The sequence below is a fragment of the Anolis carolinensis genome, chromosome 2 (assembly GCF_035594765.1).
Source record: "Anolis carolinensis isolate JA03-04 chromosome 2, rAnoCar3.1.pri, whole genome shotgun sequence".
Taxonomy (NCBI): domain Eukaryota; kingdom Metazoa; phylum Chordata; class Lepidosauria; order Squamata; family Dactyloidae; genus Anolis; species Anolis carolinensis.
The window spans coordinates 126,356,032-126,644,389 of record NC_085842.1 but is presented as its reverse complement, the minus strand read 5'-3'; the positions used below and the strand labels follow the sequence as shown (position 1 = coordinate 126,644,389).

Below are 288,358 nucleotides of genomic sequence, written 5' to 3'. Positions count from 1 at the left end.
GAAATTGTCATTATTTGGATTTGGTTTTTATGAATGCAGGTGAAGTAGAACTTGCAACATTGTGAGTCAATTCCCCCCACACCCCACCTGCATTCAAAGTTGGCCATGTTGGGTATGTGTGCCATGTTTGGTCCAGATCCATTGTTGGTTGGGTTTACAGTGCTCTTTGATTGTGAGTGAAATATACCTTCCAACATTGTGGGTCAATTCCCCCAAAACTTCACCAGTATTCAAAGTTGGTCATGTTAGATATGTGTGCCAAGCTTGTTCTAGACCTGGCACCACTGGTATTCAAGGTGTCCTCTGGATGTGGAAGCATTTTGAAAAATACATATAAACATAGAAAGATAGATGCAAACATAAAGATGCATACAAACATATTTTCACTTTTATTATATACTAGCTGTGCCTGGCCACTCGTTGCTGTGGCATTGTCTGGTGGTGTTGGTGAGAACTTGTTGAGGTAGTGGTGGTATTGAATGTCTGTTGTATGGTTGTGTTTATGTTTAGTATGCATTTGGTTGTTTGTGTACTGTGAAAGTGCTGAGGGTAGAGGGAGTCTATGTCCCTGTGTAGTATTGTATAGTATTTATACGTTGTCCATGTGTTGTGAATGCTTGGATTGTGTCCTGCTGCATAGTAGAAAGGGTTGGGCTGGATGGCCCTTAGGGGTCTCTCCAAACTCTTGGATTCTATGCTTCTATTATTATTATTATTATTATTATTATTATTATTATTATTATTATGATCATGATCATCATCTTCATTATCATCATTATTATGTAGAGGCTGGATGGCCATCTGTCAGGAGTAGTTGGATTGTGTCCTCCTGCATGATATAAGGAAGTTGAACTGGATGATCCTTAGGGGTATCTGCTAACCTTAGGATTGTATGATCTTCTTCTTCTTCTTCTTCTTCTTCTTCTTATTATTATTATTATTATTATTATTATTGATAAGCTGGCTGGCCATCTGTTGGGAGTGCTTGGATTGTATCATCCAATGGCAGAGTTGGGTTGGACTGGATGGCCTTTAGGGGTCTCTCCTAACTGTCTGCTTTCTATGATTCGATTTGTATTATTATTGTGCAGATCTTGGATGGCCATCTGTTAGGAGTGCTTGATTTGTGTTCTCCTGCATGATAGAAGGAAGTTGAACTGGGTGATCCTTAGGGGTGTCTCCTAACCTTATGATTGTATATTATTATTATTATTATTATTATTATTATTATTATTATTATTATTGACACAACGACGTTGTATGACACAGCAAACAAGATAGATATGCTGGATTTCGTTTCACAAAATCACAAGTCGAACACTTCCCAAGTGTCTAGGACTGTGTGATGTATTTTCGGATGATGCGTGCAGATCCCAGTAAGGTGGCCTTTTGCAGTTGGCAGATCGTAATTTTGTCAATGTCTATTGTTTCCAAATGCCGGCTGAGATCTTTTGGCACGGCACCCAGTGTGCCCATCACCACCGGGACCACCTGCACTGGTTTCTGCCAGAGTCTTTGAAGTTCAATCTTGAGGTCCTGATAGCGGCTGAGTTTTTCCTGTTGTTTTTCTTCAATGCGACTGTCACCTGGGATGGCAACATCAATGATCCAAACCTTGTTCTTTTCCACAACTGTGATGTCTGGTGTGTTGTGTTCCAGAACTTTGTCAGTCTGGATTCGGAAGTCCCACAGTATCTTTGCGTGTTCATTTTCCACACATTTGCAGGTTTGTGATCCCACCAGTTCTTAACTGCAGGGAGGTGATACTTGAGGCATAGGTTCCAATGAATCATTTGGGCCACATAGTTGTGCCTCTGTTTGTAGTCTGTCTGTGCAATTTTCTTACAGCAGCTGAGGATATGATCAATGGTTTCATCGGTTTCCTTGCACAGTCTGCACTTTGGGTCATCAGCTGATTTTTCGATCTTGGCCTTGATTGCATTTGTTCTGATGGCTTGCTCCTGGGCTGCAAGGATCAGGCCTTCTGTCTCCTTCTTCAGGGTCCCATTCGTGAGCCAGAGCCAGGTCTTCTCTTTATCAGCTTTTCCTTCAATTTTGTCAAGGAACTTTCCATGCAGTGTTTTGTTGTGCCAGCTGTCAGCTCTAGTTTGTAGTGCGGTTCCCCCCCCCCCCCCGCAGGTGCCACCTTGACGTGGTGGGGGGGCTTAACTGCTCCAATGATGACTGAGGGCTGTGCTGGCGGTAGTGTAACTACCGGTAGGTCCAACCAAGCCAGAGAGGCCTCAGCTGAGGAGCAGAACTAAGAGCACCTAACCCATTAGCATTATGGAGAAACAAACCCAAACGAAGTCTATACTGGCTCGGTCATCGCCCAGGATAAAAAGGACCGCAGTGGATGCTGCTGATTCTGGACATCCATTGACAAGTGGGCTACGGAATCATCAAACCCCAAATGAACAGTCACAGAAGCGGCAGAAATACACAATGCCAGAAAACCGCACAATTATTATTATTATTATTATTATTATTATTATTATTATTGAGAGGCTGGGTGGTCATCTGTTGGGCATGCTTGGATTGTGTCCTCCATGGCAGAACTGGGTTGGACTGGATTACCAAAGTAATTATTTCATATTACAGTAGAATCTCACTTATCCAACATTCGCTTATCCAGTGTTCTGGATTATCCAACGCAGTCTGCCTTTTATTAGTCAATGTTTTTGTAGTCAATGTTTTAAATTCATTGTGATATTTTGGTGCTAAATTTGTAAATACAGTAATTACAACATAGCATTACTGAGCATTGAACTACTTTTTCTGTCAAATTTGTTGTATAACATGATGTTTGGTGCTTAATTTGTATAATCATTACGTAATTTGATGTTTAATCGGCTTTTCCTGAATCCCTTCTTATTACCCAACATATTCACTTATCCAACGTTCTGCTGGCCTGTTTATGTTGGATAAGTGAGACTGTACTGTATATTTATAATCTTATATTATCTGCTTAGAACTGGATTATATGAGGCCCCTTCTACCCAGCTGTATAAAATGCACACTGAAGTGAATTATCTGGCAGTGTGGACTCAAGATAATCCAGTTCAAAGCAGATAATATAAGATTATAAATGGGTAATATAGCTGTGTGGAAGGACCTTGAGTCTACACTGCCATATAATCCAGTTAAAATCAGATAATCTGTATCTTATAGGCAGTGGGGAAGAGGCCTGAGGCCTAACTGTGCCTGTCCCCTGGGTTGAGTAGGTTGCTAGGAGACCAAGTGGGCAGAGCATAGCCTTGTAACTGGCCGCAATTGGATAAAAAACATTTATTCCTTTCCCTCTAATTAGGACTTTATTTTTCTTTTCTTTTTGTTGTATGAACATAGAGGCATGGATGAGGGGTTGTGTTGCCAAGTTTAGTGTTTCTGGGATGTGTAGTTTTGTTGTTTTGTCCTAGGCCGAATTTTTTTTATCCTTTTATATATATAGACTAGCTCATGTACTCGGCGATGCCCGGGTTAGGTAGTTTGTAATGGTATTTATTAGAAAAAAAGTACCAATTTTGGTCCAGATCTATCAACAGCTGGGTTCATAGTCCTCTCTGGATGCAGGTGAATTATGACTCCCAGAATCCAAGGTAAATCCTCTCCAAACCCCACCAATGTTTAAAGTTGTCCGTGTTGGGTATGTGTGCCAAGTTTGGTCCAGATCAATCATCGGTTGAGTTATAGTGCTCTCTTGATGTGGGTGAACTACAATTTCTAAAATCATTGGTAAATCCTCTCCAAACCCCACCAATATTCAAAGTTGGCCATGTTGGCTCTGTTTGCCAATTTTGTTCCAGATTCATCGTCATTGGGATTCACAGGGTTTTTTTTATTGTGAGTGAACTACAATTTCCAAATTCATGGGTCAACCTCCCTCCCCCAAACCCTGCCAGTATTCAGAGTTGGTCACATTGGGTATTTGTGCCAAATTTGCACAAAATTTTAATATCAATTTTCTCAGGAATAGTAATAATTGTGATGACTCATGGGCCTTGTAGTCCTGTTCCTTGTACTATTGTGGCAGACGAAGAGGAAAACATGGGATTTTCGCCGGTTCAGCCAGAGCTGGAGCCTCTCCACCTGGAGGATGTTTGCCCTCAAGAATTCAGCCAAACAGGCCTTGGGCAGAACTCCCCCCCGTTTTCCCGGAGGGACAATTATACTAGAGATAGAGGAGTCAGAGAGGCTAATCGCCGGAGCCTGAGAATCGCTGCCAAACAACTGGCTGATTAGGTCTGCTTCCCTTGGGAAATTCTAAGGAGTCATGCATCTGGACAGAGTTGGGTTTTGCTTCTCGTTCTCTAGGGAAAGTGTTCTGTTGGCAGGAAAACGAGACCCAATATAGGTGTTTGTCGCAAGGGGAACTTTGCGGAGTCAATTTATCAGCTTGAGGAGAGAGATCGTGTGTGGACTTCGTAACCCCAGTTCCTTGCTTCCCGGATCAAGTTTCAAGCCTGCCTTGTTTCACGTTTTGCCACGGACCTTGTTTCATGCTTCATGTTTGCCTCATTTCAAGTCTTTGATCTAGCCAAGAATCAAGTTTATTTTCCAGCCTTGTTGTCAAGCTACATTGGACTTTAAAGACTCTGTCATTTCCCCACACTATTGCTTGGCAAAGTGTGTGTTTCGGTCAAGTGGATTAAAACTTTGAACTCTAATATCTTATATTGGACAATACATTTCTGGACTATATTTGACCTCATCTGAAAGGTCTGCTTCTGAACTATATTCTTCACTTGTTTTTATTGACTTTATATATTTCTTTAATAAAGATATTAGATAGATTCTGGCCTCTGTGTAAGGTTATTGGTGCTCTGCAGCCTGGGTCCTGACAATAATAAAAATACTTAGACTTTATTTATAACCCGCCCTGTCTCCCTGAGGGACTGAGGGCAGTTTTCATCAAAAGCGGCAAACATTCAATGCCATAAAAACAGACAAACAACAAAATCAATCAATAAATAAAACAAGAATAATATAAACTTATAATAATTGACCAATAATAATAAAAGTAAAAGCATAAATAAACATCTTATGTCACATTACACACATTTGCCAACATAAAAAAGAACTGAGCTGCCAAAATGCATTAAAATATGGGGTGGTTTACTGTGACCAACAGGACTGAGGTAGATTTTCAGTTAAACGAGAGTATATGATTAAGGTGTACTTATCCTCCTCTCCATAAATGTGCATAAATAGGTTTTTAGAAGTTTTTTTAAAGGAGAGGAGAGAGAGGGGCATTTTTAGTTCTTTAGGGAGAGAGTTCCAGAGATGGGGGGAGGGGTGATAACAGAAAAGGTCCCCTCTCTCATTCCCACCAGCAGTGCTTGGGACAGGGGTGGGACTGAGAGCAAGGCCTCCCCTTGTGGACCGCAGTGCTTGTGGGGTTTTGTATATGGAGATTCGGGTTTTTCAAATAGTATGGTCCTGTATAGTTCAGAACTTCATGCCCTCCTTGATGATCTTGGGTTTGTCCCAAAAAATACCTGGTGCCAGTCATTTTATAAGAGGAATGGCACTAAGTTCTAAACGATGAGTGAAATTAAGCACCTTGAGTCTCCTTTGTAGAGAGAAAAAGCAAGATATAAAATATTATTATTATTATTATTATTATTATTATTATTATTATTATTATTAATAGGACACACTTCATTTGCTATGCTGGTGGTATAATGGTGATCTCTGTGAAGAGAAACTTTCTATAGTCCCATTGAATCTTGAGCAGTTTGGACTCATTGGAAATCAGAGTCTCATAGAGATGGAAGTCTGATTAAGAGGATATATCTCCTCCCCCGCAAAAAAAAAAATCCTCATAAGATGAAGAAGGCTTAAAGGAAGTGAGTCCTCCTTCATCAATTCAGCCTGATGAACGTCTGAGACCTCCTCCAATTAAGCAGGAAAGGAAGCTGGAGGAGAGACCTCATAAGTCCTCATAAGAGAAGATAAACTAAGCCTCTGACACAGATCCTACAAGAGAAGACAGTATAGTGCACTCTCTAAATAATATTGGGCAAGTGGATGTGGGCTGAGCTGAGTTTTTTTTTCAAAGCAGGCAAACATCTTCCTGACTAGCAAAATTAAGTTCATCACTTTACTACTAGACCTTGTGATTGCACTTCAATTTATGACCCTCAAACTGCTTAGTGGCCTTTTTTAACCTGGACTTTGTTTTGATTTATGGCTTCTTGACCTCAGACTCCATGTTATTGAATTTCTTTCATGTTCAGCTTTTGAACATCTTTATGAGTGGGACAAGTATCACTTAGGAAGCTTATGAATCCGAATGAATTCCTGATAGCTCCTGTGGATTTTTCTAAGCAAGTTACTCTATCAAAAGCTTGGCCGATCTCTGGAACAGAGATGGCCAGAGTGCTGGGCTGAAATGGTCTGATGCATGGCTTCCCATGGAATGTAGCTAAGTGAGCTCCTGTTTATTAAGGAGATGGAATGAATGGGACAAAGACTAGACTAAGGAAGGTGGAAGTCTTAGAGTGACTCTGACCAGACATGGGCTAGATCTTAGAAAATCTATGCCATGTTGCTGGTGGTAGTGAAGAATTCCTTCTTCTCTGCCACCATTGTATTTGCTCAGTGTTATTCAGTGTCTTAAGTAGCTAGATAAAATCATATCATCGGCATATAGTAGGATGTTAAAGTGTGTTTTGCACACCTTAGGCATATGTACCCCTTTGTATGTTTCTACACTGTTTGTCATGGCTCCTTGTGTCCCAAATCACACTTTCAGGAAGGTGTTTGTGTAAAGTGCTTTGATTAGTGCCAGCAGTCTGGGTTCCATATTGAGATCAGTTAATTTCTTCTATAACGTCTCTCTATTTACAGTATCAAATGCTGCGCTGAGATCTATAAAGGCAGCATACAGTTGTTTCCCTCTGCTGCAATTGTCATGAGTTGATCTACTCTGCCTGAAACCAGCCTGTTCTTCAACGAGGATATGTTTTTCTTTTTCCCAGCATTCAGCTCTGTTCAGGAGATATCTGGCATATATCTTGGCCACAATATCAAATTAGACTAGTTGGCCTGTAGAAACAAGGGTCTTTTCTGTTCCCTTTTTTGTATACGGGGACAACTATTGCCATCTTCCATCCAACTGGAATCTGGAAGATGTTATTTATGTGTGTAAATAAGCCTGTTAACGGGGGGACCCACCAATCCAGATGTGTTTTAAATAGCTCCGCAGGTAAGTAATCTTCCCCTGGGGCTTTATTGGTCTTCAAGTTGTTTATGATACATCTGATCTCATCTTCTGTTACTGGTGGACAGAGGGGTAGGGCTTTTATTGATAAATCTTTACCTGGTGACTGTGTCTCTGTAGGTTATGTGGAGGCAAACAAGTGGGAGTAGTATTTTTTCCCAGTCCTCTGCAGGGATAGGTATATCAAATGCAAATTTCCTTTCCTTTAAAATTCCAGCTACTGTGTGCCAAAAGATAGCTGAGTTATGACTATCTAAAAATAATTATAAAAAATATATAAATTATATAAATTATATTAAAAATTATAAAAAGTTATAAAATAATATTATTTTTATTTACCCTTGGATTTTTAAATTACTGTTGTCTATTTAAACAATTTCTATTTGGAAAATTTAACAAAAATAGAGGTTTTCTATTTCAACCTTCCTTTCATGACAATATCTCATCTATGCATATGCACACTATAATATTCCCAAACTGAAGTGTATTTATCCTAAGTACACAAGATAAATGCCAATCAAGTCAATAATGAGTTTCGATCAGAGGTTAGCTAGATGGCAAAGGAAACTAGCACCCATATGATACAAAAATATTCAAAATTAAACAACTTAGATTTAAGATGAAGCAATTTACTTTAATTAAATTAGTTTAAGTCATTTGAAAGGATGTTATCATTTCTGTATTGTCAACCCTGCACATCATAAATGTTGACTATCCCTAATTGCTGTTTTGAAAATTTAGCAATCCTATGTATTTTAGTTGTTGTATAATTGCTTATGCTTTGAAAGTGATTTTAATCTAGTAGTTTTAAGGTATTATCAGTTTACTTGTACTGTAATTATAGCAAAATTTATAGCCTATTATAGCCTTTTGGAAAGCCTGCAAAACCTTTCTCTTCCGACAAGCTTTCGATGGGTGAAAAACTCGGGGCTATGTCTGTTCTTATTGTTATTTTAAAGCAAATTGTATTGTTTTAATCTGTTTCTGTAAACCGCTCCAAGCCAAATTGGGAGTAGCGGTATACAAATCTAATAAATAAATAAAAATAAATAAATAAAATCTTTTTAAAATCATTTTGTGAGGTATCTTAAATTCTAATTCTGGTGTAAAATGGAGAATATAAATTAAACTAAAGACTAATAATAAACTTCAGTTTTGCTATGGTTACATTACAGTAATCCAGACCTGAGGTTACCAGTGATAGATATCACCATTTCTCTGGGAATAGTCACAGTTGATATATCAAAAATGCTGATAAATGATTCTGCTAGTGAAGGAGTCCACTCAAACCTCCAGTGACAAAGATTGTTTAAAGTGTCCCCAAAATGTTGAGCCTGATCTTTAAAGGGAAATACAAGCCTCTGCAATATATACCAAATTACCAAAAATTGGAATTTCTCCCACTTCATGAAAATTCACCTTCACCTTATTGCCCTCACACAACCAATGCTGATTTCAAGTACAGTAGAGTCTCACTTATCCAACGTAAACGGGCCGGCACAACATTGGATAAGCGAATATGTTGGATAATAAGGAGAGATTAAGGAAAAGCCTATTAAACCTCAAATTATGTTATGATTTTACAAATTCAGCACCAAAACATCAGGTTATACAACACATTTGACAGAAAAAGTAGTTCAATACGCAGTAATGCTATGTTGTAATTACTGTATTTATGAATTTAGCACCAAAATATCACGATATATTGAAAACATTGACTACAAAAATGCGTTGGATAATCCAGAACGTTGGATAAGCGAGTGTTGGATAAGTGAGACTCTACTGTACCTGCATAATAATAATAATGATAATAATAATAATAATAATAATAATAATAATAATATATTAATCCCAGCAAACAAAAAGAGAAGCCTACCTCTCCTCTAAAGTAGAAGTAGACACAAAGTAGAAACAAAACCGGCAAGCCGAAAGGAGATTGCAGGCACTGAAAACAGGGGATTTTAAAGGTAGCCCAGGGACTTGTACTGAACTACAAGTCATAGCTCTTCCTTCCCTGGGCCTCCATAAATGCCTCTTGGAAAGCTGTGCAGTGTGCTGGTGCTGTTGAGAGAAAGTGTGCACGCCTGCCTCTCCTGCAGCTGAGTGCCTCTCCTCTAGAGTAAAAACAGGCAAGAAGCCTCCTTAAAACACATGCACCTGCCTGCAGCCATACGCCTCTCCTCTAGAGTAGAAACAAACAGCTTAAATGCCTAAAATGATGGGAAGGGGAGCCTAGGGAGGCCCCCCAAAAATAATAGGCTGATAAAATGGATATTTAATCGCCCCCAGAGCTGAAACAGATATCTGCCCTCTCGTATTTGCTCCTAAAAATGGATTGGGGGCCCCACTGAAAGCCGGGACACGATACAGATCACAGTTTACCTGGATTTCACAAGCCTAATAAGCACACTTAACTCAGATATGGGTTGATCTCAGCTGTACTCATCCAGAAGATAATGACCAGGATATTAAAAGGTCTGAAAAGCCCTATGAGATATAGCTACAGAGCTGGATATATTTAACTTGGAGAAGAAAAGATTGAGAAATGAGAGCCATGTTTAAATACCAGAAGGGATGTCAAGTGGAAACTGAAACAGGCTATTTCCCCCCTATTCTTCCAGAAACTAGGTCATGAACCAATGCGTCCAAATTATAAGAAAGAAGATTCCAGCTGAGGAATAGTTTAAGTGTGCAACACAATATATTAGAAAGCAATGGACTCTCCTATATTGAAAGTTTTTTAAACAGAGGTTGAATGGTTTTTCCTGGGGTGTTTTTAGCTTTGTGTTCCTTCTTGCTTGGTAGTGCATTGTACAACTATTTTTTGTGTGCCTTCAAGTCATTTCCAATTTCTGGTAACCCTAAGGCAAGCCTGTCATAGGCTTTTCTGGGGCTGAGAGTGTGTGACTCACCCAGAATCACCCAGTACCTTTCAATGGTTGACTGGGGAACTGAACCCTGGTCTCCAGAGTTGTAGTCCAACATTTAAATGACTACATCATTTTATGGCTCAAATTTTCAACAGAGGATTGTTAAGAGGATCTTGTTGTTATTTGCATTTGTGTTGAAACATGGTAAAGCTGAGGTTGACTGTTATATTTTTTAAATGATCTGGTAACTCTTGTAGGGATTTTTTTTGGCTGAATACTGGAGTAAAATAGTTTGAACAAGCCAACATAATGACTGAGAAAAATAGAATTAGGAAGGTCAAAAGATTTCTCTAGCATCAAGCCCAAGAAGAACATCAAGGAATATCTACAGTAAAAGAAACAAAGAATGGGGAAGGAGGCACATAAACCTGAGGAGAACAAGACAGATTAACATTTTCAATTCTTTTTTTAACAGTAGGAAAATATAAAATATAAAATAAGGATAAACTTTCCCTTTGCTTTTATAAAATGCACCTGCCATTTGTTTTAAGATCCATTTTTAATGAGGCATGAAAAGACATCTTTCTGAAGTCTTTTTTCTGTGTATCCATAGAAATGCTTCCTTGGCATTTTCCTGGCTATGCATTAAACATTGACATGAGAACACACTATTTGCGTAGTTTCAAAGAACTGTCAAATGTGTTTGTACCCAAGTGGGATATTTCATTTTGTAGTACAAACTGTTTTTGAAAATTGTTGATAAGCTAGACTGGAACTGGCAGTGTGAACTATTATTTATGGCATTGAGGCTGCAAATAATGGAGCTGAAATGTGGTACTAATAGCAATTCTTTGAAAATGGCTTGGATTGGATGGTGGGGCAGATCTGATTCAATGGTGCTTTCCTGGCCACTGCTTTGAGTAACATGTAGTCTCTCACCCCCCAAAGTCAATTATGTATATGTGTGTGTCATGGAACCAAGTCCCAGGGCTGAATTTCCAAGCCCTGGACTTGGAGTCATAACATAAATAATTCCGGATGTCTCATGGAGCACCTGGCAGAAGAAGATAGAAGAGCCTGGGAACTCGGGGTTGAAAGTATAAACAATTATAATTGGTAGAATGTGTGGGAATAATAGTAATGTGATACAGGGGGTGGGATTTGGTGATGATATTTACGTGTGGTGTGACGTTATGACAGAGGTGATAAAAATGATTGTATGTAAACATTAGGTCATTCCCGACTTTTCCAAAGTCATGTATTCTTCAATAAAGATTGGATTTGAGAGCAGCTATCTTTGATCTGCGTTCAAACTGGTCCTTTGAAGTGAGCCTGACATTTAAGTCGGGAATCCCGTTCTCACCCTCCTGCGGATTCGCAGTGAAGTGATAATGAGTGGAGAAGGCGATCAAAGCCTAAATGGAGCAGAGAGGCCTTTGCCAGGGGCCCGGCCATTGGGGGAAGAAACGCTGCAAGCCATAGCTTCCTCTACGGGGTACCCCAGGCCGAACGGCGTGACCCAGAGGATTCCCAGAGGAGGAAGAGGCGTCTCGGCGGCTGCAGAAACCAGTTGGGGATCTGGAGGAAGCATGCTGGAGACCGTGGCCCTGCGGTTATCCATCCTGGAAACTAATTTATCCAGGCTGTCGGAAACCGTGGGGAGATTGGTGCCACTATTGGAAGAGAATCTCCAGAAGAAGCCCACCCGATATGGCGCCGAGAGAGAGCCAAGTAAAGAAGGGGCTTGGAGCCAGAGGGGCCAGCGCGCCTCAACGCAGAGCCCCGTGGTGGCGAGGGGCGAGGGGGATGAGGAATACTGGCAGGAACTGGAGTTCCGGGACAGAATGGCGCGCGAGGTGGAGCGCCAGCAAGCTCTGGGAACTCTGAGACCGCCAACTCCAACAGGACTCCCAACCCCCCGAATGGGCGTCGGGGTGGAAAGACCACTGGGACCAGGAATCGGGTCCAGTGGATTAGCAGAGGAAGGCGGAGAGGAGCCGGAGATCCAGGAAGAGGAGGAGGATGTGCCGTACGACGAAGGAAGGCGAGGTGCGGGGGCTACGGCGAGGCCCGCATTCGGATGGGGAGAAGGGTCGACAGCAGCGGCAGAGTTTCGGGAGCCGCGGGGAACGACCGCCGGGATGGGGCGCGGCGTGTTCAAAGGGGCCGTCCAAGGGAACCCGATGCAACCCTTCCCCATGCCTCCCAGACAGCATCAACGGGCCGCAGAATGGATGCAGAGGAGGGAAGAGCTCAAACTGGAATACGGAGGGGAATCATCTGAACTGAACTTTTTCCTCATTGGCATCAGGGGATACATGGAGGACAATGCACACACATTCCCCTCCGAAGGAAGCATGGTGCGGGCCATCGGCAACACACTAAAGAGAGGAGCGGCCAGCTGGTATGTGCAACTACATGCCAGACGCGACCCGTGCTTGAGGTCAGTGCCCCGCTTCCTCGCCGCACTGGAAAACCGGTTCAGAGACCGGCTAGAGCAATTGAGGGCTCGAGACCAGCTTAAAGGAATAAAGCAGAGGGACAAAACGGTGCCCGAGTACGCAGAGGAATTCCTCCATCTCGCAGAAAGGGTACCAGAGTGGTCTGAAGTGACCAAAGTGGAGATATTCAAAGAGGGACTACGCCCCGAGGTTTTTAGTTGGGCGGCGCACAGAGACGATCCAGAGACACTTCAGGGCTGGATACAACTGGCAGGGCGCGTCGAATCCACCCTGGCCCAAGTAAAGCGCTTCCGGAGCGGCGGCGGCCAGCAAAGACCGGTGGCGAGGGGTCGAGGAGAAACGAGGAAGCAGGAAAGGCCCGGAGGGAGGCCGGGGATCCCCTTCAAAGGAGACGACAACAGACCCAAGCCGGGATGCTTTGTATGTGGGAAGACGGGCCATCGAGCAGCAGAATGTTGGGCCCGGAAGGGGGAGCCGCCAAAACCCCCAAAGCCCAAGCCAGCAGCCGGGAGACAAGCGGAGGAGGAGGTGCGAGCCCCAGAATCTCCGGAGAGGCTGGTGAGTCAAGACAAACGCATGCTGGTAGTGCCAATCTGCCTATCGGGGTTAGAGAATCGGGCCACCTGCAGGGCATTCGTGGATTGCGGTTGTTCTAGGAACATTATAACTCCAGAATTAGCAGGAGCGCTAAAATGCCGGCAGACGCTGCTTGACTCCCCGATTGCATTTTCGCAGCTAGATGGATCAGTTGCTGCTGGAGAGGTATCTACGAAGGAAATACGGGGGGTCCCATGTAAAATAGGCAAATGGGAAGGAAGAATATCCTTTGTGATAGCCCCTATTGCCACATACAATGTCATACTAGGGATCCCATGGCTCGAACAGGCAAATCCCGAAGTAGATTGGAGAGGAAAGAGCCTGGCATTTAAAGAGCAACAAACACAATGGGAGATAAGCAAAATAGTAGCAGAGGAGGACGAGGGAGATGAAACAGGGGAAATAGACCCACAGCTATTGCCACCTGAATACAGAGACTTTGTGGATGTTTTCAATCAGAAAGAGGCAAGTAAATTACCTCCCAAGAGGAATATAGAAGTAGAAATTGAAATAACCCCAGGAGCAAACTTACCAAAACCAAAAGTGTATCCCATGTCTGTTCAGGAGAAGGAGGAATTGAGGAAATATATTGATAAGAACCTGGCGCGAGGCTTCATTAAGCCATCCAACTCTCCTCTCGGAGCCCCAGTGTTATTTAGGAGAAAGAAAGACAACTCTCTAAGATTGTGCATTGACTATCGAAATTTAAATGCAATTACTAAGGACAATAAATACCCTATGCCCTTAGTAAAGGATTTAATTACCGTATTGAAGAAAGGGAGCATATTTACTAAACTGGATTTAATTGAAGCATATCATAAATTAAGAATCAAACCCGAGGATACTTGGAAAACTGCATTTTCCTGCGCATTCGGCCATTTTGAATATAAAATTTTGCCATTTGGGTTAAAAAATGGCGGCGGTTGCTTTATGCAGCTTATAAATGAAATACTGCACCCATTGTTGTACCGAGGAGTATTCATATTTCTGGATGACATCTTGATCGTGAGCGAGGATAAGGAAAAGCACGTGGAATTGGTCCGGGAAGTTTTGCAAAGACTAAGGGAAGCAAAGCTGTATGCAAAACTGTCCAAATGTGAATTCAATAAAACTCAAATTGACTTTCTAGGGTACCGGATATCTCCAGAAGGGTTAGCTATGGACCCGTCTAAAGTATCAGACGTAAAAGAATGGGGAGTACCTCAAACAAGGAGACAATTGCAATCATTTCTGGGATTTGCAAATTTTTATAGATCGTTCATAAAAGGCTTTGCGCAAATAACCGCTCCCCTTACTGAACTTTTAAAAACAAAAGGGAAAGGGGAGACAGCAAAAGTGAAAGCTCCTGGCGCCAAACTGAGTTGGACACCAGAATGCCAAAAGGCATTTGAAACCCTAAAAGGACGCTTCACAGAAGAACCTGTCCTAAAACACCCCGATATCCGGAGCCCTTTCATAATTCATTGCGATGCTTCAGACTGTGCATACGGGGCAGTACTATTGCAAAAAGATCAAAATGGGAATTTAGAACCTTGTGGATATTTGTCTCGGAAGTTCAGTGAAACTGAAAAATGTTGGCCCATATGGGAAAAAGAAGCATTAGCCATATTAAAAGCCTTAGAATGCTGGCGGCACTTCCTCGAAGGGAGTGGAATCCCATTTGAAATTTGGTCTGACCATAAGAACCTCCAGTATTTAAAATCTCCTCAAAAATTGTCCCCTAAACAAATTAGATGGGCACAATACTTTAGCAGGTTCGATTTCCAATTAAAGTTTTTCCAAGGGAAACAGAATGTCTTGGCAGATGCTCTTTCACGCATGCCTCAACACGAGGGCATAACCACTACAAAAGAGGGAACATTATTTTCCGATAAACAATGGGGTTTAGCTGTCAGTACAAGAGCGCAGACCCAAAGAGAGAACACTGCTATGATTGAATTTGACGAGGAAAATAGTTGGGGAAAAGAACTGAGACAGTCATACGAAGGAGATCAGTGGATTGCATCCAACGCAGAAAAGGGGGAGCAGAAGGGGGGATTTTGGTTTGTGAACAAGAAACTGTATATCCCGGCAATATTAAGGATTAAGATTTTGCATCGTTTTCACAATAACCAGAGCGCTGGTCATACAGGGATTACAAAAACAACAAAGGCGATAGCAAAACATTGTTGGTGGCCTGGGATGAGGAAGGACATAAAGAATCATGTTGTCCAATGTGATGATTGTGCCAGAAATAAATCGAGAGGAGGGAAGCCAATGGGATTATTACAAACAGTAGCAGAACCTACCAGGCCTTGGGAATGTGTGGCTATGGACTTTGTGGGGGAACTGCCGGTTAGCAAGGGACATCGTTATATTTGGACAGTATTAGACCTGTTTTCTAAACAGGCCCACTTTATAGCACTGACGAAACTACCATCGGCAGAGAAGCTGGCTGAATTGTACATAAACCATATTTATAAACTTCATGGATGTCCCAGTAGAGTGGTCAGTGACAGAGGGGTTCAGTTCACAGCAAAATTCTGGGAAAAATTCTTGGAAATGCTAGGAGCAGAAAGGAGCCTAAGTTCTGCTTTTCACCCCATGACAAACGGGGCAGTAGAACGTACTCAACAGACGCTTGGACAGTTCCTCCGCATGTACTCAAACATGAGACAGAATGACTGGTCTAAATGGCTAGCCTTCGCAGAACTAGCTTTTAATTCGGCTATACACTCCGCAACAAATAAAACCCCCTTTGAAGTTGTTTATGGGTATGAAATACAGCCTCTGCCCCAATTGCCAAGATGGACAGAGAATGAAGAAACAGGGGCAGGGAAATGGAAAACTCAAATGCTAGAATGTTGGAGTCAAGTGACTGCATCCTTAAAGGAAGGACACAAAAAGTATAAAACATTCGCAGACAGAAAAAGGATGGAAGGCGAAAAATTGGAGAAAGGAGATTTAGTATGGTTAAGTACACAAAACATCAAGTTGGGACTACCTTCGAGAAAACTGGGCCCCAAATATATTGGACCATTCAGAATACAGGGTGTTATAAACGAAGTGACTTTCCAATTGGCCTTGCCAAAAAGTTTAGGGAAAATACACCCAGTATTCCATCGCAGTTTACTGAAAAAGTATATGGGTACTTTGGACAAAATGGACACATAGAGTTATTGTTTGATTTATTTCAGAATTGTGATGAAAGCAGCACCGAAGAGGAGGATGGAGAAAAAGGGGGCGCCATGTCATGGAACCAAGTCCCAGGGCTGAATTTCCAAGCCCTGGACTTGGAGTCATAACATAAATAATTCCGGATGTCTCATGGAGCACCTGGCAGAAGAAGATAGAAGAGCCTGGGAACTCGGGGTTGAAAGTATAAACAATTATAATTGGTAGAATGTGTGGGAATAATAGTAATGTGATACAGGGGGTGGGATTTGGTGATGATATTTACGTGTGGTGTGACGTTACGACAGAGGTGATAAAAATGATTGTATGTAAACATTAGGTCATTCCCGACTTTTCCAAAGTCATGTATTCTTCAATAAAGATTGGATTTGAGAGCAGCTATCTTTGATCTGCGTTCAAACTGGTCCTTTGAAGTGAGCCTGACATGTGTGTATCATACCCTAGTCTCCATTTAGCTAAAAGAGTTATTTCTGTGCCTTCATTTTTTCAGCTGCTTTTAAAATGCTCTGGTTTTCCCCTCCTCCTTCCACTTTCTCCTTTTATTCTCAGCTTATATAAATTGATGCAAAGTACTTCCAAGTGCAAAAATACACAAGGCTGATCCTTCTTTACACTTGCTTAAGTAATCAATGTATATGGGGCCATGTTGGTAGAGTGAGGAGAGGGTGAAAGCAATTGCAGTCTTAGGACCTCATCACATGGAAGTCCAGAAGCCTGGGATCAGCATGGAAAACCATGAGGCAACCACCCAACTTTGTCCCCTTAATGTTGTGGGTCATGGGCTGCCATCCCATGATGTTTTTGTACTGTTCCTGGCTTCCTTGTGTGCTATCCCTAGCTTCTTCAATGAGGAGATGAGTAGTCACCTGACTCCTCAGGGCTCTCTTAGCACACTGCCGGGATGGAATACAATGGAGCCCAAACAGAAGTTGCCCTGCGTCATTTCATGGGTTCCAGTGGACTATTCCATCAGCATGCCAGCAGTGCGTTAAGACTGAGAAAACCACCCATCTGATGAGGTTGTTAGTGTTGCCGGTAGGGAGTTTCCTTTGCCTGTTTAGAGGAAAGTGTGGGGGAGGGGGACAGAAGGAAGTGCAGTTATGGAGTTTTGATGTGGCTGGATTGTAAGGGTTTCATTTGCCTGCTTAGGTTGAAGGAGTAGCAGCAGAAGAGATCAAGTGGGTAATATGAATGCCAAAAGGGGTAACTCCACTGAGAGCATTGTAACAAAAAAGACAATGAACCTTGTGGAATCTCAAGGCCTGCTTGTCAGTGAAGCCTGAGTGAGAAAAGAGAAAACAGTGGATGTTTTATGCAAGTATCTTTTTCTTTGTCTTTTTTAAAATACAGCTGGTGGTATGCTGGTGCTGTTGCTTCTTATGTTGAGCCCTGTGAACTTAGTGCAAAAGATATGGCAGCAGATGTGCTCCTTCCTACCTCTCTTTCTGCACCTCTCTCTCCTGATGTGAGCTCTCTACCTGGGAGGCTTGCTAGAAAAAGTATAGCAGAAGAATCCAGTTTTACCAGTGGTTCTGTGTCTGTGTGCTCATGTGAAGAGAAGCTAATGGCAAACCAGCGTACTCCAGCCAAGCCCCCATAGCACTACCAGCTGCTGCTCTTTAGATACTTCTGGATAGCATTTGCACATTTCTTTGGCTCAGAAAAGGCGAGGACAGATGTGGTGAGCTGAGTAACATGACTAACCACTTTGGTTCCATTGAAGCACATCACTGGGGCTCATCTACACTGACCACTTAGGTCAGTGTGTATGTGCACTGCCCCACAGCACTGATCTGGGTTAACCCTGGGTAAGGCCACCTTAATACAGCTTTATCCTGGGTTAAGCTAACTTGGAAAAAAACACAAACTCTGACCCAAGTTGCAGACTGTCCCCTGACTTAAGGCTGTTAAGAAGGTTGAGCCAGTTTCCAACTGGAACCAGCTGCAACTGTCTTCACTGCAATCCTGCATTCCCAAGGCTCAGGTGGCCCAGTGACACAGCAAATCAAGTCCACATTTTGTTTAGTGTAGAAAGGCCGCTGATGTATAGAGATTCCTTATGGAACAGGCTTCCTCATTTACATCAGTTTCCATTTACATTTCCCTTTGAAAATGGAGAATCACTTGTGCAGCAAAAAGACACATAGGAGCCCCAGATTAGCCTTTGCTTTCCAATTCAACAACTCCAGAAAAAGTGAGTTTCATTCCATTTTAAAATCTGGGTGGGCTCAGACACACAACATGTTCTCTGATGAGATATTTGCTTTAAGGGAAATAGAATATATTTTAGCTGTTGAGTTAAAAAAACAAGAGTCAGACTATCGGATCTCAGGATGACTGCGGCAGAGTATACACATTGAAATTATTGTGCTGAGCCCAATTTCAGTCTGAGAAATATTAAAACATATGTGGAAATGGACTGGTTTTCTCAATTGAGTTCTCAATCTGGCTGTGATGTAAAAAAAAAACTTGTTTGTGGGTAAACTTTGAGGAATACTTAGAAACTGAAATCAGAATGATAGGAAACCACAAGTCAGATGGGGGCCTAGAACAAGGTATAATTAATGAACATATAATAAAAATACATTGCAAAAGAAACATAATGCTGGGAGTGGAGAATGCTATTGGGGAGATGCAAAAAGTTGCATTTTCTAGTTACTTTTACAGTTTTTTTAAAGAGCATTGTTAGGATTTTTCAAACATTTGGGGTACAGTTTCATGCCTGTCTTATAAATCTTGAGGATTTTTTAAAATCAACAACAAAAAGAAAATAATGGAGAAGCAACATAATGTCTGATTCTTTTTCATATTAAAATAAATAACATTGATGAATATCAGAACTATGCTCAGTGCAAAACACAGAAAACTCAAGTATGGTATAGAAAGAGGCATAGTTTTCTTACATGGGGTGGGCCTAGAAGATGGGTAAATGAAGGCATTGCCCCCATATAAGAATCCTGACCCCCCAAGTTAAATTATGCTTCTGTCCCCAAATTTCTAACATATTAGCAACTTGTAGTAACAGTAACAAAATTAACTTCAGAAGTAAGAAGTGTCAGCTGAGCATTCAGAAATGTCGTTTGGGCTTGCAAAGAAAAAGGGGCAGGCATTGTTAACAAGGGAATGCAGACATAGCAAAGAAGAAAGATTTCTGTATCTCACTCTCAGCAATGGTAAACATTTGGAGACTGAAGGAAAATTTCAGTGGGAGGAGAATTTTTCTTTGGGTGCCGATGCACCAGTTGTGCCCCTGGAAGATATACCTTTGCCGCCATCATTATCCCTTAGTTGAAATACTGAAGCTATTTTGCCTTTTGTTGGCTAATGTGCAAAATGTTGGAGGTTCTTCTTTTTTTTACCATTTTGGACATATGAGCTCCCAAGCTTGTAAACAGCTGTGTTATCCTGAAGCCAGGTTAACATCAATCCTTGACTTGCAAGCTTTAAGTTTTTTGGACATTGGGGGATGAGAGAATAAACAGTTTTATCTTCCTTGCTGTTTATTAAACAAAAATGATATATTTCTTTAATGAAAAGATTATCTCACATAGACATCTAATTGTCTACGCATATTCTTACACAAGCTTTGCAGTGTCTAGAATTGCTCTCATATAGATCTCACATTCTTATCTAGAAACTTTAACAATACTGTTCCTGTCATGCCCCATGAAGACCCTTAATGTTTACCCTTAGTTAAGCCCTTTTTAGTTAGAGACATTAATATTTTATGTACAGTTTCTGGGGGGGGGGGGGGGGTCAGCCTAGACAGCCGCTTTGCATTTGAAGCCTCTGTTGCCATGGCCCTCTAAGAACCCCCTCAGGGCAGAGTCTCAAGCAAGGCACTTCTGGTTCTTGGACGAGTCAGCCTTTTGGTGACTGGAAGGTGAAGAGAGAGGAAGGCTGGAAGGTCTAGAAAATAACATGTCCAGTCGGAGCTGCATTCAAGTCCAGTCGACATTGTATTCAAGTTCAGCCATAGCCCAGGGAGAGGGGGGTTAAGGGTTCAACCCCCCCCCCCCCCGGAAATATGTCAGTTTAAAAGAACACTTGCTTACTCATGAATTTTAACTGGTTAACCAATTTATGAGTAAGCAAGTGTTCTTTTAACCTGATACATTTTGGGTGGGGGGAGGAGTTACACGTTTAACCCCCTCCCAGCTATTCAAGTCCAGTCAGAGTTAAATATTGAGACAATCTTCGAGACAGTTGAACACCATACAAGAAAGAGACAATAAGAAGAACATTGCATTCTTCTTATTGTCTCTTTTAGGTTGTACTCCATTCCACAGTATGCTATTCAAAGAAGAGTACTGCTCCTTCCTAGAAAATGAGTTATTGGTATTTTAGTATAGGATATGCCCTTTTTATGATAAGATATATGATACATTGTTCAGCTATCTATTTATAGAACAACAAGAACTATTCTGTCACATTGCTATCTTAACTAGGTGAACTGGCTGCGCAGGGAACAGATCGAAGACCATATAGTTGAATCAAACAAGAGTTTATTAACTGACAAGAATTTTAGAATTTCTCTCCTCCTAAGTCTCAATACAAAGTTTTTATGAGAAGAGGTAAAGTCTTTGAGAGACAGCCATAGTTCTGGCCGAATGGAGGTTCTCAAATCTTTTTTTGCTAGCTCTCATCAAAATAGTGATATCTTTATTGGTCACCCAAAATGCATCATGCAAGTTTTCAAAGCTCTACTTGCTTCTTCATCAGGTAAAGATGTTAAAATGTTTTGGTCAAAAGCCCTGGAAACCATGGTGAAGCCCAAGAGCATCAAAAGGTTTTCCCTCCACCATCTGTTTCTGAACACAGATTATTCATCAAGGTGATCTAAGCCATTTATGTAACAAAACCAGGCCCAAAGCCCAATTGAAATGAATCCAGAAAATCTGTACTTGGAGATTTATGGTGCAGAATTTTGTTTTAAAAGCAAGCATTTGTCCTTGGCATCTTGTTTTTAAAAGTAACTTTTCTGTTTTGCTTGGCACCCTTTTCTTACAGCTTTGCTTTCTTGCTATCTTGTTTTCCAAACTATAGTTTACTCTATTTACAGCTATTCTATAGTCCAGGTTAATGCATAAAATCTGTTATTATTCCATTTAAAATTTATAGAGAAGCTTATCTCATTTTATCCTCATGAAAACCATTTGAAATATGTCCAACTAACCTGTAAGCTTAAAGGATTTAAACTTGGATTACTTCTGTTCAAACCTGGCAGAGTGATCTTTATGTCACATATTTTGATGACTTAAAAAGAAAAAAGTCATGGTAAATTGAAAAAAAATCAGTTCAAATGGTGATTATATTTATTTCTGTTTTTAACTTCCCCATCTTACATACTACCTAATCAATTAATAAACAAGTAAACTTACTATTATTTCCCCTTAACATATCCTGTGTTACAACCAAATATCCTTACTACCAAGTGGAGCAAACCAAAGCAGAAATCGTAGAGAGCCTTTGGGTCCAATTATCTTCCGTTATGACTGTAAAAATAATATGTGAAACATATATAATTTTTATAAGGTTTAAGAACCAGAACTAATTGACTTCATAGCCCTCTGATTGGATCTACATGACATAGACAATCTGAGAAATAGAAGAATGGGACAAAAATCTGCATTATAGAATTAATGTAGTTTGACATCACTTGAACTGCAATGGAATCTTAGCAGGAATAGTTTACAAGACCTTTAGCCTTCTCTGCCAAAGAAGGCTGGTGACTCACCAAACTACAAATCTCAGGATTCCATAGCATTGAGTCATGGCAGTTAAAGTGCTGTCAAGCTGCATTCATTCTATAGTGTAAATGCACCCTAAGGCATACATTGTTATACACCAGCATTCCAGCAGTCCACGTTTGCTTGAGGGATGTCATTTCCCCTTTAGGTTTATTTGAAATATACATAGGTTTGGTATGTTGGAACTGATTCAAATTTGAGTTATTTAAATTTAAACTAATTTCCCGTATGATTTTATAACAATGGGGGCTCCACTACTTATATTTAAATAATGGAGTCTCTACTATAAGTACCCTGGATAAGTACCCTGGATATAGTAAAGATATTTCCCTTGACATTAAGTCTAGTCATGTCTGATCTGGGGGTTGGTGCTCATCTCCATTTCTAAGCTGAAGAGCCAGTGTTATCTGTAGACACCTCCGAGGTCATGTGGTCAGCATGACTGCATGGAGAGCCGTTACCTTCCTGCCAAGGCGGGTACCTATTAATCTACTCACATTTGCATATTTTTGAACTGCTAGGTTGGCAAAAGTTGGACCTAACAGTGGGAACTCATCCTGCTCCCTGGATTCGAACTGCCAACCTTTCGGTCGCAAGTTCAGCAGCTCAGCGGTTTATCCCGCTGCGCCACTGGGAGCTCCACCCTGGATATACAATACATTAAAAGGAGAGAGATAAAGCTTTCTCAGTGATGGCACTATGCCTATGACATGCTCATCCCAAGGAGGCACAATTGGTGCCAATATTGCAATTATTTTAGTGCAAGGTCAAAACAGTTTTGTTTGCCCAAATTATTTTAAGCTTGGTTGATGCTGTTTATTTTTTTATTTCGGAAGAAATAATACAGTAGAGTCTCGCTTATACAATGTAAACGGGCCAGCAGATCATTGGATAAGTGAATATGTTGGATAATAAGGAGAGATTAAGGAAAGGTCTATTAAACATTAAATTAGGTTATGATTTTACAAATTAAGCACCAAAACATCATGTTATACAACAAATTTGACAGAAAAAGTAGTTCAATACACAGTAATGCTATGTAGTACTTACTATATTTACGAATTTAGCACCAAAATATCATGATATATTGAAAACATTGACTACAAAAATGCATTGGATAATCCAGAACGTTGGATAAGTGAGTGTTGGATAAGTGAGACTCTACTGTAGAGTTTTTCCGCCTTTGCTATCTTAAACTTTTACTTATACCATATATCCAAATATGGTAGATTTTTAAATACCTCCATAAATAAAAAATACAATTTTAGGCAATAAACAGTATTATAACCTGCCAGAAAATTATGTTAAAACTGGAGTATTTTGTGCAGTGTGAACAAGCAGTGTGAACAAACTGACTTTTAGATATAAAAAGAAACAATGAGAGATGGAAAAGAGGCACAACAGCAGATCCACTCACTGAGAAACAATGCCTTGGGGGTGTTTAGCTCTTAAACCCAGGGGTGTCAAAATCGTTTTCATCAAGGGACACTTCAGCCTTATGCTTGCCTTCAAAGGGCCACTGAACCTGTGGAATGACAATCTGTGGACACAAAGGGTATACTATAATTGCTTTACATGTTGGTCAGTACTCTTTAGTTTTTACCCCATTTGGGTCCCCAGATCTTATTGAATGGCAAATCCTGTCACTTTTGATTTTCTACCATGTGGACTGGGGATAATGAGAATTTAGCCCAGCAGCATTTATGTGTCTGAGGTTGGCGAAAGGTTATAGGTGTGATGTCTCATGGGCCTTGTAGTCCCGTTCCTAGTACTATTGTGGCAGACGAAGAGGAAAACATGGGATTTCCACCGGTTCAGCCAGAATCGGAGCCCCTGCACCTGGAGGATGTTTGCCCTCAAGAAGTCAGCCAAACAAGCCTTGGGCAGAATTCTCCCCCGTTTTCTCGAAAGGACAATTATAATAGAGATAGAGGAGCTAGGGAGAGGTTTGAGTGTTAGACTCTGATTGTGGCTTGATTCCCCATTCAGCCACCCACTTGGGCAAGTCACACACTCTCAGCCCCAGAAAAGCCAATGAAACAGGAAATAGCACTTTCAAACCAGGAACTGATTTCCTTATTCAGAGGCTCATGGCCATCTGTCAGGAATGATTTGATGGTGTACTATGATTTCTGTTCCTGGGTGATAAATGTCATTTCCTAAATGAAACACTAGGGCCCCCTACTTTTGAAGCGAGTTTAGAATCAATTCTTTCATGGATCGCTCAAGCCTATTAGAAGGGCCACATAAAAAAACACAGAGGGATGGATTTGGCCCACGGGCCTTGAGTTTGACACATGTATCTTAAACACTCTGATTTTGCTTCTCTAAAAAAATTGAAAATTGCCTATACTGAATTTGGATTTCCAAATTTCCTCCTCTGATCCTCATTCTTAGTAGCTGTATGGAAGGAAGGTCTAGCATAATTCTGGGAATGGATGTCTAGAATGATGCCTTCAAGTTCCCAGAAATGATCTGTGGTTGCAAATTCTGACTTGTTTATAGTTACAGTAATACAGAAATTGAAGACCTCCTTGGTGCTATTTAAATACACCCATTTTTAGCAACATCCTTTCCAGAGTGAGTCTCTAACTGAATGATACATGCAGCTGCAGTTTCCATTTCACTCTTGGCAAATGCCTTTTGAACCAAACAAGCAGGTGGTTTGTTCCCTTTACTTTGCCAGCTGGTGCAGGTGTGGTGGCAAGGAAAGTTTGCAGAAGACAAGAATAGCAGATCAGAAGACAAGCTCGTGTTTCTAAATGGGATACTTTCAGTTTTAATTATTCCACTAAGAAACAACGATCAGCCAACAAAACAGATGGCTGTTTCACTGCCCACTGGATTTAAAAATATCTCTGGGGATTTGAAACAATGAACAGGCTTTCAGCAATTAATCTAGCAACTACGGATTGTATCTGGAGCACTAATTAAAAACCTAGCTTTGAATAAATGGGTTTTCCAAAACAGAGGCTTAGATTCTAAGGTTGCCTTCACTTTTTGTTTTCTAACAGATCATATTATAAACACCCACAAATAAGAGAAGGATTTCTGTTTCACTTTAAAAGAAAGCTCTGCAATAACAATGAAAATGAAACAGTTTTAAAGAATTGCATTCTTTCAGCTTAAACTAGTGCCTCTCGTAGTCTTTAATTTAAACTTTCTAGTTCCACAGATTTATATATATATAGTTCAAATTCTATATCAAGTCATTTACAGAAATATCTGAGGTTTTCCTATATGTTAAGCTAAACTGCAGATCTGTGTAGTATAGTGGTTTGAGTGCTGGGCTAGGAATCTGGGATGCTGGAGTTTAGCTATGAAAGCCCCCAGTGTGACATTGGAGACGTCATACCCTCAGCCTGAGAGGCAATGCATACTCCCTCTGAACAAATCTTGTCAAGGAAACCCTATGATAGGGTGTTCAGTGTTACTGAAAGTCAGAAATGATTTGAATGCACGCAGCAACAACAAGAAAAGCAGATTGATTAAAGTTATACTGAATCAATTCCCAAGCGCTATTCTCAAGCCAAATCGATTCTCAAGTTGTGGAACATAATGGAAATGACCAACCATTGCTAGCAGGATTTTTACCATGATGGCTAGAACATTCCAGCTCTTGGGCAAGATGCAGTTTGCAGCCTATTATCTTATGGCGTGAACACTATGACAGGCATGAAAAATTTCTCAATGGTGGAGCTCATTTCCTCCTTTCATTCCAAACTGCACCCTGTGCTCCTCACTGGTTTTTGTTCCCCCGTGGATATTTCATCACAGAAACAATGTACTTCTGGTGGGAAACGTGCCACACAGGTAGCACAAGCTGTGCTTCTCAGAAAAATTACCCCTCATAGCAGCCCTTTTGAAGAATGATCGCAGTAGGAACCCTCCCTGGTCAGTATGTTTCCTACTTTGTTTCGTACTGAAATCATGTTGTGTTTTGCAGTAGAGGAAGGCTGCTCCTGTGACCTGATAGCTGCACTCCAACCCTTTGTTAAAGAAACGTATATATATTTCCAACCTTATTGGCTCTATATAGATTCACAGCCTCACCTTTTTACACAAAAAAGTGAAGTTTCTAAGTTTCTGACTCAAAGTTTCATGAATGATTGAAAACAGCAGGAGAAAAGTAATTGCTGGATAGAAGGAGCTGAGTTTTCCCAGGGATGAGGTTTTTGTATCTTTTCCTCTTTTTTTTTTTTTTTTTTTATAAAAATCAAACTGAAAGGGGGGATATTGGGCTCATTTGTTATATGAGGCAAGTAGTACTGGACCTGAGCCCAGTGATCTCTATTGCCATCTGTTGAGGACCCAAACTGGGTTTTATTGAGATCAGGGAAATCTTAATTCAACCCCTGGGCATCAGTTTACCTATCTTTATCCCCTGTGTTCATTCTGCACTGAATAAGTGTAGATATTGGCTGGAACCCTGTTGGTAATGCACATATACATAATTTGGATTAGGGAAAAATATGTCTTTTCATGTTCAGTGTGCAAGGAGATATCTAATACATCCTTGAACATCTTCCTCTCTGGCCAAGCCTATTTCAAAGGACAGGCTTCCCTGCCTTTGGCCATTTAATGGAAGAGGGTAGTAGTCAGAAGTGAGCATGCAGCATCCACTTGTAGTCAGGACAGAAAACAGCCTAGGTTTCCAGCACATTCAAGAGGGCAACAACTGTTTACTTCTAACTACAGAAGTGTAGCCAAATGATTCCTGGGTAACCCTGCCCCCTAAGTGACTTTGATGGAAAGATCCACTGCTCAAAAGCTGCCTTCTGCATGGGGTAAGGTGGCAAACCAGCAGAACTGCATGTTTAGGCTCCACTCCATCTCAGCCACTTTCTGGCACTGTGTTTATGCTCCATCTGTGTAGGTTATGTTCTGCCTGAGTAGATATTTAGACCACTTGCTGATACTGCCTCCCAGGGTTTGGGAGCAGAAAATGGCAAGAGTTGAATCTGGGGCCTTTTGCTTATTAAGTATGTTTTCTATAACTGAAATTTGATCCTTCTGACCAGGTGAAAAACTGATTGTATTCTATCTTTTTTCTCCAGGTTGATTAACTTACAAATTTCTCCAATAATCAAAACGTAATGTAAAATAATTTTGGTATTATTGGATCAAAAATGTGAGCATCCTGATTCTTACAATTCAAGATCAATAAAATGTCTTTAGAATACACCTCTTTGGTGCACTCATGAATTTCATTATATTGTGATAGGGAACTGAAGCGGAAATCCCGTGCTTGTCATCCTCCCCCTGCACATCCTCCTTTGGCTACTAAATGGTTCATTGTTCACCCTAAAACCATTTGTCAGTTAAACGTTGACTTTGAATTTGAAGCCTTATTGCCCAAAATATGCCCAAAGACTTCCACTGGAATTTTTTAAATGATAAAGTGAAAATTGTGTCATTCTATGTAGGTAAAATACAACTATCACTTTTACTATTACTACTACTAGTAGTTTAATGCAAATGTAAATGGTCCCAGATTGGGTGACAACTAATCATACAATACAAATCAGTATAAAATGGATGGCTCCTAATACATGATGACCTGTGAAATGGTTGAGTGCTTCAGCAACAGTGTTTTAGATGCTTGTCATAACGATTGATTGCGATCTTCTCTCAAGGTTAGGCAACATTTTGGTATTATCTCCATTTTGGTTTTTTGGTGTGTTTTTTTTAGCAATTTAGCCATATAAATTTTATTCAAACAGCTGCATTCTTTTCATTGCTATGCCCTTAAGTCTTTAATGTCTCACAAAAGCTATTATTTTTGCAATGCATATTGATATAACTATCAATCCGCATCCCCAATGGCAAAATACAATGGCATTTCTGACTTACTGTGCTCAAAATACGATAAAAGCTATTCAATTCAATTCTATCACTTACATTCCACCTTTTCCCCAAGGCTGGAACCTCAGGTCTTTTGTAGTGGGTATTAATCTCCATCTCACTTTTACTTTCAGGAGAAAGTAAACAGTTTAAACAAATAACAAATTTTCATCAGGTGTAGAAAATGTTTTTAAAGCACCCATAAGAAATGTAGTTTGTTTTTTAAAATAGACAATGCTCCATTCATGCTCTTTTTAACTGCCTATTGTGAATAAAGATGTTCTTTATTATAATAACTATATATTTTAATGATCCACAGTTAAGCACATGTATCTTTATGTCTTTTTTAAAGCAGCTAATTTACAAAAAAATATTGCATCAGCTAGTAAACATTAGAAAACCAATTTTATTTTTATGCAGTATATATGAGAACTCAATAAACTCAGGGGAAGCTTCTTATGGAATATGATTTTAAGAGAAATGATAGGTAATAATTACAATGTCACTAAAATGAATGGAAAAAGCATCTGAAGGTTATTAATAATTGATTATAGAGAAAAAGACAATGTTAAACCAGGATGAAATATTCAATGGAAAATTTGAAAAGTACAACATTACAAAAAGAATGAAAAGGTTGTTATTCACTCTTTAGGGCAGAAACTGTTAGTTAAACATTATGTGTTCTCTTCTATGTACCCATGCCCATACAGGCTCAGATACCTAATCCAGATATCCAAAATACTGCAGAAATCAAAACTGTCCATACGAGTGGCCAAGATAGTTACACCTTTGTTTTCTGATGGTTCAGTGTACATAATATTGTTTAATGTACAAAATTATTTTTAAAATTTGTATACAAAATAAACATTTTGTATAACATTTACATTAAGGGATAGTGAACCTTCAACTTGTGAAAGAGGCTTGCACCCCCCCCCCCTTTTTTTTTTTTGCAGGCAGAGACAAAGCATTCTGCCTCTCTACACATTATTGAACAGCAGGGGTTTCCATGTGAATTTGGATTCCTATGCTTTCCTCACCTGTCTTCCAGCCTTGTTCGAAAGGAAGAAATCAGAAGCATCTGTTTCTAATCTTGGTTAATCATGTCCATATGCTGAACTCCAGTGACCTTAGGTAGAGTTTATCAAGAAAAGCCTGTTTCACAAACTGAGTCGGGATCTACACTGCTCTATATCCCAGGATCTGATCCCAGATTATCTGTTTTGAACTGGATCAAATGAGTCTACACTGCCAGATAAACTGGGACAAGCAGGTAATCTTTGATCAGATCCTGGGATTTAGGGCAGTGTAGACTTGAGGTTGTCAGGGGACTGACTGCAGATATTATGACAAGGGATCTTTAGTTTAACATGAGCAGAAAAGCTATCACATTTTCCTAGCAGTCCTACCAAAGAAAAAAGAGGGCGAAAGAAGGGCGCAGAAGATCAAAGACTTATTTGCTTAACACAAGTATAGTATCTGAGGCTGTATCTTGTGTATTCTAAATGAATATTATGTACATACTTATATTTGGTAATAATAGTATAAACACCTGAAGAAATTATACATTTGAATAAAGTTTGAATTGATTGGAGCAGGTATTCAGAAAAAAGTTTTATCTCTATTTCAATAACATTTTAAAATGTAACATCCCCATTCATAGAAACCTCCCAACTGTTGCCTAATACATAATTTTGACAAAACATGAGAACATTTTAAAGAACTGAAACAAACAATATGAGTGCTTTGTACATACAGCCACTAGATGCCCAGAAGAAGATCTCAGTGGCACTATTGTTAGCAGATAGCAATGAGTTCAAACCGGGCTGATGTACATTTTCTTGTGTGAGAGCTTTTGTTCTACTACTTTCTGTTCTTTGATATTTCTTTTTAGTTCTGCTTGAAAAATATATTTTAATGCACTGTAATTTGCATTTCTATTCTTTCTTTTAAAAATTAATTGTGGACACAAGTAGGGTAATGCAAATCTAAATAATGAAATTCCACTTACATTTTCTCACAATATAATATGTCTTATATACATTAACCATACCAGTCTCAATTCCACACTTATCAACCTCTTGTGTCTAACAGTTGTCTACTCAACATTTAACAGAGACCCTTTGGAGCCCCCCCCCCCTTCTTTCATAATTAACAATAAATATCATTTTTACAGGATTAGATATTATTTTCTTTTTTTCTTTACACATTGTGATGAAGCTGAACCATGTGTATGCATGGAACTAAATGCTTGCAGGATTGCACTGTGCCTTCTTATTCTCTCAGGCTGAAACTATATTAAACTGCCCATGCAGTTGACAAAAAGGGTTGTTTTGTTTTGGGTTTTGTTTTTTGTTTTTTGTTTTGTTTGTTTTTTTTAAAAAAACTAAATGCAGTAATGTGGGTGGGAAGGAATAATGAAGGGGATCTAAGTAGGCATGGAAGGGAAATGTAACGTTTCCTTTCCCAGGGCTTTTCATACTCCAGTGGGTCCTCAGTATCTGTTGGAGTTTGGCTCTAGGACCCACAAGGAAACCAAAATCCCTGGATGCTCAAATCTCATTATATAGAATGGCATAGTAAAATAGTGCCCCTTATATAAAACGAGATTCTTTTTTTTTAGTATTGTCAGCCATAGATGACCAAATCAGAAGATGCAGAATCCATGAATACAGAGGGCTGGCTATATGATTCTATGTACTATGATTCTGATTTAATTACCATGGTTCAATTCCACAGAATCCTGGAATTTGCAGTCCAAGGAAGATAATTTAGAACCTTAGTCATAAAGTTTCTTTGAAATTTCAAGAATTTCATAGGATTTAGAACCCTTAGTCATAAATGCAGCCATAACAGTTAAAACTGAATTAAAGTGCTATAACTGCATCATGTCAAAGGAGACCTGTTGTGATTCCAATGAACATTTTTATTGCACATTCAGCAACTTGGAAAAGTGCATAGTTAAAAAGATCCTCCCAATGACTGTAAGGAAATCTTGATTCAGTTCCCCACTAGCTGAAATTGAGAATGTTTGCAAACTAACAAATACATATAACCACTTCCCACATGCCCTGAAAGCAGAAGAAAAGACAGCATATTGGTAGTTATGATGGGGATAGTGTACTTACCCCTCTTCATATAGACCTGTGATTTAAAATGATCCGCTCAACTTCCTCGTGTACAGAAGAACCAATAGAAGCAATAGTGGCCTGGTAAACTCTGGAGTGAATGCGTGTTCATCATGAGAGTGCTCATAATGTTTTCCCCAAGGAGAATCCTAAAATGCATGTGTTTTGCAGTACTGATCTAAACCAATTCTAGTGTCTTTTCTTTGCTAGGAGTAAGCAATTTCTAAAGATAATGGGGCTTATTAGCTCATTCAGGATGAAGCCATTCCAAAACACTTTGCTTTATACTACAGGGGTAATTCATAACAATGCATTACTGCTGGTGAAAATCACATCCACATCTGTCAAGAGGATTGCAGTTGAAGTAACCACCTGGAGTACCAGGGCCCTTCCAGACAGGGCCCAAAATATGGGCCCTGTCAGACTTTTACCTGAGGTAAAAGGAAATTAATTTGAGACAAAGCAGGAAAACCCCGTTTTATCCCAAATTAATTAGATACCCCATTAGATCCAGGCCTTCATGAAAGGCCCAGTTCTAATGGGGTATGGACCCTTTGGGAACAGACTACTGGGACTATTTCTGCTGTCTCTGGAGTCTGTCCTCCCAGCCCAATTCACTTCTTTGAGCCCACAGAAGTGAAGAGGGGACCCCCTCTCCACCCCCCCCCCCCAAAAAAAAAGCCTGGGTCAACATGAGGCTGCTCCGACAGCCCTCCTGGCATGTAAAAATTATGCATCACCCTCCTCACTTCCTGGTGCATCATTTTTGCATGCCAGAAGGGCTGCCTGAGCATCTCCATGGTGACCCAGTAAGGGGTTTTTAAATTTTAAGGCTTGGGGGAATGACAGCACCCCCCCCCCCCCCCCCCCAGAAAGCCTGGGTCTTTGGGAAGGGCATGGGAACTTACACACTTTGGAACAGGTTTCTTTAACCCGCCCTGAAACAGGTTTAAGTCATGTGTAGAAGAGTCCCCAATTTGGAGGAAAAGCAGTATACGTATAAATAAAGATAATGTTGGTGGTAGTATAAGGGAATAAAAGCAGTCAAGGATAGATGCAGATTATGTCATTATCCTTTCTAGTGAGAAGTCACAGCATTTTGATCTTGGAAGCCCTGGTGCTGATATATCATTGCTTACAACAGAGAACTGTTCCATTGTGATCCAGGATGGAAGAAGAGGTCCCTCAGGCAGCATGAAATGGTTGGTGGTTAGCTAGCAACAGAAACATGCTCTGATTTTTTATTTACCAACCATTTACAGCTGCCCCTTTGGGGCTCTGTCCAATTGTATGACTCAATGATTCCTCTCCAAGAAATCCAGAAAATATAAACAGATACAAAGTCAGGGCAGTTTCCAAAAAGGAATTCATCAACTGAGAAATTTGGGAGGATTTATGTATCCATCAACTATGTTATCTGCCATACATATGGTATCTGCCATGCCACTTCAGTGGTTGCTATTAATGTGCTGCCTACGTGATGTGTTAATGTACTGTATATTCTTTCTGAAGTGCCTGAAAATACTTTTTGATTCCCTGAATAAATCCCAATTTAACTGCTATAATTAAATAGCTCTTGTTATGAATAACTTTCGGGGGGATATGAAAAAGAAATGGCTTGTTTCCTCCCATCAAAGATTTATTATATAAGAACCTATGGTATTAGTCACTGGCAGTCTGAAATAGCAGGATTAATAATCAGAAGAAAAGTTTAAGACAGTCTTGTGATAAGACCATGCCTCTTTATTCTGTATTTCTTGTGTGAAAATCATTACAACTGTGATAGATATGAATGAAAATGGCTTCAATTTATAAATTCAAGTATTGGCTACTTATTACAAATAAATTAATATTACATTAAATATTTTCCAAATGTCCCATGACAATAACTGTCTGGATTTTATCATGACTTTGGACCTTATCAGATGTCCAGGGGTAAAGTGAGGGGAATTTGTGGGGTAGCAGAGGAAATCATCACACCCTTTTCCCTACTGTCTTCTGCCTTCCCATAATGTTTCCCCATCTTCCTCTTCGACTCTTGTTACCTTTTCAATGCAACACCCAATTCCTCTAGGCTCTGTTGCTGTAATGCTGCCGGCGCGAAGCCCCATGGAGTCCCACTGACAGCAGAGAAGCAAGGATAAGTTCTTCCCTCATAGCATGTGATGAGGTTACAAATATTTGCATCTCTGTGCCACCAATGCACATATGTAACACCAATCACACTTTCAGCCTGAATGGGAACTATCCATGAACACTTACTGTCCTATGGCTGCGGAATGCCTTCAAAGGAGATTGGATCAAGATCATTTGTCCTACAGAAGTGATATGTGTGTAAAGTTTGTTATATGTATAAAGCCCCTTCACATGTTAGCACAGATGGTTTTGTAACAGGGCAGAGACTACCAGACCAAATCAAACTTCCCAATTGAAGCATGGATTAGCATTTAAACCTGAAGCCAAGAAAGATAAAAGCTGGACATATCAGATCAATCTTGGAAGAGCTACTTTCAAGGGGCTAAGTTCAACTGGTAATCCAATTTGGGTTGAGCCATTGAATAAATGGCAATTTGGTAAGTCAATAGTTACATACATTGCATTGATTAAATTGGTCTGCCCTAATTGGGACCAACTATTGCAGGGCTGGGAACTATGTAATCCTCCCAATATTGTTAGACATTAATTCTGGAACTGCTTGGAATTGTGCTTCCAATAGTGTTGCATGGCATTTCCCATTTTGGAGCTACTGAATTTAAGCTATGACTACAGCTCTAAAAATTTCATGCACTGGCTAGGGCTGTTGGAGTTGTAGATTATAAAAATAATTTCACCAAGCTCTGTTACTAGATTTTCTTTTCTTTTCCAAATTGGTTGTTCAGTGCCAGAGCAAAAGAGATAGTAACAGAAAACATTTCTAAAGAATACTAGGAACAGAAGTATTCCCTTCTTTTTACCCAATGAACTTTCAGGAGGGTAATTCTGTTGTACCATGGAGATGTTGTTTTGATGAAAATTCTTTTAGTGTGTGTTTATAAATGGTCAGGCAAAACAATTATTTTCAACCATTTCTTCTATTCATACATATAACCAACATTTCACACAGAGTTTGATTTAATATTGTCCATTTCTGATTAAAATTATTTGTTTCATTGCTCAAGGTCTAATATTCCAAATATTCAAAATGCCTTAAAGTGAAAACTATTTAAAACATAAAAGATCAATGCAATATAGCAATAACAAACCTGTTTTAAAACTGTGCAGTTATTAATTGTGCATATCAACTATGGGAAAATAAATATTAGTTTGTGTTTTTATTTTTTTCATACATTTTTAATTTTAATTTTATTGTCCTTGTTTATAAGTTATGGCAGCCTGAATTAATATTCACCACTGCCAACAAAATAGAAGTGAATGTGACCTGCATGCCTGCATTCAAGTGATTACAGTTTTAATAGGTTTTCAGCAACAACAACAAGGTCAGCCAATACTTGTTAACTAAGCAAAACTGCTGTCAGGCATCCACATTTTGGGTTGTCCAATCTGTAAACTCTTATTAAGTATGCTATCTTCCCTTTTGCTGCATTTTTGCTGTTGGCAGCTGCACCACTCATGTACCTGTGCTTTCTTTTCTTTTTTCAATTTCAATAAATCATCCCGACCCAATATCCCAAAAGTCCAAGATCAGTGTGGGACTCCTTTGACCGGAGGGGGGGGGGGGTGTCCATAAAGAATTAGGAGTGAGGAAAATGTAACCTGTGCTCTGCTAATCATTTTTTGTTTACGGAACCCATAAATTAGCTGAAAGCAGATGCAAAATCTTGATTCCATTTTGGATTAGTGATCATCCATTTGTGGTCCTGCTTTCAGCTAATTTATGGCTAACATTTTAAACTACATCCCTCCATTACTGCTATAGTTCCCCATCCCTGCCATACATGGTATATAGGGCTTGAACAGAAGAAAAATGCTTTTCCTCCTGTGCCATTATATTGTGGAACAGAATGTAGGATGATCTTTCTTTGCCTGTAAAAAAAATCCCACAGCTTCCATATGTTAATACTGTGCAGTTTAGTTGCAACTCCCTATTGAGCAAGCACAGTTTTCTAATGAACAGAAACCACATTTTAGCTGCCTATCCATTTCTTACTAAATATGGAAATGTTAGTAGGTGTTGCTAACAGTCAATGTATGTGAGTTCTTAAATTGATGGTGCTTTCCAGCTTTAACTGTTTGCCTCCAGAATTTAGCTGGATTTGAAAGACCTGGTTTATGAAAGCTCATGTGTTTGAAAGACAGCATATGATAGCTGAAATGTTAATTGATGCTGATGATACACTCACACAAATTCCAACTATGTCCATGCTGAGCATTTCATTTTGGAGGGGGGTTAATTCATTATCATTATAATCTATTGATTGGAATTCCTTAAAAAAAAAGTGTCCTGTTTTGCTCCAGAATAGCCTTAAAACCGAGTTTAAAGGAACTCAAAAAGCTTTACTTCAAAGAAGTTTAAAGTAGCAAAAGCAAGTTTACATGAGCAAGTTCACAAAAGCAAGGCAAAAGTCTCTTGACTAAGCAAAAATAATGACTTCTGTAGTTTCTTCACAAGGCAACAACACTTACAGAGGTGAGTCTTAGTGCTGGAACTATTGCAGGATCAAAGGCTAGGTAATTGGATTGGTTGTGGCCATTCCCCTGCTTCTGATTTATAGCCCCAGCCAACAGCACATGTGTCTCTAGGAAATGATCTGCTTGCTGTGCATCTTTTCAGCAATCCAGGTTGATCTACACCTTGTTGCTCCCTTCTGCATTCTTGAAAGGTAGGATCAACCAGTGTACCCCCCTCCTCCTCTTCTTCCTCCCGAGCAGGCCTGACCATCTGCCCAGAATCCGCAGTCCCTTCCTCTTCTTCCTACACCTCCCCAGAGGAAGAAGAGGAAGACAACAAAAAGTGAATGCTTCTGACTTCATGTTGAAAGTCTGGAGGTGAGAACATGAAGCTTGCATGCATGTCAGTGCTGAAAGCACACACGCTTGACTCCATGTAGGCACCCTTCTTATGTGTATGTGGTGACAACCTCCTTAAGCCGGTTGCTATCCAGACCATGATCCTTATTGATTAATTCCAATTATAGTATACCTACTAAATTGGTGGTTAAATAGTAACTTAATATATCCTATTGATTCGATAGGTCTACTCTAATGGGGGCTGATAATAGTACTCAGCACAAGTACTCAGGGTAGGACCAACAGAAGAATTTATCTCAAACATACTTCAAATAATTAGACAGCAAGAGATTGGACAATTCAACCTATAGGTAATGATCAGTTCATTTACTGTAAAATGTGTTCTCAGAAGCATAGACCCTGAAGAAAATGAAGGCCTTAATATCCAAAAGATGAGAAATGAGTAAGGAGGGTGTGAAACAATTCAAGTCTGAGAAGGAGTGGATGGAAATAAGTGGGAGAAAGTTGATGTAGTGCATGCAAAATGAATTAGCATGCCAAGAGATGGAATTAAAAAGAAAATATATTCTGGTGCAGATCTGCATCTAATTGGAGGCTGTAAATGCACACATTATTATGCTTGTCATGTGTCCCACAGCAAAACAACAACAACAACAACAACAACAACAACAACAACAACAGCAACAACAATAGGTCTCCAATAGGCATATCTTTCTGCACATAGAAACAATTCTGTTTTAATGTGTGCATGCAGAAATGTGGAATTGGATTCTGATTCTGAAAAAGAGATACTCCAAACCATACAAACAAATGACTTGACTTCAATATGCATAATAGATAGGGTCATCATGAGCAATTAGCTTCATTCATGTGTTAACCAAACTAAGAAGGACCACTTTTGGCTTGTGATGTTTAGGTGTGTGCATTTGGACATGATACTTTCCCAACTAGTTTCTAACCACTGCCATCCTATTATGTAATATTTTTGGTCATGGCAGATAGAAGTATTTGACATCTCCATACACTGAACCCCCTTTCTGAACCATCTTTCTTCCACTTGAGTATCTCTCCTCACTTCCATTCAATGCTTGGGGGAGGGACAAATGAGATGAGCCACCTCTGTCCTTGGAGCTGCTCAAGTGAAGAAAAGAGCATTTTTCTAGACCCTCAAGGTACTAAAGACGTCCACAACAACATTGTCTTCCTGTATTGGGTTTTAACTGATTGGTTGCTCCATTGCCTCTTAGGCCCCTTCTACACTGCCATGTAGATCCATTTCAAAGCAGATAATCTGGATTTTATATGTAAAAGGGGCCTCATTCTTCTCCTGCCACCGAATGCGGAAACCAATGGAGGAAATGTTCTTGTTGGTTGCTTTATTTGTTGATGTTGTTTTCTAAAACAATCATGCAACATGCTTTTCCCCACAAAAACAGAAACATGTTATTTTACCTAGCTGCTGTTTATTTTTTAAAATCCAGAACACTTCACAAGAAAAAAAAGCTTTGAAAAATGTATGATTTTCTTGTTCAGGATAAAGAAATTCTCTTTTCTCTTCATTTGATGAGAGGATGAGCACAAAGCTTTGTACTAAAAAGGTAAGATTTTTGTAACACTGTACACTTAATAAGGAAGGCATACCCATCCAAATCTCCTAAGTCAGTAGAGAGCAAAAACATAGAAGAGATCTAAAATTGGCCAAATGTCTACAGCATTATTGTCTATAGCCAATTGTCTACAACTTATCTATCTGACTGCATCGCTTCTTACCAACCTATCAAATCATTAAGATCTTCTGGAGATATCTTTCCCTCGTTGTCACCCCAGCCCTTTGGAATTCCCCATTAAAGCTAAAACTGCCCCCCCCCCATTATCTTTCAAGACCCAGCTGAAGACCTACCTGTTCAAGCAAGCTTTTGACTAATAAATTCAATTGCTAATGACAGCAAGGTTGATTTGCACTGAGCTTAGTGAAATATACTATTTAATTGATGAGTCTACACAATAATTGTAATTGGTTTAAAATGTTTTTACTGCATAGTATTTATATCTTACTAGCTGTGCCCGGCCACACGTTGCTGTGGTGTTGTCTGGTGGTGTTGGTGAGAAATTTGAATTAGTGGTGGTATTGAATGTCTGTTGTATGGGTGTCTTTATGTTTAGTATGTATTTGGTTGTTTGTGTATTGTGAAAGTGGTGAGAGTAGAGGGGGTCTTTGTCCCTGTGTAGTATTGTATAGTATTTATATGTTGTCCAAGTGTTGTGAATGCTTAGATTGTGTCCTGGTGCATAGTAGAAAGGGTTGGGGTGGATGGCCCTTAGGGGTCTATATTGGATTCTATACTTCTATTATTATTATTGTTGTTGTTGTTGTTGTTATTGTTATCATCATGATCATAATCTTCATTATCATTATTATTATATAGTGGGTGGATGGCCATCTTTCACGAGTGGTTGGATTGTGTCATCTTGCATGGTAGAAGGAGGTTGTACTGGATGATCCTTAGGGGTCTCTACAAACCTTAGGATTCCGTGATGTTGTTGTTGTTGTTGTTGTTGTTGTTGTTGTTGTTGTTGTTATCAAGAGGCTGTATGGCCATCTGTTGGGAATGTTTGGATTGTGTTCTCCATGGCAGGAAGGGGTTGGACTGGATGGCCTTTAGGGGTCTCGCCTATCTCTGTGACTGTAGGATTCTATTATTATTTTTATTGTGGAGATTGTGGAGATATTGGATGGCCATGTGTCAGGAGTGTTTGGATTGTGTCCTCCTGTATGGTAGAAGGAAGTTGTACTGGATGATCCTTAGGGGTCTTTGCAAACCTTAGGATTGTATGATGTTGTTGTTGTTATTATTGTTGTTGTTGTTGTTATTGAGAGGCTGGGTGGCCATCTGTTGAGAGTGCTTGGATTGTGTCCTGCATGGCAGATCGTGGGAGGTGTTAGCTGGCCCTGATTGTTTAGTGTCTGGAATTCCCCTGTTTTAAGAGTGTTCTTTTTTATTTGGTGTTGTGATTTTAAGCTTGTTAAAATATTAGGAGTCAGATTGTGTTGATTGGCATGGTTCATAGCATATATTTAAAATATTGAGTATTAAAATGGGTTGGATATTCTAGAAGGTTGGATAAGGGAGTGTGTAGTGGAGATAAATAATATAAATAAATAAAGTGTGTATATATATATATAATTATATATATATATATAGTATATAATTGTATATCTTGTAGAGCTTCTGTGTGTCTTTGTGGAGTAGTGTAGAATGACTGGTGGCCAGGTTTGCTTCTCTTTCTTTCTGTTGTGAGAGTGAATAATCCGGATGATGGGCTGGCGCTAGGACCCAGGGGACAGCTTTTTCCCATTGCCTGCCTTTCCTTTAGCCCTCGAGCTAGATTGTTCTGGTCTGGCCATGAGGCTTCTCCTTCCCCCCGGCATGGCTCCCCGCGTCCGTGGTTCTCTCCTTTTAGTGAGGGAAAGTGGGTGCCACCATTGTTGCTCTCGTGGTCAGGAGAAGCAGGAGGAGCAGGGAGAGTGCGGTTGACATGCTGGTCATGGAGGAGGCCAGAGGTTCTGCCTTAGGTGAGACGCGTGGGGTGGGAGGCTGGGAGGGGAGATGAGAGGGAGGCGTGTGCGCAAGAGGGATTGGATGAGTGAATGGGGCGCCATGGCGGGAAGCACAAGGAGTGCGTCTTTGCACAAGCGTAGAGGGTGCATTGTGGGTTTGTGTGATTTTCTATCCATGTGGAGATGTGTGACGTGATCTTTTGTTGTTTCAACCTTAAGGCGTGGATGCTGTATTGTGTGGTTAAATTGCTAGGTTGGGGGGTGTTTAGTTTTGTTGTTTTGCTTGGCGCCGGGATTCCATTACCATTATATATATATATATATATATATATATATATATATATATATATATCTGGATGTAATTATGCTTTGTGTGATTTTTGTCCTGTATTTTATGTTAAATGTGCTTTGATTTGTATTGTCTTATGTTGTGAGCCGCTTTGGATCCCATTTGGGAGAAAAACGAGATATAAATAAAAAATATATTATTATTATTATTATCAACACAACGACGTTGTATGGCACAGCAAACAAGATAGATATGCTGGATTTCGTTTCGCAAAACCACAAGTCGAACACTTCCCAAGTGTCTAGGACTGTGTGATGTATTTTCTGATGATGTGTGCAGATCCCAGTAGGGTGGCCTTTTGCAGTTGGCAGATGGTGATTTTGTCAATGTCTATTGTTTCCAAATGCCGGCTGAGATCTTTTGGCACAGCACCCAGTGTGCCCATCACCACCGGGACCACCTGTACTGGTTTCTGCCAGAGTCTTTGAAGTTCAATCTTGAGGTCCTGATAGCGGCTGAGTTTTTCCTGTTGTTTTTCATCTATGCGACTGTCACCTGGGATGGCAACATCAATGATCCAAACCTTGTTCTTTTCCACAACTGTGATGTCTGGTGTGTTGTGTTCCAGAACTTTGTCAGTCTGAATTCGGAAGTCCCACAGTATCTTTGCGTGCTCATTTTCCAATACTTTTGCAGGTTTGTGATCCCACCAGTTCTTTGCTGCTGGGAGGTGGTACTTGAGGCATAAGTTCCAATGAATCATTTGGGCCACATAGTTGTGCCTCTGTTTGTAGTCTGTCTGTGCGATTTTCTTACAGCAGCTGAGGATATGATCAATGGTTTCGTCGGTTTCCTTGCACAGTCTGCATTTTGGGTCATCAGCTGATTTTTCAATCTTGGCCTTAATTGCATTTGTTCTGATGGCTTGCTCCTGGGCTGCAAGGATCAGGCCTTCTGTCTCCTTCTTCAGGGTCCCATTCGTGAGCCAGAGCCAGGTCTTCTCCTTATCAGCTTTTCCTTCAATTTTGTCAAGGAACTTTCCATGCAGTGTTTTGTTGTGCCAGCTGTCAGCTCTAGTTTGTAGTGCGGTTTTCTTGTACTGGTTTTTTGTCTGCTGTGTTTTGAGGAGTTTCTGATTTTTGACTTCAATCAAAGCAGGTTCTTCACTTTGCTTGACATATTCTGCCAGGGCATGTTCTTCTTCTTTGACTGCTTGTTTTACTTGTAAGAGTCCTCTGCCCCTGATCTTCTAGGCAGATATTTATTATTATTATTATTATTATTATTATTATTATTATTATTTATTACTATGCAGTCTAAATATTTATTGGCCAAACTGCCAACCCATCTTTCTTCATCCTCCCTCCAATCTTTGCCTACTGAGGAATTCTGTGTGGATTGAAAATTGCTTTTCTAGGAAGTCACAGTCAGTACAATATGAAGCTTTTTTAGTGAGAGATCTCACCTTTTTTGTAGTAGCATTTACAGACCCCAAATGACCATGTAAAGGGCTGTCCAGGAAGAAAAATAGTAGGTCAGATGTGTAGAGAAGAAAATGAGATACAATTTAGCAGAACTTCTAAGATCTGCCAGTTCAATGGATTTTGGCCAATGTTTTTTCATATATGAGTTATTCTTCCTCATCTCTTTGAATTTTTACTAGATGCTACTATCATGATCCCTCTATCAATTACCCTCTACTTCATCATCAAAATTGTTACTAAAGGCAGCTAAAGAAGAAATTAATTTTGCAGCAGCACTCTGCACAGATGGTGGGATTACTTTGTATCACCTTCAGAGCTGTCAGAGATAATTTGGCCTAAATAAATCTGCCCAGGATGTTGCTATAGCAAGCAACTCAATTCAACCTATGAGGACTTGTACCCACATCTGAACCCTATCAGATGATCTCTGGAGCCTCAGGGCACTTCTGGACAGGGCCCAAAATGTGGACCCTGTTGGACTTTTATCGGAGGCATCCAAATGATGCCTCCAGTAAAAGAAGATTAATTTGGGATGCTATTAGATGTGGGCCTTCCTGAAAGGCCCAAGTCTAATGAGGTATGGGCCCAGTATAGGGTTGTCTCTTGATTACCCAGGGATTGGTCCACAGAGCCCATCTCAGTGTTTCAGGTTCCATGAGCCCAGGGAAATAAGAAAAAAAAAACTTACCTCTCTCTGGAGGCCTCATGGCACATAGAAATGATGTGCCAGGAGGCGGGGGGGGGGGGGGGGGGAGGGAATCAGAGATTTTCTACATGCCGTGAGGCCTCCAGGGAGGCATCATGGTGGCCTAGTACGTTTCTTATTTTAAGGGCATTTGGGGGGGGGGGGGGGGTGGCCCCATGCCAGTGCGGTAGTTACTGCTCTGGCATGGGGACACCCCCTTCCACCCCTGGGAAAGTCCAAGTTTTTGCAAGGGCATGGGCACTTGAACCCATTTTGTTTTGGATTTAAGCCTAATCTGAAAGCACCCTTAGAAAGTTCAGGTCCAGCAGGATAGTGCTCATTTGGCAACCTGAAATCTCCTCTCTGTTCAAGAAACAGAAGAAACAAGTCCCATGCATTTTCTGAACTGGGCCTTTGACTATTATGGTGCAGAATTCCCACTCACAAATATATACAGTACATGGATTTTCCAGAACCTAGCAACTCCTTATCCAATGCCCTTCTGAAAAGGATGTGTGTATGTGATCCGACATTCAAGAGAAAATGGAATTAAGAGCGGGTGAAACAAGGACTGGAAAATTATCTTACACAAGCAGAATTTCACTTGTTTCCACACCCTTTGGTCCAATTCTTCTGCCTTATCTCCACTCAAGGAATCACAGCCTGCAGGTGAAATGTCTTTGTAATTTCGAACAACAGGATGATCTTAATAATTTTAGATGACAGTATTTTACTAATACAGGATTATTCAGTGGAATTATTATTAGCCGCTAAGTGAGTCAAGGTGTGATCTCATGTTTAACACATTCCCATGATTCTGAAGTCCATATTTTGGATGCTAGTCTGTATCTGCATAAAGTAACAGTAACACTGTTGATGAAAAACCTTTGTTTCATGCCATTAAAGAATAATTTGCTTGCTACCAAGGGAGATTAGATTGGTACAAAACCTTGCTACACTTGGTAAAGGCACTATACAATGTATACATAGCAGGGGATTCCTCTGTTACTTTTGTTCTCAAATTTAAAAAGAGTCATTTAGAAGGGGCTTTTAGAGCAATTTTCAGTTTTGGATTTTAAATGAGATGACTTGATTTTGATATTTTGGAGTAGTCTTTGTGTGTGTGTGTGTGCGTGTGTGTGTATTTCTTTAGGAAACTGTATTTGTTGTGAACTGCACAAATATTTTTATAGAGTCATGTATTTCTCATAGAGAAGCGGTTTACATAGAGATGAATTAATCAGCCAATCATAAAGACTCATCAGGAAAAAAAGAACTGAGCTTAAATATTAGACTTTGGAATTGGGCATCAGAAAGTAATGTAGAGCAGAGCTATATTGCAAAAGAGAAAAAGAATTTTAAAAAATGAAAGGCAATAAATTATCCAGTGATATGAGTCAATCCAGTGTAATGGCTGAGCTGTAAGCCTGCTAAAAGGTCATTAGAAAGAGCCACTAATTGCTCAAACAGCTTATCCCAAAGTGACAGCCACAGAAGGTGGAGCAGCCCATTGGAGAATGCTAACAATTATAATTAATCAAAGACAACTCTATAAAGATCACTTTATATGCACAGTTGCTGATCAGAGGAAAGGAATGCTAGGGAACAGTGGCTTAGACAACATGTTGAGATCAAGTTCAGGGACTTGCATGATTAGAGTTGTTAGCCCAGAACAGGGACAGAAGTAATTCTTCAGTTATTAAACTGAATTATCATTCCACCATTAGAATACTGGAGTAATTTATGTATACATGTGATCATTTGTTTATTTATTTCCATCTGAAGTGTGCATTTCACTGCCAAGTCCAAACATAATTCAGATTATGTATACCATGTCTGAAATGCTTGGGATCAGAATTGTTTTGGAATTAAGATTTCTTTTTCATTTTTTCTACTGTTTGCATACATTGAACCATCAGAAAGTAAAAGTGTCTTAGCCAGCCATGTGGACAATTTTGGAATTCTAGATTCCAAAAGAAGTACACAAGGTTTCATGTTCTCCTGATCCCTGCTTTCTTTAAGTTGCTTAGGAGTTTCACTTGCAGTTTCTCAGATAAGTTGTGCCCCTCTCTCCCTGCATTTTCTTGTCATTTTACTTTCAGGAATCTTAGCAGTAATGCCTCATGGAACCACCTATTGTTTCATGTTCCCATCATCATCATCACCATCACCTTGCTTTGGGAATCTTACCAACAGTACCTCCTAAGAATCTCAAGAGCTCTCTCCCATTTTATCAACCATTCTTAGGGTGCATCCAGATAGCACCTAAAATACTCACCCTCCTGAGTTTTCCCCTGGGGTGTCCAAACAACACCTCAGGTAAAAGTGAATTTCTTCTGGACAAAGCAGGAAAATACTGCTTCATCCCAAAGTAATTTGACAGCCGGAATGAGCCGGGTCTTTCCAAAGACCCAGGCCTTTCCAGCTGAGGGTGCTGTGTGGATTAGGATGTGGGATCCCATTTCATGACTTCCAGTGCCCATTCACACAACTGTGTTGGATTTCTTGGGCTCTTAGAGCTCAACATGCCTAAGACAGTTACCGCTCCAACCCTCCCTCAAAAAAAAGGCCTTAAAATAGAAAATAACTTGCACAGCTGCCATTCCCCTTTCTCCGGAGCTCTTCTGGCACATAGAAATGATGTGCCAGGAGAAGGGGGAGGAGGAAAATTGCTCTTGGCCCCCCAAATTCTTCTGGTGTGCCATTTCTACATGCCAAGAGAGCTCCAGCAGCATGGTAATGGCAGCCAGGTAAGTTAATTCCTTTTAAAAAGGCTTTTCTGGGGAGGGGGTGTTGTTTTGTGTGCGAGTACACACAACTGGACACCCTCCCCCCCCCCAAGGAAAGTGTGAATTTTATGGAGGGGTGTGTGAACTTTAATCTGGGCTCAATCGGGTTTAAGAAACTCGATTGCACTCGGGTTACAGCCCTGTGTGGAACCGCTCTTAGATTCAAAAATCCTAGCAGCACTGTCTTCTCTTTCTTTTGCCTGCTCTCTAAAAACGATTAACAACTCAACTATCTTAGCGTTCAAGACAGTTTTGGTGGGCCACCTTTGTATTTATTTCTCAGAAGCAATTTCTGGAATTTTGACTTGAAACTTGCCAATGCAAATCATATCATGAGCAAAACCTTTTTTAAAAAAATTGAGACACCTATAACAATTTCCTAATGAATTGTGTCTGTTTCCTGTTTCTACTCCAAGAAGCCCCCGGTTGGAATTTCAGCTTTTCAACTGGAAACTGGGCACTTCACTGTCCATAAAAAGCACTTTCCCAACAACAACAAAGTACTTTATACAATAAAAGTGTGTTTCAAATGGTAGTTTCATGGCAAGGATTGGATGTGTTTTGCCAAAAGGCAATGGTTCATAAGACAATCTCGAGGCAACTGTTCTTAATGGAATTCACACAAAGAGTGAAGATTTAATGATTGTATTAATAAACCATAGAGTTATATTACAAAGCTTACTTTCCTTTTGATGTTGGGAGCCCTAAACACATCGACCCTTGAAGCTAGTCAGCATGCAGTACCATCACTAGCCTTGAGCTTCATTTGACAGTAAAGTTCCTGGGACTCATATACTCTGATGCTCATATTGATCACTCCTGTCTACAGAAAAATGGCTACATTTCTCATGGCCAGTCAGCTAGCCTTAGTACTTAGCAAGCAGCCCACACAGAAAACTACATGAGTATCTCAGGCATTCACTTGCCAGATGACCAACACTGGAACACTGCCCAAGTTAGAAAAAGCATAAACAGCTGCTTAAACATTTAGTCAAAGGAAAATTTAGACATGATAGAAGTTTCCAAACTGCACCAGGGTATAGAATGGGTCTTGGGTGCTCTGTGTGTCAAGTTTGGTCTTGATCATTCATTTGTGACACTTGCAGTGGTCTCAGGAAGTGAGTGAAGGTACTGCAAATCCCATTATCCTTGGTATGTCCTCCCCTAAACTGCACCAGGATGTAACATGGGTTATGGGCGGTGCCCGGGTCATTTGAGAATGGTATTATTTGTCTTTCAATGTTATGTATTCTGTTTGGAGTGGGTGAACTACAATTCCCAGAATCGTGGGTCAATCCTCCCCAAACCCTGCCAGTATGAAAAGTTGGCCATTTTGGGCCTGCGTACCAAGTGTGGTCCAGATATGTCGTTGGCTGGTCATTGTCCAGCTGCAGTGCTCTCTGGATGGGGGTGAACAACTACAACTCCCAGAGTCCCGGGGCAAGTGTCCCGAAACATCTGTCAGTATCCACAGCAGGCAATATTCAGTAAGTGTGCCAAGTTTGGTCCAGATCCATCACTGGCTGGGTTCAGTGGTCTTTGGATGCAGGTGAACTACAACTCCCAAAATCAAGGCCTCTTCCCACCAACACCTGCAGTATGTTCAGTTGGTCATGAGGCTTCTCTGTGTGAAGTGTGGTTCTGGTACATTGTCGGTGGGGGGTCACTGTTTCTCTGGATGCAGGTGAACTATAACTCCCTTTTCCCCAAACTTGTCCAATATGTTCTATTGGTTATAGGGACTCTGTGTGGCAAGTTTGGTCCTGGTCCATCCTCCGTGGGGTTCAAAGTGCTCATTCATTGCAGGTGAACTATAAATCCTAGTACCTACTACTGCCAAATGTCCAGACCAATTCTCCTCCAAACCCACCAGTATTCAAATCATGGTGTTAGATCCCAGCTAGCCAGGGCACCAAGGCCTGCAGTGTTGCAGGACTTGCACTTTGACACAGATAATGCTGAGGATTATACTGACATTTCACCCTCCACAGAGGGGGCTTTGCAGCTGCAGGTGCCCAAAGATATTGGCTCTGGAGACTTACTAATTGGGGAAGATTCTTCAATTCCTCCCTCGCAGATAGAGCCAGATGTTGCTGAGACGTCTAGGAACGGGGTTTTTAATTGTAGAGATTTTGTAACCAGGGACAGAAGTGCAAAACAAGGGGTTCGTCGGAGCCATAGACTGGCAAATAGATGGGATAATGGTTAGTGTTCTCATGGGAAAGTTTGGGGAGTTTTACTCCCTAAATTCTGAACAGTTCAGAATTTGTTAAAAGTGTTTTGCTCAGTAGATTTTCCTGCGGTGTCAACGTTGCTTTCTTGGAGAGAGGTTTCTCTGTCTCCAGCTCCTGTTTCCAAGCCAAGTATTCCAGTTCCAGTCGGGCCGTGCCGTGCTGTGACTCTCGAGTAGACCTTGACTTTACTTCAGTTGTTATTCCTTGTTCCTGTTTCAAGTTTGCCTCAGCTTTGACAACCTTGCTGCCTTGATTGCTACAAAGTATTTCCAGTGGATTGAACTCTGTTTCCTGCCAGCCTTGTTTCCCTGTTTTAACTCATGGACTTTTATTTCTTTGGAGAGCTATCGAGTTCTCATTGTGGATTATAATATCGGACCTTTCCCTTTACCCATTTGGAACCATCATTGACTTTCTAAAAAGAACTATTCCTTACACTCTATACCTTTGGATATATAATCGCTTTAATAAAGATATAGTGTGTTATATTGGCTCTTGTCTGGTTTTCAAGTGCTCATGCTGCCTTGGGGTGAAACAGATGGCAAGTTTGGTCCAGACCCATCATAGTGCATTCTGGGTGTAGGTAAACTACAACTTCTCTAAATTCTCCAGTAGGAGTCAAAGTGCTCTGACTTGATGCGGGATGAACTACAACTTCCACCATGTGCAGTCAATCCCCAAATTCAGTTCTGCTCTGTTCGTTATGCAGTCAGATTTGAAAGGGAAGGGCAGTGGGCGGGGAAATGCGAATTCCACACCAATTGAGAACCCTGGGATGCCTGCCTGTGGTGGAAGAAAAAGCAAAATGTAGGATGAAATGGTCCCCAAATGAAAGCATTACTTGGGGAGTGGGTTTTAATGTTTGGGGAGGACATTGGCAGAGGTTGGGCTACATGTTAATGGCACTCACTGTAACTGCAATGTCAGTGCAATGGAGTGACTTGCTGGCTTCTCAGCACTGGGAACTATAGCCTATTTGTGGAGGCTGGAGGCTGTCTGTGTGAGTGGACACCTGTGCCACATACACACATACAGGTTTTCACTTTTATTATGGACTAGCTTGGGGACCCGACGGTGCCCAGGTTATTAGAAGAAGGCATTGTTTCCCTGTGTTTCAAGTATAGTCTAGATCCAATGTCAGCTGGGTTCAGAGGGTGCGGATGAACTATGTAAGTCCCATCGTCCATGGTTCATCCCACTCGAAACAGCACCAGGATGTATAGTAGGTCATGAGGACTGTATGTGTCAAGTTTGGTGTTGATCAGACATTGGTGGGAATTGCAGTGGTCTCAGGAAGTGAGTGAAGCTACTGCAAGTCCCATCATCCATGTCCAAACTCTTCCAAACCATACCAGGATGTAGAGTGGGTAATGGGGCCCCTGTGTACCAGGTTTGGTAGTGATCAGTCATTGATGAGAGTCGCAGTGCTCTAAGGAAGCCAGTGAAGGTATTGCAAGTCCCATCGTCCATGGTCCATCCCCCTACAAAGAGCATCCAGGTGTAGAGTAGGACATTGGGCCTCTATGTGCCAAGTTTGGTCTTGTTCAGGCATTGGTGGGGGTCGCAATGTTCTCAGGAAGTGAGTGAAGGTATTGCAATTCCCATCATCCATGGTCCATTGTACTCCAAACTTCAGCAGGGTATGGAGTGGGTCATTGGTGCTCTGTGTTCCAAGTTTGGTCTTGATGAGTTATTTGTGGCAGTTGCAGTGGTCTTAGGAAGTGAGTGAAGGTACTGCAAGTCCCATAATCCTTGGTATGTCCTCCCTCAAACTGTACCAAGACGTAAATTGGGCCATTGGGGGGGGGGGTATGTCTGCCTAGTTTGGTCCTGATCCGTCATGAGTTAGAGTAACAGTGGTCAGTCAGAGACAAAGTGTTTGAAAGTACTGCGAATCCCATAATCCTTGGTCAATTCTCCCCCAAAGTGGTGTAGCATGTAAAGTGTGTCATTTGGGATATGTGTGGCAAGTTTGGTCCAATTTTGTCTTTCCTGGTAGTCGCAGTAGTCTCCGGAAGCGAGTGAAGGTACTTCAAATCCCATCATCCATGGTACATCCTCCCCCAAACTGCACCAGGGTGTAAAGAAGGTCATGGGGGTTCTGTCTGCCAAGTTTGGTCCAGTTATGTCACCGGTGGGCATTGCAGTGGCCTGTGGGAGCTGTAGCGATTGAAAGTACTACAAATCCCATCACTCAAGGTCCATCGTTCCGCAAACGGCACCAGGGCATTAAGTGCGTCATGGGTATTAAGTGTGTTGAGTTTGGTCCAGATCCGTCATTCGTGTCGGTCGTAGTTGTCTGTGTAAGTGGCGGCCAATCAGAAAGCTGCGACATACACGCATACATACAAACATTCACTTTTATTATACCGGTATACTAGCTTGGGGGCCCGGCGGTGCCCGGGTTATTATTAGTGGACATTGAGTTGTTTTGGATATTATGAATGGGCCCATTGATGCAGATCTATGGCCGATGGGGTTTGCAGTAGTTTCTGGAAGGTACTGGAAATCCCATCGTCTGTGGTCAATCCTCCCAAAAACCTCAGCAGTATATAAGAAGAGTCATGGGGGTCTGTGCCATCTTTGGTACAGATACATGACTGAGGGGGTTAGGAATAGTCTCTGGATGTGGGTGAAGGTACTTCAGATCCTATCATCCATGTTCCATCCTTCACCAAAGCTCGCCAGGGTTGAAAGTCATAGGGAGTTTGTGTTCCAAGCTTGGTCCTAGTCTGTCATTGGTGGGGGTTGTGTGGTCTGTAAAGCAGGTGATGGTACTTCAAATTCCTTCATCCGTGGTCCATCCTTGTCCAAACTGCTCCAGATGCATCTTTTATGGGGGGTTGCAGTGGTCTGTGGTAGTCAGATCCCAGGATATACACTGCCGCATACATACATACATACATACAAACATACATACCCACAAACACTGAGTTTTATTACTATATACCTGATTGGGTACCTGGCGATGTATATAATGTGATCCGCCCTGAGTCCCCTTCGGGGTGAGAAGGGCGGAATATAAATACTGTAAATAAATAAATAAATAAATAAATAAATGATGTTGCCTAAGTACCTGATGTTGCCTGGGTTCATTTGGTAAGGATATATATTAGAAATGGGCATTTTTGGATTCTGGATTTTAAGAATAAAGCTATTATAAAATGCATAACCATATAAACAGAACCATTTATATATATATATAAACAGATCACATTATATACATATAGGGCAAACATTCAATGCCCGTATACACACAGAACCGAGACAGAGACAGACACAGAGGCAATTTAACCTTCTCCTGAGGGGATGCCTTTTATTTTCCGGTCCCAATTCAAGGTGTATACCATCACATATAAAGCCCTAAACGGTTTGGGACCTACCTACCTTTGTGACCATATCTCCTATCACAAGCCTACACGATCCCTTCGTTCATCAGGGGAAGCTCTCCTGTCCCCACTCCCGATATCCCAGACCCGCCTTGTGGGAACAAGGTGAGCTGCCTGCTGCAATAAATCACTCTGACCATGAGGTCATGAGTTCGAGGCCATCCCGTGGCGAGGTGAGCACCAGTCAATTAAAAAAAAAATAGCCCCTACTCGTTGCTGACCTAGCAACCCGAAAGATAGTTGCATCTATCAAGTAGGAAATAAGGTACCACTTATAAAGTGGGGAGGCAAATTTAACTAATTTATGACGTTGGAATGAGGAAGTGCTGTCACAGTGGATGATGTCTCAGTTCTATGTGTATATGGGCATTGAATGTTAGCCCTATATGTATTTATTTATTTACATCACTTTTACCCCGCCTTTCTCTCGGAGGAGACTCAAAGCGGCTTACAGTAAATAGGCAAAAATTCAATGCCTAAAAACAATGTAAAAACAACAATTCATATAAAACAATCTACAAAACAAAAGTTCATATAAAACAGGTACCATTACAAAATAAAATCACATTATATAAAATTTTAAGAATGTCCAAGATTAAAATCCATTCATCCAGAATCCTCAAGTCTTCGTACAGGTCATGTAAAGTCCATGTTCTTATTCATTAAAAGCTTGTGTGCACAGCCATGTCTTTAAGGCTTTCCTGAAGCTTAAGAGAGTTGGTATCTGCCGTATGTTGCTGGGGAAGGTGTTCCACAGCCGAGGAGCCACCACCGAGAAGGCCCTGTCCCTCGTTCCCACCAGCCTTACCTGCGAGGCTGGTGGGACCGAGAGCAGGGCCTCCCCCGATGATCTAAGAGTTCTAGAAGGCTCATAGGGGGAAATACGTTCGGACAGGTAAGATGGGCCAGACACATTTAGGGCTTTGTAGGTCAAAACCAGCACTTTGAATTGGGCTCGGTAGCATATCGGCAGCCAGTGGAGCTGGCTCAGCATGGGAGTAGTACACTCCCTGTAAGCCGCTCCTGTTATTAGTCTGGCTGCCGCCCGTTGTACTAGTTGGAGCTTCCGAGCCGTCTTCAAAGGCAGCCCCACGTAGAGTGCGTTGCAGTAGTCCAAACGAGCTGTAACCAGAGCGTGGACCACCGTGGCCAAGTCAGACCTCCCAAGGAACGGGCACAGCTGGTGCCCAAGGCGGAGTTGTGCAAAGGCTCCCCTGGCCATCGCCGAGACCTGGGGCTCCAGGCTCAGCGATGAGTCCAGGAGAACCCCCAGACTGCGAACCTGTGTCTTCAAGGGGAGTGCGACTCCATCCAACACAGGCTGTAACCCTATTCCCTGTTCAGCCCTGCGACTGAACAGGAGGACCTCTGTCTTGTCTGGATTAAGTTTCAATTTGTTCACCCTCATCCAGTCCGACACAGCGGCCAGACACCGGTTCAGGACCTGAACAGCCTCCTTAGTGACAGGTGGGAAGGAGTGACAGAGCTGGACATCATCTGCGTACAGATGACACCGGACCCCGAAACTCTGGATGATCTCTCCCAGCGGCTTCATGTATATGTTAAACAACATGGGGGACAGTATTGACCCCTGCGGGACCCCACAAGTCAATGGTTGTGGGGCCGAGCAGGTGTCCCCCAATGACACCATCTGGGAACGACCCTCCAGGAAGGACCGGAGCCACTGCAGAACAGTACCCCCGAGACCCATCCCAGCAAGGCGCCCCAGAAGGATACCATGATCGACGGTATCGAAGGCCGCTGAGAGGTCCAGCAGAACCAGCAGGGACACACTCGCCCTGTCCAGTTCTCGGCGTAGATCATCGACTAAGGCGACCAAGGCTGTCTTGGTACCATGTCCCGGCCTGAAGCCAGACTGCGCCGGATCCAGAAAATCATTATCTACCAAGAATGCCTGGAGTTGTGCAGCCACCACACGTTCCACGACCTTGCCCAAAAAGGGGAGATTGGAAATAGGCCGATAGTTCTCCAATTGAGTGGGGTCCAGTGATGGCTTCTTCAACAGCGGTTTGATCACAGCCAATTTAAGGCTCGCTGGAAATATGCCTTCCCGAAGGGAGGCATTCACCACCACCTTCACCCACTCGGCCAATCCCCCTCTGGCTTCTCTCACCAGCCAGGATGAGCAGGGGTTTAGGATGCATGTGGTTGCCCTCACCTCTCCAAGCACCTTGTCCACGTCCTCGGCCTGAACCAATTGAAACGAATCCATCAAAATAGGACAAGCAGGTGCACTTGTTACATCCTCGGAGACTGCCGTTAATATGGTGTCAAATCCAGAGCGGATCAAAGCGACTTTGTCCGCAAAGAACTGAGCAAATGCTTCACAGCGGGCTGCCGAGTTGTCAGGGATCCCGTTGTAATCGTCTGAGGAAGTAAGTGAAGGTATTACAAGTCCCATTGTCCATGGCCCATCCTCCTCCAGACAGAGCTAGGATGTAGAGTGGGTCATGGGAGGTCTGTGTGCCAAGTTTGGTCTTTATCAGTCATTAGTGTGGGTTGCAGTGGTCTCAGGAAGTGAGTGAAGGTATTGTAAATCCCATCATCCTTGGTCTCTTGTCCTGAAAACCACAGGAAGACATAAGGTGGGTTATGGGAGGTAGGTGTGTCAAATTTGGTCCTGATGCATCATTTGATAGAGTAACAGTGGTCTGTGGGAGACAATGAGTTTGAAAGTACTGCAAATCCCACCATCCATGGTCCAGCCTCCCCCACACAACACTAGGGTGTAAAGTGGGACACATTGCATCTGTGTGCCAAGTTTGGTTGAGTTCCCTCAGTCATGGACATTGAAATGGTCTGTGGGAGGTGAATCAGGTGAAGGTATTGAAAATCCCATAATCCTTGGTCCATCCTACTCCAAACTGCTGCAGCATGTAAAGTGTGTCATATGGGATATTTGTGCCAAGTTTGATTCAATTCTATCATTCCTGGCAGTTGCAGTGGTCTCAGGAAGTGAGTGAAGGTATTGCAAGTTCCATCATCCTTGGTCTGTCCTCCCCCAAACCGCACCAGGATGTAAAGTGGGTATTGGGGGTATGTATGCGAAGTTTGGTTCTGATCCATCATTTGTTAGAGTAACAGTGGTCTGTGGGAGATGAGGTCATGGGGGTTAAGTGTGCCAAATTTGGGCCAGGTCCATCATTCGTGGTGGTCACAGTGGCCTGTGAAAGTGGGAGCCAATCTGAAAACTGCCACATACATACCCACAACATACCCACATACAAACACTAACTTTTATTATATAGATAGATATATAGATTTGTTAGAAATATCTGTCTTCTGATATGACATGAGCACTTTGTTATTACTATAGTATTGTTATTGTTTGTTTTATTTATTTATTTTATAAAATATTGTATTATTACTAGAAATATTTATGTTCTGGCATGGCATGAATACTGAGTGATAATGTTTAAAGTATTAATTGATATGTTTATTAAAATTAGGTTGATAAAACTGCAACATAAATGGCTGAAATCCCACAACTAAAATAAACTCATTGGATCAGTTGTTGAGTGTTGCACCAGCATGTAGGCAAATCCAAAATTGCTACTAATTTAGGCCATTTCTGTATAAAAACTAGGGTTATTATATACTCTTAAGCATTTTGATTTAAGTTGAGGAAATTGTACTCCTAGGGAAAGAAGTACAGTGTTCCCTCACTACTTCGCGGTTCATTTTTTGCAGATTCGCTGTTTCGCAGTTTTTCAATAAACTCTAAAAGACTATTATAAATCATAAAAAATTAAAATTTACAGCCTAAGGAAGGGATGAAGGAGAAGCCAAAAGGAGAGAAAAGTAGCTCAAGTGGCAACAGGAGGAGAAGAAGGCGATTTATCAGCACACTATTGGTTGATAAAGACTTAAAATAGTATATAACTAATAAAATAATGTATAAATATTAAAATAAATATTTCACTGATTTTCACTTATTGCGGATGGTCCTGGAACCTAACCCCTGTGATAAGTGAGGGAACACTGTATACCATAATCCAGTGTGGTGTAGTGATTTGAGTGTTCGACTATGAGTCTGGAAGACCAGGCTGAATCCACAACGCAGTCTTGTAAACTTACTGGGTGACCTTGACTACCAATCCAACTCTCTCTGCCTTAGAGAAATAATCTTGCTAGGAAAAACTCACTATATGGCAACATGACACCATGGCAAACTACAAATGGACTGCCTAAGTAGAAAATACTAGTCTATATCCTGAGCAGATAATTTTATAAATTGCTGGCAGCTCATTCTTTCATGGTTCCCCAAAATTCCTGCCTTCGGCATCTCATTTCAATGAAAGACCAGTTCTGGAGTATTGAGTAAATGATAGTAACAATATCCCTTAAATCTCAACTTTAGTATGGATTGGAGAAGGCCCTTTTAGAAAAAAATACTGTGAAAGAATTCATAGTATTGCAAAACAGTATGAACAAGGGACATCCATTTAGCATGCCCCTCCCCTTCAATTGTTCAGAAAAAAATATTCCCAGTATCAGACTGATATAGAAAATTTTGAGAAAGTACTAGATGCGAGAAATTGATAGGTTCCAGTTTAATGAAATTTAGGTGACAAGAAATGTTATTAAATGCATAGCACATAAACAAGAATTGAGTTACATGCCATTCATTTTTTCTGTAGCCTACATTTTAGTCCCTTTAATTTTAGTTTTAAACACTGTTTTTAATAAAATGTTCTTTATGCTTCCATGAATATCTGCATTCATTTTATGGTGCATTTCATATATGCATTGTTATTAATATTTTCTAACAAAACCATTACTTTGCAAGCATTTTCCTCTTTTAGAATGTATTTTATGCATGTCCTAATAGCTTTATGTTTCTGCTACCCCCTAATATATAAACATTTTGACTTGATGTCTGTGTTGTAGAAACTTAATGAAAGCCAAATTTTGGCTCATAATATTACTTAGGTTTGCTTATGGGTTCAAGAGGTGTAAATTAGGTTCAGAATGGTTTCAGTGGTTTACTCCTCCATTACATTAGATCCCTCAAAACAATGGGCTAGCCTGAATGATAGACTTAAAAGACTTACATTTAGAAAAAAGCACCATACTCAATTCTCACATTCCAGTCAGATCATAAGATGATTGTGGGGAGGAATATTTATTTACGTACGTAATTATGGTATATATATTTTTATGTCTTCCAGTCTATTTCAATGAGAGATCCACTGTATAAGAAACCTGCCTTTGAAATGTTGAAACTTGGAGTGAACTAATTATAACTGCATACTTGAGAGCTTTTGTATTGTTTAATCTTATTTAAAAGTTTTCTTTAGCTGAAGAAATGGAAACTTTTGACAATGAATATTAGTTCATTTCAAAGGGAGCTGTTATAACCTGAAGTTTAATTTTTCTAAAATATATTTCATTGTCAGGGTCTTTTATGTAGCTTGTCACATTTCCTCTGCTGCTGGACATGACTGTTTACCAATGAGGTTAAAAGAATAATGTCTTGGAATAATAGCTTTGTCTGAGCTGTGAGTGTCCCTATCAAACCTTATGAAGGTGAGTCAGTTCCTGCAGAGGTAGCATGCCTTAAGAATGAGAACGTCTCAGCTGGATGCTCATTTACACCCTATGATTAGAAAGTGTGTCTATTATCAGTTTCATTTTCATTCAAGCTCTAGCAAGAGCAGGGTGATATGAACATTAACAAAGTATGCTGCATATTTTTAGCCATTTGTTCTCTCGCAGCACCAGAAGATACTTGACAAGTAGCACCTCCATCACCTGTGCTCTTGGGAATGGAACAGCAATTAATTTCACATTGTATGACATGTATCAATGTATTCGCTTCAGCACTAGCATTGGTATGGGAGGAAGGAGTTCTGTCACACACCAGTAATGACAAAATGTTTAGTATTCATCATATCCCTATCTGATCCTCTATCTAAGAGAGCAGCACAAATGGAAATTAAAGCTTTCAGTCCTCGCCTTACCTAAGAGATAATAAAAGATTAACTATTAACTATTGAGAAGAGTGTTTATCTGAATCCAAGTCCATTCTTTCACATTGTGTTACAGTGGCTCTGCAATATGTTCAAACATATATTCATAGTAGTCAGTGTGGTGGTCTGCTACTCACCAATCACAACCCTAATCTATATACTATTCCATCATGTCTCAAACTTGAAAAGTGAGAAGTGAAGTCCAAAAGGATTTGGATGGTGACCGGTTTTTCAGATATTCCCCAGTTCAAGTGGATGATAGGTAGAAGGGGAGGTTTAGTAATGACAACCAAAAACAGTTCTAGTTTGAGCTGAGACAAAAATTCCAGTTAGCAACTTAAGGACTTGCACCCAAACTGGTCCACTAGAATGTTCCAGCTGTCCACTTGCCAGGAGATAGGCAAAAGAGCTTTGTGACATAACATCTTGGCAACAGAAGTTATTGGTGGCCAGATATTTTATGGGTAAGAGTGAGGCACTTTCAAGTTCTTCAGATGTTTAGTGCTCTTCAATTATTGTTTTATGGTGCCATGCTGTACATAAGCTTATTCTATGGCGAAGACATTTTCAAACAACCACATATTTTTAAGGGTAACATTGAAATATTTGATGGTATATTCTTTAATTCACCATTTCATCTCAGTGTTTCATAGACAATTGAATATATTCACATTGTCACTGAGAAAAAATGAGATTAGTTCAAAGTGAAGGCAATGCTAGCTAAATAGATGAATAACTTGGGGGGAAAACCATCCATGAATTGTCAAAAGAGAAGATTTTACTATGAAGGCATTCTATGACATTGTAATCAGCACAACAGTGTCTCCAACATTTTTCTACTATCAACCAAAAAAGTGATTAGAAAAAAAAGATGTTCCGTCAAATTGATTGGCTCTTTTTGAGTGCACTTTTTCATTTTAGCCCAAATATTTCTCAATCTCTCTTTCCTTCCCTACACCATTTTCAACAACTATGATGCAACAAAATAGAAGTGATATGCTTTAGTTCTCAGGTTGGCCCTATTTCATGGAAACTGAAATGTATTCCAATGGAATGCAGGAAATAGAATTAAGTGAGGTCGGAAAATACTTCATAATACAAGAACTCTCTGAGGATTTCATTTTCTGTCATACCATTGAATTTGTTTTTTACAAAATTATTCCACCTTGTGTTGCCCCCCCCCCCCCCAGCTCTTCATCTTGTATGCATAAACCTTGTGTCCAATATAGGGTATTTTAGACCATATGATGCATTGACATTCTCACTGATGTCAGAAGGTATTTTTTATCCTAATGCACTAATATTAGTTTCCACAGAGACTTTTTGGTCCAAAAAGCTATTTTGCCGAAGGGCTGTTTTTTCCAGTACAGGCATGAATTTCATGTTGTCATTTTCCAAAACCGTCATTTGATGTATTTCTATGCTAAACTTATCATTTTCATAATACTGCTTTGATGAGCCATGCTTGAAAATTACCCATTAGCACTATTGTCTAAAAAAATAATGAAAAGGGGAACCTTTGTGTGTGTGTGTGTGCGTGACGTGAGTGCATATGCATACATGTGTGTGCTAAATTCCATTGCATTTCTGAACATTTCAGAACTAAGGCAGGATGGTTCCAATTTTTATTTTGACCAGCAAACACACTGTAAAAATGCATGTCAAGAGCCATTTTCCTGGGATAAACCCTTGCATTTTCTTCACAGACATTTATCACTATTTTTAGAATGAGCTCTTTTGGAAGAACCTGCATCAATCAGTAAGTAATTATTATATCTCCTTCACATACTTACAAATCCTTCAATTTCTTTTACATACTTTTCCTGGTCAGAGAGCAGCAGCTTGGTAGAAATATATCAGCCTCAGATAGTGACAAATAAGCAAAAAGAAAACTCAGCTAAAAGCATACAGCAGGATTACTAGACCTGCATACTCAAACAGGCCTTTCAGTATATGCCTGCAATATTCAACTCCTTCAAGCTGCTCTGCTCCCATGTTCCAATCTGCATTTCTGCAGCAGTGCTGTAATTGCTTTCCCCACATAGAGACAGTAGGGGCTGAAAGCTGTTTACATCTCAGTCACCCATTTGCAGCATGCACGAGATAATAGATTTGATCCTTAACTGCATGAAACAGCCTAATTGATTTCTCAAAATAACTCCCATTTCAAGGTCACAAACCGAGCTTCCCTGGAGAAGGTGCACTGCATGGAAAACAGAATGCATCTTGCCTGGTGCTATTGCCTGTGGCTAAGTGATCTGTGGATGGGGATCTGAAAGTGTCTGTTTTGATGTGTGACTTGTTTTGTTATGAGACTACTGCATGACCCCCATAGTAGCAGGAGATACATTTCCGTATTTTTCATGAATACGTGCAACTGCTGTGAAAACATGGCTGTGTGCACAAGCTTTTAATGAGTAATACGATAACGTCGACATGGTCCGATTGAAGGCTGAAGCATGAGGGTTTTAGACAAAAGGATATAATTTACATATGTTTTAATTGTTATAATGTATTTTAATGATGTATTTTTATAGTTTTAATTGAACCTGGGTATCTGGAAGGCAGAATTTAAAGCATAAAGAAGGATTATTAAACTGTGATAGTGTTGTCGACCGCGTTTTAGGGGATCGGGCCCTTAAGGAGAGATCCGATCCGGTCCTGAGAGAACGGACCTTGGCGGAGCCAATAGGAAAATATGAGCCGCAATACAACCTGAAGCCGAAATGAAGAAGGTCCGCCAAAGTTGAAGGAAAATCCGCCAAGGAGTCTTTATTGAGCAATTCAGCTGAAGAGGACTCTAGTAGCGATCATTCAGTCTACTAGGGTACCACATAATCAAAATAAAGCCATATTTATACAAAATTTCAGTCTGACAGCCCTTTGAATTTCCCGCCCCGCTCCCCCGCCCATCTGATCGTTGATAGGCTAGAAGGTTGAACGAGGCGGGCTTTCGTTTCCTGCCTTGCTCCGTTGGCCCAATAGGAAGCTGCTTTTTGTCTCTACTTGGGCCAATCACGAAAGAGAAGGCGGGAGTTATTGAAACAATGAGGTGACAGGGCAGGAACTGTCGGATTAAGACCTGCTAGACCGATTTCTAAAGGGATTAATGGCAGCAATCAAGGGTGTCCGGGTTTCTGTCACGTATACAGATTTTAGATATGCCTTGGGGTGTCAGAGGTGGAAGCAAAGATGGGTGGTGATGAGCCATATTGACAGGCTCTGCAGGGCGCCTTCCTGAGGTGTCCTGGATTTTCCTTTGGGTGAGATATGACAATGTTTGCCTTGGGGCGAATCACCTTTAGGTCAACACTCCGAATTCGGCGACTCAAGCCCTATATTGTCCATGCAATCTGAATTTGATTGGGTTTAGCGGTGGCAGATTATCCTTTTGTTTTTGGGAAGGGAAGCCTGGGTCATAGGAAATGGGATAGGTTCTGGGGTTCAGGTTGAGTTCAAAATATTTCCTATTTGATTTCATGACTTGACAATTATATGAAATAAAATGAAAAATAAAATAAATTTGGAATATAAACCATGCTGGGAAAAATACATATTTTCCGGGGATCCCAAAGAGTACAAATACATATAGGCAGATAGATAGATTTCATGGAAATAAGGGAGAATCCATAAAAGTGAGTTACATTGCCTAAAGGGGAATCATGAATGATATAAACAATTGAAAATATTTGATAAGAACGAAGTTCATAACATCTGGAGAACCCAGCATGGAAATTCATAAAAGTGGAGTTTTAGCAGCATGATTTTACAATTCATGAAGTTGTTATCTCTTGCCTCAGAATGCAGGGATAATCCACAGTAAACTCCAGTAAAAAGTCTCAATCACCTTCTACTATAAATATATGGAATATAGAACATAAAGTCTTGATTTTTGAACTATCTTTTACAAAGTCCTGGGGGGGAGGGTGGTCACCTCGATCACAATAGTATCTAAAAATTGTTTACATAGAAGCAATTCAAGTGAAGTCAGCGTATAAAAATTCACCTCAATACAAAATCTATGTGTGTGTGTGTGTGGGGGGGGGGGGGGGGTTACTGACCTCTTTTTGTGAAACACAATGTTTGTTGTACTGTTATTTGCGGCCAAGGCAGCTTTGACCTATGGCTATATTATGAATGAGAGGCTTCCAAGTATCTCACTTATTACAGGCTCATTTCAGGCCTTGAAAAATCAAGGCACTGGCTTTCTTTACTGAGGCAGCCCACTTATGATATAGGTTTCCTATTTTCCTACAGACTTCAAGTTTATTTTAAAAAATCATTTTTAATGAGTCATGCCACTGCATACCATGACTGTCCCACTGTTCCAGGAATTCAGAAGCTGAAACACAAAATCTACAGTAATAAATAGTCCAAGATCAAGAAGCCAAAAATGAGAACAAAGCTCAAGTAGAGGTTAGTGAGCAATTTGAGGATAATAAATCCCAGATCCTCAATAGTAGGGTCCAATAGTCAAAAGGTGGACTGAAGATCCTTTCAGTACCAGCCAGGGAGATGCTTGCTTTCTTTTCTAAAGACCCAACTCAGTGTAGATCAGGCATGGGCCTGTCAGAACCCTGCTACTAGAGCCTGGATGTGGCTCTGAGTTTCAGGGTCACTGACATTGATAAGACACCTGCGGCTCAGGACTCGGAGAAGAAACGGCTGCTGGACTTGGCGGGGAATTTGCGCGGGGTTTTGCTGAGCGGGAAGAGACTTTTCAAATGAGGGGGAGGGTATATAAAGGATGGTTGGCCGGAGCCTCCCATTCTTGGCTTTTTTGATGTTCATGTTTCCTACAGTAAAAGTTTCTGGTGATATCACAGAGAGTCTCGTGTGTTCATTCAGGAGCGGCTGTGGTGAGCTGACACTAAGCCAAGAATACGGACACCATCCCGCTGTAGCGGTGAGGTGTAACATGCAAGTGGAGGATGAAGAGCTCTTGGGCGCAGGAGGAGGAAGGTCGGAAAGGGCCACTCCCGAGCCGGACGCTGAGTTCCACCAGCTGGCGGCCCTGGCGTCATCCACCGCTTATGCCCAGCCAAATGGGGTAACCCAGAGGCGTGGAGTGGTGCGGGGAGACAGCACCGGAGGAGAGGAAGGTTCACCTTCCCCAGGCCCACAAAGGATGGTGTTTCTGGAGGAGAGGATGTCGGCGATGGAGACCACCCTGGCAGTGATGTCGAGGGCGATGGAGCGCCTGGCGTTTTTGGCGGAGCCAGAGAGAGGAAGGGAACTTCGGGCTGGCTCAATGTGGGACGTGAGCGTGGGAAGCAGCCAGGGCTTTGCAGACCTCCCAGCACCGAAGGGAAGGGAAATGCGAAAGGAGCCCGGCGCCCGGCCCAAGACCCAAACAAGCCTGACGCGGGTGGAGGAGAGTGACGACGAAGGGGAAAAACCTCCGAGAATCCCAGCTACGCTCCCAGCTGAGACCCTGGTGCCCCTGGCGAATGCCGGGCGTGGCACAGGGCCAAGAGAAGCAGCAGCGGGGCCCACTGGTCCGCAAGGGGGCTTGCGACGGGCGGAGAATTGGGGATTGCCACCACAGGGACCCCTACCGAGACGAGAGGAACTAAGGATCGAGTTTGGGGGAGAGTCCTCTGAACTGGATTTTTTCCTGACCACGGTGAGGGGCTATATGGAGGACAATGCTCACACTTTTAGAACGGAATCCAGCCGGATACGGGCCATTGGTGCAGTGTTGAAGAGGGGAGCGGCCAGCTGGTACGTTCAGCTGCACGCGCGGCGCGACCCATGTCTGGGGTCACTCCGACGCTTTATGGGGGCCCTGGAGACCCGTTTCCGAGATCCACTGGAGCAGATCCGGGCGAGGGAGAAGTTGAAGACCGTCTCCCAGGGGCAGAGGTCGGTATCTGAGTATGCGGAGGAGTTCCAATGCCTCGCCGAAAAGGTGCCGGAATGGTCTGCAGTAACAAAGATAGAACTCTTCAAAGAGGGTCTCAGGCGGGAGATCCTCTCCTGGGCGGTGCATCGTGATGAGCCTGACACACTGCGCGGATGGATTCAGCTGGCGGGGCGCGTCGAGACATCGCTGGCCCAGGCGAGGAGGCACCGAGGAGGGCTACAGCAGCGGCCGCAGATGAAAGAGGGGAGCCGGAAGGAGGGATCAACCCCAGCCGGGAGGAGAACGGAGCCGACAGGGAACGTGAGCGCCAGCAGGAGTGGCTGCTTCGTGTGCGGCCGGTTGGGCCACAGGGCTGCCGAGTGCTGGCAGAGAAAAGGGGAAGGCGGAGGCCAGCCCAAACCAAGAGCCGTGGCAGGAAAACGCGCCGAGGAAGAACCACCGATGAGGCACCACTCGGGGGGGTTGGTAAGTCAGGACAAAGCTATGATAGTGGTCCCCATTCAGCTTGAAAATGGCAGCAAACAAGCAACCTGCAAAGCATTTGTGGATTGTGGATGTTCCAGGAACATCATCTCCCCTGAATTAGCCGAGGGATTGGGATGCGAAAGAACGAACCTAGAATCCCCAATAGCTTTTTCGCAGTTGGACGGATCCACAGCATCGGGATCGTTAGCTAAGTACAGTGCCGAAGATGTAAAGTGTAAGATAGGGAGTTGGGAAGGAAAGGTGTCATTTGTGATATCACAAATAGCCAGCTATAATGTTATACTAGGCATGCCGTGGCTGGGGCAGGCCAACCCGCAAATCAACTGGGAGGATAAGAGCATGATCTTCAGGATGAATTTGGAAGAAGGGAGCCAGGAAGTTGAGAGGGAGCCAGGGAAAAGGGGGGAGGAAGACTCTATCAGAATAGCAGAACTGGCAGATAAATTACCCCCAGAGTATCGGGATTTTATGGACGTGTTTGATGAGAAGGAAGCAGACAATTTCCCACCGAAGCGGAGAGTTGAAGTGAAAATAGAGCTAGTCCCAGGAGCAGAGCTTCCCAAGGCAAAAATATACCCGATGTCAGCTAGGGAAAAGGAGGAACTGAGAAAATACATTGATAAAAACCTAGCGAGGGGTTTCATAGAGCCTTCAAATTCCCCTCTAGGGGCGCCTGTGTTGTTCAGGCGGAAAAAGGACCAAACGCTGAGGCTCTGCATTGACTACAGGGGCCTGAATGCAATCAGTACTGTAAATAAATACCCCCTACCCTTAGTGAAGGACTTGATCGCCCAGTTATCGGAAGGACAGATATTCACTAAATTGGACTTAATTGAGGCCTACCATAAATTGCAGATCAAACCAGAGGACAGGTGGAAGACGGCCTTCTCCTGCGCATTCGGATTATTCAATTATCGTGTGCTCCCCTTCGGTTTGTGCGGGGGAGGGGCCGCGTTCATGCAATTAATCAACGAAGTATTGCATCCATTGTTGTACAAGGGAGTCTTTATTTTTTTAGATGACATATTGATAATGTCTCGAACTAAGGAGCAACACGTAGAACTAGTCAGGGAAGTCCTACAAAAGTTGAGGGAAACGAAACTGTATGCGAAGCTTGCCAAGTGCGAGTTCAATAAAGACCAGATAGACTTTCTGGGGTATAGGATTTCCTCCCAGGGAGTGGCGATGGACCCTGCGAAGGTGGAAGACGTGAGGGGGTGGGAAGCCCCCAAAACACGGAAGCAGCTGCAATCCTTCCTAGGGTTCGCAAACTTCTATAGAACATTTATCAAGGACTTTGCGCGCCTCACTTTGCCATTAACGGATTTGTTAAAAACTAAAGGCAGGGGAGAAACAGCCAAAGTGAAGGCCCCAGGGGCCAAACTGACATGGACAATAGAATGCCAGGAAGCTTTCGAAGCCCTTAAAAAGCGTTTTACTGAGGAACCTGTCCTACAGCACCCTGATATGTCTAAGGCCTTTGTACTACATTGCGATGCGTCAGACCGGGCATATGGGGCAGTTCTGCTGCAGAAAGACGAGGGGGGGAACCTGAAGCCATGTGGCTATCTGTCAAAAAAGTTTAGCGATACAGAAAAAAACTGGCCGATTTGGGAGAGAGAAGCCTTAGCGATTCTAAAAGCACTAGAGTGCTGGAGACACTTTCTGGAAGGAAGTGGAACACCGTTTGAGGTGTGGACTGATCATAGAAATTTACAGTATCTAAGATCCCCTCGTAAACTATCAGCGAAGCAAATTAGATGGGCCCAATATTTCAGCCGTTTTGATTTCAGACTCAGATTCTTCCAGGGGAAACATAACATACTCGCTGACGCTCTCTCTCGGATGCCTCAGCACGGGGGAGGAATTCAGGAATCTGAAGGGAGCCTGTTCCTAGATAAGCAGTGGGGCCTGGCAGTACTAACTCGAGCACAAGCGGCCAAAGAAAACAAACGTACTGCCATTTCCACGGGGGGAGGAGAAATATGGGAGGAAGAGTTGAAGCGAGCGTATGGAATGGACAAATGGTTACAAACTAACAAAGAAAAGGGAGAATTGTGTGGGGATTTGGTGTTTGTAAATAAGAAATTGTATATTCCTGAATGTTTAAGACGAGAAATGTTAAGGAAGTGCCACGATAACAAGGGTGCGGGTCATCTAGGCCCCACCAGGACTATTAAACTGTTGGCCAAACAATGCTGGTGGCCCGGAATGAGGAAAGACGCCAGGGGGTACGTCACGCAGTGTGAATTATGTGCAGAGGGAAAAACACCACCGGGGAAGCCCCAGGGGCTATTGCAGAAGGTGGTGGAGCCCATGAGGCCATGGGAATGCGTGGCAATGGATTTTGTAGGCGAACTACCCCCCAGCAGAGGCCACAGATACATTTGGACAATATTGGACCTATTCTCAAAACAGGCACACTTTGTGGCCCTGCCAAAACTCCCCTCAGCTGAAAAACTTGCTGATTTGTATGTGAAGCATGTATATCGCCTACATGGGTGTCCCGACAAAATAATTAGCGACCGGGGAGTCCAATTTACTGCAAAATTTTGGGGAAAATTCTTACAGCTGTTAGGAGCAGAAAGGAACCTGAGCTCGGCTTTTCATCCCGCAACCAACGGGGGAGTCGAACGCACCCAACAAACACTGTGCCAATTCTTGAGGATGTACACCAATTATAGACAGGATGATTGGGCGGACCTTCTACCGTTTGCTGAGATGGCTTTTAACGGGGCCGTACATTCGGCCACAGGTCGTGCCCCATTCGAAATAGTATACGGACAGGAGGTGGCACCTTTCCCCAGGCTACCCGAGTGGAAGGAAGGAGAGGGCCAGACCGACAAGGAATGGCCGGCCAAAATTAAGCAAGGGTGGCAGACCGTGGTGGAGGCATTGCGGGAAACACAAAAGAAGTACAAGCTCTTTGCAGATCGTAGGCGCCGAGAGGGGGACAAATTGGGCGAAGGGGATCTGGTTTGGCTGAGCACAAAAAACCTGAAATTGGGGTTCCCATCTAAAAAATTGGCTCCACGCTATATAGGGCCGTTCAGGGTAGCAAAAAGAATAAACGAAGTGACCTATGAGCTGAGGCTACCCAAGGACCTAGGAAAGGTACACCCGGTATTCCATTGCAGCCTGTTAAAAAAGTATAAAGGAACTCTGGACAGCGGAGAACAATAGTTGTGTTTAATCTTTTCCTTCCAGGACGAAGGGGAGGAGGACGCCATGTCAGAACCCTGCTACTAGAGCCTGGATGTGGCTCTGAGTTTCAGGGTCACTGACATTGATAAGACACCTGCGGCTCAGGACTCGGAGAAGAAACGGCTGCTGGACTTGGCGGGGAATTTGCGCGGGGTTTTGCTGAGCGGGAAGAGACTTTTCAAATGAGGGGGAGGGTATATAAAGGATGGTTGGCCGGAGCCTCCCATTCTTGGCTTTTTTGATGTTCATGTTTCCTACAGTAAAAGTTTCTGGTGATATCACAGAGAGTCTCGTGTGTTCATTCAGGAGCGGCTGTGGTGAGCTGACATGGGCCAATCCCGGTCTTGGGCTCTTTATTCTGGTTTTTGTCTGCCTCGGCCCACTGTGTCCCGAGGCTGACAGGAGGATCCTCCCTGTGCCAACTGCCCCCATGCCAATCGCCCATGCCACAAATACCCCCTGCCCCCCCCCCCCCCGCTCCAACTGCCCTCGGCTCCATTTCCTCTCAGCCTAGTTTGGCCCAGCCCACCTGACCAGCCTCATTCCTGGTATAAATCACGACCTATTATTATGGATATATCAATGGTTTTCTGTTAAGTCATTGTTGTTAGTCACTCAGACTTCAGATTGTATCCTTTGACTGCTTTTAGTACATCTCATGTTTTTATTAATGCCACCCTATTTCTTTTAAGGTTGTCATTTCTAAAGCAGAATACTCCGAAATATCTGATTGAAACAACCCGTACCAGTACACTTTCACTTGCTCACTTACTTTAGAATGTATTTGTAAAAAAGACATGTTGCATTTAGCTCAATAGCAAAAGGCTGTATGTTTATATAATATCTTGTTATTAAATAACTGCTATGTTAGGTTTATGATTTAATTAGCATACATATCAGTGTTGCCCAGGTTTGTCTTTTCTTTGTGGCTCTTTTTTCTTCTTCCCTTTCACTCATACACCATGTCCCTCTCTGTTTTCTTTGTTTTCATTCTATGGCTTCCTTTCTTGTCCCTTTTGTTTCTTTCTTCTTTCTTCTCCCTTTCTTTCTCTAACTTCTTTTTCTTTCTTTTGTTTTTCCCTCATACCTTTCCATTTTCTTTCCCCCCTTCTCTTTTTGCACTTTCTTTCTTTTCTTCCTTCCTAGAAGAAAACACGTCACCTAGAAGCAGCAAATTTACTTTGTCCCTTTTCTTTTCTTCAGCCGTGAGCCAGAAGGTGTGTTCAATCTCATCAATTATTTTAAGTGGGACAATGAAGGGCATGTGCTCCACATTGGTTCAGATCCATCAAGCCCTGTAGAAGCCTTTGCAGTACAAACCAACCAACCAACAAACCAACATAGGCATATACGTTGACTTTTTCGTATAGAGATCTTTAATTATGTCATTTTTGGAAAGAATAGCTGGATGTTCTTCAGTAACCTATTATTCTTCAACTTCAACCAGAAAACTTATGGCATGAACCTACGCATGTCTAAATAGAAGTAAACCCAACTCAAACTAAGTATTCCTGGGTATGTTTACAGAGAATTCTAACCTTAGAAATAAAGTGTTGGGAGAATGGCCTCTGAAGTGTTTTGTTGCCAGAAAACTACAAAATAACAAAGGTTCTCCTATAGCAGCAAAGCAACTTATCTTTTAGAGAATATTATCAGAACTTCTGAGAACTGCCAGCACTTATCTTTGTTGATGTTATCACTAACATATGTGCAAACATAGTTTGGAAACCCATAGATTTCTTGCTTTCCACCAATTCTACTATTGAAACTTTTCAATGTAGCAGTTTACTCTTCCATTGTAAGACCTTCTGACAAGCTCTCAGACTTTCTTCCATCCTCTTCTGATTTAATTTCAGAAATCTCCTATGAATTTAAACACATATTCAAATATATTACTTTCACACTTGGTTAGAAATGATTACTTTTATTGTTATTGCTATTGCTTATCAATCATTGACAGCATGCATGGCAATGCAGAGGACATGACAGTGAAACATTTCTTCAAAGGCCTATTCAGAAGGAAAAAAAAAACATATGTTAGGAAGTATTTCAGCTGGTTCTCTGGCTGATTCATGTATATCTTTATTCTAAATTATCAAAGGTTGTTTCCAGAGAAAATAGACAGACAGTTCCATGTTCCTGCAGCTCTGCTACTCACCCAAAATCTAAACAGTTCATTCCTCTTATACCATATGTTTCCAGATGTGAGGAAAGAAGGAGTTTGAAAGTCATACTGCACAAACTATATGGAAAAGGATGTTTCAGCAAGTGATAACAATATGGCTGAATACAGAAGGGATCAGAAACAGACCTTGAAGAATTATATATCTTAAAACCCCTGCTTGAATGGAAACATCTTTTACTTCCTCCCTAACATTGTTGTCAAGCGTCAGACGCCAATTAGCGAACAAAAATAGAGTTTATTCAGCAGATAAGCCAAAAAGTAATGTTAACACAGAAAAAACCTTGAAACACTTCACTATCAGTGCTTCAAGAGCAGTTCAAACAAAAATATAATTCAGCAACACAAGCAGGTAAAAACAAAGCTAAACAAACTTAGTGCAAACTGCTTCTGAGTCCAAGCCCTGCCAGCCGGCTCTGTAGTTTTCAAAGGAACAGTTCCCTAAAGAAAACACCAAATTGGTCAGGAAACAAACAAACTAAGAATGCAGTAGACTGCTTCCACAATGTGGATAAAGCCGAAGGCTCCAAAAGGATGGTGAAAAGACATCGTCCAGGATTCCAAGGTCAGGTCAGGAGATAACAGCGGTGTCCAAAGAGCAAGCCAGGAGTCAAAAGCCGATAGTAGTCATCAATCACAGGGCGAAGGCAGTAGCAAGGTCAAATTCCGGTCCAAGGTCTGAAGAGGGTGCAGTCATCCAAAACAGGTCCACGATAAGACACAGCGAGAGCCAAGCTAGGTGATAACAGCAGATTCAAATCATAGTCCAAGTCCAATCTTCATGGAAACACAGAGATCCCAATGGTGCCTAAGCAACACCTTGCCACATGCAAAGTGCAGTGGCCAAACATTCCCATTTTATTCCCCTTCCTCCTGGGTGACCAAACACTCACACCCAAACACCAGGTGTCCCAAATCTACTCAGAGTCTGAGCTCCACACAGCTAGAGCTCGTGGATCTGGAGTACCTAGCAATTCGTCGGAGTCCCAATCATCCTGCCCACACTTAGCCCCATGAACACTTAAAGAACCATCCTCCCTTCTCCAAGCATCCCAATTGGGATCAGCTCCTGCAGAAACCTCAGGTTCAGAAGTATCCATAGACCCCAAATCCCCAGACATCTCCGGTGGCTGTGCCCATTCAGTGCCCGCTTCCCCAGCCACCACCTGTTCCTCAGCATCCATCTCCCCATCTGAATCTTCCTCAGAAGATCCCCCATATAGCTCTCTAAGTCGCTTCCTGCGCAACTCCTCCAGTGAACCCTCATCACGAGGGTTTTTTCTTCCTCTTCGAATTCCATCCCCATCAACCATAATCCCCGAAGGCGCAGTCACAACAATTGTTCTCTTTCACACACACACTCACACACACATCTTTTGGATTTTTAATGAATTGAAGCCATTTCTACTTCATAATACCTATCACTGAGTTCTATGAAACAGTGTGACAATATGTAGATACGAGAGGTTGGGAAAGATACATTTTTGAACTGAAACATCCCAAATTCCCCAACAGGAAACTATGGAAATTGCAGTTGGAAGTAGTATCTTTTCTATGTTCTGAAATATACTGACAGGGAAAGAGGATGAGATGGAAGATCGGTTTACTTTCAGTCTGATTTCATGTAGGCTGTCATAGATAAAAGCACTACTTAATGCTTTTAGATGTGTTTATTCTGCAGAGGTTTAAGATGTTTGAGTGTCAGAATCCTGAGACCTGCCATGTTTATTTGAGTCTTGCCATGTTTATTTCTTGTTTCTTATATGTATTTGCTTTTAATAACTATGCCTATACCTACTGAATGGCAGGTATTGTCATGCCTTGACAATGCTGATATTTGCTTGCATTGATGGGGCCTGCTTGAGAAAACACGCAATAGTTAAGAAGTGTTTATCTAAGTCTAGAAGATTTATTGAGCTGCTGCAACAGAGTGTGGTAATAGCTTCAAGACCATCATCCTGCGAGAGCAGGCTGAGGAGACTGTTAGAAGTGTTTTGGCTTAGGAACCAATTTCAAGGGGGGGGGGGTGCACTCAAGATGTTGCATATTGACAAGTGGGATGAAACCCAAAGCAATATTTGAATTGCTTTACCTATTGTACAGTCACTTATTTCTTAAATCTAAGGTCCATTAGACTGTTGAATGGTTAGTAACTCAGTTGTCTTAAATAACATTTTTATACTTTGAGAACTTTGTTTGCTGAACCGAGTCTGCCTCTACATGACATCAAATGAAAACAACTTCCCTAGTCAAACTTAAGGTCAAACTTAAGGTCAAACTTAAGGCTTCTCAAAGTTACTAAATCTTTTTCTAAAAGTTCAAAATGGAAAGGCAGAATTGCCCAATATCTGTTTTGATTTTTTTTCCTAAAGAGAACTGTGTGTATCAGCATGCATCAGCAGAGACCTTGGCAAGTAATCTGGATTGCAAATCAAGATTGATAAGAAGATAGTCAGGAATCAAGTAATTAATCCAAATGAGTTCAGATCTGCAAGGCAAATGAAGTGCATGCTTTGAAGGAACTTGCTGATGTACTCTCTGAATCACTTACCATCATTTTTTGATAATATTGGAAATGGGTAAAGTACTAGAGACTGAAAACAAGCAACCCTTATTCCTCTTTAAAAGAAAGCCAGCTCTCTTCAATATCTTATGAATTTTTAGATGATAGGGTGGAGGAAATCCTTATCAAATGATCAGATCTGGAAGGTGTAGGTAATACATTGGAAAACAGGATCAGAATTTAAAAGGTGTTTGATATACTATAAAACTGGGCTGAAATTATTGAACTAAAATTCAACAGAGACAAATGCAAAATTCACAAGAACCAAATGCACTTGTATAAGATGGGGGATACTATGCTTAATACTACTGCATGTGAAAAGCACCTTGGAATTATTACTGATCATATTGCTGAACATGAGCCAGAAGTGTAATGTTGCAGCAAAGAAATCAAATGCTATGCAAATTCTCCATTAACAGAAGCATAATTTCCAAGTCAAGGGAAGTAATAGTCTCAATAGATTGTGTGCCCACCAGGCTTCATCTGATGTATTGCATTCAGTTCTAGGTGCCTCATTTTAAGGCTATAAACAAACAGGAGCAGATTGAGAGAAGCCCTGCCAGAAGTAGATCAATGTTGTGTGATGGAAGCTGGTGGGCTCTGTACCTCGTCTGATGAGTTTGTATTATGGTTTTACAGAAGCATAGTTTTCTATTGAACATTATCAAGAATATTTTGATAGTGAAAACAGTACAACCATGGAACCAATTGTCTGGTGGGTCTCATTCTTAGGACATCTTCAAAAAGAAACTGGGCAGTTATCTGCTGGAGATGTTCTACCTTGGAGAACCTGCTTTGAGTAGGAAGTTTGATCTGATGGCCCATAGGGCCCCTACTAACTCTATGATTCCATGATTCTGTGACTATTTTGAAAATTCCCCAATTGTTAAGTTGTTGTAACATTAATATTTGTACTGAAGTGTAGAAGGTCAATTGTGTCATCCTTCCTCCAAGACACTCAGACTGTCACACTTGTTCATTCACCTTTATTTTCACAAACAACATGGATGGCTTGAAAGAAAGTGACATGTCCAAGGTTACATGAGGAACTTGATTACTAATATTGCAATCTTGGGCATCTCTTCTTGGAAGTAAACCCTACAGATTTCCCCAAAGCAACAAGATGATAGGATTATAGCCAAAGTGGGAATTTGATCCTTGTTCTCCCTATCACTCACCTTGACCATTTTACCATTCAGCCTTCCATTTCTCTGTCTAAACCACCTTAAATTTGGGTTTACATTTTGCTCTTTTAAGAACTCATCTGCATAAGAATCCCTGCTGATCTGACTGTGTACAATGCTACAGAAGACAAGGAGGGAAGCTCTGCCAGGCTTTAGATCCTGCCGATAAAGTTCCACAAAGCACTTGCACAGAGAGAGATATTCAAACAAAGAGAATAATAATTGGAGAAGCCCATCACTCATTCTGATCAGAGAGCCAATATGTGGGAGATGGTTTTTACAAATAAACAAATACAATCCATAATTCTCATTTTTTATTTGTCATTATATTCCCAGCAGTGGTTTATCAACAGCATGTTAGCCTAGAGGCTGCTAAGGAAGTTGGTGATGTGACTGCTGTGATATGAAACAATTTGATTCAAGCACAGATTATGTGAAATCTTTAAAAGTTACCTTTTGTGCCAACACAAAAGGACTGGGCATGTTGGCCACAATAAAAAATCAGATGCATTCATAGCATCTTCCATGGGTAGACTGTGTATAGGCAAAGCAAGCTTGGGAGGACACAAGCCCAGATCGTTTTAAGATCAGCAAAATGATTAAGTGGAGCTTCAGGCAACATAGGTCTAGTAAACATCTGGGCAGATATTTTGGGGCTGTTTGCCACATATGGAGCCTCTTATATGCCAGTAAGTACATTACTGCATGAGGCTTGTTGTGTTTATTTTTAACCTCTTTAACTATGAATGTAAGTAATCACAATCACACAAGTTTCTTAAAATCTAGTTTCAATTTATTTTTAGGCCATCCTTTTCAGTAGATGATGGGGGAAGGCCAAAACAATGAGAAGCGTTGAAAAGATGGAAAACTCTTATAGGTCACTTTTCCTTCAGGTAGGAAAGCTAGACAAACTCAGAAACATTATCAACATTGATGAGAATAGATATCCTAATGCTTTTTCTCCGACAGTGTGGGATATAGATGTCAGATGGATGATTGATTTATATCTCAATGCAACTAGCCACCCAAATAAGAAAGATTTGCAAGATTTTTCACATTTTGGGAAAAAAATATTGGTGGGAAAATGTGCTTGCTTATTATTACAAATCTGCATTCTGAAACAAAACAAGGGGTTATTTTAAATAAAACTGAAAGTTTTCAGCACAAATGTCTCCCTGAAACATGCCAACATTCAGATAAAACCATTTCAAAACACACAGAGCATTTCTAATTTATTAGCAACCCTAATATGATCCTATGGAGTTTCTTTTGGTAAGATTTGTTCAGAGCAGATTTTCCATTGCTTTCCTCTGAGATTGGGAAAGTTTGACCTACCCAAGATCACTCTGAGGGTTTTCATGTGTGAGTAGGAATTCTGAACCCTGGTTTGCAGAGTCCATCCAACACTCAAATTGTTGTAGAGCCATGCCCCCCAATAAAGATTTATAGTGCACGAAGAGACTTTTAGCAAATAGTACGATTTTTTCTTATTAAAACCTTGCCTGTGGACCTTGAGTTACAAAATGCTAATGCAATATTGGCCCTAAAATAGACCTAGCAGGAGCTGTACCCTAAGTATAAATGCTATCATATCAAACTCTATAATAAAATGTATCAATTTGATGATTTCTGTATAACTTGTATCTTTTATGTACTGTGTCACTCCCTATAATGATAAACTGTATAAACTTTATCAAATGCATGTATCAAAATATCTTGCATAATCCCTTGGGAAAGGAGATGATGGCCAGGATCTCTCCAGCTATTTCATAAGCTGATAACTATCAGAATTTTGTATGTGTATGGAGACAGATGGCCCTCTTTATCAACAAAATAAGCTCAAGATGTTTGTTCATTTAACTTGGGCCTGAGAGTCTGCCTCTCCCATGGGAGAGGGGGTTTATTTGGTATGAATGCATTAACTCTCTATATCAGCAGCCAAGTCCTTGATTGTCTGCATTCACCACCTTTGTCTTCTAGTCTCACACAGAACCAGACAAATGAGTTAATCAGAGACTCATTAGCATATCCAAGCCATTATTTCCTCATGGACTGTGCCCTCCTAAGAGGTGTCTTTGCAACTGATTGGTTCTTTGAACTGACCAACCACCAGCTGTCATTCTTCCCACTATGGGAATCTCCTCCTGCAGGCTGTGACATCAAGGGAAACCCCAGGCAATCTGGGAACGGATCCTAGCCTGCCTCTCTTTCAGCCAATCGGGAGGAATAACTCTCAGGACTTTATAAAAGAGTCATGTATTTCTCTGTGAGGTTATGCTTGTATCTTTTGAAGCAAATTGCTTGTACATGTATCTTTACTGGCCGAATCATAATAAATATCTATAGTTTTGCCTTCAACCTGTGGAGCTTGTTTCTCTGTTCTTGGCAATTGGTTTGGTACATGCTCATTGGGAACAGACCTCTTAACTGTGGTCCTAGCTGAAATCATTATAAAATCATTGCACCACACCAAATTGAGCATTTATATTCCTCCTTGGGAGGAGGTTTCTCAAGGGAAACATTGATGAGGCATAATTAGAACATTCATCTAGAGGTTCAGTACTTTACCAAGATATTTTTGCAGAAAGTGAAGGTGTTTTATGTAATGTGATTGTAAGGGGATTTATAAAATTTAAGGTCTGTATCTCAGAGAGGTGTTGGAGAATGCTTTGAAATGAATTAATGCCTGTTTGATCAGAACTGAGTCTACATTAGTTGGTTTTAGGGAGCCTCTGTGTAAACTCAGATAGGGAATTGCCATCCATTAATATTCTTACAATCCTTGAGATGAACCAAACAACAATCAGAAAAGAGAAAATTAATAAATCAAGTGAGGAAAATCTTTAATGGTTCAAATATTATTAATGCTATCACCATTGATTGATATATAAGGGAGGAGCAAGGCTTGTTTGGTAACAGGAAGGGAAGAGTTACAGAGCTGATGGGAATTCCTCATCCAAGGAGAAACTTGGCAACATTTCTAACTTTTCTAGTAACTATTACTTGGCCTTCCCCAACCCAATGACTTTCAGATATTTTGGACTCGATTTCCAATTATTCCTGTACATTGATCATATTGGAGGGCACTATGTGTGTGAGAAACATGTACAGTACCTTGTAGAATTTAGTATCTTGGTGTTAGTGGTTGTGGATTTGGATAAAATGATGAAAATGATCTGAGCACTGGATTACAACTCTGGAGACCAGGGTTCGAATCATTACTCAGACATGAAGCCTGCTGGGTAACCTTGAGAAAGTCATACCCCCTCAACCCCAGAAGAAGGCAATGGCAAATATCTTCTGAACAAATTTTGCCAGGAAAATCTTGTGATAAGTTCATCTTAGGATCACCTTAGGTCAGAATGATTTGAAGGTTTTTAACAACAACTATGCCAGCTAAAGATCTCCTTGAAAGCTCATTAATGCTCTTCTTCCTTGGTATTTTATCCAAAATCTCTGTTACCTATACACTATCGAGAGAAAATGTTCCAGCTATGCCACTTTACCACTAGTACCTTTCAGTCACCTTTAAGAATAGGAGTTGATTTGCAAAACTACATTAGAGACAGAATTTAGTGGAAAGCACAAGGGAGAAATATACTGTGTATGTGAGAAAATTCCATCAATGGTTATTTAACCATTAATTATTGCTGAAGGCAAGAGTACATTTTAAATTATTTCATTCTTGTGCAAAATTAATACACATCCCAGTACATTCCTTTACAATCTTGAAAATATAGCAAGAGTTTTCCTCCCACTGTGTGAAGCCTTTTAGTAACTCTTTAAAATGCCATGGGAATTGGCAGGCTCAGAAACTAGTCTTTTTCATAAGTGCTTATTGCATAACAGGCAAATGCAAATATACCATTTCTTAAATTTAGAAAGTGAAGTAGGTATGTATGAGCCTCATTTATCAAGGTTCTTTCTTTAAGTGAAAGTCTCACTCAATTTGTCTTGCTTTACAGAGAATGTAATGAATGGGTTTCCTATGTCTGCCCTGAACTTCTTTGCGACCATTTAAAATGGCAATTCCTTCTCATTTTAAAAGATGTTTAAAATTAAAACTTTAATTTCCACTGAAGCTCGTTGCCCTTTAAAGGTTGAATCAATGGTTAGCGATCAAAAAAGAAGAACAGCTAAATCCCTGGCTCCTTCTGCAGCCTTCTGGAATATAAACGAGAGATCAAGGTGAAACTCTTCCAGCTACCCATCTGCATTGTGTTATTGTCGGCCAGCGTGAAAGAAAGAAAGAAAGAAAGAAAGAAAGAAAGAAAGAAAGAAAGAAAGAAAGAAAGAAAGAAAGATTGGATTCAATTCTTTCTAAACCTTGAATGGTTATTTATGTTTTTAGGATATATTATCCTCTCAATTGTTTGTTTGTTTCCCATGCAGCTTTTTTCTCATTTTGAAACCCAAGGTAGTTTATGTTACAGATTAAAACTAAAGTAGCTAAAATAATGTATAACATGAAAGTGAAATGAATAATTACATAAACAATGAAGTTTAAAACAAGTAATTACAACTATTTTAAAAGCCTGCAAAACATAACAGTGAAAATAAATGCACAGTATGGATCTCACTATGCACTTCATGCACTTACCCTCACTCCAAAAGATACTCTCCCCAGATGTGCTTGTGGTCCTCCAGTGAGGTTCTATGGTATGCTTCCAGCCCACAGAATAGCATAGAGGACCTAGAAAGATCCACAATGGAATGTGTCTATGGTTCTCACTAGGTCTTTAAGTGCTATTCAATGGTATGCTTCTATGATATGCTTATGACTAAATTCATGGTTTCAAGTATTCACAGAGGAGTCTTGGAATGTACCCCCAAATGGATGGAACATATCCTCAAGAAGAATCCTGAGCTGATGAAAATCTTAACAGTTTGAAACCTATTTAATGTAAAATTCACATTAGGTTGTGCATGCACACACTTACACCTTTAAAAATAATCTACATGCTCTGATATGAACAAACCTTGGTATCATCTGTCCCCTTCACTCTCCCTTTCTGGCTAGAGAAAGGACTTCTAACATGTACATGTCCCATAACTTATTATACATTTTTAAAATTAACTCATTCTCTCATCACTAATGGCTTTCCTGCTTCTTTTGCTCTGCTCTGCTTCACAATCCATGGTTAAATTAGTATGGATCAACTGTGTAACATGCAAGAATTTCTATACAACTAAACTCAAGGTGTATACAAAATTTCAGTGAGAAAAATTCAATTCTAACTTATTAAAAGATAAAATACAGTCTGTATCACTCTGCATTGTCTGCCTTTGCAATTGCTTTTCTGGGTGCCTCCACAGAATGCAAACTATTGTATCTGCTCTCTTTTACTGCTATCTCCTGTTTGAGAAAAAACAATTTCGGGAAGAATAGTTATTATTGAATTTTACCATCCTTCTATTGTCACAGAGGTAGTTGTAACAGCATTCAGGTATGTTTAGAAAAATAAAACTTTGACAATATAATAAAGATAAGCAACAAATATCAACTTTATTAACCTTTCTTGAACAAGGGACTCTGCCTAGCAACTGCTCAATGCCTTCCTTAATACAAAACCCAGAATGACATAACAAAATTCAGAATCACCCAGTAAGAGTGGTATGGGATGTCTGGCATTAAATGCAATATTTCTAACACAAAGTAGATAGGATGTTTGTTAGGAAACATGCTAGAGAGATAGTCAACTTTTCACTTATCCCTTTCATTTCCCACTTCAGAATCTCATTTTAGGGTGCTTTTTATGGCAGGATGGCTCAGCACGTAGTGTTCTGGTCAGCTGAAGAAAAACAGTTGGTGGTAGGGTTGCAAGAACCAAAGTAAGGCTAAATATATGTTGACCCAGCCAATAACCTCTGATTTCTATATATGGCTGTGAAAGCAGGACAGTGAAGAAAGATTTTATGAATATCGGCTCATTTGAAATATGGTGTGGATGGGTACTATGGGTACTATGAATCATTTATAATGAGAAAAAATAGGTCCAAGCATAATTCATGCTGAAATTCTCACTAGGAGTAAAAAATGACAAAATGAAGGCTGTCATACTTTGGATACAGCATGACATGACATAATTTACTGGAAAAAACAATGGTGGAAACCAGTAAGAAAAGAAGATTAATTCAGGAAATCCATACCTCTGATCTTGCAAGATTTGCTCACAGCAGTTGGTCGGGCCTTTTAGAGGTTTCATAGGACTACCATTAGTGAATCTACACTGCCATATAAAATCCAGATTATCTGCTTTGAACTGGATTATATGACAGCGTGGACTCATATAATCCAGTTCAAAGCAGATACTGTGGGTTGTCTTCTTTGATAATCTGGATTATATGGCAGTGAAGAAGGGGTCTGACTTATCAGCAAATCATAACAATGTAGACAAAATGGGATATGAGTTTTGTTATGCAATTGCTTACAGGTAATCAACAAGTAATATGCATAGAATCAAAACATGTCTCCAAGCAAGCCTTGACATTTTTTTTTCAGAGACTAAACAATAGATGGAAGCATTGTAGAAGCTCAGGGACAGTGTACATGCTCTGAAAGCAAAAGTACCAAAGTTCAAACTTTGGAATGATAGGTAGGACTAGGAAAGACCTTTCTCTACCATGCTGGAGAAGTGCTGCCTACAACATGTGCAATAATGAGCCAGATGGACTAATGGCTTCATCAAACATAAAGCAGTTTCATCAACCATAGGTTTCCAGCAGGGTTTTAATGATTATAATAAGGTAGCAGACAGCTTTCATTTCATAATATCACTGAGATTTGTATTTCTCAGTTCAAAAATAAGGAATTTTAGCCTAACCAAGATAAACATTTAAACTGTTTTGCTTGACCCCTCGCTTGTGCATAGCTAGCTACCTCATATCCAGGCTTCATATCTCATTCCATTACAGGCGAGACTTTCAGTTCTGTTGTGAAATGTTTCCATATATATTCTTCCATAGGCATACTTAGAAAAGCTCTTCTACAGAGGAAATTACACACTCTCCTGTGTGAATTAGAGAACTCACATACTGAATTATAACTACCACTTACAGCAATGCGTCTATGAATTGCTCTTTAACTGCAATAGGGAACAAAACCGAAGCTGTTGTTCAATCAAACTAATGGTTGTATACAACTGAATGCAAACTAAACAGTCCTACCTGAACTGATAAATGTAAATGAGAAAACCCAGTGGATTAAAGGGAAATTGCTTAAAGGTGCATTTGCAGATGAGTCTACTGTTAAAAGATATTTAAAAGTCAATTGCCTTCCTATAAAAAGACAACTCTCACTGCTCTGTCCAATCTGTCATCGTGCCTTTCACCTAATACAAGACCTTAGATGGCATATACAGTAGTATAAAATTAAAATAAAATTCAGTGTGTGTGTGTGTGTGTGTGTGTGTGTGTGTGTGTGTTTGTGTGTGTATGGTATAAAGGCTATTTAGTTAAATAGATAATCATATTAAAATATCAAAACCATTTCAAATATATATGAAATGTAAGATAAAGGAACCGAACACCCCATTATGAGATATGTCTGGTACACATACCCCACGCTGACACAGGTCAAAAAAAGCATACTTACTTCAAAACCACTGTGAGCAGACAGGATGGTGTACAACCTGGTCCATAGCAAAGTACTGCTTCCAGTTTTTAATCTGTAACAAGAAAAATTACAGGTTAGTCCAGCACTTCCATGATGATCCAAAATGACCCCCAATGTTTGTGATGTATGGATATATGAATTGGCCTGGATCTGGGGCAATCCAGTGTCCACAGTATCCATTGCTATTTTTCTATTCAGAGGCAGCTCCCTGGAAGAGGCTTGCTGGCAACATCACTTCTAGGACCTCATCACATTGACCTTGAAAAACTTTGGGGACTGACTGTCTAGCAAAGGGAATCATACTGTTAGATCCCAAATCATCCCATTTCAAGTTCTGTCTTCCGTCTCACACGTTTCTCTCTCCAGGTGTTTACCTCTTGTTGCCCATATTTGAAACCATCACATGGGTAATCATTTTCTCCGCCCTCTCCATATTACGTTTTTTAAAAAATCAGGGAAAACATCAATATCTGAGAGCCAAGATTATTATAGACCTCATCCCACAGCAGGAGGGCCACCATGGCACTGTCGACACTGCCTGAGGGAAGGAAGGATGAGGAAGCAATGCCACCACCTTCTGCCCACCCTTTGTGAGCTCGGCTTGACCTGGGAGATGGTGCTGTCCATCCCCAGCGCAGGCCAAATGTGGAAGCATTTGGCCCGCCCTCCCTGTGATTCTGGGGAAAGACCAAAGTTAGGGAAACACTTACCTAGAAGCATCGCCTCCTGCCTATTCCCATAGTAATGGCAACCCCTGTGAAACCATTATTCGACCTCAAAAGGGGTCGCGACCCTCAAATTGAGAACTGCTGCCTTAGTGGAAGGCAAGAGGCTGGAAGGGTATGATTCCAGGCTTGCCTCCACAAGTCTGTGATGAATTATTTATACAAGAATTCAAACAATTTTTAGTATGGCCCAAGATTACCCAATGGACATCATACCTGAGTAAGGAGTTGAACGCATGTAGTCTTAGTATACGTCTGCTACCTATCCACTTCATTATGTCAACTCTGATAAACAATGGCTTAAATCTAGTTGTTGGTCCCAAGCAGAGTAAAATTTATTCCTTGAATGGTAGATTCCACCAATTCAATGGACCTTCTCTAGTTGGGATTGGTTTTGGGTCCATGCCAGATTTGCTTGGATACATTATGTGATTGCAGTTAGGATTCAGAAAGAAAACAACTTGAAAGCAATACATCACGAGTCATTAAAACTATGCTGAGAAATTCTGTCAGCTTTTAGAACTCAGTCCATGCTTCATTCTTCATTTGAAAGCAGAAATGTATTTCATGGAAGATTAGCCAAAATCCTTTTCTCTTTCTCTCTCTTCTCTGTTACTCACTCTCTTTTGTAATTGCTTACTGAGCCAGAACATTTTGAATCATATCTGGATGTAACCAAAATAATAGCTGAGCAGCTGGCCCTGCATGGATTTGAACAAAACAACCTTGCTATCCTCCACTGGGATCCTACTGTTGAGAGGGCAACATCCCTTCTTCTCCACCTTGCAAACAGAATTTTGTTGGCATCCAACCTGGCTGTGATTTGAACTCTTTGTACAGGCCAGTTGCCATTTGCTTTCAAATAATTGAAAACAATGGAAGCAGATGGGAAGGGGGACCATCCTCTCTCTACTGTTCATTTGTGGAATCTGCAGCTTTTCATTTTATTTGACAAGAATTGGGAAGGCTTCAGAATTTTCTAGGACTGTTTCAGATAATTGCAGGTGGGAAAATGGGCTTTGTGTTGTACCCAGGACATAACACCACAGCAGTTGTTTCCTTGTCTAGTTCATCTTTGTGCAAAATATATATGAATGAATGACTGTGAACAAGAAATATCAAACATCTTTTCTATGTAAAAATGTCAAGTAAAAAAGAAAGGGAAAATGAGGGTGTATTTACAAGCACAAAGATTGTGACAAAAATACCAGTGTTTAGTAGAAGTAAGCATCTTTTTTGAACAACAATAACACCAGTTAACAATGTCATGTGAGCATCATGCTGGTTGGACCATTCTCAATGAGAAACACCATAGGGCTGCTTCTGCTCATTATATATAATGATAATAAAAATTATAATTTTACAGTAAAACCTCTGATTTTTTATTTTTAATATTACAGTACTTTAAATGTTATTGGTAATTTATTTTTAGTGACAACCTATTACCCGATAGCTGCTTTGATTTCTGGCCCTGGTGAGGGAGGAGGATAAAAATTAAATGCATCAACATTATAATCATCTCTATCCTTTATGCCATAATTGAAGCAGTGGCCAAGTTTATAAAGTAACAGTCAGTGAATGAGTGACTGCAGCATCTGTTGAATGTGGCTGCATTATGAACATTCATTTTGCCAATATCATCTCAAAATGTTTCCAGTGATGCTTTCCCCCAACTTCCCTGGGAGATCAATGGTCTATAAAAATGAAGGGAAGGGCTTTCTTTCTTTCTTTCTTTCTTTCTTTCTTTCTTTCTTTCTTTCTTTCTTTCTTTCTTTCTTTCTTTATTATTTTGCCTAGGCTTAGACAAAAATCCTTATTGTCCTTTTCCTTACAGTTTTCTGTGGATACAAAACTCTTTTTTAATAGTTGGATAAGTCCAAGTGTACACATATAATTTAATTTCAATTTTCATCTTCTGGTAACCTCCAGGTGAGACTACTATAATGTGCTATATTGGGTTGCTCTTGAAGAGTGTTGAGAGGCTGGCTAATACAGAACCCAATTGCGAGCCTGTTTTAAAAGATAATTTAGAATGCACAGACCTTTAGGATAGGTGAGGATTAAGGGTTCATGGGGACAGCAGGGGGCAGTTGGCATTTCTAGAGGAAGCAATGGGATCCCACAGAAAATTATATTTTTATCCTGCCTTTAGGCAAACTAAGTGGATGCTTTGTTGCCTCCTGATTACTTACCAAGCTCAGCATAGCTCTACACTAGACAAAATATCCCAAATTATGAGAATATTTAACTGAAATGATTAAATAACTGCCTTAAGTCATACTTTGTGACTCAGTAACTGGAGTAGTCTGGATACAGTTCCCTTGTTCACCACACTATGTCTAAAAGATGTTGCTCAAATGATTCTGACCACTCACAATCAATGCATAAAGGTAATTATCTTTCCTTGTGAGTTGTCTCAAGGACATGGAATTTATAGATATGCTTCATCAGTATAAAGGAATTTCATTCAGGTGTCACCATAAGATAAATCTACACTGTAGAATTAATGCAGTTTTCCACTATTTTACCTGCCATGATGTAATTCTATGGAATCATCGGAGTTGCACTTTTATAAAATCTTCTCTTCCAAAGAATACTTGTGCCTCACCAAACTACATCTCCCATGATTCCATAGCATTGAGGCATACAGTCAGAATAGTGGCAAACTGCATTAATTCTACAGTGGGTGCATCTGTAGATACATAGTTCTTGGATGAAAGAAAAAAAAAACGTTAGTTTTGTTGAATGTCTATTTTTTTTTTTTACAAAAAAATACCTTTCTCTTTTAAAGATCCCAAGAAAGAATTCTCAATCATTTTAAATTCAAGCATCTCTTCTATGAAATCAAGCTTACTGGTTTAAGTGCCAATGCACTAGGCTTACAGTACACTTCAGCAGAAGCAGAAAAAGAAAATACTTTGGTAATGTATTTTGTCACCTACTTAAGAAGGGAAATAGTTTGCCAAATATTCATTGATTCCTGAATATGTTTTACACCTTTTAGTTCTGTATTATTGCTTTTTATTGAGATCACTTTACCTTTTTGTTATTGCAGTCTTCTACATCAGTTTTCTAAGCACATTGCTTCTGGAATATTATATATTTGGGCATGAACAAAACATGAAGGATTTTCCTCCTCAGCTAGATTTTTATTTGTTTTTGAAAACCCCTCAACTGTGACGGAAACATAGGGAAATGTACACATTTCAACAAATGTTTCAGACAGTGGAAGAGATCAAAGCAAACAGGACAAGAGTTGTTTATAAATACATATTGAAATTTGGGACTTTGTTGACCCTCTCTATAGAGAGATAAGTTCCCCTAAGTTCGTCCTCTTGTAGTCGAATTAATCTACACTGTAAAATTAATGCAGTCATGAAATTACAAACTCCATTATTTCATTACATTGAGTCATAGCAGTTAGAGTGATATCAAACGGCATTATTTCTGCAGTATAGAAGTGCCAATAATTTCCAGAGTAGGTTATTGAAATATATGGGGGGGGGGGGGGGCTTCCTTTGAAGAGTGGAAAGCATTTGGGGCACAATCCAAAACAAAATTGGCAAATAAGAGTGGGCATTAGGGTTTTACAGATTTGGTTGGACTGCAATTGATTTGGAATTAGGTGATTCAGTTGCTAAATCCCTGAAAACAAGAAATTGGGGGAGGGGGAGCCAGAAGGTCAGCCGTAACAAATCAACAGTAGCTGGATCTTTTGGCTACTGGAGATGATGAGGTTAAATGCACTCTACCTGAAGCAGAGGCCTGCTGTATGGAATCATGAAGATGAGGGGGTTTGTACCTGAGGCAACGTTTCTTTTTCTTTTAAATTTTTTTTCATTGAGATTTCTAAAAAGTGTATAACAAAAGAGTGAGAACAATATTGAATAGAAAAGCTATGGAAAAGAAAAGGAAGAGAAAAAGAAAAAGGAGAGAAAAAACCACACATATTTAAAAAAGAAAAATCATTTGAACTTCCAACCTTTATCTATGCTATAAGATTTCTGTCTTTGTATTATCATCAAGTCAAAATTTTGCTTCCTCATACCAACATAAAATTTACTGCATCTTTCAGTCTTTTATGTCTCTCTTTATCTATATATCTGTTCTGACCATTTCTACCTTAATGCAAACAGCAAAACTACAAAACCCAGAACCACGAAACTTGGCAACAAAACATATGGTCCTCTCCGCTGTGTTTAGATGACAAAAACAAAACACAATTCACAGTGGATGCCCCTCAAAATCCCAAAAATAGCAATGTGACTTGTGTTTGGGTGCTGCGTTTGGTAGTCCCTATGTAGACTTGGCCACAGCTGCATGGTATACGGTAGACTCCTGCAGAGGAGAGAGGATCCCTCTTGTCTTTTGCTGACCGTAGCATTTGTTGGATTTTCTTTGTGGGTCTGTAGATGGTTTGTAGGTTGTGCTTCTTCATCAGTTTGCCTATGCAAACATGAAAGGCACTGCAGACTAACTCAACCAGAGAAATCAGCCATAGCAGAGCACTTAATGAACCAACCTGGACACAGTATATTATTTGAGAACACAGAAATGCTTGACCACTCCAACAACTATCATGTCAGACTAAACAGCGAAGCCATTGAAATTCACAATAGGCTTGATCGATCCATGAAAAATTTGATTCTAAACTCGTTTCAAAACTAGAGGGGGCAGTTTTTCGTTTTTGTTGCTAATAACGAATTTGGCCCCCAAAATTTTTCGAAATTAACGAAAATTCGTTATTTTCTAAATTAATTCGTTAATGGCGGACGCGCATGCGCGGTGGCCCAAAAACAGCCCGAAGGGGGGGGGACTTAGGGGGCTCTCCCGCCCTCATTTTTTGAGTGATCTTCTTCAAACTTGGTACAGTGGTAGAACACATTTAACACTGATAGCTCACCAAAATGTGGAACGTTTCCCTTATCCTCTGATTTTTGGCAAATTTTCATAGCTTTTATAATAAACCATTTTTTAATAATTGCAGAAATCTGTTCCTGGTTTGAAAGTCTTATTTCCTGTTAAATTGGGTTGTCTTTACTGTGAAAGTCATTGTTCTACTTCAGAAACTTTGTTTTTGTGGCTGAAACTTTGTTAAATTGGTGTGTGTGTGATATATATTGTGTATATATATATATATAGTCCCTGCTTGTGTGTGTGTGTGTGTGTGTGTGTGTGTGTGTGTGTGTGTGTAGGTAAAGGTAAAGGTATCCCTTGACGTTAAGTTCAGTCATGTCTGACTCTGGGGGTTGGTGCTCATCTCCATTTCTAAGCCCAAGAGCCAGTGTTGTCCATAGACACCTCCAAGGTCATGTGGCCGGCATGACTACATGGAGTGCCATTACCTTCCCAGAAACACCCAGAAAATGGGAATTCCAGACAGGAAACAATCAGGGCCAGCTAATACCTCCCAACAAAGGATTCCCCCAGGTAGAAAGCAGCCAGGCTTTGAAGCTGCAAGGCTATTCAATGCTAATCAAGGTGACCAATTGCAACATTCACACTTGCCTCCCACAGACAAGAGTTCTTTCTCCCACCCTGGACCTTCCACAGATATATAAACCCCACTTGCCTAGCTTCGCACAGACGTCAAAACCTCTATGTCTGCCACAGATGTGGGTGAAACGTCAGGAGAGAATGCTTCTGGCACATGGCCATAGAGCCCGGAATACATACCACAACAGTGTGATCCCGGCCATGAAAGCTTTCGACAACACAACCACAGTATCCATTCAAGTTCATGTAGCGTGGTATGGACTGGAGACCTGTATTGGGGGGAGGGAGGGTGCGAATCTGGGCCCCTGGGAGCAGCCGAGGACGGGCCTGGCCCACACCCCCTCGCATCCCGGGCCTCTTCCTCCTCACCGCTGGGCCCCTCTCGGTCTCTCCAGGCCTGAGCTGAGGCGAGGCGGCGGCGGCGGCCATTTCCCCCCTCCGTCTTCCTCCTCCTCCTCGGCCTCCTTCCCCCTCGCCCCCTCCCATTGGCTGAGCCTCCCATTGGCTGAGGGGCAAAAGGAAAGGAGTTTGGGTGATTTGCAAAAGCTTTTTTTTCTTAACGAAAAAAACGAAGAAATAAGAAAAAACGGCCTCTCGCGATTCGAAACCGCGATATCCAGACGTGTGGACAACCAAGGTTCTATATTGCTTCAAAACAAACGAAAATAACGAATTAATAACGGGTAACGGGAAAATCGAATTATTTGAGCAAGCCTAATTCACAAGCATGTGGACAACTTCAACAGAAAGGAGGAAACCATGAAAATAAACAAAATCTGGCTACCAGTATTAAAAAACTCAAAAATCAGAACAGTAAATAAAAAGCAACACTCTGAAAACAGAAGAGTTCCAAGGGCAGCTAATGACTCTGAACAAAGGATGTCCCCAGGCAGAAATAGCCAGGAGATGAACCTTTCCAATGCTAATTAAGGAGATTAACTGCAACATTCACACTGGCTTTCCAACTGACAAAGAGTTCTTCTCACACCCTGGACTTTCCACAGATATATATAAACCTTCCTTGCTTAGTTTCTCCATACCTCACAACCTCTGAGGATGCCTGCCATAGATGTGGGCGAAACGTCAGGAGAGAATACTTCTGGAACATGGCCATACAGCCCAGAAAACATACAACACCCCTCCGGTATTTCTTCTTGTCTCCAATTTTTCGTGTATATAATTTTTGGTGCAGTTGTTAAATAATTTATTAATAAGTCATCATTTGCATTTAATCTCATGTCAGTTATGCTTAGGAGTAAATGTTCTGGGTTCATTTGGAATTTTATTTTTAAAATTTTTGAATTATATCTTTCCAGTTTTTTTGGCCTTTTCACATGACCACCACATATGAAAGAAGGACCCTTCTTGTTTCTTACGTTTCCAACAAAGATTTTGCATATGTTTGTAATAATTTGCTAATTTTTGCCGTGTTATATACCACCTATGGATCATTTTAATCCAATTTTCTTTCAGATCATATGAATACATCTTTCTTTTTTCCGTCAGCAGCATCTTCTATTTCTTCTGGAAAATGTCCATAGGCCCCTCCTCCAGAGAGGGTCCTGCTGAGAACTCGCTTTCCCAGCTGCACTTGCATAGGGCAGGGGCAGAAGACAGAAGCAGAATTCAAAATGATCTTAACAGACTAGAGAGATGGGCCAAAAACTAACAAAATGAAGTTCAACAGGAACAAATGCAAGATACTTCACTTCGGCAGGAAAAATGGAATGCAAAGATACAGAATGGGGGACACCTGACTCGACAGCAGTACGTGTGAAAAAGATCTTGGAATCCTCGTGGACAACAAGTTAAACATGAGCCAACAATGTGATGCGGCAGCAAAAAAAAGCCAATGGGATTTTGGCCTGCATCAATAGGAGTATAGTGTCAAGATCCAGGAAAGTCATGCTACCCCTCTATTCTGCATTGGCCAGAGCACACCTGGAATACTGTGTCCAATTCTGGGCACTGCAATTGAAGGGAGATGTTGACAAGCTGGAATGTGTCCAGAGGAGGGCAACTAAAATTGGAGAACAAGCCCTATGAGGAGTGGCTTTAAGAGCTGGGCATGTTTAGCCTGCGGAAGAGAAGGCTGAGAAGAGACACGATGAGGGTCACGTATAAATATGTGAGGGGAAGTCATAGGGAGGAGGGAGCAAGCTTCCTTTCTGCTGCCCTGGAGACTAGGACACGGAACAATGGCTTTACACTACAGGAAAGGAGATTCCACCTGAACATTAGGAAGAACTTCTTCACTGTGAGGGCTGTTCGGCAGTGGAACTCTCTGCCCGGAGTGCGGTGGAGGCTCCTTCTTTGGAGGCTTTTAAGCAGAGGCTGGATGGCCATCTGTCGGGGATGCTTTGAATGCGATTTCCTGCTTCTTGGCAGGGGGTTGGACTGGATGGTCCACGAGATCTTTTCCAACTCTACTATTCTATGATTCTAGGCATTGAAAAGCCTCTGAGCTCCTCCCAGGGCATGATGGGAGTTGAAGTTTTTTTCTCACTCTGTTTCTCAGCCAATAAAAGATCTGGTTGTGTCCATGCTCTGATCGCCTGAGAATGGACACAATTGGCAACTACAATTCCCAGAACCCTCTCTTTGTCTTATTTTAAAAATATTATGGTAAAAACGTTAAATAATTCCAAAAAATCACCAGATTGGTGAATTGTTATGAAACTTGGCAGGCCTACAGTTGTAAATGTGTTCTGCAATTAAGATAGGTTTCATGCAGATAGGTTTAAAACTTACTGAGAAATGAACCTCTAAAGTTTCCCCATTTTAGCCAAAGGGCTGAATATCTCCTAATTTCTCAGTTCGTAAATATGATTCCAAACTCTTTTGACTTCCTAAATCCTTTCTCAGCTTAATACTAGGGTATTTAAGCTATCCTGTTAACAACTTAAAATACCACATATTTCCATATAATTTATCAATACATTAATATATTTTATGGAGGGCCTCCAGTGTGGGCTGCCAGGCCATCTGGGTGATGTAGCAATGTAAGAAAAGGGAGAGTGAGCAGGGCCATAGCCAAAGGGGGGAGTTTAAGGGTTCAACCCCCCCCCCCAAACCTGGTTTGCTCATGAATTTTAACTGGTTAACCAATTTATAAGTAAACCAGGGTTTTTTTAACTTCACACAGAGAGCGAAGGAAGGAAGGAGTCAAACAAGAAGGGAGAAGGCGCCACAGAAATCAGAGAGAAGCTGTGAAGGGAGGGAGGAAGGAGGGGAGGAAAGAAGGAAAGGAAGGAGAGGGAAGGAGGGAAGAGAGGGAGGGAAGGAAAGAAAGGGAGGAGGGACTAAAGGAAGAAAAGAAAGAGGGAATGAAAGGGAGAAGGAAGGAAGGAAGAAAAGGGAGGGAGGAAGGAGAAGGAAGCGATGGAAAGAAAGGGAGGAAGGGGAGAGAAGAAGCAAATTAAGGGGGAAGGGAGAAAGGAAAGAAAGAAAGGAGGGAAGGGAGGGAGGGAAAGAAGGAAAGGAAGTAGATGAAGGAGGGAAAGGAGGGAGTGGGAGAGAGGGGGAGGGAGGGAAAGGAAGGGGGAAGGGAGGGAAGGAAAGAAGGAAAGGGAGGAAGGAAGGAGGGAAGGAAAGAAGGGAAGGAGAAGGAAAGAAAGGGAGAAAAGGGAGGGAAGGAAAGAAAGGGATGGAGGGGGGAGGAAGGAATGATGGAAGAAAAGAAAGGGAGGAAGGAAGGAAAAGAAAGGAAAGGAAAGGAAGGAGGGAGGGAAGGGAGGGAGTTAAGGAGGGAAAGTCATGCTACCCCTCTTTTCTGCCTTGGTCAGACCACACCTTTTGATGAAGCCATTAAAATGCTAACAAGCTTGCTTAAGTAAAGTGAACTCGTAGGCCTCAAGTTAACAAAATATTATTCTGGAAAAAAACAATGCTTACATTGCACCGTATCATAGAATAGAATCATAGAGTTGGAAGACACCTCGTGGGACATCCAGTCCAACCACATTCTACTAAGAAGCAGGAAATCGCATTCAAAGCACCGCTGATAAATGGCCATCCAGCCTCTGCTTAAAAGCCTCCAAAGAAGGAGCCTCCACCACACTCCGAGGCAGAGAGTTCCACTGCTGAACAGCTCTCTCACACAGTGAGGAAGTTCTTCCTCATGTCCAGGTGAAATCTCCTTTCCTGTAGTTTGAAGCCATTGTTCCATTGCATCCTTGTCTCCAGGGCAGCAGAAAGGAAGCTTGCTTCCTCCTCCCTATGACTTCCCCTCACATATTTATACATGTTCTAGAAGCATCCAGAAGCATAAGGCCATGTTCCAGAAGCATTTTCTCCTGACGTTTCGCCCACATCGATGGTAGGCATCCTCAGAGGTTGTGAGGTCTGTTCGAAACTAGGCAGGTGGGGGTTATATATCTGTGGAATGATGTCCAGGGTGGGAGAAAGAACTCTTGTATGTTTGAGGCAGGTGTGAATGTTTCAATTGGTCACGTTGATTAGCATTGAGAAGACTTTCAGGTTCAAGTCCTGGCTGCTTCCTGTCTGGGGGAATCCTTTGTTAGGAGGTGTTAGCTGGCCCTGAAGGAAGGGAGGGAGGGAGGGAGGAAGGAATGGAGAGAAGGAAAGGAAGGAGAGAAGGGAGGGAAGGAAAGGAAGGAAGGGGTAGTAAAGGGGATGAGAGGGGAAGGAGGAAAGGAAGGAAGGGAAGGAAGGAAGGAAGGAAGGAAAAGAAAGGGAAGGGAAGGAAAGAAACAAAGGAAGGGGAGGGAGGGAGGGAAGGAGGAAAAAGAAGGAAGGAAGGAAGGAAGGAAGGAAGGAAGGAAGGAAGGAAGGAAGGAAGGAAGGAAGGAAGGAAGGAAGGGGAGGGAGGGGAGGGAGGGGAGGGAAGGAAAAGGAGGAAAGAAGGAGGGAAGGAAAGAAGGAGAAGAAAAGGAAAGAAAAAAGGGAGAGAGGGAGGGACAGAAGGAAGGAAGGGAAGAGAGTGGAGAAGGGAAGTAAGATCATTCACTCAGAAGCACCATCCTGGGGATGGTTCCTCTCCTCCACCTCCAGCTGCGATGCAGCTGCTTCAGTCTCCACCTCCTGCTCCAGTCTCTGCCTCTGCCTCTTCCAAAGCACAAGAGCAGCTCTCTCCAGGCATTGCCTCCGCCCCAATCCCCATGGCAGAGGAGGAGGAGGCAGGCAGGAGGCATCTTGCAGGAAGAGGAGGAGGAAGAGGAGGCAAGGAAGGCCGGGGGCAGCTGAGAGGGAGAAGGCTGCTGCTGCTTCTGCTTCTCCCATGAAGCTGCTTTTGCCGTTGCTAGCGGCAGGCAGGTGAGGGAGGGACTTTAAGAGCCCACCCACAATTCTCCTCCACTTCCTCTCCTTCCTCCTCTTACAAAGCAGCAGGGGCAGTGACAACAACACAACGCTCAATGCTGCTGTGGCCACTGCCACTTTAGAAGCGAGGAAGAGGAGGAAGGACAGGAAGAGGAGGAGGACACTCACCTTCCACCAGCAGCTGGCAGAAGCAGCACCACAGAGAAGCAGCAGCAGCAGGAGTCTTTTTCATCTCGGTTGCCCCCCTCCTTCCCCTCCTCCTCCTCCTCTTCCTCTGGTGCTTCTGGTGCCACACTGCTGCCATTGCCCAGCTGGTTTAGGAGGAGGAGGAGCGGCAGCAGCAGCAGCGGTATTGGAGCCTCGCCTGTGGGCTCCGTTGCTGCCATGGCCGCCACTCATCGTCCTCCCCCGGCTGCTGCATGAAGGCAAAGGCTGGGTGGCTTCAGAGCCTTGCCTTCAGGCTTCACTGCCCCTTGACTCAAATATAAGCTGAGGGCGGTTTTTAAGCCCCCAAAAAGGGCCTGTATTCGAGTACATATGGTATTTCAATAAAATAAAAATAAGTGTGGTATGGAAAGCTCAAAGCAGGGTGTGCTTCCAACTAAGATAATTGTTTTATCATTTTAATACAATCTCTGTGCTAATGTTATGCTAATGTTATCTTTTGCCAAGTTTGCTTGATTTTTTTAAAAGAAATTATATATACTCCAGAACTGGATATATCAATCTCCCACAGCCTAAAATACAATTTTTGTAAGTGCTTCATCCATCTGCTTGTGTCACATTTAGGAAAACAGGAAAGCTAGAACAGCAATTTACAATGTGAAAATGTTTCCTCTGTCATATATAAAAATATGTATGAAGATGGATAATAATGGGATAAACACTATGGACAGTAGAGGTGTGCAAAGTGACTGAAATCTGATTAGTAATTGGTTTTGGAGATTCGGATGGCCCTCGCTTCATTTCATAAAGATTTGAAGGAGTTTTGTTCCAATTAGTAATCGGAATCTCAGAAGTTTCGTAATTGTTTCATTAAGATTTGTTCCATTAGCCGAAATGGGGAAAATTTAGAGGCTCACTTCTCTGTCATTTTTATGGCTACTAGGATGAAACTTGGCACACTTCTAGAAAACATTTACAACTTTAAGCCTGCCAAGTCTTGGAGTATTCCAGTCATCCACTAATCTTTAGGAAATTTTTAAAGGTTTGACATATATATATATATATATATATATATATATATATATATATATATAAAACTACAAGAGATATCCTCTTTTATTTCTGCATAATCAGACAACATAAGCAGAACATCAATCTTGCAAAGTGTCAGAAAGATTAGTTCATATACTGACTTTTAGGAATTTTAAAAAGGTTTTTTGACTTCCGGTAATGGCAACATGGCGGGCGCACATGGACGTTGAGAGCTCTCAATGGACCAACCCTGCTTCAGCCTAGGTGAGCATTATTAAAAGCTCCCCATCTCGATGGACTGAGGTCATGATGGTGCCAAACCCACAGGGCACAAGGCCAAAATTGCTGAAACCGTCCCTTCTCGGGGGGTCATGGAAGCTACTGGGTCAGTCTGATTGGGTGCAGAGCAAAGCAAAGGACGCCCGGCAGAAGCCTGGTAAAAGGACGCCAGCCACTATTTTAAATAACAAGACAGAAGGACAAACATATCTACACAAAGAGTAAGAGACCTGGAGTGGCGGTGAGTTAAAGTACAAAGGGGTAATGGCAATGAAGAATCCCTGAGTGGCAAATAAGAACCGCTGAAGCTGCAGAACTGGTAATGTTATGGCTCAGACATCCTGGCCCAGTTTTCAACGAGTCTTGGAGTCAGAAACAGATGAGGTGGAATTCGAAGACATTCTTGCTCAGAATTCAGGCCCCATGGCCTTGCAGGTACAGCTAATTGGCAAACATTCCCTCTCCTCTCCAGCATTAACCACACCAGATGGTACAGACTTGGGGGAGAATTGAAGCTTTAATCAGAGAGATTTTGTTACCAGAGACTGAGAAGAAGTCAAAGACTCGCTCTCAAACTAGATAATGATTAGTTTTCCCATGAGAACTTTTCATGGGCCCTGTACTCCCTAATTTTTACAGACTTGGGATTCTGTTAAAAGTACTCTGCACTGTATTCTCATTGTGGTGTCAATATTGCTTTTCCTCGGAAGAGGTTCCAGTTTCCAGCTCCTTGCCTTGACTTCTGAATCCATGCCGAGTTTCCAGTTCCAGGAGAGCTGTGCCGAGTCACGACTCCCAAGTAGACCTGGCCTTGTTACCGTGACTTCTTTGTTCCTGAATTGAGATTGACTTCGCTTTGTTTACCTTGCTCCTTTGACTTTGCTACGTGACTTTCCAAGTGGATTTGGTGTTTGTTTTCCACTATTGTTTCATGGAAAAAAATTGATATCTAAGGGAAGCTATCGAGCTTCACTTGTGGATTACAAATTGGACATTGATGAACTCTTTCTGAATTACAATAGACTATATATTATGGACTATTTCTTACTTTGACTTTCCACCTATATATTTACTCTGCTTCAGTAAACGGCTTGTGTGTTATATTGGCTCCTGCCTGGTTTTCGAGTGCTCACGCTGCCTTGGTGTGCAACAGGTAAACTCTTAACATACCTCACGAGAAGGTCAGTGATGGTACGAAATCAAAGCCTGTAGAGGCTCCGTATTGAGAAAAGTGCTGACCCCAAACGGACTGGTTTTGCTTTAAATATACAAGGGAAGTTAAAACAAATAACAATAAAAAGAAGAAGAGATGGAGATCAGGACGCCTAAGGATTTAAAGCGTCGGGAATCCCTGATGCCTAAGGATTTAAGGGTGACTGGTTTAACTGTTTGAACTTTGTTGCAAGCAACCGGACCTTGCCAAAGGGGAGTGGACTTGTGGACTTGTGGATTCTTAGTTTATCGATGGTTTTTCTAATAAACCAAGGAACCCCCCATTCAAAAAGCTAAAGGACTAAGCGACTAAAGGGTAACTAACAATAAGCAGGACATAACAACACAATATACAATACTAGTGGCTAAACTAAATAGCAACAGGATACTGGCTCCTCAGAGAGGCTCAACAAGAGTTCTAAAGAACAAAGATGAGAAGAGGAGAAAGGACACTGCAAAATTCAGCAGACCCAGATGGAAATTATCATTGATCTAATGAAATTAAGTTAAATGACTGGTCTATAAGATATTGTGGACATAGAGCTGTAAATAATGTAAATAATCTTTAGTCGTATTTTGATGTTATACTCTCTTAAGGACCCAGATTTAAATGTCCCATTGGTTTGATTGACGCAAAATGTTACATATTGTATGTATTAGATAGTGAAAGGCAAAGTGAAAACCTGCAGTGAACTTACAGTTCCTCAATTATTTAAACTGTAATACTTCAACTGCTTATGCGACCAAGTTGTCACAAATTATAGGTTACCCTCGAAAAGTTACAGCTGGTCAAACTAAAGACTTATTGTCATAGACAGAACGCCAGCAAGTAAAACAAAACTCAGTTTATTGAGGTTACAGAACTAAAAACGCCCGTAAGGAACAAAGAACAGGGCAAACACTTGACTTCAGTGTGCTAAATAACCAAAAAGCAGCTCAGTTTGAGCTTAAACAGTTCAAAGGGAAAAACCGGGTTAAACAGGAGTATAATCCGGATTAAATCAAAGAGCTTACTTCAGCTTGGCAAACAATGCAAACAAAAGAGAATCAACAGGAGTTGGAATGTAAACAAAAGACTGGCGGCAGATTCCTCTCTGCTACTCAGGAACAGCAGGGGAGTAACCAGGCTTGTTTACTCCTTCCTGCAGCGAACGAGAGCGTGGTTGTAGTCAAGATTCAGGTTTAGGGTAACGGCAGTCAGCAGGGTCCCAATCCGGTCCAGAAGATCAAAAGCCAAGCGTAGTCGTCAAGGAATCCAAAGGTCACACCGATAGCCAGCAGAAGGGTTAATCCGGAATCGTAGTCAGTCAGTCCAGCGTCAATCCAGTGAAAGTAGATATTGCCCGTCAAAAAGACGACGGAGGTCCAAGCTATCAAGATTAAACACAAGTTGCACAGAGAAAAACCCCACACAGTTCCTCCCGCCATCAATGCCCCGTCCTTGGTAAACTTACGTATCCAGTAATAAAACACACCCGTCTTCAGGAAATTCCCCAGCAAGAGCCCAAGCGTTCGTCCAGATTACCTTGCCCAACGCAATTAGACATTGGTCCCAAACCCCATTTTATCACAGTTCAAGCTCATCATCACTGTCAGCTGCCATCCCAATTCCAGACGCCCCAACATCATCATCCTCATCAGAGCTTAAGCACCTTCGACTACGCCCCACAGCATCCCCAGCTGTGGATCCCGCTCCATCCCTCCAACCAGTCCATGGGTCTGATCCTGCAACCCACCAATCACCTCCCATGCTTTCACTGCCTGCCTCCCCAACACCCAAATCCTCCCTCACACGAGTCCACTCCATATCATCCTCCTCCGAGCTGGCCACCTCTTCCTCCAAACCCTGAGAAAAACCCTCAAATGAGTCCTCATCTGTCGGCTCTGCAAACAAATCCCGGAGCCGTTTCCTTTCACGCTCCTCGAGAGTGTCTGACTCTCGAGGAGTCTTACGACCCCTTCTTTCATTACTGGAGCCCGAAGGCTCAGCCATAACACTTATATTCGATTTCATAATTTCCTTAAGTATTTAGAGTTAAATTTCTCAATGGTCTCATTCGACCCTCTTGGTATATGCTAGAGATTATCCCGTATAATTTGGAGTCTATAAGAGGTTGACTTATTTTGATTTTCTGCTCCTTTAAATATTTCAATTTGAGATTTTAATTTTTCAACGACTATCTTTGAAGAGGCTGTCCCTCCTATTTGCCCTGTTGTATGTGTATAGTATCTGTGTAATATTTCATTGCAGGGAACAGAAAATGACAACACCAAAACTCAAAATGGGCAAAGATAAAGGGAAAAAAAACAGGGAGGAAAGATTCAATAACGGAGGAATTTAATATGAAAGACATTATAAGAGAGATTTTAAAAGTGCAAACAGAGGTACAGAGGATGCAGGAGAAACAGGACAGACAGTATGACTTAATCAAAGAAGATATGACAGAAATGAAGAGAGAATTAAAAGAGGAACTACAGCTGGTTATAAAAGAGGAACTTAGAACAGTTCAAAAAGATAGTGAGTCACTAAAACAAGAAAACAAGGAATGCGTTAAGGAGAATAAGGGGTCACAAAAACAGCAAAAAGAAATGGAAAAAACAATAAATGTAATAGAGAAAGCTGTAACAACACGTAAACAACAACAAGAGATATTAGAATCTAAAGAGAAAGAATTCCAATTGCGATTTAGAAATATCCAAGAGGAGGAAAAGGAAAATATTAGAGACAATAGTCAAAATGGTAGCCCAAATATCTAAGAAGACAATAGAAAAGACAGATGTGAGTATAGACAGAGCTTTTAGAATTCAAACAAACTATGCTAGATGCCACAATACACCAAGAGATGTCCTAGTCTACTTCAGAAAGAAAAAATCCAGAAATGAGATTTTGAAAGAAAATGCGAAAACACCAACATATTATATAGGTAATAAGATAGCAATATTAAAAGAATACCAACTGACTGTAATAGAAAGAAGACATAAATATTCCTTCTTAACAGACTAATTGAAAAAAAAGAAATATAAGATTTAAATGGGAGAAAAGAGAGGGGCTAATGGTAATTTGGGGGGTAACAAAATATAGGCTAACATCAGAATATAAAGCAAAAGCTTTTTACGATGAATATTTAAAAGAAGGGACAGGTAAGCAAGATAAGAATGAAAACTATCAAAATTCTTTAAAATAAATGATGAAAGGATGGAAGAGGACAACCAAGAGGATAACTGGGGCAGACAGAAGAAAAGACTGAGGGAAAAATCTCCCAAGGACTACTCAATATAATTGGATATGGCCATGGTGAATCTAGATATGTTTAGTGATAAAGAATTAGATAAAAAAAATGACACAGAAAATTAAAATATTCTCAAACAATGTAAACGGGCAAAATCACCCAAATAAAAGAAAGAGATTATGGCACCAACTTCTGAAAGGACATTATGATGTAATTTCTCTGCAGGAAACTCACATTATACATAAACACGTTGCACATCTAGAACATAAAAAGCTAGGGAAGACTTATTATGCTTCGTGTGCAGAAAAAAAGGGTGTAGTAACCTATATAAATGAAAGGATTCCCTCTAAACAGGCATTCAAAGATCAAGAAGGTAGAATGTTAGGAATAATTATAGAATGGGGAGGCATGAAGTTACTGTTATGTAATATATATGCTCCTAAAGGGACAAAAACAAAATTCATAAGACAATTAAGTCAAAAAATTAGGGAACAAGAATACGATGAAATAGTCATTATGGGAGACTTCAACGGGGTACTAGAAACAACCCTATACAGAACAAAGACGACAAAAAAAAAAACCAAGGTACCATCAACGGGCAAACTCCCAAGAAACTTTAAAATATTATTGGAAGAGCTAGGATTATACAATATTTGGAGGCACTACCATTCAAAAGTGAGAGATTATACATTCTTCTCAGATCGGCACCAATCATGGTCAAAAATTGACATGATTTGGGGAACAAATTAAATAATTACAAGAGTAACTAAATCATAAATTTTGTCGAGATCAATTTCCGATCACGGTCCACTAAAAATAACAATAGAGAGCACGGAAAATAGGAAAACAACTTACAGGTGGCGACTAGATGATCAGCTTATAAAAGGGCTAGCAGATCAAAATAAATATTAAAAAAATGAGTGAATACTTTAACCTCAATAGAGAAAATGACACAATGATAGAAACAATCTGGGATGCCGGCAAGGCCTACATGAGAGGGCAATTCATCCAGCAAAAAATTATTAAAGTCAAGAAAAGGAGAGCAAAACTGAAAAAAAAAATCCCAAAGATAAAAAGCTCAACTACATCTAGAGATACTCAAAAAACAAATGAACATATTACAACTGGAGCAAATACAGAAAAAACTCAGATACACTAAGCAACATCATTTTGAGAACGCAAACAAGATACGCAAGATAAATAAAATTGAGGAAGAGGAGAAAACATACCTTAAACAAAGTGAGATAAAAAAAACAATTTACAAATTATGATAAAAAACTATATGCTGATGAAAAGATCCCTACAGAGAACATTCTAAAATACCTTGGGAAACAAGAAATTAATAAAATTAATGAACAACAAAGGGAAATACTAAATAGAAAATTTACGGAGGAGGAAATACGGAGAACGATTAAAGACCTACCTACCAACAAAACATCAGGACCAGATGGGTATATTATAAAATCTTTATTGACATAATATTAATAACATTAAAGAGAGTGATGGACAGGGTCTTAGAAGACGGGATAATACCAGATTCATGGAAATCCACAAATATAACAATAATACCTAAAGATAAAGCTGACAATGCAAAAGTAAAAAACTACACACTAATATCGCTACTTAATCCTGATTATAAAATCTTCACTAGTATATTAGCATCAAGATTAAAAATTATACTTAACAAAAGGATAGAACAAGAAAATTATTAAAAGAGATGAATATGGGGTATTATTTTACTAAGGCTATTGAAACAATTTACTCCCAGCAATTTGCAAGTATTATAGTAAATGGCGATAATACTTGCAAATTGCTGGGAGTAAATTGTTTCAATAGCCTTAGTAAAATAATACCCCATATTCATCTCTTTTAATAATTCTATTATAAAATTCCAATTAACCTTATCAAAGGCTTTTTCTGTGTCGAGAAATAAAAGACCTACCTCTTTTTGAATATTCTTATCGTAATGTTTGATTACATTTAATATCATTCTTATGTTATCTTTTATGTGCCTTCCCAGTAAAAATCTCGTTTTTTTCTTGTTCTATCCTTTTGTTAAGTATAATTTTTAGTCTTGATGCTAATATACTAGTTAAGATTTTATAATCAGGATTAAGTAGCGAGATTAGTGTGTAGTATTAGTATTATAGTAAATGGAGTCCCCAGATGGCGTAGTGGACTAAGTGACTTGAAGGTTGGGTTGCTGACCTGAAAGCTTCCAGGTTCGAATCCCACCTGGGGAGAGTGTGGATGAGCTCCCTCTATTAGCTCCAGCTCCATGCGGGGACATGAGAGAAGCCTCCCACAAGGATGGTAAAAACATCAAAAACATCTGGGCGTCCCCTGGGCAACGTCCTTGCAGACGGCCAAATCTCTCACTCCAGAAGCAACTCCGGTTGCTCCTGACACGAAAAAAAAAGTAAATGGTGAAATAACTTAAAAAATCAAGTTAAACAAAAGGACGAAGCAGGGATGTCCCTCTCCCCCTTAATTTTTATTATGATCTTAGAAATTATGTTATCAAGAATATGAACTAATAAAGACTTAAAAGGATAAAGAATACAAAAAAAAATAGATTTAAAATTTGTGCGTTTGCAGATGATGTGGTTTGTATTATAGAGGACCTCATAAACCAGTGGAACAAATGGTGGAACGAAATGAAAGCTTTTGGCGAAGTAGCAGGTTTTAAAATAAATTTAAAAAACTAAAATGCTAGCTAAAAATATCTCAAAGAAAAGGAAAGATGAACTTGAAAAGAAGACAGGTATCAAAATAGTTAGGAAATTAAAATACCTAGGAATAGAAATCTCAGTAAGCAACGCCCAATAGTTAAAAAACAAATTACGAAAGAAAATGGGTAGAGATTAAGGAAAAGATTAAATGCTGGAACAACTTAAACCTATCCCTATTAGGCAGAATTGCAGTAGTAAAAATAAATATCCTTCCAGATATATTATATCTGTTTCAAACCATCCCTATAATAAGATCAAAAATACTATTCACAAAATGGGAGAAAGACATAAAATTTTTTGTCTGGAACAACAAAAAAGCAAGAATTAAAGTCCAAAATGTAAAAGATAAGAAAAGGGGAGGTTTGGGACTTCCAGACCTCCAACTATACTACGAGGCAGCCGCATTGACCTGGGTCAAAGATTGGGTCACCCTGGATAAGAAGAAAATACTTTCCCTGGAAGGAGAAGACTTAAGAAGGGGTGGCACAGTTACTTGTGGAAGGGGGAGATTAAAATAGATTTTTTTTCCAAAAACAACTTCATAAGGGCAGCATTGATAAAAGTATGAGACAAATATAGGAACAGGTTTTATTCCAAAACTCCCATGCAAAGCGAACCATAGAAGAGAAGCCCCCCATGAAAAATGGATAACATACAAACAACTACTGACAGTTAATAATCAAGAGACAAAATTAAAAACACAAAAAGTGATCAGAGGAATAGACCCAACTATAAATTGGCTTCAGTACTGGCAAATTAACGAAGAATATAAAGAGGATAAAAAGAAAGGATTTGAAATGAAAGAAACATTTTGGGATAAAATCATAAAAATAAACAATAAACTAATAAGAATGATATGCAAACAACTACTTAACTGGGCATCAGAAGAAGAAAAAGTAAAGTAAGTCATGGTAAAATGGGCTAAAGTAATAGGCCATACAATTTATATGAGTCAATGAGAGGAGATTTGGGTAAAGAAATTAAGATATGAGTACGCTACGGAAATCAAGAAGAATTGGTATAAAATGTTTTATATGAGGTATCTGACTACGAATAAGCTGGCAAAATATAACAAAGGGAAACAATGAATAAGTGCTGGAAATGTGGAAAGAACAGCGGTACCTTCATCCATATGTGGTGGGAGTGTAAAAAGATTAATTTTTTTGGTATGAGGTGTATAAAGAAGTGACAAAGATTCTGCAGAAGCAGTTTCAATTTAAGCCAGAATATTTATTATTGGGAATTACTGATCCTCTTATAGACACAAACACCGATAAGATAATATTCTACTTGACAATTGTGGCAAGAATAGTACTGGCACAGAAATGGAAAGCCGAAGAAGTACCCAACATTGAAAAATGGCTCGGTAAAGTGTTAGATATAATGAACATGGACTTACCGACACAAAAAATGGCTCAGGACAGAACATTAATTAACGCAATGAATTGGAAACTACTTATAGAGTATCTACAAAAAGAGAGAAAAAACTACTTATATTAAGCTTGACTACTGAATACCACCAGGGTAAAACTATAAAGTAACATACAGTAGACAATACGGTTACAGAGGAGAAAACACATGGATTAAAAGAAAACAAAATTGAGCCACATCACGGGCTCTGAAAGTAACAGAAACAGTATAGCAACTGTATATATGTACTTATCCCCACCTATGTTGTGTATGTAGGTGTGTGTGTGTGGTTTTTTTCCTTTCCCTTCACCTCTTTGTTCTTGACCTGTCCTCACTTTCCCTGAACAATTACCCCCTCCCACCCTCACCCTTCCCTACCCCTCTCCCCCTTCACACAGTCTGTATTTACTGCTTTAAAAAACTGCTTTTTTATTGTATTCATAAAAAATGAATGTTGTCGCAATAAGAATTGTATAAAGTTGCTTTCAAAACTTACAATAAAAATGATATTAAAAAAGGTTTTTTCAATTATAAATATTTTTATAAAACTGCAAGAGGTATTCCCTTAAATTGTGGCACAGTGAGACAAAATGAGTAGGGCAGCAAGCCTGCCAAGGTTCAGAACAATCAGTCTATCCACTGATTTTAAAGATTTTTTTTTCAATTTATACACATGTGATTAATAGGCTTGAGCAAATTTTTCGTTAGTTCGTTAAATTCATTTAAAATTCGTTTCATAATTACTTTTGAATTGATATTGAACCATCTGCTCACTGCCTTACAAATATTACGAATTTGAATAATAAAAGTACCTTTTTTTCGTTTGTTTCTGATGTCTTCGGATGTAGCTGTAGCCCCTCTGAGAGGAGAAGCCATGTTGGCATGCCTCTCAGCCAATCAGAGCGGAAGAGGGAGGGAGGGAGAGGCATGGCCATCGATCTGCTAGCATTTTAAAAATGCCATTGAGACCCCCCCCCCCCCACCGGCTCAGTAGAAGCCTTCCGCATTGCTCTCTCTTCCCTTCTCTCTCTCCCCTCCCTGCTTCTCTCTCTCTCTCTCTCTCTGAGAGAGAGAGAGAGAGAGAGAGAAGCAGGGAGGGAGGGAAGAGAAGTGAGAAGAGACATGCCTGCCTGCGCTTGGCCTTCTCCTCTGGAGCCGCGTGTTTGGTTTTGCTTCTTTCCAGACTTTCCAGCCACTGGCTTAAAGGGAAATACCAGAGCCAGGCAAGCCTTCCTAAACGGAATCCTTAGAGCCAGAGGATATCCCTTTGAGAGATATCTCCACTGAGGAGATCTCCCGGAAAGATTATGGCACCAGCTCAATTGCAACAGATTCAGTGCCATGTAATCATGTGAGCTGTAGTTTTACAAAGTCCTTAGCCTTCCCTGCAGAAGAGAGCCAGTACCATGCCAAACTACAACTCCCAGTTTTCTGTCAAATTGTTTTGGATTTCAACTCCTACAATTCCTAACTCCAGACATGGGCAAAGTTTGCCCTTGCCTGGTATAGAAGCATTCTATTCTTCTTCTCCAGACATGCCAACAGTATTAAGTGATAAAATCTTGGGCATTTTTTCCTAATGCTAAAAGTTCATAGGTTGTTCAGCAACAGCCTACTGGCTGGGTTGCTATGAGTTTTCCGGGCTCTATAGCCATGTGCCAGAAGCATTCTCTCCTGACGTTTCACCCACATCTGTGGCAGACATACTCAGAGGTTTTGACGTCTGTGCGAAGCTAGGCAAGTGGGGTTTATTTATATATCTGTGGAAGGTCCAGGGTGGGAGAAAGAACTCTTGTCTGTGGGAGGCAAGTGTGAATGTTGCAATTGGTCACCTTGATTAGCATTGAATAGCCTTGCAGCTTCAAAGCCTGGCTGCTTCCTACCTGAGGGAATCCTTTGTTGGGAGGTATTAGCTGGCCCTGATTGTTTCCTGTCTGGAATTCCCATTTTCTGGGTGTTGTACTTTTACTGTCCTGATTTTAGCTTTTCTGTAGCTAAAAATGCATATAAAATTGATTCTATAGGGAGGATAAATGATTGGATTTCAACTCCTACAGCTTAGCTTTCTCTGCCAATAATGGTACCATACCAAACTAAAGCTCCCAAGATTCTGTAGCAGTGAGCCATCTTGGATATTGTAAGGGATTTATTATTATTATTATTATTATTATTATTATTATTATTATTATTATTATTAGACCTTGCTCCCAGGAAGGTGCCTTCGCTGTGGCTCCCAACTTATCTATCTACCTTTCCACATATTCTCCACATTGTGTGTATGTGTATGTATATTATATATACATGAGCCCCGATGGCGAAGTGTGTTAAAGCACTGAGCTGCTGAACTTGCAGACCGAAAGGTCCCAGGTTCAAATCCCGGGAGCAGAGTGAGTGCCCGCTGTTAGCTCCAGCTTCTGCCAACCTAGCAGCTTGAAAACATGCCAATGTGAGTAGATCAATAGGTACCGCTCTGGCGGGAAGGTAATGGCACTCCATGTAGTCATGCCGGCCACATGACCTTGGAGGTGTCTATGGACAACACTGGCTCTTGGGCTTAGAAATGGAGATGAGCACCAACCCCCAGAGTCAGACATGACTGAACTTAACGTCAAGGGATACCTTTACCTTTACCTATACACACACACACACACACACACACATATGCAGGGACTATATATATATATATATATATATATATATATATATATATATATATATACACAGTATATATCACACACACCAATTTAACAAAGTTTCAGCCACAAAAACAAAGTTTCTGAAGTAGAACAATGACTTTCACAGTAAAGACAACCCAATTTAACAGGAAATAAGACTTTCAAACCAGGAACAGATTTCTGCAATTATTAAAAAATGGTTTATTATAAAAGCTATGAAAATTCGCCAAAAATCAGAGGATAAGGGAAACGTTCCAAATTTTGGTGAGCTATCAGTGTTAAATGTGTTCTACCACTGTACCAAGTTTGAAGAAGATCACTCAAAAAATGAGGGCGGGAGAGTCCTGTAAAATCTCCCCTCGTGCTGTTTTTTTGGCCACTGCGCATGCGTGTCCGCCATTAACAAATTACTTTTGAAACTAACGAATTTTCATTAATTTCGAATTTTTTGGGGGGCAAAATTCAGAAATGACATCAGAAACGAAACGCTGGCGCCCCCTACTTTTGAAACGAGTTTAGAATCAATTTTTTCATGGATCGCTCAAGCCTAGTGATTAACCTACACTGGGGCTATAATGCGGGCGGCCCCATTCTTGTGGCGCGAGCAGAATTCTGGGAAATGTAATTTAGGGTGGGCCCTTTTGAATATTCTGCTACAGAGGTCCTTGCCTTCCCAAACTTCATTTCCCAGAATTCTGCTCATGCCAGAAGAATGGGGTTGTAGTTTGGGGTTGGATAATTTCAGCAGAGCATGGTTATAGACTTGATATGAAGGGACAGAAATTAACAAAATTATCCAAAAGCTAAGTTTAAGATTTACCAAACACACAGAATGAGCAGCACACTTCTCTCCTACTACTCCACAAAGAATTAGAAACATAGATGCTGAAAGGAAGAGACCACCAGCTTTGCAGAAATCCCTGTGATTTGCTTTCTTCTTTCCTCTTCTTCTGATTTGTTGACAGGGCCGGTTCATAATGGAAGTCCTTGAAGCCGCCGCTTCGGGCGCAGCTCTTGCTGGGCGCTCTCGTGGTGGCAGCGGCGGCAACCATTGGGTCCTTGCTATTCTTATGAGGTTTCACGAAATTTCTGTGAGATCTCGCGAAATCTTGTGAGAATAGCAAGGACTTCCTGGAGTTCCGCGAGTGGACAGCGCGCCGCTGCTGCCGCAGGTAAGTTGGGGGGGGGATGTAATTTGGGGGGGGGCAGCCCTAGGTTTGTGTACATAGTGAAAAAAACCAGGGCCACTGCTGTTTGTTGATAAGGGGACAAAACCACAAGCAGCTTGTCAATCACATTAGCCCGCTCGCCCCCCACGCCCTCCGAAACAACAAATCTTTATGAATCTCTCCAAACCATTTCAGAGCCTTCTGTTTCAATTCTTAATACTTTGGAAGAGTCCCTTTCAAATTAGGAATTTGGAGATTCCTTAATAAGAATCATATAAATCTCCAAATAATGAAACAATCTCTGAAGTTTTTCACAGCCCTAATGGACAACATCGCTTCAGATTAGATAGAAACTCTTGGTAAATAGATGGTGGTGATTATAAAATGTCCACATATGTTGGACATCAGCAAGGCATAGATGCTTTTATAAACATACATCGTAAACTTCAATGACATTACAGTCTAAATAAAAAAAATCCCCATGCATGTGTATCACACTGCATGTACAATCTCAATACTTGCCACATAAAATTGCTAGTATGAGCAATAAAAATTATGAGAAGTGCCCAACAATAGTGGATGACTGAAGAAGCCTCAGTAAAAGTGCATCTTCATCAGCTGTTTTTTATGAACTGCAACAATTATTTGCATTTCAGAAATCCTAGTTCTATAACAAAAGTAATTGTGTTGCTAAGCTGTTTATAATTGGGTAATTTGTTTTTTGTTAGCTTTCTGGTGCCCTTACGTTTCATTGTTCAGTATTTAGACATAATTCTGTAACTGATTTATTGTGTTTTCTCATTTTGTGCCACAAGAAGATCCTTTTTTTCCAATTTATTTCTCTCTCCTCCCCCTATCTAGGAAAACTTTCTTCCATTCTCATTAGCTCGATAAGCAAATGAGTTTTCTTCTGTGCCAAGGCATTAGTCTTGTAAACATTCCACGGCTTCTGCATGGTTTCATTGGACTGGAAAACCAAGTAAACAGAAAGAAACCATGGTGTTGGTTATGTTGATAAAAAATCTGATATGCATGTTTTCCTCATGGCACTAGTGTTATAATAGGATTGGGAGGATTCAAAAAGTCGTTTCCTTTCCCAGATGTTCAAATCAAAAATGGAATAAAGGCAGACCCACTTAAAATATCAGGCATAATTTGTAACTACTTCATTTCTGGATGAACCTAGGAAATTTTCATGGATATTGGCACCAATGAATAAAGTACATGTCTGACATACTATCTCTATGCCATGGGTAAAAAAGAAGTGTATTCTTTTTTTCTCCAAGAAAAGACAGAAAAGCTTCATAGGTTTGGTGACTTTTAGATTCACACACAGGAAAGTTGAGCAGGTTCCAACTTTGTGCCTTACAAGAGAAACTTAAATGAATGATGTACAAATCTCATAAGAATTTCTTTGATTGTCTTGAAGGTATCTCTTATAAAGGAATAGGCTTACATTTCCCATCAGAATTCACACAAAGGTAAATTATCTTTTATAGTGTTAGAGCAGATGTGAAATGTGTTTTGAAAACCTTCTATGAAAATAATATGTGGCTTACCATCATACAGATTCAAACTCTATTGGGCTCTGGATGCTCTAGACTATCTTTGGGGAAATTTGTGCTTCAGTCTGAAAACATCACAACAGAAGTAGCATAGTAAATGCTGATCAAGTGCTAGGTCATGATGGGGAAAACAGTAACTGAAGGTAAGACAGCAGGTATGTACTTTAAAATAATTTCTATTTATATGTATGCAATCCTGTATGTTACTTCAAAAATGCCTAGTTTGGGAAAGTACAGAAACAAAGCAAATGCAAAGTGCTGGCTCCATCTGTCGTTGTTTCTCCAATGATTTTAAAAGCTTGTTATCTTTGGCAGGCACATATTGATGAATATTTATAAACTGTGTACATTTAACAATTTCAAAATGCTGTACAGCAATTGTAAAACATACTATATACAGTAAAACCTCTATATCCATGGGAGATATATTCTAGGACTTTGTAGGGAACTGCAAATCTACAGATATTAGCAAACCCTAGTAAACAAATGACTTCTAGAGGACTATATACTCTCGTATGGCTCCATTCTAACCCATCAATAAGAATTGAATAGACATCTCCTCATAGCATTATGCCTTTCATTTTTCACTAGAAAAGGGTGAAAAATATCTTTAAAGTAGAAAATCTAAAGCAGTTATTCCATAGTTTTCAAAAGACAATATTACTTTTAATCTCTAGAGAGTTGCTCAGTTAGCTCCACCTTTTACCTGATGCAACCATACTTCCCATATAACATCACATTATCAGTTATTTGTATGTCAGTTTCCCTAATCTCTTTCCCTCTGTACCTTCAATGCTCAAAGCTAGTGCCCCCAAAACAAGTAATCTATAATACAGCACTCCCTAAAAGCTCATTGCATGCCTTTCCTGATATTGCTGTCCTTATCACTGAGTCACTGATAAATTGCACCGAGGTAAATTAAGTTTTTATCATATTTAATTTGATTTTGAGATAAATCCTTTTTATGGCAGATTCCACTTGCTTTATCTTCATAGCATGCTTCTGTATTGAGTGGAGCAGAACAATTATATTCTATCTCCTCAGCTAATCAGGAAACTTCAGAAAACCTCTAGTAGTTTAAAATCTGTAGCTCCATGATGGTGTTGCTCTTATCATAGTCAAGGAGTGATTTTAACCCAAAGAACTGCATAGTTTTTTTAAACAACTCTACAAAAGCAATCTTTGGGCATTGGGAGTTTGTGGTGACTAGATACATAAAAGTTCATTATTGCATAGAATATATCCTTGATATGCTTTTGTGTCAAAACACACAAACACTTTATAAAACACAAAAGTAATATGATCCTCATTTAGATTGCAAGACTGCTGTAAAATAAAGTGCACCTCTCATATAATGATGGTTCATACTATATTCTAAATCCATAAATATCTGCCCTGCTATGGTGGAAACTAGGTTTGTGCATTTCGGCTGAACCTTGATCAGTTTGAGCTGGCTGAATTTTGGGAGACCCCCCCAGATCCGTTTTTGCACACCTCCCAAAAATGGGCAGGTAGCCGAATAGCCATTTTTAGTCAACAGCCAAAAAAATTCAGCTAGATCTGGCCCATTGATGGCAATGGAGGGGCTTCCCAGGCTTCCCAAGCTTCCCTTCTTGTCGTTTTAAGGGCTATCGGAATGAAATGACCACACTTGGAGGATACATCTACCACTGTTAGCCCACCAAGTTTCATGAAGTTTGGGTTATCCCCTGATTTTTAGGAATTTCTTTTCTTTTTAGAAATAAACTATCCTTTTAATAATTCCTCACATGGTATCCCCCTGCTGGCCCTGCCCTGTAACTTCTCCAGGAGCAGCAGCAGGGCACAATTTTTCCTGCCAAATGTCAAAGATGCACTTCCACATCACACAGCCCAGTGCCCCACTACTGGCAACATCCAAAGGATTATTACTAATTCTTATTATTCTTATTATTGAAAATCAGAAGACAGATTGCACAGGCAGAAATATAAACAGAGATAATTTCTTTGTGAAGGAATGAAATCATAGGTAGGTAGGTAACTAGATAGCAGTTTTCTGAGAATGAGGCTTTTTGTTTGTTTGCTGGGATTACTATTATTAATAATAATTGTTAATCTTTAAAAAGTATTTTCTGAAGAAGAGAAGAGGAGAAAAAGAAGCTAAAAAATGACTCAAAGCTCTCATAGCCACCAAAATATTTTAAATGAAAGCACACCAAGAACAAAGAGATGCTCTTTCTTTCTCCCAAGTCCCCAAACACATGTACTCACTCCACCCACCCGTCCCCCACCCACCCGTCCCGCTCAATGGGTAGAGACAGAAACCAGTTGAAACCTTGCATCCACAAGAAACCATCCAGATGAGCTGTTCTGAATAGTATGAGGGTTGTTAAATTCTGTCCCACAAGATGGAATCCCTGACCATTCAGCAGCTTGTTGTGAAAGCATTTGCTCAGTTCTTTGCGGATAAAGTTGCTCTGATCTGCGCCGACCTGGACACTACTTTAACTGAAGTCTCCGGAGGTGTAACATGAGCATCTGCTTGTTTGGTTTTAATGGATTAATTTCAATTGGCACAATCTGAGGATGTTGACAAGATCTTTGGAGAGGTGAGGGCAACCACATACATCTTGGACCCCTGCCTATCCTGGCTGATAAAGCAGGCCAGAGGGGGTTTGGCAGAGTGGGTGAAGGTGGTGGTTAATGCCTCCCTACAGAAAGGTAAGATTCCAGTCAGTCTAAAAGAGGCTGTAATACAACTGCTGGAGAAAAAACCATCACTGGACCCCATTCAATTGAAAACTTTCAGCCAGTTTCCAATCTCCCCTCCTTGGGTAAAGTCTTGGAATGGGTGGTCGCCTCAAAACTCCAGGTGTTCTTGGAAGAGACTTATTATCTAGATCAGACACAGTCTGGGTTTAGACCGGGTCATGGAACTGAGACAATGTTGGTCTACTTAGTGGATGATCTATGCAGAGAACTGGACAGGGGGAGTGGGTTAATGTTATTCTTTTGGACCTCTCAGCAGCCTTCAGTACCATAGATCATGGTATCCCTTTGGAGCACCTCACGAGAATGGGACTTGGAGATACTGTTCTATAAGCTCTGGTCCTTTCAGGAGGGTTGCTGGAGGACACCTGCTTGGGCCCGCAGCCTTTGTCCTGTGGTTCAGTATTGTCCCCCATCTTGCTTAACGCCTACATTAAGCTGCTGGGGGATATCATCCAGAATTCTGAAGTATGATTTCATCTGTATGCAGATGACATCCAACTCTATCACTCCTTTCCACCTGCTGCTAAGGAGGCTGTCCAGGTTCTGAACCAGTGCTTGCCAGCTGTGACAATCTGGATGAGGGAGAACAAATTGAAATTTAATCTAGACAAGACAGAGGTACTCCTGGTCAGTCAAAAGACCGAACAGGTATAGGTTACAGCCTTTGCTGGATGGGGTTACAGTCCCTCTGAAGACACAGGTTTTCTGCTTGGGAGTTTTTCTGGATTTGTTGCTGAGCCTTGGAACCCCAGGTCTCGGCAATGGCCAGAGGAGCTTTTGCACAATTAAAACTTGTGTGCCAGTTGCGCTCGTACCTTGGGAAGCCAGACTTGGCCATGGTAATCCATGCTCTTGTCACATCTCAAATAGACTACTGTAACGTGCTCTACATGAAGTTACCTTTGAAGACTGTTCAGAGGCTTCAAGTAGTCCAATGGGTAGCAGCCAGGTTGCTCAACATTGCAGCCTACAGGGAGCATACAAACCCCCTGCTATGCCAGCTCCACTGACTGCCAGTCTGCTACCGAGCACAATTCAAAGTGCTGGCTATAACCTACAAAACTCTAAATGGTTCCTGCCCAGCTTACCTGTCCAAACATATCTCTCTCTCTGAACTAGTTCAGACATTAAGATCTGCCGGGAAGATCCTGCTCTCGGTCTTGCCCCCCTCGCAGGTGCGACTGGAGAGGTCGAGGGACAGGGCCTTCTCGGTGGTGGCCCCTCGGCTGTGGAACACCCTCCCCAGTGAGATCAGATTGGCCTTTTCCCTCCTGATTTTCAGAAAAAAATTAAAATCTGGCTGTGGAATCAGGTGTTTGGAGTAGCATAATTATAGTGTAATATACTTTCACAGTACTGGCATAAATGAAGCAGTTGGGATGATGACTATGGGATTGGTGCTATGTTTAAATATGTTTTAATGGTTTTGACTATATTTAATTATATATTTTTATTGTTTTTATGGTTTAATTGTGCTATGCATTGTTTCCCTTAGGTTTAATATGGCATTGAATAATTGTCAAAACTGGAAGCTGCTCTGAGACCCCTTTGGGGTGAGATAGGGTGAGGTAGAAATATAGTAAATATATAAATAAACAGATATTCTGGGTACAGATCCTGGGATATAGGGTAGTGTAGAATAAGCCTCAGTGTCCTAAGAAGACAATCCTTTATGCAGCCTTGACTCAAACCATGTAGGGCTTTAAATGCAATAACCAACACTTCGTACTTTGCCCAGAAACTAATTAGCAACCAATACATATAATGGGACTTGAGCATTCATGGATTTTGGTATAGGAGATGCTGGAACCAAAACAGTAGCAGATACCAAGAGCAGTCCATTGTCATTAAGCAGTCCAGCAGCATTTAGTAATAGCTCTAGCAATGCAATCTTATGTCTATCTACTTGGATGTAATGCTCAATAAATTGAATAGGATATATTCCTAGATAAATGTTTATAGGATTGCAATCTCATTTCCCAATGACAATGTTTAGAAATTGAATGTAAAATTCTACTTTATCCTTCAATTTATATACAAGTTCTATTTATAGTTTCCTGCAGTAAGCTTTTGTTCTGTTTCTCAGGAAAAGGAAGAGGAATATACCTGCAAAATTTAGCTACACTCATACAGTGCTTCCATTGTGTCTTACCTGAATCAGTTGTAATCTCAAAAAATTTGGAGTATATTAGAATTAGCACCAAAGAATAAAACCAATTCCTTAACTCATACAAAAAATTAAAAACCATACACCCACCTTGATTTGTCATGGAAGTCAAAAATCAATTCAAAGATATTTATATTTTAAGAGACTTAAATAAAGCATTGATTTGACCCTTTTCAGACTAAGAGATGATGAAAGTTGTATTAATAATTGACTTAAAGGATTAATTTCTCAATTCAGTTTACCATGTCATTCATTAAGGAATAATCTAACAACAGTACAAGAGTTGACAGACTGATTGAATTTTTAAGCACCAATTTTCACTGAATGGATTGCTCAGAGCATATTGAAGATTATAGGGCAGGTGGAAAATTGAAGACATTATTTAAGTTGCAAAAGGAAATATAGACAATGTTGGAACAGGATGAAAAGAACCTATGATAACCAGATGTGCATGTCCAGTTCTCCCCAATGAAGACAAATGAAAGCAAGAAAATTGTTACCTCATTGGCTGGACACTGAAAACATATTTACACTAAAATCCTAGTGACCAGAGAGTAGGGATGGGAGAATGTTCAGTTTAAGTCCAATATTTACACCTGAAGCAAGAAACCTTACATCTTCTAGTACCCAATGAGTCAAAACATGGGCATATTGATGGCCCCTACTTGGAGTTCACTGCAAATGATAAAGAGTGACTTCATGAATTAGACAGATAACCAACAAGGGCCCCATCTAAACTGACCACTTAATGCAATTTGAAGCTAGCTTCAAACTGTGCTGACAAGACCATAATTCCCACAAAACTGCATGAAAGAAAGCCCTGAATGCTTATTACAGCTCCGTGGTTTGTATAATCAACATCCAAGCCTCAGACTGGTTCCAGGATTTCCTAGGTAAACATCTGCACAGTGAAAACGCTTTATTCAGTATCCATTTGAGACTGCATTAAATGGTCAATGTAGATGGGGACACTGGCTGCCAGTCTGTTACCAAGCACAATTCAAAGTGCTGGCTTTAGCCTATAAATCCCTAAATGGTTCTGGTCCAGCTTACTTGTCCAAACATAAGTCACTTTATGAACCAGTTTGAACATTAAGATCGGCTGGGGAGGTCCTGTTCTCAGTCCCACTGCCCTTGAAGGTGCGAATGGTGTGGACGAGAGAAAGGGTCTTCTCAGTGGAGGTCTCTCAGCTGTGGAACTCCTTCCCTAGTGAGATTAGATTTGTTCAGAAAACAACTAAAAACCTGGCTATGCAAACAGGCATTCAATGAGTGATAGTATTACTGAAGCAGCTAAATGACAATCATGAGGTCGGTGCAATGTCTAAATGTTTTATGTCCATGCTTGATGTTTTTGGTATAGTTTTTATGACTTTAATTCAGAGTTATATGTTATCATTTTAGATATGTTATGCATTACTTTTATATGTATGTTCAACATTGAATTTTGCTATTTATTGTTGTACTTTGAGTCCCGCCTGGGATGAGAAAAGTGGTATAGAAATGCAATACATACATACATACATACATACATACATACATACATACATAAACAAACAAACAAATAAATATTAGAGATCAGAAGACTATTTGTGATTATTTATTATTGACTTAAAATTTGATTTCCCCATTAAGAATTGCATAGAGGCAAGAATGCCATGCACTTTTCTTCTTAATTTGAAAAAAAGTTCTATTTTTGTGCAACTACTATTGCTCCCCTCCGCATCCCACCAAGGACCTCAGATAGCAGTATTGAGAGGCATCATGAAGTTAAGTAAAGAGAGCAGTCGGGAGCTGATCATACCTTCCAGTCCTCCCTCACTCATTTTCATTTGTTCTTCTCTCATCAGATTTTTAGTGCCTCCCCATAGGCACTCGTTATCTTCCTCATCACACCTAGGCAGTAAGTTTCCACTCCCATCTTTTTTTCTTCATGCAAATCATCCAGATTCCCTTTCTATGGGATGCAATAGTTCTGCATCTACACCCATTGGACCCTTGAGCATTTTGTCCTTCTATCTGCTTTTCTGTTGTCAGCTCATTTAAAGGACAATGAAGTTCTTAGAACCATTGAGTTGGAAGTGAGTATAAGCCCTTGACCTGTATGGATGTGTATCTAAAGCACTCTTGAGATATCTGGTCTCTGCTTTGAAGAGCTCCAGTGAAGGAGAATCTACCACCCTCTGAGACAATCCATTCCACTGTCAAATAGCTCTTACCTTCAACATTCCCCCCCTCCCCTAATATTTAGATGTAATCTGCCTGCTTTCTTTACCCTCCAAAGCCTCCTGATCCATCATACCATTATTTTTATTTTGGTTGCGCCTCACATTGCTTCATTACCGGGGGGTTCTGTGCTATTATGCTTCCAGGGCAATCTTAAGCATGTGGCAGATGCTGTTTTCTTTCCTTCTTACTTTTTCAACATTCACTAGGTGCTACTTTGGCCACCCTTTCCAGGAACTTCCACTGCTCAGCTACTAACCTACTTTCAATCATCTTCTCCATCAGTGTGGAGTGTGTGGAATTCTTGCCACGCACTGCACATCCCTCTGGTATTTTCCCCATCCCCTCATCTTGTGTGTGTGATAGAGTGTATGTAACTTCTCCTCCCTGGTTTTGACCACCACTTGCTGCTCTGCCTTCATCCCCACTAGCCACAATAGACAAGAGCAACCACACCAAGGATTCTGAAGACGATTCTCTATATACGGGTATCCTCTGTGCTGTGCCTCTTTGCTCATGCTCATGAAAGCCATTCAATTAATTCAGACTTATTCTCTGAAAAATATACAGAGGGAAAACAGAGGAGAAAGATTAATTGCCAAAGAGCACTAGGATCTGGCCTTTATTACTTTTCTTGCTGCAGAGATATATACTGTTTTCTGGCACCTCTTGAACTCCACCTTATCAAAAGGGATTCTGACCATGGGTTTCCTTAGAAAGTGGATTACGGGGGAAAGGAATGATGAGGAGGGAAGAGAGGACCAAGGAGGATATATGTAATTATATCAGAGGTGAGGCAATGATGGATGAAACTCTGCACTAAGGTATGGGAAATATCAAAGGTACCACGACTTTTTACTGAAACATTTGCATGCTCATGTTTAAGTTTCTCTGATGGGCGATTTCTCCCATTTGTCTGTGGACCTTATTCCATGGGCAGGAGGGAAAGGGGGGAGAAAGTAGAGGAACGTGGGAAAAAGTATCCTTAATAGTGAACACACGTGCAAGGTCTGACTTCAGAGATGCCCAGCCATTCCACTACGTTTCTCCATCCTCGTCCAGCTTTAATCCACTTCCTACCATTGTCTTCAATCAGGAGTCAGAAAACACCTGACTCCTGAAAATGGACTTTTCTCTCTGTCTTTGCATGCCAGAAGTGGCTGTGAGTTGTGAGAAAACCTCTGTGGGACTCCATTACACCAGTGTTAGAAAATTGTAAGAAAACAGGGGAAATTTAGTGTGGAATAAGGTCAAAAATCTTCATTCATTCAACTACATAACTTGTCGAGTCAAACAGATTCCATCCAGATTTCTCCAACACCTGTAGTTACAACCACTTTGTGGAAATTTCAAAAGTATTTACATTAGTACATGTGTATTTTTTTCTGATTGGAGATTCTTTTGCATCAGCCTATAGTTTCTACAAGTGCTTGTTACATCAAAACCCACATAATTTGGAGTCAAACCAATTCCATTCAGGTTTCTACAGCATCCCTAATGACAAGCACCAGGGGGAAAAATTACATAACACCACTCTGCTCAAGCTGTAGCATAACAGAAAACCCAATAATAATTTGTCGTGTGCTGAGAACTGGGCTATCCATATGTTCAGTGTCAAAAGTGAAAGTATGGACTACACCTTCTTAAACCTTTTCCACTCACAACACTGTTTAGCCGCCGCCCCCCATACATAGTTATATTAAAAATCATTAAAAATGACTTTTATTGATAACAAATACTAAAGGAATTTATTTAAAAACAATTCTTTTATGTGCATATAGTTTTATCATTTATTAAATATTAAAGCAACTTTGCATACTAATGACATGAATGAGCTTTTTTGCTTTCATTAGACCATGCACTTGATTATAGACAAATTCTTGTAAGCAAAGTATGTGTATGTATGTGTGTGTGTGTCTACACACATACATTACAGGTGTGTCTGGTACCTATTTATCCTGTTTCATTTGTTCTTTCATTCCTTTCATTTTGGGTGGGGGTACAAAATGGGAGCCCCCTCCCCAGAATAAAAATAAAGTCAAAGCAAAAGTGGGAGTGGTTACCATTTACTTACCTGCTTTTCATGAGCACAGTTTAATCTTTTTTGTTAATCCCCCCCGCAAATCAAAAGTAAATCCTCATTTAATCTCCTCTTCCAGGAAGTCATCACTCTTCCTTATCTGGAAATGGGAAACCTTCTTAAAATGGGGTTGTTGTGAGGTATACCTCACAACCTCTGAGGATACCTGCCATAGAAGTGGGCGAAATGTCAGGAGAGAATACTTCTGGAACATGGCCATACAGCCCGGAAAATACACAACCCTGTGATCCCAACCATGAAAGCCTTCGACAACTCCTTAAAATGCCTTGAAGAGTACATGATGACAAAGGTCTTCTCTGTCAAGATGCAGAGCCAGGGGTCAGGGTGCGTGTTGGTGGGTTTCTTCAAAACCATCCATCAATCAGCTCCACACCAGCACCCTGATGAATTGGCGAAATTCTGCCCTCACCAATTCCTCCAAAGTCATCTGCAGTCTGTAGTTTAAACATTTATTCAGTATTTACACATCATATTTACAAACAGCAAAGCCCATCGCTAGTAGCCAGCATTCTTCTGCTTGGCTTGTCTCTCACAGAACAACAGAGAAGAGGTAAGAAAAACACATTCCTCAGTCCGAAGGAAGTTCCGACCTCCAAGGCCAGAAATCATGTCTCATAGATCACAGCAGGCTGTCAGTCAAACTGGCCTGCTGTTAACTGTTTCATTGCTGAAACACACACTTGCAAAACAGCAGAAACACATGATTTACATTTCATATACACACAACCAAAAATCCAACACTCTCCTCCTCCCTCCTCTTGGAGCTGCTGCCTTGGGCCATTGCTGCTGATGCTTTCCTCCCTTTCCCATCAATTTTTTCAATGACATGGTTTGTCTCTAGAGTAAGAGGCAAAAGGAGAAAGAGGAGGAGAGCTGGAGATGCCTTCCTTGTATGAGAGATGAAGGAGGAGAAGGAGGAGAAGGCACCCAGCCAGACAACAGCGGCAGCAAGCAAGGACCCAAGGCAGCTCCAAGACAAACCATTGCCAAAAATGATGGGAAGGGGAGGGGAATTCCCCCCCCCCACTGCTGTCAGTTAAAGAAGAAGTGAAATAGTTGGGCTGGGCACTGGACTGTGTGTATGGTGTTTGTGGAGGATCTTTGATATTTGGCAGGAAGAAATGGTGCCCTGTCCCTATCTCCCTGTTGCTGCTGCTGCTCCTGGAGAGTGGGGCCAGCGGGGGGGGGGGGGATGTTTTTAAGGAGATTTTATTTATAGAAAGAAAAAAATGACCCAAACATTATAAAATTTGATGGACTAAAAGTGGTAGATGTGGCCTCAATGTGTGGTGATTTTCACCCCTCTAGCCCTAAAACTGAGGGGAAGGGGAGCCTGGGGAGCCCACCCATAGTAGCCAATGGGTCAAAAAAACAAACAAACGTATTTTTGGACATGGATTGAAAATGTCCATTCAAAAAGGTGCCCGTTTTTGGCAGGTGCTCAGAAACAAAAACAAAAATGGGTGCCTTACAAATGAAACAAACAGAAACAGATAGTGATTCTATATCAATGCACAAGCCTAATATACATATACATACATATATACATAGCTTACTTCTTTCTTTGCTAGAACCTACCTATTTCGGAATAGGTATGGGATTGGTTGTTATGCTTCTGTTTTACTAACTTCATTACTATATTTGTGAGATCAAGTACTCTATCTCACATTTCCCAGCATCTAACGGAAATGAGCTGGAGAAAATAAAGTACAAAGGGAACAAGACAAATAGTAAAAGAAGCCTAGAAAGGAAGAACTAAAAATGGATAATCTAGAAGACACTAGTAGAGAACAAAAGCTGGAACTGGTAAACAGGGGAAGAAGGGGGGGGTATTCAACATGAAATAAAGAAAATTCCACAAATTGGGTAGTTATGATAAAGGTACGGTAAAGGTTTTCCTTGATGTTAAGTCCAGTCGTGACCGACTCTGCGGGTTGGTGCTCATCTCCATTTCTAAGCCGAAAAGCCGGCGTTGTCCATAGACATCTCCAGGTCATGTGGCCAGCATGACTGCATGGAGCGCCGTTACCTTCCTGCCAGAGTGATACCTATTGATCTACTCACATTTGCATGTTTTCAAACTGCTAGGTTGGCAGGAGCTAGGGCTAACAGTGGGCTCTCATTCCGCTCCCGGGATTTGAACCTTCGACCTTTTGGTCTGCAAGTTCAGCAGCTCAGCGCTTTAACACACTGTACCACCAGAGGCCCCTGGTTATGATAGAATTATGAAAATAATTAGGTATACGATTTTTTACATCTTGTTTTGCAGAGTGGGATATATATATTCTTTTGCTAGGTAACAGTCTGCTGGAGCTGTATTGTCTACTATTAATATAGCATTGCAATAAGATATGTGCCTTTTGTAGCATTCTGCCATTTTTTCTTCAAGCTGGAAACTTTAGCACTGATATCTTTATCACCACCAATAAACTTGTACCTTTAATTTATGTATTGCAGTCAAAAATTACACTTTCCCTAGCATGAAAATATACAACAGACATGGGGAAATGTTGTAACCACTGAAATATCGCCAGTCTCTCTGGTGAAGCCACAAATGACAGTTATTTTAAATAAAGAAATAAATGCTTGCGTAGGCCATAGGCAAAAATCACAAAACCACTATTAGTACATCTGCAAAGAGATAGATTTTCTTTAAAATATAGTTAACTGTAAAGACTGTTTTGGTTGGAGGTGCCAATAACTGTGAAGCCCCAAATGCCAGTAATATTGCTCCAAGAACACTAAAGAATTGTCAATCTAGATTAAAAACTCAGTTTTGAAAAGCACAAGGACAAAGAGAAAATAATGATAGCCATCTTTTCTGGCATATAGTGGATCTGTTGTGCTGCCTTGAGCTCTTTGGTGGAGGGACAAGATAAAAATGTAATAAGAAATGAATAAATTTGTTTTGCTAGCTTGCTGAATATTAACAACATAACAATGGTCATGCTGCATAGAATCTGCAACACCCCTCCCCTTTTAATTAAAGGAATAATATTGGATTACTCACCAATTATATTTAGGCTGATATATTTGGGAACTAAAACAGATTCTTTTAGATGGGTAATTGAAAATATTTTTACTAATTGTAAGCTTTTTATTGGAGTTTTAATTAAACATTTATAACCAGAAGTGAATTTATCTTCAGCCTCTAAATGAAATTTTATTGCTAAATATTAATGCTAATAGTAAAGTACTTGGAAGAATCTTGACTTTAAAAAATCCAAGTCCTGAGAGGCATAGTTATAGCTCTAGTCACTGTTCTGTCGTCTTTTTATAGGCAACTAGCTGTGCCCTGCCACGCATTGCTGTGGCCAATTGGAGTTGCACTGAATAGCCTTTGTGCTACTAAGCCTGGGTAGTTTCTAAATAGGGGCCTCCTTGCTTGGGCTGGTTGAATGGGGTGGAGTGGCCTGATGGCTTACAAACCTGAGGGTATATTTTGGTTGGGGTGGTTGAACAGGAGTGAATAGTCTTGCTGCTCGGAAGCCTGGCTGCTTTCTACCTTGTGGAATTGCTTGTTGGCGGCCAGGTCGAATAGTGCAGGAAGTGCAGGAAGAATGGATGTTGGAATTAGTTACCTCAATTAGCATTGAATGGCCTTGCAGGTTCGAGGCCTGGGTGTTTCCTGGTTGAGGGAATTCTTTGTTGGGAGGTGTTAGCTGGGTCTGATTGTTTTCTGTCTGGAATTCTCCTGTCTTGTGAGTGTGAGTATGTTGACTCACAATACTTGTGAGTATTGTCCTGATTTTAGAGATTATATTGTTCTGTTTTCTTATTAGAGCGGTTTTCGGGGTTTTGCGGGTCCCGGCTCCGTTTTGGGGGTTTGGTTGTGTTGTATGAACCTTGAGGCAAGGCTTTTGTGCATAGTTGTGTTGTTATAGTCACGGCGCAAACAACTTGACCTATATATATATATATATATATATATATATATATATATGATAATATATGAAAATTATATAATAATCTAATGTATATATATAAAGGGGTGATGGAATAATATAATAATATATTAAAGTAATATAATCATATACTATTAGAATAATATAATAATATATTAAAATAATAATATGTAATAACAAAATAATATATTAAAATAATATAATTATCTACAATAATATAAAATTAAATATTATGATAATAATATATTAAAGTGATATAATTGTATACTATTAGAATAATATAATAATATAATATTAGAATAACCATAATATGTAATAATAAAATAATATATTAAAATATCTAATATAATAATATACAATATAAAATTAAATATTATGATAATAATATATCAAAGTAATATAATCATATACTATTAGAATAATATAATCATAAATATTAGAATAATAATAATATGTAATAACACCCAGCTATTATACTATTAGGATCACTGTATTCCTTGCAGACCTGTAATATTATATATCATATGCAATTATTGTGATGACTCATGGGCCTTGTAGTCCTGTTCCTAGTACTATTGTGACAGACAAAGAGGAAAACATGGGATTTTCGCCGGTTCAGCCAGAGCCGGAGCCTCTTCACCTGCAGGATGTTGATATTTGCCCACAAGAATCCAGCCAAACAAGCCTTGGACAGAACTCCCCCCCGTTTTCCCGGAGGGACAATTATACCAAAGATAGGGGAGTCAGGGAGGCTAATCGCAGAAGCCTGAGAATCGCTGCCAAACAAATGGCTGATTAGGCCTGCTTCCCTTGGGAAATTCTAAGGAGTCATTCATCTGGACAGAGTTGGGTTTCGCTTCTCGTTCTCTAGGGAAAGAATTCTGTTGGCGGGAAAACGAGACCCAATATAGGTGTTTCGCGCAAGGGAGACTTTGCGGAGTCAATTGATCAGCTTGAGGAGAGAGATCGTGTGTGGACTTCGTAATCCCAGTTCCTTGCTTCCCGGATCAAGTTTCAAGCCTTGCCTTTGTCTCATGTTTTTACCACGGACTATGTTTCATGCTTCATGTTCATCTTGCCTCCAGTCAAGGATCTAGTCGAGAATCAAGTTTATTCAGCCTTGTTGTCAAGCTTCATGGGACTTTAAAGACTCTGTTATTTCCCCACACTATTGCTTGGCAAAGTGTGTGTTTCGGTCAAGTGGATTAAAACTTTGAACTCTATATTGGACAATACATTTCTGGACTATATTTGACCTTATCTGAAAGGTCTGCTTCTGAACTATATTCTTCACTTGTTTTTATTGATTTTATATATTTCTTTAATAAAGATATTAGATAGATTCTGGTCTCTGTGTAAGGTTATTGGTGCCCTGCAGCCTGGGTCCTGACAATTATATTATTATTATTATTATTATTATTATTATTATTATTATTATTATTATTATTATTATTATTATGCTCATGCCCACGTGCTGCTTCCTCCATCCGCTGCACCTGGGGCGCTGAGGAGGCTGATGCAACCCCGGCCGGGCGTCGCTAGCTCCCTACTTGGTACTCTATGCTGGGCGCCACCGGGATGGGCTCGGCGTTGAAGCCGCGGCAGTTGGGGCCCAGCAGGCGGTGCGCTCTCACTGCGGGGCGAAGGCCAAGCAGCAGCCGCAGCGACGGAAACGCGCCACCGGCCCGGCGCGCGCCCATGACCCGACACGCCTCCCGCCAGCAAGCTCCGCCCAGCCCCAGGCACGCAGGAGCCCAAGGAGACAGGCAGACATCTTGAGCAAGGGCAAGGCTCCACAATAATGCGCACTATTCCTCACCGCTGGTGGTAATAATAATAATAATAATAATAATAATAATAATAATATTTTTTTTATTTGGGTGAATAATAATCTATATATATAAAAGGGTGATAAAAAAAACATTGGGTCCTCGCAGGCCTCCTTTTCGGCGGGCATCACAGGCCCCGCCGCGTGGAGGCCTCTCCAACCGCCGTGAGGCCTTCCAGCCAGGCTGACAGCTGGGTTTTTAAGGCCCCGTGGAGGTTCTTTTTTGTTGTATCAACCTTAAGGCGTGGATGATGGGTTGTGTTGTCAAATTTCGAGGTTGGGGGGGCTTTACTTTTGCTGTTTTGCTCGGTGCCGCGATTCCATAACCCTTTTATATATATAGATAAGATAATATGCACATAAATTGGAAGGAAAAGCAACCTATATCTCATTGATCCCATACATAAAGCTACAATGTGTTGTCAAAGGCTTTCATGGCCGAAATCACAGGGTTTTTGTGTGTTTTCCGGGCTGTATGGCCATGTTCCAGAAGTATTCTCTCCTGACATTTTGCCCACTTCTATGGCAGGCATCCTTAGCAGTTGTGAGGCATACCCTGGAGCTGTTTGCCTTATTTTTAGATTCTTGAATTCAAATTATATTTTTGAATTTATTCTGTATTTTGTGTGAAGTTCGGGGGTCCCTAATAACACTCCAGGATACCCTTTGATCCCGTCAGCAATGCTCTTCCAATATATTTGTCTAAGTCTGTCTCTTCCAATATATTGGTCTAAGATGAAAACAACTTTCATATATGTTAGAAACTGGTACAGATGACCATAAATTCATGTTCAAAAGCCTGTAGACCAGAGGGTAGTTTTTACTCCTCCTAAGTATATGTGGCCAGTGGCCAATGAAGAATTAAGATCTTTTTGTGATATATTTACTATTGAAAGAAAGTGAGTGTATTTGATTTGAATCTATTTCCTTGAGATCTCTTCATTATGCCCCATTTTGTGGTTCATCCTGAGCCATCAGTGGTTCCATTGCACACAGTCTTTCAAACATTATCTTCTCTTTCCCAGCTCACATTCCTATTTATTATTTGGAAATTTGTGTCTTCCCCTGCTATCCTTACTGGAAAACAGTGTGTTAGTCCAAGTATTAGAAAGTCAACATACAACCCCCCCCCCAAACCCCCCCAAAAATCCACTGTGTTGATCAAACTTGATTTAGGGCTGTGCCCTACCCCTCCCTTTTACTGCAGATTCTGCATACATTCCAAATGTTCCAATTTAACTGCGACAGTCAGGGTTAATTTTCTGCCATCTTGCTTTCTGAGCAGCTTTTAAAATGACCCAAAGTGCATCTACACTGTAAAATTCATGCAGTTTGACACCACTTTAAAACTATTATGATTCAATGTTCCAGAATCATAGAAGGTGTAGTTTGATGAGGCACCAATATTATTTGGCAGTAAAAGGCTAAAGACTTTGTAAAGCTCCAATTTCTATGATTCCATAGTATTGACCCATGGTAATTGAATTAATTCTGCAAACACACCCCTGGTTTTCACCTTATTTTCTCACTTTCTCCCTACATCCTAAACTTATTTCTTTTGCTGTGAACAAAGTACAAGGTGCAAAAGCAGTTTATACTCGATTTAACAGGAGAGATATTAGTGCATACATATGTATGAGGTCCAGTAGAAAAATAATGAGAATGGCAATGTTGTACATGAACCGGAATGCTGCTGTCTTCCCTTTCACATGACAGTTCAGTGAAACCGCTCCTGTAAACTCAGTACATATTTGAACTGGTTACAGTTGCTATACTATTATTGGGGATATCTGATGTGAAGTTGTGTTTATGAAGTGTGTTACAAAATGAACTGGCAAAAGTTCGAGCAATATTGTGTAAAGCTTCTGTGAATAATGAAAAGTTACAAAGAGCTTATGAAGAGCATTCCCTATCCAGGTCACGTGTGTTCATATGGTACAAGGCCTTTTTAGAGGGCCAAGAAAAAGTGGAAAATGAACATCCTGTGAAGACCTTCAACCTGAAAAATGGACAACAATGTGGAAAGAGTGAGGATTCTTTTGATGTCAGATCATTCACTGAGTTTGAGAATGATCAGTAGTAAGTTAGGCTAGAAATGATTTTCCATCAAATTGTCCATCAGATTTAAACACAGGATGATGCTGTTGTTGTTTATTCGTTTAGTCGCTTCCAACTCTTTGTGACCTCATGACCAGCCTACGCCAGAGCGTCCTGTCGGCTGTCACCACCCCCACTTCCTTCAAGGACAAGCCAGTCACTTGAGCATGATGGTTCCAAACAATTTCATGACTGAGCACAAGGCTAATTAGAGGGATGAACCCTCTTGCAAGAAAGCCTGAGTTCTTCAGTTGTGTGATCACAGGTGATGCATCATGGATTTTTGAGTACAACCCAGAGACCACATGCCAAAGTCAGGAGTGGCACACTACAAACTTTCCATGTCCCTATTCAACAGATGCTTTCTTAATCACTCTTTTTCACAAATGGATTTCCACCTATCTCCATATATTTTTCCTAACATTGGATCAATATTTCAGAGAAATGTTCATGATTGGATTTTTTCCTCCTCCTTTCAGGTCTGATTTTTGTTTGGTCTTGAGATTTAACACCTGATCACATAAAGTGAATGTAGCACCCTAGCATGCTGCCATGATGCTTTCTTCTCAGAGCCCGCCAGGTGCTATCACACAATGTGTGACAACTTCCAGTGGGGCTCCATGGGGAAAGCATTCTGACAGCACAGTAGGACACTTCCTCGGGACACGAGAGGCATCCCATGTTCTGTTGGGGACCATAGGCCCAGTGTGTGTGTGTGGGGGGGGGGAGCTGTGTGGTGACACTTCCCCATGTGGATGGGGAAGCATTGTTGCAGGCGAGACAGGGTGTGAGGCTATAGAGTGTGGCAAATCACCCCACGGGACCTCATCCATATGATGACATCATTATATAACATTTTAAAAAGCTTTTTATTACTTCCATTCCATTTATTAAGCCTCTGTGGCTGGGCTGTATACACATGTCTAGTCAAAGTTCGGTTCTAATGAGTTCAATGAGAATTTCCCTTTGGTAAATTTGTACACAATTGTAGCCTGAGACATTCTAAAGGACCACAGGGATACATGTATTTCTTTTGGACAATCTTACAAGTAGAGTGGGCCCTTGCTATCTGCTGAGATTTGGTTCCAGGACTACCTATGGATACCAAAATCTGTAGATACTCAGGTTATAAACAATGGTGTAGTAATCAAGCTTTCTTTTTGAAAATTTGGGAGGGAGAAAATATATTCAAACCATGGAACTGGCATGGGCAAACTTCGCCCCTCCAGGTGTTTTGGACTTCAACTCTTAGAAATACCAGCCAGCTTACCAGCTGTTAGGAATTATGGGAGTTGAAGTCCAAAACACCTGGGGGGCTGAAATTTGCTCAAGATTTCAGATGAGTGTTGTCTTATGAGAAAACAAGATTTACTCTGATTTGTAATACGTATTGAGTCAGAATAAAGACAGCAGTGGATTTCACAGAAAACTATAATTTTGAGAAGGTCTGATAATGACATTATGATTTAAAAATAATGCATTATGTAATGCTACATTTGTTATTAAACATGCTGTGCTCACCCATGCACAGACAGAGAGCACTGTAGTCACTGATTTGGGCTTCCCCTTCCCCTTTTATTTCCAGGGTTTCCTAAGCTCTGTGCATACATCACTCTGCTTAAAGTGTAGTTTTGTGTATTCTTCCTCCTTAACCTTTATCCTCTTGTTTTCTGGCCACATCTTTCTGACCACACTCTAATGTTATTCAGCCATAGGTCCTCTGATTTACATCTGAATGTATCATTACCCCTTTGTTTGCAAGGCGTGACTAGGGATATTGATGACTGGGACTCTTAGGACCTCATCAGATGTGGGCTTCCCTTCGTTTCTATACACTTTAAAGACAGAGTCCCACAGAGCCCATCAAATGACAGAAGAGTAGTTCTGTGGGTTGCCTGTGGGACTCTGTCTTTAAAGTACAGTAGAGTCTCACTTATCCAAGCCTCGCTTATCCAAGCCTCTGGATAATCCAAGCCATTTTTGTAGTCAATGTTTCCAATATATCGTGATATTTTGGTGCTAAATTCGTAAATACAGTCATTACTACGTAGCATTACTGCATATTGAACTGCTTTTTCTGTCAAATTTGTTGTATAACATGAAGTTTTGGTGCTTAATTTGTAAAAACATAACCTAATTTGATGTTTAATAGGCTTTTTCTTAATCTCTCCTTATTATCCAAGATATTCGCTTATCCAAGCTTCTGCCGGCCCGTTTAGCTTGGATAAGTGAGACTGTACTGTATATAGAAATGGGAGGGTTGTAAAGTTGGGGTGGAATCGATTCCACTGCTCTCCCTGTGAATAGAAATAGCTAAAGCCAGATATTTTGAGGTGGGACTGTAGTATTTTAAGGTGGGATTGGAACTCTTGTTAAAATCTCTGTTTTCATTGGAAATGGAGCACCATAGTCAATTCCATCCGCCCCACCCCTCCTTTGTGGAATTAGTTCCTAAGAAGTCTTCTATTTATGGGGTCTGCCTAAGACAAAATTGATTTCAGGTCAAATAACAAGAGCAATGACTCCTTTTAATTTTGTATGAAAGCTATGTGCTTCCTCCATGGACAAAGATGACTGATGACAAAGCAACAGGAATGAAACTGAACATATAAATGCACCTGATTTATTAATTCTCTGACAATCACAGATTATTTGTATTTATTGTTGCTATTTCAGTCAATTTCACTCATTTTGTTGAAGTACAGCAGATTATTGCCTATATGTAGCCTATGCCTATAGTGGAAAAGATTGATGCATTTTTAAGTACAGGCAGTCCTCAAGTTACAAACATCTGACTTTCAAATGATTCATCGTTAAGAATGGGGGTGAGGAAACAGGAAGTGAGAGAAATCTACCCCTAGGAAGGGAAATTACTTATCATGGGGAAAAGGTGTCTCAATTGAAGCTTTCTTACCAATTCTTGTTTCCACAACAAGCCAGTTTTTTCAAAATCCAATTATCACAGGGATGGAAAGTGAGGTGAAATCTTTTGAACAGGGGCACAGACAGCAACACAAACATCACAGAGGTGTTAACCCTTCCCGATGCTACATGTGTGTGTTCATGTGCGTGTACACATATATATGAATTACACATTTAAAATGTACATGTTCCAATGTAGATACAAATTCAAGTTAAGATCAAACCTGTAGAATATATCCTGTTCATAATGATGGAGCCTGATTTCTGTCAAAGTGTATTGACACAGTTTTCAAGTATTTCCAACAGATGTTGTAGCATTCTTTTGTAACTATAAATTACCAATTAACAGTCATTTTTGGTTAATTTAAAACTTGAAACTTTGTAACAAAAATCAAAAAATGATTTAATTAAATCTATATAAAATATAGAATGAACCATACTATTTAAAATAATTTGTGTTATAGAACTACTCTTCATGATTCGCTAAAAAAAAAATCACACCCCCCCCCCCCCCCCCATTTTTTCTTACGATGGTCCTGGACTGTTCCCAATGGCAGACCTTTAAAATGAGCTAGATTTTGAAATATTTAATTATTTGTTTAATTCCAATTGCAGTTTTCTATGAGAAAGAGTGTACATATCACCTACAGCAAATATAACTAGTTTTCACTGGAGGAATTAAGTAAAGCTCTCAAATTGTGATGCAAAAACCTAATATGGAAGTGGCAATAGATTTATAGTGGGACAACGAACAATGATAAAACTCTAGAAAGTCTCTCTCTCTCTCTCTCTCTCTCTCTCTCTCTCCCCCCCCCCCCCCCCAGGTATCTGGTTATGAGGTTGGGACCACAATTAGGGCTGTATAATCCAGCACTTGGGATTCCATGTTCCCAAGAAAGCTGATTTGGTTCATGCAAAGCCCTATGCACAGCTAAAGCTAGGATATTCTGGAGAAGGACATGAATGAGCATGGCTAGCCTTCTCCCTAAACGTGTTTGTTTCAGATGCAGCCTTGAAGCAGTACGATCCAGAGGCAGCTGTATTCTTTTTCTGTGCTAAATTTACACATTGGACCAAAGATAGAAAAGAGCTAGCTTGAATAAAAACCCACTGAATTCATCCCAGAACAGAAGAATGATAAAAATGAACTTGTCATTTGCCATCTGTTATTTCATAAGTGTAATATTAACTTAATATACAGACTAGTAAAGTATAATGACTGTGACAGATGAGATTGCCATGGATGTATCATATTAGCATGATCACTTAAGAGTGTAATTAACTTATCAGTCATAGTCAAGTAGATAGGGCTGCTTCTTTGGGACTATCTGCTGGAGAAGGAATATGTGCATTCACTCCTTGTCTCTACTCCATGATTTTGTTTTGAGATTTTTTTTCTCTTGTCAAGTCACAACACATGATGGTTCTGGAAAGTCTCATGTCCTTTTACTCTGATTTAGTTTAGTTTTGTGATGCAAGTTATGAGTTGCTCCCTCAAGAATTACCGTATATACTTGAGTATAAGCCAAGTTTTTCAGCCCTTTTTTAGGGCTGAAAAAACCCCCCTCAATTTATACTTGAGTGAGGGTCCTGGCTGACTTATATTCGGATCGGCTTATACTTGAATATATAGGTAATCAGAGTTGGACAGTCTTATCTTATTAAAGTCTTATTATTATCTTAAATTATCTTGAATATTTTATGTAAATATTCAAAAACATTTAATCTATGGATGCCTCAACTAATGTAATTTTATTGGTATCTTTTTTTTATTTTTGAAAATTTTCAGTAGTTGCTGCATTTCTCACTCTCATCTTATACTCAAGTCCATGGGTCCTCAAACTTTTAAAGCAGAGGGCCAGTCCACAATCCTTCAGACTGTTGAGGGGCCGAATTATCATTTGAAAAGAAAAAAAAAACGAACAAATTCCTATGCACACTGCACATATCTTATTTGTAGTGCAAAACAACAACAATAACAATGAAAGACCAATACAGTATTTAAAAATGAAAATAATTTTAACCAACATAAACCTATCAGGATTTCAATAGGAAGTGTGGGCCTGCTTCTGGCCAATGAGATAGTCAGGTTAATTGGGATTGTTGTTGTTGTGTGTCTTCAAGTCATTTCAGACTTTGGGCAAGCCTAAGTCCAAAATTATTTATTAATTCATTTACTACAGTTATTTACTACATTTATATCCCACCCTTCTCACCCCGGCCCTTCTCATCCGGCCCCCGGGCCTTAGTTTGGGGACCCCTGCTCAAGTCAATAGGTTTTTGCAGTTTTTTTGTAGTAAAATTAGGTGCCTTGATCTATATTTGGGTCAACTTATACTTGAGTATATACAGTACTATGATCTAAATTCTGTTGGTTAGTTCCAACTTGAATGGATTCACTGAATAAGTTGACTTCACCTTGTCCTTCAAGGGCTGATCAAATTTATCCCCTCTAGTTGTGGTTCACCGATTGGATCCTTCTCCTTCTCTTCCTTGATTTTTCTATTTCAACAGGGCTTTGAGGATTTATTGCTTAGGCTTTGTGTAATGTGCTGGATTTTCTCTTGTTACTTTGTTGTAGTCTTTTTAATATGAATCTATTTTGGGGGAACACTATGCAGAATATTTTTTATGAATGAAAAAGGGGACAATATTTTGCATCTACAGAATAGCCTAAAATAGTGGTAACCATGAAAGGTATGCCATTAAAAAGCTACCTTTCTGAGTCACCAGTACAGCTGGATTCAACATGATCCTGAATTGTGTCAAGTGTCAACTAGAACTACCAAAATGCAATATCAACTCACAGGGTTGTCCTTGAATAATCTGCAGAAGTAACACATTTCAAGCAATAGGTATTATAATTCATGTTCATTTATTTATTTTATCTTAATTGCATTTTACTCCCTGTCAGCCACAAGCTTTCCAGTAAAAAATAGCACTCGGGCTAGGTGATAAACTTCATTTAAACAAGTTTTTAAAAGCAATTAAAACAAAACAATTTTTTAAAAAACAAAGCTCTCAAAGAGCTGAATATGGCCCAAGATCACACAATTTCCACCCCTCTTTTTGAGTGGAAAAATCCAACTTATTCTTGTTTCCTCACAAGTAAATTGGATATAGTGGAAGGTGGAAGGCCCTTAACATTTTAATGGTACATACCAATCCAAACAGTAATTCTTCATGAAAATATTGGCTCAATTTCAGACAAAGATGTGACTAAGGCCCCTTCTACACTGCCATATAATCCAGTTCAAAGAAAAAAAAATCTGGATTTTATATGGCAGTGTAGAAGGGGCCATAAAGAAATGTTGAAAACACAAAATATGGGAACTAAGACACAGAGATAAAAGTCTGAAAGCAAAACATGATTATATTAAAAAAACAAGCAAACTTCTGACTTTGCATCTCTGCAAAATCTTCTTTGTTTTTGTTTCTTGTTTTTCTACCACTGAGTTTTGCATTTTTAGCAACAAACGTAATATTTGAATATCCTTCACTTTCAAATTATTCTTTCATATGCTAAAATACTTTCTTCTGGAGAAAAGGTAAATAGAAGATCAATATGACATCACAAGTTGCCAATATAATATTTCAAAATAGCTGTGGAAGGATTAACATGTCTCAAAATATTAAACATGTAAAGCTGAAGCCTTTTCAACAGCTAATGCCATTCTTGACTATTGTCTGTCACAACTAACAACCTATTAAAATGGCTCAAGGCAGGTTTTCCCCTGACGTTAAGTCCAGTCGTGACCGACTCTGGGGGTTGGTGCTCATCTCCATTTCTAAACCGAAGAGCCGGCGTTGTCCGTAGACACCCCCAAGGTCATGTGGCCAGCATGACTGCATGGAGCGCCGTTACCTTCCCGCCAGAGCGGTACCTATTGATCTAATCACATTTGCATGTTTTCGAACTGCTAGGTTGGCAGGAGCTGGGGCTAACAGTGGGCGCTAATTCCACTCCCGGGATTTGAACCTGATCCTCTTCCTATGCAAATCCTCCAACGAGCCCTCCTCGCAAGGGTCTTTCCTTCCTCTCCTGATCCCACCACTATCATTCACAGCCTCCGAAGGCTCAGTCTCAACATCCACACTTAACAGTTTAAAAAGAGCAATACAAAATTTAAAAATGCAATTAAATAATAGCAGTGTGGTAAAAACAGAATTAAAATACAGCAAATACATTAAAATAGTCTTTAAAACTCATATCCCCCTGCCAATCCCACCCACCCTCCCCGAGCCTCCCCTTATTCTTCTCCAAAAGCCTGTTTGCAGAGGAAGGTCTTAACCTGCTTGCAGAAGGCCAACAGAAAGGGGGCCATTCTGGTTTCTCTTGAGAGGGAGTACCACAGCCAAGGAGCAGCCAAATGTAATTCCTGAATTACATTTCAAAATTCCACTCAGACATAGAAGCAGAGATACCTTCATGGTTCACTAGTCGTTTGTCAACCAGGGAGGGCTCCAGCCACCAGTGAGTATGGTTCAGCAATGAGACCAATTGCCTAGAGAAGTAATGAGGTCTTCTTTGTCTTCAAAAGGGGTCTGGGTAACTACCTGCTCCCCTATCTGGAGATCCTGCATTGAGTATGGGGATGGAACTGATTGCCTATTGTAACTCTTCCACCTCTATTTTAATGCGATTCCTATAATTCCTTTTTTAAAAATGGAGGAAGGAGCTCTGCCCAGGGGTGACCTGTGCTCCAAAGAAGGGGTTGCCCATTCCAAAACCGCTATCTTAGGTTTCAATGACAGATTAGTGGGTGGTCTTGTGAAGTAAACCTACCAAAATGCCCTGGTAATATCATCTGTTTTCTTTTAATTATTTTCTCTTCACACTTGCCTTGTTATCATTTAGAAAGTGAACAGGACTTGCTCCAAAATGAAGAAGCTGTACTCCCAAGTATATGACTTATGAATATGGAAAATGTGGTGTTCTATTTGGCCACTGAGAATAAGTGCTGGGCCAAAGCATATGGCTAGATGGATTTGGGGCTTCTGGCATCTCTTTGCAGGGACTGTCACTTCATGAAAGCAGCTCTCCCAATCTCATTCAAAGGATGCTGAATTTATGGAGAAGAAGGATTGCTGCTATTATCAATCATGCATCGATATTATTTATCAAAACAAATGACCCACTGGGATAATAAATCCAATCATAGAAGGAGGTTTTACAATAGGTTTCCATCAATTGGAGATTTATAGCTGGACATATGTATAAAGGAAAAGACAACAAGCTGCTATACCTTCTGACAGATTATAAAATATGCTAATTCCTTTATTGTTGTAATTGATGGAGGTAAGAGGTGAAGGGAGAGAAAATGCTAAATGCCACCATTGTCTATCTTACAAGTAAAATATTCACAAAGGACTGCCATGCAAATTGGCTTTGCAGGCAAGCACTTTTGAGCAGAAATGACCTAAAAGGACACATCCTTCACTGCATGCTAATTGCCTTTGCATTGCAATGATAAAGTACCATTAAGTGTTTTGCTAGCACAGCACCTAATTGACATGTTTGACACCCAAACTCTTTCTCTGAGAGAACACTAAATTATATGTTTTGTTAGCTTCCCTTAGAGTGGGAAGTACAACCTATAACTCACAGGTGCCAAAACAGAGGTTACTGAGATCCTTTGCCACACTAATTTGTTCTGCGTTAATGGATGTGTGTATATGCATGCATCCATTAATATTTTTTGCACTCTAGTCCCAAACATTTGAAGCATTGGCAGTCGGAAAAGGGTTGCTTGCTTGAGAGGATATAGGAAGCTCTCAGAGAAGGAAATAGCAGCATATTCACAAGAGTGGCCAGAAATTTATTTGCAAGCTCTTTGTGGAGTCCAAGACAAACTTCCTGACCACTTTAAGCTTGAGAATGTTGAGAACTGGATCCCATGGATTACTTTGGGGAAACAGTTGTGGTGACTGAGCAGTGCAAGTCTAGATTGGTGTGGCAGGCATCTCCTTCATAAACACTCACATCTTTTATGTAGTCTAAGAAAAAAGTGGGGAAAGTAGCCAAGCATAAATTGTGCAATTGGCTTGTGCATTGGGGGCAGTGAATGCATGCAGATCTATCTCTGATCAGAGGTTGGGCTATATGTGACACCTCCAGCATTCCCTCTTCAGCGGTTTTATCCCCATCTTTCCTTCCATTATTATGTTGATTATCTAATGGCCATTGCTTTTTCACATTTTGTCACAGCTTTGGGGCAATTTGTTATGGAATCAAATCAAGTTGCCGAGGAGATGGAGCTTACATGTCTGACTGGGTCAGTAAGTGGGTTTTCCTTAAGGGAACTTAAGAGTGGGACAGCAAGGATTACACACATGTTGGAGTACATGGGGCTTTGCCTCACTCCCAGATGCTGGGGAACCACACCGTAACATCTGCCCATATAGATTTGTATATCTGTCACCCTGGATTTCATCCAGCAATTAGCTGTGAATTAGTTGTGGTTCATCAACAAGGAGGTAGATAGTTCAATGCCTGCATCTGGGCCCATTTAACTTTCAAATTTTCTACTCATTTTTGACAAAGTCCAAGAATGTTTTCCCAAGACATTGAAGGATGATTTGGCTTTTAGTAAATGGGGTCAAGAGAGATATAACAGAGCAGCCAGATAATATTGTTCCATTAACCTACTTTTTATTTATTTTAAAAAATTAAAATTCCACTCATGGGACTTATTTGAGATTGAACTCCATGTGATCTCAATGCATATACTAAAGTGTAAAAAGAGAATATACAATAAATCTAGTTAAGGTGGTTTATGGGATTAAGCTGTTTCACAGCCTAGATAAACTAACTTTTTTGGATTTATACCTCTGTGCTTATTTTCAACAGTGTAACCTAGGCCTCATCTATAGTGATCATTTAATATAGTTTCACACCAATATTAAAGAAAAATGGTTTTGCTGTGCAAATGATTACATAGGAAATCCTGGAATCGGTTCGAGGCCTGGGCAATAGTTAGATAAACCACAGAGTGCATTAAAGGTTTTCATTCAAATACCTTTGTGAAGCTTTGTTGTCTGGCTGCTGCAGCTTGAAGCTAGTTTTGAGCTGCATTAAATGGTCAGTGTAGACGGGGCCTGAATCAGCTTTAAAAACACAACTATTTTGCCTTAATTCGTTCCTGGTGACTTTCCACAACAAAGTCACATCACTGTGCTTGGATTTAAACCATTTTGGTGATATCAGATCAAAAAGGAATGCTGCAGAGCTGACAAAATACTAGAAAACTCAAGTAAAGTTGATCAGGCAAGGTGAATGTCCTTTTTAACAATTAATGGAGAGATTGGAGTAGAGGCATATAAAAAAGCTGAGTGAATGTGAGTGATTTTCATTCTTGGGAATATTACACCAGAAGTGGCATTTTTCACACCATGCAGTGTAAGATGGATGCTTATATGAACATTAGGCTTGTGCAACCCAGGTAAACCACAATCTGTTTTGGTGTTCTGGATTTTGGTGGGGGTCCCAATCCACTTTTTGGGAGCCTCCTGAATTGGGGAGGATAGAAATCCGTTTTCAACCCAGGAAACTGAAAGATTCGTTTTCTATCCGGCCCATTGGTGGCAATGGGAGTGGGGGGGGGGGGACTTCCCACAGGCTCCCCTTCCCCCATCATTTTAGGCACTGTTTGTCATTATATCCTTCATTAAGACTTGGATTAAAACCATCAAAGTCAAGATATCACTCTTTCTGCAATCCTTTCCCTTCTGTCTCTAGAGAAGACTGGGTTTAATGCTTTGTTAAAGCTGTTTTTAACTCTAGAGGTGATAGAAGCTGCAGATACGCGTGCACTGTCTCCCTTCAGGAGCCATTTTTCCAAGGCATTTTAAGGAGGCTCCCACTTCCCAGGGAAGGAAGAGTGATAGACCTGGAGGTAACCTACCCTGGGCTTCCTTTAAAAACTCTCTTTCTCTTCTCTCTTGATTTGGAGGTGCTGGAGTGGAAAGGAGAACTGGTGTGCCTTTCCCACCCACCCCTGGGTTTAATACTTTGTTAAAGCTGTATCTTTAAGTCAAGATATCACTCTTTCTGCAATCTTTTCCCTTCTGTCTCTAGAGAAGACTGGGTTTAATGCTTCGTTAAAGCTGTTTTTAACTCTAGAGAAGACAGGTGCTGCAGGCATGTGCACTCTCTATCTGCCCCCCCCCCCCCCGTTCTATTGCAGCCAGTAAAAAATGGTGGTAGAGTCCATACCATTACAGGCTTCCAAACCAACGAAGACAAACATCTAACCAATCCATACACAAGCCTAATGAACATCCCTAATGTTATTATCACTCACCAAACTATTTCAAAGAAAATGTCTGCTTGTATAAACCTGAGTTGCCACTTTTGTGCTGGTCTCAAAAACCTAAGAAACAGAGGGGAAGCATTTATTGGCACTGACGTGCATTAAATAAGCTGTTGATTTCTTTGTACAATTCAGCCTTCATATAAAAGGTGTCCAAGCAGATTGCTTCAACAATATACTACTCATTTTTAAGCTTGTATGCCACAAAATGGTTAGATATATATATGAAGAGCATTGGCTTTGCTGGTTGGAGCTTATAGGAGATGGTACCCAATAATAGCTAGACATTTGATAACATGTCTGCTTTTTCTTTCTGCCTTTGAAAAAAACCTCTTCATGAACCAAAGAGACCTGTTAATTTTCCCCATCTTGAGGAAGATTAAACTGCATATTAGCACATGAAAGAAATACAATAAGCAACAACATGCTTCCTCTTATAACTCTAAATTATAGGGACCTTTGAACAGAGTTATAAATCATAGAAGTATTTTGCAGAAACAAAATAAATGAACTTTTAGTCCACGGATATATTAGAAAGTGTTCCCTGGCATTTTATTTGCCCATTTCATTTCCTCGCTAAAATTATCTTTGTGATAATGTTCCTCAGGCATCTATTTTTGCATTGATGAAGTTGGTTTCTAATCAGAAGGGTGATCTTAAGAGTCAAGTGCAATCAGAACCTGCAAGGCAGGAAGTGATTAAAGAAATGAATTCAATGACAGCTTAAGAAATATATCAAAATAAAGATGAACTATGAAAGTGTTGCCTGTGTGAAATCAGAACACTTACTAATCTGTATTTCATATATTCTTTTTGTCACCAAAACTTTAATAATAGCATCCACTTAAAATAGTTTGGGATTTCTTATGTTACTTCCTTTGCAGAGGAGCAGATTTTCCTGTGCATTCAACTGTTATAGTATTACCTACAACAAAGACAAAGTCTAAATTTTTGGAACAGGCTATGACATTGATTATCTTTAACCAATGGGGGAACTGAGTGTACAGAGAGCTTCCAAATTCCTAAACTATCATTCCTCCTTGCATGTACTCTTGTTTCATTTTCATTGTGTCGTGCAGATGATGAGTTCTAGAGCAGTGCCCTCAGTCACACTGTTCAGGGTCAGAGCCATATGTTTGTTTGTTTCCCTTCTGGCCAAATTGCTCAAAATAAACTTGGAATGCCTGCTAGCTCAGTAGAGTTGGTTTTTTATTTGAGGGAAATCACAGGGATTATTTATTTATTTATTTATTTATTTATTTGCTTTCAAAGATTTGATTGAGACAACAATCTCAGTGGGACTTACTCAAGAGTTGACTTGCTAATTAATAGTTAATTTAATGGGTCTGGTCTAGTTGAGGATTCTGGTCAATTGGTGTTTAAAGCAGGAGTGGGGAACATTTCCTTTTCCTTTGAAGGCTCTATCAGTACCTACCTTATCACATGGAGAAATTTCCCAGTCGTAGGACACTTCAGGATCTATTCAAACCTGGAGAGGCACTGAGCTCATCATATGAATTAAACTACTTCTGGCAGTCATGCATAGTCCTCCATGGTTGAAAAGAGGCAGAAGTGTCCTGAAAGGAGGGAACTCTGGCAATCAAGCACATCACATGAAGAAATGTCCCCCTCATAGGACACTTCAGCCTCTTTTCAACCATGGAGAGGCATGGACTTCATCACATGTTCCAGAGTTGAAAAGAGGCAGAAATGTCCTGAAAGGAAGGAACTCTGAACACAGGCCATTAATTGTGTTCAGAGCTCCTACCCCTTATCACACTTTACTCCCATGTTTACAACTGAAAAACGGGTGTGATGGGAACCATCAAAGAACCATCACCCATGCTTTCCCCTCTCAATGAGAAGAGGTCATAATACTGTAGTGTACCACTCCAACATGGAGTAGGAGCTGTTCCACACAACTCTCTCTCACTCACTTTCTCCCCCCACTTTTTTACGTGTGATGCAACCATGCAGTCAAGCATCAGATCATGCTCTGTGCTACACTGTTAGTGAAGGAAACACCTCTGCAGCCACAGAAAATAGCAGAAATGGCAGCAACAGGCATTCCTGTTGAATGCAGAGGACAGTGACATCAACTCACAATCATTTCCATAAGCACTTTGCATTATTTTAAATTTTGTATATTGTATATTATAATTGTTTTAACTGTTTCAATGTTTATTTTATTGTACTATGGTGTATTGGCATAAATTGCAAGTCTGTAAGCCGCCCTGAATCCCCTCGGGTGAGAAGGGCGGGGGAGAAATGATATAAATAAATAAATAAATAAATTTCCTACCATTTATGAAAGAGGGAAGGGGAGAATGTAGTGAAATAGGTTATGGCAGACAATGAGGGTTTTTCACTCAGATCTACATACTGTGTACCATAACATATTTCAAACATAATCACAGGAGAAGTAGGAAGAGGCTATACTCACCTATATCTGTAGTCCATGTAGTTTTCACTTCTCACATATCTTGGCTCAGAAGGCCCTTTAGACCCAAAGCACTGTGGGAGGGTAGACTAGGAAAATGGCCTGTTTTTAGAAAGGGGCGAGGTTGCAAAGTCATTGTGATCTACCACCTGAGGTGACCATGCCTCCAAGCTTCACAATATGACCAACCAGAAGTCTACGAAATACAGGACTACATCCAATAATGGGGAAGTCCATCCTTTTCTTCCCCTTCTTCCTTCTTCCCTTCTTTTTAAGCAATTAAATCATGTAGTCTGAGGGCAAAGAATTTCCCCAACCCTGCTTTATAGAAGGGTAAATTCAGTATGGCAGAGATTGGAATATTACTGTTAAGAAAAATAAACAATACCACATTGAAGCCATTTATAAAACTGCAGCAGTATCAGTGAGGCCATGGGCATCTTCGCACTGCTAGTTGGTTATGGATGCTTTCAGCATGTTTCTTCTCAAACGAAAATGTCCAGACATTGTAATATCATTAATTTCATTTTGGTACCTGCTATGCAGACACTGTCAGGCACCTGAAAAAACAAACATTGCAAAATATATTTAATGCCATGCTTCTGTTGCTATTTTATATCTTTGAGTTTCTTTTGTACATTGTGTTGGCAGTCCACTCCTTCACAGCCTTTCTACCTAGAAATGATTTTCCATTACATGTTAAATTTCATTCAGTCACATTGATAAAAACAAACCCATTTTCACACACACACTGATTTGCATGTGAATGTTTCAATATGAGATGTGTGTTTTACTGTTCCTTGCCCTGAAGCATTATTTTTCTATTATCATGTACTGCATAGCAGTGTGTTTGCATTTCAAATAAAATTGTTGTATGTTCAAAACCATGTCAATATCTATTAAACTGCTTCAAATTCTTAGCTGCCTGCTCTGATGGCAAGCAAAATACATGTGTCTACACCCTCTGCATACTGAATGAAGACTGCAGTGTAAGGATAGTTGAGAACTTCAGGGAGATTTTCTGGAAATAATTTTTAAAAGAGGAGTCTTGGAGTGAGGATGGAATGCATTGAAGGCTCATTCCTGAATAAATATACAAAGGATAATACTGGTCAGATAATATGAATTTATTTTCCTCAAAAATTAATAACAGCAATGTTTTCAAGGTCAAATTCATTTGACATCAGCCTTTACTTGCTCAAACCATTTATTAAAATACAAAATTCACTTGTAATTGGACTATTTGTTAAACATTTGGTAGTCTCTGTGTATGATATATTAGATTTTTGTCTGCTTTTTTGCCATAATGGGAAATGCAAGATAGTTGTTAACAGTAGGAATTCTGAGAAGCTCAATGTGCAAAGAATGAAAGGACATTCAAGAAATGTCACATAATTTGACAGTTACAGTGCCACATTATTTTCATGACAGGGATGGCATATGCTGACTATTGGATTTTTCTGATAAGTAGATGAACCATCTTTAAGCAGATCAAGACATAAGAAATGGGCTTGTGCAATTCAGCTAGAGGACGATCCATTTTTTGGTATCCAAATTTCATTGGGTATCCAGATCCTATTTTGGAGCCTCCTGAAAATCGGCTAATGGAAAAAACTGTTTTTGGCTAGATAGCCAAAAGAGTCGGGAAGATCTGGCCCATTGGTGGCAATGGGGAACTCCCCTTTCCACTCCTGGGATCCTTTCCTTTCAAGGGGGCCAGGGTTTGAGGAACAAAGTTAAGGAAGTACCCTTCCTGGGCCCCTTTCCTTTCTTCCTTTTAAGGAAGCCTGGGTTTGAGCAACTGGGTTAAGGAAGCACCCTTCCTGGGCTCCTTTTCTTTCTTCCTTTCAAGGAAGCCTGGGTTTGAGGAACGGGGTTAATGAAGCATCCTTCCTGGGACCCTTTCCTTTCTTCCTTTCAAGGAGGTTGGGGTTTGAGTAATGAGGTTAAGGAAGCACCCTTCCTGGGCTCCTTTTCTTTCTTCCTTTCAAGGGAGTCTGGGTTTGAGCATGTGCCACATGCTCCTGAATGGAAGGGAATGTCACACGGAGGAGCCACATGGGCCATTCTGGGCAAAAAAAAAAAAAAAAAGCGGCTGAGGCCTTGCCATCTGGAGAAGCCAAAGAAGCTGAAGGAAAAGGGCTAAAACAGATCAGCACAGAAGTCTAATAGAAAACGCAATATACCTTTGCATTATGGATCAAATATGAAGACACAGCGGGGAGATGGAGGCGGGGTATAAAAATAAAGTTATTATTATTATTATTATTATTATTATTATTATTATTATTATTATTATTGAGTCTATAGTAACAGTGCAACCTAGCGTTTACACTATATTTATAGATATCTGTGTAGTTAGTGTGTCCATTCTCAGCCAATTAGAGAATGGGCACAACTAGCAGTGATTGGTTGAGAAAGAAGCTTAAGAAACAGAGAGAAAAACTTAAACTCCCTTCATGCACTCTGTCTGGGAGGGGACTTTGGGAAGGAGGCGGGGAAGCACTCAGCTTCGTCTTCTAAAGAAATAAAAAAGAAAGGAAAGGAGCCAAAACCCCATTAATCAAAGAAGGAAAAGGAAGAGAAAAGAGGTACAATTCTGCTAGTGCTGCTCAGCCCCCATTAGCCAAAAGAATTGGCTATTCATCACCCATTTTGAGTTAGGTCTTCGGGTGACCCTCCCCAATCCATTTCAGTTGTTCCGAATGCCGAATCAACTGAACTCCCTGAGGCAAAATGGATACCTGCACTTCCCTAATGAAGACTTTTTCAAGTGTTGGTTCCAGTGTTGGATGAGTGGAATTTGAGCTTTATTTCAGGCAGCAAAATGTGTTTTCTTTGCATTGTTTCTGAAGATTGACATCTGGATCATCTTTCAAAATATTAAAGGTTCACAGTTTATTTGTTCTTTACTCTCACACTTCTCCAGAAATGAATGATAAATGTTTGTATGTTTCAGATTTCCATCACCTGGAGGAATTCACAAACTGTAGATTCTTTTCCTTGTTTTATTTTCCAGTTATGTGTTCACGCCTAGGGCAAATATGCTGAGAGATTTTAGTAATTGTTGCTGTAATTCTAAGTTTAAATTCAATTATCCAAATTATGTTTCTGTTCTCCGGCAATTTCCTGGCAATTCCTGGCATCAGCTGTAATGTTTTATTCCCATCCTCAAGTGGATTTCTTTTCTTTTCAATTCTGAAATATATCTGAGCACCAAACAAATGGATCAAGACCACTGCAGATCTACCAGGGACACAAATTTCCTGAAACAGATGAACATTAGCCCTGAACAGATGGATTTTCATTCTTGTTATGCACATTCAGATGAAGGTAGACAAATAACTATGCTTAATGACCCATCACCCAGTGCTACAATTAGTTGTCCTACAAGCCTTGTCAACTTTTGTTGTTTCCACAAGGTAGTTTAATACAATGCAAAGAACAAACTTGATGAAGGTGCAGGGCCTGAATTCTCCTTTAAAATAAAATAAAAACCATCTTTTTTAAACACACAAACCACAATATAGCAATTTTAGAACACATATAAAGGTTAGAACTGATATGTCATTCCCTATTTTATCCTATGCAATACAAATCTCTCTCTACCCCCTCTCTCACACGCACACAACAAGGGGATAAACAGGGATTTGCTTCCCAACCCCCCAGAAGATATCATTTGCTTCTGAGGCCTACTTCCTCTAATATCAACTATATCACTTTTGTTATTTATCAAATTAGATAACACTAGGTGTGCCTGGCCACGCGTTGCTGTGGCTTTTTGGATTCGATTGTTGGCCAAGTGGAATAGCAGTGAATAGCCTTGCAGTCGCAAAGCCTGGCCGTTTTCTTCCTAAGGGAATCCTAGTTTGGTGAGCAGGAATACACTGAATAGTCTCGGTGCGGCAGGTATGCATGCTGTTATTAGTCACCTTGATTAGCATGTAATGGCCTTGCAGTTTCCAAGCCTGGCTACTTCCTCCCTGGGGGAATCCTTTGTTTGGAGGTGTTAGCTGGCCCTGATTGTTTTCTTTCTTGAATTCCCTTGTTTTCTGATGGTTCCCCTTTTATTTGTTCTCTTGATTGTATACATTATATTGTTTTGTATTTTTTTCCTGATTGTTTCATGTGTGGAATTTCCCTGTGTTCATAGTGGTGTTGTTTACGTAATGTCCTGGTTTTATTGGTTTTTAATACTGGGCCCTTGGTTTTGTTCATTTGCCATTGTTTTTTGGATGGTGTTATCTGGCCCTGTTTTCCCTGTGTTCATAGTGTTGTTGTGTTTTCACTGTCTTGGTTGTAGATTGTTGCAATATTTGGAGCGTGTTGTTGTTGTTTTCGATTGGTTTTCCCTTGCTAGGAACCAGACATGCATGCTGCAATGTGTCACCTTGTTTATTATTTAATGGGCTTTTAACATGATAGGCTAGCAGCTTCCTGGATGGTGGATGGAAGGTGTTAGCTGCCACTATACTGCAATATTCCTATACTATTAGAATTGCTATATAGCATTATTATTATATATTATTATATTATATTATTAGTATTATCTGTCAAATTTGTTGTATAACATGATGTTTTGATGCTTAATTTGTATAATGATTACCTAATTTGATGTTTAATCGGCTTTTCCTGAATCCCTTCTTATTATCCAACATATTCACTTATCCAACGTTCTGCCGGCCTGTTTATGTTGGATAAAAGTGAGACTGTACTGTATATTTATAATCTTATATTATCTGCTTAGAACTGGATTATATGAGGCCCCTTCTACCCAGCTGGATAAAATCCACACTGAAGTGGATTATATGGCAGTGTGGAGTCAACATAATCCAGTTCAAAGTAGATAATATAAGATTATAAATGGGTTATATAGCTCTGTAGAAGGGCTTTGAGTCTACACTGCCAAATAATAAAATCTGATAATCCGTATTTTATAGGAAGTGGGGAAGAGGCCTAACTGTGCATGTCCCCTGGGCTGAGTAGGTTGCTAGGAGACCAAGTGGGCAGAGCTTAGCCTTCTAAATGGCAGCAATTGGATAAAAACAATTATTCCTTTCCCTCTAATTAGGACTTTATTTTTCTTTTCTTTTTGTTGTATCAACCTAGAGGCATGGATGATGGGTTGTGTTGTCAAATTTTGAGGTTGGGGGGCCTGTAGTTTTGTTGTTTTGTCAGTCACCAGGATTCCATCACTCTTTTATATATATAGACTAGCTGTGCCCGGCCACGCGTTGCTGTGGCATATGGGAATTCTTTGTTAGGTAGGTGGAATAACAGTGAATAGCTTTGTAGCCTGAAAGCCTGGCCTTTTTCTTATGTGAATCCTTGTTTGGTGAGGTGGAATAGAAAGGAATAGGCTTGCTGCTTGGAAGGTTAAGTAGTTGCCTTTTAGGGGAATGCTTTTTTGGGGTGGTAGAATTGTAATGAATAGCCTCGGTGGTTCAAAGCCTGGGTGCTTGCTACCTAGGGGAAATCTTTGGTTGGTCAGCTTCAGAGTAGTATCACTGTTTCAAAGCCTGGTCGCCTTTTACGAAGGTTAATCTTTTATTGGTGTGGTTGAATTGCACTGAATATCCTTGCAGCTTCAATGTCTGGCTGTATTTATTATTTAGTATTTTATATATATATTACAAAATATAGAAAGCATGACAATAATAATAAGAATAGTAGAAGTTCCCTCCCATGGTAGCCCCCTCCCGAAGAAAGCCCCTCCTGGAATTCTTCGTCCTGTTTTTTGTTGTTTCCCAACCTTGTGTTCTATGGTCGGGTCTTTCCTTGCCTTTGTTTATATTTTGTTTGGAGGGGGGGAGGGGGGAGGGAGTGTGACCCCCCCTTCCCTTCCCTCCTCCCGCTCGGGAAGCCCATTCCCCTTCCCTCTTCCTCCCCTTCGTCCTCCTTTTCCTCTTCTTCCTTCGCCCCTATGGGATGGCCGAAGGGGGAGTGGTAATTCTTCCTTTGGAAGAGAGAGAGCAGGAGGAGGAGGGAGACCCTTGCTTACCTTTTTCTTTTCCTTTTCTGGCCCTGGAAGGGAAGGCCGGTATGGCCCTGGTAGTTGGAAAGCCGTGGAGGGGGCGGGGCCAGAAGGTCCGGCGGTGGAGGGACGATAGGGAGGCCAATGGGTGCAGGAAGGTGTGGGCCCCGAGGTCCCGGGAGGAGACCGGGTGCAGCCTGAATGGCCAGAAGGAAGGGGCCGGGGCCTGCCGGGAAAAGGCCAGGAGGCATCTGGTAAGGGTTCGCAGAGAAGGAGGGGGGACCTGAGAGAGGGAGCGAGCTGATCCTGGGCAGCCATGCTGTCCCGAAAAATACTTTGAGTTCTGCGCACATGCGTACATTGCCTGTTGTGGGTTTTGGCCTTTTTTTGGTGTTGTGATTGTGTTTTTTGTGTGATTGTGTTGTATCTTACTGGAGGCAGGGATGATGGATTGGGTTGCCAATTTTAGAGTTTGTGGGGTGTTAGGTTTTGTTGTTTTGTGAGTCGCCGTGATGCCAAAAGCCTTTTATATATATAGATTAGCATAGCACAATATTAGTAATATATATTACTACCGTCCGGTCAGCCTCACATCAATACCAGGCAAAATTCTGGAAAAGATCATTAAGGAAGTGGTCTGCGAACACTTAGAAACAAATGCGGTCATTGCTAATAGTCAACACGGATTTACCAAAAACAAGTCATGCCAGACTAATCTGATCTCTTTTTTCGATAGAGTTACGAGTTGGGTCGATACAGGGAATGCTGTGGATGTAGCGTACCTGGATTTCAGTAAGGCCTTCGACAAAGTCCCCCACGACCTTCTGGCAAACAAACTAGTAAAATGTGGGCTAGACAAAACTACGGTTAGGTGGATCTGTAATTGGCTAAGCGAATGAACCCAAAGGGTGCTCACCAATGCGTCGTCTTCATCATGGAAAGAAGCGACAAGTGGAGTGCCGCAGGGCTCCGTCCTGGGCCCGGTTCTGTTCAACATCTTTATTAACGACTTAGACGAAGGGTTAGAAGGCACGATCATCAAGTTTGCAGACGACACAAAACTGGGAGGGATAGCTAACACTCCAGAAGACAGGAGCAGAATTCAAAACGATCTTGACAGACTAGAGAGATGGGCCAAAACTAACAAAATGAAGTTCAACAGGGACAAATGCAAGATACTTCACTTCGGCAGAAAAAATGGAAATCAAAGATACAGAATGGGGGACGCCTGGCTTGACAGCAGTGTGTGCGAAAAAGACCTTGGAGTCCTCGTGGACAACAAGTTAAACATGAGCCAACAATGTGATGCGGCTGCTTAAAAAGCCAATGGGATTCTGGCCTGCATCAATAGGGGAATAGCGTCTAGATCCAGGGAAGTTATGCTCCCCCTCTATTCTGCCTTGGTCAGACCACACCTGGAATACTGTGTCCAATTTTGGGCACCACAGTTGAAGGGAGATGTTGACAAGCTGGAAAGCGTCCAGAGGAGGGCGACTAAAATGATTAAGGGTCTGGAGAACAAGCCCTATGAGGAGCGGCTTAAAGAGCTGGGCATGTTTAGCCTGCAGAAGAGAAGGCTGAGAGGAGACATGATAGCCATGTACAAATACGTGAAGGGAAGTCATAGGGAAGAGGGAACAAGCTTGTTTTCTGCTGCCCTGCAGACTAGGACACGGAACAATGGCTTCAAACTACAGGAAAGGAGATTCCACCTGAACATCAGGAAGAACTTCCTCACAGTGAGAGCTGTTCGACAGTGGAACTCTCTCCCCGGGGCCGTGGTGGAGGCTCCTTCCTTGGAGGCTTTTAAGCAGAGGCTGGATGGCCATCTGTCGGGGGTGCTTTGAATGCGATTTCCTGCTTTTTAGCAGGGGGTTGGACTAGATGGCCCATGTGGTCCCTTCCAACTCTACTATTCTATGATTCTATGATTCTATTACTATATCGTACTATACGACTATAATGCAATATTGCTATACTATTAGAATTACCTATATTACATTGTTATTATATATTATTATATTATATTATTAGTATTATATTGTAGAATTATAACATTCTAACATTCTCAATATTATATGTATATAATATTATTAGCATAACACAATATTAGTATTATCTATGACTGTATATTGAACAACACAACTATACTGCACTATTGCTATACTTCTCGAATGGGACACACACACACTCCAGATTACTGTGACCATAACCAACCAATCTGGAACAATAATAGGGCTGAAAAAAGGAAGGAACAATGCTTCTAAGCAGAGACCTCACCTTTAAAAGGGGAGAGATCCCTTTAAACCAGGAAGAGGCGAATGACAGCCTAGGCTGAGCCGCAGTGAGGAGAAAAGGGGGCGGCTGAGGGTAAAGAAGGCCAACAAGGCAAGGGGCCCGCTGCTCTTTCTGCCTCCCTCTCAGGGCCGGCCCCACCATTGAGGCCACGTGACGCCGCCGCCTCGGGCGCAGGTCCCGGGGGGCGCCGTCAGGCTGGGCGGGAGGCGGGGCACCGCTCTGACGGTGCCCCGCCGCCCGACCAGTGCACCATGGCCTTGTGGCTCCCTCTTTCGCCGCCCGGGAAGGGGAGGAGGGATCCCATCCTACCGTCCCCGGGCGGCGAAGCCTCTCTCTTTCGCCGCCCGGGGAGGGGAGGAGGGATCCCTTCCTCCTCTCCCCGGGCGGCGAAGCCTCCCTCTTTCGCCACCCGGGGAGGGGAGGAAGGATCCCCTCCTCCCCTCCCCGGGCGGCGAAGCCTCCCTCTTTCGCCGCCCGGGGAGGGGAGGAAGGATCCCCTCCTCCCCTCCCCGGGCGGCGAAGCCTCCCTCTTTCGCCTCCCTGGGCGGCGAAGCCTCCCTCTTTCGCCGCCCGGGGAGGGGACGAGGGATCCCTTCCTCCCCTCCCCGGGCGGCGAAGCCTCTCTCTTTCGCCGCCCGGAGAGGGGAGGAAGGATCCCCTCCTCCCCTCCCCGGGCGGCGAAGCCTCCCTCTTTCGCCGCCCGGGGAGGGGAGGAGGGATCCCTTCCTCCCCTCCCCAGGCGGCGAAGCCTCTCTCTTTCGCCGCCCGGGGAGGGGAGGAAGGATCCCCTCCTCCCCTCCCCGGGCGGCGAAGCCTCCCTCTTTCGCCGCCCGGGGAGGGGAGGAGGGATCCCTTCCTCCCCTCCCCGGGCGGCGAAGCTTCTCTCTTTCGCCGCCCGGGGAGGAAGGATCCCCTCCTCCCCTCCCCGGGTGGCGAAGCCTCCCTCTTTCGCCGCCCAGGGAGGGGAGGAAGGATCCCCTCCTCCCCTCCCCGGGCGGCGAAGCCTCCCTCTTTCGCCGCCCGGGGAGGGGAGGAAGGATCCCCTCCTCCCCTCCCCGGGCGGCGAAGCCTCCCTCTTTCGCCGCCCGGGGAGGGGAGGAAGGATCCCCTCCTCCCCTCCCCGGGCGGCAAAGCCTCCCTCTTTCGCCGCCCGGGGAGGGGAGGAAGGATCCCCTCCTCCCCTCCCCGGGCGGCGAAGCCTCTCTCTTTCGCCGCCCGGGGAGGGGAGGAAGGATCCCCTCCTCACCTCCCCGGGCGGCGAAGCCTCCCTCTTTCGCCGCCCGGGGAGGGGAGGAAAGATCCCCTCCTCACCTCCCCGGGCGGCGAAGCCTCCCTCTTTCCAACCCTGGCCGCGCCTCCCATGCTGCGTGGGAGGCGGGGCCAGGGCGAATAACATGGGAGGCGGGGCCAACCCTGGCCCCGCCTCCCACCCAGCGTGCCCTGGCCCCGCCTGCCACGCAGCGTGGGAGGCGGGGCCAGGGCACGCTGGGTGGGAGGCGGGGCCAGGGCTCAGGAGGCGGGGCCGGTGGGGGGCGCTTTTCAGCGCCCCCGCTTAATATTTAAATTTATCTCCGACCGGCCCTGCTCCCTCTCCTGCTGCCTCAGCCTCTCCCTAAGTCCCCTCCAGCCTCACCTGTCCTATCGCCACCTTCCTTCTTTGCTTCTCCTTCCCGGTGGCAGCGACGGAGGTCGCCGGCTCATCCCGCAGGCCTTCCAGGCTGGAGAAGCCGGAGAAAGAGACCCGAGAAGCTCCTTCAGCCAGACACCGCCATTACCAGCCAAGAACTGACACACAGGCGCTGTTGATTTGGGGAGGGGGCAGGTGCTGCAGCGTGCGGCAGGGCGGGAGGCACTCTACAAGTCTCGCGAGATCCCCTCAGAGAAGTCCCTGACCTTCATTGACATGGGTTTGACAAGGGTGGGGGCTCCTCCACTCAAGTGCACAGTACAGTTTTCCGGGTTTTTAGGGTTTTGAGTGACTTCCAGTTTGAATTGTTTTTGTTTTTATGTCTAAACACAGCGGGGATGACCATGTCTTTTGTGACCAAGTTTTGTGGGTTTTGGGTGTTTAGTTTTAGTTGTCAGAACATTTATATATATATATATATAGATACTAACTGTGCCCGGCCACGCGGCTGGATGGCCATCTGTCAGGAGTGCTTGGATTGTGTCCTCCTGCATGGTAGAAGGAAGTTGAGCTGGATGATCCTTAGGGGTCACTCCAAACCTTTGGATTGTATGATGATGATGTTATTATTATTATTAGTAGTAGTAGTAGTAGTAGTAGTAGTGGTGGTGGTGGTGGTGGTGGTATTGAGAGGCTGGGTGGCCATCTGTTGGGAGTGCTTGGATTGTGTCCTGCATGGCAGAATTGGGTTGGACTGGATGGCCTTTAGGGGTGTCTCCTAACTGTCTGATGCTATGATTCGATGTGTATTATTATTGTGCAGATATTGGATGGCCATCTGTCAGGAGTGGTTGGATTGTGTCCTCCTGCATGATATAAGGAAGTTGAACTGGATGATCCTTAGGGGTATCTGCTAACCTTAGGATTGTATGATATTCTTATTCTTCTTCTTATTATTATTATTGAGAGGCTGGCTGGCCATCTGTTGGGAGTGCTTGGATTGTATCGTCCTGCAAGGTGGAAGGAAGTTGAACTGGATGATCCTTAGGGGTGTCTCCTAACCTTATGATTGTATGATGTTCTGTATTATTATTACAGTAGAGTCTCACTTATCCAACATAAATGGGCCGGCAGAATGTTGGATAAGTGAATATGTTGGATAATAAGGAGAGATTAAGAAAAAGCCTATTAAACATCAAAATAGGTTATGATTTTACAAATTAAGCACCAAAACATCATGTTATACAACAAATTTGACAGAAAAAGTAGTTCAATATGCAGTAATGTTATGTTGTAATTACTGTATTTACGAATTTAGCACCAAAATATCATGATATATTGAAAACATTGACTACAAAAATGTGTTGGATAATCTAGAACATTGGATAAGTGAGTGTTGGATAAGTGAGACTCTACTGTATTATTATTGAGAGGCTGGGTGGCTATCTGTTGGGCGTGCTTGGATTGTGTCCTCCTTGGCAGAATTGGGTTGGACTGGATTACCACAGTAATTATTTCATATTACAGTAGAATCTCACTTATCCAACATTCGCTTATACAGTGTTCTGGATTATCCAACGCAGTCTGCCTTTTAGTAGTCAATGTTTTTGTAGTTAATGTTTTAAATTCATTGTGATATTTTGGTGCTAAATTTGTAAATTCAGTAATTACAACATAGCATTACTAAGCATTGAACTACTTTTTCTGTCAAATTTGTTGTATAACATGATGTTTGGTGCTTAATTTGTATAATCATTACCTAATTTGATGTTTAATCGGCTTTTCCTGAATCCCTTCTTATTATCCAACTTATCCAACGTTCTGCTGGCCTGTTTGTGTTGGATAAGTGAGACTCTACTGTATATTTATAATCTTATATTATCTGCTTAGAACTGGATTATATGAGGCCCCTTTTACACAGCTGTATAAAATGCACACTGAAGTGAATTATTTGACAGTGTGGACTCAAGATAATCCAGTTCAAAGCAGATAATATAAGATTATAAATGGGTAATATAGCTGTGTGGAAGGGCCTTGAGTCTACACTGCCATATAATCAAATGAAAATCAGATTATCTGTATTTTATAGGCAGTGGGGAAGAGGCCTAAGGCCTAACTGTGCATGTCCCCTGGGCTGAGTAGGTTGCTAGGAGACCAAGTGGGCAGAGTTCTAACTGGCAGCAATTGGATAAAAAACTATTATTCCTTTTCCTCTAATTAGAACTTTATTTTTCTTTTCTTTTTGTTGTATGAACGTAGAGGCATGGATGAGGGGTTGTGTTGCCAAGTTTAGTGTTTCTGGGATGTGTAGTTTTGTTGTTTTGTCCTAGGCTGAATTTTTTTTTATCCTTTTATATATATAGATATGTTCTTATACTCAATATGATTTCTAGTAGCCTTCAAACACCGTAACTGATTATTTGCTCCTAATTTGTCTCAAGCACATCACCATTGGTTGCCATTCTTCCTTAAAGTTCTCTATTGTGTTATCCCGGATTAAAACTGCCAGTCTATCAATTCCAGCATGTTTTCCTATTCCCTACTCATCTCTTTTCACTTTTGTCTATTCTGTTCAGTTGCTAGTGTGCAGTCAGGACCAGTCTGGTTGTTGTATTTTAAAACGTTATATAAAGCTTACAAAACTTTATTATTAATACAACTGATGGTGATATTAATAACAGGTAGGGTAAAATTAACCAAAATGTGTTGATAGAAACATGTCCTCTTTATTTCCTATGGATTTTTTATATTTGGTGGAGCACCATATTCTATAGCCCAAATACTATGAACAAATACTTTGCAGGCTAAACTTCTGATGGTAACATATGAAGATATCAATACTCTTACACCAGTGATTGTACTTTTTGTTTGTGTCACAATTGATCCTTTTCATGGTTGCACAAGTGGATTTTTTCCAGAATAATATTGCACAAGCAATTATAGAGTTTGCTTCCAAAAGGTACCAAATCCAAAAAAACAAAAATTAATTATAGATGGCAGCACATTGTTGGCTAGGAGTATAATATTATGTACAGATCAAAACTATCAAAATATATCAAGTCACTTCACTACACACCTTTGGGAAGTTGCATTTTATAGCAAAGGAATGCAGATCTTCAGCATGGTTTTTCAATTCCTGATAATTTTTTTCAGATGGATTTATTTACCTTTTGGAAATGAGCTCCACAATTGTGTTTTTTAGCAGTTGCATAACTATATTTCCTATACTTATCTATTTACTTGTTTACAGAATCTGGCATTGCTACGTATTAGAATTGTGTTTTAAAAATAATAGTTAAGACCATAATATCGATAGTAATGAGTAATGGAGAGTTGGTAAGGAATAAAACCCATGGTATTAAAGTCACAGCAATTGCATTTTACAAAATATTACTTAAGGTTGCAGTCTCAAAATTCAATTGTTTATATTTGCATGTTTCAGTGACTTGTCCCACTCACAGAAAAATGACTGAACCATGGTTTTGCTCATAGTTACACTCACTGGGTTCACCTCTCTAAAACACCTTTGATGGGCATTGCCATGTAAGTGGGCCATTTTCTACAGAGGCATAAAATCACGGAAGGCATCAAGCACTGTCTCCTCAGCTTTCCTTGGTACAATGTGCACTGCAGTATATGCCTAATCATTTGCCGGAGATTCTGTCCTGTATGGTATTAGGACATGGAGATTTGCAAAAATACATAAAAAATAAAAATAAATAAGGAATACTATGTGACCAAAGCACTTGTTTGGTCAAAGTTAAAAGTAGCTGTACTCATCCAGAACCCGGTCAAATCCAACTGACTTTCCAGATTGCCCCACTGGTCTGCCAGGGAAGTCAGACTGATCTCTTGTGATTACTTCAGCTGAATTTCACCTTTACATTTCTACATTTGCCACAGGCTTATCTGCTCCTAAATCCAGAAGTTATTTCTGACTACAACACAGACACTTTAAAAATGAACTCTTAGAAGTGTTGCCAGGATACTATTCTTTCAATAGGTCTAAAATGGACATCATAGCAATATGTTTTTCAATTTGAACCTGATCTGCGATTGTGCAGTGACATCATGTACTGGCATGATTACAGGTATTACATTGCATCACAATGGTGCGATTTTATGACATTTGTGGCATTTGTGTAGAGTAACAACTGCATAGCTTTTCTGGCTGAACTTCACACTCTGCAATTTATCAGTAAGATCCCTGCTTCGATTCCTCAGATGGGATTGTTAAGATCCAGAAGAGCCGCAATAATCAGTATTGATGTATTGTGGAAGAATGGACAATGATTTGGTTCCAAGTTGAGGTGATTTCCTAACTTCCTAAAATGTAGCAGGAAATGTGGCTAGTCTGGTTCAGGTATCTTAAGAGTTTCTCCAGAATAGTTCTAAGAAAAAAAACCAGCCTCCATATCATTTAGAGCAATTTCTAAATCTCTGCAAAGATACAGAATGGGGGACGCGTGGCTTGAGAGAAGACATGTGAAAAAGATCTTGGAGTCCTTGTGGACAACAAGATAAACATGTGCCTACAGTGTGATGCAGTGGCAAAAAAAGCCAATGAGATTTTGGCCTGCATAAATAGGAGTATAGTTTCTAGATCCAGGGAAGTCATGCTACCCCTCTATTCTGCCTTGGTCAGACCACACCTGGAATACGGTGTCCAATTCTGGGCACCGCAGTTGAAAGGAGATGTTGACAAGCTGGAATGTGTCCAAAGGAGGGAGACTAAAATGATCAAGGGTCTGGGGAACAAGCCCTATGAGGAGCGGCTGGAAGAGCTGGATATGTTTAGCCTGCAGAAGAAAAGGCCAAGAGGGGACATGATAGTCATGTATAAATAAGTGAGGGGAAGTCATAGGGAAAAAGGGAGCAAGCTTGTTTTCTGCTGCCCTGGAGACTAGAACGTGGAACAATGGCTTCAAATTACAGGAAAGGAGATTCCACCTAAATATTAGGAGGAACTTCATCACGGTGCGAGTTGTTCAGCGCTGGAACTCTCTGCCCTGGAGTGTGGTGGAGGTTTTTAAGCAGAGGCTGGATGGCCATCTGTCGAGGGTGCTTTGAATGTGATTTTCCTGCTTCTTGGCGGGGGGTTGGACTGGATGGCCCACGAGGTGTCTTCCAACTCTATGATTCTATTATTCTATTCTATGATATGGTGCAATCTAAGCATTGTTTTTTTCCAGAATAATATTTTGTTAACTTGAGGCCTACGAGTTCACTTTACTTAATCAAGCTTGTTAGCATTTTAATGGCTTCATCAAAATATCTGTGTTTTCCATAGTCAACACTGCTCAATTTATTCAATGCACATTACCAAAACAATGCACCATTCTTTATGGATTATGCAGATTCTAATTATGCAAAGTCCTTCAGGGGAGAAACATCCCTCATGGTATTTCAAAGGAATGTCCCTCAGGAAATCAAGACACTTCAAACAAGACAGAGCCAGTCAGATTGTGAAATATTACCAGTTGTGATGAGATGTGCCTTAATGAAATGTAACATTTTGAAAGGTAACATCTTTTGAAAGTGATGCCCTTAAGCAACATCAAGTTTTTAAAACTGGATTCATCCTGTGATGATGGTTCAAAGTAATGATTCTGAAAGGATCCACAAAAAAGGAATCTGTTAAAGACACATATCCCTACTCTTTCATTACACTCTAGGGAAGGTGTCCTAAAACAATCTTTTTGGTGGATTAGAAATTTCCCATGGCTACTCACTTGCTCATGGAAGTTAAAGGCTTTCTCTGTTGCTTCAAAGTATCATGAAACATTTATGCAGTCTAACCACCTGATCACATGGGAGGAGAAAGCATGGGTGACAGTCCCTTTAAGGGTAGATAATCTCCCTCTTATTTTATCAGTCTCGTTTCATATTTGGCCTTCCCATAACACTCACATGTGGAAACATAAGAGCTGGGAATACATTCATCATACCACCTTATCATATTGAGATAATATTTAAGCATGGAGAGGTACTTTTTAAGCATGGAGATGCACTGAGATCATCCCATGAGTTGAACTACTTCTGGCAGTCATGCATACCCTCCATGGTTGAAAAGAGGCCATCACATTAAGAAATGTCCCCCTCATAGAACACTTCAGCCTCTTTTCTGGCTGAAGTGTCAGACAACTGGGGAATTTCTCAATGTGATAAGGTGAGTTCTATGTATGCATATTATGCCTTCCCCTTGTTTTACCTCTCTTGACCCTCTTGTTGGCTGCTCTTTTTTCAACTCTCTTTGTCAGGTTTTGCCCTCCTGTTTGTTGAGTTGTCCCAACCACTTCCAGTGGATCCACAAAGCTTCTTAACTACAGTACAACCATGAAGGGAACAAATCCAGCTTTCCTCACCCATATGCCCCTTCTTTCCCCTTGTACACTTGAAAACTTTAAACCTGTCTGCTTCCCTTCTGCCAGGTGAAAGTTGATATATTTCAGCAAGAGAAGCTGACTGCTAGCTAGCTACACAGGTATGTGCTGGTCCTGAAAATGAACTCACTCTTTTGACCATTGTTTGCTTTGACAAGAGACCATACTGTGCACACAGTGATGGAATCCTTCCTTTTCTTTTTCTTCAAAGTAGAAGATGAGTAGGTCACAAGAGACCAGACATGTAAAGAAGCTTCCTTGTGAGTTAGAGACATGGTACTATATATGTAGTTTAGAAAAGGCAGTGGGAATGTTACTGTAAATTCAATCCCTGGCATCTACACTTATAAGATCTGAAGTCAGTGTCTAGTCACCAATGAATCCTGGGGGTATTGTAGATGGTACAAGGCCAGAGAGATCAATGGTAGTCTGGAATATTTCACTCTGCTGTTTGTAAAATAGTTCCCATAGGTAGAGAAGATTTCATTTGCCTGTAGCAGCTAATATTGCAACCCTCTTAAACAGTGTCATCCCATACTTCTGGAACAATTGGAGATATATTTTCATAATGCTTCCTTTACTCTATTGCTTATAAAAAGAGGTGCTATCAGAAATGGTAAGCAGGAAAGGAGCAGCACTGGAAATACAGAGAAAAATGAAAAAGGAGCTGTTGCAGGCATCCAGGTAATACTGACCAGGCTAAAATTGTATACTGAAATAACCATCAGAATGGCACTAAGGTCCTATCTACACCGGCATATAATGCAGTTTCAGAATGCAGTTTGATTGCACTATATGACAGTGTAGATAGACTCATATAATCCAGTTCAATACAGTTAAGCTGCATTCTGAAACTGCATTATATGCCAGTGTAGATGGAGCCCCAGACATGGGCCACTCATGTATTTTTTTTTATTATTTTTTTATTTTTTTATACTTTTTATTTTTCCGGCTTGGATGCTGACCAACCTAAAATATGAAAACGGGAGAGAAAAGATATTATAAGCATGTTGGCTGGGATGATGAGCTCTATAATCAAACACATCTGGTGCAGGCACTAGGTTAGGGAAGACCAGGGTAGACAAAGCAGTAGTAATATACTTCAGGTTGGAATTAACTTGCAGCAACGTTTTAGACTGAACAATGTTTTGCCTTAGTGCAAGACCCTAACCCATTAAATCTGATTTTGGGGGGTATATATTCTAAATACATATTATATATTTGATGAATAAAGAAGAAAATCACATAAATTAAAAACATATCTCCATTCCTTACGAAGCCCACACTTAAATCAAAGGAAGTTTGTGAGTGTACATCCACAGAGAATTTCTGCTTCTCTCTTTCTCTTTAAAAACACTATCTCAGTAATATCCTCCTGATTAGCTAATGCTTTGGCTGTTCCAGAGAGATTGAATGTTTTCTTCTGGGAACAAACATTAACTGGGTGGTTAAATATCTGCTCTTTTATCCAGCAATTATAACCACCTACCTTTTCAGTGCTGATTATACTCATTTTCCTCCTCACATCATTAGACTGTCTTAGGAACTTTCTCTTTGGTTTTCTAGGAGAACCAATTTGAAGTTTTCAAGGATTCTAATTACGCCCAGCACATACCTTTTGCTTCTTAATGCAGGTTTTAAAAAGCTGTCATGGAAACATTTGGATTTTTATTTTAAAACATTCATGGGAAAAGTCACATTACCCTTGCCCAGCTGCCACCTGCCATTTATTCTGCCACCTTTTAAAACTATGAAAGAATGGGAATGTTCCTGAATCTTCTCATCTGCCTTCTTCTCCCATCAGCAGACAGAGAGCCCCTCCACACAGCCACATGACCCAGAATATCAAAGCAGACACCCCACAATGTCTGCTTTGAACTGGGTTATCTGAGTCCACACTGCCATATAATCTAGTTCAATGTGGATTTTATACAGCTATGTGGAAGGGGCCCTACTTCACTGAGCAGAGTTTCAGTAGAAATGGTCTAACTGTATGGCAAAGTAATACATCTTTTTTCTTATCTGAGAAAACAATTTTTTCACATGATAAGAAAGTCTTCAAAAATTTACAATTGAAGGCTTATTCGTAGCTAAATTTGAATTTGGAATCTTTTTGCACATAATACAGTAAAATACAATGGACAGTGTTTTTTTTTTTTGTCCTATAGGGAATATATAACTCTCTTGTTGCAACATTTCCATCTACTTCCATGGAAAATTGAAATTACTGATGATAACTTATAAAACCCTATATAGCTAGGGTCCAGACTATTTGAAGGGCCATGTCACCTTCCATAAGCTCATTAGGGTATTAATCTCTTCTAGAGGAGTGCTTTTCTCTGTCCTACCACTCTAGGTGGGAAAAAGAGAGAGGACCGTCTCTAGCTGTTGAAGGTTTTTGGAACTCCCTCTCCGGAAAGGCCTAGATGGCTCCTTCCTTGCTATCCTTTCATCTGTAACCGAAAACATATCTGTTCCTTCAGGTTTTCATAAACTGAAAGGGATGGGCTTTTAATGAATACTGTTCTGTGTAAGACTTGTACAGTCTTTTAATTATTTTTAGCATTTTTGATGTTCAATGTTTCAACCGATAAAATTATTCAATTGCATTTAAAATAACTTTCATATTTATACTTGGATAAATGTTATGTATAGTTTTAAATCTGAAATGTTTCTAAATATCTTCTTAGCTGTCTTGAGTTTCATAATTCAGAGAAAGTTAGGATATATTTGCCAGTTCTATAGAATAAGCCCCAATTGATAAAGAATATAATCAGTCCAGAATTTGTTTTGTCCTGACACTCTGGAAATACATGTTTGTTTGTTGTTTTTTAAGGCTATATACAATAGTCTCAGGCACTGAATGGAAGATGACAGGGAAAGTAAGTTGCTGAAGTATAGATCTATGCATACCATGCAGCCTGCCTTGGACTCCCCAAACTAACCCGCTTCACTCTGATGTGGTGCAGAATGCTTTGCTGTCACCAATGTGGAAGTAAACTTTCAGTTACAGGTTGGCAGCCTCTGCATGTGAACTGTGGGAGACTGCTATCCCGTACTTTTCTTCAGGCCATCACAATGTTTTCAGTGCAACTGGGTACTCTGGGGGAAACAGCATTAGAAAAAAAGAGAGAAAAAGATTTAGCAGGACTTCATCAACGAACAAATAGGTATCAGAATAATGCATTTAAAACTGCTGCTGCCATCACAAACTGAAGCCATATTATTTGAAGCTTTTATTTCTTAGACTGACAAGACTCTTCAACTCATTTTTTATCAGACAGGAAATTAACCATAGCATTTACATGAAATAAAAATATTCATAAAACTTAATGTTCATTTATATCCTCCTTGTTAGGTAATGGCATTGAATTAAGCCCCATTAAAAATAATTTGTGAAATCCTTTTGTGTATTTTAGTCTACTTGATATACCCACATGGTAGGACTGAGATAACAGCAGAAGCTCTGTTACATCTTCTGTAGTATTTATCAACACTACCAAGTATGTGCCTCAAGTTCATATGGATTCTCAACTTGAAAGTTGTGACTGCTGGCATGAGAAGTGCATATTATAACAAAATTCTTTTGAAACTCTGTGGAAGACTCAGCATTTTTCCTTAAAGTTTGAAACCTAACCTATTTTTTATTTTCATGAACTCTGCCAACAAGAACTAAAAGCCAGGGCTATAATCAGGAGGAAGACATTATTATATCCTGAAACCTTTCCTGAAATAAGCTTCTCAAATTTTTCATACATGACATGTTCTTGATAAAATTAAATTTTAACTTTTAAGCAAAAAAAAGTTGAATAGATAAGATAAGGATTGAGACAAGTGCAAAGTCATTTCTTAAAAAGTGGGCCATCTGCACTGATCATGGAAAAATCAAACCTTGACCCAGGATTTGGATTTTACTCTGAGTTACAGGCAGTCAAGAGCTGAAAAGGTTCCTAACCAGAAGTGATAGCAGGTGTCTTGGCTGCTATCTCACATTCCCCAAGGTCAGGTGGCCCAAGGATTCAGGATGGCAGTCCCCTCGCATCCCCTCCCCCAAGTCATTGCTATCACCATCTGCAAAAGCCCCACCTACTTCCTTGTGGGTGGTCTGGCTGTCATCAGCCAGTCTGTCCCCTTGCTGAGTGGGATGGGTGGGAGAAAGGCTAAGGCAACGCTCTGGCTGATATGAGCTGAAGTGACCAGAGGAAGGCAAGCAGGGAATACCTGCCTTTTGGTCTGTGTACAACCATCCATTCAGATTGATTTAGTAATACATAATTCGGCTAGAAGATAATGAACACAGGGATTTTTATCTTGGCTTCTTCCTTTTGGACACAAATTATCAGCCTTGCATTATACCTCAGTCACCCCTCCCATTTAGTAAATGGCACACTTCAGATGTTATCTATTTGATGACAACCTACTCATTTCATACTACCCATTCCATTAAGCTTTTGTAGTAGGAGACTGAGAAGTCTTCCACATGTATTTCTTATGTCTTCTTCAAGGAATTCACATCTCCCACTTGCTGGCAATTGAAACATATAAATGTCTGTATCCGTAACACAATGATGCTAGCATGTTTTCTATTTTCAAGGCACACAATGACCTCTTTCCCCTACAACTATGAGAGCCATACATGGCCGAAACAGTCTTAGAATGTGCACTCATTTTAAATAACATCTTTATACTGAATTGAAGTAAGTGACTTCTCTGAAAATTGGAGTCCTTTCCAATGTGATCTAAAGCAAAGCAAGGTTGCCCATTTTGGCTTTGTGACTACTTCAGAAGAGTGTTTCCTTTTTTTTCCTGTTGGGCAATGAATATACTTGCACCAATCTCTATGAAAAGACATGAGGCACACTAGGGGATGGTTTTGTGGCTGACTACTGCAGCCTTCAATGAGGAAAACATTGTGACTAAATAAACTCAAGTGTAGCCCATTAACCACATGTCAGCACTTCATGTTCACAGTAATTGTTCAATTGTGAAGATTATCATGTGGGCCTGCAAAACTGAATTGATTTGCCAGTCAATCCATATAGAGCTGCCCTGGCCAGGTTCCCTATCAGTCAGAGTGAAGTACCCAATTTGGATGGTAGAACATTAAGTCTGGTGAATCACATTACCATCCCTATCAAATGACTCCATGCCACTACTGTTCCAGACAGCCTTGCTCTTCAAAACTGCTTGGACCTCAAATATCTACTTCTAAGGTAGCTTTTTTGTCTTCCTCCTTCCACCTGATGCAATGAGTTAGCTTGGTCTGCTTGCCATTGTTGGCCTATTTTGAGTTTGGTGACTCACAAGTGACATTATATTTCTGATAATTTCAGCTTACATATGAAAGTGAAATGGGTAAAAGCTCAAGCCTGTATCATACATGCAATGGCCAAGACTTCAGTTTGCAGTGTGCTTAAAAGCATATACCACCACCTAGCTCTTATGTAAGAAAAGTGTTGGGAAATGTGAAAGTTAATAGCAGGTATTTCAGGCAAAGTAATGCAACTGACATGACAGAGGTCTCCCTGTGTTTGCCAGACACATACAGGACCCATCAAAAGCCTATCCATGGAAACTTTGTTCTCCTAGTAGAGTATGACAGATGACAGTTCCAGCCCCAGTTCTTAAATTAGAAAGGCATTACAGAAGATGTTTATACCAATTTTGAGACCTTTCCTGGGCTCTCTCACCAAGTGTTTTTCAAAGGCTACAAGGTAGCACGATTTGGCTGAAATGTGAACAGTGTTGGCCCTTCAAACTTAATTAAAATTTCTTCCAAATTTCCAATATCTGAGCACCATTCTCAAACCCTATAAAATATTTCAGTGAAAGTGGACTTAACTGGCCTGAGCAAAGCAGAGACTTAACTGTCATTGGTTATAGGCTACTTTCATAGGAGCTAGGTAGGTCTGACCCACAGTCATCCAGTAGATCAGTGCTAGCTTCAGTGTTTAAGGCTTGCTTGAAAAGAAAGAGCAAATAAATGTGACTAAAGATGATGGATTTATTTTTTTCCTTAATATAACAAGCTAGATGAAACATTCTGTTTCTGCTCATGCGTTGCAATTGCAAATTAAGACAGGGTTTCTAATGAATGTTTAATAACTTGGGGATTTAAGGTGCCTGGGCTTTGCTATATGTGTATATGTAAGGCTATGCCTCTTACATACAAATGAGAATGCACAAGGTTTTGGCAGGAGGAGAGATACACATTTGATTCCCTTTTATAATTCCAATATTATTTATGGCATTCTGCCTGGTCATTCCACCCCCACCTCCTTTTGATGCTGGCTATTTCCATGGTTGAAGTGCTCTTGGCTGTGGCTGTTCAGCTATGCAATTTGCTAGGGAGCCTTTTGGAGCCTCGGGCTTGTGATTTCCATGTGTGGATAGACAGAGACATCCACTGGCTCTCAGCATCAGAATCTGTTTTTCAGCAACTTTGTAGGTGTGAATTTTTCAACTATAAAGCAAGTAGGACAAAAGCTTGCAAATAAATAAATACATCCCCTCTAATGGCAGGACACAAGCTAGATTTGATGTTGTTGGTTCAGGTTTTGTGAGGGATTTTAAGCATTGAAGGGATAGTAATTAGCCACTAGAGAACATCATTTGGTAGAAGCACATTTTGAATACTAAAGGGGAAATAACTTACTGCAGTGCAGAAAATGTCTTCTGGCTCTTTCAGTTTTTCCAAAGATCATAGAACCCAGCTGTAGTTGCCTGACACAGTTGAAAAGATCCCCCGTCTAAATGAGAGGAAATTGATAAATGTATTTCCATCTCCAATATATTTACAGTTTTTTCCCAGAAGACAAGAGGGGAACGGACGGACAATGAATGCCAAGTTGTTAGCTAGGGCAAGAGCTCCATCTAATCAAAAATTGTCAGATTGATTAATTTGAAAAGTGTTCACCCTTTCATTTCTGCAGTTGTCATATGACGAAGAGGTTCATCTTAGCGTGTTTTACCAAAGCATATAATTCTAAGCTTATCATAGAAAATTCTAGAAAATTCTCAACTCAGTCAAAATCAATAAACTACAGAAGTGCATTATTTGCCCTGAATAAACTAAACATGTACATTTCTTACTAATGTATTTTCAACTCATCTATTATGTTTTAAGAAAAGGTGTATGATATTTCTTTGCCTATGCATTTCTCAACTGCCAGTAGATGTTGTCTGGGAATCTTAAATATACTAACATAATGCAATTATTTTTTTCTCTATGGTAGAAGATCTTTCTTTTTTTCCTCTTCACACTTGCTTCTCTCAAAAAAGGTTCTAAGATGATGGCTTCATGGAGCTGTCCCCTCACATATTCTGAGATGAAGACAAGTAGTGTTATCTTCATTTTTCTTCTTATAAAAATGGAACCATTTATAAAAAGAAAATAAACATAGTATAGTGGTCACATTTTTTTCCCTGAGAAAATGAATTTTCATCTTTTTATTGTTCTGAAACTTAGGTAGACTAGAAAGACAATACCTGCTATGGCCAGAAAAGCTGGTCAGGGCTGGCTAAAATATCGAGTGGCTAGCTCAGTAATTTAAAATGAATGCTAGTGGATAACCCTTTCCATCTTGCTCCTCCACATGACCAGTAAAGCCTAATTTTGAAAAAGCATAAAAACTACAAACTATGTAAAATATGTTTTTAAAAACACAGTTTTGCTCAATCAGCATAAGGGGTAAAGTGTTTCCCCCTTCCCAGTGCTGATTGAGCAAAACTGTACTGTGTTTTAAAATACTCTGTTTCCCCCAAAATAAGACAGTGTCTTATATTAATTTTTGCTCCCAAAGATGCACTAGGTCTTATTTTCAGGGGATGTCTTATTTTTCCACAAAGGAGAATTCACATTTATGGCTGAATTGTTTAAAAATGAAAATGTATTATGTACTGTACAGTAGTTGTCATCACAAACAAGCATAACCAAACTGTGAATCCTTTCAAGAATTTCTGTATTATATTTTACTAGCTGTGCCCGGCCACGCGTTGCTGTGGCTTTTTTTTAGTGATGTTGGTCAATCTACATTGGGTTTTATTTTTGTTGTGACCGTCAACAAAAATTATACAGTATTATTTATTCATTTATTACATTAAAGACATATGATAGGATATTACGCTATAACATATACGACTATTTCACAATATTAGTAGTAATATATATATATATATATATTGTTTTGTTTTGTTATTAGTATTATATTGTAGTGTATTATAATATTATTAGCAGTATTATATGTATATACAATGTATTGTATTATATATGTATTGTATTATTATATATATTAATATATTGCAAATTGGCCCCAGAGTACGGAATGGCCTTGTAGTTTCAAAGCTTGGGTGGTTCCGTGTGTTAGAGGGGGGGAATGCTTTGTTGGGAGGTGCTAGGTGGTCCTGATTGTTTCCTGGATGGAATTTGTGTGTTTTCAGACTGTTGTTGTTTATTTACTGTGCTGAGATGAGAGAGTGATGAGTACGGAATGGCCTTGTAGGTTCAAAGTGTGGGTGGTTTCCTGTGTGAAGGGGGGAATCCTTTGGTGGGAGGTGTTAGATGGCCCTGATTGTTTCCTGGATGGAATAGCTGTGTTTTTAGAGTGTTGATCTTTATTTACTGTCCTGAGATGATATTGTTGTGTATTATTGTACCACAGTAATTATTTCATATTACAGTAGAATCTCACCCAACATTCGTTTATGCAATGTTCTGGATTATGCAATGGAGTCTGCCTTTTAATAGTCAATGTTTTTGGAGTGAGTGTTTTTAATGTATTGTGATATTTTGGTGGTAAATTTGCAAATACAGTAATTTCTACATAGCATTACTGCGCATGGAACTACTTTTTGTGTCAAATTTGTTGTATAACATGATGTTTTGGTGTTTAATTTGTATAATGATGACCTAATTCGATGTGTAATTGGTTTTCCTGAATCCCTTCTTATTATCCAACATATTTATTTATGCAACGTTCTGCCGGCTTGTTTATGTTGGATAAGTGAGATTCTAGTGTATATTTATAATGTGATATTATTTGTTTAGAAGTGGATTATATGAGGCGCCTTCTGTTATAACAATAATAATTATTATAGTCTTGAATGATTATCATTGTGATAAAATAATAACTACTTATTATTAGTTGTTATTATATTGTTGAATGATTATCAATGTTATAATAATAATTATTAATTTGTGAATGATTATTACTATAATAATAATAATAATTTTCTATTATTACGATTTGTTAATACATTGTTGAATGATTGTCAGTGTTATAATAATAAGAACTGACTATTATTATGAATTATTATGTTCTCAAATGATTATCAGTATTATACTAATAATAAATTAGTATTATTATTGGTGATTATTACATTCTTAACTGATGATCAGTTATTATATTAATAATTATTACAGGGAAGGGAAAGGTGAGGGCGATAGGGTTTGAGAGGGGAAAAAGGGGGGCTTCTGAGGCATTGGAGGGGTTGTCATTTGTGGGTGAGAACAACAACAACAATAACAACAACAGAAAAGGGGGAAGCTCAGCCTGGGCCAACTTGGGCCTTCCCTTGACTTGTTTTGGGCGCCAACTTCCACCCTTCCTGGCCTGAGGCTCTTTCCTTTTCCCCATCAGCCGTTTAACCGGGTGAGGGGGAAAAGGAAGGGCCCTGAGGCCGGGAAGGGCGGGGGTTGGCGCCCCAAACAACTCGAGGGGAGGTCCAGGCCTGCTCGAGGGCCGTGCCCTCCTCTTCCCCCCTCACCTTGAAGAGCTTGAAGACCTCCGAGAAGAACCGAGAAGGGAGGAGGAGAGAGGGTGAGGCGGGGGGGGGGGGGGCTCCGCGGGGCCTTCCTCGCATTGGGGGGAGGGGAGAGGGGCGGGAGGAGGGGGCCTGAACGGCAACCGGGGCCCTCCATGGGCCCTGAGGGGGGAGGACATTGAGGGGGAGAGGGCAGAGAGCGACGTGAGGCCCGCACGCCTCCCAGCGCGGCCTCCTCCATCCCGCGCCCAGCAAGGAATCGGCCTTCCTGCCTTCCTTCCTTCAGCTCTGAGGCGAGGTGTGTGTGTGCGCGCGCGGGAAGGGATGGGGGGGTGCGCGCAGGCGCACATCGCCTGTTGCAGTTTTTGGCCGTTTGTGGCCCTGTGATTGTGTTTGTCATATAAATGTGTTGTATCTTACTGGAGCCGCGCGAGCGCCATAAAGGTTTGAAGCATGGTGTTTTTGCGCATGCGTACTTAGTTTTGGCATTTTTTTGGTGTTGTGATAGTGTTTTATGTGTAAATTTGTTGTATCTTACTGGAGGCGGGGATGATGGATTGCGTTGCCAATTTTCGAGTTTGGGGGGGCTGTAGATTTGTTGTTTTGTCCATCGCCGTGATGCCATCACTCTTTTATATATATAGATTGCTATAGTGTTTTTAAATTACTGTTTTAAATTTCTGTTCGTATGTAAATTTATGTTGTTGTTGGACTTGTCCCTGTGTAAGCTGTCCTGAGTCCCTTCTGGGAAATGGAGGTGGGATACAAGAATAAAGTTATTATTATATTATTACTATTTCTTGTTACTACCTTTATTTCCATGTACAACAATCTAGGGTATGTACATTTACCGATCCTGCATGCTTCCAAACAAAAACTTTACTAGGTCTTACTTTTGGGGGAAGCCTTATATTTAGCAATTCAGCAAAACCTCTACTAGGTCTTATTTTCTGGGGATGTCTTATTTTCAGGGAAACGGGGTACAGGTTTGTAGGATTTCAATTACCGGTACTTTAGCACAGAGTGTTTTAGTGGTGACTAGAAACAGCCTAACTCCTTTCTAGAATAATTAAGAATTATGTCATACTGCAATGCCTACCAATTGAAGAAATGGAAAAATCAGCTTTCTGTTCTGTGCACACTTCAGAGTGGATTTTAGGTCATGGAAATGAAAGACAAAAGAGCAATGGGAATAAAACCACTCACTTTTCAGTGTTTGTGGCACTGAACGGAAGTATAAGGAGTGTTCAAATCAAACCAGAGCTTTTAATTTTACGGGTATAAAATGGATGCTAGCGTGGTGGTACTATACATAGTAGTAAGTACTAGTGTGTCCTATTACTGGTAGGCAGTGACTGACTTTATATTTCTAGGTGTGAAGATTACTGTAGATGCAGACTGCAGCTAGGAAATCAGAAGATGTTTCCTTCTTAGGAGGAGAGCAATGACCAATCTCGATAAAATAGTGAAGACTAGAGACATCACACTGGCAACAAAGGTCCACATAGTTAAAGCGATGGTATTCCCCATAGTAACCTATCGATGCGAGAACTGGACCATAAGAAAGGCTGAGCAAAGGAAGAGAGATGCCTTTGAAATGTGGTGTTGAAGGAAATTCTGAGAGTGCCTTGGACCACAAGAAGATTCAACCAGTCCATACTCCAGGAAATAATGCCCAGCTGCTCACTGGGGGGAAGGATATTAGAGGCAAAGATGAAGTACTTTGATCACATAATGAGAAGACAGGAAAGCTTGGAGAACAGAATGATGCTGGGGAAAATGGAAGGAAAAAGGAAGAGGGGCTGACCAAGGGCAAGATGGATGGATGGTATCCTTGAAGTGACTGGCTTGTCCTTGAAGGAGCTGGGGGTGGTGACAGCCGACAGGGAGCTCTGGCATGGACTGGTCCATGAGGTCACAAAGAGTCAGAGGCGACTGAACGAATAAACAACAACAAAAAGCACACATGTTATGGGCCAGTCCAAAGACCGTTAATCAACATGGCAAGTAACAGTGTAACTACACCATCCTGTGTCAACAGTTTCTTGTGTAGTCTGGCCATTAAACTTCATTTAAAATCCAAGTCCCCCCAGGAAAGTTTATTTGGTTCTGTAGGTTGTTTCCAGCTTGGTCTTTTCCTATCTAACACACTGTTTATCTGACTAAGAGGCCAACTATGACAAATATTCCCTGTGCATCAGACCATTTAACACAACTCCTTCATCTGAAGCCAGCCTGTCAACTTCTCCCAAAGCAAGCAGATACAAAAGCAGCAGCATCAATCAAGAAGAAAAGGGAAAGCTTCCCTCTGGAACACAATCAGGTCTTGAGCCAACAGAGTTCATTTTCATCCTGACAAAAATCTTGCAATGATTCGCTCCACAGGCTTTCAGTCTTCTGTTACTCCAGATGGGGCTAGAAATGTTTCTGAATAAAGCTGTATTGCCAGATTACAAGTGAATTTAGTAGAACTCCGGTTATTTCTGTATTTTTATCATACGCAGTTAGGGTATGTCATCTTTCATAAATAGGAATATAATCAGGATGAGAAAATTGATAATTCTTAATTTTGTTAAATTTCTGCAAATCCTTCTAAAAATTTTAATCCTGAAATTTTATTTGAATCAGATCATGGGATTTTTTTTGGTGAAACAATTTCAATAATTTGGACATTTTGTCTAATTGACACAACTTTCCACAATTAATTACAAGCATTTTTCTGTGTATTATTTGTATTTTAGCCATAGAGCTTTTAAAATGTGCATATGCAAGAAATTTATTCCTCTGAATATTCGGTAAGCCTCACAAATGTATGAATGTTCAAAGGGGAAAGTGGGTGTTTTCTTGCAAGACGTATGTGAAAATACTCAGCTGAGATTAAGTTCAGCTACTTTCTTTCTATTCCTGTAATATAACAGTGCCACTTCCACTCTATAGTAATCAGTCTAGAGAAGGGAAGTATGCTCAGTTCTATGCTAGAAGAAAGTATCTTCTATATAATTCCCTATCCAATTTGCAAACTTTTGCATTTCTAGTTTAAAGCTATCAACTGTACTAAATTGGTAATCCTTCATTTAAGAACTTCTTGTGTTGTTTCACTTGAGCAGAACCCTCAAATTCTTATCAAGTGTTGATTGAGTGATCTCTGTAGGCAAGAGGGAAATAATGCCAGCCTAAGAGATAGCGAGAATTTTATTTGATCAAGTTTTTCACTTATATTTCTTGTAGATATACATTCTGGACCTTGCAGAATTGTGCTCTACTGTCTTAAATTGGTGTTAAATGTATGGATACTGGGTTGCTGTGAGTTTTCTGGGCTGTATGACCATGTTCCGGAAGCCTTTTCTACTGACGTTTCGCCCACATCTATTGCAGGCATCCTTAGAGGTTGTGCAGTGTATTGGAAACTAAGCAAGGGAGGTTTATAGATCTGTGGAAGGTCCAGGGTGGGAGAGAGAACTCTTGTCTGTTGGAGGCAAGTGTGAATGTTGTAATTAATTGCCTTGATTAACATTTAATGACCTTGTAGCTCAAGGCCTGGCTAATTCCTGCAACAAAGGGGGAATCCTTTGTTGGGAGGTGTAAGCTGTCCCTGATTGTTTCATGCTTGGAATTCCCCTGTTTTCAGAGTGTTGTTCTTTATTTATTGTCATATTTTAGAGGGTTTTTTATTAATCAAGGTGATTAACCACAACATTCACACTGGCCTCCAACAGACGAGAGTTTTTTCTCCCATCCTGGACCTTCCACAGATATATAAACCTTCCTTGATTAGTTTCCAACAGACACCTCAACCTCTGAGGATGCCTGCCATAGATGTGGGTGAAACCTCAGGAGAGAATGCTTTTGGAACATGGCCATGCAGACTGGAAAACTCACAGCAACCCAGTAATTCTGGCCACAAAAGCCTTCGACAACACACTGTATGGATACTCTTTTAAACTTTTCATGTGGTATATTTTAAGCTGTTTCCTTTAACTGTTGTAAGCTGTCTTGAGTCCCAAATGGAATATAAATACTAGGCATGTGCAATCTATGAAAAAAATGGTTCAGTACTTGCTTTGAAAGTAGGGGGCACTGGTAGAACACATTTACCACTGTTAGCTCACCCAATCTAAGAACGTTTGACTTATCCTCAGATTTTTGCCGAATTTTCAAAGTTTTTATAAAAAACATTTTTTAATAATAAAAAATCTGTTCCTAGTTTAGAAGTGTTATTTCCTGTTTCGTTGGGTTGTCTTTACTTTGAAAGTCTTTGTTCTACTTCTGAAACTTTGTTTTTGTGGCTGAAAGTTTGTTAAATTGATGGACAGAGACTCAACAAACCATAATGTGCTGTTTTTTGACTTCTCATACTGGTTGAAGAAATGCGGAGGAGTTCCGAAGTCCAGATAAGCTGAACCTTTTAACATTGTTTTCAGAACGTTTTAAGATTTTTTTTAAAAAAAAATAGTTTATACAAGGAATAACTACAGGGAGAAAGCCTTACCTTTGCACAGCCCAATACAAACACTTGTGGCTAAGAAGCCACAGCTGGCCAAGGTAGATGGGGGAGAGAGAGCTTTGTATCAACTTCTGTTCTGGCGAAAAGCCACAGCCAAGCAAAAATGACTGATTATTTCCCCTCTACTCTATGGAAAAGGTTCAAATTGTTCACTCAGCAGATGCTAAGGAGCCCCCAAAAGAAAAGGAAAAGGAAGCCAAACTGTTTATGTCTGCAGAGGATTTATGGAACTGGCCTTCTAATATCAGTGGGCTACTACAGAAGGAGAGCGATACTAGTTTTGGGACTGTGAGAAGCTTAGCCAAGGATCAGAAACAAGCAGAGCAAGAAAGCACTGGAGCTGCGGATACACAAATTAAAGGCACGATTCCATTCCCAGGAGTATTTACAACCCCTTTATTGAAAGAGGCCTACCTTATTCCTTACACACCTGAGGAACCAATACAGCAGCAGCTCCACCTAGTCTCACACCAGTGAGGAAAATCGACTGAGAGCTGCTCCTTTTTAGAAGTAAAACTTTCTGCTCTCTCAAATGACCTGCAGACAATTAAGAAATATCTACAGGAAAGCACAGGGCTCCTGAGCACTTTGGCAAACATAATTAAAGTAGAGGTGCTAGAAGGCTGGAGTAACAGTGATGATCTTAAGGTGTCGATGGCTCCGAACACCTCAAGCCACCACCGGACAGGGTACAGCTACTCCTCGCCCCAGGGACTTAAAAACAATACGGACAAAAGTGGATAAAACCAAGTGCTCTACAGACATAGACAACCACAAGGGCAAGGTGGGGGCCGGGCTGTGGCACAGCTGGCTAGTAATCAGCTGCTATAAATCACTACTGACCGAGAGGTCATGAGTTCGAAGCCCGGGCCGGGTTAAGCCTCCGACCATTAAAAAAAAATAGCCCCAGCTTGCTGTTGACCTAGCAGCCCCGAAAGACAGTTGCATCTGTCAAGTAGGGAAAATTTAGGTACGCTTTATGCGGGAGGCTAATTTAATCTACAACACCATAAAACTGCTCACGAGGAAAAGAATGAGGAAGAACAGCCACCAATGGATGGTGAAGCAACAGCTCCCCCTGTGGCCAAAATCGTGAAGCTGGAAGGATGTTAATATGCCTCTGTCTGTCTAAAACTGAATGTTGTTTGTCTGTTGGCATTGAATGTTTGCCATATATGTGTTCATTGTAATCCGCCCTGAGTCCCCTTCAGGGTGAGAAGGGCGGAATATAAATACTGTAAATAAAATAAACAAATAAAGGTAAAAAAGTATAAATACTAAAAAGGAGGCAAAACAAAAAACCACAAGTACCCAGCCAAGACAACCTAGGAACTACAAACAAGGCCTAAAGAAATTACTAGCACTAATCCCACCCTCAAAACCCACTGCAACGGGTAGGAGAAAAAGTAAAAAAAAGTACATCGAAACTAAGACACAGCGCCATTAGACAAGGCAAAGTAGATTGCTCCAGACCAACAAATCCAGGGTACCAAAAGATCAATGTGGCAACACAAACCCACTGGATTAACCAGGAAATCAAAAGGAGGGGAGAGAAGGACAATATGTCCCTGGTAAAGACAGAGACAGAGACAGTTGACTGATCCATATTACCAATGACAAAGCAGCAAAACTGTAAACAAATGATCAATGGCAAAGGACATCTTATTGAAAACTGGAATTTGGTCCTTGACCCAAAAAAGCTGGTGTTTATCAAAGTCCCCAAACCAGGAAAGCTGGTCGGTTTGGAAGATTGCAAAACCCATGTGCTAGGACTTTTGGAAAAGGTCTTACCAGGGGGGCTGTTTCCTTCTGACATAGATATGGTTGAGTATTTAGATAATGATCAAATGCATGTTGATGTTATAGTTTCCCTTGTTGACCCTAATATAGCCAAATTTGTTGTAAGAACCAGAGACCTTTTTCTAAAACAAGGAATGGTAATTACAAGATTTTTTAAACAGGTTCTTACCCAAAAGGTCCCCAATGACACAATGTCAGCAGAGGAACAGAAATCAGATATGAAGGAAGGAAATGAACAGAGGTTGTACTCCCATAAGGCCCAAGCAGTCCAACCCCTAAATGGAGGGGATGATACTCATGGTCAGGGTTATCTGTTTAGTTCTGAGGAACAGTCTCTGACTGCATCCTTCATAGATCTGTCAGGGAAGGAGCAAAGCCAAATCATAGAAGGCTGGAGGCACTAAGTTGCCTTTTGAAGAAAATTAATACAAAATGCCAGTACTCAAATGAGGAAGAACTTAAGGAAACAATTAAGCAGCAGAGGGCAGTTCCAGATAGCATAAACTGGCTAGAGATGAGATTTCTATATCCTGAGAAGAAAGACGAGACTATCACCAAACACTTCCCATTGTCCCCAAAGATCAATATTATGAAAACCCAAACTACTAACACTTGTGTTTACACTGATAATGCCTTTATCATATGTCCAGGCGAACCATCCCTAGGTACTGAAGTAGAGTGCAAGGGGTCAAATGTGGAAATAGCATGAAAGCTACACAGACACACGGGGTTCCAGGAGACCTCCCATCTAAAGATCATCTGGAACATAGCTGGGTGGGCAAACAAGCTTGGGGACAACTCCTTTTTTCAATTTGTTAGCTCTTTTAATATAATATTATGCCAAGAGTCCTGGGCCTTAACTCCCATAACCCTAGATGGATTTGCTAGCTTTACTGTGGAAGCTCTGAAGGTCCATAAGGCGGGGCGACCAAGGGGTGGTCTGGCTATTTTTGTCTCTAACATACTACGAGCTGAGACAAGACCCCTAGACAATCTGGTTCAGATAGCACACGGAATCTTGCTAGTCAAATAGAAGAGTCCTGACTAAGATTAGAGGATTACATTTTATCCCAAATGATGAGTCACCCTACGGTGCCAATACTAATATTTGGTGACCTAAACGCCAGGATAGGAGCCAATGACTCTGAGACAGAAGCCAAGTACCCACTTTTAAGGGATCTTAAAGAGGGCAGAAACTTCCCAGATAGGAAAGACATCAAATTATGCAGGATATTATATGTTACAAATTGTTTACAGATTGGATCTTCTAGTGCTAAATGGCACATGTAAGGAGGACCCTAGAGGGGAATTTACTTTTAACAACAAAGGGTGAGCCAGTACGGTGCATTACTGTCTGACAACTAGAGACGCTGAAAACTGGGCTAGGTCTCTTAGGACCTTACCCAAAATCGAAAGCGACCACCTGCCGCTAACCTTACAACTGTCTCTCCTTGAAATACACACAAGTTCTTACCTGCTGAGCTGGATAAGAGATCATCTAGGATAAGATATAGATGGTCAGCCAAACTAGATGAATGACCGCAAACTAAAATCAACTCAGCTAACATAGAGCTGCTGAGACAAAAAATAATGATAGGAAATGCCACCGAACCAACAATTGAGTCATATGAAGCCATGATAGCCCTTTTTAAGGAGGACTTATCTTATCCGATCAGTCAGCCAATTAGAGAGAGAAATCATTTTAGGCATGTCTCATCGAATTGGTTCAATGAAGAATGTCAAAAGAAAAAAGAAATTCTAAAAAATGCCTACATAGCCTTCAGACAAGTTGGGCACGGGCCACTTCCAATAAACTACAATCAGCAAAAAAAAAAAGAAAGAAAAAAGAAAAAGAAAAAGAAAAGAATGCAAGGCCCAATTGCTTCATAAAAAAGCAATGTAGATTAAAAGCATGGTCTACCTTGATCGAAGCATCACACACACACACACAAAAGATTCCAGACTTTTCTGGCACCTCATTTTCAGGTGCGCTTAACCCTCGCCCCCCTGTAACCAGTCAGCAGATACCATCAATGGTTTGGGAAAACTATTTCAGGGGCATCTTCTCTGGGAATAACCCAACCACCCTGCATCACTCCAACACCTCAGAGCTCCCACTCTCAGGTGCCGCAAAGTGGTGTGCAGTTACACCAGAGGAGATGACTGAACTCAAAAATAGCAAAGCCCCAGGAAATGATTTTATTCCAGCAGAATTTATAAAATCAAATATTCAGTGGTGGGCCCCACTACTGGCCTCTCTTTTTACCCAAATAAATAACTCAGGAAAAATCCCAGACAGTTGGAAACAGGCAATTACAGTTCCAATATACAAGAAAGGCTCACCAAAAGAGCCTGGTAACTATAGACCGATCAGCCTGCTTTCCATCCCAGGGAAACTGTACGCATGATTCCTTTGCAAGAAATTGACAAAGGAATTGAAGGCAAATAAAACTCTCTCAGATGCACAGGCAGCCTTCAGGAAAAACTCATCCACCATGGATCAGAGCTTAATTCTCCTACATCTAGTGGAGAAATACCATAAAATACTGAAAGCTAAATTTTTCATAGCATTTGATTCTGTCTCCAGACCCAGATTATTGTCTAAGCTAGATAAGTGTCTAACCGACAGAAGAATATTCATCAAAGAACTATACAGGGACAGTCATTTACAGGTTAGATGTGGTCCTCAGGGCCAAATTTCTAAGCCAATTCAAATGATCAGAGGGGTCAGGCAGGGTTGTATCTTAGCCCCAACCCTGTTTAACATATTCTTAAATGACCTAGAAGAAATCATAATGGATCCTCAAGGACACCTTCCCAGTTTAGGCATGAGGAGAGTCCCCATTCTGCTTTATGCAGTTGACACAGCCATCTTGTCCAGATCCAGATCAGGGCTCCTACATCAACTCAAGATATTTACAGACTATTGTAAAACAAATGAGCTAATTATCAATTTTAGCAAATCAAAAGTCCTTGTTTTTGAACGCAAATGCACAAAATACAAATGGTCTACCGGAAAATTCCCTTTAGAGCAGGTAAAAAGCTTCCAGTACCTGGGAATGACTTTCCACCACACATTATCATGGAAAGAACATAGAGAAACTGTGACTCAAAAAGCTAAGGCTAGCCCAGCTGCCATACTAAGATTTTACTACACCAAAGGAGGACAACACGTCCCCTCGGCACTAAAAATTTTCAATGCCAAAATTGCTTCGAAACTTCTCTTCGACGCAGCCATTTGGTGGGGAAAAATGGGCGTAAACTTAGACAGAGTCCAAGCAAGGTTTATAAGAGACCTGCTAAATGTGCCGCACTGCGTTCCTAACACGGTCTTGTTACTTGAAACAGGCAAAAGTCCACTAAGCACAAGGGCCTGGATTCTGAAAATGAATCTCTGGCTGAAAATAACTGTATTTAAATCAGGAATGGGCCTATCACATTTTCATCCCATTTGAAACCACTCAACCCCTCTGGGCAAGGAGGGCCAATTGGAAAGTGACCTTAATTGGTCTTTCAGCATCCCTTTTGATGCACCTTGGTTTCAAAACAGCACAGAAATTACTGAAGCAATGGATGAGGGATATTGCCCTGGGAGAGCTCAGAGCTTGCTCAAATTCACCATGTCCCCCTAGGGCCTTGAATTTACCATACACTGAGCCATTTAATTCCTGTAATTATCTTGAGAGTCTCACAGTGTGTAATTACTGAAGACTCTTCACAAATGCGAGACTAAATGAACTTCCATCAGAGCTGCTAAATGGCAGACTATCTGGTATCCCCTACTCCAAAAGATTATGCCCGTGTGGTGGAAATGAAATAGAATCATTAGAACACATCCTGTTGCAGTTCCGCTATTATTCAGCCCAATGAGGCCAATTCATTCACCCAATCGTGACTCGATTGTCTGACCATGCCCCACAAGGGAAGGTCAGATATCTGATGGAGGATAAGCACCATGAGGTGACCCTCATGGTGGCAAAGTTCCTTGCAGTGGCAGCAAGGCTGAGAAAGAGCCTAGTCTCCGATCAGGGTATTACCTGACTTTGTGTAGTTTGTGTGTTTGTTAAGCAATTTCCCTGGTTTGACTGTTTTGTAAACTCTTGTATGTTATTCACTTAACAGCTGTGGGTCCATGGACCATAATAAAGTTATGTATGTATGTTTTTATAGGACAATGTCCCTTGTGCAAAGACAAAGGTTTGGCAGTGTAATAAAGTTTTGCCATGTTTTTATGACAGAACCGATTAGGAAATGACATTTATCAACAAGGAACAGAAATCATAGCACACCATCAAATCATTCCTGGCAGATGGCCATCAGCCTCTGAATAAGGAAATCTGTTTCTGGTTTGAAAGTGTTATTTCCTATTTCATTGGGTTTTCTGGGGCTGAGAGTGTGTGACTTGCTCAAGATCACCCAGTGGGTTTCCATGGCTGAGTGGAGTATCAAGCCAAAATCGTAGTCCAACTCTCAAACCACTACACTAAACCATGCTTAAGAGCCCCATAGAAACCAATCAGGAAGGGAAGGGGGATTTCTCTCCTGGATAGCACCATGCTTAAGAGCCTGATAGAAACCAACCAGGAAGGGAAGGGGGATTTCTCTCCTGGATAGCAGCGGGCTTAAGAGCCTGATAGAAACCAACCAGGAAGGGAAGGGGGATTTCTCTCCTGGATAGGACCGGGCTTAAGAGCCCCATAGAAACCAACCAGGAGGGGAAGGGGGTTTTCTCTCCTGGATAGCAAGGAGAGAAAACGTTCCAGGCTTGGTTTCTATAGGGCTCTTAAACCCCAATGCTAGCCAGGAGATTGGTTGAAATAAAACACTTTTTCATATACCCGAAAGTTATTTGAAGGTTTTCCAAGGCATGGGCACCAATGCTTCGAATTGGAAGGTTAAATTCGAAGCGCCAAACCACCTTGGAACCCCATTCAGAACCCAAAATAGATACAATTTTATTACGATTAACGACGATTCCGATAAATTCCCCCATGCCTAATAAATACCAATGGTAATAACAAAAATAATAAATCTCACTTGTTTTATAGAATCATAGAATTGGAAGAGACCTCGTGGGCCATCCAGTCCAACCCCTTGCCTAGAAGCAAGAAATCACATTCAAGACACCCCCGAAAGATGGCCATCCAGCCTCTGCTTAAAAGCCTCCAAAGAAGGAGCCTCCACCACACTCCGTGGCAGAGAGTTCCACTGCCAAACAGCTCTCATAGTGTGGAAGTTCTTCCTAATGTTCAGATGGAATCTCCTTTCCTGTAGTTTAAAGTCAATGTTCTGCATCCTAGTCTCCAGGGCAACAGAAAACAAGCCTGCTCCCTTCTCCCTATGACTTCCCCTCATTTATACATGGCTATCATGACCGCTTTCATCCTTCTCTTCTGCAGGCTAAACGTGGCCAACTCTTTAAGCCGCTCCTCATAGGGCTTGTTCTCCAGACCCTTAATCATTTTAGTTGCCCTCCTTTGGACACATTCCAGCTTGTCAACATCTCCCTTCAACTGCGGTGCCCAGAATTGGACACAGTATTCCAGGTGTGGTCTGACCAAGGCAGAATAGTGGGGTAGCATGGTTTCCCTGGATCTAGACAATATACTCCTATTCATGCAAGCTAAAATCCCATTGGCTTTTTTTGCTGCCGCATCACATTGTAGGCTCCATGAGGACTCCAATATCTTTTTCACACGTACTGCTATTGAGGCAGGTGTCCCCCATTCTGTATCTTTGCATTTCATTTTTTCTGCCTAAGTGGAGTATCTTGCATTTGTCCCTGTTGAACTTCATTTTGTTAGTTTCGGCCCATCTCTCTAATCTGTTAAGATCATTTTTAATTCTTTTTCTGTTGTTTCTCAAGATCGCATCCAAGTAGCTTAATAGGCAACTTCATGTGGATGTTTTTTTTAAAAAAAACAAACAAACTAAAAAGATACACTTCCAAAACTTCATCCTCTGTTATAAATTTGACTGCAAGGCTTGTTTTATTTTTTAAAAAATGAAGTGATGAAAGGCAAAACTGATGCAATTAGCCCTCCATATCCATGGACTTGCATCTATGGAATCTACCAACCACCACTTAAAATATTTTGATTAAAAATCTAGATAAGCAAACCTTGATAAGGAATTCATTTTACTACTGTATCATATATAAAGAGACTTCAGCATCCATGGATTTTGGTACCCACAGGAAGTCCTAAAACTAAACCCTAGTAGATAACTAGGGCCCACTATATATTCATCCACACAGACAGAGGCTTTAAAGGACTGGCTTTCCAATATGCATAACTGTTTGGATTTTGGGTTGGTTCTCTCCATATTCAACAATAATTGTTTGGAAGAGGTTCTAACTTCTTTTTGAAAGGTTCCTTATCTTTATCAGAGATATGGCAAGTAGGTATAGCATTATATTCTCCAACTGGAGAAGAGGTGTACTTCTAGGCCTATTGGCCTGGCTGCCTCCCCCAAGTGGATTTATGGCAATTTGCAAATTCTTTTTATAGTGGATAAATCAAGCTTGAGGTTTTATTAAAGAATGAATATGAATATGGGAGAAAGTAAAACTAATATAGTTTTATATTTCAAGTGAGCCTACAATCCTAATCTTATAAGAAATGCCAAGATAGATGAGACTTAACCATTTTGCTGTGAATTCTGGTACAAGCAGTAATTAAGAGAACTACAAGTGTCTGGACAGACCCATGACTTCTGAAGGGAGCCATTATGTAAAGCTTTTCGAAAAACAGGGTCATTTCTAAGTTGAGATATAGTTATTGGTAGAGACATTCCTAAGCCAGAATCCTTTTGAGGCTCTACACTGGTATAATAGTTTCTTCACCAGTAGTTGTGTTATCGAACCCAAATTGGACCCTCCCTCTCCTCTTTATTTGGTACACCACCACAACCAGGACCTGCAGCAAGGAGTTCTGCAAGTCCCACTGGACTTCAACAGCCAAGGGCAGCTGCCCTATACCACAGCAGACCCAGCAGCAGCCAGAAGCCCCATGGAGAACCCCACTACCAAGCCCTCAACCTCCATTCTATCCATTTGACAACATCTCATGGACCTTTACAGATGAATTGCTATCAACAATATAAAATGCGGTGAATAGGTTAGAAATTCTATGGATACAGTAAAAAGACCAAACTTTTTCCATGTCTTTGTCCCTTTCCCGCCACAGAACTCAAACTTCTTCTGGGTTCTCGCACCAGCTGACGAGACCGGAAAACACAAGCACAGACCCTCTTCAGAAGAGGAAGGGGAGAAGGAAAGTGTTCAGGAATTAGAGGGGGAATTGGAATCAGAGGAGGAGGCTTTACAAGTACCCATGTTTCAGGGAAGGTGAAAGGAAACAGCAGAGATGCCGTTCAGCTAGAATAGCTGCTAGAAACATTAAAGTAATAGGGAACCGCCCTAGCAGCTGCTGCGTGGGGGAACTCAGGGTTATAAATCAGAAGCAGGAGTAGTCAGCTTTTACTGGTAACAAACAACTTTGATACTTAAGCCTTCACTCCCATTTGTGCCTGCTTCGAGTCTGCGTTTGGGGAACTGCTTCCAAGAATTTATTGATCAATGCACATTGTTTCTTCATCTGAAGTGAGACTGCTGCTTTCTTTGGGACTTTATCAGAGACTTGAGTACTGTATCTGCAGTAAGACTTCTTTGCTTTCTTTTGTACTATACAGTTGCATGTGCTGTTCTTTAAAGTTCTGCTGAAGTAAAGCATTTTTCATTTACTTACAATGTTGTATTAAGGCTGTTCTTGAGGGACAAATCAGGACACACTGCAGGGACTGTGCCTCTTTCCTTGCAATCAACCCAGTCTCATAAAATATATTTTAAACATATATAAACAAATCCTGTCCTCCCTGGAAGCCAGGGGCTGCATCCCTTTAAACCACAGATATGAGAGCCCATCGTTCCTCCCCCCGTATCCACGATCTTGGGTGCCAGGGGTCCCCAGACCTCTCAGCACCCCTTGCCTCACTCTCAGCCCCCTGGGAGCTCTGGGTCTCCTGGTAGCCCCTTATTGGGCCTCCAGCCCTCTCTTTCCCTGAGTAACTACATAACCCATAATCCCATATCTAATGCCAAGATCATGGTCTCAATTGTAATTTTTGAAGCCAGGTTTGGGCTAGGGGACCCCAGAGTCCCCACAGACCCACCAATCCCCTGTATATGTATAGGACCCATGGGACTCTTGTGTACATGTCTCTCCTCGCCCATTATTCCTAACTTTCTGCTTGTTTTCTCTCCCCCCCCCCCCCATGGGAGGCACAAGGGAGATAGGAGTCCCTTGAGGCTCTCGTGGACCCCGATCTATGTGTATACCCACCCAACCTATGGGGACCAGGCTTCCAGCAGAGGATACCTCTGCAACCATAGCACCTCATGTGTGTATCTGTATAATCTGTTAAGCTTTTGTATCACTTTATATAAATTATTGAAGTTGCCAGCTCAGCCTTGCCCACATTTTTCCTGTCCTGGGAAGAATAGCCAAATCTTTCCAGGCTTCATTTGCATTAGATTGGATTTAATCAGCTACCTCAATGGAACCTATAAGACCCAAGGCTACTTTCCCCCTTTTATTATTCCCAGCCATTGAACATTTATATGGACAAAATATTCTGTTGAAACCTTCATGAGAGTTTGGTGTTCAGGACACTGGGCTGAATCAGAAATTGAATACATAAGGGACAACAAAGGTTTCAGGAGATCCATCAGGGTCATTGTGCCCACACATCAGGGATACTTAATCCTATCACCAGTTATCATCTAATCTGGGGGTCCTCAAACTTTTAAAGTGGAGGGCCAGTTAATGGTCCTCAGACGGTTGAGGGGCCAAATTATCATTTGAAAAAAAACGAACTAATTCCTAAGCACACTGCTCATGTTTTATTAGTAGTGCAAAAAAACCCAAACAAACAACTGTAATAGGACGATGGTTGCGATAGCAAATTGTAAATGCTGTTTCCACTACTGAGGGGATTTTTGAGTCTTTTAATCCCTCTAGATTATATATATATCACCTTTATATGAGGGGAAGGATTACAGGGGGTGATCTTTATTTCAAGATCCCAACCTCTGTCTCTGTAGTTAGGGATTTCTGTGTTGTGGTTCCCTTTCTGAAGTAACTGTGATTATTATTCTTCCCTAATTAGATTATTTATTAAGGCAACTGCCACCAACGTGAGGCTTTTGAATTAACACCGATGAAATTTGGCTCCACAGACGCAGATAAGATGAAATGAGTCAGTTGTTAACAAAGAACAACAAGTTTATTGCATACAAAGCTTATGGTTGCAGGTTGATTGACTTACTTATGGAACTTTAGATAAACAAGTGGTTTATTAACTCTTATAACCACCACAGCAGTAGTCTCTGGTGTAAATCCACCCTCACTCTCCTACTGATGATATAAATTGTAGCGAACTCTAACCTCAGCTGAGCTCCTTAGTGAACAATGTCCCAACTACAATAAAAGCTCTCAATTTGATCCACTACCGATCTTTTTTAACTAGAGATCTTGACTAGGCTCCCTTTAGTCTGCCTTGACTAAAGATTCTTGGCCAGGCCTGTCTCCTCAGCCCTTCTTGACTGAAAAGCCTCCAGCCACGCACACACGCACTCTCACACTCTGGCTTCTCTTTTTAAAAACTCCCCTTTTTTCCTTTCTTGGCTCCGCCCACTTCTCCCTCTGATGAGCTAGCCAGCTTCGTCTCCTTGATAACAGCACTACTGTGGATTGAAACAAGATGGCTTCTGTTTCAGCTACTGTGTCAACTAACACAAATACATACTCCAACAGTCAAAATTAAACACAATAACTATGACTTCTCCACAACAACCAACACAACAACAATGAAAGAACAATACAATATTTAAAAATAAAAACAGTTTTAACCAACATAAACATATCAGGATTTCAATGGGAAGTGTGAGCCTGCTTCTGGCCACAGAGATAGTCAAGTTAATGAAGATTGTAGTTGTTGTTGTGTGCTTTCAAGTCATTTCAGACTTTGGGTGAGCCTATGTCTAAAACTGAGGGCGGAGGCCAAGTGAATGACCTTGGAGGGCCGCATCCGGCCCCCGGGCCTTAGTTTGGGGACCCCTGATTTAATCCATTGTTCTAAAACCTGCCAGCCCCTTTCCAGCCATTGGATGAAGGGAAATCTACATCTAAGGTGGCCAGCACCCTGTCATTGGCTGAGGAACGCTGAACTCCTGCCTCTCTTTGGAGCCCCCGATGAGGTCACACTGGCTCAGCCAATCACAGTGAATCCAGGTCCAGCTGGGGGTGGTGGGAATTTCAAGCCTGAAATGTATGAAAGTGCATATTCTACTCTATTGTATTACTCAGTTATCTTTAGTGGGCTACCACAGGCTGTCATCACTTCAGCTGACTTTAAATAAAAATTTTGGTGACTTCTCTCCACCTTGGTGAGCATTCTTTCATCGGATTGGACTTCCTACGCTCACCAAGTGCACAGATCCACAGTTGGCTGGGCACTGAGGCCACTCGCTGCTTAACAAACTTGGATCTTGGTCCCAGGTTCTGGCTATCTGCGGCACGGATCTCACTATCCACAGCTGCTCCAAATTCCTCGATTTCATTGCTTCTTTCTCTTTTTTTGCATGGCTGCATAGGAGGAGGAGGGGAGCTATAGGAGAAAATGGCAGGCAAAGGAGGAATTCATACCCTTCTCTAACCCACTGCTTTTCCATTTGGAAACCCCCTACCCTAGTTGTTTGGTGAAAACATGCATTTGACAATATAAGACTGCTATCATTGGGTTTAGCTTCCTCCTAAGAGCTGGAAAAAATGAAGGAGTGGGAGGGAAGAAGGGAGGGGTCTTTTTTAAAAAAAAAATCAAGAAGTAGTTGCAAGCAACTTAAATTAATTATTTTAAAATACTACATTCTGTTCATAGTTGCTCAAGGCAATTTTAGCAATTTTATTTAGCCTGCAATAGACATAGGAGAGCTCTGTGGCCTTAAAAGCCATAATTACCTAAATCCTGGATTTGCAAGGACAAAACAAATCATTTGCCAGTTTTGCTTTATTTTGCTTTTCTTAACTTTAAGACTGCTTTGGACTTAACCATGGGAGGCTGGGGTGTTCTCCTGGCCATTTAACAGTTTCCTGCAGACAACATAAGAAGAGGCACCTGCATGGAAACTGCTTTCAGGCACCACCTGTGCCTTTGCTAAGGTCATTAGACAAAGCCTGCCTTTCACTCTTACAGAGTCCAACCTGTGTAACCTTTGCAATTTGTCACTGGAACACTTCCACTGTAAGTATAATCAAGTTTCATCTTAGCCCAGCCATAGCCTAATGGTAAAAAATGTAATTTGGTCAGGACTGTGGAGATAATAGAAAAAAGAGACATCACAAATGAAGAAGGAAATTGACTTCCATATAAACCATCTTGGCTTTATACATTCTTTGGCCATTTATTTTGCTTTGTAGTGTTAGATGACCTGCGAGTCAAGGACTTGTCTTCTCTTCTTCTTCTGATCAAATGATTACAAGCGAGAAGATGGCAAGGAAAGCAAATTATAAATTTGTTAGGTAAAAACCTTCGTGGTGACATCAAATTTCTGAAAGTTTCTTTCTGTTGAATAGGAAGTGGATGGACAAGCCACTAAAATCATATTGCCCAGTGGACCTAAGAAAAGATGGGACAGCTGCATTGCCCATTCCTTTGAAATAAACTTTTCTATATTGGACTATGGTGAGAAAAAGAAAGTGTTAAGAATTAGAACTGAACATTACCAGAGAAGATGTGTTTTCTGTAGTTGTGACAACAAATCCTTCCTTTTTAAACTAGGTAGTATGCTATGCTATACTTTTGGAAGTGTTGGGGTAAACTTTAAGTGCCATTTCAATTTTTACATGAAATAGAGCCTCTTGCCTCAGGTAGCAAACTGTCTTGGGTGGTCCTAGCTGAATATCAGCAACTTTCCTACCAAGATCATCACCCTGCTTTCTTTTATTTATAATCTGCCCTGTTGAAGAATTGTGAAGAAAACCTATTCTGTGTGCAATATTTTGTGACTGATGCTTTGGCCTATCAAAAAACATTATGCTATTAAGGGGCTTAGCATTTTCTTTCCGAATATTTGATTTGATCACCATGGCTACCTTCATTTTCTGTCTTGCAGGAATGATGTGAGGATAACATGGAGAGTGGGATAAGTGTGCTGCTCTGCTTCTTTGGAAGAAAAGCAAGGTAATGAAATAAAATGAAGTAATTGCCTTGCACCATCCATGATGAAACCTCACATTAAGCCTCTACAAATCAGTTGAGTCCAATTGCATTTGTTTCATTTAGGGACTAGGAAATGTACCAAGCTTTATCAGCATTAGAAACCTCTTATATCCCCAAACATTAAAGCTCTTTCATCCTCCTGTTTTTATCACCAGTTTTTTCTTCTTCCACACAAGTGCTCCTTCAGCCTTTCGATCTGCTCACTCCCTCACTTGCCCTGACAAGAGGGCATTCACTTCTTCCTTTTTCTCTCATTGAGGAGATAGAGCCCTTCATAAGGAAGCACCACACTGAACTGCCCAACCATGTGTGTATGTATGAATCTGTAAATGTATGTTTGTGTGTGTTTATTCATTCATTCCAGGCCTCAATACAGTTTTGTCTCTAGGAAAGATTAAGAACATATACCATATAGCAAATGAAGTGATAGACGGAGTTTCATGAATTCAATGACTCACCCCTATTTCTGCATACTACTTTTTTTAGTGTCTAGATTCATGATCTATTGGACCATATTGAAACTGAGATGTAGAAATGATGGTGATAACAGAATGCATGTTTCTTTTATTATTTTAGAAAATGTTTATAGATTGAATGAGTACCACTTTTTATCCCTTACTTAAAACAGGTATAGACAACTTGAAGTAGGCTAGTGTCCAATATTTTGTCTCTTAAACTCACTACTCCAGCAGCCCCAGAAATGAAGACTAGGAGGGATAATGAAAACTGGATCTCCTATTTCTTTTTTTCACCTGGAGGATGAGTAAATTCATTTTCATTCAAAATGTTTTTGGCACATTTGGAAAGTTCTGAGAAGGCCAGAGCAGACTTGGGGACTGCACATGGCCCAGAGTCTGATTTGAAATACAAGAGCCAAATACAGTACTGCCTTGGATGAATTAGAATTACATAAATAAGGCTTATGCTACCAAAACTCACATTCATAATTGTTTGTAGAGGCTGGAATTCTGTTCTGGCCATGCATTGACAAAAACATTGTGTGGTCTTTCCAAACATGGGTAGTTCTATGTTGTCAGAGAACAGGAAAAAAGTGGAGTCCCTTGAGATGGAGTCCTTTGAGATGTCTATCATGGTGTTTCCAGCTGCAGAAAAATAGCTGGACCTGTTCCTATTTTTCTTCAATATGAAAATGGCAGCATTGTTTTTTTGGTGGGTAAGGTAGCATTGGGAGATGTAACTGAAGAGATGTGGGTATGTGATACATGTATGTCTCTTATTATAGGACTTTGGCTGATATTTAAAAACTCAATAACAATCTAAACTCTTACCACACACCCATAGCAGTATTGTCTCTCTGAAAGAATAAGATCCGGGAATCAAACTGACTTCATATTACATGCAGACCTTTGAGGAAGGCTCTGTACCATCTCCTGTAGACACACATGGGCTCACAGTGCAGGCACAGAGGAAATAACTTTCTTTAATGTGATATGGAATTCCCTACTCAGGAAGAGCAATTTGGCTTCCTTTTCAGCAAGCAAAATGTTTTCATTCCACAGTGATAAAAGCTTGCTCTCAAATTTTGCTATGATAGCATGTCAATGCCTCCCCGAATGCTCAGCTGTTTTAATGATCATAGTTTAAATGGCACATTTTAATCTGCCATTTATAGACAGATGGAAATGGCATCAGTTGAATATTCCTGGCTGAAGAATTTTGCAGCTAGGATTCTGCTATTAAAATGCCCCCCTCTGAGTAGTGATTGGTAGTATCATGTTAGTGGGTGGTGGCTGGGAGCTGGTGTCACTGAAGGGGAAATTTTGACCCTTTACGGTTCATGAATAGAGTTTGATACCAGATTGAGCTCAGCAGATCATTTAACTATACAGAACCAGATTGAGTCAAGTGGACAATGTTTAAAAAATCAGTGGCACAAATTGAGGAACAAAATGGTATGACAATAATACAAACTCACCAATAAGGAGCAAAAACAAATCCCAAACTGTACAGTGGGGCCTTGGAGTCCATGGGGTTTGGTTCCAGGATGCTCCATGGATACCAAAATCAATTGTTGCTCAAATCCCATTAGTGTAGTGAAATGTCATCCCTTATTTGAAATGGCAAAATCTACTAACATGGATTTTTAAAATATTTTAAAATTAAATCTGAAGATATGGAGGGGTGACTGTATGTCATTCGAGTTCTATGAATCTCACTCAAATGTTATTTTCTGTATCCTTCATTAGCAGAATGTGTCCTAATGTTTTAGAACAAAGCTCAGAAGGGTTTTACATATTTAACCTAACTTAAAATTTTTGGAGATTGGATTCAGCAGGTCCTTTAAAGTTCACACTTAAACCGAAAGCAAATTAATTGCTTTAATGACATGGAAATGACCAGCCAATACCAATGCTTCCTTGTGTTGCACCTCTAGGTTACGTAGGCACCTCAAAACCACCCTGGAGCCCCAGAATAAAGCAAGCAAGTTGTTTATTAATGATTATAGGCAAGCAAAAGCAAAATATAGTTCAGAATCAGTAAATTAGGTTAAAATCCACAAGAGCAAGGTACTTGAAGTTCATGAAGCAAGTGTCTACATAAACCACTCGAAGAGCATAGTCCAAAACTGGATTAATTTCAAGGCATGAATCAAGGATAACCACAGGAAAACAAGACTAGAGTGCAGGATTAATTCCAAGGTAGTCCAACGTATAAAGTCAATGATGAAACACAAGGCAAAAGTCTTGACTGGAATAAAATCCAAACAGCAAAATCACTGGAATATTCAATTGGATTCGCAGGCAAGGCTGAAACTTGAAGCAAGATACAGGAACACAGAGCAAAGATCCTCCTTTCTTGAATAAGCAAAGTTGCCACCTCTGGCTGTGGCAGAGAAAACAAGGCATTTTAAGGAAAACCCAAGCGCTTTATCTCGTGAGAAAACAACTCATTAGAGTGCTTCAAAAGCAACCGTTTGCTTCTTCACAAACATTCTTGTTCCCTCCTCCAATAAGTTATAGCTGCTCTCCTGTTAAACTCATTATCCTCCTCTAAACTAGAATGTCCATCTAGAATGTCCACCTGGAGATCTGTCCTTGACTGCTGGGAGGAATATGGTTCAAAATGCCTGCTTGCAACCATTCTGTCTCTGGTCCCAGAATCCACTGGGACAGACTCTGGCTGCATCTCAGGCCCAAACACAGAGTCCTCTGGCAAAGCTGGTGCAGGGACAATCATTGGCTGAATGGGCCCAATCTCAGGCTGGGCTACAACACCTTGCATGTAATCACAGCTTTGTACATCAAATAGTGGTAGCAAATTTCCTTAAAATGAGCTCACTTCAATGCCCAATATTGTTGGTAGTTTCATACAGCAGGAAGTAGTCTACCCCAACTAATACCCCTACCCCAACTAATAGTTTTATGATTCAAAATCAGAACTTTGAATTGGGCTGGAAATAAATTGAGATCTGGTATTGAGAGTGAGACATGACTGGATTAAAAGTGCTTCCCTCAGGATAATACCTGCTGCATTTTGAATCAATTGCAAATTCCAGATAATTTTCAAAGATAGGCCAATACAGAGTACATTGCAATGCTCTGATCTGGATGGCAGCAAGGCATGTTGTAACCATGGTGAGATCGGCTTTCTTCTAGGAATGAAAAATGCTTTGTGATTGCAATGCAGCTTGATTAGGCAGTCCCTGGAGAGCTGTCTTGTGTTATTCTCAGTTTCATCATCAGAGGAAAGGGGGAATTCTAACATTTCCCCAACCCTGCTCTCCTGCTTCTCTTGGTACCTTTCTTCTTTCCTGTTCTTCAATGAGACTCAGATGACATGTGATGGCGTATGTGTTAAAATCTGCTCATACATAAAATGAATACAACAAAAGGAGAAGGCCAGACATTATTTTATCCAGCTAATATAGAAACAATGCTTTTGGAAATTAAATGTTATCCATTGCATCTTCCTTTGAAGAAATAAAGCCTTTAAAAGATAGGAATCTTTATGAAAGTGACTTTGGAAGAAATTGTATTTTCCCTTCATGGGCTCATACAGGCATACCCTGCTTTGTGATAATTCATTATTGGATGTTCCACTGTTTTGACAGATTAGAATTATACCCATATTCCTTACTTTCAACCCCTGGTTTGCTCTTTTGATGTTGCTTTTTTTTTTTTTTTTTTTAGACATACTGAGTCCTTCCCTTTCTCAGTTGACTCAGTGCCATCTAGTGCTTAGACTTGTATTTGCAAGCTAAAAATACCTGGATTCCACTTTTCAACCACTTGAATTTCTGACAATGGTCCAATCCCTAACCTGTCAGATTGATGGGGGCTTTCAGTATGTGCTGGTGGTTCAGCCATTCCCAATATTTCTGTAATCAATATTTTGTGTTACTGGAAGTAATTGAATAAAGCTGCAGAGGATCAGGCTGCTAATCCTGTAGGACCTGAAAGGATGAAAATAAATTCACACAGGAAGATGTTTGTGTTGCAATCTATTCTTGTTCAAGTACACTACTAGAATAGCTTACACACATACAAAAATGAAAGAAGGGCCTATTTGGAAACAGCTCCAGGGTTTCAACTACTTTAAACCATCTGTGCCCATAATTCCAGACACACACATGCAAATTGTTGCTGTTTTGATTATCCTTGGTTTACTGTTTCCCTATTTATTTATTTATTTCTGTAATCATGTTTTTCACAGCAATTGAGTTGTCTTTAGCAGGATACATGTAGACATGAAATTGTTTTTAAGCCAAACTCTAATTACATTTTAATTTCCAAGAAAACAAAACGCTTTCATATCTAGCCTGAGGCACAAGCTATGCTGAAAGCCAGATAATGTATAAAAGAAGTAATCTTCCTTTGCATGTCTCAAAGAAAGACAAGCCAAGTGCTTGTGGACAATGTCATCAGCAGTGCCATACTAATGGAGCTGGGAGAGTACTCTGTACCGGGTGGTAGCAATAAGAGAACAATACCTCTGGTAAATGCAGAGAGGTCATGGAAAAGGAAAGAAGGGATTAACTATAAGAAACCCTAATTGGGAAGGGAATAGTCACTATCTGTCTCAAATCAAGTTATAGCCTTCCTATACTTTCTCTTAAATCATTATTTCTGCAGTGATTATTGTTGGGAGTTTCCACAAATCATGCTAAAAAAAGAAAGGAAAAAAAGAGAAGAGATTAAGAGAACAAGAGGTGGAACATTGATTGGTGCAGATTCCTTTTGAAAATTAAACCAATTCTCAGAGGTGCAGCCTAAAAATAAAAAGAGTAGAGGAATAATGAGATTAAGTAGCACTGATTCACATTTTGCATGCATTTCCTCAGATACAGTGACTTAGAAGTGGACTGATATTCACGAAAGCCCACTGCAAAAGATAAAATAGTCTTAAAGGCACTGTTAGATTCCCTTTAGTTCCTCCTCCCTTTCTCCTTTTATTCATCTTCAAACATGAATTATAGTTTTATTTGTTTGTCATTTCCAAAGAATAGTAAAATGGAATAGGGAGGAGAAGGTCATATCCAAGGCTGATAGCACACGCATTCCATTTTGAAAGTTGCTTGTCTCCCTGTCCTTGTTTCCATGTCTTTTGCCTCCACAGCACTCTGATCTCTCACAACTGGCACTATTTCTCTTCTCCAGGCCCTTCCAGACAAGCCCTATATCCCAGGATCTGATCCCAGGTTTTCTGCTTTATATGAGTCCACACTGCCAGATAATCTGGGATAAACAGAAAACCTGGGATCAAATCCTGGGATATAGGGCCCGTCTGGAAGGGCGCTTCCTTGTCATTTTTTCTGTCCTTTCTGAAAAGAGGGCTGAAGTGCCCCTGCCTTGCCTCAAAGAAGGGAGGCAGAATCTGAGGCAGAGGAGACACTGTGAGGAAGTGTTTCTAGACATGTGAGCAAGAGAAAGCTGTCCACACTATCACTTAGTCCTGGAACTCCTTTTTGAATCTCTGGGTAGGCTAAGCTTCGCTTGCCTCTCCTCTATCTCCCATGCATCCTGTGCCCTGAAGGAAAAATTCCCTGTTGTTGTTTGTCTTCCAATTATTTTCAACTTTTGGTGATGCTAAGAACGTCTGTCACAGAGTTCTATAGCCTGATCTCCAGAGTTGTAGTAATAAATAAACACAGATGTCTATACTAGACAATGTCAAAGAGATAAGCAAACACTATAAAGGTTCAAAACATAATTATAGGCCAATCTCATTATTAAATTTAGATTATAAAATTTTTAGTAATATAATAGCAGAAAGATTCAATTTTTTTAAAAAAATGGATATAAGAAGAGCAAACAGGTTTTCTGCCTAATAGACATCAAAGAGAAAATGTAAGAACTATAGTGGATCTCAAAAAATATTATGAAATAAGAAATCAAAAAAAGTCTTATTACTAGCCCTGGATGCCGAAAAAGCATTTGATAATGTAAATTGGACATTCTATAAATTATTAATAAAAGAAATGGACATGGGTTATTCCTTTCAAAATATAATCAATGCAATATATGACTCCCAAAATGCAAAAATATTAATTGACGGACAAGAAACAAAAGACATAAACATAGAAAAAGGAACTAGGCAGGGATGTCCCCTATTGCCATTAATATTTATTTTGACACTAGAAATTTTACTAAACAGGATAAGGGAAGAAGAAGATTTAATAGGAGCAAAAATACAAGGCCATGAGTATAAAGTCAGAGCATTCGCGGATGACATAATCTGTATAATCAAAGAACCAAATACAAAATTAGAAAAATGGTTAGAGACAATAAGGAAATTCAGTGAAGTAACAGGCTTCAAAATAAATATGGATAAAATGAAAGCAATCGTGAAAAATATAACAAAGAAAGAACAAGAGACATTAAGAAATAAATGGAACATCCAGATCACATCAAAAATAAAATACTTAGGAATTATGATGACCCATAAAAATTCTCAATTACTGGAAAACAATTATTTAACAAAATGGAAGGAGGTGAAGAAGGACTTGGAAAACTGGAAAAAATTAAAATTATCACTATTAGGTAGAATTGCATGTGTAAAGATGAGCATCTTGCCAAAAATGATATTTCTATTTCAGAATCTCCCGATAATTAGGAACCAGAAAATATTAAAGGATTGGAATAAAGATATAATGAAATTTATTTGGCAAAAAAAGAAACCCAGAATAAAATTGATATATATGATTGATGAAAGAAAGAAAGGAGGCTGGCCACCCCAGATCTAAAGTTTTATTTCGAAGCATCAGCATTAATGTGGATAAGAGATTGGACAAAATTGGAGAACAGCAAAATTCTAAATTTTGAAGGAATAGATTTAAAATTGGGCTGGCATTCATACTTGTGGTATGAAAAAACCAAAATAGAGAAAAATTTTGGCAATCATTTTATACGATTGACAACCTTTAAAACCTGGGAAAAATATAAAAAGAAATTATATGAAAAAACACCCCTTTGGTTATCCCCCTTAGAAGCCTCGCAGAGGAGACTCTTGGGTTGGAATAATTGGCCAAAATATAAAGATCTAATAGTAAAACAAAATGGGGACTGGAAAATGAAGACTCAGCAGGAAATGAAGGAACTGAACAAAAATATCTCCTGGTACCAACTATGGCAGATAAAGAAACACTTTAAAAAAGACAAACAAATAGGATTTGAAGAGCAAAATACATTCTGGGAAAAAATTATGCATACAAATAGGAAAATAATAACAAAAATCTACAAAAAATTAATAGAATGGGAAACAGGAAATGATGAGGAAAAACATACATGGTTAGATGCAAAGAAAATATGGGCAGAAATATTAGAAAGGAAGAATGGGAAGAAATATGGAATAATAAGTTAAAATACAGCTACACTGAGCTGCTGAACTTGCAGACTGAAACGTCGCAAGTTCAAATCCCGGGAGCGGAGTGAGCGCCCGCTGTTAGCTCCACCTTCTGCCAACCTAGCAGTTTGAAAACATGCCAATGTGAGTAGATCAATAGCTCCGGCGGGAAGGTAACGGCGCTCCATGCAGTCATGCCGGCCACATGACCTTGGAGGTGTCTACAGACAACGCCAGCTCTTTGGCTTAGAAATGGAGATGAGCACCAATCCCCAGAGTCAGACATGACTGGACTTAATGTCAGGGGAAACCTTTACCTTGACCTTTACAGCTACGCCATAGATTTAAAGGAAAATTGGATTTAAATGGCCTACAGATGGCATATGATGCCACAAAAATTAGGAAAATGCTATAAAAATGTCAAAAACAAGTGCTGGAAGTGCAAAGAAAAAGAAGGAACCTATTACCATATGTGGTGGGGATGTATGAAAGCTAAAATTTCTTGGAGGAAAATTGAATAAGATCTAGAAAAGATACTAGAGACAAAATTACCAATGAAACCAGAATTATGGCTATTAGGTATACATGATCAAAAAATAGAAAAGAATAAAGATAAACTTCTATTCTTACTAACAACAGCAGCAAGGATTTGCTATGCGAGGTTATGGAAAAAAATGAAATTCCAAAGGAAGAAGACTGGTTGGAAAAAAATCAGGATATTAAGAATATGGATAAGCTCACCTTTTTACTCTCAAAAAGTAAAGGGAATCCAAGAAAAGAAACAGATTGGAGTAGCATAACAGATGGCTGGGTGGCCATCTGTCAGGTGTGCTTTGCTGTGCTTTTGGTGCACAAAGGCAGAAGAAGGTTGGACTAAATGGCCCAAGGGTCTCTTCCAACCCTCTCCATTATTTTATTATTACAGTAGAGTCTCACTTATCCAACATAAACGGGCCGGCAGAACGTTGGATAAGCGAATATGTTGGATAATAAGGAGAGATTAAGAAAAAGCCTATTAAACATAAAAATAGGTTATGATTTTACAAATTAAGCACCAAAACATCATGTTATACAACAAATTTGACAGAAAAAGTAGTTCAATACGCAGTAATGTTATGTTGTAATGACTGTATTTATGAAATTAGTACCAAAATATCATGATGTATTGAAAACATTGACTACAAAAATGCGTTGGATAATCCAGAACGTTGGATAAGCGAGTGTTGGATAAGTGAGACTCTACTGTATTATTAACATTGAGTCTGGGTGGCCATCTGTCTGGGGTGCTTTGCTGTGCTTTTAGTGCACAAAAGCAGAAGAGGGTTGGACTGAATGGCCCAATGGTCTCTTCCAACCCCCTCCATTATTTTATTATTATTTTTATTATTATTATTAACATTGAGGCTGGGTGGCCATCTGTCAGGGTTGTTTTGCTTGTACTTTTGGTGCACAAAGGCAGAAGGGGGTTGGACTAAATGGCCCAAGGGGTTTCTTCCAACCCTATTATTATTATTTTATTGTATGACACAGCAAACAAGATAGACATGCTGGAATTATTATTATTATTATTATTATTATTATTATTATTATTATTATTATTATTATTATTAACATTGAGGCTGTATTTGTTCCTTTTTTTACTTCAAAATAAAATATGTGTCATGTGCATAGGCATTTGTTCATAGTTTTTTGGTTTTTTTTAAAAAAAACACTATAGTCCTGTCCTCCAACAGTCTGAGGGTCTGTTAACTGGCCCCCCATTTAAAAAGTTTGGGGACCCCTGATTTAGGCATTTCTTGCACTTAAAAATAAAAATAGAAACAAGTTAAAATGATGCCTTTCATAAGCTTAGAGCTTGAAAACCATCCAGAACTAAGTAAAAGAGCCAAAATGGTAACTTCATCCATGCCAAATCTATACTGTTTTGTGGACTTTTAAAATAATTCCCATAGAATCCTGAATGATTGGTGAATTTAATGAGAGTGGATACTAGGGAAGTTAGCATTCTGAGCTCTTTTGCCAAATACACATTTCCATGTGTAGAAAAATGCTCTTTCAGGATTTCTATGCATTTCCTCACCAGTCCTGTAAAATCCTACACAATTTGTGAATTTGGTGAGGGAGGAGTATTTGTGCCTTTTTGCAGAATACAGCATTAGGCTCCTTTATGATATTGTGTTGATAATGGGTCCTAGAAGATAGTTTCTGAAGGGGTTTTATGGTCTGATACAGCCTTCCCTCCTTGTCCTGTTTCTGGTGCATTGAGTGGCCATGGCTAAATCAAATATTGGTGTTCTGGCAATTTTTCTCTGTTCCAGATGGTTGCTGGGCCTTACAACTTTGTCAAGCCTTACAGAAGCTGTCTTTCTTTAAATTTTAACTGCCTGCATTTCTTTTCTGACCATTATTATTATTATTTCAATGATTATTGCTTGAAGCAGTGTTATGAAGGAAGACAGATTTCAAGAAATTATCCATCCTTGGTGTCAAATATGCTTGTTCCATTAATGCTGTTGGAGCATTCATAGATGACCCAAATAGCCCTTTTCTGCATTCAAACACCGCTTGTGATTTTTACATACTGCCTTTTATAAAAAGCCTGCATTTAAATGATTGGTTTCTCCTGTTAATACAGTGCTGTGCTTTGAAGAGAAACATAGAAAAGCTTGACTTAAATACCATGATGTTAGGATGTTTTAATTGGGTATAAAGAGAATGGGGTCCTCAGGGCTGTATGTTATTGTGACGGAATGAAAGTCGAACATGTCAAATGAAGTGTGCAATCTCAGGGGCTAGTCCAGAAGCATTCAAAGCCAGAGTAAGGTGCTGAATGAATGACAGCGCATGGAACTTGAAAAGGAACTGGTGTGACTTGAATCTATAAAAAGGGCTGGTGGTGATGCAGAAAAAGCATCATTCCTATGTGCTGTCTCCGTTTGCTCTCCAAACCATATTTCTTCTTCAGCTGGAAACAAGAAAACACATCTGATGGATTAAAGTAAAAGTATAAACAATAAAATAGACAACGAGCTTCATGTTTTCTGACTTACTATTATTTCTTGATGCATTCAAAACCTATATCCTGCCTTTTGATTATTAATAGCTAGTTGCTACCTGTTCTCTTGACCAAGCTCAGTGACTTCTGTTGGATTACAGCTCCCCTTTCAACACTGGTTGTGTTGCTTACTTAGGATAATGGGAAGTGTGGTCCAACATTGGGAGGGCCATACTTTTCCCACTCTCATTATGACTGTTCCATCAACTGTTTTTATGTACAGTTAAAATTGCATTTTTTTTTCCTGAAACAGAAATACTATCCAGAAATCTAACTTCTATTGATAGATTCCAATTAAAGTAGACCCATTAAATCCATGGCATTTACAAAAATGATTCAGTGGCTTTACTTTAGTTGAGACTAACCAATAGGATTCCGGCCCTAGAGTTGACCAGACAGATAGATAGAAAATACAGGAAATGACTCCATTGTGCTGGTGTCTTAACAAAATTGATTCAGAGGAGGGTTTCCTTTGTCTTTCTCTGTGGCTGAAAGAGTATGACATTTACAAGGGTATTCTGTGGGTTTCTATGACTATACTGTCTCTCCTTGAATTCCTACCAAAATATTAGTTTTAAAAGTTTTTCATTAGTTGTAAGGTTTTCAGCCTAAGACACTTCCAAACTAGAATACTGAAACGTTCAATTAAACCAAGCCTTCTTGCTTTGAGTAAAGGTATTTCAATGAAAGAATTGTCTTGTGTCCCCATGAGGGTACATTACCAAATTTTAAATTTGAATAGGTGTCCTGTGTTGCTATGCTCAGAGAAGGATGTCCTGGCATACCTCCCCAGCATCTCACAATGAAAATTATGGCATGTGTGGCCAAGCAACTAAGGTCAAGGTGTCCAAAGTTATTATTAAAGAAGAAGCTGAAAAGGCTGTATCGTTTTGCTTTTTCCTGAGCCTCCTGAGAAAAGCATAATTCTGCCCTCTGATCTCTGCTACCTCTGCTTGGTTAATTGGGTGCAATTTTTTTTTAGTTTCAACAGTTTGTAACTACTGAAATTGGAGGAAGTCAAATGGAGAAAGTAATGGAATACATTTTAAAAGAATGTTTTAAAGCATCTGAAAAGATGACTGAGGATCAATTGGGATATTTGGAGGTTATGCCATTTTTAAAAAGAAGGGTTGGGAAACTGTTAGAGGCCAGAGAGCTGTCTGAACAATATTTGGTCTAAAAGAAGCAGGGTTTTTTTTTAACAACTGGAATTGACTGGGAAATAATTTCCTGTTCTCTCGTGGGATTAAATTGACTAAAATGGGAACAAAGTGTGATGAAAATCCCCTCTGTACCCCCAAATGAAATTTGGAGACATTTTGTAGCCATGGGGCACATGTTGTTCTCCCCCCCCCCCCCAGTTTAAAGTAACCATGAGGCAGTCTCCTTGGCAAAGTTAAAGGATCATTTGTGCAGATGTCTCTTTAATTGTTTTGACAGTTGTTTGTTCTCTCCCGGCAGTTCTATGTTATATGCACATGCAAACATATACTGTGCAAGCTACCAAAACAAAGTACAGAATGCATTGGCCTCACATACCCTCTGTAGCCCTATTTTCAAAAGCAAATAGCCTAGTCTGTGTAGCATCAAAGTTCATTTCCATGTAGGCTCATTTTCACAGCAGTATGCTACAGCATGGACTTTTTCCACAGGCTTTCCAATTTGTTTAACATGCTACTAGATGGGCCAAAAAGCCTCTCATTTTTTCAGTGCATTAGCATAATGTTTGGGAAGCCTGTGCAAACTTTGTAGGTTATTAGCATAAACGTCCACAAGCTAGAGTGGGTGTTCAAGATATTGAGGTCAATAGCATGTTGACTTGCATCCTGGGCAAATGGTTCCACCTTCAGCGAACAATTGTTCCAAGCACTAATTCTTCTTCAAGAATTACTAATACTGATGTTTCCAAATGAGATAAATTTCTTGAAAACTTTAGGTCTGTTATGTACAATGAAGCATGGAAGACAAAAATGAACTGGAAGTAGAGCATCCTTCAAGAAAGGCCATTCAGAAAGACATAGTAAGCTGTGCCACCAGGAAATAGGTTTTGGGTTCTTGTTAGAATCATAGCCAAATATTATTTTTAAAAACCCATTGCAAAAGTGGTAATTGTATTTAGTGTGCCCTGTTGATTAGTTTCACTTTAGTATGGAAGTTCAAGGCTGAAAATGGACCACATAGTTAATTTTCCTGCTAGAAACATGCATATGTTTCAATAGCTAATATAATAGGGGATGGGTCACACCAGTGGACTTCAATTTCTTTTGTTTGTTTGTTTATGTATTATATGAGTTCATCTTCCACTCAGCATGGGAGAGTGCACTGCAGTTCAGAAACCCCATCATCCAGGCATGGGAAACTGGAATGGAAGCTATGGGATAGTCTGATTAGAATTGGTTGCTCAAAAACCAAATTCTATATTTATATTTGCTGTTACAGTCAGCAATGCCACCAAAATACCTTCTCTACTATAGACTATTTAATATCATTCAGTGCCAATAAAATCAATTTTAACAGGGATATGTATCAGGTTTTGGCACTGAATGAAGCCTTCAGAAGGCATGAAATTGCAACCAGTTCCAGCTCAGAACAAATGGGGAATTAAAGTTTTCAGAACAGAAAAAACTCAAGCAAAGTCAAACATATTTAATATGTGGAATTTAACAAGTAGTAAAGTCAGAAAAAGAAAGACTATCCCATCTGTCTGAGCCAACAATATATATCAGTGATTATCATTCCTTGCCAATAGTATAGCTCATGGAATAGATTTCTCCTACTGCCACAGCAAACAAGTTACATAACAATTCCTTTCACCAGCTGTGAAATGCCCCCCCCCCTCTCATTGTCTCTTAGGACTCAGTAAGAATGACACATCTCACTTGCAAAGTTTAGGTAGTTGGTACTTCCCCTGCTCCAGTGGATTCACTGTTTGGTGAACTTTATTTATTTATTTATTTATTTATTTATTTACAGCATTTATATTCCGCCCTTCTCACCCTGAAGGGGACTCAGGGCGGATCACATTACACATATAGGCAAACATTTAATGCCTTTTAACATAGAGCAAAGACAAACAAACATAGGCTCCGAGCGGGGCTCGAACTCATGACCTCCTGGTCAGAGTGATTCATTGCAGTTAATTGCACTGGCTTGCTCTCCCACCTGCGCCACAGCCCGGGCCCTTTGGAGAGTTATTACTGCCTTCAGGTCCTCTTCTGTTTCCCAGATGTATGCACCAGTACTATCTGTAAGCCAATATTATTTATTAGTAGTATTTATTTTCCCCTTTCTTACACCAAGTATGTCATGACGACATGCATCGGGTTGTCAACCAGTTTTTCATTCAGAAAGACACAGGCTAGCTGGTGTAAAACAGTTTAATCATTAACTCAGATGGTTTCGGTTCAGTCTTGACTATTGACCTCATTAGATGGGCAGAATTGCCCATCCTACAACACTTCCACTTCACTTGAGACATGGAGCCTGCTGGCTCCCATCACATGATGTCAATCTACTTCCTGTGGAGTTCCATGCCTCAAGTGAAGTGGCAGTGTTGCAGAAGGCAGTGGTGGCAACACATGAGGCTTACCTGTTGCATAGGAAACAACAGGGGGAAGCTCGTCAGCACTTCCCCCCCCCCCCCATGAGATGAGGTGAAGGGGAAGGCAGGCAATGTGAGGTGACCGGTCCCGTCCCCCCCCCCCCCCGCCCCGGCCCCGCTTAATGTGATGAGATCCTTTGTTAATCTCAAGTTGGTCAGCCACACCATCAAGGAACTATAAATGACGTATCACTTGAAAGTGTGCCACAAATCATCACCATTTTGTAGAAAAGTAAAAGATGAAAGAATGCAAATTATTACCTGCTAAGTTAAACATTTACAGAGGGTTTTTTAAAATTTAGTATGGCATGTTGCTAATTTGCTCCATAATGTAGATTATAGAAGGACATGTATTTTGTGATTATTATGAAAATAAAATGTGTGGTAGCATTAGCAGGCCAGGCAGGCAGCTGGGATCATAAAATTGAAAAAAATAAAGCAACCCAATAAGATGGCATTCCATAAGTTAGATAAAGTTGTGAGACTCCTCATTGACTACCGAATGATTTCTATCCCTCCAAATGAGCTTTTTCCATGTCATAAAATCCATTAACCCTCTTTCATAGTAAAAATGAAATTCTTGAAGCCTATAGTTACTTTCAACCTAATGCACATCCAATTATTTTAAAGAAAAGAAATGGATTACAAATAGTTGAAAAACCCTGTACAATGTGCTTTGGGAAATGTCTAGAATAACAGGGGGAAAGAGTTAGAAACTCTCTATTGCCATATATTACACTTAAATGGAAAATCAGCAGAATGGCACATTGTGACACAGTTAATGGGAAATGAAACTCATGATCAGAAATGAGAAATGAAACTTGCTTTGGGTGCTGCACACTTGAATGCAAATCAGACTCCTACTGCAGTGAGTGTGGATGAATGGTGCAGTGTCATCTGTAGAGTGGTGCTGATTACTGATTAAGCAAGAAGAACTGCAGATGTGCATTGACTATAAATAAAATGTCAATGTGATTGTGAGATGCTGCCGGTGCCAGGAGGAAGCTAACTTGTTTGAGAAAAGTAAAGCTCTTCTGAGTAGTTAGAATGCCTGTGATTTCTCTATAATCTAGGAATTGCCCCAAATAAAATTGCTCCTTATTTTAACTATCTTGAAGCTTTGTTGTTTCATTGGTGTAGTGGCCCCTACATCACTGCACAGGAGAACTGTTATGTGGTGGTCAGCCTTCTGGTAAAGCATATAGCTAGACTGGTCTTGAGATAGCAGACACACAATCCACCACTAAGACCACAGGTTAAACTTCAGGACCTTGTAAATTTCTCATAACCTGTGTTTTAGTACCACAGTCTTCAAGAGTCAGGGTCATCTCATGCTACAAGATAACAACAAAGAAGGACTTTGTGGAGGAAAGTTATTTCTAACCCCACTCCTGCCTAAATTTATTTTAGACGACTGTGAGACTAAAAAAGGAAATATTGGACAAATTCATTCAGGGTTTTTTTGCATTAGACTGAATTGGAAGATTTTGTCCCATGTCTACGGAAAACTTACAGAAAGTGTATCCAGAAAGTGGTATTATTGTGGGGGAGGTAGCAATAGGCAAATCAATCCAATCCAAGCCTTGCACAGGTGAGTCCAAACATTTATGGAAAATGAAGGGAGACACAGTGGCAAATTTTCCCCTTGTCCAGAAATTATTACACAAAGCCAGTAGTCAAGTTAATTGAAGCCCTGGTGGCGAAGTGCTGAGCTGCTGAACTTGCAGGCCAAAAGGTTCCAGGTTCAAATCCCGGGAACGGAGTAAGCGCCCTCTGTTGCTTCAGCTTCTGCCAACCTAGCAGTTTGAAAACATGCCAATGTGAGTAGATCAATAGGTACCGCTCCGGCGGGAAGGTAACAGCGCTCCATGCAGTCATGCTGACCACATGACCTTGGAGGTGTCTACGGACAATGTCGGCTCTTCGGCTTAGAAATAGAGATGAGCACCAACCCCCAGATTCGGACACGACTGGACTTAATGTCATGGGAATACCTTTACCTTAAGGATAAGTCAAGGAGTGATTAAATACAGTAAGCCCAGATGTCAAGAATATCAAGAAAAACACAAGCATCAAAAGAGCTTCCAATTGAGCAGATGAAATAGTTGTGAGTAGCAAAGACCCCCAGGAGCTGCTAGGATAATTATAGATGGCTACCTCTGTACACCAGGTGTTGATTAGTCTGTGTTTTTATTTAACAGGCATTGACAGGCATAAAACTACTACTTTTCTGTTTAACAACTTCAATGGATACAGATGACACTTCAGTGTCTACCACATATTGCTGAGTAGAAAGCCCTTCAGCTCTCCTGGGCACCAGTTTATTACCACTTAATTACACGGGGCTTTTTTGTGTCCTAGGACACTTCTGCACAAATCCAGTGACGAATGGGCATGTTGCCCATCACACAATGTTGCTGGATTCCTGTGGAGGCCTTGCCCACAACTGGAGTGGAAGTATACTAGGAAGCTTCAAACCTGGGAGCCTGTGCATGTTGTGCTGGCTCCATTGGATCCACACTGTTTTGGCAATGCTTTCCCTGTGTGATGGAGAAAGCATTGCCACAAGAAAGCAGCTCGCCCCTGATGTTTTGCCATGCAGGCTGTGTAATGGACTCCATCGTTTCATGGAAAGTGTCCTCATCTGGAGCCAGAAACTCCTTATCATTGAATCTCTCTCTATCAGATTCCAGAGGGGGATAACAACTGAGATATAGCCTTTTCGATAGGAAAAATACAACTAGTCCCATCCAATCTCAATCCTATTTGTTGTAGTTGAGCCAGCTGGCAATATTACAAAAAGTAGTAAAAGGACTAGTAGGAGGAAAAGGGGTAATATTGAGCAGCTGCCTGATGAGGAACAACAAAGGAAATGTATTAGGGAGATACTTATAGCACCGTCTGAAGAAGACAAGTTTGAAGGGTTTTCAAGTGATGAAGAGTCAATGATTGGAGAGGGAGACGAGATGGATATGAATAGAGGAACTAAAAGGGTTACTCGGGAGCAGGAATCAGATGAGGAAAGAGAGAGAAAGAAGCTCCGGGATACACTTACTGCTCCCATAGAAGATGAGTCGTTTTTGGGTTCCTCTGGGGATGATGGGTCTGGGAGTGATGAAAATGTGGAGGGCACATCAGACTGGACTAGGGTTCAGGAAATGAGGGATGTGTTTGCAGAGTCAACTTCTGGTGATACGTTTGTGGGATTTTCGGGACAGGACGATTAAAAAAAATTAACAAAAAATTAACTGGAGATATAGGTCAGAAATGAACTGTAAAGCTTGTATTGATTCCTCATAGATAACAGTGTGTTCCTGATTCTGTTTATGAGGAAAATAACATCATTTTTAGAAGGTGGGAGAAAAATACACCTTTAATTTTAAGACTGGACTTGTCTCTACATAGTCTCTGTTCTACTACATGCATGGAAACTAAAATATCTTTAAGGCTAGATGGCACCAGCTTTATTTTGAGAAATGAATTAAACAGCAGCATAGACCAGTTTCTTAGACATAGACAGCTTTCTCCTTCCCTGGACTTTTGGACTGGTGACTTCGGCTTTGTTTGAAGACCTTCGGTAACGACGTTTGGATTGGCTAATCGTGTTTGCAGCTTTCTCCTTCCCTGTACCTTCAATCCTGTTTGACGACTTTTGGACTGGTGACTTCGGCTTTGTTTGAAGACCTTCGGTAACAACGCTTGGTTTGGCTAATCAGGATTGCAGCTTTCTCCCTTCCTGACTTCGGCTTGTTTGGATTCCTCTCTTCTGAGAACTGCCTTGGAGTGGCTGTTGTCTGGGCGGAGTTCTCTCTCCTTGCTCCTGGCTGACTCAACAGCGGTTTGAAAAGACATCCCGAGGACGCCGCTAATCTGCTTCTTTTGTCTTTTGAACTTTGACAAGTTTTGCTTTCCTTTAAGTACAGCGCTACCTCTGGGGAGGCTGCTTCAAGCGCTGTTTGTTGCCAGTTCTGTTGACTGCATTAAATCCGGATTATTCTCCTATATAATCCGGATTATTTTCAGTTCTTCCTTTTTTAGCCCGGTTTGGGTTTATATTTTGAGTTTTGGTCAGAGACACTGCAGTTAAGTGTCTCTGAGCCTGTTTTGAGTGACAATAAACCTTTTGTTTACATTGTTAATTGAGTGTGTGGCTTTCTGGGATGTCTGTATTCTGACACTATTCATCTGTCCCTTCCTTCTGATCCCACTAACTAGCTGCTTGCTCTAGGACTGGGGGGTGGGGGATGCAGTATGCAATCTCAGCTTGATGTAGGGCAAATATTGGCCTGGCGCACCCTCAGCAAACCACCTCACTGTACCTTCTACTAAAAATAGCTTCCCCATCTACTGTAAGTTTGGTTTTCTGGTTTGGCAGTGGGAGAGGAGAATCAGAGTATGTTTACCAGGAAACCATTGTTCCAGGTAGAATTTTTCTGTTGTTGTAAAAGGGAGGCTGAGTCTTAAGCTGCATAAAATGTATTTTTCCCCTCTATTTTTTTTTATAGGAGAACTGAACAGATAATCTGTCAGGCATAAGCACTGGAGATACTTTTTTGAAATCCCTACAGGTCAATTTCCAAATTGCTGTTCCCAAAAGAAAGCCATACAAATATTTCCTGACAGAAATGTCTTGGGTGGAACAAAACCTTCTTTTAAACATCCTTAGACCCGTTCTCTCTTTTACAATTCATCCAATTCATTGGATGCTATCTGTTACTTCTGCTTTTGTTCTGCTTTAGGACTATTTTTCATCTGAAGAAGTAGGGGAGGGATCAAGTGAGCTAGGGGTGCATCAGATGGGTTGTGAGCCCCATGTTGTCCACAATTTCCTTTGTTACAACTCTTGAATCAACAGTAGAATGTTCTTCCTCTTTCGTGCCTGCACTTAGTGTTGGGTAGTTTTCTCAATGTTTACCATGGATATCACATTTCATTGCATAACAGCCAGCACCACATAATACTCATACCCCCATATTTGGGGTCTCAAAATGCCCCCCCTTCCTCACATAATCATCACAGGTAGTTTTAAACAAAAACAACAACAACATCCCTCCTCCCTTCCCCTCCACAAACACAGCTCAAACAAATGGGGGGCTCTCTATCCTTTCCTTTTTGTCTCGGGCATAAGGCAGGTTTTTTTAAAAAAAAAACCGAGAAACCGGCGAGCACAAGGCACCAATTTTATTTCATTGTGTAATAGTTGTACAATCCTTTTTCCAACAAAAGGGGGACAAAATGTGACTACTATGTGATGAAATATGGTGTTTCACATCCTCTTTTCTCCCAACATGAGACATGAGGTGACTTAAAATATACCTTATGAGTTATTTCTGTACTGAAGATACTAGTGAAATCATTATAGTTGGAATCTCTATAGCATAATTAGAAACAGTGACGTTCCTTAGATGACATTTTTTCCCATGATACCTTGTTCCTAGATTGGATACTGCATGGAGAGCAGACTTTGAGAAAAATTAGAATAAGGTAACATTTTACAAACTTGAACAATTCTAGTGCTTTAAATATACTGAGGTTTCAATTTAGGATGGATTTAAAAGAAGAGGTTAACCAGAAAGTTAGTTTAAAAATTTAAATTACTCAGCATTTGTGATGATATTAGAATATCCTTTAAGTATGTGAGTGAAAAGGGGAATGACTGGGCTAATTATTCCCACATAAGAGAATTTTGATTAAGTGACACTTGAATAATTACAATTAATTATTCACATTTAAATTGTGAAGTACAAAGTAAGTGTCTGATTAAATTGTCAGCTATGGAGGCATAATATGATTGGTTTGTATCAAGGCCCTGCTTTAAACAATTCCCCCTTTTAATAATGGAAGTGAAATCATTAGCCAAAGGAAGGAAGGAAGGAACAAAGGAAGGAAGGAGGGAAGGAAGGGAAAGAACCCAGGAAAAAGAATATTAGTTCATTTAAAGCGTATCCTTGTTATACTGGCCGTTAAATATTTAGCCCATACTAAAATATTCCATACTACAGTATTAAGTTTATTTTCATTTGCTCTTACTGCAAGATATCAGTCTTCATCCATTCATTTTCTGAAACTATTTATGATTTCAGCAAATAATGTTTAGTATACTGAAACAGGTTTTATGAAGAGTGAAATTGTTATCATGAACGTCTGTATACATTACTAGTTTGTGTTTACAAGAGACCACTGGAAAAAGGGACAACATGCACGGAGATGCATTTTATGGTTATGCACAGCCCAAGTAGAGTAAATTTTACCATTGTGGCAATTTATTGTACTCTCTTACTTTCCTTAACCATACTTTAAAATAGTAAAGTTACATATGTGTAATAACTGCAGATTATTGCAATTCCTTATAAGATGGCAAATATTTTTAAAAATAATGTATATTAATTTCTGGTCCATCACAAAACTACATTTTCTCCCAGTTGTTTCAAAGGACCAAAAATTACATATTAAAATGCTAATTGCAGGGGTTTCCTATTTGGACATTTTCTTTTTTAAGGCATCAACTAAAATCATTATTATACATGAACAGAAATATTAGTAATATAGTTTCAGTACCTAAGCATCCAATTCGCAAATAGGTTTTATCATCTAGAGTTTATTTAATGACAAATCTTTGGTCCCAATATTCTAAAGTTAGACAGATTTTTCTGGTTGTGATGGGTTAGCTATAAAATGCATGGACTACTAAGAGAACATCCTCTAAATATCTATGGCTTCTTTCTTCATTCCATTGCAATGCCGATCACCTATCTTGGATGCACTCATTTATTTGGAATTTTAGCATTCATTGTAGGAACTGTGTTCCCTCTGTAGCACTCTAAAGAAGCATGTAAAAGTGAGCATTTGGACAACTGGACCCATATGAAAAATGCCAGCTATAGCCCATGAATGCCAGCTGAGCCCTATAGCTCAGGTTCAGTATTGCATGCCTTGCAAGTTCCCACCCAAGGCACTCTATGCAGTCATTAGGCAAATTTAGAAATGGTGGAACCTCTATGAGTGCACATGGGCAGATGGTAGCCCCCAGGGCAGCAAGTCAAGTTGGCCTGCTGCACAATTTAATTGAAAAGCAGTGATCTCAACCATATGTTGCCCACTGTAACATCAAAAGCCTTCTGAACTTAGTGTCGCATATCCCTTTTGGTCTGTGATTCTGATAAGTACTGAACTATTGTCACATCTTAATTTTCCATGACTCCTCCAAGGTAATAAAGTTGATTGTAGTGAACATGTTTTCAAGATGTAGTCACTTCAAATATTTAAATTTACCAAATCAAAATATATCCATGTATAGCTATTATACCTTAGATGCCTTCAGTTACTGCATTTATTATTATTTATTGCTAATAATATTGGCTCTTCCTAGACTTAATTTTCTGAGAGTTGATAATATTAATATTTACTGGGTTATACAAGGGCATTACTGTACAATCAGTACAATTCCTCCATGGCAAGAATACAGTCCTCATAAACTAGGAGGTAGCACTTCGGTTCAGCCATGTTTTGTTTCAGAAACCACACAGAACTAGACCTAGAATAGAAGCATAATCTGACATAGTCACCTGAACAATTGTATATATTTAACACAAAGTTCAGCCATTTGATATGTGCTGGTGTTTTTTAAAAACAAACAAAAGCATAGGACAAAAATAGTCCCAGGAAATGTATCCCCCCCCCCCATTTTTGTTCATGCAGAATAAATGGGCCATTCCACCTTTAGGGAAAACAACACACTTCTGCATTTAAGCACAGGTCCTGTTCAGAAGTTCATGTTAAAGTTAGGGAAACACAAATTGATCCCTTTGCAATATGTGAAGCCTTCTATGTCACTGTGGTGGTGGCATGTGCTGGTTATTCTCCAGTTGCGTGATGGGGCCCCACCGGAAGTAGCTCTACATCATGGGAGGAAATAGGAGCCAGTGGGCTTGGCGGAGAGGAACCAGGATATGCCACCAGAATTACCTTGTTTGATGAGGTTGTTAATCACTTTGCCACTCTCTTTTCTTTGGATGTCTAATCTGTGCTACTCTTATTTCTGATTATTACAGAAAGTTTGATTTTTTTTGGCTTGTACAATGTACTTTTTTCAAGATGTCAATGATTCAATTTTATAACGGTTTTTTTTAATTAATATTGAAGTCTTGACTTCAATTGACTTTTTAAAATGTGCATGGTCTCGTTGGAGCAAAGTTTTTAAGAACAAAGAGAGTAAAGCTGGTATAGTTTTTGTTTGCTTTGAGGATTATAAAATTATTTCAGGGAATTCATATGTTGTATTTCAAGGGAAGAAACTTTGTATGTGCCTTGTTGTACCATAACAAAGTATGAATTTTTGAGGCTGCAGAAGAGTGCAGAACATGTTTATTTCTTGGTTAATATGAACATGATTAATTTTTGAAAGTGTTAGTTGTTTATGATCAGAAAAAAACTTACATGCTCTGTAATACCTTTGATTTCTGACAACCCCACCACCCACCACCAAATAATCATTACTGAGATATTGTACAAGCATATTTGCCAAGACACAATAATAATAATAATAATAACAACAACAACAACAACAACAACAACAACAACTGCAAAAAGCCACCCTACTGGGATCTGCATGCATCATCCGAAAATACATCACACAGTCCTAGACACTTATGTGCGACTTGTGATTCTGTGATACGAAATCCAGCATATCTATTCTTTTTACTGTGTCATATAATAACAACAACAACAACAACAACAACAATAATGACAAAATTACGATTTGTCAACTGCAAAAGACCACCTTACTGGGATCTGCATGCATCATCCGAAAATACATCACGCAGTCCTAAATCCTTGGGAAGTGTTCAGCTTGTGATTTTTTTATACGAAATCCAGCATATATATCTCATTTTCCTGTGTCATACTACGTCTTTGTGTCAATAATAATAATATTTTTAACTTGCCCTCTCTCCCCGGAGGGACTCAGGGCGGGTTCCAAAAAGAAAATTGACAAACATTCAATGCTTTACTTCTAGAGTACTTCAAAAGCCTTTGGACAGTCATTTCCCATTTTAGGCCAACCTTTTTTAATAATTTCTTCAAAGGAAAATAGTAATGAAAAATGCAGCAAGTGATGCATAGAATTATATTATTGGTTAAGTAATGTGTGTGCAGTGTCAATAGATTGCTTTCCAACATAGTAACCATTTAAAGAAATGAATTACTTTCTAAAAGTAACTTTTCAAATTTTAAAAAGTTAATGTTGGAAAATTCCAACTACAAGGCAGGGGTGGGAGTTCTCCATTACACTTTTCTTTGTTACAACAAATTTCGATGTGTGTATATTTCTCATCCTTTTCAGTATCGTCACAATACCAAGTCCAATAGTTATCATTGATACAATCATAAGTCAGGAAATAGGGCTCATCATCAAAGTAGGCTGCGTACGTATAACATCGTCCCACTTCACTCTTGCAAACACCAACTGGAGAATAGCAATATTTCTCATTTCCAGATGAACAGACTTTACACATGATGCCTTGGACTTAACTGGTAGTTTTCCATTCTAGTGTTCCTTCACCATGTCTGCCGTTTAACAGAGAGATTGCGATTTGCAAACATTTTTTAGTTGAGATGTTCCAAAAATTATTTTGGAACAATAATAGGGATGTCAAGATAATGTTATTATGTTTCTTGAGGCTCTGTACAAAGGGGAAAATCAAGAGAAGGAGAGAGAGAAAAGAAGGGAAGGGAAGGGAAGGGAAGGAGAACAGCCTGTAAGTCCATTCCTTTCATGCCATATAGTGCCAACCCATGACATCATGCCACCTGAGATGAAGGACAAGTAGTTATCACTGCTCTTCCCAAAAGCAGCTGGAATTGAAGTTATTATATATACAGTATATGTGTGTGTATATAAGTTTGTGTATAAATCAAGGGCAGGGATTAGAGCCATAACTATGGATTTTGATATGACAAGTCAAAGGTTATTCTGCAGAGAGACGAAAGTGCCACCACCACCTCAGGGGACCGGCCACACCTGATTGCAACTGTCATTTTCCTGCCCATTCAAAAAGCCATGGCAGAAATAATAGGGGGGGGGGGGCAGTGTTTTAAATGTTCTTCCAGGTAGGACTATGCTTTCAGCTTTCCCCACTCTATTCAGATATGGTTCTTTTTTGAATAAGAATTACTGTACAATACTTACATTGACCCATGGATAGGTCAACCTAGTATTTTAGGGTAGTTTTTGACTAAAATATCTAGATTTATACACTGAATCTTACTTCAGCACTGGCAATGGAAAAAATGTTCCACCACACCTGAGACTGAGGTCACAAGAGATATTGTTGTTGTGGTAGCACAGTGGTTTAAAGCTTCTAGCTGCAGGAAAGTCTGCTGACTGAAGGGTCAATAGTTCAAGCCACGAGTTGGGGTGAGCTCTCAACTGTCAGCCCTAGTTCTCTGCCCACCTAGCAGTTCAAAAGCATGCAATGTGAGTAGATCAATAGGTACCATCTCCAGCAGGAAGGTAAAAAGGCGCCCCATGGAGACATGCCAGCAAAGATCAGAGAAGGCTATGGCTAGCAGACTCCGTCAGCATGGAAAAAATGGAACAGCAGCACCTCCCCATGGCCGGAAGTTGGGCATCATGTCCAAACACTGGAAATGGAAAAAGGGGAAGACCTTTACATTATCTGTATATTGTATGTCATTATTCATTTTAAAAGGCATTGAATGTTTGCCTTATATGTACTGTAATCCACTCTGAGTCCCTCCAGGGAGATAAAGCAGAATATAAATAAAGTGTATTATTATTTTATTGTATGACACAGCAAACAAGATAGACATGCTGGATTTCATATCACAAAATCACAAGTCGAACACTTCCCAAGTGTCTAGGACTGTGTGATGTATTTTCAGATGATGTGTGCAGATCCCAGCAGGGTGGCCTTTTGCAGTTTTATTATTATTATTATTATTATTATTATTATTATTATTATTATTATTATTATTTAATATTTAGCAAACTTTCATTCAGGAAGGCTTACTATAAAATTCTGTAGGGAAGAATTATGGCATCCCTTTGCCCACCTTTTAGTTGATAAACCCACTCACCACATTCAACATGGATATAGTGGGTTGAACATTGGCCTATGACTCTGGACAGCAATACAGCATACTCTGCTGTATATAACAGACATCTGTGCATTTTGCTATGACTCTGGACACCAGAGTTGAAATCCTCATCCAGCCATAAAAATCAACTGAGTGGCCTTGAGCAAGGCACACTCACTCAGTCAGTTTCAGGGGGAGAAGGCAAAGGCTAAAACCCTTTTGAATGACTCTAGCCCAAAGACAATCGCACCTTGTGATGGATTATTCTTAAGGTCCCCCTAAACTGGAAATAGCTTGAAGGCACAAAAAACAACAAGAACAACAACTGTGGCCAGTGGAAAGCCCAGACAGCAGCAGTGCAGAATGTCTAGCTGCACACACAACAATCAACATACTCCTTAACTTTCTTTTCTTCTTGGAGGCCCTTAGGAGGTACTAGGGAAGAAGGTCTCTGCTGTGCATCCAATTGTTATGTGGAGCTGTATACTTCTCCATAGTTGTTCTCTGTTTGGTATTAAAGCAGCATGAACCTTGTCCCATATTCAGCCTGGCAGTATACTCATGGGGATAGTAAGTTATGTGGCAACAGAGATGTGCTCCAAAAGTGGGAAAAGTTAGGAAATTCAGGGAAAATAGTCAGAGGAACAATGCCAGCAGCTTGAAGTGATTGCCTCACTCTGCCACCATAGCACTATGATGCCAGTTTAACTGCCATGGTGGAGCCCCCGGTGGTGCAATGGCTTAAACCCTTGTGCTGGCAGGACTGCTGACTGACAAGTCAGCAGCTCATACTGGGGAGAGGAGGTGAGCTCCCTCTGTCAGCTACCACTCCCCATGAGGGGACATGAGAGAAGCCTCCCACAAGGATGGTAAAACATGAAACATCAGGGTGTCCCCTGGGCAACGTCCTTGCAGACAGCCAATTCTCTCACACCAAAAGTGACTTACAGTTTCTCAAGTCACTCCTGACAAGAGGAAAAAAACTGCCATGGTTCTACCCCATGGATTTGCAGTTTAGAATAGTGTGCTTTCAGCCAAATAGCTCAATTTGCTACAGATCCCTGGATTCCACTGGGTGCAGACACAACAGTGAAATTGGAACCAGTGTGCTATTATTATGCAGTACCAAAAAGGGCCTGACTTTCACATTCATCCTGTGCCAAGTCAAGAAAATAAGAAGAACCTGGCTACTTTGTATGCTATTTTAGCTCCTCCGTTTCTTGATCAGGGAATGATTTTGTTCTTCATGGCATATTTAACACGTACAGGCTGTCAAGAAAATAAGAATCCAAAGTTGACGAAGCCCAAACGCTTTGCATTTTTATATTATATCCTACAGCTGAGACCAATGGTGGTGGGGTGGGTGCATTGGGGATTATTTACCTTAATTTGTCTGTCATCAACTGTAACCTTTTCCTTTGCCTTCCACTTCCAATGCCCAGTACATACTGCTGATGGAAAAACCAAAGGGCCTCATTTGCAATTGCAGATTTGGTTCTGGGAAAGCTTGGAGAGTAGTGATTATTTAAAAGCCAGCTGTAGTATTATTGTTATCCTGAGCACTACTAAAATGTAACAAAGGTGATTGCTCCTAATGAACTTGGATTACCACTTTTCTACTTTCCATTTGATCAATGAAAAGCTATTAACATTTGGTTTAGATTAATAGCCACGTTGAATTGGAAGTAAAAGAGGCATTAAAAAATACTGATAGGACCAGTCTTCTGGCATTAGACTTCAAGGCACCAACACAAGCTCATGAGCTCGGCTTCAGATTTAATTCTAGATGTCCTTTCTTTCTTGCACACGTGAATAAATAGGAAAATGATTTCCGTTAGAAACATCTCCAGTCTCAGCTGAAATGCAATCATCACAGTGCCTAACTGTTGTGTGTACACTCTCTAACTCAATTTTCTCAGCATTATTTAGACACGCTTGGTGCTTAAGCCTGATGGAAAGACTTTCTACCCATACCAATTAAACTAAACCTGCAGTTGCAATCTATCCTCTTGACCTTGATCTTTTTTTGTTCCCTTACTTCCACTAAGTCTGATTTCCTTCTGCAATGGTGTCAGCATTTTTGAAAACAGTCTTGCATCTCTTTATAGGAAATAGAAGATTGCAAACAGTATATATCTGCCTAGTTCTTTGTCACAGATCTCTTTTATGTTGTCATTTGCCACTTTGCCCCATGTAAAGCTTCTGCTGGTACAGGAACAGACCTGTTAATGGGCATGCTTTCCCTAAGTAGAAAACATCAATAATAGCCTTACCTAACTGTGCTGATTTCCAGATATGTTGGACTACAGTTCCCAGTGTCCCCAGTTCAAGTAAGCATTTGTGTGGCTTATTGTTCATTACATCAGGAAGGTATGGTAGGAGTTCTTCTCCAATATGTCAAGGGGAAATAATAGATTATGGAGTGCTTATCTGGAATAGTGGGACTTAAATGTTCGTATGCCCCAAATTTAGAATAATCCCATAATTGAGATCTGGGACTTCTTCACACGTACCACCGGAATTGCTGAGTATCACCACAAATTGCGGAAATTCCGGTGGCACCCACCCAGGGGGTCATGAGGACCTGTTGCCTCGCATTTCGCACCATCCCAGCTTCCCCCCTACCTCATCACACGGGGGAAAGCCTCTTCAAGCCAGTTCAACCCATCTTTCTCAATGGAAAGACTGGAAGCCCCCTGTCGTGCGGCGGCAAGGGTTTGTGCCAGTTTTTCCCCTGGGGCCATCCCAAAAGTACTTCTCTGGGGTGTGATGGAAGCCATCATGCTCCATGACAAAACTGCCAAAAACTCATCACTGCTGCCAAAAAAACAACCTGTGTGAAGAGGTCCCTAGTTAAATTTTATGCTTTAGGATGTTTTGATATGGATTGTGTAAGTTCAAGGTGACAGAATGACAGATCTGGCCTTGTTGTGCTCATAACCTTGCTGTTGGTAGATAGGGTCCTCCTTTCTGCATGGTTTTGGGGAAAGAGTGGCATGATGTCTGGGGCTGGACACATCAAGTGGTAAAAAGGTGGTCTAGGCATCTGAAGGAAATGTGCAAGAGAGAAACAGACTGGATGATGGCTAGATATTCAGCTACTGGATGAGACAAAAATATTGTAACAAAATAGAAATCCAGATTCACCACAACTAGCACAGACTGTTCAAAAATTCAGATATATTATGATAGCACCAAATCCAACAGATGGGTTTTCAGTACACAAAGTCTGTTTTTAGTGCCTTGCCTCACTTCCTTCCACCTCCTTTTGTAAATGTTGTGCAAAAAATAGACAAATCAATATAAATTTACTTGATTTGCATAATTTATGCAGGCTGCAGAATTCAGCATTTCTTGGCATGCAGTTTGAGTTCCCTTGGCACATAAATACTGCTTGGGTTTTCCCCCTCTTCTTTTAGTTCCAGGGCCTCACCATGCTGTCAAAGTAGGCTTTAGCAGACACTGCCTTTTTCTATATTCCCAAAGTGTCATGGAGTCCTAGTTAGTAAGAGTGCTAAAGGCAGTATATGATTGCCATAATCAAATGGATGAGAAATTGCTCCTATATATAGTTAGTTATGACTTGCTGTCTATAAAATATTTTCAAGTCTATTTAAAGCCTTCAGTTGCCCCCAGAACATTGACATTTCCGACAAGTTTATTCATCATTACAATTTAAGCAAATTATATAGTCAGCAATGCGTAAGCAAAGCAGCGTGTTTTACTCAGAAAAGGTAGAACTCTGCATATCTTTATATAGATATATTCTGGACGTTGAATACAAATTAAAACACTCTTTGTGTCATTGCAAACTCAACTCTTCAATAAAAAAAGACCCATGCAGCAATAGGCTGAAAAATAGACACTGTTCACATAACCCAATGCAAATGATCATGACCACTTACCAGGCGCTTCTTCATCACCGGAAATCTTGGCATGAAGGGAAAAACTGGAGGAGAATAAACACAGAGAACAAAAAGAGGAGTCTTAAGCCAGAGTGAAAACTCTAATTCAAAGAAAGAAGAGGATATTGAAGCATGTTTGTTAGTTAATGGGAATTCCTGATAGAAATATTGACTTCAACTATTTGCAATGCACTGTTATTCTTCCATTGCTGTGAGAAGCTTAAGATGGCAGACAAACTCCCTTCCTCCCCAAATATTATCCATATAGCAACTCTGTGAGATGGATGAGAAGCTCATTTGATTTATTGTTTTCATAAGTCAAATCCATACATTTCTGTGTAAATCTGACAGAAAGAAACTTAGCTTTTAAAAAAGACTGCATGTAAGAAGAAAGCAACACAGAATGGTTTATCTTATTCAAGCAGACCTATGGTACCAATAAAGATCCTTTCATTATTTTGAATCCTGACAAAGGAACAAGTCTTTTGTTTGAAATGGAAAAAATGTAAATCTATAAGGCGTGTTCATACTTAACCTGAATCAGGGCTACCAACACTCACTTTAGAGTAAGAAACAGAGTGGGATGATGAACAAAGATAGATACTATAAACTGTATATTTTCTCTTCAACACATCATGTAGTTTAAACTTGAATTCATTGTTTAACTGCCTTGTATCCCATTTTAGGAGAAAGGCAGGTAATAAATAAAAAAGCCAACAAACTAACAAAAAAACATTCAGTCGTTTGTGATACATCCCATCTAAATGAAGCACATACAAGCTCATTTAAGCTCCATTAAAAATAGGGTTATTTGAGACAGAGAAACATGAGGGGGGAGGGGACAACAAGAAGGACCAGAAGCTCACCATGTAGGAACACTGAGGACCTCTTCATACGGGACTAGAACAGTCTCGTTTTGACATTTTTGGCTGGGCCTGGACAGAGACTGCCGAATGTCATCAGACAATGCTCGGCAGGCCCTGCCCACATTTCTCCCAAAGTGGAGGGGAAGTGCCAAAAGGCGCTTCCTCCACCACCACGAGAGGAAAGTTTGTTTTGGGTAGCTTCAGTGGAGCTATCTGCACTTTCCTCCCCTTTTCCTCATATGATGGGGGAAAGGGCGATGAGGCAACATATGTTGCTGCCCTTTCTCCCAACTGATGGGGACAGGGTGCCAATGCACCCTGTCCCGTCCCCATCGTATGATGGGGGAAGGCGAGAGGAGGTGCGGGGCACCATGAGCCGTCCCACATGCCTTCTGTTTTGCCAGCTATTGCCAGAGAAATGGCACAGCTGTGAGAAGGTCTTGAGACTTAAACAGCATCTAAGTCGAAGAACTGTAGACCCTAGGTGGATAAGCTGGAAGGGGAAATAAGTAACACTAGAAAGAAGAATATAGTCCCTGGTGTTAAAGCTGGCCCATATCTGACTTGGAGTTACTCTGAGTGACTTGCTTGTTGAAAGAAACTATTTGGTTGATACCTTTTAAGAGAGAGATGACCCTGCTCACTGCATAGGAAGTCTTAATTTGCTTCATTGAAGTTTTCATGATGCTTTTCCTGCTGTCCTCAGAGTGAAAGCCCACATAGGAGAGTTCTTCCCCTAAGAGAAAGATGCACGGCCCACGGCAAGAAGTTCATATGAAAATACAGTGAGCTCTTGGTATTTAAGAAAATGCATGAGCTCTTGGGATTTGCTTCCAGGACATTCTGTGGATATCAAAAACTGTGGATTCTTAAGTCCCATGATATACAGTGGCATAGTAAAATGGTGCCCTTTATATAAATGGAAAAATCAAGATCTACTTTCTTTTATCTTGTTTTTTTTTTAAAAAAATCAAGCTATGAATGGTGGAATTTGTGAATGCAGAATGCATGGCTACAAGGGCTAGCTGCAATCTATGATTGTTCCTTCTGGTTCTTGTTATACTATTACCATATACCGTATTAACATATTTAAAAGATAAACCATGTTGGAGAAGGGTGAAATTCCTTATCATGCTACGTGGGGATTCTATTCCTTTTATATAAAAATGTCATCATGGGGATCCATGCACAGCATTTCCCTTAATTACCTCTGAAGCAAACATCATGGAAAGGTTTAATTAATTAACAAATCTTTCTGTACAGGTACCTGGTGTGTATGAAAATTAATAACAAGACTTACATGTCACTTTGGAATCTGCTGATAGGAGCTAATGTACGCCAACTGCAGATATATCACATTAGCTCATAATTAATTTCTTCACCTTCTGTGTCCAAAATTTCATTAGATAGTGATGATATACTGATTATTAAACAAACTGTGGAAGGCCAGATTAGGTCTTGATTTCATTGTATCCTAAAAGAAAAGAAAAGAAAAGAAAAGAAAAGAAAAGAAAAGAAAAGAAAAGAAAAAATCTTGCAGGACAGCAAGGCAAATAGCTCCCAGTGACTTCAGCAAATGACCTTTTTGACATGAGAGAGTGGTTGCCATGACACATCCCATCTAAATGAAGCACAGAGGAGCTCATTCATTAGCATCCATTCAAAACAGGTTGACTTTTTCTTCTTGTCCCTTGTCACAATGATTCAGTGTCAATAGCTCAGCCACCTTGCAATTTTTGCCTCCAGAAAAGGAATGTCTTTTTTCAGTGATGATTTGAGGCATTCCAGAAGAGAACCAAAGAGCTGTCACACAAACACATTGACACATTCAAGCAGCTGTGCCCTCAAAACATTTATCTCCTCTTCAGATTTCTTTTCTTTCAAAACAATTTTTTTTCAGTGTGGACAACAACAGGGTAGCAATGTCTTTCATATGATGATGTTCCACAACTGACTTCCAAATTGGCTCCATATCCCATTCTGGATCTCCCCCCCCCCCCCAAAAAAAAGTGGTTAAGTTGATCTGTAGCCAGTGACACTTGGTTACATAGTGTTATTCCTCAAGATTGTTTAGACAATTCCCTAACCTCTTTCAACTGCATTTGTTTTCAGTTCAACATTACATATGTAGTACAGTATATTTGATTAACTATCTAATAATTTTCCAGAAATAGAGGAATATTGGGGGGGGGGGGGGTTGTTGGTAATACGAGTCAAGTAAATAAAGCAGCTGTATAGGGCTGTGATCATTTGTGAAAGGAAAAAACAGGATGATGTTAAGTGTATGTTCCAAGTCCATTCTTCATGGTTTTAAATACCTATAAGCTATAATAGTAAAAGCAATAACAATACTTAATTCAAAGGAAGGGGTGAATGTGGGAGTGGGCCTAGAAATCAGCACTAGGAATCGATCATTAAGTTGATTGTAAATGGAGAATAGGAATTCAATCATTATCAAAAAGTGGTGGGAGTATACTAATTTACTTCCTGACTCATACAGTATTCTCTAATAATATCATGGTCTTTCCCTGCCTAAGTCACCATCCAGAGTATCTGCTGATTACTTTGTCCAAGTCAGCTCTTTTCCTCAAGTCACATTATGGTTACTGAAAAAGAGCACACTCTTGGCTGGAAGATACCAAATCTTGTCGCCATACAAAATAATTTGTAAAGAATATATATATATATATATATATATATATATATATATATATATATAACAAAATTATACCTTCAACAGAGGAGCCAGACAATCCAGCCTTATGAGCATTATTGATGTTGAGCACACAAGCCCCTGCACTCACATTGCTTTGACATTCAGGTGATTACTGCCAGGAGTTCCACAGAGTCATAGAAAGCCTGTTTTCCCACTCCACAGCAGTTTCAGTCACTCAGAAATATTGTATCCCCTTTTCAAAGCAGCTACAGTAGCTGAAAACCGCAGGCAGCTGCTCTCAGTTAAAGCTCCCTTGTCCTCTGCTATATTTTAACCAAGACTAATAAATTGTATCTGCTTTCTGATTTCACTTCCAGCCTGTAAAAGAGCTCCTTTTGCAGGCTCCTCTTGCAACCTAAAACTGACAATAAACCCCTTTCCCAGCTGCAGATCTCCACCGGCTTGGCTGAGGTGGTTCAGGACCGCCTCAGGAACAACGGAATGCGGTCCCGCAAACCACGTCTCACGGATTTGCTCTAGACCAACTCCATTTCACTCCAGAACACTTTCAAAAACAAACTGCTATCTTGCTTTTTGCCACAACGGCCCCGGTTCCCCTCCTGACAGATGAATTGGCTTCGCTTTTTATGAATGAATTGCCCTTTATGACTGAGCATGGGCAATGCAATCCGAAATGTCCTTTTGTGCCTTCCTATGAACTCTTGGGTATCAGGGACCCCCTTTCCCCCTCCTGCATGAACCCCTTGTATCCCTTGCACTGACTCCTAGTTCTAGGGGAACCTCAAAGCCTCTCACCTGCTGGGCTGCAGGGAACCTCTGGGATCCCTTGCTTTGTCCCCTATGGGAAACACAAGGGAGATCGAAGCCCCCTGAAAGCCCCATGGATGAAACTTGTGTGTATGTTTCCCAACAAAATGGGGATGCTGGATCTCCTTTCTCCCTCATTGTGAGTCCCACATGTGTCTCCTATCAATTTTATATATTTTTATTATTGTATTTTATGATATCTTTCCCCCATATAAAATGAAGCACAGTGACCCCGTTGTGAACTTTGGCCAGCATTCCATCTTGACCTGAGTGCCACCAGCCTGCCACAGGCCCATATCCTGACTCAATTGACTTATCATGATCATCATCTGGAAATAACACAATGGATTTGGAGGACAAATGGCCTTGGAGGACAAAGCCAGACCACTTAAGAATGGAGCAACCTTTGGACATTCTAATCATTTCACATGAATGGTATATCTCCTCTGTGGAGAGGCAAGGTATGCCACAGCTGTTCAGGACAATGCCACCTTCCTCTCTCCGGATTCTGAATCACCTGATCCCATCAAGACTGCCAATGCTGCTGCCTTTTTGACAATGGATCTGACATCTAGGTGTCAGACCCCTATTCAAGAGACTTGTTATTTCAATGACTGTATCAATAGCACAGGTCCGGCTTGCAGGGTCTGGGGTTCTTGCCAGACCACTTGACAATAGACTCAGTATAGGGTCACTCATTAATTCTTTCATCAACTTATGATTGCCTTTGTTTCTCCTACTGCCGCACCTCCATCTCCCCCATTGGCCAGCGGGGGAGAGACGTCACGGGCGGGGATCGCGCTCTCATTGGCTGAGGACTGCTCCTCCTGGCCTCTTATGTCAGGGATTCCCCTGATCAATCAGAGCAAAGATGGTCGGGTGGGCAGGAGCGCAAAATTCAAAATGTAAAAAATATAAAATGTAGATTTTCTTGTGTAATAGTATGCCGGTTCTTCTTGCATCTTATTGCAACCATCATCCTACTCCAGCTGGACCAGAATAAACTCAGTGGCCTTCGCTTCGAAACTTGATGATACTTTTATTGGGGAATAGGGAAATCTTTATTTGCTTTTCGCAAGCTCGCCAGGTGTTGTGCAACCCTCGTTCTGGAGTCTTGTGCTGGTCTCTATTTCTAACGAGACCCCCAAATCTTTGATCTCTATATCATTATGAAACTATGTAAATATGGCTTTTCCAACATCAACACATCTGTTGATTTTAAATATATATCATTCTTTCGTTTGCATGCCTGAATAGAAATTACATCCTGCTTTTCTTATGTTATACAACTTTTAAAATGTAATGGGACAATTATAGAGAGGCTAATTCCCTTCACTCTTAAGCCTAGAATCATAGAATCATAGAATCATAAAATAGTAGAGTTGGAAGAGACCTCATGGGCCATCCAGTCCAACCCCCTGCCAAGAAGCAGGAAATCGCATTTAAAGCACCCCTGACAGATGGCCACCCAGCCTCTGCTTAAAAGCCTCCAAAGAAGGAGCCTCCACCACACTCCGGGGCAGAGTTTTCCACTTCATGAGACTTGCATATATATTTTGTCTGAGGAAGAGTATATGAATGTTTGCTGTGTGTGTATATATATACCTTCAAGTTGGTTTATGACAACCCTGTGCATTTCATAGAGGTTTCTTAGGCGAGGAATACTCAGAAGTGGTTTTGCCAGTTCCTTCCCCTGAAATATAGCCTGCAGGATTTGTTACTCATTACTCATTAGCCATCTCCCACACAAGTATTAACCAGGGCTGACTATGATTAGCTTCCAAGATTACTTGAGATCTGATATCTTTAGTATGTTGCACACATGTGAAATTTATTCTTGCTCACAGATCCATACACTGAAAAATAGTTGGGGAAATTGAAGAGAAGATATCAGAGGCAGTACCCCTTCTCAGAACAGCTTCGATCCAAATAATGGTGGATGTAGCTGCCGCTGTGACAACAGTGAACACCGATGGAAATGCCAGAGCCTTACATGGGTAACAGCAGCTTATCTTGAAGCATATGTCTCACTCCAAGTTCTGGTGGTTATCAAATGAATGCTGGAAGAATAGTTATCATGACCAGTAGGAACTCAGGGACTAAGTCAGAGATACTTTTCTTAGCTCTTTCTACTGGCCTTGCTAAGGCCACATCTATACTCACTTTTTAATATAGTCCAAAGCTAGGTTCAAAATGTAGCAGTAGGGCAACAAACTCCCACAGAAGTGCAAAAAAAGAAAACCCTTAACATGCGTAAGTTCTTTGAAGTTTGTAATTTCCTAAATAATCACAGCAAAACCACTTTTTCAATACTGGTTTGAAACTGTATTAAATGATCAGTGTAATGGCTAGATACTGACTGGTGATTCCACATTTCAGTTATAGAAAGGAGAGAGATGGGACTGATGATGGAAAGGTGGAGGTAGCAAAGTCCCTTTTTGCATGTAGAGTCAATATGTTTCATAATCATCTGTTTGTGTACCATTCTGACCTTCAAGGCCAACTGAGATATGCAGGTATTAAAAATAAAATTCCATGATATGACTTCCCTTTAATTGAATCTCAGTTGAGTCCTATGATAATGCACGCACCTGAGAAAGTAGATGTATGACACATCTACATGGACTGCACCAGGAGGACACAGTCCTTACTGTCGGGGGTCGGGGGGGGGGGTGGAGCTCTCTATTTTTTTTATTTACGTCATTTTTACCCCGCCTTTCTCACCCGGGGAGACTCAAGGCGGCTTACAACAACCGGCAAAATTCAATGCCAAACAAAATCAATAAAAATCAACAACAACACATTTAAAACCATTAACAATAATCAATAAAAATACATTATACAAACATTAAAACTATATAATAATAATTTTATATTTATAAAATATAAATTACTTAATTCCATTCTTCCATGAACATTGCACATAGACCTTAGTTCAGACTGTGTCAATATAATGCTTACTCATTAAATGCTTGCGCACAGAGCCATTTCTTTACGCTCTTCCTGAAGCCCAGAAGAGTCGGGCCTGCCGGATGTTACTGGGGAGGGCGTTCCACAGCTGAGGAGCCAACAGAAGCACGAAAGGAATACGCCAAACAGAAGGAGAAGGAGAGAGGCTACAAGTAGGAGGAGGAGGGAGGAGAGGCCAAAGGGGCAAACTCTCATCTCCCATCCGGACCAGGATGAGAACAGCAATAGGAAAGTGAAGGTAGGTGCCAATCCCCTGCAGCGTATGAATAGCAGTACTAGCTCCAATTCAGAACATGCTCTACTCTTACATGACCTCAAAGCTCTGGAGCATTCTTTGACTTTAGCTAACATGGAGCAGAATTGTGTTGAGCATCCTTATCCTACGTTGGGGATTAGAAAGACTCATGTGTCATGTGGACACCATGGGGCCAATTCTCACCCATCCCGCTTTATTGTGCCCATGTAGATATTCCCTTAGTATATGAAATCTTATGCTACCAACTTCTTTCTTTCAGGGCCCTTCTACACTTACCTAAAACCTGGGAGGAAGCAGGCTAAAATAACCCTCTTACTTTTGGGTTTCAGTCCTCATCCCCTCCCATAACTCTGGGCTTTCCCTGACGGGGGGAGGGGGGCTGACTAGATGCTATCCCAGGTCAAGCAAAGTTTTCCATCCCAATAAAAACAAACCCATTAAAACAAAGCCTAAACTTTCTCAATTTTGATATGCACCTCCGAGTATGTGAGCTGTCTGCTGGGAAAAGAGGAGGCAAGGAGCCAGAAATCCTGACATGATAATATGTTACATTGGATTACAATCCATTTTTCAGAAAAAGAAGCTGCTGTCCAATATCTCTTTCTTCTTTCTTTTGTATCCCATCATTGGGGAGGGGGTGTCTTTTGTTTTATGAAAAAATAAATCAATTAAACAGTAGTTTTCTCTAGCAGTTACACTTTTTTTGATAAATGTACATATGATGTGCTATGCTTTTGTTTTTGTAATTATGGTAAGAATTTTTTGTGGCTGGCAAAAGTACTTTTAAAAAGTTTTCTCCAAATATGTAAATAATAAGATTTAGGGTCCACTCACCATATCAATCCAACAATATAGGTTAATTTTAGATAAACAGATGCTGTACTTATTTTTTCTTACTCTAAATGAGGTCAGATTTCTACTACCAATTTAACAATTAATTATGTAATTTGCTGCCCTTGTTACTTTTAATTCTGCCTAATTGTCTGTTCACTTTAGAAAGAGCAATAATGAGTAATGATAGTAAAGAGTGGGGATAAAGAACAATAAACAGCAAATTAAATCTCCTCTTTGTGCAGAAAAACGAGTGAATTTATATTCTTCAGTGTTGATTTTGTGTGCTTAATTCTATGCTGCACTAAAGGCTTTTATGGCACAGCAGACCAGAGATTTCAAGCTCCAATTGATAACATAATCCATTTTAGCCACTACTGTCTTATTAGAATGCAAAGAATTTCTCTAGCTTTTCAAATCTACACACCATCCTCATACTTTGCCACATGATTATACTGTACTTTGAGTTCATATAAGCTATATCTTAACATTTATTATACCACCAAACAGAGTTGTATCCCTCACTCTGGTGTATCTTTCGTCAACCAAAAAAAATTTGCTATAGCAAAATGCTGAAAAGAACATTACGAAAATATTAAATGTGTGGGCTACTGAGTTCTAGTTTATAAATAATGCCCATATTGCCTTCCCAATCCCACTTTCCCAGGAAATTTAATTCTAAAAACCCAGGTTATATTTCATGGTCTCTGGAATCAACAAGCTTAAATCAAGTAAGGCCCCGTCTACATTGACCATTTTATGTAGTTTGAAGCTAGCTAGCTTCAAACTGTGGCAGCTAGACAATGAACAACTCAAAAACGCATAAAATAATTCCCTTAATGCACACAAATGCTTTTTGGTTTGTGTAATCACCATCCAGGCCTCAAACTGGTTTCAGGATTTTCTATATGCAAAACACTTTCTTCAATATAGGTTTGAATCTGACTTAAGTAGTCAGTATAGATGTATTCTAAGAAAGATAGAAAATGGGAGTGGAAAAGACTGTTGTAGATGTTCTCCTAGAAGTTAAAATTACTAAAAACCATTTTGTTTTTCCATATTCCATACTCTCTGTTGCCTCTCTTGCACAGTATTGGATATGTATCATGACAACCAATATGTAGCTCTTTAAATTTTTTAACAGCAATCCACAGTTCATGATCTATGCAATCAAGGACTTTGATATACTATATATAGTCTTTTGACATATACATTTAAAATTAGGTATTTTTATTTCAAATGTGCTTCCTTCACTGCCCCATTTATTTATTTATTTATTTATTTATTTACAGCATTTATATTCCGCCCTTCTCACCCCGAAGGGACTCAGGGCAGATCACATTACACATATAGGCAAACATTCAATGCCTTTTAACATAGAACAAAGACAAGACAAACATAGGCTCTGAGCAGGCCTTGAACTCATGACCTCCTGGTCAGAGTGATTCATTGCAGCTGGTTGCAGCTGGCTTGCTCTCCACCCTGCGCCACAGCCCGGGCCCAAAGCCATTGGAAATACTGTTGCATCGATGACTTTGAGTTCTGAAATATTGAAACAGTGAGATACATATTGTATGTCTTTACATTTTGTACTTATGTTAGTTTGGGGCTAAACCAGTGGAACCCAGTTTACTCCACATTAAAGACTGGCAGTCCCTTGAAATCATGTAGACATCTAATAGCAACATCTGAGCCACTGCAGGGACTGTGGCCAGTGTAGACAAGCTTTCACATTTGGGATTTTTTAAACAATTTTTTTTCCTACTATTTTGATTTATGACTGAGTCAAGGTAAGGAAAACCTTTGAACTATTTTAACATCTTAATTAAGCCTATGTCTTCGTAGAATTACTACATTTGTACACAAGCTTGATTTCGGTGGCAACTGCGGGGGTTTTTTATTCAGCCACGGAGCCTGATGGCTCCCATCACACTCAAGAAAATATTTCCGTGGTTCACCAAACTGGAAAAAGAAACCTTTTCGCCACTGACAAATTGCTGGCAGCGGACAATGGGAGGCTCTGCATCTTTCCATAAGGAAACATGGGTCAAGCCAGCTCAAGGAGGCTTCTCCCCATGAGATGAGGTAGGAGGGAAGCCAGGAAGGTGCAGGGAGTGGGAGGACAGGTCCCCTTGCCTGCTGGACAGGCTCCACCAGGACACAGCAAAACTGGCCGAATAAGCGGTAGGTGTGACAAGGTCTGTAATCTCACTGTCCAAGCACAATGGTCTAAAAACAAAAAATAAATAACAGTTTGTGGTTTTTAAAACATATTTTCCTGGCAGTTCTTATTATTAAGTGACTAAATACTGCTGACGGTTAGTTAGTGGACACCTTATGCTTTAAATATACAGTGCTCCAACATTATAAAACTGCTGAAAGCTAGAGTCTGGTTGCTATGGTTACCACAAGCTCCCATAGCATGTTTTTAAATGTAAGCGACCAGTCTAGATCACATAGAATACTAATAAACTATAAGAATCCACCCAGCAGCTCTTCAGCTCAGGCATACAGTTTGCAACAAAATGAAGGAGTCACAGAGAATAATTTCAGGGTTTTCTTCCTAAGATTTTGGATGTTTCACAGAGAACAAAATTAATGAATTTTGCTATCTTATATAGCTTGCAACTATGTTTGTTGTTTTTCTCTACAAAGTGCTTAGGTTAAAAGAGAATAAGATTTTTTTAAGAAAACCCTGTTAATTGAAGAATAGAAAAATTAATCATTCCAAGGCTAATGAGCAATTAGCTTGTTCATTAAATTTCTGCAAATGAAAAGAGGAAAAATTGACCAGGGTTGCAATGCAATCCTGAGCACACTTGCGAGACAATGAGTCTTATTGATCCATTTCCTCTAAACATTATCTGGTCTTCCTTTTTATAATAAAGAATAAGTTAAAGCCACCTTGTCAAGTACTACTCTTTTCTTTATTTTATTAAAAAGGAATACTTCAAAAGCTTGTTGGTTAGGGAGCTGGATAAAGCAGCAGGCTCTAATAGTTTAAAATATTACATGGGCCATTGCACCTACAAACCTGGACTTTCCAAAACAAAAATGTTTCAGTTACCTTAAATCACATTATATAAATATGTTTTGATAGCACAAAAGAAAAATCTCAAAGGATGTAGAATTCTAGATCAGACTACTATTTTCTTTTCTTTTGAGGTCTAATTTTTGACCTTTATCCACAAAACATTGCTTGAATAGACATCTTTCACTGTCGCAAACAGTGGTACCTAGGTCGTGTGGGGATTTGTAAAAGGCACCATGATGTAATGGGTTGACTGGAAAGACATGTGTCAGCAGCTGATTGGCTAAGTGTGCCAGGAGCCAACATTCTGAGAGAAATGGTTTGAGTTGGCTTTTTTACTTCAGAGAGTGAAGAGGTAATAGCTAGGGAATTAATGGCTGCCGACTCTCTGAAGCCTGATCATTTTTAAGGCAATGAGGCATATTTAAAGACTGTTTTTAAAGGACTGTTTATTCCCTCTGTCTCTACTGTATATATCAGTGGTTCCCAAACTTATTTGGCCTACTGCCCCTTTTCCAGAAAAAAATTACTCAGCCCACCTGGAAATTAATTTTTTAAATTTTTAATAGCAAGTAAACAGAAAGATATATGTATTAATGTTTCTACCTTTTTCGTAAAATATAGTAAAGAAAGGTGTAAATTAGAAACATTGAAGTTTGAAATTATGAAACTATTTTTGAACTAAGAATAGAAAAAAAATTAAAACATTAGAAATCATCTTAATGAGAAGGAAGAACCTGGTATGCTGCTACCAATTTAGTAATCCTCAGCTCTATTTTCATCAGCAGTAATTTTAACTCACCGCGATTGACTATTCGCAATCAGTTTCTTTTTTTTGTTTGTTAATAAATTGGTTACTGTACTGAATCCACGTTCCACTAAATATGATGAAGGAAATGCAATTAAGAACTTTTGAATTACAGCCCATATTTCAGGATAAGCCATAGGGATTTCCTATTGCAGCCAGAATTGTTGGTAGCCACTTTTGAAATTAAATTTCAATTCATCATTTGTAGTTACGTCCATCAGTTCTTCTTGTAACTATGGAGATTCTTCTGTGTTTGCACTTGAAAAAGGATCCAAAATCCAATCAGGTATGTTCATGTTCAAAATATCATCAAATTGTTGATTAAACTCTGAATGGAGAGCATCCAAATGCTCACAATAAGAAAGTATGTCTTCATCTTTTTTTTCTGCTCCCGATAAATTTGGGAACTGGCTGAATTCCCCTCGTCCAAAATTTCATTTGTACAGAAGAAGTTTTGTCACAAATGCAGAAATAACCAATTTTGTTTTTATTAAATTCAGTTCATCACCTTGAAGCTGAAGATTGCTTTCATTAAAATTTTGAAACAAGTCAGTCAAGTAAGCGATGTCACTTTTGGATTGAATTAAATTGGATCGTAAAGCATCATTTTTACCTTTCAAGAACTCCAGCACAAAGTTAAACAGCTTATAAAACCTATCTAAACAGGCACCCTTTGACAACCAATGAACTTTTGTGTGAAGCAACAAATGGTTACATTCTTCATCATTTCCAATACAAAGCTGTTTAAATAATCACTTAAATTTTTGGGAACTACATGTTGACGATGGATGATACAGTGTACTGTGAATGCATTCGGTACCTCCTTTTTTAAATATGCAAGAAAACCCCTGTAGCGCTCTACCATCGCTGAAGCAACATCTGTGGCTACTGATAAGATATTACTCAGAAGTATTTCTTTTTCTTTTAAAAAAAGTCATCCAATGCATGAAATATTGATTCTCCTTTAAGTATCAGTTTGCAAATATTTAGCAAATAATAATTCTTGGCAAATTGGTTCTTCCTTTTTGAACTGCACGTATGTTAAAAGTAAAGCTTCATTTCCTAACAAAGTTGACTCATCAAGTTGAATTGAAAACTGAGATGTTTTAAAATAGCCACACAATAAATCTTCAACATCTTGAGCCATTTCATCAATTCTTCTTTGCACTGTATTATTGCTCAACAAAATTTTCTTGATAATATCAGATGCTGGCTTGTGTAGCACAGTATGTATTACTTCACTTATAGCCGGTATAATTAGTTCTTCACCAATAGTATGAGATTTTCCCAATTTGGCAATCATTAACGAAATCTTGTAAGAAGCAAGCAAGCTATCGCCATCTTGTGTGGTTGCGGTTGAAAAGAGTTTTGCCAATGTCGGTTGTTTGAATAATTTTTTCTTTTAGTGTTCGAAAATAAGATAAATCCTTATCTTTTTTATCACCATGAATTTTAGTCAAATGTTCTTGTAGTCTGGAAGGCTTCATAGCTTTGTTTGATATAACGTTCTGGCAAATCAGGCACATTGGCAATGTATTGTTTACAGGTGACTCAATAAAGCCATATTTCAAATATTCGATATTATATTGTCTACATTTTTTCTTTGGTTGAGCCATTATTATCTGTAGAAAAAATAAAATTTTATGGAGGTATTTTTAATTAATTTTTTTGTAATTTTTTGAAATATTTTTTTAAAAAACAAACTAAAATAAATACTAATGAAATAAATAAACATGATATTATTAATTGTAAAGTGCATATAATTATTACAAAATAACTAATACTCACCAATTATAGTCACACTATTTGTTAGTTAACTTTAACTTGTCACAATATCACAACAATCTAACTTAGAGTTATATTATGCCGTAATTTTCCCGTAATAATTACAGGAAATCTCCTGATTCATAGCATGCTCCAAAATCTGCTGGTAGTACTGCCAGTAGCTAGTACTGCTGCTGCCGTTCCAGGCTTTGGCCTTGCGATCGACCAATCGCACGAGTGGCAGTTGCCCACAGCAATGCTCACAGTGCTCACAAGTTTTGGAACGGCAATTCAGTGGCACCACGTGAACAGTAGCAGTGCGTGATTGCACATACCTCAATGCAAGTGGGGGAGTATGTGGGAACCGAGCCAACGTCCAGTATGTTGTTCAAAGAAAAATTCAGTGTTATGAGCAGAATACATAAATCAATTTTTCTATATCTTCTCTTCTTTCTTTTATGCTTTCACCGCCCCCTTACAGTTATTCATCGCCCCCAAATACACCTGTGGCCATCACCGCCCCCCTGGATCGCTGCCACCAGTGGCCGGTAGCGCCCACTTTGGGAATCATTGGTATATATTGTTGCTCTGTTTGACCTATTGAACTGAAGTAAAGTTACTGTTACTTATTTCACAAACCTGAGTGGCATGTTATTACACTGCAGGGCAAACTTAGGTTCAGAAGCTGTGGGTTGGTCACCATAAACCTTGTTCTAAAATAGTTTCCCTCCCCACACCAGAGTGGGAAGATAGAGGTACACCTTTAGAGCCACAGCCAAAGACTGTTTTATTAGGAGATAATGACCACAATAGGATAGACTGCACCCAAATACAGATCTCTTGACACTCTGATTGTCTGACACTCTCAGTCTCTTGGAGAAGCCATTATCTTGTGACTAATTCAGACTGGTGAATGTTTGATCAGCTCTGAGATGGTTTTGACCATCAGCACCCCCCCACCCCCACCCACTGAGAAGGTGGAAAGAAATCCTGACTCCCCAATTGGTTGGTCACCCTTACCTCTCATTCCTGTTGGCTAGTGTCCATCACTTGTTTCCTGGAGTGATGTTGACTGGAGTGGCAGAGAGACATCACTGTGATTGTCTCATTGTGCCACCCAATGTCACTGCCTGGGTATACATATTGTAATGCTATGATTTAGAAATACTCATTGTTAGCTTTACAATTTTATGATTTGTCCCATTAGAAAATGTATACCTGGGCAATGCCAAGTACTTAAGCTAGTCATTTTATAAAATCCAGTCCACCATGTAAGAACTGTATTGGTCTTTTAAATATGCATCTTTCACTCCAGCTTTCAGTTTGAGAATACTACCATCATCAGCTTTACTGTACACATAAGGCACAGAAAATCAAGTACTCAAAGTCATAATTCTTCACTAATAACAAGGAAAGAACATTCCAAAAAGGTTAAACCTCATAGATTGTTGGTTGAAAGATGTGAAATAGAAACAACATCTACAAAACACATAAAGATATCCCGATAATTGAAGAAAATGATTTTGTTTTGCTGAAAATCTGCTTCTTATGGATTCCTCTTCCACTTTTAGAAAAAGCTTCATGCTGATAGATACATTGTAACTTGAACTCCTAGAAGCAGGACTCACCCAATATATTTAACTGCCTGAGACAGAAGAGCAAATGCTCGTTCTTGATTCAGGTCAGGGTGCATTGTAGCCAAAGCTATGGCAGAATTACATGCCAGTTTATTTTGATAAAATGGGAAAAATCCCTGCAAATCCTTTCTGCCTCCCTCACAGTAAAATACAATAATAGCAAATTAAACAAATACCAGTAAGACTTTTCCTAACCTTTCATGACATTCCATGTTTGCTACCTGAATTGGCTGCCTCACTTTGTCCAACAGTAGGGCTTGCTATCTAAAAATAGCTGTCAAAAACAACAAAAACAAAACAAAACTACAACTTGGAAAAGGGAGAGAGAGTCATATTTAAATGTATGCCTACTCAGATTTTCCTATATGCTATCCAAGATTTGTCAGAATGTTTTTGTTGGAAATATCCTAAAGCATGGCTTTACAATTTTATTGCCCAATCCATTAAAGTGTGAAGGAAATATATATATATATACACACTAGCTTGGGGGCCCGGCGGTGCCCAGGTTATTAGTAGCGGACATTGAGTTGTTTTGGATATTATGAATGGGGCCATTGATGCAGATCTATGGCCGATGGAGTTTGCAGTAGTTTCTGGATGGGGTGAAGGTACTGGAAATCCCATCGTCTGTGGTCAATCCTCCCAAAAACCACAGCAGTATATAAGAAGATTCATGGGAGTCTGTGCCATCTTTGGTACAGATACATGACTGAGGGGGTTAGGAATAGTCTCTGGATGTGGGTGAAGGTACTTCCGATCCTATCATCCATGTTCCATCCTTCACCAAATTCTCCAGGGTTGAAAGTCATAGCGAGTTTGTGTTCCAGGCTTGGTCCTAGTCTGTCATTGGTGGGGGTTGTGTGGTCTGTAAAGCAGGTGATGGTATTGCAAATTCCTTCATCCGTGGTCCATCCTTGTCCAAACTGCTCCAGATGCATCTTTTATGGGGAGTTGCAGTGGTCTGTGGGAGTCAGATCCCAGGGCGGAAGTATACACCGCTGCATACATACATACACACACACACACACACATACATACCCACAAACACTGACTTTTATTACTATACCAGGTTGAGTACCTGGCGATGCCCGGGTTATTTGAAAGGGGATTTAAATTCTTTTTAAATGAATTATCCCATTAATAAAATGCATAAGGTTGTAAATGGACAACATCCACAACATCCTGTGGTGCAGTCTGGTGAGCAGCCTGCTGCAATAAATCACTCTGACCATGGGGTCAAGAGTTCGAGGCCAGCCCCTGGCGGGGTGAGCACCCATCAATTAAAAAAAAATAGCCCCTGCTCATTGCTGACCTAGCAACCCGAAAGATAATTGCATCTATCAAGTAGGAAATAAGGTACCACTTATAAAATGGGGAGGCAAATTTAACTAATTTACAATGTTGGAATGAGGAAGTGCCATCACAGTGGATGATGTCTCGGTTCTATGTGTATATGGGCATTGAATGTTAGCCCTATATGTATATAATGTGATCCGCCCTGAGTCCCCTTCAGGGTGAGAAAGAAGGGCAGAATATAAATACTGTAAATAAATAAATAAATAATGTTGCCTAAGTACCTGATGTTAAGGATCAGGATATATATTAGAAATAGGAATTTTTGGATTTTGGATTTTAAGAATAAAGGTATTAGAAAATGCATAACCATATAAACAGAACCATTTATATATATATAAACAGATCACATTATATACATATAGGGCAAACATTCAATGCCCATATACACACAGAACCGAGACAGAGACAGACGCAGAGGCAATTTAACTTTCTCCTGAGGGGATGTTTGATTCTGGCCACGGGGGGAGCAGCTGCTTCATCATCCACTGTGACGGCACTTCCTCATTCCAACGTCGTAAATTAGTTAAATTTGCCTCCCCACTTTATAAGTGGTACCTTATTTCCTACTTGATGTGGTGCTACTTCCATCAGCCCAAGATCCACCTATTTACGTACTTGCCGCCTGACCTTGTTGAAGGAGAGTGCTGTATCCAAAAGACCCAGGCAAAAGATGCCCTGTTTGGAACCATGTGGAACAGGGAAGATGCCCCCCTCTTTTGCGGCCTAGCAGAATGGAGCCAGCCTGCAAGGCCTGAAACGTGTTAGCAAAATGATCAAAGGCGGCTTGGATTGGGGCTTTGGGGGCTAGAAGTGTTCATAAGCATGAAAAGGCATCGTTAAAAAGATAATAACGATGTTCTCTGCTGTCTTTTGAGGAAAGTAGGGCCTTACAAAGAAGCTGAAAGCTGAGGCAAGATAGCGTCCCCTTTTGGGCCTAGCAGCGTGGGGCCAGCCTGGAAGGCCTTAAACATGTCAGCAGAGGGGCCAAAGAGGGCCATCTGTTGTCAGTGGGTTCATGGGTCGTAGGGGTGTTGTGTGTCAAGTTTGTTCCAGGTCCGGCCTTCCTGTTGGTGGCAGTGGTGTTTTTGATTACCAAAGTGTAGGCCGAAGGCTGTTAACTGTACCAAAGCTAGCGTCGTTCTGAGGAGAGAGAGTAGGCTGAAGCCCGCTTGGTAGTAGTTTTTCCCTCAGCGGTCCCAGTGGCCTGTGAAAGTGGAGGCCAATCAGAAAGCTGGGCCATATTCCAGCCGGCCAATCAGAAAGCTGACCCATATTCCGCCAGGCCAATCAAAACGTGAGCACATATTCCGCCCGACCAATCAAAATGCTGCCACAAACATACATACAAACATTCACTTTTATTATATATATATAGATATAGATATAGTGTGTTTGTGTGTGTGTGTACTTATAAGGCATGTGTGATCCATAAAAAGGTTCTAAACTGTGTTCAAAAGTAGAGGATGCTGGCACTTTTTTCAAAAGTTCCTTCTGAATTTTGGGGTAAAAAATTCAAAACTTGAATGAAACTTATGAATCTTCGTAAGTACTTGTTAATGGCGGCTGCGCATGTGCCTCAAGGAAAACATCACTGCCAATGGGGAAACTTCAGGGACTTCTCTCTCCATTTTTGAATTATCCTGATGAAACTTGCTACAGTGGTAGAACACATTTACCACTGTTAGCACACCAAATTTCAGAAAGTTTGACTTATCCATGAAGTTTTGGCTAATTTTCAAAGTTTTTATATAAAACATAAAATTTGTTCCTGGATTGAAAGAGTTATTTCCTTTTTATTGTGTGGTCTTTACTTTGAAAGTAGTTCTTCTATTGCAGAAACCTTGTTTGTGTGACACAAAGTGTGTTAAATTGGTGGAGAACAGAAATCATAGTACAAACACCATCAAGGGACATCTTCTTCCGGAGAGAAAGGCACCATCCAAATTCTCTTGATATCCTTGTGTTTCCCCTATTGAGCTGGAGGGGACCCTTAAGACACTTCCATATAGGTCAGGCATGGACGAACTTCGGTCTTCCAGGTGTTTTGGACTTCAACTTCCACAATTCCTAACAGCCTGCCAGTTGTTAGGAATTGTGGGAGTTGAAGTTCAAAACACCTGGAAGGCTAAAGTTTGCCTATGCCTGATATAGGTCATTACTTTTTTTACAGCCCAGCACAGATATTGGCTTTGCTTAGAGCAAATGAATTATCCCCCCCCCCCAAAAAAAGCGACAACAGCAATTGCCTTGAATGTCTGTCTACATGACACACAATTAACCACACAACTTCAACTTAGCAGATACTCTTAATTCTATTTGCAGATTCAATCATTTTATTTCATCATTACTGACTCTAAACAGCTGGCTGGCTCTCCCCCCCCCCCCCCCCCCAACAGTGCCTTGTTCATGGCAATCGGGCCAAAGTAGAAGTATTGGTCTTTTAAGCAGTTTATGATCTCTTGGCTTTGTAAAAATTGCTATGCTTACTTTAAAATTCTTTGCAGAGTCAATCAGTTTATTTATTTTATATTTAGACTAACTATAAATGGAGATTGCTACAGCCAGCTATTTGGATCCTTCAGCCATCATTTGGCTACTGATCAGCTTTGCATTCTAAGAAATGTAGTTTATGGCAGGGCATTTTGCAATTTCTCCCACTGGGGGCCTGGCCTTGCCAAACTACAGTTAAGATGGCTGTGATTGGCCATGCCCACTGCCTCCCTTCTGGCAGCACCAGTGAAAATGTGCCCAAAAATTGAGATTTTAAAGGTTCCCTTGGCTTTACCAAAATTGCTTAATTGTTGTGAAAATTAAACTGACCTTGGGAGACATCTGAATGTTACAGAACATTTCTGAAAAAATGAGTAAGTAATTCAGATTCTAAATCCCCCAGCTTTCCTGCATGCCCCAGAACTCACCTTCCAAATTCATATGTCCAAATTCATGTTCTGTACCGATTTAATCCAAATTTTTTCACAAGCCTAATACACACACACACACACAGCAATATAAAGAAAGTGAAGTGTTATGAGTACAACTTGCATACATTTTGCACATAATTTCATGTATGATTTATTTTCAATTACAATAATGCAATGCTATCAGTAGAACTTATATAAAGTTTGCTCACAATTTCATATACAATTTTATACAATATCTTAATCGACTAGTATAGCTTGACTAATTCTAATATTAACAGTCATGCCAACTTAACTCTGTCCTGGAGAAGTCCTACAGACATAAAAAATATATATACCATTATGAATGGATAATGAAGGAGAAGAAGCTACAGTTGTCAGAACAGATATCAAGACTTTCCTTCAAGAATTTATAAAACAAAAGAATACCGCCAGTCACTACTCTTCTAGTGCTATAACTCCATATTGAGCAATGTAAATATCATACTTATTAATGCAGTTCAGCCACAAAAATGAGCAAGTAATTAGTGTTAATACATACATTCTGTACCTAACTAAAATTACAGGAGGAATCTCATGTTCAAAAGTGTGATTTAATCAGACTCATGATTAAATCTAATCAAGTGTATGAAAGAGAATAATATCTCTTTAAGAAACTAGTGGCATCATCAAAAACTATATATTTCAGGGGTGCCTGGTAAGGAAATTAATCTAAAAGGTGGAAGCTAAAACTAATTTCAAAAGATTTCCTATTCTAATGGAATAACATTTTCTTTCTGTAAGAGAAGAAATGGGCTCTATTATCTTGACAAATATCTTTCCACTCACTATCTTATGCCAGAAGAGATAAATGTTTTCCCAGAAAATAATACAATGCAATATGCAACGATTCTACCCTAAGTGTACTTCTTCAGCTAGATAAACTGGCCGTATTCCACTTTAAAAGTCTTACTGTATCTGTAGGCTTTGAATCAAAGTTCTCATATATTTCTGATAGAGCAAGTGGGAGGGATTGATCCCTCCTTCCATCTGTAACTTCGAAGATTGGAAAACCCTGTGGAATGGTGGAAGCAATGTTGCAAGGAAAGGAGAGAAATAAGTGAAAATAACTTTCTACCTCCTGGTGTATAGGAGGAGTCCACATAACATTAAGAAATACAGTTGGATTCAGACTTAAAGTGCTAAACTTTAGAGTCAGTGCAGTTTAAAACCTCTTTATCTGCCATTGCTAAAGGCTATGGATCACGGGAGCTGTAGTTTTACCAAGTATTTTGCCCTCTGCTAAAGAGGGTGGTGCCTCACCAAGCTTCAAATTCCAGGGTTCCATCACATTGAGCCATGGAAGTTAAAATGCTATTAAATTTCTTTATTTCTGCAGTGTAGATGCACTCTAAGGAACTCATCACATGAGCAGAAATTGGGGGAAAGTGGAGGCCAGCAGGGGACAGCGAAGGGAACCATTTTGTTCTGTTCCCTCACATAGAGGTCTGTATGTTCCCCACTTTGAGAGTCAGATAATTCCTGACTCCTCAAAAGGCACTCTGGCCTCTGTTTCTCTACGCTGGTGAAACAGAGCCCCACAGAGTCCTGTTGGTTCCTGGAGCCTGTGTGGATACCAAAATTTATGAATGCTCAAGTCACATTATATACGACATAGCAAAATGGTATCCCATATTTAATAAAGTAAAATCAAAGCCTGCTTTTCAGGTTTTTTAAAATTAACCATGGATAGTGGAATTCGTGGATGAAGAACCCATGGATACCGAGGGCTGACTGTACCACCAATTACCTAATTAATCATTTTAAGTAATATAAATTGTAAAAAATATTTTTGAGGGTGATAACTTTCAGAATCCCTTAACTAACACGGCTGGTAAGTTTTTCTCAACTCTGGTCCAATCTGCTTAAATACCACCACCCTCCTTCAATCCCCCTTCCTTCCTTCCTTCCTTCCTTCCTTCCTTTTGAAACTTAAGAGGGCCATCAGAATTTAAATTCTAAATTATGGTTTCCTTAGCTTGCCCACAAACCCAGAACTAGCAAAGTTGTTTGACTTTGCTTCTTTATTAGAGCATGCAGCATTATTATGCATTCTTTAGTATTTTAAAAAAAATTGGGCAGGATTACTTTGAGACTTAATGCTGGAAAAAATCATTTGTGCAAAAAGGATGTACAGAATATGCTGCACAACAGAAGAGATTGCGGCTGGACATTTTTCAGTTGAGGTAATGATATACATTTTCTTGTTGGAGATGAAAAAATCTGCAGCTTGTCTGCCCCAGAAAAAAGAAGAAGAAGAAGGAGAAGGAGAAGAAGAAGAAGAAGAAGGAGAAGGAGAAGGAGAAGAAGAGAGGAAGAAAGGCAGGCAGGCAGGAAAGAAAGAATTCTTGTGATGGGCAACATCCTACCAGACACGTTGTCCCTGACTTGATGACTCAGCCTAAGCATGATCTTCTCACTGCAATTGTTCATCCTAGCTGAAGAGCAGCCCATTATTAGTCGCTCCAAGGAAATTAAGCATAAGAAAACTAGCGGATATATCTTTCTAACTCAAAGAAGCCTTCAACTCTAACACTTTGCTGAGGGAGCACTGTGGCTTTATATCCACTGAGGTTAAAGAAAAAGACAAATCTTTGAAGCAAAAAATCTGAAGTAGACAATGAGAAAATCAATGATGCCAGCTTTATCCTTTTCTGGCAGCTGAAAAAGTCATGAAATCTTTACTATTGATTTAGTTAGGACTCGAAAATATAATAATTGCCTTCCAATTCTATGCTCACAGATTTATGTGTCCATGCACATTATATATATATTCCTTTTGCTAATGTAAAATATACAATAAAAATGAAGTAGGTTAATCTACCTGCATCAGAATAGATCTGAAAATATCATATCTGAAAATTTCCTTCAGCAGGCTAATAGAAATATCAAGGTAATGATGGTGACGGTGATAGTAGTGGGAGATTTTGATTATGTATGAAGAGAAGTTACTAAAAACCAATAACAGCCCTCAGCAGCTGCCTCATATTATGGTCACTTTCTATTTGTAGAAGACAATCTTTTTGTAGTTTGTATTTGTATTTCTGGGATTATGGGAGGGAATACAGATATGAATTGTCCTTATCAATCCAACATCATACGGAGTAAAATCTTCTGTACTTCTACTGACAGAAGAAGCTCCAGTAACTGTCTTAGGAAAAGACAACTTTCTTCTCTACACAGACCAACACAGGAGAAAGGAGCCCTGGAGTCTTTACTGTGAGTTTTGTCATCTGTAAGAGAAAAGTAAAGTGAAGCTCTCTTGAAAAATGCTAGTCATCAAGAGTTTGAGCCGAGCTGTTAGACAGATGTTGCAGAAAACTGGCTGTGGCTGTCAGATTGCCGTTGTGCCGGTTAGGTGTGTTGATATCTCACCCCGGCAAGTAAGGACAGATGCCAGCTTCATTTCAGTATCTTTTTCTGAAACAGAACATCCACGGGTGCTGATTACATGGGGACTAGGCCAACTTGGAGTAGGACTTGCTAAGCTCTTGAGTGGCCCTTTCATCTACTCAGACAATCTGGACCATTGTAGATCTGCCTTCATCTAGATCTGCCCTTATACAAAAAGCAACTAAAGCCCTATGACATGGGAGCCTTTGGATGCAGATGTCAGGAGTCGGTTCCCAAAGGGAGGCGGGTCTGAAAGCTTCAGGTGTGCTGGGGAGCCGTAAGCTGTGTTCAACAGCAATATCAAGAATGTTGTGTGATCTAGTGATATTTACAGATCTTGCCAAAGGAACGTTGGCTTCTCCCACTATGTTAAGTAATGCATTATAGTGAAATAGCCATGTAATCCAGTTCATTACTATCTTATGAAGATTCTTCATGGCTATATATCATGATTTCAACCTTACCAAACAACTCAGTTGATTCACTGGGCCCTCCCAATATGGCCCACAACATTAAGTGATATATAATAATTTCTATTTCCATTGGAGCTAACAGCATTCACCCAACTATCTCTCCTGGAAGAACATGCATTTAATATGTTTATTAATCTCTATTACTTTTCAGCTAGTCTGGTTTGGTCCTACAGGACAACTTTACTCAGTTCAGAATGGTGGGAATTGCCCTAATTTCTTCATTGATTACTTGCAACATAAGCACAAAGTGGCTTTCAGCTCAGTTGATCTTGTTGAAATTTGAGATCAACACTAGATCCAGAATATTGGTGAAGACTTTCATGGCCGAAATCACTGGGTTGCTGTGAGTCTTTCGGGCTGTATGGGCATGTTCCAGAATAATTTTCTCCTGATGTTTCTGGAGCCATCCTCAGAGGTTGAGAGGTAGTGTACATCGCCTGTTGCGGTTTTTGGTCTTTTTTTTGGTCTTGTGATTTTGTTTTTAGTGTAATTTTGTTGTATCGTACTTGATGCAGGGATGATGAATTGTGTTGTAAATTTTCTAGTTTGTGGGGTTTTGGGGTTTGCTGTTTTGTGCATCGCCGCGATGCCAAAAGCCTTTTATATATATAGATAATGTTTTAAATTGATTGTTCTGTGTTGTTGGGCTTGTCCCCGTGTGAGCTGCCCCAAGTCCCTTCGGGGAGATGGAGGCGGGATACAAAAATAAAGTTATTGTTGTTGTTGTTGTTGTTGTTATTATTATTATTATTATTATTATTATTATTATTATTATTATTATTATTATTATTATTGGTCCACCACATCATATAACTGAAAGAGTACTGATCTACGTGGCTAGATTTAGAAGATTTCTTATGCTGGTGATGAATTTGATCTTCAACCCAAATCACTATTGTGAGTAGAGTAGAAATAAACTTTCTCAAAAGGTTTTCTAAGAAAATGCCCTTATTATAGAAATGCAATGCAAGATGCACTTCACAAAAAGGCAGGGGGTGATCTTTATTTCAAGATACCAGCCACTGCCAACAATAAACACATAAGTGTGTACATGTGCACATGCAAGGCTTTGAGACACTGAGGGGAGAGTGATGGATGAATCCTCGTAGACTATGTGAATTGCAGTTTACAACCAGAAGACACTCTCCTTGTCTTTGTGTCTTCGCTCTTTATATGTTTCTTACAGGATTTTAATTACAAATTGTCAGTATATGTCTCCTCAACATACACATAACCCAAACCTGGAGCCAATATGCAGCTTCCAATTTTTCCTCATAAAGGCCACTCCAATATATATTCTGGGTTATATATACATTGAGGAGACATATACTGACATTTTAAAACTAAAATCCTGTAACAAACACACAAAGAGAGAAGACATGAAGACAAAGAGAATATCTTCTGGTTGTGAACTGCAATTCACACAGTCTAGGTGGATTCATCCATCACTCTCCCCTCAGTGCCTCACTGCATATGCTTATGTGTTTATGGTTGACAGTGGCTGGTATCTTGAAATAAAGATCACACCCTGCCTGACTGTGAAGTGCATCTTGTGTTGCACCTTCCATCCCTATCCAGAGTGATCCCTTTGCAGAATGGTTTTGGCTATTCTCAATTATCGGTATTTTGTGTGTATGATATTGGTCACCTTTGCTTTCTCACATTAATTTGGAATCATGCTAGGACTGGAACCTTATAGGAAATGAAAAATGTTGTAATTCTACTGCCCCCATTGTTGCTGTTGTCTCATGCATTTTCAAGAGAGGAAACCCTAGGGGAAAAGATGGAGTCCTTCCCACATTGCTGAATTCCATCCTTACAAGTTGTTGGAGTTTTTTCTTCATGTAGGAAGAATTCAGTGAAATAATCCAACCATTTTCTGCAATTAAAAATACAAAGAAGAATTTTGATAGGCCATTTCTATTTTGTTCTAGGGATGGATGCTCATTTAAAAAATTCAAACTAAGGGCAGATCTGCACTGATTCATTATACTAAAACCAATCCGAGGTGGTGTGCACCAAATAATCTCTGGGATGGGTCAGGCAGGCACTCCCCTGGGTGGGAGTCTCAAGCACCCATTGGCATTGAATGAAACTAATCCAGGCCAGATTTGAACTAAGTGATCAATGTAGGTGTGCCCCAGATCATAACTGCCAGCATTCCCTATTGCAGTTAGGAATACAGCCATGAAAATGAAGCTTCAGCTTATTATCTAGTAAGACTACATAAATGCTCCCCCTTGCCAGTAGCCATATCAGGTAAAGGAGGTCTATTTGGCTGTGATCAACATTGAAGGAGGAGGTTGTTTCCAGTCTTCTCCCACCAGCACAAAAGGCTTCAAAATTCAGATGCAGGACCCCTCTTGCAATTCCTCATTGCAGCCTCACATGCTGATGAGTTTGAAATATCTATGTCTTTGTCAGAAACTTTAGGGTGCAGTGCTGAAATTGATTCATGAAAATACTGGGAATAATGTAGGACCCAATCCAAAAATAGTTGTTCATATTTTGAAATCTGTTCAAAAAATAGAAAGCCTTACTCTTCTTTTGACCAAAGCAAAATTTGTATAGCTAAACTATGGTAAATTTAGTTAACATATGGGAGAGCAATAGCAACAGCAAAAGAACAGAATTATAGAACAACTGACACATTTCTCGAAATACTGGATTGAAAAGATCTTTTCATATGGATTGAAAAGTTTATCTATATAGATAAATTATTATAAATTATAATAATACCAGCTTTTCTTCCTCTCTCGGTATCCTTCTCCTACTTGTTTTTTTTTCTCTACTGTATTTCCTGTGTCCCATTTTTCTTTTGTTTGCTTGTTTGTTTTTCTTTATTCACATCTAATTTTTTGTTGTAAGCTTTTTAATAAAAAGATATTAAGGCACAAATTATTAAGATGTATTTTTTAATATTGGTTGTAGTTATGCACAGAGTGGATTATAGGGAATTCATATAAAAACAAAAGTAAATGAATAATGAAATTAAATATCTCACTATAATAAAAATGGGATGACAAAGAGCTTAAATGTTTTTTTACAGATATTCTGGATTTCCATATTATCATATGTTTCGAATAATCTTGCTATTGTGCTTATTTTATGTGGATAGAATATAAAAAATGAAAGGAGCCTCTTCATTTACTTTTTGAAATCTGATCTACTTTTCCCCAGATACTGGATAACCTGGTCTATATTGCAAGTGATTACATCCAAGTTCTGTTCTACCCTCAGGCACATACTGCTTCTAAAAATGTGCTTTTCCCTCCAATTGCACTCTGCTACTATACTCGGTATTCTTCAAATCAACTGACCATCACCTTCATTCTATTAACCTCTCTCAGAACCTTTCCTCACTGTGTTGGGACAACTCTCCCTCTGTTATCTCTTCAAACTCCCATTTTCCATTAATAGGAACATCTTCCTCCAAGAGCTCTAATGCGTTCTTGTAGTTTCAAAAGCAAGGCTTTGGCTTTTACCGTGGCCTTTGTGAAATACTTTACTTTGGACAGTATTATTTGGAAACTTCACAGCTCAGTTGTAATTCTCCTTCCCCTTGCTGGTCTCTGTTTATTAGGAGCATCCACGGATACATCTCACACTGCTCAAGGACCAGGGTGGCTCACCGCAATCTATTCTGACTAGCAGCAGCTCCTTAGTGTCTAAGACAGGTAACTTTCCAAGCTCGGCTACTTGGAGTTTCAGTTAGTTCTGATAGAACTAATTTCTGGGAACAACAAATGTTTCTTTTTAATTCCAGGCTCAACAGTGTCTCTAACTTTGATGTTTTCTTTGAATAGCTTTCTAAATATTGAGGAACAAAAAGTATTAAAGTGATTCTATTTTGTTGGCATTATGTAGAGAGAAAAAAGCCAATCCAATGTTTCACCCTCAAACCAGGACTTTGACACCATTAATTCAAAGAAGTTGTCTAGGCCGAGAGATGGAGAAAATTACCCTTTTTGTCATATTTAGATTTGGTCATAAAGCCATTCTGGGGTGTCTTGGGATATGCATTGTGTAGTGGTACACAGACATCTAGTGCCTTCCTCTGGAGGACAGCACTTACACAATTACCCAAGTACTTAACCTGGTGGTTCTCAATCTGTGCATTCCCAGGTGTTTTGGCCTTCAACTCCCAGAAATCCTAACAGATGGTAAACTGGCTGGGATTTCTGGGAGTTGTAAGCCAAAACACCTGGGGACCCACAGGTTGAGAATCACTAACTTAACCAAACTATCCATCTTAGAATCCTATGGGGTATTTCATGGTAGCAAAACTGATAACAAACTATCTTGTATAGCATATGTAAGAACATGACATCACATTCTACTCTCTGATCCAGTAAAGTTTAAACAGGGATTTCAAAGCAGTGATGGGAAAACATTCAAAAAGTTTTGAATAATACAATAAGAGCCCCACAATCCATGCAGAATCCATACCTGTGATTTCACTTTCTTGTGCCTCAGAATTTCCAGATCCTCCAAGCAATTCTATGATATGCTTTTCCCATAAGTTACTATAAAATTGCACTGGAGTACCTAACAAATTCCTACAGAGGATATCTCTCTAAGAATCTCTATATCCTAGAACAAAACATTTATGATTTTCAGCATAGTTTCTGTAAAAATGTGCATTTAGGGAGCAGAACAAATCCTGAATTATTTTTGAGCAGCATGATTGTATTGTCAATGTCTACCCAAACTTGAGTACAATATTGTACTGGCAGAGAGATTTCTAAAGAGAACACCGTTATTGGCATTAATAGACCCTCCGGCATGATTCTGTGTTCGATGTCTGGCTGAAATTGATCATAGAGCCACACTGAAGGATCTAGAGATTCCTACAGAGGCATTCTCTGAGTTTAAAAAGTGTGTGTGTTTTTTTAAAACTCTTACATTTTTCTCATTATGGGAATTCTGTGTCTCTAACCCCTGTGAAAGTGGAGGGGGTACTATATAGTTAAAACACACAAAAAGGCTAGTATTAAAATAAAATAAACTTTTGAATTTATAGAAGTAAGCACTGAAGTAACCAAAAGATGAAATCAGAACAAGCTTAATGCCCCAAGATGTATGTCCTATCTATAGGTAGCCCTACCAAAAGCTAAAGGTTCCAACCAGTGCAACACATGGATTCTTTATGTGTGCTGAACTAATAGAATATTAGGTCATAACTGACAACACTAGCAGATCTGGACAACACCACAAAGCTCTTTAACTATGGGATCACCAAAGACAAAAGCCCTTGGTTGGGCTACTTTGATGGACTGCGTGCTGAAATGGACAAGAAAAAATCATTAAAACCACTTATTATTTTCCACAGTTCTCCCTGAAATCTTTAATGTATTCAGTGACATTCTGTTCTTTAAGTAAGAATTATTCTGACCTTGAATATTTAAGTAATTCTTAGGGGAAGAAAATACCCTAATCTTTTCCCAGCTGTCAGTCTTTTATGTGCAGGCTCTGCAGCTGATTGTTAGAATTATGACTCAGAGGATTTTTAAAATATAGAGTCCTGTACAACCTTCTGATAAGAAATACGATAGAATATTCTAAGGGGAACTAAGCCTGCTTGCAAAGCTTAATGTGTTAAATGAACAGCATTCAATCATTCTTTCTAGCAATTTCACTACATGGATACCATTTGTCAGTTTAAGATAGAAATAACATTCCATGCAGTACTTGCATATTAGGTTTGTGCAATTCAACTGAGCCATGATCTGTTTCTGTTATCCTAATTTTGGCGGGCCCACGGATCTGTTTTACGCAAACATCCCAAAAATGGCCACCTTCCCAAAAGCCATTTCTGGTCCATGGCAAGATCTGGCCCATTGGAGGCAATGGGGGAGGGCTCCTGAGGCTCCTCTTCCCATCAGTTTTAGGGCTATTGGGATGAAAATGGCCACACTTGAAGGACACATCTACCACTGTTAGCCCACCAAGTTTCATAACGTTTGGGTCATCCCCTGACTTTTAGGGATTACTTTTCTTTCTAGAAATAAAATCTCCTTTAAAAATTCCCAAAAAGGTATCCTCACTGGCCCCACCCTGTAACTTCTCCAGGAGCAGCAGCAGGGCACATTCCTTCCTGACAAATGTCATGATGTAGACTTCCACTTGTGGTGAAATTGCTATGGAAAGAAATTATTAGGTATTGGTGGTAGGTTTGGGTAGGTAAGTAGATACTAGGTAGTAGGCTTGCTCAAATAATTCGTTTTCCCCGTTTACCGTTATTGATTCGTTATTTTCGATTGTTTTGAAGCAATATCGAACCTTGGTTGTCCACACGTCTGGATATCGCGGTTTCGAATCGCGAGAGGCCGTTTTTTCTAATTTCTTCGTTTTTTTCGTTAAGAAAAAAGAGCTTTTGCAAAGCACCCAAACTCCTTTCCTTTTGCCCCTCAGCCAATGGGAGGGGGCGAGGGGGAAGGAGGCCGAGGAGGAGGAGGAAGACGGAGGGGGGAAATGGCCGCCGCCGCCGCCGCCTCGCCTCAGCTCAGGCCTGGAGAGACCGAGAGGGGCCCGGCAGTGAGGAGGAAGAGGCCCGGGATGCGAGGGGGTGTGGGCCAGGCCCGTCCTCGGCTGCTCCCAGGGGCCCAGATTCGCACCCTCCCTCCCCCCAATACAGGTCTCCAGTCCATACCACGCTACATGAACTTGAATGGATACTGTGGTTGTGTTGTCGAAAGCTTTCATGGCCGGGATCACACTGTTGTGGTATGTATTCCGGGCTCTATGGCCATGTGCCAGAAGCATTCTCTCCTGACGTTTCACCCACATCTGTGGCAGACATAGAGGTTTTGACGTCTGTGCGAAGCTAGGCAAGTGGGGTTTATATATCTGTGGAAGGTCCAGGGTGGGAGAAAGAACTCTTGTCTGTGGGAGGCAAGTGTGAATGTTGCAATTGGTCACCTTGATTAGCATTGAATAGCCTTGCAGCTTCAAAGCCTGGCTGCTTCCTACCTGGGGGAATCCTTTGTTGGGAGGTATTAGCTGGCCCTGATTGTTTCCTGTCTGGAATTCCCATTTTCTGGGTGTTTCTGGGAAGGTAATGGCACTCCATGTAGTCATGCCGGCCACATGACCTTGGAGGTGTCTATGGACAACACTGGCTCTTGGGCTTAGAAATGGAGATGAGCACCAACCCCCAGAGTCAGACATGACTGAACTTAACGTCAAGGGATACCTTTACCTTTACCTACACACACACACACACACACACACACACACACAAAAGCAGGGACTATATATATATATATATATATATATATATATATATATATACACACAATATATATCACACACACACCAATTTAACAAAGTTTCAGCCACAAAAACAAAGTTTCTGAAGTAGAACAATGACTTTCACAGTAAAGACAACCCAATTTAACAGGAAATAAGACTTTCAAACCAGGAACAGATTACTGCAATTATTAAAAAAAGGTTTATTATAAAAGCTATGAAAATTTGCCAAAAATCAGAGGATAAGGGAAACGTTCCACATTTTGGTGAGCTATCAGTGTTAAATGTGTTCTACCACTGTACCAAGTTTGAAGAAGATCACTCAAAAAATGAGGGCGGGAGAGCCCCCTAAGTCCCCCCCTTCGGGCTGTTTTTGGGCCACCGTGCATGCGCGTCCGCCATTAACGAATTAATTTCGAAAATAACGAATTTTCGTTAATTTCGAAAAATTTTGGGGGCCAAATTCGTTATTAGCAACAAAAACGAAAAACTGCCCCCTCTAGTTTTGAAACGAGTTTAGAATCAAATTTTTCATGGATCGATCAAGCCTACTAGGTAGGTAGTTTTTCTGAGAAGGAGACTTTGCTGTTTGCTGAAATTATTATTATTAATAATGATCTTTTAAAAGTACTTTCTGAAAGAAGGGAGGGAGGAGAAAAATATAAGGAGAGAAGAGAAGTTTAAGGCTTTAGTACAGGCTAAAGGGTGACTCAAAGCTCAAAGCCACCCTAAAAGAAAAATACATCCACCCATCCAAGTCCCCAAACACCGCGCACCCACCCACCCATACTTTCCAACTCTCAATCCCTAATTAAAAAAATAAAAAATAAAGGAAAATCTAGAAAAATCTAGAAAAAAATTTAGATTCAATGAGCCAAGCCAAAAGCTAAAGCTGTGAATGAGCAAACAGTAAAGCAATTTGACTGCGATGATCAAAGCACCTCTCTTTAGAGCCAGGATGCAAATGAGCAATGGAAGCTCTCACCCCATTAAATAGACACAGCTTGTGTAAGACATGACATGGCTTTCTTCTATTCTGATTGGTCCAACAGGCAGGCCTCACAGGGAAACCACGTGTGAGTACGCGGCAGCCTCTCTGCACATCACATGAGCCCAAATAGAAACCAAAGGTAGCTGCGACTGGCAGACATGTGGTCTGTTCCAGTCGAAAAAACATGGTGGTAGAGCTCTTGCCATTACGGGTGTCCAAACAAGCTGAACAAAATGAAAGAGTCAAAGGCAAATGTCCAAAATGAATCTATGCACAAGCCTATTGCATATAATGAGAACAGTGCCAGTGTTCTAGTAGCCATGACTTTCTATATATGAGAGCTTTATTTTAAAAGCAGTCTCTTGTCTTATTACTGTTAGGGAACATTAATATGTTTATGGAACTATTAACCATTTTTTCACTTATTCTGTGATTCCCCATTTTCAGACAACATACGATGCTGAAACAATATTCCACCAAAACATTTGAAAGAACTTCTGGTGGGTAAGAACTGTTCCGTAATAGCAACTATTTATGAAGCATATTGATTAGAGAAATATGTTTGGTTTGGGTGTGTGCTTCCCTGCAGTAGAAAAGAGGGGAGGGAGCAGGGCACTCTCTTGATGTCCTTCCCTCTTTTTTTGTCATTCCACCTTTCTCCCCATCCTTTCTTCTTTTCTATGTTCCTTTCCTTCCATGATGTGGGCTGCCTGAAAAGTAGCAATCAGCTCCCTTTTCTCCTGTTCCTTTGCTTCCCCCAGAAATGCAATCTACTGAGCCAAACTGGGAAAGCCTTTGGCTTGCAGCTGCTGTTTCCAGAATGGCTGACTGGGAATTACTCAATGTTGATAAAACTAAGCTTTCATGTTCTGTCCCCACAACAAATGAACCAGTGCAAACTGGTTGAATAACACCATTGCATACCTTCAAACATTTCACAACTAAAAACAGATATAGGTAAAGGTTTTCCCCTGACATTAAATCCAGTCGTGATCGACTCTGGGGGTTGGTGCTCATCTCCATTTCTAAGCTGAAGAGCCGGCGTTGTCCGTAGACACCTCCAAGGTCATGTGGCCGGCATGACTGCATGGAGCGCCGTTTCCTTCCCACCAGAGCGGTACCTATTGATCTACTCACATTTGCATGTTTTCGAACTGCTAGGTTGGCAGGAGCTGGGGCTAACAGTGGGCGCTCATTCCGCTCCCGGGATTTGAACCTGGGACCTTTCAGTCTAAAAGTTCAGCAGCTCAGCGCTTTAACACACTGCACCACCACCAGGGGCCCAAATACAGATATATTCTTCTGTATTTGTAACAACTTGTATCCCCACCAAGGATCACTGTTTGTGTGCTATTTCTTTACACACTAAACAGAACTTTCTCTCCAGGTTGGACTCTGTCTTCAATTACAGTAATAAATCTTACATAGCAGGCATTTTATGTATGTCCTACTTTACTGAAGCCAATCCTTTGCATGGATTCAATGGGTCTGCTCTTGTTGGAACAAATCAATAGGGATAAGGCCATTGCCCTCTTTTTTTCTTTGTCTTTTTTGCCTTTTGAAAATTTATTGTATTTAGTGTATTTCTGTTTAGTGTGTAAAGAAATAGCCATTCAACCCCCCCCCTCAAAATTTTCAGGTTACAAAAAAACCCCTGGTTTACTCATGAATTTTAACTGGTTAATCAAATCCCCATGCTAAATCTATGAGACACAAAACATTAAGAGTCCCTTCAGGCACTATCTCAAGCAGATATTGACAGGTTTGTAGCGGGGGTGGGGGGGTGCTAGGGGTTCAACCCCCCCTGAAATTTTCAAACTCCCCCCCCCCTCCCGAATTTTTTTTCTGGCTACGGCCCTGCTTACGGTCAAATAACTACAAGGCAAATGCTAAAACTGATGGTCTTCTGTGGTTAAAAGAGAAATCACTGAACTTGACATTGGTTCTTAAATGTTTTTATGAAATTAATGATAAGTCACCCCGGGGAAGCAATTTTTTAAAGGTGGCAAATAAATCCTTCAAATAAAAAAGTGAATAAACATTACAAAGTATGTCACAAACAACTGTGAGCAGAGGAATCAATGTGACATGGGAATGGTAGTAATTGGAAAGGAAATTGTTTTTAGTTCATCCTCCTGTGCAGTTCCTTAAGCCATTGAAACAGTTTTTGTGAGATATTTTCAGACAGACAGGTATTGATGCAACTGCTTATGTAGTAGGGAGGGAAAATCAATAAGGATAACATATGCTGCCATTTAGGATATAGATAATTATGAAAAATAAAGAATTGCAAACTGCATTTGTAGTAAGTAAATTTATTTAAAATATTTCTGTAAATGAGATTGTGTTAAAAATTAATTGAAATTACATGTATTTGTTTTACAAAGAAACAGGTTTTCTAAGTATAAATATTATTATATGCAGAAAAGGCTATTTATGCATAACAATGACTTATGAGTTTTCTGAAAAATTCAGCACAAGATTCTTTTTGTCAGGGTTTCCTGACTCTCCACAACCATGTTTTTTAAATATTGTTGAGTCTTGTTCCATCTCTACTTTTAATCTAATGTATTTGGGAGTGAGTTGATTTTAAACAAGAAATTAACATCCACTAGCATTACAAAAAGTAGATTTTGGTAGAATATTTGGTAGAATATTGGAAAATGGGTGCCAAGAAGCTGATTTATCAGAAGTCTCATGTAAGACTAGAGAGGGATCCTGTAGAAGAATGTTTGTGTAGAAGAAGGAATTTCAGCAGAATTTTCTGTATTTAGTTGCATGAGAAGCACCACCTACTGAAATCCCCCTCAATCTTTCTCTCACATATATACATACAAATATGCACATAACCCTTGAAAGTATAGGAACTCTTTCCAGTTCTTACTTTGGCACTTCTACATGGTCTTTGTTCCAAGGGATGGGCACTGCTTTTTATATTTGTGCATCAAATTAAAGTACACAGAAAGTGAGAGTCTGATTTTGGATCAAATTAAAACTACAGTATTTAGATTTAAGTCTATTCTACATGCATAGAAGGCCTTTCAGCAGTGAATTGTGTTGTGATTTAACTGACAATTGTTCATGTTTTTTTCATCAACCACACAGTTATAAGTTTGATTAACTGATGAATTCACCTCTAAGGTCAACTCATCTATTTCATCTTTCAAATCACAAGAAGCCAATATTTTATCCATTAATTCTCTCTGCTGTCAAGAGCTGGAGGAGGAAAAGGCCACAGCAAAGACTACTGCACCAGAGAGGATGACAGAAAAAACCATTCCCATGATAATAGGTACTTATTAATTCCATTGTGTCTAAAATAGTATTTCAATCATAACTCTTATTACTTTGCGATAACTAGCACCCACACAACATATATTGTTAAATGCTTGCTTTCCCTAAACACATCCAAATCACAATCCAATTAACACTTTATTCACACAATATATTAATACATGTCTTGATATGTTTTCCAGCTTGAAGAATAAATAATTTGTCCTGGCCTCAGCTAAATCTCCTCTATGTATGGATTGTTCCCAATGTGTGTATAATTTTGAGTACACCAAAACTCAAAAATTAATGTTAAATGCAAGCTTTGTTATTGCTGTATACCTTCCAGTCATTTCAGACTTATGGTGAACCTATTACAGTATAAGATTTGCTGGGGCTGAGAGTGTGCGACCTCGTAGGTTTTCATGGCTGAGCAGGGAATCAAACCCTGGTGTCTGATATTGTAGTGCAACCCTCAAATTACTACATCACATTCTACATTCCCTTAAATTTATTGCAAGAAGCAAATTTGTGACTTTTTTAAAAAAAAGGAGAGCATGAGGTAGAACAGGACTTGGGGACTAAGGACTTCCTTTCTTCTCTCCCACAGCAAATCTGACACACGCATGCTTGTGGCAAGAACAATATTAAAACAGAATTTCAGTAGGTACCAATGAAGCTCCTGTTTTCGTATTTAACTATTACTACTTGCAGTGTAGATGTCAGTGTTTTTTGTTCTGCCCCCCATGCCCCAAGTTCATGGCAAGGGAGGAAGAATTAAACTCCCTTTCTCCATGAATTCTTGTTACATCATAAACCTTCCCACTCACTGTTTAGAGCAGGCATGAGCAAACTTCGGCCCTCCGGGTGTTTTGGACTTGAACTCCCACAATTTCTAACAGCTGGTAGGCTGTTAAGAAATGTGGGAGTTGAAGTCCAAACACCTGGAGGACCGAAGTTTGCCCATATCTGGTTTAGAGTCTATATCCCATCAGCAACATACTTTGTTTTCTTTTGATTTTTCAAAAACCCAACATTGCTACAAGCCAGACATATAAAGCAGGGCTTATAACTAACTTTATGGATTTATTTGTACACTTATAGTCTCAAGCCCACATTCTACCACTACAAGAAACATATAACTTCCCCAGTTTTTCGAAAGTAGCTAAAATACTTGGGTCCAACTCATCTGGAGACTACAGTCTGAAGAGTAGATTCCACCTTTGCATAGCCTCAACTCCCACAATAAACATCAGGAAGCAGCACAAGCCATGTCACTAGTACCTGAACCTTGCAATATTTATTCTGCACTATCAGTAATGAGCAGGGCCGGTCCAACGTGGAGGCCGTTGAAGCGGCCGCTTCGGGCGCATGTCAAGGGGGGGCGCTGTTGAGGCCTCGACAGCGCCCCATGTAAATTTACTGAGGAGGGAGGTGGAGGCGGGGACCATCATCTCCCTCCTCAGTGAAGAGCTAGGCCTCAGATGAGGCCTTCGCTGAGGAGGGAGGCAATGGTCCCCGCTGCCGCTGCCTCCTCCCTACTCGACACCTCCCTCCTTGGCAAATGCGGAAGGCCTTCACCTGGGAGAGGGGCGATGGTCTCCGCCGCAGCCTCCCTCCTTGGCAAATGCGGAAGGCCTACTTCAGCCTGGCTATTCTCGCGAGGACTCGTGAGGACTCGCGAGACTTCGTGAGAAAAGCCAGGCCAAAGTAGGCTTTCCGCATTTGCCAAGGAGGGAGGCTGTGACGGGGACCATTGCCTCCCTCCTTGGCAAAAGCGGAAGGCCTTCACCTGGGAGGGGGGGCAATGGTCCCTGCCGCAGCCTCCCTCCTTGGCGAATGCGGAAGGCCTATTTCGGCTTGGCTATTCTCGCGAGGACTCGCGAGACTTCGCGAGAAAAGCAAGGCCGAAGTAGGCCTTCCGCATTTGCCAAGGAGGGAGGCTGTGGCAGGGACCATTGCCTCCTTCCTTGGCAAACGCGGAAGGCCTTCACCTGGGAGGGAGGCGATGGTCCTCCCCGCCGCCGCCGAAGCCAAAACCGCCGCCGAAGCTGGTATGTGCAGAGGTGGGGGCGCAATTTCGGGGGGGGGGGCACAGCCACTAGGTTCGCTTACAAAGCGAAATTACCTAGGGCTGGCCCTGGTAATAAGGAAACGTAACTAAAAGTTACTGTTATTTTGTAAAAGGAGCTACTATCCATGTTAAATTCCTGCTGCAATTCATCTTGGATATTTATTTATATCATGCTTTTTAAGGCAGTTTCCAATGTATATTGTAACAGAACAGCCAAAACAATATGAAATGCAAACATTTTAAAAGCATTAAACATTAAAGCATTAAACCTTATATCCAATTAAAACAATGACTTCACCTGAAAACAGTTAAAACATTTAAAACTTACTCCACACACTAAAAAAACATAGTTAATTTCATATCCCTCTATTCTGTTCAAGAAAAACTGAAGGCTTGTTTAAACAGCAAGATGATGGTGGTTGTTGTTCTTTTTTTGTCTGCTTTCAGGTTAACTTTGACTTATGATGATGCCATGAATGAGAGAATTCAAGTCCCCCTATTCTCAGGCCTTGCAGACTCAGGGCAGTTGTGGCTTCTCTGATTGAGGCCCCTTCTATACTGCCCTATATCCCAGGATCTGATTATCTGCTTATCCCAGATTATATGAGTCTACACTGCCAGATAATCTGGGATAAGCAGATAATCTGGGATCAGATCCTGGGATATAGGGGCAGTGTGGAAGGGGCCTATCCAACTGGAATGCAGTCTCTCTTTTTCTACTGCCTTCCACTTTAGTAAGCATTACCTTATTTTCTATTAAGTTGTCTCTCCTCATGATATGGCCAAAGTACAACAGCCATTGTTTAGTCATCTTGGCTTCTAGGAAAAATTCAGGTCTGCTTTGTTCTAGAACCCATTGATTTGTATTTTTAGCAGTCCACATTATCTGCACATCTCTTTTCTCAAATTAGTTAATTTTCTTCCTACTGCTTTTTTCGCTGTCCAGCATTCCAAAGAAACCAGAAAGTAGGTAAATAGAAATGTCCTTGGCAAAGAGTCCCAAAGCCTAGAAACAGCCAACAAGCAGAGTTTCCTTCATGTCCCCCACCAACAAAGGGTGGCAAGTCTTGGGCAAGGAGAGATCATGCCTTCCTTATAGCAAGACTGTAACTAATTACTTCCATTATAATTGGAAGTATAATGTAGGCAGTAGAAGTGTGTGAAATGCCAAAACTTCATTTCGTTTCAAATTATGACATTCAGGTGACCCCATTTTGTTTCCAAAGTGTTTTGAAAAATTCGTAACGGGTCCGTTCCATTTTTAGTATGAAGTTCTAAATATTTTGTTAGTTTTTTCATTTTGTTATTTCCCATTTGCGCCAATGGGGAAACTTCCGGGGCTCCTTTCTCCCTCATTTGTAGGGCTATCAGGATGAAACTTGCTACAATCATGGCACAACTATGGTTGTTATTATGAAGGTTGGGTAACTATGTATTAATTTTAGCAATGAATTAAAAGGAAACTAAATGAGCCCCATTTCTTTTATTTGTTTTAGCTTCAAACATGAGTTCTGAATAAATTTACAATTGCCTTTTCCCTCCACCTAATATGTCTCAAACATGGCAGATCTGATGTTCACAGAGCAACAGAATGAGTGAAACTTATGTGCTATTTGACCATTAAAAGACAGAATATGAAACTCACTGGGTGTCCCATTGAATCCCATGTAAACAACATGGCTGAGAGATCCCAAATCATTATATCAAAAACAAATACAATTCTAATTAATGAAAAGAATGAAGCTTTCATTAAAAAAAATCTTAACTAGAAGATTTATCTTCTTACCTTCTTGTAACTACTACCATTCCAGCACTGCATTGTAAAAGCGGAGCTTTGTTTCTGAGGATGCAGGGGTATTTCAAACAGATCAATAATGTGTACATCTCATAAATGCAGTAGGAACACAACTACATCAAAAGCACACGTGTCAAGAGTCAGACGCCAGTTATCATACAAAACAAAGTTTATTCCGAAGATAAGCCAAAAAATAACATAAACACAGGAAATATCCTTGAAACACTTCACTTTTCAGTGTTTCGAGAGTAGATTGGACAATAATAACTCAAAAACGAGCCACGCTAATTTCCCATGCTGGCATTCAATAAAAAACTAAATAACGCTTCAATTCAGCTTTGGAAAACAAATAGAGTTAATTGCTGGAAAATAAACAAACTAGAAAAGCAGTAAAGCTGCTTCCACGGTGCAGATAAGCCGAGAGCCTCAAAGGGATGATGAATAGCCATCGTCAGAAGAATCCAAGGTCAGGTCAGGAGGCAGCAGAAATTCCGAAAGACAAACCAATAGTCAGAAGCCGGGAGTAGCCATCAGTCAGAGGGCGTAGACAGAAGCCAGGTCAAATTCAATCCAAAGTCCGAAGAGGGTGCAGTCATCCAAAACAGGTCCACGATAAGACACAGCGAGAGCCAAGCTAGATGATATCAGCAGATTCAAATCATAGTCCAAGTCCAGTCTTCATGGAAACACAGAGATCCCAATGGCGCCTCAGCAACACCTTGCCACACGCAAAGTGCAGTGGCCAAACATTCCCATTTTATTCCCCTTCCTCCTGGGTGGCCAAACACTCACACCCAAACACCAGGTGTCCCAAATCTACTCAGAGTCTGAACTCCACACAGCTAGAGCTCATGGATCTGGAGTACCTAGCAATTCGTCAGAGTCCCAATCATCCTGCCCACACTTAGCCCCATGAACACTTAAAGAACCATCCTCCCTTCTCCAAGCATCCCAATTGGGATCAGCTCCTGCAGAAACCCCAGGTTCAGAAGTATCCATAAGCCCCAAATCCCCAGACATCTCCAGTGGCTGTGCCCATTCAGTGCCCGCTTCCCCAGCCACCACCTGTTCCTCAGCATCCATCTCCCCATCTGAATCTTCCTCAGAAGATCCCCCATATAGCTCTCTAAGTCGCTTCCTGCGCAACTCCTCCAGTGAACCCTCATCACGAGGGTTTTTTCTTCCTCTTCAAATTCTATCACCATCAACCATAATCCCCGAAGGCGCAGTCACAACAACACGAGTAGCATTTTTACGTAATTGTGGTTCAACTGCATTTTTTACTCTACTGCATTTACTCAGAAATCAGTTATGTTGTGTTCGATAGAGCACCCCAGGTAAGTGAGCATAATATTATTTTCTTTGTGGGACCCAAAATGGAACACAGAGGAAGACAACATATTGTTCCCTGTGTTTTGTACATAATCTGACTTGCCTCTTAGGCATAGAAAAGCAAAGAGGCAAAAAAACAGTTTGTGTTGATGGAAACAAGAATACAAATGGCAGAACATTTAAGTACAGAAGCTTCTTTACAGTCAACAAAATGCCACTGCAGTCTGAATGGCAGCTGAAGTTGTATCACAAAATGGACTGGTTGTTAGCACATGTGATCAAGCAATACATAAGTGAGCTTCTTATCATTCTTTTTGATTGTCAGTTTAATGGTGTACTCATTTGAATTACAGTCACCAGATGGAGGCTCTTTTGAATTGTTCCCCATTGGCTGGTTACTACATGATGACCCATTCATATTCCTTGGTACTTTGCATAGAGTGGGCAATTTACCTTATGTTATTGCAAAACTTTATTTTGTGGGGAAAAACTGCCTCATCTATGTGAAAAATAGCTCACTTCATGATGTAAATGGTTCACATGTGATGATTTCAAGTGGACTTTGTACAGGGGGCGGAATATATAACCTGGCCTATTATTTCACTATTTGTTGTCTTCTTCTTTCCTGGCTCAACATATAGAAGTAATACATGTAGAAAGGGTTTTTTTTTGCCATAAAGCCAAACAGAAGTACAGTAGAGTCTCACTTATCCAAGCTAAACGGGCTGGCAGAACCTTGGATAAGCGAATATCTTGGATAATAAGGAGGGATCAAGAAGAAGCTTATTAAACATCAAATTAGGTTATGATTTTACAAATTAAGCATCAAAACATCATGTTATACAACAAATTTGACAGAAAAAGTAGTTCAATATGCAGTAATATTATGTTGTAATTACTGTATTTAAAAATTTAGCACCAAAATATCATGATATATTGGAAACATTGATGACAAAAATGCCTTGGATAATCCAGAACCTTGGATAAGCGAGTCTTGGATAAGTGAGACTCTATTGTATCAGCCACATATTGTAGTCTGCCAGATGCTGGATGTAGTGAACCTTACCTATTAGGCCTGGAATGAAGCCTTGGTAACAGTGAGTGAGGCAGGCATCCATTTTTTTGAGGAATGCCAGGCAGCCATCTTGAGTGTGGTTAGAAAGGGGGAAGAGCTTAGAGAGAGACTCCTAGGATCAGCCAACCAGAGCAGATGGGAGGAGCCAAGTCTTAGAGTGCAGAGAAAAAAAGAGCTCCAGGCAGTTCTGTTTTGGGGTTTGAAGAAGAGAGTTTGGTTTTGGAGTTTAGAGAGGAAAGAGCAGTTTGGGGGGGGGGTGAGAGAACTGAAAGCTGTGGAAACTGACAGGCTAAGTCAGGCAGTTTTGGATCTCTTGGGGGGAAAGATAACTCAAGGGATTGTCTCTCACTACTGGGCTGGTTAATAGAAGGACTCTAGGTTAGAGTTAATTAACAACCCAGGGGAACTCATGTCTATTCTCAGCAAATAGAGTGAGGGTTTTTGTAACCAATAGATAGTTTGGCTGGTTGGAACTGTTTGAAACTAAGTGAAGTAATCTGAAACATACAACTAAGTTAAGTTGAAAAACCTTTGTAACTGATTATACTTATGTACCTCTCTGAAGTAATCATTTGCTTGTTTTTAAGAAAATAATTTTTATTCTATTTTCAACTTTCAAGAGCCTCCACAGTGTATATTTTCCATCAAGAAGCCTTAATAAAAGTTCCAGCAATACAGCAATAAAATACCATAGAAAAGCCTCATAGTGAACATCAGTTTGGGAGTCAGGGGTGAAAACAGTGTGTGCAGGAAATGGGAGAAGTTTGCCTCAGACACATTTAACAACAAAAATCCTAAAGACATTTTAGGTTGGTGGCAGCTACCATTTTAAAAGGAAATCTAAAATCAAACAGTATACCTTCGCCTCTCACATACGTGTGCGTGTGAGCGTGATTAGAGTAGAGAGGTGTCCGATATATTTGGTGTCAGCGCTTCTTTATATTGGTTGCAGAGGTGGGATTTAAAAAAAAGATTTCTCCCCCTGCCGTCGTTCCTTTATATTAGTGGCAGCGGTGGGATTATAAAAGATTCCCCCCTGCCTCAATTTGCATTATACTGAACCTCTGGCAAATAGTCCATTTCTGCCGTACCATTGTGGCAACAAAAAAAAATAGTACATCCCATCCAGCATTCAGCTTGATGATAGGTCATAACCCATAGTACAAAGAAAGATTTTTGTTTAGTAGTTTAAGACCAGTATCCCTTTTTCAAACAGTGTGCACTAAGGAGTGGTTAAGGGTACAATTCGCATCTAACCAAATTCAATAGGAAAGTTTTTGAAGTAAACGATTCTGAGTTGTACATTTAAACTTACAAATGAAATACTTTTCAACTGTCTCAATTTGAAATCCCTCAATGAGTACACTTTTTCCATTGCTCTTTAAATGTCCAAATTTCTCCCTCCTCCCACTTTCCTCCTTTGTCCTTAGCTTACTTGTAAGCCGGCCGGAAGTGAAGATCGAGACTATTGACTGGCTTCGTAGAGATTACCATTCTTGGAACCGCTCCTTACGTCTCCTTATTGGACTGGAAGACAAATTGTTAGTGGAGGAACTGTTCTCGCTTGGGCCTAAATTACAACTGCTGGGCATCACTCTTAGAAGAGTATTAGTAGATCCAGTGATTCGCCCCTTGGTCAGCGGGCTGATCTCCGACACACAAGATTTAATAACCTCTAATAACGGGGTTGAACGCTCGCCGGTGCTGGCCCCCTTTTCAGAGTTCCACTTTGAGACTCCCTCCCCAATTTTAAGCTATGCCTGTTCCACCTTTCAACCCTGCCCACAGACATTACCCTTGTTTAGCCCCCTGTCAATGTCAGATGACGTTATGTCAGATGACTCCGTCTCTTTACCTCTAATGGAGATGGGTTCCTTCCTTAATCAAACAAATACCTCTGTGGGCCCCACATTTCAGGACAGCTGACTAACCCCCTTAAAAGGCAACCTTAATTAATCAATCCCCCAGGAGGTAGAGGGTTCCCACGGGTGGGGCACCATTGAGGTAGTGTGGGGGAGGAGGAGGAGGAAGAGCGGTCACTTGCGACCCAGGGAGAAGCGCAACAGAGTTTTTGCGACCCTGGAGAGGAATAGGTGTGGTAGTCTTCAGGACAGACCCCTCGACCTTAAGGTTCTGCTTCTGAATGCCAGATCTGTCAATGGTAAGACAGCTGTTATTCAGGATTTAATACTGGATGAGGGGGCGGATCTGGCATGCATCACCGAGACGTGGTTAGACGAGCTGGGTGGGGTGAATCTCACTCAGTGTCAGGACCCAGGCTGCAGAACACCAATAACCATGCGCAGAGGCCAGACTCTATCTAATATCTTTATTAAAAAAATATATAAAGTCAATAAAAACAAGTGAAGAATATAGTTCAGAAGCAGACCTTTCAGATAAGGTCAAATATAGTCCAGAAATGTATTGTCCAATATAAGATATTAGAGTTCAAAGTTTTAATCCACTTGACCGAAACACACACTTTGCCAAGCAATAGTGTGGGGAAACAACAGAGTCTTTAAAGTCCAATGAGGCTTGACAACAAGGCTGGAATTAACTTGATTCTTGACTTGATCCAAGACTTAAAACGAGGCAAACATGAAGCATGAACAAAGTCCGTGGTAAAACGCGAGGCAAGGCAAGACTTGAAACTTGATCCGGAAAGCAAGGAACAGGGATTACGAAGTCCACACACGATCTCTCTCCTCAAGCTGATCAATTGACTCCGCAAAGTTTCCCTTGTGACAAATACCTATATTGGGTCTCGTTTTCCCGCCAACAGAACACTTTCCCTAGAGAACGAGAAGCGAAACCCAACTCTGTCCAGATGCATGACTCCTTAGAATTTCCCAAGGGAAGCAGACCTAATCATCTAGTTGTTTGGCAGCGATTCTCAGGCTCCGGCGATTAGCCTCTCTGACTCCTCTATCTCTAGTATAATTGTCCCTCCGGGAATACGGGGGGGAGTTCTGCCCAAGGCCTGTTTGGCTGAATTCTTGAGGGCAAACATCCTCCAGGTGGAGAGGCTCCGGCTCTGGCTGAACCGGCGAAAATCCCATGTTTTCCTCTTCGTCTGCCACAATAGTACTAGGAACAGGACTACAAGGCCCATGAGTCATCACACTCAGCTGTGCCTACCGGGTTTTGGGGTGCATCAGCAGGCCAGGGCTGAGGGGCGGGGAGGAGGAGTCGCGGTGATCTTCCGGCAGTCCATCGCCCTGATCAGATGCGCCGTTCCGCAAACTTCGAGGTTCGAGTGTGTCTTCCTGAGGGTGGGAGCCCGAGACAGCGTGGGGATTCTGCTGGTGTACCGTCCACCCCGCGACCCAGCAGTCTCCCTGTCCGAGCTAGCAGATGTGGTCTCTAATGTGGCCCTGGCCTCCCAACAACTTATAGTTTTGGGAGACTTTAACATTCATGCCGAGACCACATTGACAGGTGCAGCTCAGGATTTCATGGTTGCCATGACGACCATGGGGCTGTCTCAAGTTATATCTGGGCCCACACATCAGGCGGGACACACGTTGGACCTTGTTTTTATTGTGGACGGTGGGACAGTCAGAGTGGAAGAGCAAAATATTCTTCCATTGTCATGGTCTGACCATCATCTGATCTGTGTAAGTTTCGCCGTGTCTTCTAACCTCCGCAGGGGTGGTGGACCCACTAAGATGGTCCCACCCAGGAGGCTGATGGATCCGGATGGACTCCTGAGGTCTCTTGGGGATCTTCCTGTTCTGGAGACTGGCGATCCTGTCGATGTCCTGGCTGATCGCTATAATAGTGAGCTGACAAGGGCATTGGACATGATCGCTCCCGAACGTCCCCTCTCGCTGCGTAGAGCCACATCGACCCCTTGGTTCACTGAGGAGCTGGCTGTGATGAAGCGTGCGAGGAGGGGACTAGAGTGCATCTGGAGGAAATCTCAGGACGTGTCCGACCAAGCACGGGCTAAAGCCGCTATTAAGGCTTACTCCATGGCTTTGCGAGCAGCCAGGAAAGCTTTCACGACTGCTCGCATAGCGTCTGCGGCCAATAGGCCATCTGAGCTGTTCCGAGTTGTGGGAGAGTTCCTGCGGCCTCCTGAGGCCCAGGGGCTCCCCGATGACTTGGCAGCCAGGTGCAGCGATTTCACGCACCATTTTGCAGGCAAAGTTGCTCAGATACGCCGTGAGTTGGACTCCAGTTTAATTGTAGTTCCAGCGGAGGTAACCGAGGTACCTGTCTGTTCGATCTTGTGGGATTCTTTCCGGCTTGTTCTTCTTGATGACGTGGAGGGGATTCTTGGGTCTGTGAGGGCGACCGCTTGCGCTCTGGATCCTTGTCCCTCTTGGCTGGTTAAGCTGGCCAAAGAGGGGTTGTTGGATTGGTTTGTGGCTATAATAAATGCCTCTTTGAGCCAGGGGTCAGTTCCATCCTGCTTTAAGCAGGCGGTAGTAAAACCGCTACTTAAAAAGTCCTCGTTAGACCCATCCGTATGTAACAACTACAGACCAATTTCCAACCTCCCATTTTTGGGCAAGGTTCTGGAGCGGGTGGTTGCCACGCAGCTCCAGGAGTTCCTCGATGACACTGATTTTCCGGACCGCTCGCAGTCTGGCTTCAGGCCTGGGCACAGTACCGAGACGGCTTTGGTCGCCTTGGTGGATGACCTCCGCAGGGAACTGGACAGGGGGAGTGTGACCCTGCTGGTTCTCTTGGACATCTCAGCGGCTTTCGATACCATCGACCATGGTATCCTTCTGGGACGACTCTCTGGGATGGGGCTTGGTGGCACTGTTCTGCAGTGGCTCCGGTCCTTCCTGGAGGGCCGTTCCCAGATGGTGAAGCTGGGGGACACTTGCTCGGACCCCTGGCCTTTGACCTGTGGGGTCCCGCAAGGGTCTATTTTATCCCCCATGCTTTTCAACATCTACATGAAACCACTGGGAGAGGTCATCCGGAGTTTTGGAGGGCGTTGCCATCTCTACGCAGATGACACGCAAATCCACTACTCATTCCCATCTGACTCTAAGGAAGCCCCTCGGATGCTGAACCAGTGCCTGGCCGCTGTGGCGGACTGGATGAGGTGGAACAAGCTGAGGATCAATCCTGACAAGACAGAGGCCCTCCTGGTCAGTCGCTCGTCGGATCGGGGTATTGGGTGGCAACCCGTGCTGGACGGGGTTGCACTCCCCCTGAAAACACAGGTCCGCAGTTTGGGGGTCCTCCTGGATTCAGCGTTGACGCTTGAGGCTCAGGTGTCGGCGGTGGCCGGGAGGGCTTTCGCACAACTCAAACTTGTGCACCAACTGCGACCATACCTCGTGAAGTCTGACTTGACCACGGTGGTGCACGCCTTAGTTACCTCTAGACTGGACTACTGTAATGCGCTCTACATGGGGCTTCCCTTGAAGACGGCCCGGAAACTACAATTGGTCCAACGCTCGGCTGCCAGATTAATAACGGGAGCGAGTTACAGGGAGAGATCTACTCCCTTGTTTAAGGAGCTCCACTGGCTGCCGTTCATTTTCCGGTCCCAATTCAAGGTGCAGACCATCATTTATAAAGCCCTAAACGGTTTGGGACCCACCTACCTTCGTGACCGTATCTCCTACCATAAACCTGCCCGAGCCCTTCGATCATCTGGGGAGGCCCTCCTGTCGCCACTGCCTTTATCTCAGGCCCGCCTTGTGGGAACAAGGGAGAGGGCCTTTTCTGCTGTGGCCCCCCGTTTATGGAACTCACTGCCCATTGAGATCAGGCAAGCCCCCACTCTTTTAGCCTTTAGAAAAGATTTAAAAACAGGGCTCTTCCGGTGTGCTTTCGGAGAGTAACTGTATATACCTCCTTTGTTACTCCTCCCAACATCTATCCTTTAGTCCCCTGTTCCCCATGGTTTTATTCTTATCTCTTCTTACCCCGAGTTTTAACTTTGTGTCCATGCGGCCCGCCCTTGTTATGTTATGCTGCTTTTGCTTTGATTTTGTTCTGTACTGTGCAGTGTTATTCTTGTATTGTTTAATTGTATTTTGATACGTTGTTTTTATATTTTGTTTATTGTATTGTCTTGGGCATGGCCCCATGTAAGCCGCCCCGAGTCCCCGTTGGGGAGATGGTGGCGGGGTATAAATAAAGTTTTTTTATTATTATTATTACTACTTCAGTGGCTGTACATTGAGCACAATTTTTGCACTCAACTCAACAGAGAAGAGAAGACCAGGTGTAGTCTTTTCTCTCAGTTGCTGCTATTGTGGCATGCCTTCACATCATTTATGCCTTATGATGACTTTAAAGTGGCGCTATGGAGGAATATTCTTTGCAGAATTTGTTCAGCTGGGGTTTGCCTTTGCCTTCCTCTTTAACTGAGAGAACTTGATTTGACTAAGATCACCCAGTGGATTTCCATGGCCAAGCAGGGATTTGAATGTGTCTTTCTATATCCTAATCCAACACTCAAATAATTATACAACAACATCTCTTCTTTCCCAGACAAAGGCAAAATGTTTTAGCCTCTCCTAATAATTTTTGCTGTCTTGACCATACTCTGATGTTGCTTGCCCACACATACCATAGTAGTCATCTGTGAAATATTGGAGGCCAGGGTGTGTGATTATTAACTAAAATTTCTGCTTTTTGGCAGGGGGTTGAACAGGATGGCCCATGAGGTCCCTTCCAACAATATGATTCTATGATTCTACTTTCTAACCTGACTCAAATTATTGGACTTTGGGTCATTTGTTGTAGTAACATACTGCTTATTATAATAAGGATGCCAGCTCAACCAAAGGTCTATGTTTAATTATTGTTTCAAACTAAGTTAAACTAATTAAATAATAGGAATATTATACATAGACAGTTATGTAAACTCCATTGATTCAGTATTCTCTATATTGTGCTAACAATTGAATTTAATCCCAGATCATTTTTGCTGCTATAAAATTTGACTTCATGTTCCAGTATATCCAAGTGTAGCATCATGGTTTGAAACATAATTTCAAGCTGACAATTTCATTACTGTGAGGACTTTGCAGATATAGCAAGTTTCAACTCTCAAGCGACAAACTTTCTAAAAACAAACATGAAGTCATTATAAAATATTTTTACAAAGATGGCCTGAGAGTTCTAATATTCTCTTTCAAATGCATGACTATTATATAAATATTTTTTCCTCCCTCCTATTAATCAAAATTTAAATAGATATTAGGAACTATAGTAGGTCTAATGAACAGCTTTCTTGTCTTTATAAAATTGTTTGTATCCAGATGTTTGCATTTGGAAAGAAATCCAACTATAATGCTATAAATGGCAGATGATCACTATTCATTCAACTCCTCTGAAAGAAATGTCCTTGCAGCTCAGTTCTTACATTTCAAAAAGTGCTGAAGAATTTATTTATTCATAGACCAACATGTTTCTTGTTTGATTGTAACTATTTTCACTATGTTCTGTTCTGTTTTCCTTTTAATCCACTATCTTCAGACTCTCCTTGGTGCTTGAAATCTAGTTGCAATTGGCAGATTTCTAAATTGCCTTTCAAGCCATAACAACTTTCACAAGGCAGTAGGTAGCTCCAGTACAAAGCAAAACTATATAAACAGAGGGGAGGGAGGAGAGGAAGACAATTTCAATTTACTGATAGACCTCTCTGGGCAGTTTAAAGTACATGGCAAAGTTCCTAACTCACTATTTTCAGTATTATTTTGAAGGTAAAAAGGAAGAAAAGATTTTAGTCTTTAAAAAAATGCTTGTAAACTTGATTCTGGTCCTGGAATGCAAATGAATTTGCAGGGTACATTGTTTTAATTATTCTGTCCCTTAATTCTAGTTGATATACCACACTGTTTGAATATCACACTAGAACATGGATCCACTTTAAATCCAGTCTCTGCCTCCTGCAGAATCCTGGGTCTCACAAAACTACAAACCCCAGAATTCTGTGGGAGATAGAAACTGGATTTAAAGTAGATCCATGCTCCAGTAAGATGAGGCTGAGAGAAGATAATTATTTTCATCCCTGAAATAAAAAATCTGCTCACTCCTGATATAAACCCTCAGTTTTTTTAAAAAAAAACACACACTAACACCCTTGAAGTAATCTTAATAACTCGGGGCAGCTTACATGGGGACCAAGCCCAGCGATATACAATAAAATACAACAACATAAAATACATTCTAAATTACAACAAATTAATACATTGGAACTATAAAATCACAACATCACACAATAAAAGTGTAACCAGTAGCCAAGGGCGACATAATGGTACTTCAATCTTGGGGTAGAGGAATAAAATTATAATTGTTCAATATATTAGTAGTACTAATAACATAGGCCAGTGCAGAGGCTAGGATATAGGTGGGGGTAGGGACTCAGTCAAATGTTCATCTTAATTGGAGGTGGCTTGAAAAAAACAGGGTTTCAAATCTTTTTGGAATGAGGCCAGGGTGGGAGCTGATCTGATTTCTCTCGGAAGAGAGCTCCAGAGCTGGGGGGGGGGGGGGGGGGACGACCGAGAAGGCCCTCTCTCTCATCCTCACCAACTGTGTTTGAGACTGTGGTGGGAGCAAGAGAAGGACCTCCCCCGTAGATCGTAAGTTTCGTGCAGGTTTGTAATAGGAGATGCGATCACAAAGATAGACTGGACCTGATCCAATTAGGACTTTAGAGGTAATAACCATCACTTAATCACAAGTAACAGCAAGCATATTGAAATAACAATTATCATCTAATAATGAGAGGATTTCTGAGGAACTACATTCCATAAATGTGTAGTCTGAAAAAGTCCTGATCTTGTAATCCATCTTTCAATGGTGGGAGACCATACAATTGATTGTTGGAATGCTAAATCTTAAAACCAGCTACTTGAATGCAGGGCTGCCTTAAAGGATGCCTTTATTAGAAAGTGTGCTGGTATTCTTGAAATTGAAGGAGTCCTCTCCTGCCCATATGATGGGAATTAAGTTCACTTGAGAGTGAGTCTGGAAACAATGCTTATGCAATAGGATTTCTCCTCTGTCTTTCAACTTGAATTAAAGGAATGGTTAAGTTAGAAGCTGGAGGAGGCAATTTTAGTATGATGGGAGTGAGTAAGTTCTTCATCTTCTTTAGAGACATAACTCAATGAAACCTCACCCTTTTCCCTGCTTTCCCTCGTTTTTTCCAGCTTAGTATGATGAAGTCACTAATCTATACAGTTATTTGTTTGTTTCATCCATGCAATCAACTTTTTATCTCAATAATAACTCTAAACAGCACATACTTTCTTATATATTATATGTATCATATTTGAAGGAGGTATACCATGTAATGCCATGTAGTGACATGGTTATTATTATTATTATTACAACATAGTCTGACACAGCAAACAAGATAGACATGCCGGATTTCGTATCACAAAATCACAAGTCGAATACTTCCCAAGCGTTTAGGACTGTTGTTGTTGTTGTTGTTGTTGTTGTTATTATTATTATTATTATTATTATTATTATTATTATTATTATTACCCCACTTTATCTCTCCTGAAGGAGATTCAAAGCGGCTTAACATAAAAGCATTAGCATACAATTTAAAAAATACAAATATGCAAACATTAAAACAAAATGAAATAAACAGTATTAAAAATCCACACTTAAAATCCACTAAAGCATATTCAAATCAAAAACTGCAGCACCCCCTGAATTTATCTTATAAACCTTTTTCTTTAAAAGCCTGTCTAAATAAAAAGGTTTTAGACTGCTACTGGAAGGACAACAGGGAGGGGCCATTCTGGTTTCCATGAGAAGAAGGGAGTTTCAAAGTCAAAGGGCAGCCACCGAGAAGGAAGGCCAATAATAATAATAATAATAATAATAATAATAATAATAATAATAATAATAATAATACTTTATTTTTATACCCCACCTCCATAGGGACTTGGGGAAGCATACATGGGGCCAAGCCCAAATAAAACAGCAAACCAAAATAAAATAACATCAAGAAATACAAACACAGGTATTAAAATTTAACATTCTGAAAATAGTTAAAGCATACAATGATAATCATTGTAAAAACATGGATTTGGCACCCAAGTAGAGGTGATAAAACGGACTGGGTAAAGTGCAATGAGTGAATATTGCAAACAAGGTAGTTGATTAAGTGCTACTGTCAATGGGAGTGCAACTTGGGGTAGGGTGGACCCTGTGACTATAACAAACTAACAGGGCAAGATACTTACTTACTTACTTACTTACTTACTTACTTACTTACTTACTTAGGCGATCCCTCGTAGTTCGAGGGCAATTGTCTTCCATCTTGGGGGTGTGTTCGTAGATGGCTGAAGAGACCTATTCTTGATCTGCATGTTCTCTCGCAGTGAGGACATCAGTTACCAGGTGGAAGGTGGTCCCGGACAGGGTTGGCTTGACGCTCCTTCCTCTTGGCACATTTCTCTCTTAAGCCCTCCATTTGTGCCTCTTTGAACTCTGCAGCACTGCTGGTCACAGCTGACCTCCAATTAGATTGCTCAAGGGCCAGGGCTTCCCAGTTCTCAGTGTCTATGCCACAGTTATTAAGGTTGGCTTTGAGCCTATTTTTAAATCTCTTTTCCTGCCCACCAACATTCCGTTTCCCGTTCTTGGGTTCGGAGTAGAGTAGCTGCTTTGGGAGACGGTGATCGGGCATTAGGACAACGTGGCCAGTCCAGCAGAATTGATGGCATAGGAACATTGCTTCAATGCTGGTGGTCTTTGCTTCCTCAAGCACGCTGACATTTGTTCGCCTGTCTTCCCAAGAGATTTGCAGGATTTTTCTGAGGCAACGCTGATGGAAACGCTCCAGGAGTTTGGTGTGATGTCTGTAGACCTTCCATGTTTCGCAGGCGTACAGCAGGGTTGGGACAACAATGGCTTTGTAAACAAGCACCTTGGTATCTCTACGGATGTCCCGATCATCAAACACTCTCTGCTTCATTCTGAAAAATGTTGCACTCACAGAGCTCAGGCAGTGTTGTATTTCAGTGTCAATGTTGACTTTTGTGGAGAGGTGGCTGCCAAGGTAGCGGAAATGGTCAATGTTTTCTAATGTTACACCATTAAGCTGTATTCCTGGCATTGCAGAGGATTAGCTGGTGCCTGTTGGAAGAGCACTTTGGTTTCTCGATGTTCAGTGAGAGGCCGAGCTTCTCGTATGCTTCTGCAAAGGTGTTTAGAGTGGCTTGTAGGTCTTCTTCTGAGCGCACACAGACTACGTTGTCATCGGCATATTGGAGTTCTATAACAGATGTTGTGGTGACCTTGGTTTTGGCTTTCAGTCTGCTGAGGTTAAATAGCTTGCCATCTGTCCGATAGATTATTTCCACTCCGGTGGGAAGCTTCCCATCAACAAGGAGAAGTATCATAGCAATGAAGATGGAAAATAAGGTGGGGACTATAACACATCCCTGATTGACACCTGATTCCACCTTAAATGGGTCACTTTGGGAGCCATTCCTGTCCAAGACTATCGCCATCATGTCATCATGGAGGAACCACAGGATGTTCACAAATTTGTCAGGGCACCTGATTTTTTGGAGGATGGTCCAGAGAGCACTGCGATTCACTGTGTCGAATGCCTTTGCAAGGTCAATGAATGCCATGTACAGAAGTTAATTTTGTTCCCTAGGGCAAGATAAAGTGCAACAGATGAGGGAATGGTCATAAGTACAAGGTCTATCATGGGGATGGGGAATTCACTCTCCAAAAGCCTGTTGGAAGAGCCAAGTTTTAGGCTCTTCCTAAATACTGCCAGGGTGAACACTGACCAACATGCAAACACATGGAAGGGGAAGAGAAATAAAGAGTAGGGAAAGATCAGATATGATTAGAAAAGAGGGCTGAAAATTGCCTATATTTTGCAGAATGAAGGCAAAACAGAAGCTACGAAAACACCAACTGTTACCAGACTCTCTCTTCAAAATGCTATTACTGAAACATGGTGGCAAGATCTGAGCTCCAAAAGATATCAATGAGCAAGTTTCTGCTGCCTTTCCTTTCTCTCCACCCACATTTTTTCCTCTTACACGGTGCCATTTTGCAACATTTTGGAGATTCTTTATTTTTCTCATCATTGATATTGTTTGATACCTGAAGTGCTGAATAAATATGAATAACTTTGTGCTGGATCAAAGTGAGTTCAAATCTGTCCAGTTTACTTGCACAGCCCTGATAGTGTTCTGTCACACCAGGCGACAGCACAGGTCAACATAATGCTACAAAGATGTGTGTTATATCACCAGTGATAAAATTCAGAGGAAAATCTTTTCTATTGAAAAAAAATATTGTTGGGGGCAGTTTGCAATATTCTTCCTATGATTGTAGTTCATAACATGATACAATCATTTATTATTTCTTTTTCAAAATGATTTCATAGAATCATAGAATCAAAGAATCATAGAGTTGGGAGAGACCTCATGGGCCATCCAGACCAACCCCCTGCCAAGAAGCAGGAAATCGCATTCAAAGCACCCCCGAGAGATGGCCATCCAGCCTCTGCTTAAAAGCCTCCAAAGAAGGAGCCTCCACCACAGTCCGGGGCAGAGAGTTTCACTGCTGAACAGCCCTCACAGTCAGGAAGTTCTTCCTGATGTTCAGGTGGAATCTCCTGTATAGTGCCTTTCTTCTAAAGTGGGACCCAAGGCAGCACCCCAAGGCGGTCAATTTTTAAAAATTCATTATAACATTTAAAAATAAAATTACCACATAAAATAACATTAAACGATTTTATACTGCTTATATAATAGGTTTTACATTAGTATTAGACATCAGTATGATGCAAATTACCTTGGAGTTAGTCCCATGAAATGTATAACTTTCTACTGAATAATGATTTATAAATTTACCCTGGAAAAATACTAAAATATTTACTATAAAGTAATAGTGCTATCTCATACATACAAGTTTCATCAAAATTAAGTTCCTTTAAAGATTTCACTCTCAAATAAGTGTGAATAAGATTGCAGTTAGGCTTTTACCTAATTTACCACCTGAAATTTATTTTAATTGGTAAAGTTTACGACAGTTAATCCAGTAAAAAGCAAAACAGATTGACAGTTCTGACAGTGGTGTCAAAACAAAGAAAAAGAAAATAGGTGCCTTCTTTCTATTTTGGTGGCCATTTCCTAAAGTGAAAGGAACCTACACAACATCTGTTCTTTATTTTCTTTATTATAGTTCCCCTATGAAGATGGATGTAAATTGTTTTTCCTTTCACTTTGTACTGATTGTTTGGGAGAAATCTGGAGTGTGAAATACTTTAGGTAAGGAGCAGTGTGCATGTTGCTTTTATACTATCTTCAACTGCTATTTAAAGTCTAAACCAGAAGTGACATGAATTGCATGCAAGCAATTAGCATGCACATTTTTGGTGAAGTTAATAGCATCCACGGGGAAATGAACAGCCTGGGGACCATGCGATGTGAAGCAGGGGAGCTTCGCTGTTTTTTCCCCTGACGTGGACAGCGCTGACAAATAACCTCTCTCGGGAACTACGTGCATATGGCAGAAAGTTATTCTGGGAAGAAAAGTTGAGCTTCCATTCTTCAAGTCCCAGAGCTGATCCTGAAGAAGCCATTTACAGAACAGAATCATGCATGCTAATTGCATATGTAACATGCTCATTTCTAGCTTGGCCCCTAAGTAGGACATAAAATCAGATGATGATGAGAACTACCATTCTTGGACCATTACACTGGCTGAGAAACTATTCTTTCTTCCTTCTTTTCATATTTGGGAAGGTATTACATTCCTGTGTATTCAAAGCCTCAGTATCACCAATCATTCAGATTTAGTCAGAGCACAAGTGCATGAAAGGAATGTTTTTACTAAGAGTTCCTAACATATATTCATGTGCCACAAGACACAGCAAGTTGTAAAGAGTTCAAGCAGATCAGTCCAATTCCCCCCACTTCCCAAGAGTCCAGTCTTCATTTCTAAATTTCTATAGATAAATGTGGGACTTGGGATCTAGGTCCTCTCATTAGGTCATGTCTGACCCATTCTCTCATACCAGCCTTTCGTACAAGGCTGTTGTCAGAACAAAGTGGGAAGAAAGGGCTGAAGGAAAAAGTGAAACAGTAATGTAATTAATACAATAATTAAATTAAGTAAATTCCCCCATATGCATGGTCATTGGCTTCATATGAGGAGTTATTTAAGATGTTGAATCCTATCTCTGAAATATATTCCATACTCTAAGGCCCAACTAGGGGCCCCTGGTGGCACAATGCGTTAAAGCGCTGAGCTGCTGAACTTGCGGACCAAGAAGTGCCAGGTTCAAATCCCGGGAGCGGAATGAGCGCCCGCTGTTAGCCCCAGCTCCTGCCAACCTAGCAGTTCAAAAACATGCAAATGTGAATGGATCAATAGGTACCGCTCCGGCAGGAAGGTAACGGCACTCCATGCAGTCATGCCATTCACATGACCTTGGAGATGTCTACGGACAATGCCGGCTCTTCGGCTTAGAAATGGAGATGAACACCAACCCCCAGAGTCAGTCATGACTGGACTTAACGCCAGGGGAAAACCTTTACCTTTACCTTAAGGCCCAACTACACTGTCATTATAATGCAGTTCAATCTGCATTATAATGGCAGTGTAGATGGGACCTTAGAAGGCTCTGTTAATATCTGGGATAAAACCAGTGCATGGCTGCTGTGTCAGACTGGATGAGGGTGAACAAATTGAAACTGAATCCAGACAAGTCAGAGGTCCTCCTGGTCAGTCGTAAGGCCGAACAGGGTATAGGGTTGCAGCCTGTGTTGGATGAGGTTACACTCCTCCTGAAGACACAGGTTCGCAGTCTGGGTGTCCTGGATTCATTGCTGAGCCTGGAACTCCAGGTCCCAGCAGTGGCCAGGGGAGCATTTGCACAACTAAGACTTGTGCGCCAGTTGCGCCTGTACCTTGGGAAGTCTGACTTGGCCACAGTGGTCCACACTCTGGTTACATCCCATTTGGATTACTGCAATGCGCTCTACATGGGGTTGCCTTTGAAGATGGCCTGCAAGCTCCAATTAGTACTACGGGCGGCAGCCAGATTGATAACTGGAGCGGCATAAAGGGGACACACTACTCCTCTGTTACACCAGCTCCACTGGCTGCCAATATGCTACCGAGCCCAATTCAAAGTGCTGGTCTTGACTTATAAAGCCCTAAATGGTTCTGGTCAAACTTACCTGTCCGAACGTATCTCCTCCTATGAGCCATTGAGAACCTTAAGATCATCTGTGGAGGCCTTGCTCTCAGTCCCACCTGCTTTGCAAGCATGGCTGGTGGGGACAAGAGATAAGGCCTTCTCAGTGGTGGCTCCTCAGCTGTGGAACACCCTCCTTAGTGACATCTGGCAGGTTCCATCTCTTTTGGGCTTTAGGAAAAAACTAAAGACATGGTTATGTACGCAAGTGTTTAATGAATAAGCTTTACGGCTCGACACAGTCTGAACTAAGGATTATGCGCAAGGTTCCTGGATGAATGGATTTAAGCACTTTATATGTTTTATATTTTGTATACAGTTTTTATTGACTAATGTCCAATAGTTTTAAATGTGCTATGTTCTATTTTATTGTATTGTGTTATTGGCATTGAATTTTGCCAGATTTTGTAAGCCACCTTGAGTCCCCTCAGGTGAGAAAGGTGGGGTAGAAATGCTGTAAATAATAAATAAATAAATAAATAAATAAATAATACAACCCATAGTGGATTCAGTGCACTACTGACTTCAAAGTGTCAACCTCACTTGTTTCTTATTCACCACCGTGATGCTCCATGAGAAGGACTTGAGCAATATTGTCAATGCTTCTCATATTCCTATTGAAAACCCAATAGGCTTGTGCATTCCAGGTGAATCTCTATCAGTTTCTGCTTGCTGGATAACGGAAGTCTCTATATCCGTTTTCCAGCACTTCCTGAAAATGGGCGCATTGCCAAGTGGGCATTTTCGTTCTGCATCAAAAAAAAAAAAAACCCAGTTATTTTCTGCCAGTTGGTGGCAATGGGGAACTTATTAGTCTCCCATTTCCCTTGGGAGTCTTTCTTTCTTCCCTTCAAGGGAGCCTCAACAAAAGGGTTAAGAAGGCACCCTATCCAACCCGTTATGGGGGTGGGGGGTTGGGAACTTCCTACAGGCTCCCCTTCCATATCCTTCATTAAGATCTGGATTTTAAAAAAGCATCAGATTTACCACTCTTTCTGGATCCTTTCCCTGTAGAGGATGAGACCGGGTTTAATGATTCTTAAAGCTATTCTACTCTAGAGGAGAGGCAGACAAGCACACTTTCTTCTCTCCCAGCACCAGTACCATGCTATGCAGCTTTCCAAGACATTTTAAGGAAGCCTAGGGAAGGAAGAGTGGGGATCAGTGGAGCTATCCTCCCTCGACTACCTTAAAAATCCCCTCTCTTGCCTGCAAGCCTGCAATCTCTGCTTGGGGTTTTGCTTCCTTATTATCCTTTTAATAAACAGTATTTTCTGAAGAAGAGGAAGGAAAGGAGAAAAATAAACAAAAAGGGTGAAAACCCCCAAACGCGCATGCACCCGACCCACCGTTCCTCAGGTTCTCAACTACCAGTCAGTCCTACTTAAAAAGAAAAAGAATCAGGAAAATAAAGGAAAAACAAAAAAATATATTCAACTGTGACGCCAAATAGGGGAGGAGGAACTGAGATCGGTTCCTGCTTGCTTTCGTGGCGGGCGGGTTTTCATACTGAGAGGGCCCTTATTGTTATGTGCAGTCGGAAGTACTGAAGGAAACGGAATCTGTACACAACTCTAGAACTCAAGACCTCATCCTCAGCTCTAGACATCTCAGGCAGCTATGCAGACCTTCACTCAGAAGAACAACAACAATGGGATTATGATTGCCAAATCCCTGAAATCTTTTTAAAGGACAGAGGTGATTCATTAAATGCTAATCTCCACATAGGTTTTTTAGACTCTTTTGAATGTTACTTCCCTCTTGCTGCAAAGACAGATTCAAACCTCACCTAACCTTTATTTGGGACATTTGTAATTCAGTGCAGGTTTTGGGCTTTCAAATATAATAATGAATTTGAGGTTTTCTATTGTGAAGGCTTAAGCAAGGATAGGGAACCCTGTTTGCCAAATGGTTAACTTCTGGAACTCATCAAGAGTTCCAGAAGATAACAACAACATTACTTATCTCCTTGAAATCTCCTTGATTTGAACCGCTGACCTTTCAGTTAGCAAGTTCAGCAGCTCAATAGTTTAACCCACTGAGCTACCAGGGACTCCTCATAAACTCATATAACTGCATTATATGAGTCTTCACTAACCATATAATATAGTTCAATCTGCATTATAATTTCAGTGTAGATGGTACCAAAGTATCAAGATGTAATGTGCAAGACCAGGGGTCCCCAAACTAAGGCCCGGGGGCCGGATGCGGCCCTCCAAGGTCATTTACCTGGCCCCCGCCCTCAGTTTTATAATATAATATTTTATATCAGTTTTAATAATATAATATATTGTATATACATATAATATTGATAATAATCTTATGTTATACAATATAATACTAATAGTAATACCATATAATAATATTAATTATATGTTATATATTACATATTATATAATAGTATAGTGGTATAGTTCAATATAGTAATGTATAATGCTAATATTGTGCTATGCTAATAATATAATATATTGTATGTACATACAGCTGCTCTGAGTCCCCTTCGGGGTGAGAAGGGTGGGATATAAATGTAGTAAATAAATGCAGTAAATAAATAATTAATTTTAGACTTAGGCTCGGCCAATCATAGAATCATAGAATCATAGAATAGTAGAGTTGGAAGAGACCTCAAGGGCCATCTAGTCCAACCCCCCGCTAAGAAGCAGGAAATCGCATTCAAAGCACCCCCGACAGATGGCCATCCAGCCTCTGCTTAAAAGCCTCCAAAGAAGGAGCCTCCACCACGGCCCGGGGGAGAGAGTTCCACTGCCGAACAGCCCTCACAGTGAGGAAGTTCTTCCTGATGTTCAGGTGGAATCTCCTTTCCTGTAGTTTGAAGCCATTGTTCCGTGTCCTAGTCTGCAGGGCAGCAGAAAATAAGCTTGCTCCCTCCTCCCTATGACTTCCCCTCACATATTTGTACATGGCTATCATGTCTCCTCTCAGCCTTCTCTTCTGCAGGCTAAACATGCCCAGCTCTTTAAGCCTCTCCTCATAGGGCTTGTTCTCCAGACCCTTAATCATTTTAGTTGCCCTCCTCTGGACGCTTTCCAGCTTGTCAGCATCTCCCTTCATCTGCGGTGCCCAAAACTGGACACAGTATTCCAGGTGTGGTCTGACCAAGGCAGAATAGAGGGGGGGCATGACTTCCCTGGATCTAGACGTTATTCCCCTATTGATGCAGGCCAAAATCCCATTGGCTTTTTTAGCTGCCGCATCACATTGTAGGCTCATGTTTAACTTGTTGTCCACGAGGACTCCAAGATCTTTTTCGCACACACTGCTGTCAAGCCAGGCGTCCCCCATTCTGTATCTTTGATTTCCATTTTTTCTGCCGAAGTGAAGTATCTTGCATTTGTCCCTGTTGAACTTCATTTTGTTAGTTTCGGCCCATCTCTCTAGTCTGTCAAGATCGTTTTGAATTCTGCTCCTGTCTTCTGGAGTGTTAGCTATCCCTCCGAGTTTGGTGTCATCTGCAAACTTGATGATCGTGCCTTCTAACCCTTCGTCTAAGTCGTTAATAAAGATGTTGAACAGAACCGGGCCCAGGACGGAGCCCTGCGGCACTCCACTTGTCACTTCTTTCCATGATGAAGACGATGCATTGGTGAGCACCCTTTGGGTTCGTTCGCTTAGCCAATTACAGATCCACCTAACCGTAGTTTTGTCTAGCCCACATTTTACTAGTTTGTTTGCCAGAAGGTCGTGGGGGACTTTGTCGAAGGCCTTACTGAAATCTAGATATGCTACATCCACGGCATTCCCTGTATCGACCCAACTCGTAACTCTATCGAAAAAAGAGATCAGATTAGTCTGGCATGACTTGTTTTTGGTAAATCCGTGTTGACTATTAGCAATGACCGCATTTGTTTCTAAGTGTTTGCAGACCACTTCCTTAATGATCTTTTCCAGAATCTTGCCTGGTATTGATGTGAGGCTGACCGGACGGTAATTGTTTGGGTCGTTCTTTTTTCCCTTCTTGAAGATAGGGACCACATTCGCCCTCCTCCAATCTGCTGGGACTTCTCCTGTTCTCCAAGAACTCTCGAAGATGATTGCCAGTGGTTCTGAAATAACTTCCGCTAGTTCCTTCAATACTCTTGGATGTAGCTGATCTGGCCCTGGGGACTTGAATTCGTTTAGAGTGGCCAGGTGTTCCTGGACAACTTGTTTCCCTATTTGGGGTTGGATTTCCCCCAATCCTTCGTCCATTCCATGTTGCTGAGGTTGAAGATGGCTTTCTTTTTGTGAGAAGACCGAGGCAAAGAAGGCATTAAGCAGTTCTGCCTTTTCCCTATCCCCTGTCACCATCACCCCATCTACTCCTTGCAGTGGCCCTATCGCCTCCTTTTTCTTCCTTTTTCTACCAACATAAGCAAAAAAACCTTTTTTGTTGTTTTTTATGTCCCTGGCAAGCCTGAGCTCATTTTGCGCTTTAGCCTTGCGAACCTTTTCCCTACAGGAGTTGGCTATACGTTTGAATTCTTCTTTGGTGATTTCTCCCCTTTTCCACTTCTTGTGCATGTCACTTTTGAGCTTTAGCTCAGTTAGAAGTTCTTTGGACATCCATTCTGGCTTCTTTGCACTTGTCTTATTTTTCTTCTTTGTTGGCACTGTTTGCATTTGCGCCTTGAGTATTTCACTTTTGAAAAACTCCCATCCATCCTTAACTCCCTTGTTTTTTAATATCGGCGTCCATGGAATGCCGCTCAGTAATTCCTTCATTTTTTGGAAGTCAGCTCTCTTAAAGTCCAGAATGCGTGTTTGACTTGTCTTAGTTTCAGCATTCCTTTGTATTGCAAACTGCAGGAGCACATGGTCACTTGCCCCTAAGGATCCAACCACTTCAACTGTATTGATCAGGTCTTCCACATTTGTTAAGATTAGATCAAGAGTTGCTGATCCCCTTGTTGCCTCTTCTACCTTCTGGACCATAAAATTATCTGCAAGGCAAGTGAGGAATTTGTTGGACTTTGTACTCTTGGCTGAGTTTGTTTTCCAGCAGATATCGGGATAATTGAAATCGCCCATGACTACTATATCTCTTCTTTGTGCCTGTTTGGTCAGCTGTTGACAGAAGGCTTCATCAAGTCCTTCATCCTGACTCGGAGGTCTGTAGTAGACACCCACGACAAGATCTTTTTGAGTCCCGGTTCCCTTGATTCTTATCCAGATGCTTTCAAGCTGGTTTCCCGGATTACAGTCTTGCATTTCTTCTGCAACGTAACTGTTTTTGACATATAAAGCTACTCCCCCTCCTCTCCCCTTTGTTCTATTTATGTGAAAGTCTGAAATGACTTGAAGGCACACAACAACAACAATCCTAATTAACTTGATTATCTCATTGGCCAGTAGCAGGCCCACACTTTCCATTGAAATCCTAATAGGTTTATGTTGGTTAAAATTGTTTTCATTTTTAAATATTGTATTGTTCTTTCATTGTTGTTGTTGTTGCACTACAAATAAGACATGTTCAGTATGCATAGGAATTTGTTTGTATTTTTTTTTAAATGATAATTCGGCCCCTCAACAGTCTGAAGGATTGTGGACCGGCCCTCTGCTTAAAAGGTTTGGGGACCCCTGTGCAAGACAGTAAAATTACTGGAATGTCTGGAGCAGTGTTAAGACCTACAGGTGAGCAGAGTGAGGTAGATGCCTTAAGCAGCAGATGGTGTGGCATGTAGAGTACAGAGAAGTGGCAATACATTGTGGAATGTGCTCTTACACCCAACTTCATGCTAGTCTGCTCTCCTCATGTGCAGTGAATTATATTGTCCTGTCACTGGATTTGAAGTAACCAACCACCTTAGTCAGCTTTTTTCCTGCAAAATGGGATGTGTGTAGGTAACTCATTTTGTCCTTTGCCTCAGGCAGCCAAATATCTGAGCAGGAAAAGTTTTTATCTCTATCATTTGCAATTTAAAAGCTGAGAGAGTACTCTAGATAGAAAGGCCAGGAGCAGCTCAAAATATATCACTTTTGGGTGTTACTGAAAAAATTAATAAAATGTAATAAATGACAGAAAGACAATAGAGTATTGGCTGCCAGGTGTATCATAAAATTCCAATTTCACACTCTGACACCTTACATTACTGAAGGGAAAGATATAAACTGGTGCATTGATTAGGAAGAAGCCAAACAAATGATTTCCCTTCTTTCAGTACTTCCCCTGAAAGATGGCATCGCACCAGCATAAACATACATTGAAATAGAGATAGAATGACATCTGCTGGCTGCTAGAAATTGGTCTGAAAGAGTGATAGGAGTAGTCATAATCTTGATTTTTTTCCCCTGTTCACTTTTGGTTTAATTATTTATTTTTGCTTTTTACATAATTGGAATTTCATTACATGCTGTGAAGAATGCTGCTGACATATTTCTGACAGGCAATGCATACACTGGTCATTATCTTTAATTGCTTAACAATGTAAGCAGAAGTCTACATTTAATTCTCTTAAACTAATACAAGCTTCCTCCCCCCCCCCATCTTTTTACATGGCAAGCAAATTGCCTGAATATATTTTAAATTAATATCAAAAGGGGCAAAAATACATTTATCATTGGGAAAATATGGATCTTAAGCAGCTTACCTTTACTTTAAAGTATTTGCATTGTTGCTTTGTAGAAGCAATCCTCCTTAATGCATTTTTTCCTCAATGAATTTAGTCCCTTAATGTTAATTTGCTTTCCATAAAAGAAAACTGCTTGCAGGGGATGGATAATCTTATATGAGCATTTATTTTCTAGATACCTCTCTCCAGCTACTATGGCTCAGTTTAAACTGTCCTCAAAGGGCACATATGCCATTCTCTGAATTAACTTGATATTGTTATCCTCCCCTAATTAAGCCATACCATCTCTGGTATAACAATGTCAAAATATGTAGAAATTCTTCTCAATTTACATGCAGTATAGAGTATGTATCTATTTCAAGAACACTTGGGCAAATCCAGACAATAAAGTCCGTTACATGCTCACTCAGAGCTCCAAGAGAATTAAATGGGGCTTGCTTTTGGTAAATGGGAAATGATGTAACTCTTTCCCTATTTCGCTGGAAATAACTCCTACTCTCCTCAATGAGATTTACTTCTGGGTAGGCATGTGAACATGTCAACTGCATGAGTTTAGTGAGACCCAGGACCTCTCTGGTGGAGCTTTTTAAAGGCCCCTCCCCTAAACTACAAGCCCCAGAATTCTGCAGGAAGCAGCCACAGGATTTCAAATGGGATGCCTACTCTTTCAGCTCTAGTATGATACCAGCCTTGGTTATGTATTAACAGTATTTATTTATTTAGGGAATTTCTATGCTGCCGTTCTCCACGGTCTCTAGGTGGCTTACAACATTACTAAAACATACAATATAATATAAAACCATTGATACGATAACCCAAATTGGTTACATAAATACTTCCTTATAGACATTAAAATTACCATTAAATTAAATTAAAACAGTCTAAAATTCCCATATAGTGATAAAATAGTATATGTAAAATCCTAGGTTTCTGTAACAATTCAATTAAAAGCTGTTATATATAGATGAATTAAACAGTTTACCTCAATTTTAGGCATTCATATGGTCTTTGGTGTTAACAAGAACTATTTGATAATGCCAGATCTGTTCTTATTCATAATCTATCACTGTCTGGGTATTCCCTGACCATTCCAGAAGTTTTTGTTATTTGATGAAGTCTCATTCTGCCTAAGAGTTTGCAAATCAGGAAATAACACTCAAAGTTGCATACTTACATCCCTACTACTTCTGTTGCTAATAATTTAAGTAATCATAATCAGGGAGCGCTGGCATAGGCTGTCCCATGAGGTCACGAATAGTTGGAAGCAACTGAATGAATAAACAACAAGCATCTTAATAATAATAATAATTTTATTTCTTACCTGCCTCTTCTTGTGGCGCAAATGTCCAAGCTGAGCAGTGAGACCAAGCAGAGTGTACTCCCACGCACGTCTTCTCAGTACTAAGATACACTGACACCACCACTAACTAGATAAGTAGGTATATGATTGAAGCTTGAGAGTATATCAATACAACACAGTTATATCAATGCTACACCATCTTAGGGGCTGTGGCTTCCATCTACAGAATCCTAGGATTTGTAGTTTGGTGATGTACTGTGTCTTAGTACATTCTCCTGAACTATAGTCTCAGGCTATATCTACACTGCCATATAATGCCGTTTCAAAATGCAGATTAACTGCATAGCACTGGATTATATGGCAGTGTAAATTCATTTAATCCAGTTCAATACAGTTCTTTCTGCATTATATACATCTACATTGACCATCATGCAGTTCCAATTGCGTTATTTAGTTGTTTAGATTCAGCCTCTGTGCCTGCCTACAATAGAGTTAATTGATTTGATTTGAACCTTTGTCTTCTCAAAGTTCTTTAAGATTTATAGTTCACACAGCAGTTATTTCTATTCTTTACAATTCTTGAAGAATTTATTTAACATATTAATGTACCCTCTTAATCTCCTAAGGAGAAATGCAATGCAGGGAAAAAAGAAATTTAATATCCAATTTTATTGGGTGAGAAGGGCGGGATATAAATATTGTAATAAATAAAACTCTGAAAAGGAGCAGCCGACCCAAAGCTTTCCTGGTCACAGTGGCAACCTGGGTTTCTAGAAGCAGCACTGAGTCCACAAGCACCATCAAGCTACAAAACTAAACCAGTTTCAGAGGACATGCAACCCCCATCTACAATCAACTTCAGTTCCAACCTTAGGTTAGGTTTCCTACTGACTAACAGGACTTCTTTTATGTTTAAATTGAATTTCAGTTTATTCGCCTTCATTACTTCCAGATAATGATTCAGGGCTTCCAAGCCTCCTTAGCATCAGCTGTAAAAGAGATATATGTCTGGTCTCGTCAATACACTGAAGACTCTTTGAATTGGGATGATATCAAACATGATATAGCTGGGAGGGGGGGTGTATAGTTCAGGAACCTGTGGCTCTGAAGATGTTATGAGACTACAATTTCTCTTTCCCCTAACTATTGGCTGTAGCAACTGAGCAAAGGGGAGATGGAGTCCCACTATAGATGCTTCTCACCCTGCATTATATGAATGTCAAGCAATATTTAGAATAGAAATTACTAGCTACAATACCTCAATTTAAGCCCATTTACCATTCCAAGTGATCTACATTGCCTTGTTTCAATCAAGTTTACATTAGCTTCATCTTAAGTTAATATTTATCTCCACAAAACGATTGATCCGTTTAAACTGCATTATATGGGTTCCTCCACTTCTCACCCAAACTGAAGAGAAGTGATTTCATCAAGTCTTAGAATTCCATGTCTTAATTAGAAATTTATTGGACACTCCTTCTTGGACTTGGTAGGAATAGAAACGCAATCACGATATCACACTTTGTTTATAGTATTGTCACATTCCTGAGTCACAACTTCCAAAAGGAATGTATAATCCAGGATTATCTCAGTGAAAGCTTATTTTAATCATATTAAGTAATTATTCTTTAATCTCCCTCTCAAGCTTTACCAAACTGTGATTTCAATGTTGTTTCATTGGTACTTTCTATTAGACATTAGGTAGGATACAGACACATACTTGCTCCTTTTTGACAATTTGTCCAGGACTTTGGGCAGCCACTTAAATTAGTCCTACTCTGTGATAAAATTCTGTTTCCTTAAAGCTCTTATAAATTTTCTCATGTATATTAAGTGAAATACAAGATTATGAAAGTGTTCCCTCTGTTTTATTTTTATTTGGAACAAATCTTGACAAAGTCTAGTAGCAAGATACTGTTTGATCCACAATTATTTTTTATTCACAATGCTAAATCCAATTATTAGACTCAATTAGAGTAGGCCTATTGCATTAATGGGGCTTACATGGCTGCTGATTCATCAAATTATCATTACCCCAATAGCTTTACAATAGTTGGAGCTAATATGCCAATTTAAACTTACTTTGCCTGGAATGTAAACAAGTTACTTTTAAAAAGCAAAAGCAAAGAAGTATTTTTGTTTTTAAAAAATAATCCCACATGCTGGTCATAATTGGCTTGAGAATAGAGGAGAAGCTATGCTACACCTCTATCCGCCTTGGTCAGACCACACTTGGAATCACACTGTGTCCAGTTCTGGGCACCACAGTTGAAAGGAGATGTTGACAAGCTGGAAAGTGTCCAGAGGAGGGCGACTAAAATGATAAAGGGTCTGGAGAACAAGCCGTACGAGGAGCGGCTGAAAGAGCTGGGCATGTTTAGCCTGCAGAAGAGAAGGCTGAGAGGAGACATGATAGCCATGTATAAATATGTGAGGGGAAGTCATAGGGACGAGGGAGGGAGCTTGTTTTCTGCTGCCCTGGAGACTAGGATGCAGAACAATGGCTTCAAACTACAGGAAAGGAAATTCCACCTGAACATCAGGAAGAACTTCCTCACTGTGAGAGCTGTTCAGCAGTGGAACTCTCTGCCCCGGAGTGTGGTGGAGGCTCCCTCTTTGGAGGCTTTTAAGCAGAGGCTGGATGGCCATCTGTCGAGGGTGCTTTGAATGTGATTTCCTGCTTCTTGGCAGGAGGTTGGACGGGATGGTCCATGAGGTCTCTTCCAACTCTGTGATTCAGTGAGATCCTTAATGGATTCAGCACATTGCCATATTCTCTTGGCTTGCTATCTGCAGTTTGCAATGGGTGCCAGACAAGCTTTGCCTAAGACTACAACACTGTTGGGATAAAGCACCAAAATGTAACACACACACACACACACACACACACACACACACACACACACACACACACACACACACACATATATATATATATATATATATATATATATATATATATATATCGTAACAGATAGATAGGTAGATAACTACATAGATTTTCTTCCTATTGACATTTCTAATCACAGGCAGATTGACTTTTCTAGTTCCATATATATTGATACTCTCAGGTTTTTTATGTATGCTGGAACACCACAGGATAGCCACTTCTGTGCAGCAATGTCCTTAGAATGTCTCAGGATAAAATTCTGCATCTGTTTGCCTAACAGCATGTCCCAATCAATTAATTGGGACTTACGTCTGAGAAGCTATATGTATGATTGCGTTGTTAATGTAAGTAGAACATTGCTCTGCAGAAGATTGGGGGGGGGACCCTCTTTCAAGGTTAGTAGACACTAATAGTAACAATTCTCCCAAGTTCAACCTTTTCAAGTTAAAATCAAGAAAACATGAGTAAAGCCTGAATACAAATGTAACACCCATTAGTATCCCATGTCAGTTTTCTGAGATATGCCTTGTCCATATTATCCAATGTTTCATGAGCTACACATGCATTATTAAAGATACATGTATATGTGTGTGTGTATTTCCCTAGACAAATATTTATTTATTTTAATCTAATGTATACCCAGTATAGTATGGGCCCCAGGTAAATATTTATACATTTTGTCTTTATTACTGGCTGATGCAGAATTATTAAATATTCATCCCTTGGCAGCAGAATTAACACATAGTCAAACTATGGCTATTTAGAGTATTTCAAGAAGAGAAATCTTCCTCTTCTTATACAACAAAAGGCTTTATATTTGTGTACCATGATCTTTATGTCAACTTATGTATCCTTATTTTTAGTAATAAAAAATTACTTTGTGTCGTATAGTGTTGTTTTCCTACAATAGGATTTTAAGTGATATAGGGAATAGAATGCTAAAAGGGCTGATGCATCATTTTTACATTTTGTATCATCCTAGAATTATGTACAATTTCGTATTTCTACATTAAGTAACAAAAATTCTATGTTTTCAGCCAACACTTCCTACTACCTGTTACATTACTTGATATGATCATCCCAATACCACCATATTCTCAAAGGCCAGCTAAGAATATCAGATGGCATTTCATACTGCAGTTACTGATTTGTAACCTAGAGTATGGATTCATATCTGTTCCAAATTCACTAACCTTATGTAGCCATAGTGCTATTGCCATGATCATAAATTCCATCCTAAATCTACTTTACTAGGCAGCAGCCACACAGAGAAATGAAGGTCTGCTCAGTTGATTATAATGGTGCAGGAAGAGGATGTTTCCACCCACCCCTTTGAACAGCAACCAAGTCTGCAACAATTAGAAGCAGGACCTCTGCCTCATCCTCAGTTGCTGGTGGGAGAGAGATGGGAACATGTTCCTTGTTGCACTATGCTGAACAGATCACATTTCCTTGATCTGACTGCTGCTTTCTAAAGTAGTTTAGGGAAAAATTCAAGCCAGGGGAAGCTACTTAATTATGCATACGTAACTATGAAAGAGATGTAGAATATGGATTAATGTTGCAAAACATTTGCTTTGCATGTCATCATCAAATACTTGGTGTACCTAGAAGTTATAGTTGATTGCATGCAGCTATGAACACAGAAAAGCATTCATTTATGAAGGTCATCTCTATTATTTCAGAATTCTTCAGATATTTTCATGCATGGAAAGAACATCTCTCCTACATTCCCCTAATGGCACTTCATAAATCGGAGGTAGTGTTTTTGAAGCTAACTAATGCTCCCCACTTCAATCACCTATTTCATGATACATTCCCTGATTAGCATACTTCTCAAATCTCACAGCATTCTTGAGAGACTTTTTCAACCGCAGTGAATGCTTAATATTATGCTGACATAAAAGGGGGGGGGGGGCAGTAAGCACTTTTATGCCTAGAGCAAATTCTTCAACCTACATTTTTTGAACATTATGATTTTTCTGGAAAGGCATATGATTGCTCTACTCCTAGTTTAATTGAAGAAATAGCAATAAGTGCTGTAAATATGACTAACACATTCATATCATTATGGCAGGAATACTTGTGGGAGAGAAGTCCACATTTGTCATACACATTCTGTATTCGCTGTACGCATCTCATGTCCCATAACATAATTTCTAATTTTTCAACTGGCTCTTATAAATCAATGCTTTTTTCCATGAAGCCAAAGGCTTCCCTTGGCTATTTCAGTAAAGCAAGAAAGCTAGAGATTAAAAATATGGTTGGGTTGTTGAATGAATCACTCAATGTTTGAGGATGGAGGTGGGAAGAGCAGATTTTTCCACACATATATCCAAGCATACCAGTTCCAGTTTGTTACTTTTTCTCATAGAACTTAATGGGAGCCAAACAGAATTAATACAACTTTAACTCACGCTATCTAGTATCTATCTATCTATCTATCTATCTATCTATCTATCTATCTATCCATCTATCTACACAATATTCTATTATTTATTTATTTCATACATTGCTATCCTGTCCTTCTCACCCCTGAGGGGGGGACTCAGGGTGCCTTCACAACTGGCAATCATAGATGCCAAAACAAACAATTATAAAACCAAATTACAATTAAAACAGGTAATGAAAACATCAATTATAAAACATCATTTAAAAAAATTGCACAAGTCTAGGTCATAGTCCAGGGTCTGACCATTATCAGACACATAAATTGTTCTTGTTAATTATTCTGTATTTCGTTGCCCCAAGGTATGGCAGAAATCAGACATTTGTTCATTCGCCATTTTGATGAGGGTCTCAAGATAGTATACTTTTGTATGAAAAGTTACATCCAGGAGCAATTCAAGACACAACCAAACACCTATCCATTATGGCAGGCCTACCACTCAATTTTAAACTGAATTTTAACCTACCTTTTATTAGTATTGATGCCAGTCTTTGTTGTGTGTATTTTAATATGTGCATCATAATAGTATTCTGTTTATCTGTTTGTTTTAACTACATTGTACCATGCCTCAAATAGCTAATGACTCCATGACTCCTGCAGTATAAAGTACAGTAGAGTCTCACTTATCCAACATAAACGGGCCGGCAGAACATTGGATAAGCGAATATGTTGGATAATAAGGAGAGATTAAGGAAAAGCCTATTAAACATTAAATTAGGTTATGATTTTAAAAATTAAGCACCAAAACATCATTTTATACAACAAATTTGACAGAAAAAGTAGTTCAATACACAGTAATGCTATGTAGTAATTACTGTATTTACAAATTTAGCACCAAAATATCATGATATATTGAAAACATTGACTACAAAAATGCGTTGGATAATACAGAACGTTGGATAAGCGAGTCTTGGATAAGTGAGACTCTACTGTAACAGAAAAGCAAGAAGCTATTTAGGGGTTGGGCTCTGAAATTTCATCCTCAGTTTTATCTCTTGCTCTATGCTCTGATGCTCATCTCTTCTTCTTCTTCCATGTCAAAGCTCTACTCCCAAGACATGAGAAATGTGAGGATTCTCAGGCAGTGGTTTTTGGCTTAGATCTTGCTGAAGTTATCCAATGATAGAGCTGATAGAATGACCCTTCTCCACTATATTTTAAATAATAATAATAATAATAATAATAATAATAATAATAATAATAATAATTTTATTCTTATATCCCGCCCCATCTCCCCGGAGGGACTCGGGGCGGCTTACATGGGGCCATGCCCAGACACGACAGCACAAATCAGATAAAACATTAAACCGAGCAGTAAAACTTCAACATGATTAAAAACAGTCATAAAAGTCAATATACACAATAATATTAAAATCCCGATTTGGGTCAAAAGATCCAGGCCAAGGTGCAGAGCAATATCAAGTTATCGGGGGGATAATTGTACAGCAGGTGTAATACTTAAAGTGTTGAATGTTGTCAATACATGAAACTGCACATGTTTAATAAGGTTCATAAAACACTGAGGTGTAAATAATGAAGTCATAGTCATCCCAGGCTGTTATCGATTGCTATATCATAGTATATAACTTCCACTGTAAAACAAAACTCTTTGAACAGTATCTTGTCTTTTAATATTTATCTCACTCAATAGGAGAAAAAAATTCACCTTCTCTATCAGGCAAACATTACATGTATCACTGATTGATTGTATGCATTTATAGCACAATAAGAAAGGACAGGCAATGCTCCTGGAAAGTTTAAAAATGAAAACAAATAATAAATGGAGTTAGTTATCAATTACTAAAGATGGGCTCTCTCACGAATATTGCACAAAAATCTACATGGATACTGAGGTCAGCAAGACATCGGGGTGGGAGATGCTTCTCATGCTTTCTTGCATGTGTTGGAACCAGAAACCTTACTTTTTTCCATTTAGTTCATGCACACAAAGGAAAGCAATCCTTGTGATTGAGTCATTCCAGAGGAGGAGTTGGGGCTCTACTTGAAATCTTTCTGCCTGGGGCATGCATTCTGAAAGAACAAAACAGAGACATGTGTGAAGCTTGTGGGTCTCATTGTGTTGGTCTACCTACTGAGCAATCCTATATGGATAGTTGTGAAGAATCCAGGTGAATCTGACACTGATGGTTTTGTACTTGTTCAGAATGAATTGCTATAAACTTTGAAGGAGTTTGTTCACAGCCTATGTCAGATGGCCGAGGTCCCTTTTTGCTCTTTCCCCTACTCTAGTAGACTCAGTAGTAAATGCAACAGATGTTTCCCACTTATTTGACAAGTTAGAAACCTAATAGTTCTTCATTTAGACAATTTCCAATTTTGACAGTACTCTTGTTGAATAAATAGGGGGTGCCTATATTTTCAGCATATCAATCAGGGACTCTTTCACTAGAGGTTTTTTCCAGCGGTCATGAGAAGAACAACTAGACTAAGGAAATGGCAGCCTTTAGCCCCTTGTGGCAGCAGGGTGCTTTTATCCTCTCCATGGAATGACCTCAGCTTATCCATAGGGCATATCAAAATGCATAATTTTGGTCTACAAACCTGCCCTTGACTTACCACCTTATCACATTGAAAGGGGAAAGGATCGGTGACGGTCCCTTTAAGAGTAGAAAATCACCCCTCTTACATCATCAGCAGTCCTGTTTGGGTTCTACTTCCCCATCACACTCACACGTGGAGAATTAAGAGCTGGCAATGCATTCATCTTAGGACCTCGTCACACGGTTGGTGGTAGTGGCACACTTCTTAATGGGGAAGCATGGAGGCTGTCATCTCACCTTGTTTTGTGTTGCTTTGCTGGCTGACCAGCAATCACCTAGAGGGAAGCGAGGTGAGTGCGGAATGTGTGCGGCTTCCCTCTGCTACTCAGGCAACACAAGAGGTTCCTATGCTGCCAGCTCCATGGGGGGAAGCTATCCACACTACTTGCACACCTCGCTTCCCCCATGGGATTGTTGGCCGGCGAAGTGATGCAACGCAAAACAAGGTGAGATGATGGGCTCCATGCCTTGCCATTAAGAAGAGCGCTGCCACCACCAGCCACGTGACAAGGTCCCTAAAGTCAGTATTAATTTCTTTTTTTTTAAATCAGGAGAAACAGCAATATCTGAAAATCAAGAGATCCCTTGCCTTGCTTAAATCCCCTTATATTAAAGGAGACAGACACCAGTTTAAAACCACTTCTTTCCGTGGGATCCTATGGTTCTGCATCAAACCCCATAGGATATAAGAGGCTGCTGACAGTTTGGCAATGAAACAAGATGGGAAACTTTTGATGGTTCCCATCACACCTGTTTTTCAGTTGTAAACATGGGAGTAAAGTGTGTTAAGAGGTAAAAGCTCTAAACAAAATTGCTGGCCCATGTTCAGAGTTCCCTCCTTTCAAGACATTTCAGCCTCTTTTCAGTCTTGGAACATGTGATGAGCTCCATGCATCTCCATGCTTGAAAAGAGGCTGAAGTGTCCTACGAGGGTGAAATTTCTCAATGTGATGTGGTTGATTGCCAGATTATTCCTCCTTTCAGGACACTACCCCCTCTTTTCAACCACGGAGGGCTATGCATAACAGCCAGAAGTAGTTTAACATATAATGCAGATATAATGTGATGAGCTAAGTGTCTATCCATGCTAAAGTGTCCTGCGACAAGGAAATTTCTCAATGTGATAAAGTGGTTATACATAGATCAATTTATATATGAATATATATGGCATATTCCTTTTTTTTACTTATTGCCATCTGGCAGATGGTACTGGGTGACAAATACAAGGAAAAACAGACTGAAGGAAAGTTTTTATCCTAGAGCTGTGGCTATGTTGAACTCTGTGATTATGCATTGATGCGGGATTGGGGGCTGTGTGGTGGTGGTGTGGAAGGATGGGTGTGTAGTTTTGTATTGTGTGCGGGAGAGGATGTAATTTCATTGTGCAATAGCACAATGATAAATAAAGTCATTCTATTCTATGGTACTCTTTGAAAAGGTGAAACAGACTGCCTTCGTTTGAGTCAAATGAAATCCCTTGGATATCTTTAGGTGCCCTGGACACCTTGAGTCTGTCTGCATATATAGAGAGATATGACAGATACATGTTCACACACAAACACACATATAGGGTCTGTAGAAAGTGGGCTTGAAGAAACATAAGTGTTTCCACTTCTCCTTGCCAATTGTTAGAGACAGTCTAAATTGCATGCTAGACATCTTATTTTAGTTGCAATGAAACAACCCTTTGGTTATTTTTCAAAAGGCAATTTGATATAGGCTAATTTGTACTGTCCCTTTCAGGGCTTCAGAGTAGTGCTTTTCTATGACTCATTGTTCATTTATCTAGAACAATGCAGATATATAGTGATGTTACTTTATATCAATGCAATAGGCCTTTGTTAGGTTAGACACAAAATCAATCCAGCAATAAAGAAGTATAACAAAAGCAATACATATTCATCCTATGCTTTGAATGCATTGCTTAGTATTTGCTTTTCATTTCCCATAAGCTTTTCAGGGACTGCTTTCTCATTTTCCTTCAATTACAATCCAATGAAGCCAAATAATATAGATGTATTCAAAGTTCTGCTTTCATTATACTTACTTCATACTTAGTGATTGAGATGGTATCATCTTTAAATAGCTGAAGTTTTATACCATAATCTACTTTTTTATTAACTGAAGCACAGCCACTGATCACATTTTGGATCCATGCAATACCCATAGTTAGGCAATAACTTTATTATGAGTAACCAAAATGTTCCAAGAGTGTCCGAGCTTTCAAGTTGTGCAAAAGTCTTCACCAGGATAGGAAATAGGAGAGAAAATAGGGAAAAAATCCCAAAATTAGATCAGATACTTTGGCTGTGAGCTATGCAATGAGTCTCACTCCAGAATAGATACAACAGGCAGAATGAATGATTGATAGATGTGTGAGGATCTGGTTGCCTTCAGTCATGCCTTTTGAAATGAAGAGTCCATGGCTAGTTTCTATTTCTGAAACATTCAACAGCGGCTCAGAAAAATATTACAGTCTTTCTATCAATAAATTGATGGCTATATTTAGGCTACAAACAAACAAACAAAAAGAATGTGTTGGTGTCATTAGAGTTTAAAGAGGACTCAACTCATGTGATTCCTTATCAGATGACATAATATTTTCTTTCTTTGACGCAAGATTTTTCCCTCCCCCCTCTCTTGCTGGTTCTCTCTCTCTCTCTTTTTCACCCCCTCCCCCACACACACTTCCACATCTTCAATAACAACAGAACCAGGATAACAATAGCTCCCCTTGTGTTTAACACTAGATCACTGACTTTCAACTATGGGACCATGAACTACTATTGAGTTGCATTCTGTAACGGATCAGCCTACCTTACAAGGTTAGTGTACAGGTAATTTTTTGGGATTTAACCTCAGCACTCTAAACTAACTATATAGTCTCAAATATAGTTCTCAGTCTTTCTTCCCTGCAGGCTTTAACTATACTCCTCAAAGGAAAAAACCCACAGATCTCAAACCTATATCTATTTTCACACTTCAAAAACCAACCCCCTAACTGAAAAAGAATTCTTGGGCTGCATAGCTCCAACTGTCACTTTGGCTCTGCCCATCTCCAGTTGCTAAGCAACTCTCCTCATTTACATCAGCCAGTCATACTGCATTTCCAGTAATGGCTGCCTGATCGCTCCTCCCCCCCTGCTCTGCTCAGCTTTTGTCAACTACCTGTACACTAAGCTAGTAAGGTAGGTTGATCTGTTACACATTTGAACTAAGGTAGACTGCAACCCCAATTTGCATGTTGGACCAGGGCTCCAGACTAATGCTCAACTTCCACTTGGTCATGAAAACTCACTTAGAGAAGTCACACTTGCTCAACTTCAGAGGAAGGCAATGGCAAGCCCCCTCTGAATAAATCTTGCCAAGAAAATCCCTTGATAGGTTCACCATAGGGTTGCCATGAATCAGAAATTACTTGAAGGCATACAACAGCACATACACATGCTTACTAAGTTTATCATCAAATTCATGTTTGAGGTAAAAAGTTGAACAATCTAAAACATGACATGTGTAAAGAAAAAACATAGTGCTTTGTGACAGTGCCATGTTTGTCATGCTGCTTGCACCCACTGTGTGTGTCACTATGATTATTTTCTTTTTCTTTGTATTTTTATTTCTTTCAGGACTATTATTTATGACTCCTCCTCCTCCCAAATACAAATCTGACAAATACAGTAGTGACAGAAAAGCATGATTGGAAATGTAAGTGCCTAATATCCATAAAAATACTTTGATAATGGCAGTAATCATCACAATAGTACTAAATCTTAATGCTTTTCATGACAACATGTCACAGACTTTGCTTGTCCAATTCAGCTGCAATATTGATTTAAGTCAACTAAACAGAAGACTGAGATACCCCTGGTGTGACTTGTCAGGTATTATGCTCACATTTTATTATTTTATTTCTTTATACATGATCCTTCTCTAACAGTATATAATATTGCCTGCAGAGTTATGAAATGACAATGCTAATTTTTGTTTTGCACAGATGTGACCAGCATGTGTATTTTATGTTAGACAATGGACTCTGATCCTATTTCAAAAATGTGTGTTGTTATAGAATTTTGTTTATTTACTGGGAGGGGGGGGGCGGGGACCCTCATTTGAAATGAAGTATAGATAGATGTGGGCATCCCCCATGCTTACTGATAGCATGGGTTGAAAAACAGATGCTCAGTCTGAAATAAATGTCACTTTTAGAAATATTGACTGAAATGCTTTTTATATTTTAGCATGGCTCTATTGCATATTTGTATTAAAATGTTAAAATTATATATTCCTGCTCCATAAAATGAATGTATGCCAGTATGCAGTCATGTGCTGTTGTTTTTAAAGAACAAAGCACATGTTTATTTTGCTTCAGTTCTGCTAATCTTTGTAGAACAAGCACAACGGGAAGTCTTTCTCTTATACATCTCTATTGTAGAATATTTTAATTAGTTTT

General features: G+C 40.4%; 3 long non-coding RNA genes across 3 annotated transcripts; 1 reads left to right on the top strand and 2 right to left on the bottom strand.

The window, feature by feature from the left end:
* Positions 1–76,521: 76,521 nt before the first annotated feature.
* LOC134296221 (uncharacterized) lies at positions 76,522–148,763 on the bottom strand. Its single transcript, XR_010002837.1, has 4 exons — positions 147,162–148,763; positions 137,260–137,816; positions 79,517–79,589; positions 76,522–76,615 (listed from the first exon to the last, which is right to left on the bottom strand). It is a non-coding gene; the product is annotated as an uncharacterized LOC134296221 (long non-coding RNA).
* Positions 148,764–180,480: 31,717 nt separating this feature from the next.
* Positions 180,481–220,283, top strand: LOC103279210 (uncharacterized). Its single transcript, XR_506638.3, has 4 exons — positions 180,481–180,905; positions 181,777–181,844; positions 217,542–217,691; positions 218,677–220,283. It is a non-coding gene; the product is annotated as an uncharacterized LOC103279210 (long non-coding RNA).
* On the bottom strand, positions 195,373–214,832 carry LOC134296222 (uncharacterized). Its single transcript, XR_010002838.1, has 3 exons — positions 213,511–214,832; positions 211,345–211,388; positions 195,373–195,986 (listed from the first exon to the last, which is right to left on the bottom strand). It is a non-coding gene; the product is annotated as an uncharacterized LOC134296222 (long non-coding RNA).
* Positions 220,284–288,358: the final 68,075 nt, after the last annotated feature.